A 274499-nucleotide genomic window follows, 5' to 3' on the forward strand; every position below is an offset into this window, starting at 1 on the left:
CAAAATATTACCCTTTTGGGTCATTCAGAACCCACAAAAATGAAAACTGGTATACATTTGGCCCCCAAGCACAGGACGTGAGACCAGATACATAATAAATTAATTAATTAATTAAAAATAAAATAAAATAAATAAATAAATAAATAAGATATATTTTTACCTGATATAAGATCTTATTAAAAGATACGGTCTTTGGCTATTGTATCTTCTCGTAATAAGCATTTTTTTAATATATATATTTTATTATTGTATGTTTAGTTGTTGGTTGATCAGGCATAAAAGCAAAGCTTTCACAAAATGGTAGTTTTCAGAATTTTTTATTTAAAATACAAAACCATTGTCACCCATGAGTCCTTTAAAGTTATCCATTTTGGTCAAACATTTGGACACCATTATAAGATGTCCAAATGACACCTTTGTCTCAAGTCAAAAGAGAAACTTTCTGCTAATCAGACTGCTCTTGTCATACCTACAGTTTCTAAAGAAACATTTACATGTCTAAGAAATACACAAAAAAAAATGAAAGAGAATCAATTAAAACCTCTTCCATCTTAATTTAAGAAACTCTAAAACCCCTCTCTTAGGTTAGCATTTGTCAATTTAAATTTGATACTAAAAACCCTTTGTCTCCCCCTTCTGGTACAAAAAGTCAACATTTCCAGATGGAAATGTTCTAACTAGATAACAATCACACTTTAAAACCTGAACCTTCTTGCTTTGCTGTGGTTGACCATCCTGCCTCCTTTCATCTGCTAAGAAGCGGTCATTACAGTCATTACAATTCATTGCTACTGCTGGGCGAGCAAGGTAATGTCACAACGAACACCAGATTTAAAGCTCTGACATGCTACAAATCCTGAAGCTGCTGGACTGTTTAGGCTCTGTGTGCTAAAGCAAAAGCTTGACTGTGACTGATGTTGATTAAATTTCTGAATTATACCTTTATATGTGGATTTATCAAGTAGCTGCTCCTGTCCTCTCAATTAAATTAGTTTTTAGTGTAGTATCTTTAGTGTGGGAATACGTTCCCTATTCATCACCTGTTCAATGAAACTGGTTTCAGTGCTTTAGGACAGATCAAAGAATTTACGAGTATATATTTTCTGAAACCTCTACTGATATTCTTTCATTTTGTGTTACATATCACCCCTAAATTAAATTATCTCTTTTTGGCCATCTATATTGACAGTGATTTGCAAAAATATTCATCTACCATGAACCTTTTCACATTTTGCCATGTCAATAACCAACATTATTGTAATCTACTAAGACTTTATGTGATTGAATAGTCTACTTGTCGACTATGTAGATATTAATTAGGGGTGTCAGAGTAAATGGGAGTCAATAAAAAGTCATTTTCCTAATTACAATTACAGTATGTACTATTTTGTGTTGATCTATCACACAAAATCTCAAAAAAAAAAATTTTTTTCATTATTTTTTTTTCATAAAGTGACTAAATGGAAAAAGGTTCAAGGCACATTAAAACTTTATCAAGGTACTTTATGGACTTCTCAACAGCTAAAATGTTGTTAAAGGCTTTTCTGCTGGAATACAACCTCCCTAGAAAACTATTCACAAAATATTATTCTGTTTCACTAAAGGCGAGCCAAAGCTATTTTTCATTTACTAATTTTCTCCGTTTAGTTATTCCTGGAGGCTGCAGCCTCTTGTAGCGAAGATGCAGGGTGCATACTGGAAACAGTCACCCACTAAGAGTCAACACAGGTACATGTAATTAATTAATTAATCAAAATTAACACATTAAAATTACAACCCTAATTTATTTGTATGTTGGATTAACTGTACTAGGTTGTTGCCAACATCTGATGTAAAATCTACGTCCTGGACCCCATTAGGAATATTTAAACTCAGAATAACATTGATGTATACAGTATTATTTTCCCCCAATGCGCTGTCCCTCCCCCCCCTTCCATCTTGTACTAGCATAATGATATCTTAGCCAGGGAGTGAATGCACCTGTCCTAACAGCAGGGGAGCGTTCAATTTCTAGCATGTTCACAGTGGTGTCCTAACTGCTCATAATGTAGGACACATGACACAAAACACTGCTGAGGTTAGGGTTTTACCATATGGGGTAAGGAGGGGGAACCAAGGGCCAGATGGGTCATATGGGCAGGGTTTGAATGCAACTGGGCCAGAAAAGCAAAATAGAAAAAGAAAAGCAAAATAAGAATCCTCAGATTTGGAGTCAGTTTTTTGTGCTTCAGGATTTAATGAAATAGCATTTGTTTAGGAATGACTTTTATTAATAACGACTGAAACATACATTGTTTTCTGTTTTTAAACCTGTCATCACTTTCCTTTACCGCAGCAGTCTAATGGTTTTGTATTGTAATCATCTAAAATACTTTGAATACCCCTTTGCTAATAAATAAAATGATCTTGTATAAAATGCATGAGTCTCACTTGAGAAGTTAAATTGCATGAAGTTTATTTGTTGCACATTTCATCCACAAAACCCAAACTTCTGAATGGTTAACCATAGGGTGACCAAACGTCCGTATTTCCCAGGACATGTCCATATTTCACATCCTGTCCCAGGCGTCGCGGATTATTTTTGGAAAGTGAGGAAATGTCCTGTTTTTTGCAGGACCCAGTCCAACATGTCGTGGTGTCGTCGTCCCCAAACCCCCCCACGCCCCCGCTGAAAAGTGTCCTGGTTTTCCCAAATGAAAATATGGTCACCCTAGTTAACCAGCATAGAAACTCAGCTGATGAGTTGGTTCAAGCATGGTTTTGCCCTGCTGGATGTCTGAGTCTACATTATGATATTCTGCAGCACATGACCATGAGGCAAAAATATTTTTATAAAATAAATACTACAGATTTGAGTAATAAAAAAAGACATTTATTTATTTAAGACACAGATTTATTAGTTTGATGCATAGATCTCCAGTTTACTCAGAAAAATGACATCCATTAATGTCAGTTTGGGAACTTTTTAGAGCTTTGAACTGTGGCACTTGTGGCTTTCCATAAATGTTGTTATTTCTTTGTGTTTTAGGTTCTTATTTGATTAGATTTATGCTCCAAATGATATAGCATAAGTGGGCTGAACCTTCCTTCAGCAGCTGAGGGTCCACAGCTGCATCTTCATTTAATTTATAGCCGTTCACCTCTTCAATTCATTTATAACCAGTGAGCACATGCCATGTACTAACATCAATCCTGAGCGAGTTACAAAACACCACAGCCATTAACATTTAACAGCCTCCAAACGTTACCTATTGGACGTTTTCTATTTATTATTTCCACTAGCAAAGATACACAACAAGTCCCTGGCAGAAACTGCCGTGTTAGCACCATTAGAGGAGAGAACATAGAGATGAGAGAGGATCAACTGCAGAAGGTGCACCTGCAGCTCCATCACAGTGATGGAGACTGCCTGATCCAGATCCAAACCAAGGCTGCTTATTGTCCTCTCTCACCATTTTAAACTCTATTAATGAAGACAGAAGTTTTGTTGATGACTAAACCATTTTGAGTTTGGGATGGGGGTGTCATTCCTTGATGCAAAGACAAATAAGATGTCATGTTTTATGTAGATTAAATTTAACATGTATATATTTCTTTAAACAACAGGCCTGTTTTAAAAACAAAATTTTGACCATTATTTGATTGTTAGAAGATCTGGGGAACACTCACCCAGTAGTCCACCTATCTGGATATAACAAAAAATAATGTTTGGAAAAATAAAAGTGAGACATTCAAAGTGGCAGCATCATACTTAGGGTTTGTTTCACTGTCTTTTGAATTCCCATAAAGCACTTTGAATCTAGTTTTCCATGGATGGTGCTATTCAAATAAACTTTCTAGGAGGCATTTAACTAAATATTATGGGCCTGGAAGTGTGTGTTTAAGCACATATGAATAATTTCCACTGTGTGAGATCGGAAGAAGAATCTATAGTAAATTTTAACTGGAGCACCTGATTTTAATACACTGGAACTATTTGTATGACCAAAAAAGGATGGTTTAATCAAATATTTTCCTTCAGTATTGCATAATAAAAATATTCATGATTTTTGGCAGTTCATATATCGTTCGCTCAGTGTTTCAGTTGCATTAGTAATACAATGATAAGCAAGCTAATTAAATTATTCCCATTGACAAATATTGCAAACACATCCTATGCTGCGTATTGATAAAAAGCTAATGTTCCTGTAATAGATTCTTGAATAGGTCTGAGAAGACTGATTCTGCCTAAAATGTACATTTTTCAGTGAAAAGAAATATGGCCTGTAGAAGGTAGTACTCAAATTTAGATGAAAAATATAAAAAATATCTGGAATTAAAAAAAGATATATTTATACTTAGTTGTCTCGATTTTGAAGCTGAAGCAGAGACTAAACCTAGCTCAAATGAATTTATCACATTGCAGGCAGTTCAGTTGAATAAAGTTTACTTTCAATACAAATCCTCATGACTTGTTTGTCTTGATTTTAATCAGCGGGTCAATTTGACCCAGAACAGTAAAAGCTCAGGATGTTTTATAAAGATCACAGCTTTGCATTTAAACAGTAACACAAAAAATGTCTGGTTAACTTTCAAAGATAAATAGTTAAATAGAAGTGTTTAGTAGTTTTCAGTGGGCATAATGTAAATTCACATTTTTTAGGTCTGAATGAGTGATTCTGTCAAAATGTACATTTGTGAGTGAAAAAAAATAATTGCACTGTAAATATTGACTCAAATTTAGATGAAAAATATAATAATCAGAATTAAAAAAAGATTTGATATTTTTTAGTTGTCTGACACTATAGCATGACTAAGCACTCAAGGTATATTGCCAATTTATCATTATTGCAATATCAGCACATGTAATGCACTCATTAAACAAAAGATTCAAATGAGTAAATATAAGGTTTTGTGGACTTTGCAACAGCCAGTAACTTGTGAGGGAGGAAAGAGATCCTACTGAATAAAACAAATCTCTTGTAAATAAGATTTTGGATCTTAATGAAGCAACCTGTATAACCAAAGGTTAAAAAAAAAAAAACAAACAAAAAAAACAACTAACAAAAGCAAATAAATATATGTTATAGATTCAGTGTAACTAGTAACAGTGTCAGCTGTATTTGCTAAGGAATTTGACTGCAGATTATTTAAAACATAGTTTCTAAGATGTATCACCTTAATTAGTGTTCCCACCAATGGCTAGACAAGTGAAAGCCTGATTATGCACTCCCTATCTAAAAGTTAGATGGAAATTTACTGAGATGGCTGATAACCCATCTCAGTAACCCCAAAACTACATTAAGATTTGTAGCTGTAACAAGATAAAGTGTGGGAAAGTACTATACTTTTTGTAATCTAGATTCTCGTTGAATTACTAAAAAACAGCAACTCAGTCGTATTGAACAATAAATCTAGATTTTAATGTATAAAAGGAAGATAAAGGACATCATCTAAACAAATGAGTGCTTCAGTGCATATAGATTGTTTTCAGAAATAGTTTTTTATTAACATTGTATGAAACTGCAAAAAAGTCTGTATAAAGGCATATGACATAGTTCGTTTTTTATACTTCAACTGCATGTATGCAGCTTTCTTCAAAACTGCATACATGCTGTACTAATTTGTGAAAGTATTAGAACGGCAGTAGAAACATAGTTTGCTAAACAGTTTATGTAACATAAATAAGTTACTAAAACACATTGTAAACATATTGGTGTTTCGCTGCTTTATGTGCTTTATTATTGGGGCGCTATCCCTTTAAGAAAGTGACAGCAACAGGCGGCGGAGTAACTGGTCAGGAACTGGTCAGGAACGTACGGGGCTGTGGAGGAATCCCAAAACTTTTCCAACTCTGTAAAGTTGTCTTTCTTCGCTGGTTCAGCTCACTCGCAGCCTGTCACTGGACTGGTTAATAACTTCCGCGCTTTCTTGTATCATCTGTGGACGATCAAGTAAATGCAAAAGGCTGATTCGAAACGAGAGGAAAACTTCTGGAATGATGCCCGAGCGATTGCATCCCTTCCTTCTCCAAAGTTCAGCTAAGGTGGCTAACGTTAGCTAGCACAGGAACTGCTTGCTAAGCGCGATGCGAAAATTTTTTTATTCACCAAAATTATTCGGAGTAAGCTCAGTTGTAGAAAAAGACGCGTGAGTATAAAAAATGTCTAAATGTGAAAGCTTTCATCGTCAGTTTGCTATGATAGCCGGGGCCAGGGTTTAGTATCAGGCTAATCCGCTAGCTTCTTTTTTCTTTATCAGAACTTGGTAAAGTCCCAAAGAGGAATAATAACGCGACACACCTCTTGTTTATGAGCTCCGATCATGAAAGGATCGCAGCACTTTTACGTTTCATTAAACTTAGTTTATGCTTTGACCTAACCGAGAAGCAGCATCTGCAAAACTTGAGAGATGAGGGAGGAGGTGTCCACCGAGATGACCGCTGCATGGTGATTAAAATTGCAGTTATGTGCTGACCGCTGCCTGTTAAATCACAATGACATTTCACTTTGGAAACTTTTTAAAGACGTTGCTCTGAGTTCTGTGGGTTTATCTGTGCATCTACACAAAAGCAGCCTAGTGCCACTCCTGTTTTTCTGCCAACTATTTTTTAGTTTTTCTGTGCCTAATCACAACCGTAAACCTGTCTGTGGTGCACTTTGCAATTTGGATCCTACCTCCCTTTCATCTGTTACACTATCTCGGATAAAGCTGAGTGTTTGAGGATGAAGGTGACAGTAACTTTTGGACAGACAGGAGTAGTCGTGCCCTGTAAGGATGGATGGACTGTGAGGGATCTTATCCAGCAAGCCACCCAGAGATACAGGAAACTACTGGAGCAGGTATTTAATGGTACTTTTATTATTGTATGATCTCCATTTCTGACTATTGTGATGCTTTGACTTCAGCCGGTATAATTGTATGACAATATTGAGTAAAAGTACCATGGTTTCTCATGACCGTATTACCGCACAACATTTTAAAGCTGTTGTATAAGTTGTATAAGGTGAGGTGTTGTTTTAAAAACATATTTATAGTGGCTGACACTCTTCATTTCCCAAACTTGACTGTCCAACCAGAAATATTTCCAAATAGTGAACTTCTGAATACACATCTTATTCAGTTGAATAGAGTAGTTTGTATCTTGAAAATTTGTAGGTGGAAGGTGGTGCAATTATTTTTAATGGAAAAAAAATGGCCGAAATGTACAAACATATTGTTCTAAAACAATATGTTTTCAAATCGTTGGTATGTGTCTTCAGTGTTTAAAAGGCAGCTGTGTTAACAACTTTGCCAAGGGTAACCAGATGGATCTGTGTATTTGTGAAAATGAACAAAACCATGAACAATTTTTGCTTTTTCTTTCAAACGGTCAGACTTTTCAGCCATCAACTAGACAGATTATTCATTATTTTATTATTTTGTAATAATATGCAAAGACTTTTATGAAGAATGTCAGAAGAGAGCTAAGATCCGTTTTTATGAAAAAGTACTTTCATAACATTTGATGTCCCTAAAGACATAAGAAAATCATCCAAAAGCTCTTTCATTTTTATATCATTAAAGAACCATAAGATTTTCAGAGCCCTAAGTCTTGGGAAATTAGACAAAGCCACGGAGGTCCGGTTCTCAATAACTGCTGTATAAAAAATTAAAAGCGTATCTGATATGAATCGGGATGGCCGAGACAGGAGCAGACACGAGTCATTTCCAATTTAGTTGTGAGTGTAAAATGCAAATGACTCCGTCTTGTGATTCCTTTATGACTGCTGTTGATTCCCTGCACTGCTCTCAGGGCAGGAACCCCATGACCTCCATCAGACAACCAAATCATCTCAGTGACTTGCTTCATATTGGGTCCATTATTCAAAAAGCACAGCAGCCTTATGGATAGATAGGTTCAGTTTTGATTGAAGGAGAGATGTGTCGAAGCAGTGTGTGTATGTGGGAAACTTTGGCTGGAGAGATGCCCTCATTTTCCTCTTTTTTGTGCTCTCTGCACCTTTTTTGCCTTTTAATCTGCTATCCATATACCACCCTCTCAGCCCACATAGCTCTCATTTATCATTCTTATCTTTCACACCAGTACATCTCTTCTCCACCTTCCACAGTGCTGTGCACACAGAGCTAAAAGCTTTATTTCCCCTTCAGGTAAACTGTGCTTCCTCTTTGTGCAGTTTCCCCTTTAATGAAATGATCCATATAGAACTAGGAAGGCTTTCTGTTTTTTTACATCTGTAAACCAACTGGTTTTGCAAACTGATAACAAATGGAATTAGATTTGTGTAGCTCATATTCGCTTTCTATAAGCTCACAAAGTGTTAACGATTAGTCATTATTGATTACTGGACACTGAACCTGTCACGGCATTAAACATGCTGTGACAAGAGCTTTTTTGTAGTGTACAGTGTGTGTGCTCTTCAAACTTTGCGAGGGAGGGTGATAGCATTCAGTAAGGTAATGAAAACGTGGTGTACTTGATTGTACTTGTATACCGTATAATTAGTAGTCCAGTCAAGTTTATTTGTATAGCACATTTTACCAAAACAGTGTTTTCAAAATCAAAATAATCAAGCAAATAGACTTCAAATATGTTGATCAGTGTTCCAGTTACTAAGTAGAGGCAACTCTAAATAGATGGATTTTTCGCCTTGACTTAAAGGAACTCAGAGTTTCGGCTGTTTTGCAGTTTTCCAGAAATTCATTCCAGATTTGTGGTGCATGGAAAGTGATCCTGCTTCTCCATGTTCGGTTCTGGTTCTTTGGACGCAGAGTAGACTAAAACCAGATGACCAGAGTGGTTTGAAAGATCGACACAATAGCAGCAGGTCTTTAATGTATTGTGGTGCTAACCCATTAAGTAACTTAATAAACTCACAACAGTATCTTAAAGTCTATTCTCCACTCTAGCTAGTGTACATACTGGTGTGAATGAGGATCCATATGGTAATAAAACGTCCTAAATTTGATATCTAAATGTTGCTTTTTAAAAAGTCTTTACTTTATATTTTCCTTATGATGTTATAATTTACATTTAGTAACAATTAAGTTACAATTTTCTTTTTATTAATTTGTGCATGTTATTGGTTGATGGCTTTCAAGTGTTCACAGGAATACTTTGAATACTGGAGGTCCACTGTCAGTGAAGCAACTTACTAATGTTTCATTATGAAGGTTTAAAAAGTTCTTCCTACTAAAACCTGCAGTGTAGCAGATTAGTTACAAATTTATCTGTTAACTTTGTAAATTCCCAATGAAACACAGATGACACTGTTTTGTTATCTCTAAATTAGTTTAAATGAAACTGAAAAACAAACGAGCACACACTGTGTTGTGCCGGACTTTGTCAGATTTGACTTAATTAAGCACATTTTAGATCTTAATGTTCACTGAGAGACAAGGTGAAAGCTGCATGTGTTTTCTGTACCCCTCTGTTCCATTAATCAAATCTTTAAACACATGGTTTTCCACGTGTGTCAAAGAAATTATTTGGCCCGGATTTGCACCGTGAGTGAATTTGAGCTTGCTGTTCTTTGTTCTTTTCTCCATCTTCCCTCCTTCCATTGTAAGTCTCTCAATTAATCCTCTTCCTACAAGTCCTAACATTATTATGCTTTTCTTCCTCATAATTTTGATTAATTTTAAGAGAAATATACATATTTTTTGGCATAAAGTTTTTCTCTGCTTCTCGTTTCACAACCTTATAACTATTGACTTCTACACTTCTTTCTCCTCCCTTTCTTGTTGGACTCCTTGGGAATTTTGTTTTTCTCAATTGCTTCATCACATCCGTCTTTACTATGTCTTTCTTTGTATTTCTTCTCCATGTATTTTTCCCCATGTGCTCCCCACCCCCTTCCTGTTCATGTCACTCAGTCATTTTTCTGCAACACTAATCGGTTGTAGCTGTATAATTATTGCCGTTAATGTGTTTCAGGATTAGAAAGCTGGGGTGTCTGTGTTGTAAAGCCGTCCAGTCTCCCTAATCTTCCTTCACAGTGCTCGGCAAATCACATTTTAAAATTCTTACTGAGGCAGCTTGCTTTCTGTCTGTCTTCCTCAGCCTTCCCTCCCCCATATTCCTAATGCTACTTAGTGAGTTCAGTGTTGTATTAAAACGATTTTTATTATCTTGTGCTTTCTTGCATGTGCATCACTTTTAAATTGACACTCTTAGGCTCATTTATGAGCTCTTTTGTTAAGAGTTCTCAGAATTGTTAAAGAGAAGCCATTGCTTAACAGAGGAAAGCAAAATCTAGTTAAGTGGCCTGAAAAGTGTGTTCCTTGAAAATGAGCTGTGAAATGAGCATAGAACATTTATGTAGTTGTTGTTGCTATTTTGTTTTATTTAGCTTAGAAATGTCTTGGTCTTCAAACTGCAGGCTACTACACATCATGTATAATGATGTGAATAAATATATCAAGGACGGCTTGTGTTATTCTAACCTACTTTAGCATATGAATATTTCAAGGTTATTTTAAGAGTACAGAGACGTTAAAGTATTATAAATAAAAAAAGAAGAAAATATTCAATGTTCATAGGCCTGTCGCGATAAACGATAAATCAATTAATCATACGATAAATTAAAACTATCAACGTCATTTTAATTATTGGCTCTATCGTCTCTTCCGGCCCTTTTCTCTTTCTGTTGATGACCCTGAATGGAAAAAAAGCTCAACTCTGATGCTCTCCACTGACCCTCCCTTCCTCACTTTCTTGGTGTAATGCCCAGTGCACACTACACAATCTTAGAGCTGTCGGCCGATTGTCGGCTCATTTTCAAAACCTGAGAGACCACGCATTAGCCGACAGAAATCCCAGGTATAACGGTTCGATTGGGTTTGATGTGGTGTCCAACAATGGGCACAAAATAATGGCTACAAGTCCAGTTAAATAATTTTAATACCAGACATTAATCAATGTTTACTACAATCTACCTGCAATACATGTGGCTAGTGTCAGTCCTGACTGAATGAAAATCGTTACAACCTATTTATGTCACCTTAACGAAGAACATCTGAAAAGTTAGCGGGTTCATCAACTGCGTAGCAATTTTGCTCCAACTCCTCCCCTTGTCATTTCTATATTCTTTGCACGAAATGTTGAATAAACATTAATGTTGTTTCCACATATCATCTCCAATGTCTGCTGAACTTCAGGTTGCACCCTCTGTAATTTCTCCTCAGAAAGTACGGAGGAGAATAGCTGTATTTTGAAGTGCTCATGATTCAATTAATTTTGATTTGAAAACTTCTCATCAGAAGTACAACAGCCCTGAGCATGATGCAGGCACCACTATATTTCACTGTGGGCCTGGTGTTCTGTTGTTCTAGTGATTTTCTTGTGCCAAAAATACTTTTAGGCACTGGGGCTTAAAACTTCAAATGTACCTTTTTTTACAGAGGCTATATTCACCATAAAACAACCAGAAAATTGTGTGAGGGATTAATACTGCAGTATTATGTTCAAAGTAGTCTGTACACTCTTATAAGGCAACAATAGCATGTTACATTTATCAATCAACTCAGTTCAGCTTGACCTGTAATTATATGATTTATTTCCAAGAAACAGCTCTGGAACTAGAGCTATCAGTCTTGATTTATGAATGCGAATTTGTTGTGGAAGAGTGTGTGGCTGTATTGAGAAAAATACTAATATATTTCAAACAGGTCACTGTGGGGAAATCAATAAGTCTTTCAAATAGGTATCTAGCTTGCAAAACACGAGAAGAAGAGGCGCCAGAAAGGGAGGAAGGAAAGAAAAGTAACAAGTGGAGGCTGTTTTCATGGGGAGTCACCAGGAAGTTATTACAATGTTGACGGACTTTCTTAATTGACTAACGAAACTGCAGAGTGTGTTCATGGGGGTTTTCGAATGTGAACAAATACTGATTGTTTTTTTGAATGTTACAGTTTTCCTAGGTTTTAATTAAGAGGAAGTTCTGAAAATTTGTGAAAACAGTACCTACTGTGTCTACAGTAGTTCAGTTGTGATTAGGTAGGAAATGAAACCAGTCAAACGTTACTTTGTTCTGCTTATAACTTGCAGTATTAATGAATGTGGTTCAGAGTGATTTTTGTTGTAAAAGGCTACACTTCAGTTAAACAGTATGCAGCAACACTGGCTTTTGTATTGGCAGAGAAGACAAAGTTTTGGAAATTTATCAATACTCAATCTACTCAAAATCAATATTTTTAATAGATATAACATAAGTGTACTTTTCCTACATTAGTACATTGTAAACACACCCCTGACGTGTTACACCTTCACATGTTTAAATTTAGAATTAGGGAACTCTTACTTCATATATCTATAGGTATAGTATGCATTCATACTGAAGTTTTATGTTTCAGACATCACAGATGAATTTGAATAAAGTCACCTGCGGTAAATATTCTAATTTTTTACAAGCCATGACAGAAAATTAGCACTTTAAGCTGCTATCTAGGGTACTCCACAACAAACTAATGCAAGAATATCATGCAGAAGATTAAGGACCACCAGTCTGCTTTTTTAGGAAGCAGGCCACAGAGTTTAGGTTTTCGGTAAAATGGTGGCAATGGAGTGAGAAATATCAGAAGCTCACTTGATGTTTTTGTTAACATTTATTGTTTTATACTTAAAATAAGACATAATTTTTTGTTGAATAAATACCATTCAATATGCTACCAGGGCTCCGCCAGAATTACTAATCAAATGCTACTTGTTTGTTAACAAACACCAGCTAGTGTTCAACAGTGTCATGCCGGGTGAAGATGTTAACTCCATACAGCCTAATTATTTTGTAATTTTTCAAAGAGGAAGTTGTTCTGTTTTGCCTTGAGTTTGCATGAAGTCACCCTCTAACTTTTCAACTTTTACTTTTGTGCCTTTCCTGCTTTAAGAAGAGATCCAGAGGGGCGGTTGATGACCTAAAAACAGTTGCAGGTCACCAAAGGAATGAGGGTGTTGGTGTAAGGCAAATAACTTCTGCCACAACATTTTTCACTGCTTCATGGAGATAAAACACTATTGGTTCTCTACAAGCGGGTTAGTGCCTGCAAAACTCGGCTTTAGTACACAGAAAAGTGAACTTTCCTTGTAATTTTATGTTGCTAGAAGTTAGAGCTAATTAAAAGTTTTGTGGTTGATCAATATACAAAGAATAAAAAATGCAGACAGTATTTGCTGTAGTGTTTAGCCTACTTGCAAAATAGATCAATTTGTTTGTATGATTGAAATAACAAAGAAAAGTTATGCTCCTCTAAATTTTTTTTTCTCATTGTATAAACATATTCAATATGTAATCATTGTAAAAATCCATACAGGTTGCAGAAAAGTGCACAACCTTCTCTTCTCACTTCTATTTAAAGAATAAAGATAATTTTATGTTTGCCATGTCTTTTTGTCAAAAGAGAGTCGAGATGAATATGTAGATTTTGTAAGCACTGTTTGGATTGAGATTGTGAAGTTATGTAATATTGCCAATGCAGTTGTGTCAATGTCAAAGTGGGACTTCAAAATTCTTCTAAAATAAAAAAAACCCCTGAACATATGCCAAGTACTAACAGTTGACAGTGCTGATGTGTAAACTGGCTTGGTGTCAAATAAACTACAGCACACTGCAGTTTATTTGGAAAGGAAAACAGGAATCATGAGAAGCTAAAGTAAACCCACGTTCAACCAGCTGTTGAACAACAACAAAAACTGGTGAAATGCTTTGATTTTCAGTGGTAAAAATGCAGTTGAAGTGGACAGAGATTATATTTAACTTGTGAGAATACTTTATTGAAAGTTACTAAACATGCAATGTGATATACAAATACAGTATAGATTTATATACGTTTTTACATTTGGTCACTTTACAACCACTAACTTCAATGAATTTAGTTCTATTTAGTTCCCCTTTTTTATTGAGCTTTTGCAAGTAAATTCTTTTTCTCTGGATGAGCTGTATACACAGTATGTGTGGTAAATGTATCGTGTGTCTTCTAAACCAACACATAAGTACTCCATCATTATGAAGAGAAAAGAAAATGACAATTAATTTTCTAATTATCTTACAAATGAAAAAAAGTGTGCATTCACCCCCTTTTTGTCAGTAGAACTACCTTTTAATATAATTACATCTGAAAGCGTTTTGTAAGATAGCTGAACCTTAGTCAGAAGTTAGGTATTTAAATCTGTGCTTTGATTAGACCATTCTATTATAAGCCAGTGCATTGAAGCTGTATTTTTAGGGATATTGTCCTCTTGGAATAAAACCTTCTGCTCCATGTTTTCTCTATTTTAATTTTCTTCCAGGACTGCTCTGTATTTTGCTCAATTCATATTCCCATCAGCTCTAATCAGAAACCCTCACAGCATGATGCTACTACCACTATGTCCTACTAAGGGAATGATGTGTTTGTAGATCATGTGCAGTTTTACTTTTCCAACACAGTGTTTTGCTTAGCAAGGTTGCTTACATCAGAACACTTTCAAAAATGTAATAAGAACCAGAATTTTCCCTTTTATGGCAAATACAACGTAATATAGACAATGGGTCATCTTTAGATTAGATATAACGAAGCTGATATTTCCAACTTTGACATGTACGACATGATATGTACCTGCCAGAACCAATATGTCATAACTGTAACAGTCTCAGTTTTGTGTCTGTGTGCTCAAATTAAATTAGTTCTGTGAAATAAGATACAGTTAAGTTTGCGTTCTGTGTGGATTGGACTTTAGAGGCTTGTACAGGAACACAGAGTGGCTCCTCTGTTCTTCACACCTGACCCTGAAAGAAAGATGTAATGAAGCAGCTCCCTGTAATATTTTGATGGATACCTTTCTGTAGGCTGTGTGCGGCTTTTAGGATGTGGGTGTGTGTTTTCGCTCGTGTTGTTGTTGTCTCAATATGTTGTTCGACAACTAGCTCTGTGTAGTCAGCTGTCCAGTTCTGTGTCGGTGTCATTAATCACAGACCCAACACAGCAGAGAAAAGGGGGTTAGGAGGGAAAGAGAATGGGCCAGCCGAGAGTCGTAATCTGTACAAGGCACCTAGAGAAAGATGTGGAAGATGTGTGGAGGTTGGAAACAAAGGGAACAGAGGGGAGGCCGGTCAAGAAGAGAAGGTTGTTTAAGCTCGCAGGCTGTAGATAAGGTTGTTTGTGGATGGTTTGAGTTTGGCTGTATTCTTTTTTGGAAGGAGACAAATGATGTTTTCAAGAGCTGACAGTTTCTTTTTACCTCAGTGAAGTATTTGTGACACCCTTCCAGAGATATAGGGCAGCAGCTCTCTTTTTCACCGTACGCTGACATGTTTAGTCTGGCCACTTGACAGCGTGGAGATATTATGCATTAATGTCTCCACCAAAAGAAAAAAAACCTGTGTTTTTGCTAACCTGTATTATTTCATTTAAAAATAGTTATGTTCATACCCACCTATTAAAAGTTTCACAGATTCACCTGTTTACAAATTTTTCAGGGCAATGTAACTCCATTTGATCATGCAAAACTGACCTAATCACAGATTATTTTTTTCTTAGAAATAAATTGGAAATTGCACATCAGCAACAGTTCTTAATAGCAGTTTAAACGTGTCTTGATGCCGATTGTTAAGGAGCAATTTATGTGCAGAATTAACTATAGTTAAAAACAATTAACTATGGTGTAAAGACTAAAAGGGCAAACAGACAGATGGATGAGTTGTTTAAGCACATTTGACCTTTCTTCACAAACAACTTTTCTCAATAACAGTGGAAAGGTCCAAAAGTTGTGAACTATGACTATAAACTGAGACCAATGACGGTGCACTGGGATAAAGATAGCTGGTGGCTATATCCACTTTCTTCATTTGACCTCTGTAGTTGAAACTGACATATATATGGGACTTTATGGGAGAACTAATGAGATTTTAAAAATAGCTGAATTTCAAAGGCTAAATAAATGACAAAATAATATTTCAGTTATTATCTGATAGCAGATATCAATTGTTTGCAGCTTGTTGATTTTCAATTGTGTTCTTTGTCTTAGGAGGGAGATTTTATCGTTCGAACCCATCATGTAGAGTACTGTGATGGGGGTATACTGGACCCTGATGACATCCTCAGTGATTTGGTCGAGGACAAAGACAAGGTAAGAAAGCTATAGAGCAGAATGTGTGCATTGTGTGAATTATTCTTCTTAGGAAGGAATTTTAACATCCAAATTATGTAAATGGTCCCTAATAATTATTAATGTAAATTTACAATTTCCATCCATCCATCCATCCATCCATCCATCCATCCATCCATCCATTTTCTGTACACCCTTCTTCCCTAATGGGGTCAGGAGGGTTGCTGGTGCCTATCTCCAGCTGCGTTCCGGGCGAGAGGCGGGGTTCACCCTGGACAGGTCGCCAGTCTGTCGCAGGGCTACAATTTCCATACTTTCTTAAAATCTTGAAAAGTAAGGAATTTGATTTAATTATCATATGGGTCTGAAAATATTTGGAAAAGAAAATGAGTATGGCAAGGAAGTGTCTTGCCCAGAATATTTTTTTTTTACTTTTAGTTTTCATTTATGTTTGTGATTGTTTGTTCCCCTCACCCTGCCATTCTGCTCTTCTTCCAGCTGCATCTACTCACCTGTGATTAGCTCTTCTTGTCCTTTTGTCATTTCCACATCTTCCTCTCCTATTATTTCTCCTTTTTTTGTTTTACTCTAGTTTTTTCTCTAACAATTTTCTGATTTACTAAATAAAGACTGGACATTATATTGCATTCTGGTTTGACGCTTGCACTTAGACTTTACCATTGCCCCATGAACATGACTCCACAAGATATATGTCTGAATATTCCAAAATAAGTTGCCTTTTGGTTTTTGCTTTCTAGCCATCCAAACATCTGTTTTAACTAACCTTTTCCATCCATTTTCATTCCCATTTCCAGTTTTCATATGTTGCACATTTCAACTCAGACCACTCTTAAAATAGCTGTCATAAATATATTGTAAAGCTTAACATTTGCATTAAAAATTCACCAAAAGATTACTGAGAAATCTGAGCCTATATAAAAAAATATATGGGCTTTTGAAACAAAATTGTGGAGGAAATCTTTAAATGGTCTATTTGCCAAAAAACAGATGGTTATCTCAAAACAGGCTTACATAGCTAAGCTGTTCATACCGTGTACACAGTTCCAGAAAAAACCTGCATTAATCTTCAAATATTTTATACGTCTGTTTTGTCTGTATAATACATTTAATGCCTACCTACTAAGTAGTCACTGAGACAGCTTAATACACTGTAAAGAAGAAAAAGTGTATATGCAGCTATCAGTATATTTTGTGTGTTGGACTTTAAATGTATGCATGTTCACACTGCAATTTATTGAGCTGCTATAGCCCACAAGCTTTCCCCTCGGATAGAATATTGCTTCTCTAGCAAAATTCAAAGGTAAAGGTTTTAACTTGCCTTCAGCAGAAGGGAATACCATTACCATTTACTTGAGGCAAACCAAATCCATATATCTTTAGTTTTGTTCTTAATTCCCCCTCTAGGAACGTGTCTGTTTTTTTTTCTTAACTCTTCGGAAAAGTGTGCTTTTGAGAGCTAATAATCATAGAGTATGATTATTAATAATCAATTAATAATCATAGAGTATGGTATAATGTGATAAACAACTTGCATGAAAGACGTTCTGGCTTAGGACATCAAATGAATCTCACTGTATGCCTCTTCAAATTAAACAGAGTCAACACGTTTTAATGAGCTTGGTTCCTATGGTGAACTGAATTTTTCATTTAGGTCACTTCTTAAAAAAGCCAAGGAACCTGCTGGCTAGAAAGTGTAGTGCACAACGTATCTTTGTGTCCTTGCCTCACACTGTATGCCTTTAGGGAGGTCTAAATTCAGTTGAATATATGGGAATTTTCCTACACTAATTAATATCAAAGTTGCTAAAGTTAGGATTTTTTCTGTCCTCAAGCAAGCCTTCTCTTTCTTGTTAACCATGAGTCAGGATTCTTTTTTTTTTCTTAATTCAACAACAATCTTTTTCTATGAAGTTTTTAAGAGCAAAATATTTCACCAGCATGTGAGCTGGGAGTGTATGTATTACAAAAACTTGTTGCCATGGTTTAAGGGTAAAATGGAGCAGTTTGAACTCATGCTGATGGCAAGAATAACCTGAGAGAAGAATATAATGCATTCTAATATTATTGCACCGCCTATGGTGGTGCATTAACCTGAGGGGAATATAAAGGCTTTTATTTTGAAAAATAAACATAAGCTTCATTTTAAATGCCCACACTAATCCAATGTCTAACAGTGTTCGGGTTAAATCCGTTATTTACTGGCCTTAACAGCCAGTAGTTCTAAATGGAAGCTTAGTGCTCTGTTTTAACTGAGTGTTAGAACCTACATTCTGTCACAGTCCAAATCTATTTCTAGGGGCAACTTGCTTTTCTCTCTGTTAATATGCGCAGAGCTTCCTCACAAAGACTCAGATTCATTGTAGTAAGCATAAAAATTGCTTGTACAGAAAATGAAAGACATTGCTTTTAAAATAAGATTTCAAAATAAAAGCAGTTCCAATTGGTATATATTAAATAAAACTGATGTTTTTTTCCCCTCTGAATTAAAAGTATATCTGTGTAATTTATTATGTTTGTGTTACTTGCTTTTACTGTTCTGCTGGTTGGTGTTGTATATGAGAAGTAGTTTGCTGTTGTCTCGCATGGTTAGATAAGGGCAAACGGTATAATAAAATCTTGTACACAGATTTGATTTATATTCGTGTAATGTGTTACATGTAAATGGACTGGTGTATTGTGGTAACATACTGTATCTTCAACATTTACTTTCACCGCTAAGTTAAAAGATGTTAAGATGAAAAAGTGTTTTTCCCCCATTTTTTAACACTAGCTTATTTTTGTATGGGACATTGAAGAAAAACATTTATTATTTCAGTACATTAACCTATTGAAAATAAAGTCCAACTGTAAGAAAAAGTTTTTTTTAACTCACTAGTGACTCAAAAATTAGTTTTCACGGTGTTAATACTTTGCCCAACCTTCTTTTTAAAGCATAAAACTTTGTCAATTGCGATAACCGTTTTTTGTTTCAAAGATTTAGTTTTTATTTAAAATGCCATTTCATTTCAACGTTCATCACAAGGTTCCCAAATCCATTAGAAAAGGCTCAGACCCACAGCATCACAGATCCTCCACTGTACTTAACAATGGGGACTTATATATGTATACACACTAACCATATCATTCTGGGGAGAAATACTTAATGCAGCACCAGAATCAAACAATAGCACGTCAAACCTCATAAACAGCTGCATTATAATGCTTGGATCAATTGATGAGTAGCAAACTACTTCCTGAAAAACACACACATCATAAGCAAGGCTGATGCACTGACACAAACCAGAAAAATGCACAAAATAACACCCAGCAGTGCACATTCCTGAACACCAGAGATTGAATATAAAATGAAAGTGAAATATTCATTGAATTCTGAAGCCAGGCTCTCGTAGTATTACTGAGCTGAAATGAATAAATGGTTCCTGATCCCAGATGAGTGTTTTACTGTTGGCAGTCTGCCTGGCTTTGGATTTATGATCATAAGAAAAACAGAGGAGAGCTGAAGTCTGCTAAAGTCATGGGTCAAAATGCAGTTTAAAAAAAATCAGTGGTATCAGATATGTATTGTATTGGTAACTATATCAAGGTAAAAAGAAAGTAACCCCTCTTTCTATTAAAATAATTTAATACTCTTAAAAATTATGTAGCCTTCACCTGATTTTTAAATATGAACCTTGAGTATGTGACATAAATAATTGATTAACCATGTCGTTATTTATCAAGTAAAACCAAAACCATAGGGAAACATTGAGTAAAAATCTATTTGTACCGTTCCTGCTTTGATATGTTTTAGGAGGACAAATAGCACCCAGGTGCCACTAATCAGGTGCATTTAAGTTGCTTGATCAGTTATTTGATGTTTAATTTATCATCAGCATCTCTGAGTTTTGGAAGTCTGCTGATCTGGAGCACAATGCCAATTGCAGACCACAGTGATAGTTAATTTTGGTGTTTATCAATCTGGGTAGAGCTAGAAGGCCATTTCAAAACAAATTAAAGTTTTAGCTACATCCCTTGTCCAATACACCTGGACAAAATAACTTAACTAGTCAGCATATAGTCAACATATCAGTATCAGTGTAAGTATCACTTTATTATTGTCCCCTTAGGGAAATTTTCTTTGCAACAAGGTGGGAGAAAAAGAATAGGGTTATGGTAGTTGGTGAACATGGCTTGTTTAACGGACGCAGAACCTTGGCACCTTCCAGTCATTGCATCAACCATAAACTCCCTGGTACCCCAAAGTACTCCAGAGGAAAATGTGCAACCATTTGTTATTTCAAGTTTGGGTCAAGACAAGACAATTTTATTTTTGTGCCTCTTTGTTGGAAGGGAGAGTTGGAGTGAAACAGCTAACCTCCAAGCAAGCGCTCTCCCTTTTGCACTTCAGCTTATCCGAACAGTTGGGCTTGCAAGCAAATAGCCTCTTGGCCGATGTAAAAATCTGCACCTCTTTCATATAGTATTAATTTCTCTTTAGTTCATTACATGACCAACTCAATAACAATGATTGCACATGTGATGTTAGTGCCTCACTATTTGTTGCAGACCATGACTCAGGCATCATTTTGTTTTTCTTATTTTTTTAAAGATTTTTTTAGGCTCTACTGACCTTTGTTTTACAGTAAATAAGACAGAAAATGGGTAGAAGGGATGGGAAAAACATGCAGTAAATAGCAGATACTGGGAATCGAACCCAGGACAACCACGTCAGGAACTGTAGCCTCTGTACACCATGTGCATACTCTACCAACTTTAGCCACCCAGTGACCTGATGTGTGAGATCCTAAAAGTCCCATGTACAGGCTCAAACACAAATATAGCATTTTCTCAAATCTCCACTTTGGTCAAAGTTTTCAAAAGTAATCATTTTTAGTGATATAAGGCAGAGTTTTTGTGTGAATGAAGGTCGAAACACCAACCAATTGTTTTGTTTTCCCAGATATTTGGCTGTGTGTGCCAGTTCTTATACACAGACCTTTTCCAGTTTTTGTTTCTACTTTAATGGATTTTTAATGATCGCTTCTGTGCACATAAGTTCAGATTTAAACAAGTTGAGATCTTGGTAAAGTACAGATGTCCAAATATGTAAAACCCTAAAACAGAAAGAGTATTGACTTTCTTTTTACCAAGGTTATACCTGTTTTTTTAGATTTTTCTTTGCATGTTTTACATGTTTGTTTTTAGATCACCATACATGGACACTCCCCTCTAATACACCCACTCCCACTAACCCCTTTTTTTTCCAATACCTTAATGATCTGCACTTTATTTTTGAAGCACAGTCAGAGCTTTATGCCACAGAAACTGAGAAGTAAGCAGAAAATTTGGATTTCCATCAGCATTTTTTATTTACCTTGCTGGAAGTGTATTTCCTAATGCATTTATTTAATCTCATCTGCATCTAGAATTCGACTTGCTGCAAACAGTACTTGTTTGAAAGGTTAACGGTATTTTAGAGGTTGTTGAGAAACATTGTTAGCTTTATAAATTATGGTCAGGGGTATTGCCACATAGTCTTGATCAGAAACAGTCAATATTAGGTTTAGTGAACAAATACAATTAAAGATCAACGTACATTGTTATATATTTACAATGAGAACCACACCTTCACCCTGCTTAGCTGCCATTGTTACTGTTAAAGCATCAATTTTTAGTCCACAATCATTTTCAACCACAAACTAAACGGAAATGTCCTATGACATAAAACTTATCAAAAATATCAGAAAGACATACAGTTGAAACCAGATAGTTATGTATTCCTTTAAAGAAAAAAAACAGAAAAACTTTTTTTGTAGTACAATCCAGATGCCTGAAACTGCCACTTTGTGAAAACAGTATATACCTCTATAAGCACTACATGAGTGTCCAACCATTATCTTTTTCAGGAGAGAGATGGATTTTATGACTGCGAGATGAACATGTTTTGGTGAAAAATGCACAAATGTGCTTAAAAAACCCAGAACTACAGCAAAAGACTTTGTAAAGATGCTGACAGAAGCTGGTAAGATTAGATAATTACGTGATTCACAGCTAAACTAGTCCTGTTGCATCATGGGCTATAAGACCACTTAATGAGGAAGAATCCATTACAACAAAAGCACTGTAAAAGCCCATATTACACTTTGTAAGTATACTCAGGAACAAAATTTTGTGATTTGTGAATACCTATCCAATGGTCTAATGATAGTACAATGGCAGCTGTTATATTTGGAGGAAAAAGGAGAAGGCTTTCAAAGTTTGAGAACATTACCCTGTTTGGTAAGTGTGGGGTGGCGGCATCATGTTCTGTAGACGTTTTGCTGTGGAAAAGACTAGTGGCCTGCAGAATTTCAATGAACTATTGAGAAACTTGTTGAGTTATATGATACTTAATCATTAGGTTTGAAAGACAATTCTAATCAAATACAAACAAAATGTATGTAAACCTCTAAATTAGTTAATTAAAAAAATCTACAGATCGTTTTACTCATTCCTGCATTTAGCAAATATAAATAATTAATGTAATCCTTACTGATCTAAAGCTGGTCTGATTTCAAGTCAGAGAGTGAGGAAAAAAGGTTCTGTTCTTTGTTTTATGTTTTTAGAATGCAAGTAAAAATCTGGTTTTTAATTTGAGGGTTCTGATTTACACAAGGTGCACTAGTTTTAAAATACTTTCTGTGTTGCATGTTAGCTTTTAGTATAGATGAATAGTCTTTGTCCATGTGATTTACCTTTGAGGCAAGAACCTTGCGAATTATAATTCACAATTTGGCTAATGGCTGATATTTCAAGTGCTAAAGAAAGACAAGGTTTATTGTTCCTTTACCCTTCTCAAGGTCTACTGGTTACGTCCAGCCACATTCACATGAGGAATTCAATGACATCTTACACATTTAACAACCACAGCATGAAAAATGTCAGAATGCATAAAAGACTCCAGTGAAATGATATAAATCACATGTATAGTAGACAGATGGTTTTAATAGCTTTACAACCTTTTGAAGGACTAAGAAGAGTTAATATTGACCAAGCATTATCTAAATGTTTGTGCATGGTAAACAGAAATACTTTCATAGTCACGTTATAATACTAATATAAACTAACCACTGACCTAATGCTTATTTTGTGGTTTTACATCACCTATGTGTCCACACTAAAGATAAAAACAAAATAGTTTGATTGTTAATAAATTATGTAATGTATGAGAATAAGTGATCTTCTTTTTACAAGACTAAGCACTAATAACTTGTGTTTTCTGAGTCTAAATAAAAGAATTAGAATTATAATTTATTTATATAAATTGGTGGTGGTAGTCAAAGGGCTTGGAGCTGCTTTGCTTAAGGCCAATTAGACTTTGTTTATGCAACAAGACAACAGACCAAAGGACAACAGCAAGGCATTCTGAATGACTCAAAAAAATTGGATGTTTTGGAGAGGCCAAGTTTAAAATTTTGACTTAAAACCAATTTAGATACTGTAGCATTACCTTAAAAACACTGTTCATGCACAAAATCCCTTCAGTGTGGCTGAAGTCATTAGTTAGTGACAAATTAAGACATTTGTCACTACTGATGTTAAAGATGCATTGCCATTTATATCAAAATCTCCAATTAAGCAGGCTGAAGGATGCACAAGCTATAAACATCCTTTGTTAAACTCAGTTAAAAGCGTCATGAACACCTACAGGAAAACTTTAAATATTTCCCCCCATAAGAAAGAAATAAATTGAAAAAGATATAAAAGTGTTTAGGCTTGATAGCTCAGATAACTATGCGAGATGCTTGATGTGCCCTAACAAAATTTAGCTGCTATTTGAAAGAGGGAAACCATTAATGTTGAGCCCTGCTTGGTATCCAATAGCTGGACTTATGGTCCGTAGTAGGGCTCTGGTGGCAAATGAAAATTTAATGAGCCGGGAGGATGTTTATTTCAGTTGTGGGGAAAAGAAAAAACAAAACCAAAACCTTGTTTTTAATAATATTGCTTGACATTTTGCTACATTGTCATTTCATACTTAGCCTTAAGAAATCCTCATAGTTTCTTTTTTTGCATCATAATGCTATGGGGCTCTTTTAGACACTAAACATTGTATTGCTGTTGCTTCTGCAGTTTCTGGTATCCTATGCCTTGTTTGATGGCCAGTAAGAAAATGTTATTCCTCAATAACTTACTGAGGTCTAAAAGATTTTTTAATGTCTCAAAACTTCATTGTGAATGAAATTGGCATAACAAGTTGATCAGTAATTTCTGCAGAGCAGTCTAGGCCATTTATTTCAGTCACTCCACTCAAGACTTTAAATTAAAGCATTCATTATTCTCGTATATCCCCATGCATACACAGTGTGATATCTACCAAATGAAACCAGTGCGATCTGTGAAAGCAATAAGCAGCAATGCTTTCTTTAGTAGAAGGTCAATATTATTCTTGCCAGTTGGCCACTTCACTGGAAAGGCTGAGGGGTCAAAGGTGACTATAATACGGTTATGTGTGTGTTTCCGAGTGAGAAAGTAGAAAGTAAAGCAAGAGATGTTATCCTTCCTGCTCATTCACTTAACCTTTGTGACCTGATTTCTCACTTGAAAAGGAAAATATATCTGAACCAAGTTGCCCTCAAAGATCTATTGATAAGTAGGCTCAGGAAATAACACAAAAACAGCAAGAAGAATAGAGGAGTAGAGGTCCAGTTAAATTTCAAAAGTTTTAGAACTGAACGTTTTTGTGGGTAAAGAAATGTAACTTTAAAACATGTATTTTTCTCTTTAAATAAAATATACATGTGCTTTTGTTTTATCAGTTATCTAATTTAGTACATATAAATAGAGACTTGTTTGAAATGACTATTCAGCATCTTAAATGATTAGTAAAATCTTACACATCCTGAAATCAACATAAGATGTAAATGTTGATCCAGTAATATTTCTAGAAAACATTATTTTGAACCTTTTTGCTTGACTGATTGAGCCTTGGGTCAAGCCTGCACAGCACATAGTCCAATTCAAGGAAGAGCAGTTTTTTTAAATAGTGCCAATTCACAACAAATGTCTCTAAAAGCTCTTTATAGGACACAAATAACCAATTCGCATTGAATTATATGGATCACTCCAAATTATGTTGGAGCAGTCCAAACCATTCCAATGCAATTTACTGATATAGTCAGATGATATTATATCAAGTCATTGACTTTGAAATATTTTGTCATCCTGAGCATGCTTGTGATTAAAGATTAGAAGTAACACTTTTAACATGAGGAAACCCCCATCAAAACCAGGCTTAATAACAGTAGCTATTCACTGTTATAAAAAATACTTAGAAGTACTGATCTAGGACAATGTTTTATGATAATAAACACATATATTGTATTCAGCAAAAGCATTTATCTATGAGAGAAACACAGATTTAACTATGGGTAACTCATTCATAGTTAAATAAAAAAAAATAAAATAAAAAAAACCCTTTTGTTTCTAAATAAAAGCAGCCCATAACAATAGCAAAAAATAAAAACTGGTGATAAATAACAAGTACAACCTTACAATATTTGACAGAGAGGTGTGAAACAACTGAAAAAAATAATTTGATAACATTTATTAGAATACTAATATGATTGTTAAGTCTAACTTGGAATTCCTACATAAATAATATGATTTGCTGGAACTAAGTCTGGGCTCATAATGTTTTCATGAAATGCCGAGCGACTCAGAATCCACCTACACAAATCATAGCTTCTCAGTATTTCACATGGCGCGTCTTTCTAATCCCTTTCTAGTCTCATTGTTTTGATCTTGGTCATGGTTCAATTAATGTTGACACATCAACCAGTGGTACACACACAAATGCACACACACACATCAAATGTGGTAAGAGCCTAATCATTAACTGCCTCAGAACCCAGTAAAATACTGACTGACTGTCTGATGTCTATTGTCTTCATTATCTTGTCACGCCAGAGCAAGCAGCTATGAATAATAACATTACAAGCACATCATCCTTACTTATCAATGCTTTAACTTAAATTTTTTGTGTGTGGTTTAACTTGCTGTTGCTCAAACTCTTGCTCCTTGTGAAATTGTGAAGTTTATATCAGTGTCAGTGTGAAGAGAGCAGAAAGGGAGGATTATGGACATTATAACCCTTCCAGGGTCGTAATTGTCTCATTTGTGATGGCTTGTACTTGTTTTGCAAACTGAGATAAATTAATTTGAAGAAGGAAAGAATTCTAAAGGTATGAAGGAGAAACAGACAAGGGGTATCAAAAAATATGAAATAAAACCCACCAAAATTTCTAGGTTTCTTGTTGTTGGGGAATGTTTCTGGATTGCAGTGGAAAACATAGATTTATATTCATAAGTGAACACCCGATGTGATAAATGGTTCACTAAACATTTAAATGTTTGAAGACAGAAAACAAGTTAAGTCAAAATTATCTGAAAAGAGAATTGTCTAAGATATTTCAACCTAGCTTCACATTAACAGAGATGACAGGAATCAATCTGTATTTAATGATTAGTTTGGCCAAATTGCTTCTTCGAATGTAGTTATTTGTGCATGTGTGAGGCCAAATAACTTCCACATGATCATTTCTCAGTCATGATTACTAAATGGGTTTTTTAAAGGTCCTAATTGGTTCATTTGTGTGAAGAATTACTCCATCTACCCATTGTAGTATTAATGTGTGCACATGCTATTAGTTACAAAGGCATTCTGTGGACTGAAAGACGGATATAAATTATAAACTTTTTCAGAGCATCTGTTGCTAACAACAGCTGGTGTGTTTTCCTTTTCCACTAATGGCTATAGTTTTCATTTTCATGGTGGTGGTAAACTTTACAAAAGAGGTAATGAGCACAGACGTGAGTGAGGAAAATGGCTGGCTATTAATAGGGAACATGACCTGAATAATTTCCTCATTATCGCAGATTTTTATATTTGCTTAAAAAATCACAGGGACCTCAAATTATTTTTATCCTTAAAATAAGCTGGATAAAAATATCCAAATTATCATTTATTTACTGATTAAATTATTTTAATTCCTAATGTCTGAGAAAAAGAATAATGAATTGTCAGAAACACCTTTAAATAAAGAAGCATAGTAAGGTTTAAGCTGTGAATGCAAATTGAAATTTTTTTTGAGCACTTTCTTAGACTCAGACACTTACTACACATTTACTGGTGTAATCTTTTGGTCTAACTGTGTTACTGCAAGCTTTGTTTTTCTCCTATGGTGGTTTAACTTGCTGTTAAAATTTGTTTTAAATGAATATTAATTTTGGCCTATTTTTGTGATAATAAAGAGTTTAATTCCATTTTGCTAGTGTAAGCATAGACCGGTGTTAAATGTTGACAGTATAATTACTTTGACTAAATATAGGATATGTTTCAATATGTCATTGTACTTGCCCAGTTTAGAAAAAATGCATATCATAACGTCATTTGCTTTTATTTAAAATTGAAAGCTACAGTAATAGACACTGCTGCTAAAATAGTATAATATTGATTGTTACTGTTATTTTATTCATGACCTTTATTGCATAGATTAGGACTATTTTAAATCACAATTCTATATTGTAATGGATAAGTCAGTCTAATGAATGACGCCTTGTGTTGGACCTACCATTTATTTAGGTCTTATTTTATTGCTGAAGTTATAGAAGCCAGTCATCTTTTTGTGGGGATACAAACAGCATTAAAACTATTGTGCTTCTTTCTTCTTCATTGTTTGTCCAACACTTCTACTTAGTGGATGTAGACTAAAGCTTTCAGCAAGTTAGCATTTGACCTACACTGAGCATTATGTCTGAAGGCAACAAGATTTTAGCCTTCAGTAAAACAATTTGCTCTGTGTAGGGTGACACTAAATCTAAATGAGATAAAATTTGAAAATCACACCAACCTTTATTTCTCTATATATGTAGTTCAAGTAATTGTTCAAACATATTAAGTCTGTGACAAGGTTATTCAAATACAGAAAAGAAAATGTAATGAGCAGCCTAAAAAAAAAAACAGAAGAAAAAATAGGACTGAAAATACATTACTGCTGTGATAAGATTTACGGACTTTCAAACTTTTTGTGATCATGTTAGTGTAAACTACAACTAATTTTTCTAAAAAACAATTGCAGTTTTAGACTGGGATTTTGCTAATCTCTGTTTTTGCTTGTGTTTTTCATCCCCTACCAAACACTCAGACTCTTAGCTTCAGGTTATGGAATAAAAATATTAACAAGTTAGGTTACATGACACAATTAGGATGACTGCAATTAGATACTTTTCTATCGATGTGAAAGGTCTTTTTATGTGTGAATGCAGGGCATATAATTAAAGTGCAGCTGACACTTGCCACCTCCTTCACATCTCTTCCATACATGCACACCCAACAAAAAAAGCCAACACGCATCATAAACCATCTAGATTACAATCTTTTTAAACATAACCTTTAATGTCACACAGCCTCATATGTTACAGACACGCCATGTTTCACATGATTACGTACACAGATGGGTAATACAACATTACTTGTGAGGCATATTTTGAGTGGGCCTGTTATGCACCATTAGTTTGATTGCCTGGAACTCGTCACACTTGACGAATTTAGACAATAAAAGTAGTATGGAGCAAAAATTAAATAGCTGTTTTTAATGCTTTACTTTGGTAATTTAGCTTTAATATTGTTCATTTATGATGCTTGTGATGTGATTAGATTGTTTCATTTAGACACAGATTCGTGGTGCATGCTGAAAGCTCCACACACAGATTTATTTCTTTGCATGCGTGCACACGCAAACACACACATGCACACGCACACTTACACTCTTTAAAAGCAGTGGAGTGGAATAATGGACAAAGCAGAGGAATAGTGGGCTGGTTTTATCATTCACACTCTTTTAACCACCAGCCATCTGTTAAATGCATGTATCTTTTTGTGTTTGGTTGTGTGTGTAGGCGAGTATGGATACATATGTACAGATGCACTGATATATATAGGGACTGATTGTTCATGCAATCATTTACTTATAGTCTTAATATAATCTTTCTTTATATTAACCAGTTCATACACATTAGGGTTGGATATTTGACTTTGTGGCTGATACGGTATGTATCTTGGTACATTGTCAGTTACTCAACGCAATAAAGATACAGGAGTCACTGTTCAGCCACATTACTCTCCGATTTAACATTTTTACAGAACATAATAAAATTTCATGTAATACAATAAACATGGGTAAAGCAAAGGAGTGAGCAAATGTTTGTAAAAACATTATTGCAAATTAATTGTGAAAAATTATACAAGTGAATAATAAGCAGAAAATATACCATTATTTTCTAAACTTAATTTAACAAAATGCATCTCCCATTAGAAGAAATCCATGTTTAGATTAAAATAACTTTAACTGTTTGGGAAAATGCATTGTAGCCTTGATTTTATTTATTTATTTTTTTCAATTAATGGATTTTTTTCCTTAAAGGTCATCCAGACTTGGTTTATGTATCATTATCTCTCTGTTACATTGAGAGCTCGCTCATTATGACAGTATAAAAGGACGACAACAGTGGGAACTTGCCACAGTGAAGCTAAGTGCTCCCTATTTCTGTCTTTTCTTTGCGGTCTCTTTGTGCTGTCTTTCAGCTGTCTCCAATTTGTCCTCATGTTTTCTCCTTTTCCGCTCGCTCTGTCTTATTTAAAAGTACCTGGCTGTCTGTTAATGCATCTAAGTAATACCCTTCTTTGTATCTTGCCTGTCTTACTTTTTTGGGGGCCTCCGTGTTTTAAGTCTTCCACCAGCGTTTAGTAATGATTTGGCTTCTCCCTGTTCTGTCACCCCCTTCCTTCCCGTTTGCCATGTACCGCTTTCCTTCACCCTTTCCCCTAATGAATCCAATCATTTCTGAGTCACACCTTGGAGTGCCAGCATATATGTGTGTGTGAACCATTCATTTGTCAAAAGCACAGACAGATGTGATTCAGCCCTGATACATATGTTGGCCCCTAACCATGAACCCGGGGGGTTAATTGAGTAATGGCATTTGTGGGACAAAGAGAAGCTGCTTGGAGCAAGGATGAGACTGAAAGTCAGTGAGAGGGAGATGACAAGAACAAGAACAGTTAAAGGGTGAGACGGAGATAGATAGGTGCAATCTGGGAGAGCATATGAAAGGAGAAGAGGACATTGCAACAGAGAAAGGGGTTAATTGCTAGAGTGAATAAAATGCAAGATAGGGGGAGGGTGGTAATTACAGAACTTCAGAACAGAGTAAAATAAAGACAAATGTGGGGTTAATGGTAACAGACTGTGAAATGGGCATGAGGTGGCTGCTTAACAGCAGGATATGGAGCATTGATTTGAAAAGATGGAGAAAGGGTTAAAAGAGAGGCTGAAATGAAACAAGCAGGGGGAGTGAAGGGGTTAATGAAGAGAATAATAAAGGATAAAGCCTGTAGTCTTTATGGTCCTTAGCTCTTAATTAAGAAAAACACATCTGCACCTGGGACCCTCCAAGAATATGTGGATGGATGGCACAGTGTGAAATTGTGTGTATGTGACTAATTTGTGCAATAAAGTCCACCTCATTATAGATTCATTGTGATGATGACTTATTAAATAAATGCCTGAGTGGGTATATTCTTTAAAATTGATTACCTTAATGAGAAAATCTCTAAGAGCCTTCTGTGGCATCCTTCGGTGTTCAGACTGTTGGAGCATAAACTTTTCTTAGGTTACCTGAAGATTTTGTTTCTTATTATAGCTGCACAATATATTGAATCATAATTGTCATTGCAGTGTGTTATATATCACAATAGGTACAGTATTATTGTTGAATGGATTCTAATACCCAGCCTTGATGTAAACTAATACTTAATGAGAATCTAATCTTAAAATAAAGTGGTGGAGACATTCTTTAGTCTCCACCACAAGAAAGGAAAAATGCAGGAAATGTTGTTTAATCAAAATAGTTATTGAAATTTTTTTTTAGAAAATTATATTTAAACAAAATTGCGTAACCCCATTTACTGTACCAAAGGGATACCCTGATCAAATTTTATTTGTCTTTCACTTTCTGGTTTTGTTTAAAAATGCTGTTTTTGCCGATGGAGTCTTGGTCCAACTTTAGTGTTTTTCTCAGCAAAATATATGCACCTCATACGACACAATTGTTAATACCAACCAATCACAGTTGCAATTGTATTACAGTTTTGCAAATTATTATAGACACAAGTCCATCTATCCATCCATTTTCTCGGTCACCCTTGTCCCTAATGGGGTCAGGAGGGTTGCTGGTGCCTATCTCCAGCTACATTCCGGGGTGAGAGGCGGGGAACACCCTGGACAGGTCGACAGTCTGTCACAGGGCATGTAGACACAAGTACTACAAAATATACATTTTTTTGGCAAACCAACATTTCTGAATTTACTTTGATCTGTTTACCCAATTTTACCAACTTTTGCAAAGTACAATCGTATTTATTAAGTACATGTAATGTCACCGGGGTTCCATTTAGATTCAACTTCATACAACTTCCATTGCTATTATTGGCGCAGGGATTTATTTTCTTAAAATGAATTCAATTCAAATTCATCTAAAGAAACTTTTCATCAGACATGATTGCTAGTCTTTCTCTAACCTTTGATTTATAAATTCAATTCATATCAAGTAGATTTTTTTAAAGCCATCTGTAAAATTTGAATACATCTTAGTTCAAAAAGTAGTTTATAAAGTACATCATAGTATCGAAAGTTGCTCTCAAAATATTTTTTTTCCAGCAAGAAAACTCACATCATCTGGGATTGTAGAAGTACAAAGGAGTCTATTTTCTGGGATCTCATCTTTACATTTCTTACATTGAGCCCCTGATGACTTGACAGTCTCATTCTGGCTACACATTCAAAGAAGAAATGGGGTAATTATGGTCTTCATTTAACGATTAAATACCCCAAGCTATATTCACCTTAGCCTTTAAGGGTATTATGTGTTGTGCTGCTGGAAGCTCTGCACTCATTCCACCATTACTAAAATCTACCTTATAGATTGAAAGCTAATCTGAACCTCATCTGGAGATTTTTTTTGTTCTGGTGTTTTGGTGGCCTGTAATCTGTATTGAAAAAGATTGCACCTTATGCACACATCACTTAATATCGAGATTGATTTGATTCGTAGCACTTTGAAAGGATGATAACATCTGTTTTCAGGGCTAATGTAATCACAGTGTTGGATGGGAGCCTCTCTCTTCACCTCAATCTTAGAGATGTTAGAAGGACTACCTCTTATGTCAACCTCTTGAGAAAGTAAACCAGTTTAATGTGGTGCATGTGAGCTCCGTGTGTGTACAGTGTGTGTATTTTAAAAGATTTATTCTGTGTGAATATGTGTTGTCACCACACATGCACACGCACACACACATACGGGTTTTGGTGGTTTAGAGGGACAATTTTTTCAAACCAGTTTTTTGCAACACTAAACAGTCACCCCTTTCCACTTGTGCTAGAAAGACCTAGTAAGTTGTCAAAAATCTTGTTTGAGCTACACAACATAGATCTCACTTGAAAACTTCAATACACACATCAGAACTCAAAATACAAGAACCTGATGCAATGCTGTATTAGAAGGACAGACGATAATGAGGTGCTTGGCTCCGCCCATGATACCAACAGTAATTGTCAGGGCCAATTTTATTTATCAGGACCACAGCATACACAAACATGAAATATATATGTATTAAGTCCAAACATGGAAATATGGAATATGGCTACACAGAAAGTGGACTTTATTTACAGCACCTTCACTAAGAACTAGAGCAACAATTCTGTTTGTGAACATAAAGGAAAATCTGTGAATGGCAAAGTTAAATGAATTACGGGTCTATTGTTAAATCAAAAAGATAATGCTGGCATTCTATTATAGTGGCCAGTTGTCCTTTCTTGATGTGTTCGCCAAAGTGCCTCATGACCGCAGCAATCTCCAGGGAGATCATGGATGCTTTTTTGCTCTCCTAGCACTTTCCATAGATGCTAGAAAAAAGAAATAATTCATTAGTGAAAACCAACTCCAATTGTTAATTTTTCTTGGTTATAAATTATGTAATGCCTGTTTTCAAATAAGCATTCATAAAGAACATACATTAGTGGGAGAAGCTACAGAAATGAGCATGTAGGTTGCATCGATGAAAATTAATTTCTGCAAATGCCAAACAGGTTAACACTTGGTATGGTTGCTTGGTATGTATGATTAATTATTTGAGGGAATTCTAGAAAAATTTTTTTTTTTTCATAATTTAAAATTGCATTTGTTTGACAAACAGGCCTCAGCAGCTGGTGAAGAACCATCCAAAGCCAAAAGACTTGTTCCTCCTTCTAATGCTGGTGCCTATTATATTTTCCAGAGAATGAGATCCCACTCTGAACCATCTCAATGACTCCACCAAAATACAGGTTAAGTACAGGTGCTGCATCAGCAAGGGCCGTTTATTGAGATCTCTGGTTTTCTAAAACCAGAGATTAATCAAATTTAAGATGTTAAATTTGGTTAATATCTTAAAATTAACCAAATTTAAAGATATACTCTGATTACTTTGCTTATTAGTTTTGTGGTGCTTTGATATTTTGAAAAAAATATAAATATGTGAATGTATTTCAGATTAAGATTGGGATAGAGAAAGTAGTATAAACAGTCCCATTACTGATCACCAAATTAGATTTTCTAGCATCTGAACATTGGCTGTGTGAAAGTTTATCATTTTAATACAAGGCACAGTTAAATGGTATGTGTGTGGTAATTTAAGCCAGATGACATATTGGATAATGTCTGCTCAAAATATCATGCATAAAGAAGAACATGGTCACCCTATTGCCTTTCAGTGGTGTAGATCATTACTTTTGACCATGCTTCAGTTGTGCTTTTGAGCTTAACTAGCTTGGTGTTTCAAGACTTGTGTAGGTGTGGTGATTTACCAGAATTTTTATTTGTGTTCCTTTTCGGGGCTCTATGTCCTTCTGTTTTAGTTTTCTGTTGAGCTCTTTCCCCTTACCATCTGTGTTTACTTTGTGCTGAAAAGAACATATAAAAAATATGGGGTTAATCAACTGAAAAGTAAAGAACACTTGCTTAAGGTGAGTCTCTTCCCAATGTAGAAAACAGTTCTCCATATTCCTGCACATTACATGTTGAATATTACACAAGACCTGTGTGTCTGTGCACTTCTACATGTAACTTTAAATTTTTTGTAACTTCAAAACTCAGTCCTCTATATACCTGCATCTTACATGATGAATATTACACAAGACCTGTTTGTTTGAACAGTAGTTAATACCATTTTAATGACTTCATTTAGAAAATAAGTTGGTCTTTGGAGACCAATAGTACCTCAGGAGGGTTGGTTAAAAAGGATCCCCATACATCCACGTCACCAGCCTGATACGGTTCCTTTTTGGAAATCTGAAATGTAAAGAACACTCATTGAATGCGAGTTTGTTCCCAATGTAGAAAACAGTTCTCCTTATTCAGGGACCTTACATTTTGAGTATTACACAGGACCTGCGTGTATTGGCGTTTCTACATGTCACTTTCATTCTTTCAAAACTATGTCCTTATTCTGGCACCTTATATGATGAGTATTACACAGGACCTTTGTGTATGGGCGTTTTTACATGTAACTTTCATTCTTTTGTACTTGTAATTTCAAACCTCTATCCTCCCTTTTAATGCAGCTTTACATATCAAGTTCTAGACAATACCTGTGTGTTTGAACAGTACTTAATATCATTTCAATTACTTAGTTTTAGAAAATATGTTGGTTGTTGGACACCAAAATTACCTCTGGAGGGTTGGTTGAACAGGATCCGCATGTTTCCACATCACCAGCCTGACACAATTCATCTTTGGAAATCTGAAATGTAAAGAACACTCATTGAATCCAAGTTTGTTCCCAATGTAGAAAACAGTCCTCCTTATTCAGGGACCTTACATTTTGAGTATTACACAGGACCTGCGTGTATTGGCGTTTCTACATGTCACTTTCATTCTTTCAAAACTATGTCCTCCTTATTCTGGCACCTTACATGATGAGTATTACACAGGACCTTTGTGTATGGGCGTTTTACATGTAACTTTCATTCTTTTGTACTTGTAATTTCAAACCTCTGTCCTCCCTTTTAATGCAGCTTTACATATCAAGTTCTAGACAATACCTGTGTGTTTGAACAGTACTTAATAACATTTCAATGACTTAGTTTTAGAAAATATGTTGGTTGTTGGACACCAAAATTACCTCTGGAGGGTTGGTTGAACAGGATAGTCATGATTACACATCACCAGCCTGACACAATTCATCTTTGGAAATCTGAAATGTAAAGAACACTCATTGAATGTGAGTTTGTTCCCAATGTAGAAAACAGTCCTCCTTATTCAGGGACCTTACATTTTGAGTATTACACAGGACCTGTGTGTATAGGCGTTTCTACATGTCACTTTCATTCTTTCAAAACTATGTCCTCCTTATTCTGGCACCTTACATGATGAGTATTACACAGGACCTTTGTGTATGGGCGTTTTACATGTAACTTTCATTCTTTTGTACTTGTAATTTCAAACCTCTGTCCTCCCTTTTAATGCAGCTTTACATATCAAGTTCTAGACAATACCTGTGTGTTTGAACAGTACTTAATAACATTTCAATGACTTAGTTTTAGAAAATATGTTGGTCGTTGGACACCAAAATTACCTCTGGAGGGTTGGTTGAACAGGATCTGCATGTTTCCACATCACCAGCCTGACACAATTCATCTTTGGAAATCTGAAATGTAAAGAACACTCATTGAATCCAAGTTTGTTCCCAATGTAGAAAACAGTCCTCCTTATTCAGGGACCTTACATTTTGAGTATTACACAGGACCTGCGTGTATTGGCGTTTCTACATGTCACTTTCATTCTTTCAAAACTATGTCCTCCTTATTCTGGCACCTTACATGATGAGTATTACACAGGACCTTTGTGTATGGGCGTTTCTACATGTAACTTTCATTCTTTTGTACTTGTAATTTCAAACCTCTGTCCTCCCTTTTAATGCAGCTTTACATATCAAGTTCTAGACAATACCTGTGTGTTTGAACAGTACTTAATAACATTTCAATGACTTAGTTTTAGAAAATATGTTGGTTGTTGGACACCAAAATTACCTCTGGAGGGTTGGTTGAACAGGATCTGCATGTTTCCACATCACCAGCCTGACACAATTCATCTTTGGAAATCTGAAATGTAAAGAACACTCATTGAATGTGAGTTTGTTCCCAATGTAGAAAACAGTCCTCCTTATTCAGGGACCTTACATTTTGAGTATTACACAGGACCTGCGTGTATTGGCGTTTCTACATGTCACTTTCATTCTTTCAAAACTATGTCCTCCTTATTCTGGCACCTTACATGATGAGTATTACACAGGACCTTTGTGTATGGGCGTTTTTACATGTAACTTTCATTCTTTTGTACTTGTAATTTCAAACCTCTGTCCTCCCTTTTAATGCAGCTTTACATATCAAGTTCTAGACAATACCTGTGTGTTTGAACAGTACTTAATAACATTTCAATGACTTAGTTTTAGAAAATATGTTGGTCGGACACCAAAATTACCTCTGGAGGGTTGGTTGAACAGGATCTGCATGTTTCCACATCACCAGCCTGACACAATTCATCTTTGGAAATCTGAAATGTAAAGAACACTCATTGAATGAGTTTGTTCCCAATGTAGAAAACAGTCCTCCTTATTCAGGGACCTTACATTTTGAGTATTACACAGGACCTGCGTATAGGCATTTCTACATGTCACTTTCATTCTTTCAAAACTATGTCCTCCTTATTCTGGCACCTTACATGATGAGTATTACACAGGACCTTGTGTATGGGCGTTTTACATGTAACTTTCATTCTTTTGTACTTGTAATTTCAAACCTCTGTCCTCCCTTTTAATGCAGCTTTACATATCAAGTACTAGACAATACCTGTGTGTTTGAACAGTACTTAATATCAGTTTTAGATAATATGTTGGTCGTTGGACACCAAAATTACCTCTGGAGGGTTGGTTGAACAGGATCCGCATGTTTCCACATCACCAGCCTGACACAATTCATCTTTGGAAATCTGAAATGAAGAGATGTATACTGAATGAGTCCATAGAAAATAAAATCCACCTATTTAATGAACCTGTCCAGCTGATTGTTAAACAGACATTTTATGTATTGACACTGCAAAATATGTCTCCTGCTATAAAATGTTCATTCATATAAGGTCAAAATATATTAATTTACATATGACAGTTTCTAGCATTTTGGATAGCGCTGAACAAGTTGAAATAGTGGTCTGGTTAAGTCTTTCTCCAAAATCTGGTTTTTAGGCACTCTGCTAATCACTTCTTGTTTTCAACTATAATGAAACTCTGTACTACAACTTGACATTTCCTTCAAAAATATTTTCAATGCTAGTAGAATGACTTGTGATAGTATTTTCACACTTACTAGTACCCTTCTTCTCCATAGCCAGTCAGAATCACTACAATTATAAGTCATTTCTTCCCCTGGACCAATATCTTTGAGTGCAAACAAACAGAGATGACGTCTTCCATCCACCCTTGTAACTTTCATTTTGTTGTTTGTGTTCATCTCTTCATCATTTACCAGCCTCCCCAATGATCCATATTCTCTGGCAGCATCAACACTAAAATATTAAGTATGCTATAAGAATAATTATACCATGCAACGGAAATGATTTTGCATATTTGATGTTTGCATGTCAGAAGAATATTCCTCCTCCAACTAAAACTACTTTTACTGATGAAGCTGAAAATGTTTACATCACTTTGATTAAATATAAAATAAAAAACAACATTAAAACAGTCACATACCAAAGCTGTTGTCCATTGAACTTGAAATCAAACATAAAAGCCTGGAGTGCATCATGGTAAATTTTCAATCGGTTTTCTTGTTCCTTCCTACTTATGACTTCCCCTCTGCACTCAATAAGGAAATCTCCTTTTGAAAGCACTGGCAGCTGAACACACCCGACCTGCAGGTAAACATAATGAGTAAGGTTGAATAAACTTTAAACAATGCATATCTTTCAAATAGTAGCAAATGAGATTATTAAAATTTTTCAAAATCAGTTAATTGATCTAATTTGAGGTCTTTCTGTGTTACTTGAACATTTGTTTGTCAGCTGAGTGGTGCTTCTAAATGTCACTCATTCTTTTATACTTGGAATTTCAAAACACAGTCCTCCTTTATATATATATATATATGATCTATGCTAGTGTGCAGTATAAAAATAGTTTAAAAGTCATAAAGCAAGACAAAAGTAAACAAAAACAATCCTTTAATAAACTCTGGAATCCTGTACGTAAAAAAGTCACAACTCACCTTTAAATGAATTGATGTATTTTACATCAAATCCTCTTTATCTTCACCCAAGGAGAATAATAGCTGGCATCATGTTTGGGATTTCTTTTTGCTCTCTGAGACCTTGTTGCTGACATCTCCTGCAAAGATCAGAGTAATTTGTTGTTGAGTAACAACATGATGCTGTACATCAGGAGTGTCAAACTCCAGGCATCGAGGGGCAGTGTACTGCAACTTTTAGATGTTCCTCTGGTCCAAAACACCTGAATTATATGACTGAATTAGCTTCTAAGGGCAGTCAAGTTGATGACCTGCTGATGACCACCTCATTTGATCCAGCCATGTGGCATCACAGACACATCTAAAAGTTATTGTATACAAGCCCTCAAGACCTTGAGTTTGACACCTCTGCTGTACACAATATGATTTGATTTTATTGTATGCGAAAAACCTGTACTGAAGTACACAGTATTACATAATTGACTTTCTATTGACAGGTTCTCAAAACCTTCAAATATTAAAACATTATCTTAATAGTAATGATTATTACAAAGGATAATTTGTGCCTGTGAAAGAATATCACTCACTGATGCACAGAAAATGTCCAAATACAGTTTTGTCTAATTCTGGAGTGAGCCACCTTCCCTTTAAACTCTGGTACACTGACTAAGATGGTTGGTGATAACTAGCTAAACTGAAGCAAATCAGATGCTTTGGTGCATCCAAACATCAAGTAACCTACAACATTCTTCAGAATTACAAATCAATATGTACTTAAATGTCTTAAGAGATTCTGTATGAGTCTTACCTCTTCTTCCACGCAAAAGAAGTTCAATTAATACTAATGGCTTGCACCTGGCCTTGATGGACTGTACCATGTTGATAGAGTAGGAGGGGTACAACAAAAGGAGAAATCCATTTTGTTTCTGAAGCACACAAGGTCAGATTTTTTTTCAGAAACAAGAAAACAAATTTATTTGAGTTATATTTTGTAACTTTCATTCAATATTTCAAAGTTAAATAGTTTATCATACATCTTTCTTTAATTAGGAAACAACAGTAAGATGGTATCTCTCACCAGCAATGTTTAATCTTTTATCAGGAAGGTCACTTCTTTTAATCATTTCTGTTCAATCAATTATTTAAGTTTACTTCTATAGCACATTTCAACACATATATATATATATATATATATATATATATATATATATATATATATATATATATATATATATATATATATATATATATACACACTAGATCACTTTTATGATATAAAGTGTTCAAAACACTTTAAATCATAAAACAAAACTGTTGTCTAATGGCAGACAACACCAGCAGAAAAGGTTGTCTTATGTACCTGCCTACAGACAAATTAGACTACCTACACAATCTGCATGTATGCAGAGTAGTGACATTGAGATAATGACAAAATATCAATCTAAAGTTTTGTGCTAACAGTAACATAAGTAATCATAATATTTTTGGCACTTTAAATATTTTTAAATAAATGCTTTTTATATTTATATTTGTAATTCTGTATTACTCCATGAGTGGTTATCCCTTCTTTCAAATTCAAAAATACTTTATTGATCCTAAAAAGGAAATTAAATTTTAAAAAAGCTTGGGTCCTCTACCACAGGCCTTGGAGTGTGAGTGGTCTTCACAGTATATTAACAGTTCCCAAAGGTGTGCTTCTCTGTATCAAGAGGTCTGATGATGTATTGTTTGAGCCACTCTTCCAGTTTAGGGTCATTACCCCAAGGGTTTCAGTGACCACAGGCACTACTGTTGCCCACACCTTCCACACTCTTTTAACCTTTTGCATGGCATGCATTATTAATTCATCTTTAATATTGGGGCTGATTGGGCCCTAATGATTCCAAAAACAAAGAGTTATCTTTTACATGATATGTGGACATAATTCTTCTCAGAAAAATATTTATTCCTTTTAAATCACCATGTTTAGCACCATGGTAAATCTCTACAGTTGCCAACTTTTGTAAACTTACACCACAACAATAAACACTGAACATCTTGGGTCTAGCCTGTAATATGTAATAATCTTCCACTACCACTAAGTCATAAAATAATGACCTAACATATGGACACCCAATCCCATGTAGAGCTAAATTTATTATTGTGGGCTAGACAGCCCAAAATAAGTCATCCACTTATGTGGATTGGCCTCTATTGCTACGGTACTAGGCACCTGCTTGTGTGCCACCATAAATACCACCTCTGTGCTGTGTTTCAGTCTAAGCCTTTTTGTCCATTGGTAGTATTGTTTGCTCGCTATTGTAAAACACCCTGTTGTTATGATTATGCATCATAACAAAATAGCAAAGTATAAAAAATATTTACAAAAATCAGTCCAAATACACAGTATCAAAACAAGAAGGAACTTTTGTCCAAACAAAAGCTATATTTCCCCCAGAAAGGCAGGAATGAAAGTTTAAAAAGTTAAATTCTCAATGAAAGAACAGGGCTACTCCAATGTGCTACAACCTTGAGAGGCACAATTTTCCATTCATCATCAGTAGCATTTGAATTCTTATATCAGTGGACTGAGTTTCCTCCCTTTTCCATCTTATCATTCCAGCATGGTATTTGATAACTGTCAATGCATAGCTGTTGATTGCTGGACCTTGTTTCTCTCATTGGACTTGCCTTACTTATTGTAGGTACAGTAGTTTGCAAAAGTATCCATAGCCCTTGAACTTTTCCATATTTTCTGACATTACAACCGCAAACATATTTTTACAGAATTTTATGGGAAAGACAAACACAAAGTGGCATATAGTTGTGGAGTAGAAACAAAACTATACATGATTCAAAACATTTTCTGCAAATAAAAGCTGAAAAGTGCAGTGTACAAAATCTTCAGCCCCTTTCCTAAGTGCACCAATTGCCTTCAGAAGTTGCCTGATGACTGCTAATGACTAAATAGTCCACCTGTGTGTAATCTAATCTCAGTATAAGTTCAACTCCTCTAAGACTGCCTCAAAGGTTAGTTAAGAGAATATTGGGAAGCAAACAGCATCACAAAGTCCAAGGGACACACCAGACAACTCAGGGACAAAGTTGTGGAGAAGCTTAAAGCAGGCTTAGGTTATAAACAGGTTCCACGAATCATCTGGAAATGGAAAGAGAATGGCACAGCTGTGAACCTACCAAGACAAGGCCATCCACCTAAACATAAAAAATCCCATTTGCAATTTGCCAGAAGCCAGGTTGGGATACAGCAAAACAATAAGACGAGACCAAAATTGAACTTTTGGCAAAATGCAAAGCATTACTTGTGGTGGAGAATGGACACTGCACATCACTCTGAACACACCTTCCCCACTGACAAACATTTCTTTTCTTCATTCTTGATTGTAAGATGGATTGAGCCAAATACAGGTCAATCTTGGAAGAAAACCTGCCGGAGTCTGCAAACGACTTGAGGCTGGGGCGGAGGTTCACTTTCCAGCAAGACAATGACCCTAAACATTAAGCCAGATCTACAATGGAATGGTTTAAAAAACATTCATGTTAGAGTGGCAAGGTCAAAGTCTAGACATAAATTCAACAGAGAATCTTTGGCAAGATCTGAAAACTGCTGTCAAGTCAAGTTTATTTGTATAGCACATTTCAGCTGGAAGGCAGTTGAAAGTGCTTTACATCAAAGAAACACAGAACTAAGAAGTCATACAAGTAACATACACTGTGTTCCAAATTATTATGTAATTGATATCTTCTCAGATTTTATTAAATGGTCAATGGAAATGATGGTCAGTATGATTGTCAAGTCAAGAACTACTACAGTATAAATAAAATTTTACTGAACAAAGCTCCCAAGGAGAACAGTATATTTTCAAAAAGAAACTCAAAATGCACTGTTCCAAATTAATATGCACAGCAGATTTTCTAAACATTTTATGGATTATAAAGAACTGCAAACAGTTCTCTGAACTAATCAATATTTGAATGTGCAGCATCACAAGTACTAAAATCAAAACCTAATTCAATCAAAAACCTCTTAATAGACTGAGTTACGTGTTCACATAGGACCCCTTCTTTGATATCACCATCACAATTCTTGCATTCATTGAACTTGTGAGCTTGTGGATAGTTTCTGCTTGAATTTCATTGCAGGATGTCAGAATACCTTCCCAGAGTTGCTGTTTTGATATCAACTGCATCCCACCCTTAGATCTTCTGTTTGAGGAAACTCCAAAGGTTCTCAGTAGGGTTGAGGTCAGAGATCAGAGGAGGATGGTGACCTCACCATGAGTTTTTCCCCTTTCATGCCTATACACAGTGGCCTTGCAGCATAAGATGATGCATTGTCATGCATGGAGATGATTTTGGTATGGAAGGTATGGCTCTTCTTTCTGAACCATGAAAGAAAGTGATCAGTCAGAAAGTCCATATACTTTGCTGAGGTCATTTTCAAGCCTTCAGGGACTCTGAAGGGGCTGACCAGCTCTTCCACATGATTTCAGCCTCCACTACCTCCTTGTTGATGTCACAGCTGTTTTGGAATTTGGTGGCCATCCATCATCAATCCACTACTGCGAACATCTGGACTATCCAGGGTTGCACATCAGTCATCAGTGAACTAATCTGTTTGAAAATCAATCTTCATGTACAGTTGGGCCCACTGCGACCGGTTCTGCTTGTGAGCTCTGGTTAGGAGCTGCCAAATAGTAGGTTCATGCACTGCAAGCCTCTGGAGGACCCTTCACCTTGTGGTTCCAGCTTCAAGTAACTGCTTGCTGCTATGTAAGGGCATTTTAACAGCTGCTCTCTTAATTTGATGAATTTGTCTAATAGAAACCTTCCTCATTCTGCCTTTATCTATACAAACCCATCTTTGTTCTAAATCAGCCACAAATCTCTTCACAGTACAATAATGCTTCAGTTTCAGTTAAAATATTTGATGTTTTCATATCTTGTCATATAGCACTACACTATCTGATGATTTTGGTCAGCAAAGAGATCCTTTCTCTTCCCATATTGCTTGAAAGCTGTGGCCTGCTTAATAATGTGGAACATCCTTCTTAAGTAGATTTCCTTTAATTAAGCTCACCAGACAAACTAATCCGAAATTAATTATAGTGATTAAAAGAGCCCTGACACACAATACCATCTATAAATTTAATAGCACAACAAAAATGTAATCTTTATAACAGTTAAATCCAATTTGCATAATAATTTAGAACATGGTGTGCATTCACCTTAAGAAAGAAAAACAAAGAAATTAAATTCAAAGTAAAATCAAAATTAAAATCATATACATCAAATATAATGATACATGTACCTTTGATTAAGATTCAGAAACAATTGTAAATAGTTGTGTTTTTGCCTTGATTTAAAGGAATTCATTGTTTCAGCTGTTTTCAAGCTTTATTCAAGATTTGTGGTGCATTGAAGCTAAATTCTGCTTCAAAATGCTTGGTTCTGGTTCTATGGATGCAGAGCAAGCCAGAATCAACAAAATGTTAGCAGTGGAGTGTATAAATAGTTTGGTGAAAAATGGCTCTCTTATGGTTTATATTTCTTTTAATCCATGCACTTATGTCACACATTTATTAGTCATAATATTTTAAATAAACAATATTTGACCAAAATATATATTCATTTCTGTATCTTATAGCACAGAATAATCATATTGCCAACTCATCCCCAGTGTAAATTGCAAGACGTGAATTAGAAGGACACTGTAATAATTAGCAGGACCTTCCGGTAAACAACCAATCAGATTAAGACCTTGTGTGAATATTCATGAGGTCCTGCTATTACACAAACCTGCCATAGGGGGCACTGTGGTGATACACAGATTATACACAAAATCAGGTTTATGTGTATTAAGCGGACATCTCGTTTTTTTTGCATTTTTGGGGTTAATAGACCAATAGAAACCTTTCTACGTTTTTAGATTTTTCTCTGTTTTAGCAGGACACCGCTCCTGTCCTGCTAATTCAAAATGTCCTTCTAGTGTGGTGTGTATTCTGACGAAATGTCCTGCTAAATCACATATACCAACGCGCACACACACACACACACACCCACACACACACACACATACCCACTAGCAGTTAGTGGAAAGATTTAAATCCATTGACAGAGTAATGTGCTGGGCTGTGAGAGCTTAATAAAGAGTGAACTTGTCCCTGAATGTTTGAGTGATGATAACAGGCTCATTTAATTGCCTAACCTCTATGCACACACACACACACACACGCACACACACACATGCACACACAGATCATCAGCTCTATGAGTAGGCATCACATAATTTCCGTCATTCACCTTGAGTAGGTGGTGGTAAGACATTCTGATGGAGGGGTGGGAGAAATGTAATCTAGGATTAAGTGTCAGAGTGAGGTATGCATCTGAAGCTAATTAGAGGTCAGAGGTATTTGCATTGACTTTCTGAGCTTTCAGAACTTTCAGAAGATTTTTTTTAATGTTGGCTCTCTATATCCAGTCAAAATCTAAAATATAACATCTGCATTTTTTTAAGGGGGACATGAAGGGGACAAATCTGTATTTAATCTTTGAACAAAGTCATTTGCTTACATAGCTCACTGCTACACAGATGAAAGATGACCTACACGTATGACCCCCCAGAGCAAATCTCAGCTTGTTTCTCTGACATATTCACATAGTTGATGGAATCCTGTCCTTTTTCAAATCTGTCCATCCAACACAGCAACACAATTTATATTTTTCCCTTCGCTATGTCCTAATATTGGTGCAAGGAAGCTGTTTTTTCATTACAGGTGATCAGATGTCTATCCCACTGTGTTGCAGCCTATATTTTGAGAATGCTTCTTCACTTGTACTATTATCTCTTGACTTATCTTTTAAAGTTTCAGCAGATCTTCCAATGTGCAGGAAAATCTTTGGCTGGTCTTTGCAAAGCAGCCAATTTATGAGTGGCATTCATTTTCCTTGGCGCTGTTTGGCTGGATAAAGAACACTAGAGACATTAACTTCTGCAGTAGTGCCAAGACAGTTTCCACCAAGCGTATTAATGCTTATTATGCTATATTTGTTGCTTGAACTAATAAAATAGGCAGTCATGAGGATTCTTTGAGTGAGTTTCAAGAATTTGCCAATTTCAGCTATTAGACAGCAGTTGTGTTCCCCAACCCAGGTAAATGCGGGCTGTTCACTGTATTAATTGCAGACAGGTAGAGACTTTACTCAGTGGTTGAATTGTGATGCCAGTTGTGGGCACTGGATCTTATTTTGGGTCATCTATGAAAAGAGGGCAGAATGTAAATGCCTAATTTTGACATTTTGAAAATTCTAACTATATTCCATCCAGCTAAAAGAAACATTACTGACCTAATTTAATTGTCTGCAGTAAATGCTTTAAAAGATTTGGGGCTACATTACCACAGTATTTGTGCACTACATGGGTATTACCCACATATAATTAGATGATTAAAAATGTCTGCTAATGCAAACAATCTTGATGATGACTTAGCACTGTAGTGCACACAAGAAGAATAAAAAACATTTGTGGCTTGATTTTACCCTTGTGTGAAAATACAGAAAGTGCATATGTTTAAGCATTGATGTACTGTGTTTCTGTTTTCATTTGCAATAACACATATGTCAGTTGGGATCTGATTCAGATTTTGTAATATCAGCTGACAGCTGTCGCTACTTAAGCCTTTCACCGGGTAATCCTCAGATAGCATCCATCTAAGGACTTTGTGGTTATATGAGTTCGAAGCCATGATTGCATAAATGTGAGATCGTGATGTGTGGGTGACCTGTAATCAGTCAAATCTGACAGGCAGCAAATCCGACTTAAAAAGGCACTCAGACATTCATTGTTAAGCGGAGAGCCAATTGAAATTGATAAGTTGTTGAAGAGAAAGGAGAGGTTAAAGGAATCAAGGGAAAGAAAGCAGAGTGAATAAGGTACAGGGGAATTAAGTTTTGTGGATTCTTCTGATGTAACAGAAGTGAACACTGAAGACTCAGAAAGCTCTGAAACATGTGTCATGATGTCAATAAATCAATAACATTTCAGGTAATAAGTCAGAATGTGCAAAAAAAAAAAAAGGTTACATTGTGACAAACAAAAAGTAATTCTTATCTGGATATCAATGTGGTTGAGTTTTTATTTAAAAAAGTTGGAATGCAGGGCATATAATTAAAGTGCAGCTGACACTTTTCTGATTTCAGTCAACAAAAATCTTAAACAATGGCCAATTCTCTCATTCATCCCACATTGGAGAGTGGCCAGGGTAAATTAAACATTACTAAATAATTAATAGTAATTTAATGATGCAGTCTGGTTAGTGGAAGAGATGATACAAGACAAGAGATTTTAGCAATGTGTTTGGGAAAGAATCTGTAATCATTGTAGATTAAACCAGTCCAGGGTTTGGTGTTTTTTTTTTTGCATATGTAATGCTATAGGAGTCTTGATGCCAGGAGAACTTCAAAACAGTTCTTCTTTTTGTTCACTCAGACATCTTGTAATTGTTATGGTCTCTTTTAATCATCTCTGTTTGGTTTGGTCAAGTCTTGGTATTTCAGATTTTGAACAAGAGAAAATAAATTCCAGTCCAAACTCCTTGTAAGACTATTAAATAATCCTTTAGTGTAGAAAAAGAAAAAATCCCAAATGGGTCTGCACAATATCTGTAAGACATGCGATTGTCATACGGATTATAGTGTCACAAAAATGTGATGTAATAATGTAACAGAAGTGTCAGAAGTGTCCTGATGGAGAAGCTTAGTAGATCTTTTGTCCGCTTTGCCATTAGGATGCACAACACCTTGGCTAAGGAAAGAAGCTCATGAATTGGACACCCATCTGTTTCCTATTGTACTGCAATAATGTTTCATAACCTTTTTAGTGCAATACCCCTTGTTTATTTAGACTGTTGCTCTTCTTATTGTATTTTTTATTGCAGTTTTTGGACTTCTGGGCACCTGAATTTCCCTGAGGGGATGAATAAAGTGTCCGTCTGTCTATCCATCCCTCTGTCTAATCATTTTCATGTCATCTGATGCAGTCACATTCTGAGTGCAACACAATATCACTTGGTAAAATAAATTGACTTTGAGGAATATTGAGGCAATTTATTATCTCACGATTCTGTTAAACCTTAATAATTAAAAGTAGATTTTTAAGTCAATTTGATCAACTTAATAAAAACGTAATGTATTTCATACGTTATTTCATAGAATTTTGTTTACCTATGCCAAAGAAATAATTGTGGCTTTCGTGGCATAAAAACAGCTATTTCTGAATATTTGACTTTTATTCCCATTTAATTAATTTACTCAAAAAAAAAAAAAAAGAAAAAAAATCAGTAGGATTTTGCTGCTGGAGGTAAAGATGTATTTAGTTTAACATGTTTTGCACATCTTTACGAAGGTGCAAATATATGTACAGTCTACTGCATATGTACACTGGTACAAAACCTTGTCTCTCATTGCAGATATCATTCAGCCTTAATATGAAGCCAACCATTATCCGTGATTTAAACTGTATGTAACGGTGCCAGTTTTGCTCCATCTATTCTGTTTTTGCCTCTGCGGTTTTCTCTTGTTGGAGGCTCTGCTGGTAATGGGTGCTGTCATCTAGCCTGTTAGCTGTACATCTTTGAGAATATGGACAGACTGTGTCCATCTGTGCTACTGTGTCTCCATAATGCTCTTCCATATGGTCAAGTGTGGTCTACTCAGAGGCTCGGGGAGATAGTAGTGGACAGTCAAATATACAACAACATAAATGCATGTTATATGTGAGGACACAGTATGTGCATGTTCCTGCAGTCAGGAATATATGAAAAAAAAAAAAAAGCGTTGGCAAGACTGAGCAATTGGAAAGTGACATACTTTGGTTGTGTGTGGGATGCTGGTTTTCTGAATAGAAGCAAATCCATTGTATGCAAGTGTAAGTCTCTGTATGAATGTATTTTAATGGTGGTCTATGTAAGCTGACTGTCATTGCTTTATGTCTGTGTTTCTCATTCTTCACATCCTTTCTGTTGCCCATTCATCTTTTTCTTCCTGTCTGTTTTGTCTGGATTTCTCATGCTCTAGAGAGAGTTAAGGTGACTGGAGATCAATAAAAGGGTGAGTGAACACAGTCAGACAAAGCTATGCAGACATGCTCCAATGCAGACTTGAAACTGCTGAGCAGGTGAATTTCATTCATTCATATTCTCCGTACAGACAACACCATCCCAATTATTGATTTCAGAAATGACCAATCGATGATGGTTGCGTAGTGATTCTCAGATGGTTTCTATGTCTGTGTGTACATATTTTCGTCCCTGTCTTCCATTGTAGCAATTTTGTAAAGGTCTTTATGACGTGCAGTATGCAGGGGCTCTAAATGTTATTTTCCATTTAGTAATCAAATATAAATCAGAAGTTTAACATGCTGTATTTCATTTTCTTAATTGAAATAATTTAAAGAATACCAGAGAACAGACTAAGCAGGACTGGAAGTTAAACAGTATGAAATAACTGTGTCAGATTAAATAGAATATCGAGTTTGAGAGAGTGAGAGTGAGTGTATCAGATTCATGTCCTAATCAATAAGCTCTTTGTTGCTTTGTGGTTTAACTAATGGAGCAAAGTGCTTTAACATGAGGATTTACATTAGCTGATTTGTCAGGCAGGACTGAAACTTTGTCAGGAGAACAGGAATAAAAAAAAAAAAGTACAATTATCAATTGTCCAGGTCGGCATAAATATGGAGAAATATCTATTTCCAAAAGTCATCTAAAGGTTGTATATATTCATCCCATCACCTGTCATCGATTTGATTGTCATCCGTCCATCCATCATTCAACCATCGTCTTTTTGCAGGTTATATATTTAAAAATGGAGAACTCTTGTATTTATCCTTTAAAGCAGTGGTCCCCAACCTTTTTAGTACAGTGGACCGGTCAACCCTTCGTAAATTTTCTGCGGACCGGGGGGGGCGGGGGGGGGGTCTGCAGAAATAAAAGCTACTCCAGACTCAATATATACAACGGACATATTTAATTATTTTTTGCGGCCCGGTACCAATTGGTCCACGGACTGGTACCGGCCCGGTGGTTGGGGACCACTGCTTTACAGAATGGGCAAAAAAGAACAGAGACAGCAAGACAGTAGGAGCATGAAAATAGGGATGCACCGATTTGACAACTTGGGCTGATATGCAATATTAGTATTGCTATTATGACTGATATTTACCCATGTTATATATATTTTCCTCATTTTTAAAAAAACTGTTAGTAAACAACACCACATGACCACATGACCAAACCATTTGTTGTCTCTTCCACACCACATAGAAAAACAACAATAAAACTGAATAAATATTGAGTTTTAATATTGGCACATTTTTACTTATCGGATAGATGCCTATGTGTCAAAAAATGACTAACATTGGCCAATATGGATGTTAAAGCCAATATATTGGCATCCCTATTTGAAAAGTCTATATTTTTGTTATTAAAGATGTTTAGGACATTTGAGAGATGGGCACAGTTGACCAGAGAAGCTGCTGTGAAGTTTAGAAATGGTAAAGGGAGAAACAGTATCAGGGGCTGAAAAAGAAGCCAAAGGAAGGAAGATAATGGTTTGGAGAACCGGAGATGAAAAGAGGCAAGAAGGGAAATGATGGGAAGCAAAAAAGAAAAGGCAAAGTAAAGCCAGAGGGGAAAAAATGGGGCTAAGCAGGAATATCTGCTGATGAAACACAAAGAGGGCATCTTATAGCCTCATGTAGAATAACTCACCTGCCTCAGGGCTCATTCATATTCTCTTTGTGATCTGCAGTTATTTTTATGGTCATCACACAGAAGTGTGGTGAACATTAATAGTAGTATTCCTCATGTTAATAAGAGTTTCATGCTGAAATAACCTCAGATTTACTCACCACTTGTAACTTTTGTGGTGGATGTTAGACAGTTCAACCATGTAACAAATCAAGCATTTTTAAACTTATAATAAGATGCATGATAGAAAGAGCTGAATGGGTCTGTAAAAACGGTTTATTACTTTTAAAAATATTCTTTTTAACATGCTACCTACATAACAAAGCTTGGAGGCATTCCAGATACAGTAGTTATTTATTCTTTAAACCAAGGTTGATAGGAACGTCGGATAGAATATTTCAGCTTGCTATTTTTCTTGCTTCAGAACAGTTCATGTTGCCTAATGGGAAACAGTTAGATGACTTATATTAACCATAAAATGCAGAAATATACTTTTGTGATGGGGGTAGGGTTACAATGTCTTTGTGTCACACTTTAGATGCAGTTTCTGTTGTACCGGGCTAGGTGGTGCTGTCTGCCCATCCTGTATCCCTTGTGTGTGTGAATGTGTGTGTGTTCCTGAGTGATCAGACTTGATTTCTTTCTTATGAGGAACAGTTGCATCAGGGTAGAAGCCTCTGCGGTGTTAGACCCAAAACAAGCATTTGCAGTCTTCAGTTCGTTGTATTCAGATTATCAGAATTTATTTATAGCGCTATTTCATTATATATTTTTTTTATTTTGTGTAGTTTTTGTCAGAAGTACAATGAACAGCTGAGATAGCACAAATGGCAGAAAATTAACATATTTGCAATAATGACTTAAAATTTGTGTTTTTCTGATTCTTTTTTTCCTTATTTTTCCACTCAAAGGAAGCAGTAAAAGTTCTAGCCTGCTTAAAAAATAGCTGATTCTCACACTGCATGCATATTCCTGCTTCTTTGGAGAAGTGTTGTCATGTGGAGCTCTGATGTTAAATCTATGGTGATGAAGTGGTCACTGCCAAGGATATTGCTGAGTCTATAAGATGCCAAAGTACTCAAGCACACACATACAGGCACACCCTCTTGAATGCCATAGATTTTTTTACGGTAAGTGGTCCTGAGTGGAAATCAAAGGTCAGCGGTGTACAGATAGCTTAAGCATATTTAATTAAAGATTGTTTAGTCTGGGTGGGTTTGTGTGTGTGTGAGAGAGAGCAATTATGGGCTGCCTTTAAGCTCAGTGAATGGATCTGTTTGTAGTATTTTATTGATCCTGATTCAAGTAATCAATCAAGCCATAATCGACCTGAATAAAAAGCACTTTATGTGAAAAAAAGATGGTAATGTAAGTGGTTGTACTCAAATCTTAAACTTTACATGCTGCTTTGGTTTTATGGAAAGAACAGGAGCCAACTTGATGAATCTCTAATTGACACTTGTTTAAAAGTGTATGCAGCCTAAAGTAGTATTTCTTTTGATGAAAAAGATTGATGTTACCGTTTTAATCAGGGTTCAAAAACACCAAAACAAAATTAATAAAATAATAATACAGCAGGAATGGAGCAACAAACTGTGACTTTAAAGCAGGAATGTTATTTTTCTGGCCCTGTAATGGGCTATCTGGACATGGGGAAGACTGCTGACCTGACAGGTGTCCAGAGTCTTTGACTCAGTCCACAAGAAGGTAAGCCACAGACATCATTGCTTAGTGATGTTTTTATACATTTTTGGAAAGTTGAGTGTTTATTTTTTTACCGTGCATACTATAAGTTAAGTAAATTGTTCTGTAGAGAAACAAAGCTTCAAAATATACATTTAAAAACCCAACCCATTGATCACTACAACTTACTGTAGTGATCAAAAAATTCTAACATTTCTGAGTAGCATCCCATGTTGAACTCAAAGCAGACAGATGACTTGTCTTAATTCCCAGTGCCTAAATCTGCAAGTGTTGAGGCTAACAAGTTGATAAAGGCATTTCTGCATCAGCTTGTCAGCAGCACGATCAAAGTAAAATTTTGATTCAACGGAAGGTTTAAATTGGAAAAAAAGGAGAAAATAACAGATTTTCACAGAGCCCTTCATCTTTGAGTCAGCATTGCATGTGCTTGTTGACAGATTTGCTGAGGGGAAGGTTAAATTTTGTTTATAACAACTTAGTGGAACCATAACGTTATTGCAGAAGCCAGTGAAAATGGCCCTTCCAACCGAAATATCAGTGAATCTGTCAGCATATGTCTACTCTTAGCAAGTATTTTTTTGTCTTAAATACCTGTGACTGTTCTGCTTACAACTTAACTATTTGTTTCTCAAATTTTGAATTATTTCTGTGAAGGGTGATCTCACTTCAGACATCTTCTCCTTTTCTCAAGGTTAAGTTTAGAGCATAGCCCAAGATACTCCTTTTGTGAGTTAACATGATCCACTGCACTGTGACATTATCTGTTAACCCTATCAGATGATGTCACACTGCTTTATCACCTCATAATGAAAGTGTGAGCTTTCAGGCAGGCATAGGTCCATTAGTTTTTGGTCAGATCAGCACATGTGTTACCCATCTGATCTGGCTTTTATATGTTCAAGTGACCTCAACCAATTTATGGCTGCATTACATATAAACCTAATGTTAGTGTATAAGATATAAAGGTTGAATATGTTTTGTCTTTCTTAAAATACTGTAATATGAGCTACAGAAGCAAATATCTGAAAAGCTTTGTATGCCACGTTGCAGAGAGGAACAGAGACACAAGGGACAGCATGTCACGTTTGATTTTGTAGAAAATGGGCACATCACCGCTCTAGCTCTTGACACAGTGACACTCAGACAATCTTTTTTTACTTTTAGGCTGGCTTTTTTGCTCTTACCGTCTGACATTGCAAAGGGGTTTACAGTACAGCCTATCTGTCACTCTCTCTCATTATTGTCATTATCATTTTCCCTCAGTCCCTGTCTCTTACATGTTCTTTTATCATTTATTTTCTCCTTTTTTGCTTTGACTTTTTGCAGTGTTCCCTTTTTTGTCTCAGCCTAATCTTCCCCATGTGCTGAAGTTGCATTGTCGCTTTGCGTGGCAGGTCTTTGAGTCCTGTTGAACAGAGCAAAGGCAAAACTCTGTCCCATCTCATCTGATTTTCTACCCTTTCTTATCATCACTGCTTTATTACAGACTTTTAGGTTTGCCTGGACATTTTCACACATTTGTTCCTTTATGTTCTTTATCTCTAAAATCCCCTTGTATTTTTTTTTTTTGTCTTTTTGTGTTCTTTTAACTGGCATTATTTGTTTAACAATGTTATATTTAATAATTAAAATTATTTTATGTATCCCTTGTTTGTTTGACATGCACACAAGTGTAATATAAGATTATTTTTATTAGTTTATTTAATCTAATATCAGGAAATATAACACATTGTAGCTATAGACCAAAAGTATGATAGAACTCTTTAATGTGACTTATTATACATCAATATACACAGTGGATACCATTGTGGCACTACTGCAGAAGCAAATATCTACAGTCTTCTTTATTTCTGTCCTTTGGGACGCAGCCAATTAGCCCCAAGGAAAATTACTGATGCTTCTGGGTTGACTGCTTTGCAAACGTTAGCCAATAGCGAGTCAAGAGTTTTTTATTTCTTAGATATGTTACAATAATTTGAAGTTATAAGGTTAAAACTGTAAAAACAGGACTTGGGTTCCACCTTTACACATTTAGAATTTTTTTCCCCTTCTAATTATTATTTGCAAATTAGTTCAGGCTCAGTCACCTTGTCTCAATTGAATTTAGGTCTGGTTCATTAGATCTCATGAATTTTCTTTGCTCTGGGCAATTTCATTGTAATTCTTGCTATATATTTAGGGTTCTTATCCAGGCTGAAAATGAAACCTCATCCCACTTTCAAGTATTAAGTATCAGGTTGTTTTCAGTATTGCTTTTTTTTTTTTTTTTTGCTCCATTGATCTTACCATCAACTCTGACCAGTTTCCACATTCCACTTGAACAAAAGCATGCCAACAAAATGACTCTGCCAACACTGTACTTCACCGTGGAGAAGGTGTGTTCAGGGAGAGTTCGTTTTCTGCCACACAGAACCTAAATAATCCTAAAAGTTCATTCTTGGTCTTATCAGCCCAGAGCGACATCTTCTGGGCGTTTAGATGACTAAATGCAAATGTACATCACACTTAAAGATGATTTAAGTCAATCTCTTTTAACTTGTTATGGCAAACAGTATGTTTTTCTGTCTCCATGTATCCCCTGTTTGTTTCTGTGGCAAGTAGCTGCTGTTTATGTGCCTTTCAGCTGGATAACTGTAAAACTGTTTACAGCTTTCACTGAGAAAGCCTGTCATATAAGGCAGGATAAGGTTAACTAATCCTTATCAAGTGGAGATCACTTGAGTTACATAACCAAAACAAGATTTCATATTCCAAGAGTGAATGTGACAGACGTGTGATAATAACGCATGAAAAGAGCAGGGAGGGAATAAATGGAGTATTAACAAAAGAGGACCTGGTTTCAAGATGGAAAGGTGATTTGAAAGAAATGCAAACTTTAAAGAAAGAAAGAAAGCTCAGAAAAATGTCAGAGGCGGTTTGTTATAAAAGGAGACATGGAAGAGCACAATGAGATGAATCTGTGTTAGACAGATGGAAGTGGGGAGGGTGACAGAACATGGATGTGTGAGAGTCTTAGAGAATAACTGGTGAGATATGGATGAGAACATGGCGAGAAAGGTGCGATATTGTGTAACTCGATACTATTCTGCTCTCTGCCTTGTGAGGCTGTGCTGAACAGGAAGGGCAGATCTGTTGTACGCATAGTGGCCTAATCAATACAAGTTGTAGATTGTGCTACATGAGGACAAAGTTAGAAGCATAAATAGCCAGGGGGACAGCATGAATGCAGAAAAGTATTTTTCACACATCTCGGTGCAGCAGGAAACCTCTGGCTCTGCTGGCAAACTCGCCTCTCTTTATACTTGGTCACTATAGACACAACACACAAATGTAGCTATACGCACACATGCATGCCTAGACACAGTTCTATTCAGCACTAGCATGGAGGCCCCTGGAACACTGTGGTGACAACCTCTGCTATGTTAGGCTAAACGCAGACTCAGTGCAATCCTCAATAGACAGGGATTCCACTATATAACATGGTAAAGAGCAAGCAGGCTGCAGCACACGTGAAAAAGGCGCATCAATGGATATAGCTGCTAGTTAGGACCAGGTGCACATGTTATCACAATAATGCTGGGCTCCTTAGATGTCCTCTATAGCGTCCTCATCCAGAAGGTAACACTGAAGTTGTTTGTATGTTCGTGTTAAGGTTGTTTATTATCCTAACATTTATAAATTTTTTGCAGATTTAGACCGGTAAAGACAATTTTAGTGTTTGCTTGTGCCTTAAGATAAAAATATCCATCATTGTAAGCTAGTTTTTCTTGAATTTTTTGTTTAGAGACCAGATATGGAAATGGAATTTTCAGCTAAAGTGCTTAACATTCTGAGTGAGACAATTTAATAATAATCTGCTGTTTTTATATATGTTTTTATAGCTGATGGCAGTGTATGAGGAGCAGGAAGCCCAGCAGAGAGGTGTGGCTGACACGAGCCTGACCTCGAACCCTGACCTCCACCAAGCTGAACTTTCTGTTTTCCAGCCAATCACAGGAGGAGAGATTGAAGTCAATTCTTCAGCACTCAAATCTAGTAAGTTTGTTTATACTTTAATGACCCATATTGAACTCTACAATTTCCTAAAGCGGCATAAAAAAACAAGTTATACATTTTCAGACTCATAATTTACCAAGAGTTAAAACTCTATAGCTATGCAGGATTTTGTTTTTACAGACGTAGATCTGTTCTTTTACCATTGTCCACCCTTTGTCATAGAATCTCAACAACAGCTTTAGCAACTTTTAATCACTGGTCAAACATGTGAAATCAACATTTGCAACACATTCAAATATTTTCCACACCACAGATGATATAAGGTTAGATATTTACAATCAGATTAGATAGGACGAAAGCAAGATAAAATATGGTCAGTCACAAGGTGATTTGACCAATTTCAAAAAAATTAAGAATTACACGCAAGTTAAAAAGGTATGAAAAGAAAAAATGCAACAAACTAAAGCAATGTTGGAAAAAAGTTTAAGTAAAATAAAAATATACCAACTGATTTAGGAGTTGAAAGAACCTTAAAATCTAAAATCTTTTAGTTATCCCTCCTGCGGTCTTAAGAAATGCCGTCATTTGGATCCCGCAAGGTTTTATTTGTTTCTGCACAGCCAGGTGGGGTTGCACTGACTGTGTGTGTGCTTTTGCGAGTTACGCTCCTCCTCAGTATTGTGATAAAATCGTGGAAGAGTTAAAAAGCAGATTTTAACTTGATACCATAACTTTAATCCTTCCGTAACTTCTTTCACTTAAAACAGTAATTTGAGATCTTTGTCATATGTTCCTCTGATTATGAACGCTTCTTTCACTTCTTGAGAAATAAATTTAGAAAGAACATCAGAGAAATGCAACTGATATGAGTGTCTTCTTTTTGATGGTGGCCTGTTATTTGCTTTGTAAGATTTTACACAATCTTACTAAGATCTACCTGAAAATTTTATTTCTTTAATGTAAAATGTTTAACATTGTTTGCTTGACTGAGCTTTTTGTGGTACTGTAAAAACAAAGAAAAAACCCCACAAACATTTCAGTTACAGTTTGCAGTATAACTTCTTTTGCAAGGCTACAAGCATAGTATTAGAGCCTTTTGTTTTTGATACACTGGAGAAATACTGTTAACTTTGAATTCCAGCACAGTCAAAGGTCAGGATGTGATGGGTGGGACATTAATGAAGGCAAGATGGCAGAGGCCAGAATGTTGGAAGTGGTGCCATTGAAATACGGGCCAAAGAGAGTTAGATGAGGAGAGGAAGACAGGAAGTGCGTGTTTTCTGTCAGGCTGCAGACCAAAAACCGGTGTTTGTGTCTGCTCAGTGTTACCTGAACCAGACTTTTCTGCATGACCTTTATTCTCTCACTGCCTCTGTCTCCATTTGGTTTTCTCCGTCTCTTCTTCACAGCCCTCTGTCTTTTTTCAAGTCGAGTGCTTGTTCACTAGAGTTGTTGGATATGTGGTTGTGAAGGGGGCTTAAAGTTGTGATTCAGATTTGAATAAACTTTACTTTAACAAAAGAAGCCATGTTAATCAGAGGTTTTGTATTCTTACAACCAGCCAAAACAAATTATTTCACTTTAACCTTTATTCTGAAGGTGCTTTCCATCAGTAGGGTAATTATTTTTTATCTTTCATCATATTGACTGGATGAATCTGTTTTCCTTTTAGAGTTGATCAATTATCATCTGTTTATATGTTAAAGTTAAATATATTGTATTTTTATGTTGTTTGTTTTAAACAGACCTAACAGAATAAAAGGTAAAGTTTATAATGCTAAAGTACAAATGTATTAAATCAAAACAGGGACCCTTGCTGGATTGTCCAGACTGTTGGAATGGGAAGTTTAGTCTGTTACAGTACAGTCACCTGTCAGCAAAAATTAGTGGTAAGATTGGAAGTAGCAGAACTCTGGAGACTGTCACGATGATCGTGTAAAGGAGATTGGGATTAGGCCTCTGTAATTGTCTGTTGTTTTGAGTTTCAGTCCAAGTTGGCTCTTCTTTTCCGTCTTCAGCAGCTTGTCGTTTGCTGCTCATAATTTCTCCTTCTGACAGTCTCACATAGTTTTTTTCCAATCTTTGTCATTTCTCATCTTCATCTCCACCCCACTCATGCTTTTCTCTGCAGGAAAGTTCTGGTGTTAACATGGCCAGAGATACCTTTTATACTATTGCCTCAGATGTACAACGCTCACTGAAGTTTAGCCTTCAAAAAGTGGATATTGCTACAGAGAAAATCTGCCACTATTCAGCAATTGGTTGCAGAAGATTTAAAGCTCCTTTGAGATCATATTTTTGCTGTTAACATGCAACCATGAATCCACCATTATAGATCACGTTGTCCTTTCACATCAAACAAGTTAATTCACCAGCATCATTTGGCATGTGTTTTCATGATATGAAAACACATGCTAAAACTCCAACAACTCCAACAGCATGTCATGTTTTCATGACATGCTGTTGGATTTGTGGAACCAAAAGGGAATCCAAAAACTAACAATTGAACAAAAATCGGAATTAGCACAACAATTTAAACTGCAGAAGATGGCTCTTCATGCCATCATAACGTATCACAACATAAATTAGTCATAAATTAAAGGGAGTGACATAAACAACCAGGATTGCAGATAGACCAAACCTCTGAAAGCTTGAAAAACAGTTATGTCATGTTTTAATTGCTGGTATTTAATTTATGTCATTTTAACATGTTGTTTCTTATTAAAACATTAATCATCCTTAAACGTTTTAAAAGAATGGACTATTACACCCATAAATATCAATAGAAAGAGGGGTTGTACTGCTTATATAAGATTGCTGGTTTGATTGTAGAACCAAAAAAGACATTTTAAACAAAATGCACCTTGGGACGAGGTGCAATGGTACTTGACAAGCTATTAGCTGGTTTTTGCAAAGCTGCCAATCCAGTAGTCCCTTTCATTTTCCTTTGCACTGATTGATCGTAGTTCCATGAGCTGAAATAACAAATACTTTGGATGTTTGCTTCTGCAGTAGTGCAAAGATGTTATCCGTTATTAGTGGTTTTGGTCTCTAACTCTTAGGAATATGGGGGGTCCACTGTAACTGCAACAAAGGTGGTCTCAGCAAAGTATCGATTCAGGGAAGTCCAATAAAAATAAGAACATGTTTAAAATGTTTGCCTTTAAAAATAATCTAAAAAACAAGTGTTTTGGCCTATCAAATTAAGATACGTTGACGTCTGTAGCCTGAAACTCACAAAAGGAGTTCAAGTTCTAAGAGTATGAACACTTTACTGAGGTATTGTGTATGTCATACAGCAAAAATTACTAGTCTTCTGAAATAACTATCTTTCATTTTTACCTTTTATCTCGTCCATCAAACCATCTCACTGTAACTGTCTTCCTTTGAGGAGATGAATTGATTAGAGGTTTGATGTAATCCATATCCCCCAGTAGTTCTTAAGAGCACCATGGGTCCATTTGTGACAATCAATATATGACCCTACAAATATCATTTGGTATGTCTTTAGAGTACTTTAACAGTGTAGAGTTCCCCACACCCACGCTACCACCTTTGCCATTATATTCCCAATTGAGCTTTAGGCGAGTACATGACAGTGTTCTTAATGTATATGTATAGATTGATGGTCCCTATGAGTGGGAATGGTGGATCTTTAGAGTGTACCACACGCATCATAATAAAAACCACACCATATTAAATCTTATTTATTTGCTTAGCTTTCTGCAGTGTTGACTTTCCTCTCATTTTCACTCTTCCCCTCAAAGCCCCATCAGCAGCACAAGCGGCAGCGCGGTGTGTTTCATTTATCAGTTTTTGGTAAATGATGATTTTATGCAGAGGGCCGATGAGATGTGAAGAAAAGAGCCATTATCATCTGTTACCTACTTGCACACACAAATCTACAAATCAGCCACTTATTGGCCATTTGGATGCATGAACAAAAGTGTTCACCGATGGGATGTGAGCAGATAATACATTAACTTCTCACACTTCCCGCACATTGTCACCTCTGCAGCATTTGCTGTCAGAACATTCAGTGTGAGGTTGTGGGATTTGTATGTTACTTATACATGTGGACATACATACATAAATTTGGCTGGCTGTTAAGTTAAGATGCTGTAGTTGGAAACAGGCTTTGGTTCAAATAGTACAATATCTTGCAAACTTTGCATGTTTTTGTTTTAAGCAAAGAGCTAGGCTGGACACATCACTGAATAAATGTCAATTTAATAAAACATCTTGTTGGCTTATTTTTGAGCCAGATTGTATTTTTTCTGTGGTTGTTAGAAAGAAATGAGTTGGGTCTAATTTCAGTTTAAAGTTCAAACCAGAAGTTTACATGCATCAAATAACAAATATTTTCTTTTTCTCATTGTCTGAAGTTAAATAAGATGAAACTTTTAACTTAGTTTAGTTAGAATTATCAAAATTATTTATATTTGCTAAATGCCACAATGACGACAGAAAGACTATGTCAGAAATGTATTTGTTACTATCAAAATCAGAAGTTTACATACATTTGGTTGGTATCAGTGATGATTGACTTTCCTTCATTCCTTCCAGAAGCTTCTCACATTAGTTTGCTGGAGTTCTGGCCCATTCCTCCTAACCGAACTGGTGTAATTCGGTCGCATGCACACGCCTTTTCCAGTCTGCTCACAAATTCTCTATAGAACTGAGCCTGAGGGCTTTGTGATGGCCCGATAACAAAAAGCCTTTATTGCTTTTCCTTGTATTTTTTTCTATATATAACGTATTTATAAGTTTGTCTCTCTTTGTGTGTTTCATTTTCAGACACACCCTTGCTGGTGAGGAGCAGCAGTGACTCCGCTCTCAACCCCCAAACAACAGAGACTGAACCCTCCTACAATGAAGATAGCACTGTGATGGTAAGACTCAGAAGTTGTGGTAATAACAGTGATGTGCAGTGAGGTTCATAGTTGGTGATGCACTACTTAATCATGTCATGCACAGCCGCGCTGCCGCCATAGAATAATCCCATTAACTCAATCAAAATTGGACATGTAGGTATTATTAATTTCATGCTGTGCTCTACAGCAAAGGGAAAAACCGTTAAAGTACAACTCAAAACTCCTTCTTTCTCGCTCACTGTACCAGCGGAACTACACGCAGTCCCGTTGCCATAGCAACTGACAACAATAAGCAAAAAAACAAAAACAAAAAAAACACAAAAAGCATAACATTCAGTCTGTTGCAGTAGTATGGTTTTAGGCTTAATGTTTACGTTGCGTTTATTTAATAAGTGATTGCTGTGGTAAGAGGAGAAAACTATAAATATATCGCTCCACTTGATTTTACTGTATGGCTAGCTCCATGGCTAGCTCGCTGTTACTGCCTCTTACTCTGCAGTTGTGGAGTCACAATATCTGGGATCTTGAGCGCCCCCTGCCACGAGGTTAGATAACTGCCTGCCTCACCTCGAATCTGTTCTTTGCCGTTTATGATCACTCCTTAGCACACAAAACACGTTACACACACAGTTGGTGACAAAAAACACTGTACATTATATACATAAGCTAAATTACGGAAAATCAGTTTATATACCAAGTATTTTTTAACCATTTTATTGCAGTCGTACAGACAGGAGGAGCATGCTCCCATAGAATAACAGCCTATGCCTCACCTGTCTCCCCTGACCGCACGTCACTGGGTAATAATAAAGAAAATATTAACAAGCTTAAAAGTATATACATGCATGATGAATAAATTTAAATTGTCTGTGTTAATAAGAAACCTGGAAGACATGTTGGAGAGTCTAATTAACACAGGCCAATGTTCAATTATCTGCACATGAATATATGAAAATGAGTGATAAGTGTTTTGTCTGAATCCTCAGGACTTCCAATAATCACTGATCTACACATTCAGCCCTGTTCCCCAAAGCTTCAGAGATAATCTATGATTGTCTGCTTTTTTTGTATTCATGTGGACTGCTGGTTATTCCTTTGTTAATAGTTTGGATCATTTTTATAGGGATATTTATTTTTTTTTTTTCTAAATTAGGTTTTGTGAAGCTACCATCAGGAATAGTTCACTTAACTGTTGGAAACAGTTGTCATATCAAAGTACCTTTGATGAAATCTTCAAAGTGGTTGACTACTCTCCTCTGATTTGTGTTTATAATTCTAAAAATTTTACTATTAGAGCTATGCTACTATGGCTTCCACAAACAATATGGAGTCTCTTTCAATTAGTTTTTAAACCAATCTTTTCAGGATTAAATTTCTCATATTTTTTCTGTTTGTAGAGGTCTCTTAGTTTTTTGGAGATATTGATTTACTTTGATATATTATCACTATGAACTCTCTCCAGTGCTTTTGTAATCTAATAGGCAGATTGTCATTAAATATCCTAAGCACATTAAGATTCTCAAGGGGATAAACACTTTGATTTTAGTGACCTCTTGCCCTTTTACTTGACAAGCATTCTTGTTCTCAGTTTCAAAGTTTGCAAGCCTCCTTTTTTCTTAAGTTGAGTGAAGTTGTTTTTGGAGTCTTTTACATTTAAAATCTTGCGAGTGGTGATTAATTCCTGTCCAGTGGAGTTAAGAATAAATTATAAACATGGATATATTAAACCTAACTTGGCAGGTTGTGTACTGCGGAATCAATGGTCCAGGCAGGCAACAGGATTTTAATCCTCAAGTGGTACAATGACACAGGTCAGCAGTTTCCCTTTCAGTTCAAACATTTGAGGATACATGTGGTTAAAGAGAGGGGGTAAATTATGACTCTTGTTTCCCCTCCTTTCTTCTCAGACACATTTTGCCACATCAGTCTCCATTAATGAAGATGGATGACTCTCAAGAGTTTGCCCCCCTTCTATCTTTTGAGGCCATCTCTGACTTTCTCAAAGGTCATAGGTCACAGTTTTTGTTAGTTTCATCTGCTCCTCCCTTACTACTGCTGAGCTCAGTTTCACTTCTCTACTTTCAATGCTTGTGAAGTGCAAGATGTCTTTTAATCTGGATATGTTGTCTAACCCTTAAGTACAAAACTGAACAGAAACAACATTCAGCTAAGTTCACTTTATTTTTATTAAGTTCTGATTAGAAATTGTGTTCTTGAGTAAATGACCGTTGGCACATCCAAAACAGCATCTTTTTGAATCATGACATAACTCTTAAGATCCTCAAAAAATTTAAACCTAAACGTTTCATATTATATACATTAATTAGTATTATATAGTAATTAGTTATATTGTACTCAGATTGTCTTAATTTTCTTGACATTTATACCTACCTCCCTTGTCGAATAAAATAGCTAATTACACAAAGGTATGTAGTTTTGGTGGCTGTTGATGGTGTCACTGTTTCTTATTCCTCTTTTGTTGTTGAACACAGAAGATCCCTCAAGTTCACCGCTTAAATTAACTCGATGCATGATTGAACTGTTGAGTGAGGAGCCTTCTCCCCTCGAGACTCCTTACTGGACAAACATCCTTTCTTAATAAGTCTGTATTCCCCTTAGAATGATATGTTTGCAAGGTTCATTTTGTTTAGGGAATATGTTTGATTCTCAGAGGTGGTCAGTGTTTCTACTTAATGTTGCTCAGGGCAACCAAGTATTTGAGAAGTGCAGCATGTACACAGCATGCTAAAGTGTTATGTTAGGTGTGAGCATTACACCCTTATTCTTTTATATCAACATTTCCCACCTCTAATCCATGTTAACTGAAAAATAAATTACATTTAATAGAGTGTCTTACATAAAGGTGTGCATTTTTACAACTACCTGTTTGCTTAAAATAGTAAATTATGTTAATTGACACAGGAAAACTAATGGTAACCTAGATCTTAATAACCTATTGCTCCCCAGTTCTACGACATTTCAGATCTGCAACCTATAAGTGGAGTTATGTTGAAAACTAGCATCAGTAAAACCTTAAAGTGTGTTTGTCCTCAACATACAGTCTATGTCACAATACTCTTAGCAACCTTTAGATGCTTTTTTGCATGGGGCCTAGTCCTCGCAGAGACGGGATTAGGTGTAACTTTAAAGGTTTTTTGTTATTTCAGTTGTGCGTCCATACAGATCTGGAGGTTTGGGAGACCAGAAACAGTTTTTGAAAACGGGTCCCAGAGTGGAAACATTTCTAAATGGCGATCTCATGTTTCAATAAGAATTTGCGAGCCATTCCTTTTTTTTTTAAAACTTTATCTCTATCTCTAACCTGCATGGGGCTCTATCTTACAATTAACTAATTTGGTGCCTTTTAGTGTTCTATGATTTTTGCTTCATTCTGTGGCAGCCTTATATTGACACCTTTTGGCTTGGCATACCTACGACAGCATTTCAAATTTTTGTCTTGATCCTTTATAAAAATTTTGCATGTTTACCTCCATGAGAATATGGTCTGAGGCAGCATGAGATGTTTAAGTAGAATTGAAAATGACTTGCGTAGAAGAAAGAACTGGGAAAAGATTTACCGTACTGTTCCATTTTACTGTATAGCCTTTATCTGCAGTCATGAAATATTGATAATCACCAAAAGAATGACATCTTGAACACAAGAAGCTGAAATGAGTTTTGTACTTACAGCACCTAGGCTTAGCCTTAGAAATAATCTTCATCATCTTTCCTTGGGACCTCAGATTACAGCTTGAACTCCTTTACGTTAAAGGGAGTCAGTCAAACAAGAATCCAAAATGATAAAATCCTTTATAATTGAATGAAATGTTTAATATTATTTATAATAACATCTAGAAATCACTTTTCATTCATAAACTGAAGCTGCAGAAAGGAGGATCTCAAAGCCAGTGAGACCTGTAGGCATACCAATTGTTAGTTACAACTTTCCATCAATACCTTTGCAGCAATCCTTCTTTTAAGTCTCGGTTCTTAATAAGTTAGCACTAATCTTTACAACGCCTTTCACTAGTCAAACATGTTGCATGTGAAAACATAATGTCGATCGTGAAAGGAAAAAAAACACATTAATATTTGAAAAATATGTTTTCCAATAGGAGTAGCTATTAATCTTCTAGAACCAACATTTTGTGGCTCTCTTGAATTTTAAATTCAACAGCTTCATCTTTGTGGATCTAAAACCTACTATCGCTAGCAAAACTTTGCGATACCTGGCACCTGAGTCAGAGTTTTATTATCAAACTGTTGTTAAATTTTTAAAATTGTTCTAATTATTAAAACTTAAAAGCCAAAAAAAAAAAAAGAAAATAGTCTCTTTTCTTTTCCCAGCAGCTTTCTGCCTGCTTGATGGCCTTCAGTGTCTCAAATCTTCCTGCTGTCTTTGCTTTTCACTCTCACACCTGCTGTGCTGTAACAACCACCACATAAGTGTCGATGCAGTAAATGACTCTGGAGAAGCATCTGCTGTAAATAAATAAAAAAAACCAAAACTTTTTTTCTCTCTTTATACAAGTTTTTTTTTTTATCTTGCTGTTACTTTTTCTCCCTTACCTCATGCATCTACGTCGTGGTGTGTGCACACTCCCACACACGCACTCACTCACTCACTCCTCTGGCTCTTCCCAACCAGTCAGGTTCCAGCAGAGGTAATGGCTCCAGGGTAATTGTTCAAATTGTCACTTGGCCTTTTGGTGAGAGCAGAGAAGGGAAGAAAGTACTCTTTTTGCAGTAATTTTCTGTCTATCTTCTTTCTGTCTGTCTATTCTCCTACTCACTTGCAACTTCCTTTACGTAGTTTTAATCTCTAAAAGATTAAGTACTTTTAGAGATTCTTGTTTAAACTTGCAAATAAATGTAGTAGGGAATCTTTTTTTTCTTCTTTGCTTGTATTGTATAATATATTTAAAAACACACAAGTAAGGTCAAACAAATATAGATACACAAGGTGGCTGGTAATGTGATAGTTAGACAAGGAGTTGTTACTTATGCACAGACTACCTTTGGGGCTAACAAGGCAGCAGAGCACTTATTTGTCATGCTACACCTGCATTTGTTTCTGTGTGTGGTTCATGTGCATGTACTTGAATTGTGTTACCTTGCAAGGTTGCTGTTGACATTATCTCATCCAATCTACATTTGCATTTTTGAATAAAACAATTTAAAGCTTAGCATAGTATTGATTTTATTAGAATCTGTAAAAAGTAATTATTAAGTATTGATTGTGTGATAAAGCTTTGTTTTTAATACTACATTACAATGACAGGATGTAACTTTTCTGCATGGCTATTATACCATCTGCCCTCTGTGACTTTGATAAAAAAAAATAAAACAGCTCAAATATTTTCTTTATTACCTCCTATTATAAAACTGTGACTAAGGTACAAAGTACTACAAATTTTATTCATTAATCATATTTTCACCATTTGTCTTCAGTTTACAACTTTCATATAGTTAAACATGAAAATGTAAACTCGGCATCCAGTATAAATGGAAAAAATGCAAAGCCAGCATTCCAACATTTATCATCCTCACCCTTGGAGCATTTTCAGAGAACACTTTGGCTGATTGGTCATTTACTAATTAGTAATGTCACTAATAGTTTGGTCTTTTTATCCACTTTGAGCAATTATTAAATTGGACCAAGAATAATAAATGCTTGCAGCCCATTTATTATACACGAGCAGTAGTTACTTAACGCATGATTATTAATCATAGAGTTAAAATGGAAATCCTGCTTTTCTGTCCTTCAGTTTTTGGAGGGCTACTAATGTTCAAAAGTATTGATTAAGGTATAAAATCTTGACAGAATGATGTATTATTTTTTCATAGCTTTCCCCCTCAGTATGTTACATAAATCTTTGTTATTTAATGTGGTTTTATTTCGCTTTCTAAAAGTATAAGGTCTTTTAATCTCTGTTTATTATACCTATTTTCTACATTTTGGTGAAACTGATGGTTTGTATACCCTGGCGCTCTATCCTTATGTTATAGTTGATGGGAAAAAGAAAGGTGCTTTTATAGGAAACGTTTGGTACGGTCCATAATAAAATATCTTGTATAACCTCCCATGGCATGTAAAATTGAACTACTGGTTTTTTTGTATGTCTTAGTCTTCATAATTGTGGAATACTTTTTGCCCACTCTTCTTTACAACTTTGCTTCAATTCATTGAGGCTTTCTTGGGCAAAAAGTTGTCTCTTTTCTCTTTTTTGCTTTTTTGTTACATTTTCCTTCTTCACACCATTAAAATTAACTTAGACATTCACCATCCTTGAACGCTACACTTTTTGGTGCAAAGTGTACAAATTTCTACAATAAGTGACAATATTTATATTGTTTCTTAATTTGAAAACCAGTGCATTATCTTTAATATCAAAATTTGAACAAGGTGCAACTTTTGTTGCTGCCCTTTCTACAAGAAGTTCAATAACTGTAATTGGTCTGTGTTTTATGGAATCACTCAAATGTTTATGTGAATAATGAGGCACATTTGTTCGTTCAGATTCATTTACTTGCTTTAAATTGCCCTTTCATAAGTTACAGGCATTGCTGGCCTTAGTAATTAATATGTTGTTCTTTCATAGAGAGAATGATGCAGCGAAACTATTTCTGCATTCATTCATTAAATGAGACACACAATTAAGCACCAGTAGCTCTGCAATTAATATATGAGTGACTGTCATGACAGTGAGGTTGGGATAATTAATGTCACCTGTCATCTTTTTACTAATTAAGCTCAAATGACAGCATTAACAGCCAGACCAGACCAATTAATTTCCAATCCACTAAATCTTTAACATATGTTTACCGCACTGGCCGTCGATCTTTATTAGGTTTCATCTTGCCCTCCTACATCTCTTTACATCCGCTGTGTATTTGATTCTCGACTCAGTTTGCTGTTTCATTCTTTCTCTTTTCTATAATTTTTCCTTCTGAAGTTGTCAGAGTGGGTCATATGGGTGGATAGGATGGTGGGGGTAAAAGGTTGAAGGTCATGTTTTGAATCCATTAGAGGCATCTACTAACACAGAACCTTATTGACCTGTGTGTTCGCCTCCATATGTTTACGCAAATGTGTGGCCGGGGTGTACGCCTACTCTGAGATGACCCTGTGATAGTTGGATGTTTGTTTTTGTGTAAATCTGGAACTTCTAATGTGAATTAAATATCCTTATAATTTGAAGCATGTTTATCTTTGTACTGCAGTGAAATTTATTTGGTCTTTTTGATTCAAAAATCTTTGTGCCATATTGCACTTTCAGCAGTTTTTTTACATTTAAAATTATCAGATCAAAGGAGCTGGTACAGATGTGACAAAGACTCAGTTTTGTCCTAATAAAAGGAAGTTGTTAAAGTTTGCTTCAGGCCACATTTCTACCATTCTTTTTGTTACTTTTAAACTTAAGTAATAATAAAAAGTATATTTTATAAGAGTAATGATATAATTAAAAGTAGTATTTTAATGATGTTCTAATTTATTGACAGGGAGCTATATAACAAATCAAGTGAATAAAAGAAATCAATGTTTGAGATATGTTGGATTGACTTCAGAACTGCTATAATTAGTTTGCAGTAAGTCATACTATATTGTGGAAAAATAATACCTTTCTTCCTTTTACATTTGGTTGCCATGCCCACTAAAACTCTTATTTATTACTGCTTAACAAGACCGTCTGCTTCCTTTCAAAAATTAATTAGTGCTTCATCTGTTGATCAAATTAGCATCTTCTTCTCTCATCACTTCACATATTTATTATTTTTTCTCCCTTTGTGTTCCAGTCAGTTTTTAGTTCTAAAAATTTATTTGTGGGGTTCAGAATTTCAAACAAAGTTCATTAAGGTTAAAATCAAAACATTAGAGTTTCTTTGATTTTCTCGCAGCTGCTTACATCTTTTTTTAAATTTTAATTCAGTCACATTTCTTAAAATTTGCGTAATCTTTTCTTTTGACTGATTCCCTGCTATTGTTAAGGGGTAAAAAATTTCCAGCCACTGACTGACTAATAAGACAGATGTTGTGTGTGTGTGTGTATGCGTGTGTGTGTTTGGGTGTGTGCTCTGCAGGCAGCCGGTGCTGAAGTGGAGGGGCCTAGAGGGATGGAACGAGTTCCAGTCAAAAACACCTTCAGTGGCAGGTCAGTGCCTTTTTTCTGTATAGATCAATGATGAATGAGAAATTAAAATTTTGATTTGGAGAAAAAAAGAAAAGCACTCTGATTGAAAGCACAGAAAACAAAAGATCAAACTGATTACTATCAAAAGAGTTTCAGCTGATTTCTTTCTGTAAATCCTCTTGTGGTCCTCATCTGTACTGATTTTGTCTTCATCTGCTTTGCTCGTAATTTATCCTGATAATGTGCCAAACCATTACGTTTGTTTGTCTGAAATGAGTGTTTTTGTCCAATGAGAAGGTTTTGTTTGTGCAACATCCATGTTCATTGGTTTTCATGAGTGTGCCTGTCCCACTTTCTCTTCATTAAAACTGTTTTCTAATTCAGATCAAGGCTGCTGCAGATATATTTACTGTTAAAAACTCCATCATTAGCTAACTACAAAAGACTGCCAAAACAGGGTCAGGGTCTCACACACACACATAAAAGGCACAAAGATATGCTTAGACTGCCATAAACACATGGTCTCAAAGATAAACACAGTTGCATCTGCTATTTTTAAATGCACAAACTAATGAATGCTGCTTAATTAAGTTCTGGGTTGCAGGATGCCCTGTGTCTCTGAGGGACACAAGGCTCTTTGGAGCTGGATCCTACATGTAGACACAAGGGGAAGTCATGCAGTTACTATGTGCTACAAAAGAGAAACTAACTATTGAAAATCTATTTAACAATAACCAGAGTGCGGCTGTAATGTTTGCCTGTACCTTGTGTCACATGTCAAATACTCTCATGTTAGCTTTGTTAGAGCAAAAACTGAAGTACTCCTTCTACCACTTGGCAAAGCTTTGATTTTACATTTTCATGTGGCCTTTAAGTTGGTCTAGTTCCATTCTTAAAAAAAATATGCCAATACAAAAACGCCTACAGCTTTATAACTTCTCTTTAGATCACTTGACCTAGACTTTTGTCTCGCTCTTTAGCAAGACAAAAGTGACATTATGAGCAACAATGAAAGAGACTGAGGAAGCGTGTGTGTGAGGCCGGCAGGGTTTTATCGAAAGGCACGGTCAAAACCTGTTCCTGATATACGTGCACGATACACATGGCAGAAAGAAACGTTGAACCACGCACACAAATTTGCTGCGAGTGTGATTCTCATGGCATTTTCCATGTCAATAATTATTGATTGTTTTTAAATATCTGAAATACTGCCAAACTGGTGATGTGACCTTTCCTTTTTTATCCACAATTCTCACTCCTTGTTGTTGTTTAGTTTTAAACACTTATATGGCATGTTGGTGAAACCTTAAACTACTGCTGTGCAAGTTACTCAACAAGTTGTTGCTAGGTAACCAAAGAGTGAGTTAGCCAATGCCACCAACCTTGCTCATCTGGTTGTGAGCGGTTGAGGAGCTAAAGTCGTTCCTTTGCCTACAACCCCCAAAATGCTGTGTGGTTCTGGATTGCAGTTCAGTAAAATTGAACAAGTGTGTCCCATTTGCCATAGTTTACAGACTATTGCGCATGCCTGAATATAAGCTGCATTTGTAAGCTTCATGTCTCCACATTGTGCAGACCTAAGGGTTTTCCTTGAGTTTTTTTATGTTTTATTATTATTATTATTAACATTTTGCTAGTTTTATATCATCACTTTATTAAGATTAGAACAAATTCAATTTTATTTGGTTTTTTTTGTAGAGTTGTAAATTTTTCTGATTTAAGCTGCTGAATTCATAAACTGCTGCTGCTAACAAATTAGTTCATGCTAGTGCTTGCTATCCCTTTTTCCTCTAACACCACTGAGCTCAATCAATAAAATTTTTTTGTCTTGATGTTTTACGTGCATTCTGTTATAAAATAGTTTTGAATAAATAATTGAACACAATATTATGATTATTTGATTAATGAAATGAGCTTACCTCACAGAGACCCTCTTTAGTTTTGCTGTGTATCTTCTCATGCTCAAAGAAAGAAACAGACATATCAGCACTATCAATAAAAGTCGTTTGCAACATTTTGTCCCGTTTTTCTGCTTCGCCATTATCAACTTATTTGTTGCCTTAATAGACAACTCTGACTGACAAATCAATAGCTAAGCTAACTAAATAGAAACCTTTTCAGTTCCATTTCCATATCTGGTACTGAGCAGTACAGTGCAGAAAATACAAAGGTTATTACAAAAGTAGTTGCCAACTCCCATTTGTGTCATTTTCCCTCTAACTTTTCATTTTACACATATCCTTTCACGCACACATAGTCTAATCTAATAAGAACTATCCCAGCTGTGAGTAATGTAAAAGTGATGTAATGGTTTTTGTGGTCACCAGTGAAACGATCCTTGAAATTGCACAAAAAAAAGTCCAAAATGAAGGCCGGAATGTGGTCATAAATACTAGAACAGTAAAGCAGGAGTTAAATAAATGTGTGTTTTTTGTGTTATGTGCGCTGTGTTTCCATGCACACTGTGGTCCCCTTTGTGTTTGCGAGCGAGTATTTTTGCACATTCGAACGTACAGTAATGGCTAATCATTATTTTAACCACACCACATGCGCCGCAAAGAACTCATTACGCATAAATCAAAACGGCCTTTTTCATACAGGGAAACAGATTTATTTCAAATTGGTTTATTGAAATGGTATTTTCACTATATTTCTTTGTGAGTAAGGCACTGTATTGAAGGTGATTTAGAAGGCGAGAGGTGAACAGGTAAATAGGTTCCACTTGCTTGCACAAAACAAGCAAGATTTAAAAAGCATTTTGTTCTTTAAGAGCAGCTATACTTCTTTGGTGATCTGTGCTTTAATAGATTTAGTCATCAACTGTGATAAAAGGTCTTATTGTGGTTATACTTAAACCCGGATCTAGTAATTTTCTTCTCTTTTTGTGTGCTCCCGTCTGTTAATTTTCAATTCTGTTGCTTGCATTTCTCCATGACTTTTTCAGTTAACGGTTCTTCAGAAATTTGAATGGAAGAATACTCAAAATAAAAGATTTCTAATGTAGTAATGTGCTCTCAATTATTAAGCCAATTCCTGCAATGAGTATTTGTTTTTGTATTGTATATTTTCTCAATAACATTTAGTCTTGTGCAAACTTTTATCTGTACATCTGTGCACTTAGAGAGTCATAAAAAAGAGAAATACATTGATAAGAATAGTAATGAAAGAGTGAAATGCATTGGTGCAAAGAGAGTGGTTTGGTGATGCATATCCTCCTTTTTCATTTCTCCTCAGTGTTTCTGTCTTTCATAGACAGGATCGGTAAAGTGGCAGCTGGATAAAGAGAACACCTGCTCTCTTCATCTCTCTTTGCCTCGCTCTGTCCTGCTCTCTGTGCATACATCTCCTTTTTCTCCCTCCTATTCATTCATTGCGCTTCGTGTCTCTTTTCTCAAGTCTCACCCGTTTTGTTGCTCCCTCTCTCAACCCCTCTTCAGTATTTGCATTGATGCAGCCTGTCAAACATCTTTCACAAAAAAATATAAAGGAAGAAAAAGGAAATGCAGATGGATCTCAATTGCTTTTGTGTATGTGTGTGTTTGTGTGTAGTAGGTGGAGATCAGAGGCGCAGCAGCAGGAAGAGATAAAGGGAGGGGTGCATGTTATTTTCCTGCTCATAATAATTCTTTTTATTAGCCTTGTCTAATTAATTCAGCGCCTCCTATCTCCCTCACTCACTGTTTCATTTCTAAAGCTTCTCTGATTCCTACCTCCTTTTTGTTCAGTTATTATTTTAAATTGACACTGTGATTTAAGGATGTGTTGCCTGTATTTAGGTCTCTGCCTAATACAGGAACATCTCATGTCACTATAGTGATGAAAATAGACCACAACAACAAGGTGCCAATGAGTAGTAACCAACCATCCATCCATCTTATGCCCAAACCACAGCAATGGACATAGTTCAGTAACAAAGAGCAGCTCCCACCAGACTGAGTCAGGCTACCTTATGGAGAGAGCTCATCATAGCTGCTAGTATCTTGGTTCTTGCGCTTCCTTTTTTAAATAAAAAATAAATAAAATTACTGTTCTGTATGAAAATAATAACTGTTACCCAAGTGTGATACTTGGAATGTTTTATTCCAAGCAAACATTGAGTTGTAACATGAATTTAATTAATCAGAAAAGAGGAATTGGGTAAAATGAAAATATGTCAATATTTTGACGTATTTATGATGTGGACAGCACCAAAATAAACTTGAAATGTGGTTTTGGTTTCCACTTTTTTAATAATCACTCAAATCCTCAAGCTCGGGCTGACACAGAGTCAATGTGCGTAAGAGTTGTGACAGTTGTGACAGTAATGACAGTTACTTGGGCATTTTCAAGACATCTTAATATAGCAATAAATAGCTTGGAATGTTAGCAACAGCATGTTAACATTAGCGTTAGTTTGACTGCCTGCAGTGCATTATGGTTTGTTTTGACTGAAGAAGCAGATATTACTTGAGAAATGTTTTTAGCTACAGTGTACTGGACAGATAATTGCATTTGGAATATTTAACACCACTAAAAGGTGTCTGAATAAGTTTATAGTGGAATAAGTTTTTTTTTTTTTTTTTTAGGGTTTCGTTGCTTCCATTTTTAACAGCTTTATCATGTCATCAAAATCAATAAGTAAGATTTGGCACTGACATGCTTCAAAAGCAACGACAATATTCGTAAGTCATAAAATGTGTGTGTGCTCCCTTGACTACTACTACTTCATTTCCTCTTAGCATTGTTTGGTGTTTATTTTTGGGTTGGGGTAATTGAAGAATTACTAATAGGTGCTTGTACTGCCTGGATAGTGCAAGTGTTACTGTAGTCACAGACTAGTTACCGGTTTTGTGTCAGCCTAAAAAAAGTCCTACTTGCAGAATCAGAGTGTAAAGTAACGTGTGTCCTGCTTTACGGTCATGTCTGCAGCTGTTTGGATTCATGTAAATTTACTGAGTTGTGATGAGAAAATTTCAGCTTTGTGTGCCTATTTATGAGTCTGTGTGTGAGAAAGAGAAAGATGAAACATGCTAGCTTACTTTGCATGTCTCCACTGTTACCACCCACAATCATCAGTAACCCTCTCTGGAGTTTATCAGCATCTGTAGTGCTATCAGTTGATGAGGATTTAGGGATGGATGGGTGGGCTGGAGTGGGAGAGGCAGACATGAAATGAACAGTTAGCATGACAGAGAATGATTGAAAGATTGCAAAACAAAGTTTAGACAAACTTGCTAAAAAGGCACACGCCGACACACACCCATTCATACACACTGGGAGCAGAGAGAAGGTCACGAGAGGATTAATGGCTGTGCTCTGATAGATAAAGCAATCAAACAAACAAAGACTTTAGCACGCACACACAATAAGAGACGCACTTGAATAATCCAAACCACACATAGAGACATTAAGAGATTCAAAGTAAGGAAGAAACCCACAGAGAAGAAAGGCACAAAACATATTCTTCAAACATACGGTACATCCACTGTGGTCTATGCCTCTATTAGGCTTGAATTGAGTAGAGCGCTCCCTTCTCTGAGGCCTGCATCCACAGACACGGATTAAGTACTTCATAAAAGCATATTTTCAGTAGGGTATTAGAATTCATTGGAAATCTAAAGTCAATCGAGTGCAACAATTTGCAAACTTTTCCTCAAGAGACGCAAGCTTTGAGATTAGATCGGAGCCAGCACACATGTGATCTCTGTCTAGCTTTCATTCGATTTAATTCAGTTTATTTAGATAGCACCCTTTCACAAGACATCATCTCAAGTCACGTCACAAAAAAGTAAACTTAATCCAATCATACATGCATTCTAATTGACCCTAGTTATCAAACAGTTAAGTTCAGTTTATTACTCAAATTGTCTGTAAAAGATTACTATTTCAAATAATGGATGAAGAAAGTGGTTCATAGGAACCGGATGTGGAAAGTGTTGTTGAGGATAATGAGAGAAGGCAGTGGCCTCACACACCATCACTCACCATCACCAAGAATGTGGTCAGAACAACTTACCAGATTCTACCTGTGGACAGCAGAAGGTTCTTGTTCTGCTGTCCACTGTCATGCCCACTGTTTTGAGTGGGTTAAGCTACCGGTGATTCTAACAGTATTGTACTAATTTATTATAGTGGCACTAATGTTTCTTCAAAAAAAGTAGTTTTTTCTATTCAAAACGTTTTTCTGTTTTTCTACCATAATAGCTTTATATATGTACTGTTTGAAACCTGCACACACAGCACATATAAAGCTATATAAAGGAAACGGTTGACCTGTGTAATTGCAGAGGATACTGTACCAAATATTAACATTGATTTTCACAGGTGTTCAAATACTTATTTGCATCAGTAACACACTAACAAACATACATTGCGATTTCTGGATTTTTATATATTTTTTTTAGTTTGGCTCTCACAATGAACACGAACCTTAGATGAAAATTTCAGACCTCCCTTCCCCATGATTTCTAAGTGGGAGAACTTGCAAAGTCACAGGGTGTTCAAATACTTAATGCCAAATACTTATTTACCAAATTAAAATATATATTTAACATGGACAGCATTTTACCTTCATTAATAGTCAAGACAATTCTCTGTGGTTTATAACTTGTGCATTCATAATGTGCCTTATTGCTAAAATGAATGTTATGAAAAATATAGCATTTAAGTGTTTATGTCTTAATGAATGCCTGAAGACAAACTAGTAGGTGATTTGAATTAATAAACTGCGTAAACGTAGTATTGTACTGAGAGTGGACTCATAGGTCCAATGAGGGAAGATTAATTTTAGTTGTTAAAAACATAAAACTCAGCGAGGATTTAGAAAAAAAAGGTGAATATATCTGCTCATGCACACATTAGTTTAAGGATATGGTCATATTTTCACATTTGCAAATTACCTTTTGTCCTCTTTTGCTTGGAGTCCTAAATATTGAAAAAATATTCTTAGAAGACCATTACTTTAATATGTACACATTCATATTAATTTTTACATTTGAAACTCGTGTGTTGTTCGAAAGGCAAAAGGCATTAGTCTAATAAAATTATTGTTGTAGTTACTATAATAGTTTTTTATCTGTTTTGTCTTTGTATTTACCATCTACTTGTGTTTCTCTAGTCTGACCAGAGTGGTGGAAATCCAGGGAGAGGACAATCCTCTGGGTATTCACGTTGTTCCCTACTGCTCTTCACTCAGCGGACGGTGAGTTTTGTGTACATTCATCCACACTGTTTCGAACTGAAAAGCACACATCCCCATAAGATCTAATTCTGGCTATACCATGAAACACAAAATAGCTTTTGGAAGTACATAAACAGTGCAGACACAGTGGAAACTACTAAGTAAAGGAAAACAAAACAAAAAAATTACTGTGTGCAGTTTATTTTTTATTTTTTTGAAACTTCATAAAGGAAAACATGATGGTTTTAAATGATTGTTCTCATGACTCATGTACCCTGTCGCTGTCCGTCTTATAATCTTCATTCTTAACACATTCTTGTTTGTTCCTTCCGTTCCTCATCACCTCATTCCAGTTCCTTTTGTCATTTTTCAATCACTTTTCTTGTACCCTAATTTTTTTATTCTTGTGTAGTTGAACTATATTTATAGATTAGCATCACTTCCTCTTTGAAGATATCTTTGTTTATTATTATTTTCTTTTTACCACTTTACTTTTGCTCAGATAATGTTTGCAATATCCCTTGCTTCACACATGCGTTTTGGAAGGTGTTCTTGATTGCCTGCTCACCTGCTACTGTCTTTGTTCCTGGTTAAGCTTAGTGTTTGTGTTTTTTCAGTACTGAAAACGCAATTTTCAGTGTTGCTGCTATGCAGTTTGGAACAGTCTATTCAGTTTATTCTATTTTTTCTTTCATTTTCTGTTTTGTCCTTCTATCTATCCTTTCTTGCTTCTCTCATTCTTTGTGACTTTTATTATGTTTCTTTTTGTCAAAATCTAACTGTGTGTAAATATTACCCATACATTTCTGGTAAACTTTAGAGTTTTACATTTTAAATGACCATAAAGAGCTCAGAACTCTTCTGGGATTTTTTGTTGAAAAATGTGTAGGAGCCCTGACCATAACATTTCCTATTGATTGTCTTAGTGAAACACTTTTGGAGTTCTTATCTTTTCGTTTTCTATCAAATCTTTATTAGTGCTATGCTTTAAAGACAATTTTGAGCTTTTTCATATTTATGTATTTCTTGCTGGCACAGGTCTCTTGGTCTGTACATCCGTGGCGTGGAGGAAGAGAGCCGCTCAAGAAAGGAGGGCTTGTTTCAGGAGGATGAGTGCATTGTGAAAATCAACAACACTGACCTCATGGACAAGACATTTAGCCAGTGGGTGCAGCTGTTTATCTCTGTTTTTCCTCAGAGGTTAACATTTTGTTTGGTTTAAAAACTTTGCATATTTTTATTTTTCTAAGAAAGCAGCACAGATGCCTAACATAAATGCCGGAAACTGAAACTTTCTTCGTTTATATAAGGAGAATTGTCAGGAGTGCAAATTTTGTTCACATTACGTCACAGTTAGTCAGTTCCTTTTGTTATTAATAAATTGAGCAATACAAATTTAGGATTCACAGATATTAAGGAGCTCTAGTTCAATAAATAAATGTGCATCTTAATAAATTACTCATATGGTAACTTATTTCAGTCATTCAATAACTAAAAGTAACACTCCATAAGTAGAGACTCATTCCACATGGTCTTATATGTCAGGCAAGATTTATGTTAGACTAATAAAATAGGATTTTGAATGTAGTTTGTCTGCCTGAGAAACATAAAAATATATCAAACAGATGAAAAACAAGCATTTTGTGTTGTTTAAGATTTACCTGCACTGTATCTAAACTGTATTTGCACTTAAAAACATAGAGCACTGCTACTTTTGTTCAGACTTGCCAGGTGATATTTCAGCTGTAGCAATGTGCAGCAAAGTTTTGTGTAAATGCACACAGGGCCGTTGTCCATGCCAGATTATTATTGAGGCTGCCTGATTAGAATATCGGTTTCACACAAATGTGGCTGCACGCCTTGTTCAATCAGACATAATAGTGATATCATCTGAGCACAATGGTCTCCATACTCATAACAAAACACACAGCTTTCATATCTAATTTCATTCTACTGTCAATACAATCTAAATCACTGCAAAAGTAATTGTTAATAATAAATGCTTGTGCAGAGTGAGTATTGTGTTCTTCTCATGGACTGAGAAGAGAGTACCACAAATTAGTCACATGGCTACAGTTCAACTTCTAGTGTTTCGTTGATGATGTTGTTCACAACCTTACAAATATGGCTTCTGCGTTTGCAAGAAAAACAGGATAATGTTCCATGATTTGAGACAAACATGTTTGACCTTAGAACTAAGATATTTCCTGAAATTAGCATGAACAAAAAATATTAGAAATTTACTAAGATTATAAAGCGTTACAAAATATTCTCATTCTCACCTCCTAATTTTAACACTTAAATCTTAGAGACCTTATGGAGTTTATATTTGTTGACTTATTTATTTATTTACAAATTTTTAACTTTATAATGTCAGAGAATATCCTGACAGTAATGTAGTTTATGCATTTAATTATAGGAAATTAACTTTGTTTCTTGCACATTTATACAGTTTTGAAATCAGAAAATATAATTTTTTTTTCTTGTAAATAGAAAATTATTACTAGTTTTTGGGAAGGTGTTAGCTCCTTTGTGGCAAATTATTCTTTGCTTTAGAATAATACTCCGTCACAGGGTAACGTTGAAATTGATACACTGGATTGATTGTCTTTAATGATGTCTCAACACAGATTATATTTACAAGGCAAAGTATTGCCTTAAGACACATTTGACTTCCATGATGCTAAAATGACTGTACTCTCAATGTAAATATACATAATGACATAGTAGTTTACATTAGATTAATTGTCAATTGTTCATAGTTTCACTTTTTCACTTTTTTCCATCAAATTCATGGAGGAATTTTTCATTTCTAACTTTTAAACAAAGTCAACTCTAATCATCATAAACTACTCGGAAAACAACAGGAGTGTAATCAAATGAAATTTTAATTAACTGGATTTACTCCATTGCTTATCTGAGGTGAATGATGCTGATTACCAATTGCTCCTGACACCGTAGTGCCTGTAACTTGCTTAGCATGATCTGATCTAAATTAATTCCCTGCAAAATGCTCTTTTTCATTCTTTATGAGTTTCTAATGGCTGTGTGTCCAGGTGTTGTGGCTCTATGCTCCCTGAACTGTCTGGTTTTGAGCTCAGAGAAGGTGATAAAAAAGAAAAACGCTGCAAATAGCCATTACTAATTCAACTGGAGGAAAAAGAAAACTTTTACACACATAATAATGATGTTTCAGTGGAATTGCAAGGGATCAGTGTCTAAAACTATCATTCCCTTTGATATTCTATTTTGTAGTTGTTGGAAATCGAACTTCTTAAAGTTTTAAGTACCAAGGATCTGGAATATACTTTAAATTAATCATGTGTAATCAGATTTATTAACTGTATCTCTATTTTTCTCCTAATTCAGTAATACCCTCCCACAGTATAATTAATTTTCTTGTCTGAAACTGATCAGTTGGATGTTATTATGAATGATGAAATTATCACTGCATCTGCTAACTGCCTTTGCTTTCTTTAAAAAGGAAAACAAACAAAAAAAATTCATTCACCAAGCTAAACAATTTTTTTGCTTTCTCTTTTTCCTCTTTTTCTTTGTAGATCTCAGGACATTTTTCGTCAGGCGATGCGGTCCCCACTTGTTCGTTTGGAAGTTTTGTCCTCATCAAACAGAGAGCGATATGAGAAAAGTCTGATCAGTCAGCTGTGTGTCAACAGTAAGGCTCCAAACAGCAGCCCTCGTGTCACCAAGGCCAAAGATCCACCGCCACCAGTCAAAGCCAAACCTGTGTTTAAGCCTCCTGAAAATTCAACTCCACGTCTTGTAGAAGAAACTCCTATTCCTGAAGCGGTTAGTGTAAGTTGTGCTTCAGTTGTACTAAAAACACTCAAATATGCTGTAAACATGCCTCAACAACATTAAATGGATATGACAATTTAGTTGAAAAATCCAGTAATTTACAATAGTTCACCTACCAACAACCAGACAGCACAGATATCAATCAACATGCATTCATGCCAAGATAAAGCACTATTTCCACCCACCATCATTTAATGTTCATGATCTAAGTTTTAGTTCTCTGTATGCTCTGTATTTATTACTATACTTTATTTGTTTTTCATTCTTTTCCTGTGGCTTTAAAAAGCAATAAATTCCACTTTATTTTTACCTTATGTCCATCTTCTTCCTAGAGCTCAAAAGCTCATAAAACCAGAACACATGTAACCATGTCATCAACGTCACTATGGTTACTTGGCTGACATTTGAAAAACAACTGGCTTAGAGGGAACAGTTTCTTAGCAACAGCTTATTATCTTAGTTTATTAAAAATAAGTTTTGTTGGTCATGCAGGAACTCTGTACAGTTCTATGAACAGTTTGAGGAGCTACATATTTTCATTTTCTTTATTTTAACAATCGTATTTGATATATTTATTCAATTATTTTGTTGTAAACTGTCTGGAAGTTTATTCTGTTTCCAGTAAGGGAGGAGAACAGGCAGAATCATTTCATTCCATTCATTTATTTAGTTTTTGCAGGTTCTATATTTAAAGTCTGTCCACAGCAGAAATATCTCCTATTAAATCATACTGATTTTTAAAATTTATGCTCTTAAAATGAAAAGAGAAATTTAAGTTAAATGTTGGATGTTTTACCCTTAGAAGATGTTTATAATGCAGAACATCCAGGGTGTTGTGTGCTGATAAACCAAAATGGCTTCATTGGCACTTCTGGTTCCAGGCAGACCTACATCTCATAATTAAAGGAGAGTTTGTGAAGAATAGTTTCTAACTCTGGGTGTTCGCACATCCTTCAAAAGGCTTAAAAAGTCTTAAATTTGTGTATCTGTAGAATCATGGTCTTAAAATGTTTTAAATTTATTAGGAAATATGTAAGTTGACCTTATATATCACAAGCCCAAATTTAGTTGTGGCAGAACTATTTATTCTTGTATGTTCTATGTAGTTTCGTTTTCTCATGGGACTTTTGTGTCAGGCAAAAGTTTGAGCTGCATACAGATAACATCATCATCACGTTTTGTGGTTGAGGCTATCGCTAAGTAGCTACTAACAAGCCCTTGCTATCTAGCTAGCTAGCTTTTTTGCATTTATCATTGGTAAGTGTAAGTTATTGCCAGTTGGCTGGACAACATTGGCCTTTTACAACTCGACTACTGTATAAAAAAATGCAATATTGTTTTGTACATTTTGGTCATGATACAGATTTAAAATTTTATTCATAATGGTCTTAAAAAGGGCTTAAAGAAACCTTGTAACTTAGCTATTTTTTAATACATTTCTTAAATTACAGGGTTACTGTTATATGTATTTTGTTTGAAGCTGTCCTAAAAGCTGCATGTTCTTAATGTAGAGTGCAAAGGAGAGAGGTGATAGCCCTCTCCACAGGAAAAGTCCTGCACTTTCCAGCTTGGTGTCCAGTAAAAGAGGAGGGCGAAGGCTGCGGATCGACTTAAAGAAAGGTTGGAAACATCTTTGTTTGTTTTTTGAATATGTACAAAACATTACAGCATGAATCATATTGTTAAAACATTTATTTTACATATTCAAGGGAGTGGGTGAAAGTACACTTATCTAAATTCACTGCGTTAAGATCCTGCAGTGAGATTAAATTATTGTAGGCCGTTTTCAGTTAAGCATTCAGCATTTAATGTTGCTCCTTGGTTTGTGGGATTTGCCCTTTTCATTTTAGTTAAATTTATTTAAACTGTAAATCTTTAATTTGTTACTTGGCGTGGTGTTTGCCTTACCAGTTCATATGGATTTGTTCCTGTTTCTGTAAACCTATCAGGCAAAGTCGCTTTCCTCTCTCCATCTTCCACATTCCTTCTCTTCAGGGTCTATTAAGTCTTTATTGATCTGTTCATTTCTGCTGATATGAATTCATAGCGGCCCAAACTGCTGACTTGGCTCTGCTAAAGAGACCAGACTTAATGAGGTCTATAAACTACACAGACAGTCCCTGTGTCTGTGTGCAATGTTTTTTCTGTTCTCACAGCCATGTGTGTGAGACCTGTCATACACATTTACATGTGCACATATTTTCTCTGATTAAGCTTTTTGTCTTTATCTTCTTCTTTTCCAGAACATTGGCTCTATGTTTCCAATGTGTTTCATTGATTTCACTTGGACTCTTGTCTTCGTCTCATCCTTTTTGACCTTTACCTGAACCCACTTTTTTCTTTCATCCAGCTCCTTCCTTTTCTCCGTCTATCTGTTCATCTATTTATACTTCCTTCCTGGCTTCCTCCTTCTTTCCTTCTAGTTTTTTCTTCCTGTTGTCCTTTCTGACCTTCTCCTGAACCCCCTTTATGCTTGTAGATATGTTGCTGCACCTGTATCTAAAGGATTTAAAGCAACATACTCGATCTTCCAATACTTAAAGTTAACACACACATAGTACATTATATGGAGTCAGGAGCTGAGTCAACAACACTGCACCTAAGCTCTCTGAATAAAGTGCCTGGGTGTGGGACATTGAATTCAGATTTTCACCTTAAAATCCTCTTGAAATATATTCAGACCTTTGGAGAAAAGCTCAGATTTCTGCATCTCTCTGTGGATGTGACTGTAGGTTCAGAAGGCCTTGGCTTTACTGTGGTAACCAGGGATTCCTCAATACACGGCCCGGGTCCTATTCTAGTCAAAAACATTTTGCCACGAGGAGCTGCTGTCAAAGATGGACGGCTTCAGTCTGGAGACCGCATACTGGAGGTATAGCGAAGCTTACCCAAATAGCTTTTGGTATACCTCAGCAAATCCGCTGGAGACAAGTTTCTTATATGTGTGTGCATAGGTAAACGGTGTGGATATCACCGGGGTGGGCCAAGAGGAGCTGGTGTGTATGCTCCGCAGCACTCGTCAGGGAGAGACTGTGTCCCTGGTGGTTTTACGGCAGGATGAGATGTTCTTGCCCAGAGAAACGGTAAGAACCAGTCCCAGTTTTAAAATGGCAGCAAGTAGAACAAGATTTTCTGTTGGCTTGAAGAATCACCAGTCAATTAAAAGGTTCTAGTGTCTTATTCATTCCAGTAATTTTGTTTCATTTTAATTTTCAAAGAAATTTGTCTTGATCCTGTAGTAATGTACCACTGCTTTATCCCGCTATAGACAAATCTCTTTGTAGGGGTTAGAAAATTTCTTCAGATCTGATTTCTTTCTGCATATGTTTTCACACATTATGCTAAATTTTACCTCTGTTCTAATATTCTCAATAAACATCTTTTTTTCTCTCTGGTTTTATTTTCCTCACTTTTCTCCGACTTTTCTTGTCAGAAACAGTTCTTGCACTAACAAACAGCTTTTTTTACATATTGAATTTCACACACTTTGGTAAAAAAGATGTAGCCTTGTGTTCCTTTTATTTTAATTCACCAATTACAAAATTACATATCTATGCTAATGATAGTTTTCTCTCTATCTGTCTCTCCTTCATGATGGTATCATTATATTATGTGGGAAGCCAAATAATAAATCAAAAGTCCAAACGAAATACATAAAGGTTAAAATCTGATTAGTGTCATTGAGTTAAATAAATATTTGATTCCCTCCAGATGAGTCAGAATTCAGGCTCCAACAGATTGGCCATGTGGCATACTGATCAATCAGTCAATCAATTATTTCATCTTGTTATGAAAATAAAACACATATGTCCATAAAATCAATTTCTTCCCATTAAAAACCCCCTGCTATCACATGAACAACCAGAGACTTCAGATGATCCCAAGTTCAAGATTGGGTTTTTGAACAAGGCTGGAACGGACTCTGAAACCATGAGAAAGTAGTTCGGAGAGGTGACTGATATTTGTATAATTATTTGGAGAAATAAAATAAATATAAATTTACCATCAAGCACTCCCAGCTTCAGATCCACTCATCTGCAAGATTTTTCCTCATGGGAGTCTGCTAAAAATGAAGCATGTAAAGGCCTAGAGTCAGTGAACATCTGAATCAATCACTAAAGGTTTTGGAGAAAGTTCTGCAGTTAGATGACACTATAATTGAGGTCTTTTAACTCATCCTACCATGTTTACAAAGAAAGAATGTAGAGAAGTGAGATCTTCCACTGGTCACACATGGAAATGGAAACATTATGTTTTGAGGCTGTCTTCTGCTAAAGGTACTGGTTAAGAACAGTATACTAATGGGATGAATGGAACACCAGCATTGAGGGCTTACCGAGGAAGGCCAAATATGGTCACAGCTTGAAAGAAAAACTTCTTCTTTCAATCTGACCAGTGGGATTAATCTTCTAGCATATCAGGAACTCAAGATAACCTAGCAAGGCAACAATGGAGTGGCTAAAGAGGAAGCACATAAAGATTACTAGTCTCTAGATGTCAACCCCTCCAAAAAAACTTCTTCAATGGAGCTGAAGGTCTGAGTAGGGAAGTGTTTAGCAAGAAACCCCAAAATTTTAAAGAACTTTGGTATAAAGTCAAAATCCCAAATCACGTGTGCAGAACTTGAGTCTTTATAAAGAAACAGGGATTTGTGAAGTTGCTCATTAACCAATCTAAGAGCTACTACTAATAATACATATGGATATTTTTGTCTGACAGATTTACAAAACTACAACTAATCAAAAATGTAGAAGAAATATTTTTTCTATGATTGGCTGGCATATTTTAATGTCAGATTAAAAATCAATGAAAAGAAGTTTCCTCTTATTTCAGATTTGCAATTTGTTAGATGTTTTTCCAACTTGAAACTGGAAAATTCTGTTTCTGTCTTAAATGTGAACATCTTATTAAATCTTCAAAGAAATATAGAAAGCCAGTAAAACCTAACAATTTCAGTTTGCCTTTGTGGCATCACATGGTGACCTCAAAAAGCCTTAGTCTTATTATGGGATTGGGTGGAAATGTCTATCAAAGAAGGCTACACTTGGAAACTTGACTGTTTAAGGATGTGACCGTGTCATGACGTGTTTCCTGTGGGATCAGATTTTTATTTCACTCAATGACACTTGCTTATCTGGAGGTCTTTTTTGCTGTTGACAGTCTTTCTTCACTTTAAAGTAAAAGTGAAAACCATTTATTTCTTTATATTTCTAAATATGAAAAATAAACAAAAGATCAATTAATACTTCCTTCCCTGGATGTCTTTTTTTATGAAACTGTGTGATTTTACCATCACAAAAAAATGCTGATTATTGCCACAGATTTTCACAACTTTCATTTTTTTCTTCTACTTGCCCACACTTGCAGAATATGCTATTCAATAAAAAGTTATTTTATTTTTCTAAACTTCTTGGGGCAAATTTTGATTTGAAGAATTAAACTCGCCTCCTCTCTTTACCCATAACTCACGTCTTTGGTTTATGTTTCCTCTTCCTCAGTGTGTCTTATTCTGTTTTTATGTTGCTCTCTAAGCCTCTTCCCTTTGTGCCTCTTTCCGCTCCTGTTGAATGATGTTTCCTCAACGGCTGCCAGGCGACCAAACACAAACATGTACATGTGACTCTGAGCCCCATAGGAAACTCTGTGTCTGCAGACAGGATAAGCAGTGAAGTGTTAGTGTGCGAGCATGTGTTAACATTTAGAATAATTTGTTAATGTATCCAGGATTTGTGTGCATGTCTGAACTCTCGGATAGTTTGCTGCCTGTGAAAGCCAAGGATGCATTTTTTGGTTGTATACAAAAAATGTCAGATTTTTTTGTCAACTCTGATTCTTCATTTCAGTTCACCAAATACTATAAAACTAATTGGAAGGCAATGCTGGAGTGCTGCAAGCCTTAGCTGTTGTTTTTATATAACCCACCATGTCTTGTATTTACTCTTTGTTTATAGTAGACATATTTTCCAGAAATGTCAGTGTTGCCTTTCTCAGAAAACTTTACAGCTCACTCTGCCCATGGGTAAAACATTGTTCTAAGTTCCTGTTTTCTGTTTCTGAAGTTGTGTAAACCTATTTTCAAATTAAAAGTTCACAGATATGCTCATGTGCTGAAATATTAATTATTCGAGAAATTGTGAATTGCATAAGTTTGCTGTGGTTCCTGACATGAAAATTCAGTAGACACCACCTTTAAAAAGTCATAATAATGTTGACATAAGTAACAAGACAATAATAGCTTTTACACTTTTTAACCCGATAGTATAAAATGTATCTTAAAAACAAATCTGTTGGAAAAAATTAAAATAATGTAATGACCTGGTTGGATTTGGTTAATTTGTACAATCTTAAACAAATGCTTTTTGAAATGCGTTCACATCGACCGTCAGTCACAGAAAACCTGAGATAAAATCCACCTGCCCCAAGACAAACACATTTTTACACATGCACATTTTCTATTTTTCAGAAATACAAAATGGAAGATGTGGCAGAAATTAGTCAGAGATGCTGCCATAAGTCTGGTAATGATACCAGATTTACGTTCTGCATTTGATAACAAATTTATGTATTCTTTATTTGTCTGATCCAAAAAATATAATTGCAAGACAAAACCTTGTACAATGAAGCCAAACTGGAACATTTTAAAAACATAGATGTATTTGGCATTCAAAACAATACTTTATCAAAAGATGCCAGTCAATTTTGACCCAGAACTTTAAAGTACCGTACTATCTGTTAGAGAGCTGGAAATGAAGAGCAATTTCAGTCTCACCTGGCGAAAATTTGGCAGAAAATCCATAGGCTCACACGAAGAACTTTTCTCAAATTTGGATAATTTGGAAAACAGTGGGTGAAAGCTTGTAGGTCAGTATGTGGCAAGTTGAAAGGATGCTTCCGCAATATAAATACTGAAAGGTCTGCACAATTACACAAACAAAATTGTTTCTCAAAAAACTCAGAGGTTTTGCTTTTGGCTTGTACAGCCTGTATTTAAAAATTAAAATATCTTCTTGGGTACCTATAAATATAATTATTGAGCTATGTGTACATTTTAGTGCTGATAATTTAGGGGTTTTATCGAAGCTGCTTTAAAAAGCATAAGAGTCTTCATTAACATTTGTAACATTGCTGATTGATATAAACAGAATGCAAATACAAGCATTTTTAAAGCCTTTTCCTACAGACTTTAAACACGAATACACTCTTCTGCTTTCTTCGCATTTGTACCTGTTTGTTTGTGTTTATGCGGGAGGGAAGCAGAAGAAGAATGTCGCGGAAATGATGGAATGATCTTGTCTTTCTTCTCCACCCCCTCTTCCGTTGTCTCATTTTAGCCGACCATCTGGTGTTGTCTGCTAATGTCTATACTCGCTGTAGAACAAAGACATTACACCACCTCTACATGCACACAGGCTCTCACTCAGTTTGCCGATCTGTGACTTACAGCATATTCATACACAGTCCATGGTATAGCTTGTATACATCATGCTGTGCTGGCTCTCTGTGTGCAGGCTAAACACATCACAAACTCACACACTTACTCATTTATACAGTGTGAAACCTTTTTTTCTGCAGTGATTTTCTTTGCATATGAGCAGGGATATGCCTGCTGAGTTGGCTAGTGGTTTGGAACTAATGTTCGACACAAATATCCTCTTTTCTGCCTGCAGATAACTCAAACATGTTTTTTTTTCTCCCCCCTTATGTTTTGTTGTTCTTTCATATAAGTTTTATATTCCTACAGGTTCAATTCACATTAATGAACTTTCTGTGTGGTGTGGCAGGCAAAATTTCATCTGTCATCAATCAAACAAATAGAATGGCACCTAAAAATACATAAGATTCATAAAAAAAAAAAAAATAAAATAAAAAAAAAACCACCCCAAAAATGATAACAAATATTTGTTAATTTATTCTTTTTTATTCACCTTATGTTGTACACAGTGGCAGCACCTGATGAGTGTGTATGAGTTGTGTCCCCAAGCCATTTTACATGAATTCACATCATTGTACATGTGACCAATGAAACTTATATTGCATTCTTAGACATTTTGGAACGCTGGGCAGCACTGAACCAAAGATTAAGCCTTAATTTGTATAGAGGGTAAGGCCAGTGACGTTGTTGTCCATCATGTCCCATTTGTGACCTTAATCGCTCCATTACAGGGATTGCTTGGACTAAAATGTATTATCCTGTCATTTCCAACCTAAAGACTTAAAATCAAGCCACCAAACTTTCTATTATCCTAAAAATGGATCAAAGATCAGTGTAAAACGGGGCACATTTAAAGAAAACATATCTAGTTCATACTGTCTAGTGTCGATCCATCCAAAACTTAATTGTATAAACCAATCCACTGATATTTTGTTCTTTTACCAAGCAAAATTGATGTTTTCTGTATTTTGAATTTGGACATTACTAGTTTGATCCATTCTAGTAGATCTGTTTCAATTTTGAAATCTCCTGACATGATCCCAAAGACATAAGTATTATAAATTTATAATAGATAATATATATATATATATATATATATATATATATATATATATATATATATATATATAAATATATATATATATATATATATATATATATATATATATATATATATATATTTTTTTTTTTTTTTACAGGTCTGCTTCATTTTTTTAATTAGTTTGCAAAAATGTGTAAATTTGTTTTCTATGGGCTTTTTGTTAGTCATTTTTTGACCTCCTATTCTGCCAGTCTATTCTTCTCCTTGTCCCTCTTTTAACAAAAGGAGAAAAAAATATCCTTTTAGTGCCAGATGTTCCTCACACTCACATCGGCATGAAATCAGTAAACAGTTAGTAACTGGTGACAGAGCATGTTCTTAACAAAGCAACTGTATTGAACAGTTTCTTTACTCTGATTAAGCCTCATCCATCACTACCAGCAAGCCTGTGCATTGGTGTGCTTCTTCCCCTCAGTCTGTTGTTTCTTTGTGCGTGTGAGAGAGTGCATCGCACTGAGACTGTCACCAGTGTGACCTCACAGTCACTACAGTAGATCCCCCATCTGTTACACCACTCTGAGACCTGTTTATACACAGACACACATACACACACTTGGCAGCTTGGTGTCTCTGCTGGAGCTGCCATCATCCCAGTGGAGAGCAGTCAAGAAGGGTATCACATCTCTCTTCTGTGGTTTTCTGTCTCATCTCACGTCTTTCTGCTGTTTATCAAGGGCCTTTCAGCTCCTTCGTCCTCTTATCGTCCAACATCACTGTTGTGTCTTAAAGCGCTGACCACAGGAGAGACGCTAACGGTCACTAACGTCAGGTTCGACTGCACACCTCAGGGGATCAGCTTGGATATTTCACAATGCTGCTGTTATTCTTAGAGATAAAGACTTAGCTTTGCTGTAAGTTGTTCCTTGTAGACAACAAAACCAGAAAAATATACTTCAAACTTTCCTTCTTGCTTATATGAAACTGTGGCAGTAGTCAGACATTACGGAGCACCTTTCTGTCACAGCAAGGTGGGTTTCAGGTGTTGATTCACAAGACCCCTTCTTTCGTTGTTTCGTATGTACGGTCTGTACTTGTTCCTTATAGGGTTGCTATGCAGTCTTCCATTTCATGAAGTACAAAAACCTAATGATGCAAAGTAAATAAGGTTGAACAAAAATGTTCTTAAAACTCAGCATATGGGCTTCTTGCTCAAAATAATAAAATAAATCACTGGTCAGAGCTATGGTATTATGTATTTTCAAAACTTTTTTGCATTATGATTACTGTTCATAGGGTTAAGCTTGAAATGCAAAGAACTTAGAGAAGTCAAAACTAGATTGACTTGGCGCCATTGGTTCTCAAACATTTTAGGTACTGAACTACAGTTTTGATACTCAAATACTATGTGCAAAATCATTAGGCAAGTGAGCCCTTTGGCCATGTCATTTTTATATATATTTTCAAATTCTAAGTTACACATACTTCAATACCTATTCATCTTGAGCATATTAGGCACAGTATTTGTTTATGTAGGGAGGTTGTATCCTAAAGAAATCGGCATCCTATTCTTTGGACGAAATGGGCTAAAAAGAAAATCAATTTGACTTTGAAAAGTCTTTCAAAGGAAGACTGCACTTTTTAAATTTGAAAAATATGAAATAATGATAGCATTAAATGTTGTTGCATACAATCAACTGGGATGCAAGACATGTTGGGTGAAAGAAAGATCCAGAAGAATCAGGTATGAAACTACCAAGAAACCACTCCCCTGCAGAGCCATGCATGTTCCAGAACTGCAACTAGAAGACACTTCCTTCACACTGTGGTACCAGAAAACGTCAGTATTTCTCAAGAGGGCATGCTTTTTATTCGCGAAAATGTTCGATTACATGCGTCAAAGTAAGCCAGTAAAAACCTTGAAATACAATGAGATGAACCCTCTTCCTCACCTTGCCTGACCTCACCTTGTTAAAGGGAAATTTTAAAGTGAAGGAAAATAGTCAACCTCTTTGAATAGTGGCTAGCAGGCTGTGTTTGAAGACTGCATATCAGCCTTTTGGGTAACAATAAATGCTTAAATATTACAATTATAATTAGCCCTTTATATGACAGTTTTCATTCAAATTGCACACAAGCCTGTGGTTTTGAGATTGTTACAACTGCATTTGCTTGTGCTTTTTACAGCAGAATCCTTTGGCCTTTCTTGTTTTTCTCACAACTCTGCCCTACTGTGCTTGCACCATTTTGGAGTCCAACCTGACATTCTGCACAACCTTTAATGTTTTGTAGAATGCAGAAACTGGTCTTGCAACATCATGACACCATCTCCACTAACATCAGAAGCCTTTTATTTTTAACATGTAATTTTATTTTGTATTCCAGCCTCTGTAGGACTGCAGATACTTTGATACATTAAAACTATGTAACATTACTACTCTGGCCATTTTGAAAAACTATTGATGGGATTTCACTTTGTGAACTCGTCTCAAGTGGTCAGTGATTGGACAGTAATTTTCAGAAATGGGAAGCTGTTATGTTCTGCTTAGTCCAAGATTGGGTCAAAGAGCTAGCAAGTCCATGAAGGAAATTCAGACATCCCTCTTCCCAGAGACACTTCTTCTGGGAGATGGTGTTAAAAGGTCAGAAATAATATACACTCACCACACCTTTGAACACCTTTCTAGTACTGCTTCTGACCACCTTTTGCCCTCAGACTTTTCTCAGTTCAGTGTGGAATCAGAAACATTCCTCTCAGATTTTGGTCCATATTGATATGGTCCAAGTTGATTTTTTTTGCTTTATTATGGTGCCTGGACCTTTGGACATGAACTATAACAATGCAGCTTTTAACATTGACATTTTATTAAATACCAAGTTAAAACTATGTTTAAGTAGACCCCTTATGTTATCCTGACAACTCAAATTATAATCATTATTCTTCTTATTTCTCATGTCATCCAGTCTTTCTCTATGTCTCTCTCCATCTCACACTTCATTTCTCCTGTAGAGGTGATGTAGGTGAAGTAGTTGAGTGTTCTCACTCATTTTCACATAATGTGTCCTTCCATCATTCTCTACTGCACGTTTTCTGGCTCTGTTTAATAAAACTCACTCACCGACTGAGCTGTCTCTTTGATAGCGTGGCCTCCTGTAGATCTATCATTGTGGCAAACCCATTTAAATGTTAAACGACCTGCACGAGAAGGTTCATCTGTGCAAACGGCTTTTTCTGTCATTGGGTGGATTTGATAGAGTTAATGTAGCAAAGAATCAAACACCTTTTATAGCCACGAATGAAAACAGAAATACAGAGGCTCACTGCAGTTTGTGCTTTCATCATTACACAGAAAATGTGTTCCTATCACAGCTGTATAGCTGGAATAATAGAAATGTTTTATGAAAGTGTTGTGTGAGTTAAAGGTTTGTATGTTGTGCTTGTGTAATGTTCCATGAAAAACAAAGACTTGTTTAAGGTCAATGCTAAGTCAAGCCAAGTTGTTTTACTGCAGAGACTTCTGAGAAACAGACAGGTCTGAAGTATTTCCCACAAAATTACAGTAAAAAAATCAAGTTATTAAAGCTCAGTTACTGTATGCAAATAAATTTTTTATCATCCAAACATGTATTTGCAAGTGAAGGGAAACCATGTAAGCTTGTCTGAGTACCCCTGCTTAAGTTGAATTTGCTCTAACATTTATTATCTTTGAAGCCTAAGAGAACTTAAAATCATGAATAACAAAGGGTGGGAGTAAAACCAAATATAAGTGGCAGAAAACAAAGGGATGTTGTAAAAAAAGTTTCAAGCAGTGAGAGTGTTTTCACTGCAATTATAAGCAGAGCATGGTTAACATTTTCCACCGTTTTTTTTTTTTTTTTTTTTTCTCCAAGGTTGGGGAGCTTCCTATCAGGTCTGGACAGTCAGTTATTCTTCCAGCAGGGAAAACAGTTTTCTGCAGAGCTGAGGACTTTATGTCGGCTTAACGCTGTTAAACCTACAATCCCCACAGGCAAACAGCAGTGTTTAAACCTAACACTCCTGACCCACAAAAACGCACACTCTCATATACATACTGCATTCATCCATTTTTATTGACAGCTACATAAACAGATATTGACAGTTTGTGAGACTGACAAATCTACAGCTGCAGGAATTTAGATTAAATTAAAGAAAACATAAATACATTGCTATGTTCAGTATAACAAATATGTTGCAACTTTTGTATTCATGTTTGTTATTATCAAATTGTTTGATTTAAAAAAAAAAAACAATCTTAAATTAATTAATACTCCCTCTGTTGGTCAAACCAATTAGACCTCCCTCCGAATTGAATGTTGTGTTAAATATCGCACCTTGATATTAGTAAATATGTAAGAGCAAAGCAAAGGATAAAAGACAAGAGTTCATCAAGTTGTGCAAAGCTATAATACTTTAATGTAAAACTTATCATTTTAAAATCAAGAAGATCCACACCACAGGCTCAATCATTTAATATTTGTAAAGCAAAAATTAAGCCAAAATTTGTACAAAATATACTTAAGTACACTTTTCAAATTAATTGTTATGGGAAGATTTTCTTGTCCTACAACAGCCTATATGCTTTATTTTTAAACTCATGTGGACAAATGGATATTTATTATAGATATTTAATATTCTGAGAAACACATGTATTTCCAGCTATTAGTTTGTGACCTTAGCTCCAGCATTCTTAGTTATCCAGCGGGACTGCGAACTAGAACGCAATACCAGTTAGGAGGTCTAGGGGCCAAATAACATTTGGAAAATGACCATGTTAGCATGGATATAATTTCTTCCTCATTTGGTTATTAGTTTGCAAGGAGGGAAAAGATTCCACTGTCAAATGTCAACTGATTTACTTAAACACTCCGAAACACAAACAAGATGCAGACCCATTCATTAAATTACAATATTACTGAAAAGTAACACCATCCACAAATGAAGCACATTATATAGATTATTCAGACAGACTGATGTTTTAGGACCTTTGTTTCTTTTAATCATGGTAATTATCTACCAATGAAAACAACAGAATATTATATCAGATCAAAAAAAAAAATATATATATATATATATATACAAATGTGGGTTTAATGAAAAATATGTTTAATCCTTGCAAATTATTTTCTAATTTGTTGAATGAATCTCAACATGTCTGTGTTGCAATGTCTTAAAAGTAAAATATTGTTTTATGCAGAACTATACAGTGTATGATATCTCTTAAAGTGACATACACTTTGATTTGTTTTGAATTTTAAATTTAGTTTCCTTGGATCAGTTTTGTTGGACTGAGAGGTATATTAGAAAATATAGCAAACCACTTATTTCTAACATTTCACAAATATGTTTCAAATGAAATTATTAACTTTATCCAAGAACAAAGTATTATTGAAAACATATTCTATTCCATATGAGCTGAAACTATGACAGCTCTCCTGCTGAGCCATCACAGGCTTCAAACACACACTTTCATTTGGACACTCTCTTTGTTTACAGTATTTTTTCCTTTAACTGTGTCCCACACTCAGTGATTACTGCCATACAGATGCCCTAATGATATGGTGTTTTTCACCACCTTTTTGTTTTGTATGTTTTTATTTTTATTTTTTACCTCAACAATCCATCTATGGTTCTTTTCTTCTTTTTTTTTGTCAGGTTTACAATTGTTCTCTTTTATATTCTCCTCTGCTTTTGTCCTTCAGGCTCTCTGTGTTGGCTGTATTCTTCAATTACCTCTTGTAAAATGCAGAACTTTTATTGATATTGCTGAGCTGAAAGAGGGAGAAATTGGTGCATAAAAGCAGACAGTCCAAATGGCTTTTCTCTTCTTCTTTAGACTTGTTTTTCTTCAGACCATTTTTTAGTCACAGAGAAATTTAGCTGAAAAGCACCCTGTGCTTCTTTCTCGAAAATGGAAAAGCTTTTAGTTTAGCTTTTGGAGACTATTCACGTCCAATAAGATGAACTCTGTCACCCAGTTTTCAGCCATCTCCTCACATCATTAATGCATCTCACCTGATCTGCAGGATCTTTTTCTTCTTTTTTCCCCCTAGAAAGACGAGTTGTCTCGTTTGCGTGGCGTGGTTTTGGAGAACGGGAAGGAGCAGCTCATGTTTGAGGTGCCCCTCAATGACACTGGCTCGGCGGGACTTGGCGTCAGCCTGAAGGGAAACAAGTCCAGGGAGACGGGAGAGGATCTGGGAATTTTCATCAAATCCATCATTCATGGAGGAGCTGCATACAAGGTTACAATTAATCAAAAACACAATTTAAAGTCATTTATTATCTTTCAGTTTACGATTTCTTGCAACAGTGTAATTTGTTTAATTGTACACCGTTGAGATTTTCACATCCTGTCATATAACAATAACAAACCTCAACATATTTTTGGTATTTTGTGATCAACCAGCAAAAAGTAGTGCTAAGTGGGGAAGTGAAATTAAAGAGTACTTGCTTTTTAAAAATCTAGGTAAAATTGGGTGCAGAGTTACTATCCATTTTAATAAATGTTAACCAGAGTTCACTTGTAGCCGTGCAAAAAACCTTAGAGGAACAGCAAAATGAAAGACAAGGAGAACAGCGGATGGGTTAGGGGAACAGCTGTGGAGAAATTTAAAAGCAGGGTTAGGTTATAAAACAACGTCCCAAGCTTTGAACACAAATACTCCAGATTTGTCAATCCATCATTTGAAAATAAAAACAGTATAACACAGCAGCAAACCTTCAAAGACATGGCCGTCCAACTAAACTACAAGTAGCTACCACTTAGAGTAGAGAGTCTGTTAACAGGATGATGATTGGTCTTTGTGTGTGAATGACAAATTCCTGAAAGAAAGCCATACTCTCCTATTTGAGGTTCAGTATTTGTAATTTTTTCTGAGAAACATGGCTTCAGATTATTCACAGACAACCCACCTATTCACAAATTGTTTTGCAGAGCATATCTGAAATACTGTAAGAAAAAAAAAAATCAACTTGGAAGCTGAAATACGTAAACTCAATGGTACTTGAGACACTATTGGTTGGCGATTAGTAAGCTATTCAGGTGCACCATATTTCTTGGCACTGATTGGCTGAACCCCCTAACAGTAGAGATAAGAAAGATATGACCATTTGTCCCAAAGCGATTTCCACTGTACATATTAAAGTATACTTAATATGCAGTCATCTGCATATTAAAGCAGGTGGCTGTGGTACCTAACCCTATTACTGGTGGTCCACTGTAGTCTTAGGGAGAAAAATGTGCTCGGGTTAGATAACAATATATCAGAACCTTTTTGCCTGTTTGGAAAAGTCTGTGGTGCAAAACTAACAGCCTCATCACATAATCCCTACAGAAAACCGTGGTGTTCAGATCAAGTTGTGTTCAGCAGGAGTAAAGAAATTGGTCAACCCCAAAGAGAAGATGGACGAAACTAAATTTAAATTCTGGTGGATCCTTGACGCTGGGACACAGGGTATCTTCCTGCTGGACAATAACTCTAAACATAAAGGCAGAGCTATAATAGGACGGTTATGTCAAAGCAAATTTTCTGAATATATCACAGTCAAAGTCAAGAGCCAAATTAAATTGTAAACCCATGATAACACTTCAAAGTTGCTCTTTTCCTAGAGTGACTAAACTTCAGCCCTTTTGCAAGCCGGTAGAGACGAGGTTGAAAGACCTGTCGCTATAATTATAAGTGCTTATAGAAAGTAGTGACTTGGTGAGATTGGTTACAAAGGAATTTGTATAAAAAAGTGAAAATTTGTATCATTTTCCTTCCTCTGCATGTTTATCAATAGCTTTATGTTGCTTTCTGAAATAAAATTCTGATTCAATTCACTTAAGTTTGTGGTTGCAGTGTAAAAAGATGTGAAAACTTTCGAGGTTAGATGCTTTACCTAAATACTTAACTAACTCAAACCGCATTACAGTGGTAAATGTGGTTTGTCTCTTACTGCCTCACTTGCATTCAGGCGCACTTTATGGCTTAAAGGATCAAAGCGTAACATCATGGAGATAAAAAGCAGAAAATAAACGTTTGACTACCAGATGGTCTTACTGGGTCACTTCAAATGTTTCTTCTTCCCTGTGACTTTCTGCTGCACCTCTGACCTTTTCCTCATCAGGAAGCAGGTGATGCTTCTTTACAGCTGAGACAAAAAGGCAAGCAAATTTATACACGTTAAGCTGCTCTGACTGCAGCTGTTTGTGCCACAGACTTTATAACTTAAATAGAAAGCATTGGGAATAATCTTTAAGAGACTTCCAGCAGTGGGAGTCACTGTGGTGGAGGCTGAGTTGTGTCATTTAGTCATGGGAGCGTGGGTGGGTGTGTGCATGAGAATACTGTGCCATGTGATCTGTTGGTGTTGATTTTTGGTTTTTTGGTCTTAGAGGTGTGGATTTTCTTGTTTTTTGATTATCGATATGTCTGAAATAAAATGTTGTACGTTTACAGGACGGGCGGCTGCATATCAATGACCAGCTCATCGCCGTAAATGGAGAGTCACTGCTGGGACGCTCCAACCATGCAGCCATGGAGACACTCCGACGATCGATGTCACAGGAAGGAAACGTTAGAGGGATGATTCAGTTGGTGGTGCTGAGGAATTTAAAGGTACTTTGGTACTTAGCTAACTTCAAGGCAAAAAACATTGGTTAAGATGGTTTATAATGTACTTTAAAAACAATTAGCCAAAAGTGATTGAAAAACAGGCCCCAAAAAAGACCTGTTTTTCCTTTTTTTCCCCATAACATGGGAAGACCATGGAAACTCCACAATAAAACTAGCCCAAGACAACAGTGATAGCAACTGCACCACCATGCAGGCATTGATTAGAAAGACAAGGCAATGTGGCAAAAGGGAAGTTTTCAAGCAGGATTTAAAAGACTGTACTGTCTCTGCAGAACAGATTTCAAGGGGCAGGTTGTTCCTGAACAGACTACTGATGCTCTGTAGCTGACGGGTGTTATCCACACGAGCATGCTACTTTTTAACCAATCAAAAAGTGAGACGAGGGCTTTGTAGTTTCTATTACAATCTTTTTATATCTGAAAATCTTTTTTTTTTTTTTTTTTTTATTGTAAAAAAGCTCAGTGATTACCGCAAGTCTGTCTGTAAATTAATGCTTACGTTCATTCAGATTGGACTGTGTGGTGTGTTCCTTGGTTTTCCAGGATGCTCCTTTGTGCCTTTACAGAACAGCTGTTTTTTATACAGAGACCTAATTACAGTCAGGTGAACTGTTCCAGGCACTTCTGGAGGCGAGACTTTAGATTTTAGTTGTAAAACATTTTTAACCATGCATAATTTAGTTTGCACATCACAATTATGTACTTAATTGTGTTGTTTTATCACATAAAGTTCCTGTAAATGTTACATGTTAGATGTTGCTGAAGTTTGTAGTTGCAATGTCAAAATATGTGAAAAGGTTCAGAAGGTTCAACATGTGGTCTTTTCTTTTCCTTGGCGGGCTCTAAGAAAATAAAATTGTTTTTTCTGAAGTCAGTTTAATATGCCGTTTCTGCACAAGCCTTTCAGCCTTGCTATCCATTCTTCTGATTCTTGACTCCAGTCTCTCTGCTCAGCTTTCTGCTGCCACCAGAATCAGCAGCAAAAAGAGCATTTACACGTCAGCCTTTCAAATTTCATGTCTCTGAGTTCTTCGTTATACAAGTGTTCTTGACTCGGATGTGTCTCTTTGTGAGTCGAAAGAAAAAAAAAAGCTTTTAATCTCATCCTCTTTTCAGTTGATGCCTTTTTACAAGGCCACACAGTCTGTTTGCACAAGCCTCCTGCTCATATTCAGCCAGGTGAATAGGCCCTCGCAGGATTGGCTGAAAAAAAAATACTAAATGCAGAGTTTGCATTGTGTCCTCTCACCAAATATGTAATGAGAATTAAAGAGAGGGACTGTAGAGTTAACTCTGTCTACTATTGATACATTTTAAATGTACAGAGTTTTGCTACCTAACCAGTACCATAGCAAAGTAGCAAAGGGAAAAATGATCCCTTTCCAGCTTTTTATAGTGCTGTGAAAAAAATTACTCTTTACAGATTTCTTTGTCACCTTCAAGTGTGTTTCAGTTTAATGTCATAAACTGAGGGTCTAATATTCTAAATTTAGATATGTTCCTACACCCCCACTAGTAATAATTGGTGAAATTTTCTTAGCAAGTTGCAACTTCAAGAGGTCTGTCATGATAATACATTTTGCTGGATGATAAATTGTCCCAGGAGTTATTGTGATAAACAGTAATATTGTTTTGAGACCATTTTCAAGTATTATAATGAAAATGGCATAATTATGCAAATACACCCTCTCAAAGATCAATGAACTTTAATTTCTAACAAACTTTAATTTCCTGAAATTGGAAAATATTTCAAATATTCAAAATAGATTAACAAAATACCTGAAGCAACAAATAAAATGTACTTCACAAAGTTGGATAGTTGAGATCACTTCACCAGACTTCTGTCATCCGGTCTTTAGTTGAAAGAGAGAGAGACACGAGGTAAACAAACAGTCATGCAAATGAAAATGATTGAGCTTGTTTTAATTTGTCATACGATTAATTGATTTATTTCTTATTGTGACAGACTTAAACTTGATCACACTTTTCTGTTGTCGACAAGCTTTCCTCTTATCTCTGGCTGGATATTTGACTCTGCTTCTTGTCAGGAATGGTAGTTCTCATTTTTTCAGTTTGTTTCTTGGAATGAATCTAACTTTGCACAGTTAGGACTTTTTCATCTGCGTTCTGTTGGGGATTTTGGAATGGACTTTCCAGAATATTAAAAGTTATCTGGCATTATCCCTTCAAAATCAAGTTTTAATGTGTCGTTTGGGATGACTGTCTTGTACAAGCACTTTGTTGGGTTCATGTTCCAGTTATCTATCAGCTTATTTGAGATTAAGAAGACAAAAAACTTGGATGTGCTTTGTCCACTTAGTGCAATGCACCAGTACTGCAGCAAAACAGCACAATGCTGCTGGCACCAAATGCGTCTTTCTGGCCATATTGCTTAGTCTTTATCTCATCTGACTTTAAGATGAGTCAGATGAGATGAGGTAAACTGTGACGTGTCCATATGTCACAGTTTGGACATGTCCAAACTGATGCTACTTTGTTGGGTAGCACTCTCTCCAAAGATGGGAATATAAAACTGGATTTATTGTGAACAGTGATGCTGGTGTTTCCATAGTTTCCAGTTCATGGCAGCCATGAGCCTCAATCAATTTCTTTTCAGTGGCAATTTGGTGTTTTCTGCCAGATTTCAGTAAGAAAAAATGGCGATACAACTGCATTAACCTGTCTATATATTTATGTAGGTATATTTGAGCCTGTTTGGCTGAATTGAAGAAATGTATAAATAGATTGCAGAAAATCTCTAGATGCTGTTTGTTGCATTAGAATTTCTCTCTTAAGAGCAAATTAAATAAATCACTAGATGTTTAATTTTCTTACTAGAACTGTTGATACCTTTGAAACATATTGTATTAACTAACCTTTTATGATTAGATCCGTTATTTATTCATATTCTAGCCTGTTTTGAAGTGTGATTCTCTTAATTAATTTCAGTTCATTTGTTATTTCTTGTATGAGGTTGTTTGGACGCTAAAGGCCAAGTCAGCATCATTATTTATTCTGTGAAGTTAGCTAATTTGCTGCCAATTACTCAGTCCCATTCATGGGTTCTTCAACACAATAATAATAATAAAAATCTGATGTAATCCAGGAATGTTTCCTAAAACTTTGCTTTTTTTTTTTTTTTTACCCAGTGTTATAATAATTTATAGACTTCTTGTGGTTGCTGTGAGACCATTTATCTGTTGAGAGAAATCTGATTGCACCGTATCACAGGTTAATGGGAGAACTGGGGAGGGGGCCAATGGGATGTCTACCAAACTGAAGAATGATGCGTCTTGGAGGGGCTGCTCAAGCGCTGGCCACTGATGTTCAGTGCGAGGTCAAGAGTGGGATGACAAGGAGGATTTATTACGCACACACACTGATACCGCTGCTATGTCTTCTTTGTTGTTTGAGATGAGAGCTCATCCAACACGGAAGAACACAAACACATTGTTTTACAAATTCAAAATGACACACAGATGGATGCATATTAATGAGAATGAACACCAGTTGTTTTCTACACACACAAATAAATGCAAATTAAATCCCCAAAGAAATTGTCAGGAAAAAAAAAAAAAACACCAAGAATGTAATCCATTCTTTGTGTGAGCACTAGAGGGGCCCTCAGAGGGCTCTCCAAGCAGGAGAAAGGTGTCGGTGTGATGGTTAGTGCCACACAAACATTGAAAAGTGAAGCACTGCTGAAGATGCTTCCGACTCAGCGGGGCGTGGGAAAAGAGTCCTCCACTGTCCTCTGGCTACTTTTAAAGTTTCCCAATCCTGCTGAGACAGACAACTAAAAGAAGCTCTTCTCTATTCATCTAGTTAAAGATACAACAATCAGAATTTTGTGGCCTATTTTCAAACTCCAGCATTGGTAAAACTTTACCCTGCGGATAAGGGCTTTAGATTATTCTGATTTCCCTTTAAGAACTAAAGACACACGAACAGCCTTTAATTTTTTTAGTATTCCTGCCTTGAGCTGTCTTTAATTGTGACGGAGATGACAGTACGTGACTGTGTGAGAGAAACAATAATGGATTTACTATTATTTTAAGACAGACAAAATGATTACTGACTTCTACACTTACTTTAGTATCTCATTTTAGAAATTAGCACTGTTTGCATAGCTAACATTACTTAAACTTAAACATGGAGCTTAGCCATAAGTTTGAAATTTCCTAAATTCAGCCACCAGCTTTGCAGTGACATGTTCAGCCTGCATGGGATTTGATGAAAGTCTTGCTGTCTCTCGCTCTCTTGCAGCCTGAATTAAGTGCAGACATGCCACAGAAAATGGTTTCTTTTCATTAGCTTTTTTATGTCTCTGGCTTTATCTTGCATATCACTGATTCTGAAAATTGTTACCTTGAGTTTTTTTACACGCAACATAAATTTAACAGACAATTTAAACATTACTCATACTGTATACTATACACTTATTTCTTTGAACAATATTAAATAAGCTTAATTTTTTAACATTTATTTTATCGGGGGAAGAAATACCCTGATTTCTATTTGCAATCCCCTGTAGTTATCTTTGTACATTATCTGTGTCTGTGCATGTAAATGCTGTTGTGGAAATGCTGAGTAATATCTGTTATGTTTCCTTTTAGGATCAATATGAGGTGTCACCCAATCGCTCCTTTGACAGTTCGTCTGGCGTACCAGGACTTATCAGCCCATTCAAAGGCTTCGTCAGTCAAGCCCCAGACTCTGTCCACCCCACGCAGGTGTCCAGCCCCATCTATTCCTCTAGTGGTGAGTGTAGATTTTTTTTATATTTGTTCTTTCTCTTCCACTCAGCCCACTTATAAACTAGCTTGAGGTTAATTCATTTTTATCTACATTTAGTACAGATAAAGGACGGAATTCATGCAATGTAACAAAAATCTTTTCAATATGTGAGACAAACTGTGAATAAACCATAAAAGAACTTTAGGAAAGGGGAGTTATTTCAGACACTTGAGAGAAATCACACAACAACCAAATGTAGGCATAACCTTATGTTGATCTTTATTATGTTGTCCATTCTTACAAATACCAAAAGAAAATATACATTTGCATCGGTAGAGCAAGAAAGCCCTATTTAGAGTAACTCTGAACAGGATTTGGATGAGGCACTTTTTTCTGTAACAAAGTTCTTATGTTACGTGCACCATAACAAACAAACAAACAAATAGTTTCCCTTAGTGGTATTTTGGTAAACTGATCCAAATGCCACAAACATCTGCTTTTACTTTGAATTTCATTGCACAATCTTAGACTTATTTACATAAAATTAATCAGTAATCATTTCAATGATTTTTCAAACTTCCAGCTACAAAAGCTCATAATCAACTGTAAATAAATTATGAAAATGTGCACACAATGTTTGCACAAACCGTTTGGAAGTTTTAGCTCGACTTGTCCAAAATGGTTCTTGATTGTCAAAACTGAATGCTGCTGGTCAAAACGATTAAATTTATATTTTGGCATCAGAAGCGTTCTTGATTGTCAAAACTGAATGCTGCTGGTCAAAACGATTAAATTTATATTTTGGCATCAGAAGCAGTTCTCTATGTAATTTGATGGGTTCTTATTCTTCTCTCCTTCTAAAACCTTTTGGGCTAAAGTCAGTTTCTTAAACTGCATTTGAATGCAGTATTAATTCCAAAATGAAAACACATCAGCCGGTTTTTGTTTAGTAATTATAGCTTCACCACAGGTTTAATTACAGTAATCTACACTGAGCATTGTTCTCCCTTAATAAAGTCATCAGCGTCTGTGGGAGAAATATGACTGTACACATACCTAAATGATTCTACTTCTACTTTTCTATATTTAAAGCCACTAGAGAAGCCTTGTGTAGATTTTAACTAATTTTGTGTTTCAGATGCATACCCATAGTGTAGATAAACTCATATATAACCTGGAAGTTGTCTTCCCATTTCCTCAGAGGAAGTTATATTTGCTACTTGTGACAATATATCACTAAAATTAAAACCCAACTTTAAAGAATAACGTGTAAGCTCGCCTGCTGAAACATATAGGTAGTCTAGAGGCAGCACAAAGTCTTGTAAAAAATTTTACCCTACAACAAAAATTGGAGTTGGACAAAAATAGGTATATATAAGTTATTATCATGGTTTGACTCTTTTTGGTAATGTAACTACTGGGCAGGAAGTCACTACTCAGAGATGAGCAGTGGAGTGGAGTGGTTAGCCTATTCAGCTGATGAGGCTTAAAGGTAATAAATCTAAATACTATCTGCATAAAAGTGATAAGAAATGGTTTTCATAGATTAAATGATGCCAGCTAAAGGGAGCATATAAAAAGCTACTTGTAATGAACACACAACAGATCCCTGTGGAATCCCACTTGGTGAACTTGTTTGCCATAATAGAAAAAGAAAAGTTATCTCAGATATAATTAAGAAAACAAATGTAGTGCAGAACCAGAAATAACAACTTAAACATATGAAGCAGAAAGTTATGGTAATTGCTTTACTGAGATTAAGTGAAATTATTATGTAACCATTCCATTTCAGAAGCCAATTAAAAGTTGTTATAAATATTCAAAAGAGATGTCTCAGTGGAGTGGGATTTTTGACAGTCAGACTTAAAAAGAACAATAAAAAAACGAGTACCTTAAATAGTAGAGATCTGAATTTCCTGAATTACAACTTTTTCAAACTGATTGTTTTGAAATTGACCAGTAATTAACAATAAAGCTGCCTTCAAGATTTCTTTAAAAGCGTTGTACCTTAGCATGTTTAAAATAGAATAGACTAAACTGTGCCTTCGTGAGCTGTTAAAGATTGATAACAGTGAAGGACTCATGTTGGTGAGACTCCCAGACAAGATGGAGGGAGGTAATATCTGTAAGGAGCATGATGAGGGTTTCATTTTGCCAATAGATGTAGCCAAGTCATTAAGTGTAATTGTACAAAAAAAAGGAAACGACTCCAAGCACTGAGAACCATCAGCATAAGGAAGGGAACTCTGACAGATTTTAGATTTTAGGTCCATTACCTTAGTCACAAAATAATTTAGAAATGTGTTGTTGGTGGTGTCAAATAATACCCGAGGGTCTTTCCCACTGCAATTTATGAGATTACCAAAATAAGGGGACCTAGCCTCTTTCACTGCTGCAATATAAGAGTAAAGTAGCTCTTTGAAGAACTCACGATGGACATCCGAACCCTCAGACCTCCACCGTCTTTCTGCTTTTTAACAGGAACGTAAAAAGCCTCAAATTTGATTGTTTAACGAGAGTGAGGAAGAAATAACAGAGCCGTCACTAGTTTTGTAAGGCGCAAGCTGACAGAGAATGCCAAGGCAGTGTTCTTTAAAAGAATTAATGAGAAGCTCAATATTATCAGCAAAAATATGTAAAATTGAAAAAAGAAGGGCAAACTTAAAAAAAGACGTGGTAACTTTCAACATTAAAAGAGACTACGGAGGACAACTTAACTTATGTGCAAATTATGAATACCTGAGTTTATCTTGCCACCACATGGTGGTGTGATGTAGTGAGGGAGGAAAAGTTTTCTTTAAGGTCAGAAAAAGTAAGCAAAGACTGAAATGATGAGGTTACCAAGTTTCCAAAGCAACTATTAGATAGCATCTGCAAGCCAAGTGTTTGATTTTAGAGAGGTGGCAGGAAAAGAAAGCTTTTCTGTATGGCCGAGATTAATGTAATGTCTGGAATTTCCGAAAAACAACTGAAATTTTGGCTGAAACCATGTGCTTGTTAAAAATGCCAAAACAACATGGAGTTTTGTTTAACAACAGGAATTCCAAGTGGGTCTGGTCTCATGATGTTGATTTTCAAGCAGTTTTACTTTTCTGCATTTTTTTTTTTGAAAAACATCAGAATAAAAAATTAGGAGAACAAGTCTCATAACTCAGAGTTCAGAGTTTAATCTCAGACTTCAGATTTTTTTCAGTATTTTTTTCTCAGAATTTTGAGGTTCATTTTTCTCATAATTCAGAAAAAAAAAGTCTGAAAAAATGTCTCAATTCTTTATTTTTCCAGTGGCCGCAGACAAATTTGATGAACAGTTACATTGTAAAGTACATTTTTTAACTGCTCAATGTTCTTCCTGTCATATTCTCACACTATAGCTGCTTCTTCGCCAGTGTTATTTGTGTGTAATAATCTTGTGTAATTGTATTTTTGTGTGTTCCTGTATTTCTCATGTTTTGGTGGATATAAATTTGTTTGCCACAGCAAGTTAACAACAGATTCCCATGATGTTAGACGTGTTGGTTTTTTTTCTTTTTCTTTACAACAGTTGGTTAGGGTTCAGTAAGCGCTGGTTGTGGTAAGTCTTTAGGATATAAACGTAAATTATTATTCCATTGCTTGTGCGCTCGTCATTGTTCTCTCTGCTTGTTTGTTTGAAAGTGTGCCTTTTTGGTCCTGCATAATATCTCTGCTTGTTTTGAGTCGTGTTAGTCTCCGTTGTGTGTGGGCGTGTGCATGTGGGTGTGTTGGTTCAGGGATTTTTTTGGCCAGTATCAGACAGTGTTGGTTTTATTTGTCTGTGTGTTTACACTGAATCTGGCAAACAGCTCTGACCTTGAATACACTTCACTGTTCAAACTCACCTCAGCTATAGTGTCATTTGGATGAACATGGTGGTGTGTGTTTGCATTTCTGAGCCTGTGTTTGTGTACAGTAGGCACATATCTTAGGCTCTCTGAGTTATTTTGCTTGCTTGGTTGTTTATCTTTGTGCATTAGTGTGTGTGTGTGCCTGCCAGTGTTTTACCCTGCTAATGAACTGTCTCATACTCTGAATTCATTTCATTTGGCACTAAGGCCCAAATTTGAATTATATTTTGTTATTTTTTTCCCTTAATGTCGGACTACAAGAATAAATTGAGAATAAAGAATCACTACATATGAATTTATGCAGATGTGTTATTTGTGTACTTATGCTGTAGATTTCAATGACTACTTATCTCCTACACTTCATTTTATTTTATCTGTTACTAGGATCTTTTGCCTTAATTTTTTTCCCCTTGTTTTTCTGTTTTTGTTGTTTTCCCTTGGAGAGGTATAAGCTTGAATATGTTCAACTGTTGTTCTCATTTTTTGTAATTTCGCTGTTAAATCATGTAACTTACATTAGAATAGAAATACATAGTAATAAAATGAAATATTGTCTCAGTGGGAAATTCAGCAACAAAACAACATGTAGATTTATACACACAAAATAACAACATTATTTTTAATTTGTTTTGACTATGGAGCAGAATTTCAAAACACTGGTTTTTACTTTCAAAATAAAAAGCAAAAAATATCATCTATGCCTTGTTAAAATGTGCTAATGACTGTGAGAGGATGTGTTATAACATAATATAATGCTAATAGAATCAAACTTAGAATATAGGGTTATTTTTCTACAGACGTGTCTGAATCTTTCATCAATGTGAGCAAAGTCGTGAACCGTCCCAAGTACAAGTTAATTTTGGACTGAAGATGAAGACTTTTTTTCTTTAGCAAACATCCAAATTCCCCTGAATTTGGAAAAATGAAGATGAGATGACTGTTTCCAACATGTAAAGTTGTTTTTCAGTGGAATTGGGTGTGATTTATTTCATTGTTTGTGGAGAAGGTCTTTGAAATGACTGTTCATCGTAAAAACCTGGCATTTTAACACAAGTGTGTACACTTAACCCCCTGTTAAGTTCAAACCGGATTATGGATAAAAGCAGACATTTGTACATGCTTGTTCAAGCTAAACTAAATCTGCTGGAGACCAGCACAACCTCACATTAAAATCCAAATAAACCACATTGTTTTTTCATGGTTTGTAAAACAGACTAGCTGCAGACAAACACAGCTGACAGAAAGGAATAGTTGAGTGTAGAAGAAGACAATTTGTCTATCTGCTGTTGGGGAAAACTGCTATTGATCTATCATCCACAACAAATGCCTTTTCTCTTCAAATAGCGGGAGTCAGTGAAAACAGATTTCTGCGCGTGTGAGGTGAAATAAAAAATGTGTTTTTGACAGTTTGGCTGATTAAGGTGCTAGCAGTGAAGAGGAGAAGGAAAGGAGTTCAGGGGGGGAATAAAAAGCTGAAAACTGAGAGGGAGATAAAATGATTTATGGGAGATCTGAGCGAAGAGATAAATGGCAGTCAAAATATCAGATTGCAAGAAAAGGAGCTGGAGAAAAATAAAGCAGGTGATTAGTGTGGAAAGAGGGAGGAAGGGATGGAGATGAAGGTGGCGTGATATCTTCAGAAATGCCTGTCTTCCCCTGCAGTTCCAAACGTCTCTGCTTTCAGACGCACGTGTGCAGATGCAAGCAGATAAAGGGCATTCAGCGAAGTGATGTGCAGTAATTCTAGCTTGTGTTGTGCAGCAGCAATGCACTCTGAGAAGTGATGACTATATGTAAATGGCACTGGAGAGGATTTTGTGTCTGTGTATCAAGTTGTCATAAGCCCAGACAAAGCCATATCAGTGTGAAACATCTGCTCCATCTTCAGCTGCCTTTTCATCATCTCTCCTTTTTTCTTTTACTTAGCTTTGCTCATCTGTATATCGTTTTTTTGGGGGTTTTTTACTTTCGTTTCTTAACTTTTCTGAGAAATAAGTACTGGCAGATACTGCAAACATTGCTCAAAACAGAACAAAGCATAAGCTTCAAATGTGGCTCAAAAAAACCCTGTTTCCCCAAATGATGGAAGCAGCTGGAGGTTTACCCATAAATTACGATGAGGATAACCGATAACCTTCCGGCTCAGCTGTGTTTATGTCTTCCATTAGATCCATAATGGAAGTCTTTTTCAGCCTTCCTTAAACTCCATCTCATGTAAGTCTTTTTGGAACAATGGACTCAAACCAGCACCTTACCGCTGTGCTGCTAGTCTATTTTCACCCACCTTTCACTCATGTTCTATTGAGCAGCAGTAGCCCCACTTAGGAGGCTTTCAGGCGCAGTATTGAGCTCCAGGTTGCCGACGTTTTGGAAGCACTCCAAGCCTAGAATGCGGGAAAATAGATTTTAAGCCCAACAGTAGTGCTCTTGTTGTGTTTATGGGGTATGGCGCGTAAGTACAGCACAGGCTATTATGTTGCCAGGTGGATTGATGAAAGTAGGTGTTTAGATCAGATATTTGAGAGACAAAAAACTGAAAACAGAAGCTGTAACGGGTGGACCATCTCCCTAGTGTTCAAAAAAATATTACCTGTAAAAGACGTGTAAAACATTCAAATTCATTTTTTGTTGTATCAGAGTAATTGCACATGTGAAATATTTCTTAATATCTAACATTTAATAAAAAAATGTTAAATTTAATCAGGTAAAATTATTCACAGGTACCACAATTACTGGTAGACTCTTCTTACAATATTTCACAAAATTGGAGCATACAAAAGGTCCTTCCAAATTGGAGGCTAGCATTTCATTTTCTCATAGGGCAACATGAGGGATAAACATTTATGATGTCGTAAAAATTTACGCTTGCACATTGAGTCCAATTCAAATCTGCATGGACCAAAGTGGAGGGAAGTGCACCTCAGTATGTTGGAGCCTTTACAGTCATGCTTTTAGACTGTGGGAGGAGGAAACCCCAAAATATATCTTTTTCAAGCTCAGTGATTAAAAAAAAAATGTAAATGTACAGGTTTTTTACTTCTTAAGTCTGATATCGAGCTGTGAACATTTGGTTGTCCTCCACAAACAGAACCACTTTACATCAATTACTTCAATTAATAAATGCTAAAGGAAAACTAAACAAGTACTTTTTTCCTTTCTTTTCTATTCAGGATTTTTTTGACACTAGTTGTCTTTATTCTCAGTGGTTTAGACAGGAAATGACAAACAGAAAAGGGAGGAAGACATGCAGAATACTTCCTGAGGTCAGGAGATGATTCCTGGATAGCAGATGGCCTCCTTATATGGTGGTCCAGCTTTTTGTCTCGCCATGCACCACTCCAAAATGCAATATTTTTACTTAAAAACACTCACTTTAACCTTTGACATCTTGGACGCCCTCATCCGTGCTATGTTTGCGTTTCTACTGCAGTGAGACTCCAACCAACAGATTCATTATCTGGCATGTAAATTGTGTGTTCATGACAGTTTGAACAGACAACCAATAAATATTACAAACTTATAAATATTACTAATTTACACAATTATATTGTAATAATGATAAACTGTCAACATATTTTTAAAATATAAAACTGTGCATCACTTTTTTTTTAAATTTAGATGACATCAGTGTAAATACATACTACGCAAAAAAAGAAACTCTGCAGCCGCCTTTGAAATAAAAACCCATTTGCATAAAGTTTAAAACAACCAGTCAGATTAGGAAGCCTGTATATGATGTTAAAAGAAAATTATACTGTCTGGTTGGAACACCAGGCTAGTTGTTGTTTGACCAGATAGTTGTTGATGCTGTCATATTATTAATAATGACAGTTTGGCTTTTCTATGAAATGCACAGTAAAAACAGCAAATTTTGTTGCTCATGATTGATTTGTAAAAGCAATACAAATGGTAAAACATTCGGGTGCATACTTTTCATAGACTCTCACCAGGTAGGGATATTTAGTCCGTTGCTAAACAACATAATTTTAGTGACTCTGACCAAATTACATATTAAATGCTACAGTTAAAGTCCCTGTAGCATTTAATAAAATCCAAACATTTTATTTCTATTGTATGGACAAAAGATGTTTTTTTTTCTGACATGCCTCCAAAACAACCAGCTGGCATGTAGCACCATCTAATTTCCGTTGTGGAGACTTGGTAACCCCTGGACGCCACATTCGGGTGCAGGTTTTTTGGGGGATATTTTACCGCCCTCATTATCTGCCTTAATGTGCACAATGGCAAGATAAACATGGGTGGTTCATCCTGCTCAGTGACCAGTGGATAAGAGAAATGGGTGTTTGTGTCACATCATATTGATACCCAGGGAACAAAATGTTATGGAATGGGTTTGTTTTCTTTCTCGCTGAATAGTCCACATTTTATAATTTATGTTAGAGTTTTATTTTTTTTATGTCCTTGACTTGTCTAGTCACTTCCCTTGGGGGCATTTCTTTCTAAGCAAATCCCCAAAAATACACTTTCAGCTAATGTGAAGATATAAATATTTATCCCGGCTGTGACACAGCAGAGCATCAGCTTCATTCATTCTCTCTGTGGAAATACAATTTATTATCATAAACATCAGCGTAATCTGATTCCAAAGGTAGGAAAAATCTGTTGTGGTTGGCTTTATTGTATTAATCCAGGTTATCTTATTTTGTTTTCTGCTTTTCAGTGACCAATGGGAATTATTTTCACATGGACGAGGAGGAAGAGGAGGGAGTGCTGTATGGGCAAGATGTGGAGATGAGCAGCTCTAATCAGCCCTCCTTCTTACAGGAAAGGTGTGTTTGAGCTTTCTAGCAGAGTTCTAATACAAAAAGCTTAACTCTCTCTGATAATTAAACCCAAACGAGGACAATTCTCTTTACTAATCACTTTTTATCAGCTTCCTGTTCTCTGCAAGTAAGAAAATTACATTTAATGTCTTGATTGAATCTGAAGATGAACATATTTTTTGATTGGTTGAATTTAAGGTCACCAGGAATATGTTAAATTTCAGAATCAGAGTACAGAGTTTATTCTATTTCTTGTCTTTTTATTTATTCAAAAAAATATTGCAAAGCACCTTCATCATGGAAAATAACTCAGAAAAATATTACAATCATGAAAAAAGTATTGGATATAAACATTGGGTGACACATAGTTAATTGCTATTGAATCGTAACAGCTATACATATATAGATGTTACCTAGCTGTCTAACCACCTTCTCATTCATCTTTTGCAGTGAAAGCTCTAAGACATCCCCCAAGGCCCAGCCTCAGTCTCCCACCCAGAACCAGTTCCAGCACATCAAAGCCTCTAAAAGCATGGACCTGGGTACGACTCAAAACCAGCATCACACTGGTGGGGTGATTTTCTTGTTTATCTGTTCTGCATGATGGCCGCATGCAACTCATCCTCGTTTGGAAATTTTTCCTGCTGATGCATGGCTGCTGCATTGGCAGCACAAACTGCATGCAGACTGACATCAATGCAGGCTTGGATACATACACTTTGAATCTGTTGACCACTAATTTTTTGCGCATTTTTGCTTTGGTGTATTACTAACACACTCACATGTTTGTCAAACTCTCTGCCTGAAAGATGATAACACTGTCAGTGGTTTGATAATTGATAGGATTTGTATGTTTTCACTTCTTTCTCCATTCCTAGTTAATTTTCAGTCAAAGCTCATATTTGGTATAAAATTAAAAGAGAATGTCAGGGTGGGTCTTTTATTTGTGAACCAAATGTCAGAACAGCGACTTTAAACCACCATAATGACGCTTTTGCTGACATCTCTGTCACCTGTTGCTCCCTGATTGCTGATGTTCTCGTGCAAGTGCTGAGTGACATTTCAGTTATTGTTGGGAAGTCAGCTCAGAAATGAGCATGTGCACACTTAACGTCTATTCCTTTGCATACATCAGCGCAACATGACAGCGGTCGCAGCAGTGCAACAAAAGTGTTTTGTTTCAAATGTCACTTTGCTCAGTCCTCCTCCTCGACTTCGCTCAGCTGCCAGATGTGAGCACGTGTCTGCGTGTGGATTCGAACAAAAGAGAGGAAGAAATTTATGTCAACTGCTCAAACATTCATTTCTACACAAATACCGTGCTGATCGTTTTCAGTGCTTCGTTTAACCTCTTTTGTTGTTTTACACGTTTAGATACAGATTTACTACGAGTCAGTTTTGGTGTAAATTGGTGTTGCTGTTAAATGTCTAGTCATAGCTCTAAATTTAGTCAGATTAAGTAAAGAAGGAGGTATTTTAGCACTTTTTCACAAAGCTGTTTGTAAAGTGAAGACTAACATGTTGCATATTCTTTATCACCAAAGTAAAGATGCTGCAATTAAAGCATCCTTACTTTCAAGGTTTTATTTAAATTATTGAAATGATAATTCTGGACATTGTAGAAAAATAAGAGGCTAGAACTGTGTATGTAAAGGAACACAGGCATCTTCTTAAAATGACTCCAAAATGAACTATAAAAATCTCCTCTCGACTCTTAAACACAGTTAACTTTAGCTTCAGACGGAAAATATCTCATTGTATGCACAAGTGCCTTTTCATCAGCATATGCAAATCAGATAAGAATTGCATCATTAGCACTTCAGTCTTTTCAAATTAAAAGTTGACTATCGGAACTGTAAAATATCGGTTACACAGACGCACACAGATGCCACCATAATTAAATAATATTTCTTTCTTGATGTACGAGTTGAATGCCTTACAGTCTAAAAGTTAATTTTGTGCTGAACATTTTAAACTTAATTCATTAGCAGCGAGCTTAACTCGCTGTGCTTTAATTAAAGTAATCATTCAAACTCAGCTGCTTTGGCTACGTCTATATCCAAGATAAAAATAAAACAAAAAACTGTAAGTTGGTTGAGTTGGACTTAAGTATTCATTTATTGAAGATGATTACTTGCTACATTCACCAGGGTGTAGTAATTAGAGGAGATATGGACATATGATCAGTAGGCACATTTGTCTATTTCACCAAAACAACTTTGATGACCACAAGATCTTTCCTTCTTTTTCTAGGATTTTAAATGACACCATAAATGTTTTAGCAATATAATCAGTAATTTAGGTTCTGTTTTATGGGTCAGCTCATTTTGTCGGTCTTAATTTTATTTTACAGCCAAACGCAATGAAACTTTTAAAGATAGTTTAAAGTTTTATTTCCTTTTTTTTTCCACTGCACCTGCTTGTCCTTCGTCTTGTCAGCAATATTTATTTTCTTTAATTTTATTATCTCTTAGTACAAAATAAGCTCTAAATGACGACAAGAAAAGATTTATATTGGTTTTAAAGGCCCGGTTTTTGCTTCTGTGGTTATCGTTGTGTGTATTGGTTTAGTTCTACCAGTCAGTGCCTGAAAGGTGGGAGGAGCAAAATGTGATGGAGTTAGAGGGTAATTACCTTTAGGAATGATGATCAAAGCAACGACTATGTCAGGAGCGCAGAGCCGGATGGAGAGTGACTGAAGAAAAATGAAAACATTGAAAAAGATACCAAGAGGTTAAAGGTTAAAAAGGTCAGAGGGGGATACATGGTTGGCCGCAGCTTAAAAGTGAGTGAGAGGAGGCAGGATGAATGAAAAATGAAGCAGATGCTGAAGGGAGGACGGAAAAGTGTTTCAGTAGCAGTGAAGCCATCTTAAATCACAGGAAAGAAGGGGAGGATGTCGGCCATCTTGTAAAATGAGACATGAAGAATAATTGTTAGGTAGAGAATGATGAATTAAGCAGGAGTAAGAGATGCTAAACAAGAGAGAAAATTAAAATGTAGGAACTGCAATGAACACAGCCTTAACTTAACATTAATGTCAGTTTTCTGTGTGTGTTTTTTCTTTCAGTGGCAGATGAGAGCAACATTGGATCCCTGGATGGAAGCACTTCTGGTGAGACATTTTATTTTAGTTCAACCGCAACTAAAAGAAAAACTGAATTAAATTGTAATATAATGTATTATACGCACATACCTTGCAGCAGTTTAGTAAATCATTTCTGTATACCAACGTATTCTTGAGTCTGCCAAACTGTCCAACAGGTGAAGCTTGTCCACATTTGTCTCATGCATGCTATGAATTAACGAAGTAATGTTCCAATTAGTAAATTGGACAAAAAATCCTCTGCAGTGGTCATTTGCAGTATGATAGTGTAAATCAATTTCCCTTCCCGTCTTATGTCAGATCCACAGATTCATATTTGCTTTTTCATCTGGTCTCTTCTGTCCCCGTTAATTACTTGCTGCTGTAGACAAAGCAAATTACATGAGGGGCGCAAACTGGCTTTCGTATGGAAATGAAATCAAAGAATTATTGTACAAAGAGAGAATCCATTTCTCTGTGACAGAGACAGACACTTTTATGTATTGAAATGGATGAATTATGGAAGGACACACTCATCTCAAAGGAAAGCTCAGGTGCACACATGGCTGATGCTTCTTCAAGAGCTCTTGCTTTGGGAGCCTACAGACGTATATATTTTTAAAAGTTTGATCTCAAACTTTGCTCTTTGCCTTGAAGTCTCTTCTGTTTCATTTGCTACTTGAATGTAAGAGCACTCTTCGCTGCACTCAATATGGGTCCCTCTTCCTGCATGCCACCTTTTTTTCTTGTCAATCAGCCTGTTTCCCGCATTCAGCTACGCCTCAGTTTTAGACATGGTGGTATACACTTTTATTATAGCCATACTCTTTCTGTAAGGCGGCCTGGTAATGTAAGAAGCATGAAAGAAGAAAATGTAGAAAAAAAAATGCCAAGCTGAGTTTTATTTTATTACAGCAAAAATCCATAAAACATAAAGAAAAGACTTCTTGTACTTCTTTGCAAAAATGTTTCTTCCTTCTTATATTTTAGTGACTTGCCTGGCTTCAGAGCTTGCTGGGCTCATTTGCAGCTGCTAGATATATAGATAAAGGAGCATCATGCTAAACTGAGCAGCACAGAAAATGCTTAGATGTGCATTCTTTCTGCATTAGCCTTGATAACATGCAGAAATTGTGTTTAACTTAGGTTTTATCATCCGTGTTCTAGGCTGTTAAATGGTGTAAAATGAAACTCTTTCTATTAATGATGTGTTTTATATTCTGATACCTGGAGAATATGATTTTTTTTTCTCTCTGACAGCTTGTAATTAGGGTAAACCGTGTGACTAAATAATGGAGCATGACCAAATTTATGTATTTATATATTTTTGTCCTGAGGCAACCAGTGATTTCTTAATTTTGTTCTGCTTTATTTTACTTTGCTGTGGACTACAGCTCACTTTTCCAACATTTGTATATTTTTGATAGATGGGAGAAAATATGTCCCTTTCAAACAATTCTTCCACTGAATATAAACAGATCAGTTTTGGTTGCTGTTGCAAATTAAATCACATTTATCAAACCACAGTTACTAGATTAACTGTTCTTCCTGAAAAGTCGCAAAATATATGAAATTTGATTTTAGCATTTCCAAGTCCCAAGAATAAGAAAGAAACAAAAACATATCTTTTCTCTGATCCTTCTCACTTCCCATTCTTTTTTTCAGGAAAATATCTGAAATTCTTAGATTTTACAGGATTTTGTGACACTAGTGGCCTTTATTCATTAGTAGCTGGACAGGAAATAGGGCAGACATGCAGTAAAAGATCAGTGACCAGGGTTCAAACCCTGGATTGTTGCTGCTTCTGTAGCCTTTGAATATTTTGCTCCTGCTCTAACACTGAGCTACATGACGCTCCGACGTTTACTTCTATAATTTTTTTCTTCTCGCAGTTAGGAGTTGGCATTATTGCTTTCTTAAGACACCAGAATGTGCTTTTAATGTTAACAACAAACTAACCAAACTAAATCCTCTTAAATGTTTCATTTGCTTGGTTAAATGTTCTGCAGCAAAAATTTAATAATCTTTAATTTGCTTTTTCTTCCTGAGTGGAGTTGTGTGCAGTGGGTGGATCATAAAAGTCTATAATTCCTGTTCATTATTAATCTTTCTGCTAGTGACCATATGGCTCTTGGACAATCTTTTTCATTATTAACTTGACTCATTTGGCAAAAATCTTGCAGGTAGCGCATGTTCTTGTCAAGGCTAGTTGTTCTTAGCAGTTTCATATTATAGCCAGACAATTTTTAAATATGATTAGAACCAATTCCTTCAGTTTCTTTCAACAGTGGGGTTGAAAAGATCTTCCTTTGACCCATCACAGCACGCTCAATGGAAATGAGAAATTGTCCTATACCAGTGACGTGCGGTGAGGTTCATAGCTGGTGAGGCACTGACGTCATCAGAATCAGATTTGCAAATAGATGCATAGATTGACAGCAGTTTACAGGTTATGTTTCACTTCTGCATCCTTACACATACAAACTGTAGCTCACAAAACACACATTTCCTTAAAAAACAAAACAAAATGTCGAAAGTCGGGATAAGCGAGAGGAAAAAAATCACTATCTCTATTATAATCTATCGCTGCACTTGACTTGCTTCCCGAATCGTTTAGCCTAGCTCGCTGTCACTTACTCGGCAGTTGAGGAGTGAACAAGACGAACGTCTGGGATCTTGAGCGCCCCCTGCCATGAGGCAAGAGAACTGCCTGCCTCACCTCGAACCTGTTCTCTGCCGTTTATAATCGCTCATTACACGAAACACGTTACACAGACACAGTTGGTGACAAAAAGCACCGTACATTATATACATAAGCTAAATTATTGGAAATAAGTTCACATATTAAATTAGTTTAAACCATTTTATTGACGCCGTACAGCAACATGCTCTCTCCGCTTAGCAGCCAGCGCAGAGCCAGGGGTTGCGCAATCCAAGGTGAGGCAGAGCTCGCTGCTGCCTCACCGGCATCGCTTCCAAGCATTTGAATGGGAAAATAAGAAAATTCAGCGATTTTGAACAAATAAAAATCGAAATTGGTGAAGCTACATGAAAAATAAATATTTTTTAGTACAAACCACCGGATGAATATAACAATTTAAATTACTTTATGATTATATATTTTCTTTCTTTCCATGATGGCTGGTGAGGCACTGCCTCACCTGCCTCCCCTGACCGCACGTCACTGTCCTATACACCATCAATTAGGACTGAATCCGGTCATATTAGTTATGGGGATTTTATTGCTTAAATCACTCTAATACTAAAACCCAAACACTAAAAAAACATTGAAACAAAAACATCAAAAGCTTGCTATTACTCAGCGAAAAAGGTAAAATGACCTACCGGTACGTTGACATTTTAATAGCAATAAGTCTGAAGTAGTTCTTTCACCAACAAGATTTCTACTGAATTAGACCCGTTTGTAGACGCCTCCACAAACGGGTCAAATTATATTATTTTTGCTAAAGCCAACTCTCTGTATGCAGGACTTGTTGCTTATGGACGCAGTATGCCAGCAAACATGACACAGCTGTTTTCCCCTCCCAAACATTTTTTTTTTTTTTTTTTTTTTTTTTTTTTTTTTTGCACAATTGTATTGTTTTTAAGGCAACCACATCCAGAAGCTCTGTACTTGTCAGGCTGCTCCGGGGATAAGATGAAAGACGACAATATGGGGTGGAATCCTGGAAAATATGCGATTGTGATACAATGACTTCTGGGAATGCTGTTCTCACTTCCAGCAAAGGTTTTCTCTTTCCACACCTCAACAAACCACTGGGCATTCACACTTTTGCACACATACACATAGCAATCATTGTGTTTAACGATGGTAATGGAAAGTCTTCATCATCTGGTGGAAAATATGAACTTTGGCAGATTTCACAATATAATTTACCAAAGGCTAAGATTCAGATTGGTGGAAACTGGGAATTGTTTAAAATGTGTCTGCATTTGTGGAAAAGAGAACTCATTTTTAGAAACCAAAAGAATTCAGCAAATGTCTGGAAACATTCATTTGTAGATTTTTATAAAATATAATTAGATACTCTGAAATGCAGTGTAAATAAACAGATTTTGTGGTCAGTCATTCCTCATGTCTTTGCAGCGGCAGAGAGAAATCAAATCAGCTTTGGAAACAGTAACATGTCACATAATTTTATGGCTAAAAAGAGAAGAAATTCTTTCAGGACATTGAAATTCATTTGTTGTTGTCTTGGAGTCTTAGAGGTTGTTTTCACTCTAAGACTTTCCTAGAGAAAACAGACAAACTATATGCTGGGTCAGTGGGTGACTAGCTCAGTGGGAAATGCCGTTGTCTCGCAATCTGAAAGTTGTGGGTTTGATTCCATTTTTTTCCCATCATACACAGATGAAGTCAGTTTAACACAAATAAAAGGTTGGAATATTTAATTCTCCATACAATGAATAATAAAAAGATAAAAATGTCCCATTTTTTTTGTTTGATTGTGATAAAGGTAAAACCTTTTTGTTCATATTCTAATTTACCCATTGTGCACCTGAATTCAAAACAAAGAGGTAAAGATTGCATCATGATGGGGTAATTTTACATCAAAATATTTACCATGATTGAGCTCTTTTCACTTGAGATTTTATTTTGAGATAATGTTAGAAATATACTATTATGGGGTGTGCTGTGGTGGCGTAGGGGATAGTGCGACCCACATGTGGAGGCCTTGAGTCCTCTATGTGGCCGTCGCGGGTTTGGTTCCCGGACCTGGAAATATTTGCCGCATGTCTTCCCCCCTCTTCTTCCCACTTTCCTGTCAGCCTACTTTCATATAATGTACACTAGAGACCACAAAAAGACCCCCTGGAGGGGGTACATTGACATTTTCCACAAAAAGACCCCCTCCATTATTGCAACTTAACCAAGGTTGAACTCTCTATCTCAAGATAAATGGACAGTAATTTGTATTTGATGCAACAAATTAATAAAAAAAGCTTAAGAATGTTATTTCAAAATAATGACAATTTTAGACTATCAAGTTCTTTTTATCGCAAGATAATCAGATTAGTAACTTGTTCTTGTGCGATTTGAGTAAAACTCACAAAATGTGGGTTCTTACTGAAAATCCACAGACACATTCCTATAGCTTTTACTGCTGAGAGCACAGCAACAAAAATCCCTATTGATCATCAGCTATTATAGTCAAATCAAGTCTCAAAATAACCTAAAAAATCTGAAACTTGCAGCCTAGAAAAGTGTGTAATTTTGAAATGGAAATTGTGCAGGAACTCTGTATTTAATCCTTTCAAGTAGAACATCACAAATCCTGCTAAGATGACATAAGTGAAGCAAATGCAGCTGTGTTTCTTTTTCTGAGCGAGTAAGACATTCTGCAGCCCTCGGTGTTTGTACGCCTTCAAACCAGTGTGTGAAAGATGTGTTCTTGTTATACCAAATGGTTAGGAATTAATGTCTGGCAGAATCACAAATACAAGGTTCATACATGGCCCTAAATTTGCTGGAAAAATTGGTAATTTGTTTTTTATACTTTCCAAGTGTGGGCAAGTGTGGAAAAATAAACTGGAGTAGAAAAGACCTGCATGTTTCCAGTTATTTTTTTTCTTTCCATTGCTAAAACGATTAAAGTTTGAATTTCTAAATATCTTCCTCTTATTTAGATATTACATATTTTTTCATAAAATATAGACACTGCAAACAAGTCTCAGTGCCAATACAATGAATGCCACATATGTCAAAAAAGTGTTGCAAACTTTAAAACTTTACTTTCTCTCTGCTTGTTCATAAATAAATTTCTAAACCAGCATCATGTTTCATTGAAGACAACTTGAACCCTGTGAACAAGACAAAAAGTATCCTGGGAAATAGTTCAGAAAACATTTTGTCTATGATTTTCATACATGCTTTCAGACCAAGAAAGCATTAATTTCAGATGGTTTTATAGAGATTGATGATTCTCTTACAGTATATTACAGGGCATAATTTGTTCAGAGCCTCCTCAAATCTTAAAGGGATTTGGATTCTTCATGCAAAATCCACTTTTTTTTAATGCTTAAATACATTTTGTTGTGACTGTCGAAAGCTTATTCTCTCCTGTTTCTGTATGGACGTACTTTCTATTCTTTTTGCGTCATAACTTTTAAGTCTGTTTATTTTTTTCTATTTCCTATATGTTTTCTTGCCTATTACACCTGCGGAACTGATTAATAAGGTCATGGACTTCCTGCTAATCAGTTTTGTGAAAATTTCATTCAGTTCATTTAATCAGTATTTCTAGTAAGGTTCATATTAATATATTTGAACGCAATCCCTTTATAACACCAATATTTATCAAGAGTGACTGGGTTTTAGATTTTGTATTTATAAATAAATATTCTTTAATTCTAATTAAAGGTTTACAAAAAATGATATTTAAGCAGTAAAAATGTTAACACACTCCCAATACAAAACTACATTTTGTACTGGGAGATAGTCCCCCAATACAAAACTACATTTTGTACTGGGAGATAGTCCCCCAATACAAAACTACATTTTGTAGTTTTGTATTGTATTTTGTATTGCATTCATCAAAAAGGTTCTTTTTTGGTATTTTAACAAAAAAGTTCTCCTAGTGCAAGTAATGAACAGCCCAAGAATTTGACTGAAAACTGAAAATATTGGACAATGTTTACTTTTGAAATTGTCTAGCAATCTGCCAAATTGCTGACCAGGATGGCCAGTTTTTTTTTTTTACATGTTTAAATAGCCTCACTTGTTACTTTAATGCACTTAAGTGTGTTTTCCCGTCCAACACACAGTCCCACTTGCTCAAATGTGTGTGTGTACTTGTGAGTAGACGCTGGCCAAGTTTTTATAATGCTTTAAAGCAGCATTAAATGGATGCAGTGCTCGTCTGCTGCTGTCGTTGTGCTCTATATTCTCAGTTTTTCCTTCCTCCGACAGCTCTATCTGTCTCTGCCTCGCTCTCATTCCCTCTTTTCTTTGCCAACGCCATTCAGGCTTAGCATCTGGCAAACAGGCAGAGAAGCTTATAGGACGGACAACATCTCTCTGTGTGTATGTGTCAGGGGGTCCATGTGATGCTGAGGGACGCTGGTGCAGCCTATTGTCTGAATCCGTCCCCGGTGGATGTTTGACTTTGAAAAGCATCACACACTGATGAGGCACTGCCAGATTTGTGTCTTTGGAGAGCTGCATTCGCTCCTGGTCCCGCTTCTGCTTCCTCCTTTTCTGCGATTGTGTCTTCATTTCTTTCCGCATCTCTGTCTTTCTCTGTTTTTTTTTTGTTGTTTTTTTTGGTGTCGTCTTGGTTTCCATTGTTTCCTGGTCTCACCGGCTCTCGCAGACTTTGCTTTGGATTTAACCTGAAAGCCACCTTGTTAGGACTGATGTGGATTGATGGATTAATTTGTCTCAGGGAGTGCAGCTCAATTTGTTCGCCTGTGTCGTCAGACACTACACGATTCCGGCACACATTAGCTCCTCACAGCCGACATTAGATAAAGAATTCAAACAGCTGAACTAAGCAGTCGTGTTTTTCATTTCACCCCCTGTACATTATGGGCCTGTGCGCATGGAGGTGTTCAATCCTGAAAGCATTCTCAGACTGTGTGCTCTTTTCATGGCATTTGTTGTGTGTTCATCACATGCGGATGTATCACTGTTTCTCTGCGTAGGGTTGGCCGCTCCTCTGTATATTGAATGGCCTTTGACCCTTATCCATCTCCCCCAGTAAGCTAATAAAGGTGAGAAGTAATCAGAAGATGGTCAGTGCTGTCGTTTCTTGCTGGCACAGTCATTCATCTCTCTTGGGTTTTATGTAGTGATCACTGACATGTGCTGAACCCTATTTTATATCAAGTTTGAGAGGAAGAAAGGCCATTTGTTTCCCTCAATTAACTGTCAGATAATATTTTGAGGGAAGTCGATATCTTCAGAGTAAATGTACAGTTCTTCTGGTCTTTGAGATTGTGATTAATTGCCTGGCAGGCATAGTTGTGTTCAAAATAATAGCTGTCCGACATCACTAACCAGATCAAAAAAATTAAAATAAAAAATAAAATAAAATCAACAAAAGCAACTCCTTGTTTTTTTTTTTTTTAAATTAATTTTTTATTTGGGAAGGCAAATTACAATTATTTTGTACAATTCAGCTTCCACCACATTGGAAGTATGAGAATGAATAACATAAGCCCAACCAGTTTTTTGTTTTTTTTGTATAATAACAGAACATCCATAACAGAAGAGTGAGTGGGGGGGATGGAGGGTCTGGTCTGAGTTTTCTTATGTTAGGGGAAAAACACAATCAAGAGCGTAAGTTTGCCATAATCCTGAGCCAAAGTACAATACACAGAGAAACAGTACTTGCATGTAATAGAGATATTTAGTCCACAGGAATAACAGATTTTATATAGTTTGTCCATTTAGACCAGATCTTGAAGAATAATTCCCTTCGGCCTTGGACAGAAAAAGATATCTTCTCCAGAATGTAAATGTCCTGTACAATCTTGAGCCAGTCCTCAACAGTAGGAGCTTCAGGCTTCAACCATTTTCTAGTGATTGTCTTTTTGCTTGCTGCCAGGAGAACCAACAGCAGTTTTTTATCTTCCAGAGTCCAGTTATCAAGTGAAATGTTTCCTAGGTACAGGGATTCAAATTTACATGGGATCCTTTCAGTAAAGATGTTATTCAGGTGGGAGCACATTTGTTCCCAAAAACCTTTAATAACCGGACAATCCCAGAAGATGTGATGATGATTTGCCCCGTTTGTTCCACAGAGTCTCCAACATGTGTCTCCGCTGCCCTGATGTTTTTTCTGAACTGGAGACACAAAAAAACGAACAGTGTTTTTCCAACAGAACAGCCTCCATGTGTTGGAGCTCGAGGTCATCCAGTGTAATTTGTTAATCTGTTCCCAGACTTCAGTTGAGATTGATAAATTTCCTTCTTTTACCCATTTGTTTCTTATGTAGTTTGTATCACCTTGTTTAGACGATAGGATACCATTGTACAGTATGGAAACAAGTTTCTTGCATGAACCTGACTTCAACAAGGATAGAAGCACATTAAAAAGTCCTGGTTTGGCTGTTTCCCAATTGTCACCTATATTTTGATTGAAATAGGTCCTAACCTGTAGATATCTAAAGAAGTCGTCCTTCTCCAACCTTTTAGATCTCTGAAGTTCCTCAAAACTCTGAAACACGCCCTTCTGGGTAAAGCTATAGTAGGTGGTTAATCCTTTTTGGATCCATCCTCTAAATCTCCCATCAATCTTGTTTGGTTTAAACGCTGAATCAAATGCACACCATCTGAGTATTTTTATCTGGTTACCCAATTTACAAATTTTAATGACCTTACTCCAAGAATCCAGCATAGTGTGTAATATTGACCCATGTGGTATATTCAGCCCTTCTTGTAAGTTTTTGTCCATTAATACTGATATTAAAGGTTTTCCTTCCACTGTTGTTCCTTCCAAATCTTTCCACCTTGCGTCGTAAGATGGAGAGCATAAACAAAGCACAGGTCTTAATTGAGCTGCAAGGTAATAAACCTGTAGATTAGGAAGACCCAAACCACCTTTCTCTTTCTTTAACTGCAGTGTATTATACCTCACCCTTGCCTTTTTCCCTGCCAAATATACTGAGATATTAATCTTTCCCACTCTATGAAATGTCTTTCTGATATCAGGATAGGTAGACACTGAAATAGATATAGGAAGCGGGAGAATGTTCATTCTGACCGTCTCCACTCTGGAGTATAAATTTGAGAAAGGGATCAGATTCCATCTCTGTATGTCTGATTTCAGATTTGAAATTAGGGGCTCATAGTTGACTTCAAAAATCTTAGTGAAATCTTTGGGCAATGTGATCCCTAAATATTTTATGGATTCTGCTTCCCAGTTCCAATTGTACAGACTCCTAACATTGTTCTGTGGGATATAATTTATTGTTAAAACCTGAGTCTTGGTAATGTTTATTTTGTAACCCGAGAGTGAACCATATTCCTCGATCGCCCCCATAAGTACAGGTAGAGTTTGAGCAGGGTTTGTTATGGTTAACAATAAATCGTCTGCGAACAATGACAACTTTTGTTCCCCGGATGTCATGTGAACTCCAGCTATGTCCGTCCTCTGTCTTATCCACTGGCTTAACGGCTCTATGAAAAGGGCGAAGAGGAGGTGAAACACAGCAGCCCTGCCTCGCACTTTCTAAAGTAAAAGGATCAGATAGGTCTCCGTTAATTTTTATCCTAGCAGATGGTTTATTGTATAAAGCAGCAATTACATCTATTATAGTCTGGTGGAACCCAAACCTGGACATAACTTTGTAGAGAAAGGACCATCTGACCGAGTCAAAGGCCTTCTCCGCATCCAGACTCAGTATGAGAGTCTCTATTTTTTGTTGGGCTACATGATTTAAAATATGCAAAGTTTTTCTGATGTTATCCTGCGTCTGTCTCTGTCGGATGAAACCTGTTTGGTCCTTATGGATTATCACTGGCATGATGTTTTCCAATCTCTGTGCGATTATGGCAGTAAATAATTTATAATCAATATTTAGCACACTTATTGGGCGGTAGTTTCCGCATTCCAACTTATCCTTTCCGTCCTTAGGGATTAGCGAAATAGTTGCGTCTCTCCATGAGGGAGGGATTATTTTCCAGTACATTGTTAAAAACTCTTACTAAAACAGGGACTAACTGATCTTGCATTTCTCTGTACCACTCGGCAGCAAACCCATCCGTTCCTGGAGATTTCCCTCCTTTCAACTTTCTAATCACCGATCTTAATTCTGCTTCAGTTATCTCTGATATTAGTTGTTCATTTTGCTCGCCTGTAATGTTGGGCAGATAGAGTTGGGAAAGGAAAGTATCTATTCGCTGTTCATTATTCAATTTGGGCTGGGAGTATAGATTTCGGAAAAAATCTCCAAAGCATTTCTGAATCTTTTCTAGGTTTGTTTCAACCCTATTTGTATATATATTCTTTATTTTGTGAATAGTTCTATCAGCTTGTTGTTTTCGTAATTTAAATGCTAGGAGCTTCAGAGATTTTCCCCCTGCTTCATAATATTTCTGTTTAGTAAAGAGAAGTTTCTTTTGTATTTCTTGTATGTTTAAATCATTCAGTTCTTTTTTCACTATCTCAATTTTAGCTCTTGTTGCCCTCTTGAACGTTTTGGAGTGCTCTTCCTGCAGTTTTTTCAGCTCAACTTCCAATTGAGTTTGTTTTTGTTGTCTAATTTTCTTTTCGTATGAGGAAAAGGCTATTATTCTTCCCCTGACTACCGCCTTTAGAGCATCCCAAAGTATTGCCGGACCCACCTCTTTATTATCATTCTCCTCCAAATATTGTTTGATTTCAGTTTTCATATTCTCCTTAAAAATTTTACTATTTAATAGGTTTGTATTCAGCCTCCAGAGCGTGGATCTGCTTTTTTCAGCCAGTTGAAGGGAGATATAGATTGGGCTGTGGTCTGAAATTGGACTAGATTCGATCTCCCAACTTTTTAATCTATGCACATCTTTTTTAAACATGAAGAAATAATCTATTCTTGAGTACACATTGTGAAGCAACTCCTTGTTTAAGAATGAAGGTAGTAATTGCTGGTTATAGTGCTCTCAAAATCTTAGCAAAATGACTCCATTGTAAGGTCAGGAATTTGTTCTTTTATTTGCAATGTATGACTTTTCAAGAAGAGAAAGCTTGAAGATTTTTTTTTTCTTTTTTTTGAAAATATGTGAAATGAATCTCAAAAGTTCTTTTTGGCAAAAATTTACTCCGCTGGCCATTTTTTATCTTTTATCTACAATGATTAAAAGCTAAAAGTGAGTGATGCTAGAAATCTAATTGATTTATTGTAATCAGCAGAATTTGTAATTTAAGGAAAGTTTTTGGTAGCCTTTTTGCCTTTTAAAAGTGTTGCTTCAACAATTATAATGGAGGGATGTGAAACATCAAACCTGATTTCTGCTGGAAGTTGAAAGCACCTCAGGAACTCTTCTCGACATCCAACATCATTACACAGCAGATACACACATGCAAACTGTCAAATATTTACACCTAAATCATTCAAAGTAAACAGCCGTGTCATTACACTGAATACATAGTTACATTGTTTATTATGTGATGAATTCTGTGTATATGTCTTTCAGAACATTCCATGACTGGGTTGGGTTGTATAAGGGATGTGATGTATTTCATAAATATTAGCCTGTAACGCTGAAGGATTTCTACTCTAGGGAAAGCAACGGCAGCTGAATTTTATCCCAACTAAAACACCAATCTTCTCCCTTTATTACTGCACATGTATAGTGAAGGAGATAAAAATAGTTACGTCTTTATTTGGGGCCCCAGTGTGTTTAGTGCTCCAGAAGTTGGGGTTGTTGGTAAGTCTGCTGGCTTTGTAAGCTGAAGCATGCTGATAAGCTGCTCCTTGGTGTAATTTTGACTTTGAAAATAGCCCACTGCTTTTTCTGCCAACAAAGTAGCTTTGGGATCACTTGGCATTCTCTCTCTCTCTCTCTTTGCGGCTTTCTTTTTTATTTTTTATTTATGTTTTGTTTGTAGTTGTTCTTTTCCTTTTTTTTCTATTTGTCACTGCCCTATTATCACTCCCATCTGTTCATTCCCAGGATCGGTGTCTCTGTTTTTCTGTCTTCATCTTTCAGAGTTTTGTTGATCTTTACCCCACTTTCTGACTCTGCCGATCTCCCCCAAAACCATTTTGTTACTCTTGTCTTTCTTGTCATCCCTCCCTCTCTCTAAAAGCTGCTTAATACTATCTTCTTGCAGTTGCGCCACAGTAATTACATTTCTGACATAAATCCTGCTTCTCACAGCAGAAATGTTTGAGTGAGACTGTGAGTGAATGGTCAACGATCTCCCTGTGTGTGTCAGGATGTAAGAAATGTTTTGTGTTTATTCCTGGATTTACCTACCAAACATCACGTGACCTGTGAGGAAAAACCCAATCCTTCTCTGGATTTAGATGCAAAAGTAAGTTCACATGCTGGGAATTCTTGAATTTACTCACAGTTGATCTCCAAAGTTGAGGACTGAGCCCTTTTTAAAATAAAAAAAGTCATTCATATATAACAAATTGCAAAGAACACTTCTTGTTTTTCAATGTGTTTTATTGTGTTTATGTAATGCATAAATGTGAAATGGAAAGAAAAACAAATACAAAACATTTACAAAGATTTATAGCGTGGATTTGTATTCAGGCTCTTTTACTCCGTTACCCTTAAATAAAATCTAGTGATAGCAGTTGCCTTTAGCAGTCACTTTGGTATTTAATAAAGCAGCCTGCCTCTGAGTGACATGTGGAGTGTGTTTATGGATGAGAGCCTCACACTCTGTGGCCTTTTTCCGTGTCTTTGAGAAATAGGCCTGAATTATGCATGTGCATACTTTTACTGTTTGTTATTACTCTTTGTGTGATTCTATGGTTAATGGTTGTTTAAATAGATGTGGAAGTCACATCAGCCATCTCATCTCCTTCGCTCTCAGAGCTTTCTCTCTCACACACGCACACACACGCCACCATCAGTGTGTATAGGGAATCATTAGCTAAAGTGATGCAAGTTTAGCTATCATGAATCAAAGTGGCATCATATCGACAAGCTAGAGCCAGCAAGGAATCCAAAGTGTGTGGTGTGTGTGTGTGCGTGTGTTTGTGAGAGAGGATTACTAGTATTTTGAGCTGGCAGCCGGCCCAGCTTTCCGCTTTTCGTCTTTCATTTTTCTCCTCTCCTTCTTGCCACCAGGGTTTTCCCTGGTGATATTCCCTGCAGGAAATTTAATTTGCTCTCCCCCCGTGTCGCCCTCTCTGCTGCCCATTTTTTCCCTATCTCGGCTATCATCAGTGTCTTAGTTGTTGTACATGGTGCCAGTCCAGTCACCCTTATCCTTCTTTGTTAGCTTCAATCCACAAAATTTTATTTTTTTTAATTAAAAAGATTTTTTTTCATTCGTTATAAACAGTTCTTTTTTTTAATATATTTGAAAGTGTATCTCCACTACACGTCTGGTTTCTATCATGTGAGTAATTCCAACATGCTTCTGTCAACCTCTGGGCTTAATCCCTCCCTCCTTTAGTAATATGTCTGTCCCTACACCAGACTTGAGATGATGGATAGGGAGCCAACAACTGTGAAGCCAACCTGGAATCCATCAAAACCCCAACAACTGTAAATTTCAGTACATCAGACTTTTTTTCTGTTCTCCAGAGTTCAGCCATGTCATGTTCTTTTTAGTTTCCAGTCAGAATCAACTTGGGCATTTACCCTAATCAGAGCAATATACTGCAAGAATACTGCATGAGACTGAAACAAAGCATTTGTATTTTTGTTCCCAATGTATTTTAGTTATTTGTCTTCTGTAACAACTTGTTTCTGGTTTCCACCAGCTCCATGTACGCCTGTTGAACTCGGACCAACTCTTGGTTTGAAGAAGTCCAGTTCGTTGGAGAGCCTCCAGACGGCCATGTCAGAGGTCAACAAGAAAAACGAAATGCTCCCTTTCCACCGCCCTCGCCCAAATATGGTCAGAGGAAGAGGATGCAATGAGAGCTTCAGGGCAGCTATTGATAAATCCTATGATGGCCCAGCTGAAGATGATGATGGTAAGAGTTACGTGGCAATATGTGTTTTATGCCACATAATGTTTCGGACTTCCACAGTCAATATTTACTGGAAGCACTTTCTATCACAGCATGGTAATAATACGGTTATAGTTTATAGTTTATATCACTGCATAATACATAAGAGCAAAATTACCGTAAAACTTTCTTGTAATAACAGCTTATATTAGGATGTCAACTGTGAAATGGCACTCACAATGTCTAATAAAATGAGCATTTATTGATAATAATATGTCACAAAAAACAAAGAAAACTTGTAATAAACTGACTAACAATGCAATTTTTTGGTACTTAAAATTAGTATTTTGCAAATGTTTCTATCATTATTGATCTATTACTCACATAATTAGAGCTTTGTGAATACATCAGCAAAAAATACGGTTGACATGAGATTGAAACTAAGAAAAGTCATACCAACATTGACTTGTGCATCGTTAGAAAATAAGGAAGCTTTTCTTTCACACTTTGCAAATTACCTCATCAAATCACAGTTTAATCGAGATTTCATTTTCAGCTGTTTAGGCATGACAGTGTTTGCAGAAGATTTTCTTTTGTGTTTATTTTATTTAATTCCACCTTTCTGAGATCAGTTTCATCTCTCTCCCCTTCTCTATGCTTTTCACTGTTGGAAGCTGTTTATATATATATATTTTTTCATTAAAATGTTAAAATTTTACTCCAGACATCTTCAGCCCTCAACTTATCTTCAATAAGTTTACCTATGCCAAAAAAGGCAGGTAAAAATAACTCTTTACTAAGTAAATGTAGAACATGTAAATTATACAGAAAATAATATAATGCATTTTACTCAAATTATTATTATTTTGCTTCTGATTCATTTAATCACTGTTGCTTCCCTGCTGCTGCTTTTTAACTCTACTGTCAATGGGAAAAGTTGTTTGACTTCACTCTGTGTGATGTGTTTTCAAAGCAATTCATAGGTCCCCATTTCCAAAGTAACAGAGATTTCTATCTTTCTATCTTTTGCATCTAATCGCTCGCATTCATCTTCGGTGCCTTTAGGTGAAATTTTTCCCCCGTGATTGATGCATTCTCAGCTTACCTCCACGCGCGAGGCTTTCCTGGATCACATTTTCTCCAACAAAGTGTGACAAGAGTCTTGCAACAGACGCCTCATGCCTCAAAACATCAACACATATTCAATTCCCAGCTGCATTATTAACAGCTAACTCTTATCAGTCACCACCACAGTAATGAGTCGGCCTGTTTCAGATCACTACGCTCACACAGGATAAGAGTAATAGGGCATGTCAACACCACACATGCAGTGGCCACATCTGTCACCGTCTTTCTAACTGTTCAGCACTTTCAGAGTTGCTGATATTTGACACAGTGCACCTTTGTGAAGCACTGAGTATCTTTCATTCTTTGTATTTATTTCTTCTTTCCAATTGTGCATGTCAGATAGACTGTTACTTTGTTGTCAGATAAGCTTAGTAGGTTTTAAAATTACTTTAATTGTGCATCCTTTACTGAATTTCACATTTTATTTTCTCCTGGACAGAAGTGTTTGTTGTTTAACTTGAAACTGCCAAATGTATTGTCAGGGACAGCGCTGTCATAGCTGCCAGAATGCATAACTTCTTCACAAATTATTACTTTCACTGCAGAAAGGTACCCATGGTTTGTGGAAATACTGATCTGATTCTGATATGAATTTGTTTTAGTAAGATATATTTTATACTTTAGTTTAGATGAGCATTTAATACAAGTGTCACCAGAGCTGTTTATATCAGCAAGCCAAGCAGGCAATGGCAGAGCCCCTGCGAGTCTCCCTGTCGATCAGTATTTTGTAGTTTTGTCACTCCAGCTTGTTTAAATGAACCATAGTAACTGAGTTTTCAACCCAACAAAAATATTTTTTTCTGAGATGCCATCTGTCACCCCATAAATGCTGTAAGTCCTTCTACAGTTACTCAAAAAGTCACTTGAAGCCAACAGACACACTGCACTGTGTTGAAAGTAAACTCTGCGGTTGGGAGCAGTAAAAATACCAATATACAAGCTGCAGCTCAAATCCTTTTGCATTCATTTGGCTCAGAAATTAAAACAAAAAAAATAGAATGGCTCTGCATTGCAGCTACACTAAGCCTGTACAGAGCTATCACAGATTTGTTTCATCATTGGATTCATGGGATTTCTCAGAACAGCTGATCAGAAGCCAGTTTTACCCTTGCTTTGTGCTGCCTTGGTAACGTGTCTGCACCGATTCAGACACATTTTTTTTTTTTTTAAATGTGATGAAATTGCATGCTTTGACGCACATTGAAGACAATGTGGGACAGATTTGTGAGTAATGTTCATATGAAATAAGAGATGTAAATAGATGGATAAATGGATGGAAAGACCTGGATTGATTTTGTAATGTTCCTTCCACATAATTAAGTAGTAAAAGTAACTACCGACTCCAAAACCAAAGTTTCACTTTATATTGAGATTTCTATAGATTAGGCTTACAACCAAAATTGGAAAAAAGCAGAGAATAACTCATGCTTTGTGGAAAAATACAAACCCCTTTGGCCAATAATCAAACCTCTAACATCTGACCATATTATTAACCTTCAAACACAAAACAGAGCTAAATGAGAACAGTTGACTGAGAGCAAGCAAATGAGCTGAGCACCAATAAATTGACCCATCGCTTCCACACTGCAGTGGTGACAACATTTGTTGCAAGATACTGTTTTGTTACTGTTGAATGATTATACTTGATTGAGTAGTATAATCAAGGCTACAAGGCTGTAATAAATTACAGATTCTTTTATTGCTATTAAAACATATAGATCATCCAGTTCATTAATTTCTTTGAAAACAAAATTTGCTCAAAGTTTGTCAGCAATGCCATGGTTGCATGCTCTGCATGGAGCCTTAATGTCTCCAGTAGACCATCAGCATCACAGTTTCCTCCTGAGTTTTCAATGTGTTTTCCTCCTTTTGTAAGATCATCAGCCAAACTCTCAAAATCTGATCAACTTTTATGGCGACAAACTAACATCTCTTTATCCAGGATGACTCCTCACAATGGCTGTTTGTTTAATATGTCTTTGTTTACAAAGCATCCAGTTCATTAATTTCTTTGAAATTAATAAATTTATTTGAAATGAATGAACATCTTAAAATCTGAGATGTTTTTCTTTGAACATCACTGACTCCCAAAAAATATCAAAATCTGCATGGGTAGCAGGAAGTGAGTCGGGGCGTGATGCAGTTTGGAGCTTTGGTGTCAGAAAGGGTAGAAGATTTTGACAGAATCCAATTTTATGATGTGAAGTAGACTTTCTGTATTGTTATTTTTTATACAGTATGCTCATTTCCCTGTAGAGGTCGTGTTGTGTTCACATGTGTTAAATGTGCTAAATAATGATTATGATCAGTGCTTTAGGGTTAGCATAACTAACTTGCCAGTTAGCAGCACCCACCATTGATTTTAGATTTAAATGGATCACACATTTAGTCATTAAAATCTTTCAGAGTTTCACACTGCAAGAAAAAACACATGAACTAACACGAATGACACACACAGTTACAGTTTACAAACAGACAGTCTTCGTAATTAAACCTGAAGTTAATATCCACACAAAATTAGATCCAATTCAAAGTATCTAATTTGAGTTTGGTCATCGTTTTCTATCCGATGAATAGTCGGTGTGTTTTAGTGAGTGTTTGTGTGAAGGATCATTGTTATGCATAGCCAGACCTTCAGCCTGCTGATGAATTAATGAGGCGTTGTAGTTTATTCTTTGAACCTCTTTGGGTTCTTATTTCTTTGAGTTAATTAGTTCACTGAGAGGTTGATAAATGTCCCGTCAAGATGTGGAATGGAGAAACTTGAGTGCAAATCAGTTTTTCTTTGAATTTTTTATTGTTATGTTTGCTGTGGTAACCATTACATGGCCTTGATTGTTTTCTGTCACTCTGTGGGATTATGTGGGGCATAGTACGAGTAAAACTGTTGAAGGGTAAACAACTTTTTCTGCTGTTTCCAGTGTTCTTCAATCCACTCACGTCTGTCTCCGTCTTTTCCTCCACCTGTTAAATCCTGCAGATGAAGGTTCAGAGTTGAGTTCAGGCCGTGACACTCCTGCTAGTAGTTCATCCCGGCAGGGACTCGCTGATCAAACAGAAGAGAAAACCAAAAAAGAGAAGAAAAAGAAAGAGAAAACCAAGAAGAAGGAAAAGAATAAAGGGAAAGGAAAAGAAAAGGAGAAAAAGAAAGCAGAAGAGACAGAGGAAACAGAAAAGAAGGGCAAGAAAATAGGCTTTGCTCTTCTGAGGTGAGTAGCTGGAATTTTTTTCATTTGACAGAGTTTCTTTGCTTTTTTCCAGCATCAGCTGGATGGAGCAGCACTAAGCTGAACCATCCTTTCTTCATTTAAAGAATGTTTTAAAGACGTCTCTGGCTCAGGTGGTAGACCGGTCAATCACCTGTCACAGGGATGAAGATTGATCATTTGCGTTCTCTCTCAACATTTAAATGTCCTTTTGAGCAAGGTACAGATCTCCAGAAGGCATGGATCATGTTTTTCTTTTTGTTACTTTAGATTACTTTGATTGCACAATTGTGTTTTTTTTTTTTTTTTGGTTGTTTTTTTGGAGTTGCAAAGGATCTCTGAGTTCCAATTTCTTGTTAGTTCTGTTTTGTTCAGAGATGGTTGACTAGATAGTTTCTTAATGTTTGACCTAGTTGGTTTGTTGTGTTTGTTTATGCAGTTCAAATGCTTTCTTAAGACAAATGGAAAAAAAAAAAGTTAAGTGACTTCTTTTGTTGGATAGATCTAAAAATCCACTCAAATTGAACAAACCATATTTAAAAAGTCTGTAACCTTATGCTCCAGCTTACGGCTGGGGGATGCATCGAGTATACTCAATGTATCACGATATTTTCAACTTACGATAGTTAAAATTGCTATATTGCAACCATTGAGTTAACTAATTTTAAAACCAGGCATTAACCAATGCTTTACTACAAACTACCTTTAACGCATGTGGCTCTAGTGTCAGCGTAACGTCCTGACTGAAAGAAAATCATTATAACTTATTTATGTCACGTTAACGAAGAACAGCTGAAAAGTTACCGGGTTCATTAACTGCGTAGCAGTTTTGCTCCAACTCCTCCTCTGGTCATTTCTATATTCTTTGCACAAAATGTTTTCTAAACATTAATGTTGTTTTCACATATCATCTCCAATGTCCGCTGGACTTCGGGTTGCGCCGTGTCAGCTGTTTGGGATTCCCCTCTGTAATTTCCCCTCAAAAAGCATGGAGGGGAATCCACACTTCCTGATTGGCTACCTGTCACATTCAACAGGCTGCTAACGGAAAACCCCTCATTTTGATCGGAGTGGCCACAACAATCTACCTTAACACACCACACACTACAGGATGATTGGTTACCAAATCACAAGCGACAATCTTAGAACTATCAACGTTCTAAGATTGATGTAAGGGGAAAATGTTGGTGTGAACTAACGTGTAGTGTGAACTATTGCATCAGGTAGTCGGATGTGCCCATCTTCTCTATTTAAATCTAATGATTACTGAAGGGCAATATGGTAAACAGACTTTATCATCTATTTTTGTTTTTTGGTTGATTTGTTTATTTTATCAGTTCCAGTGTTAAGCGTTCTTTTGAAAATAAAGTGGATCTATCTTTGTCAGGAAATCGCATGCATTATTACGTCATTTCTATTAAAACAGTGTAAAAAGGTCTTTAAACAATATTATAGTTTATCGCAATAATTATTCGCTCAACAAAATTTGCTATCGTGACAGGCCTAATTGTGATATATGTTGTGTATTGTGATATAGCAAAAATATATCAGGATATATTTTGTAAAGTTAAATACTTTAAGCAGGCCTTATTGTGTATAAACTGATAATTTATTGTTTAAGTATAACAGATGCCGCCGTCTACAGATTGATTTTGAAGTTGTTGAGCAATGTGTTCCTACAATAGTTGATTTAGTAAATAGTTGTTCCAACCTTGCAGGGACCATGCCCTGACGTTCCCCTTTAAATGTCCTTTGTGTTGCTGTTCAACACAAAGGACACTTCAGGAGAATGTTTTTATTTACTGGACTGTATGTCAGAGTTGTGCTCAATGCAGCAGGCTGACTCCAGCTGACAGCAAATCTATTCTTAATGTGAAAATCGTATCCATAAAGTCTGTCACTGAAAACTATGTGAACAGTTTGCTCTGCCTCACTCTAAAGGAACGACATAAATGTAGAGGTCTTTTTTTTTCCCTTGTCAAGCTTTATCTTTTGCTCCCAGGTACAGCCGAACTACTCTTAGTGGTGCCCCAGTTTCCTTAAGAGGTGGTGAAAATTATCTGCGGGAGCTATTTTGTGTTATTAACTTTAACACTATCTCGCAGTGTGAATGCAGCCTTCATAGAAACACAGCATGAATGGAGCAGAGTGTTTCAATGAACAGTTTGCGCTTTCAACTTAAAAAAAACGAAAAAAAAGACAAACTTACCTCATAACAGTTTTTCTGTTTCTTTTCTTCACTGTGCAAGTTTTTGAAGTGGGTTTTCACATGACCATTACATAGATACAGATCTTAAGAAAAACAGTTGCATGCAATTTGATACTCAAAATATAGCTGCAGTCTTTCAAAACAGGCTTTCAAAAGCAATCCGTTTGAACCAGAACACAGAAAAACACTTCCAGATTTCAAAGTCCCTTTTTATCACATTGATTTCATCTCAAAATTACATGTTATTTAAAGTGAAATATTGGACAATTAAACTAATGCGAGCAAATTTAGTACAATTGAATACGTTTTCATGCGCTTTTCTTTAACAGTGTTTTCTTCTTTCTCTTATAGTTTCTCTCATTCATATTCTGAGTTTTAAAAATTCTGAAGCTGCATACTGACTGAAACATGGCCTTCCTCATAAACTGACAGGTCACGCAAGGGGAGCATTGATCAGAGAGATAGCAGAGATGTGCCTGGAAACTCTGAATAAGCTGCAGAGACCCATAACTTAGATGGCTGAACCGATTGATAGGACATGTATTAGCTGTACCCACCGTTCATCTGGTCTTTTTGGAAAATGGAAAGCCATTGTTAACAGAAAGTCCTGTTTACAGTTTTATCACAAGTTTTCTCACTTTGTTCATCACAAAATTCAATAACACGTGTTTCAGCTGAGTGCAGCTTGCAGTTCAGGTCACATCACGCTGATAGGACGCCACAGCAGCTTTTTTATTTATTTATTTTTTGCTGTGAATGTCATTGCAAAGAGTGAAAAATGCAGTTCAATTTTGACAGACATGCTCTCGCAAATAAACTGTGACTTATAAAAATTGGTCACAAAAAATGGCTAGTCAAAGACATGAGTGGCTCATTTAAGGACTCTTAAGAAAACATTTTAAACACCCCTTTATTGTGACACCAGTTTTATACTAATATAGACTTTAAAAAAAAAAGATTTTCTAATGTTTAATGTTGTAAAAGGTTAGATCAGGGGTCTGAAACCTGCTGCACCAGAGCCTTAAGTTGTTTTTCGGATCTTCTACACAGGCTACCAACTAATATTTTTAAATACTAATAACAAGAACAAGTCATTCATTTACTAAAAGAAGCTACTTTTCATCCCATTAGGTGAGAGACTACATGCCTTTTTAGTTGCATTATTGTCCCAAACCATCCCATAAAAGAAAATATCATCGTCTTTATTTTTTCTAACAACATATGTTTTTATTTATTGTAAGAGCCTATAAACAAATATAAAACATTAGCTCTTTGAAAATAGCATGGGATTTGATACAGTAGTCATCAAAAATTTTAAGTTTTCTTCTTTCAAAATCCCATGTGACATTTGGTGAAAACATACCTTTGGACTGTAAAGGTTGCAGACCCCTGATTTGGATTATAATCCTAAAATGACAAAGAAAAAAAAAACAAGATCAGCAGTAAACTGAAGAAATAGAAATATTAATTTCAAATATTACAACTTAATTGTTTATTATCTCCATTTTATAAGTAAGAAAGTCAACTTTATAACACATGAAGACTTTTTGTTGAGGCCTCAGATGTTTCTTTTGTCATTTGTGCACAACTAATGTATACGTTGGTCCTCCCTGCATTAATTTCTTTCACTTTAATCTAGCTGAATTACTTGACATACCAGGAGGTGTATTTCTTTACTCCCCTCACTTAAAGCTTATCATCTTAGGTGGTTTTAAGTGCTCCAACGTTCAAAATAGGTTATGGCAGCCCCACCAACCACTTTTGTTGATGACCGTTTTCTCATGCTACATGCATAAATGACATTTCTGTCTTCGAACATACACCTCCTTCTTTTCTCCTGACTACCTGTTTTCCCATCACACTCAGCCACAAGCACTGTAAGAAACCATATACGACATCCAGTGATATTTTTAGACCTTTCCTCTACACCTCATCACTCATCACCATAAGAGTGTCTCGATAAGAGCCTACTGATAGTCTCAACCTTTCAATCCTCCTCTCTTCTCTAGTCATATACCTCGCCTCCCCTCTCTCCCTCTGTCTGTCAGAACCCACCTCTCCTAATCTTTGCATCATTCCAATTTTTCTTCTCCATCTGCTCCCCTCAGCTCCTGCTCCCGTATCTGCATTTGATTGCATGTAATGGTGGTAGACTGAGAAAGCAAATTGGACCTATTCAGTATAGTTCAACCCAGGCAGAGCTGCTGATTTGTCATATTCATCTGAGGGCACCTTTGATTGGCCTAATGGTTCTAGAGGGGTGGCAGTATGGATTACTCAACCTTACTCAATTGTACTTAGTCTTATTGGAATATATGCTATAAAACACAACTGTTATGTTTGGAGTGATGACATCTATTTCTGTTTGTTTACAGTAACACCCAGGAAACAGTGTTTTTTTATTTTTTTTTTATTTTTTTTTTATCTTATTTACATTTCCCAAGTTAAAGGTAAAAGAACTCAAAATCATACAAGTGTTCACCACTTTACATATTTCTTATATATTCTTGATATTTTTTATGCATAGATAGGCAAGTTTTAATATCACACCAAGATAATGTGAATAAGCACAAAAAATTATTTTAAGATTTGCTGCTATTCAGTTTCAAGTGAAAAAAGCTATCCTAAGTATCCTGGGAAAAAAAAAAAAAAAAGCAATTACTCCCACCCTGAGATTTTATTAGCTCTGATTCAGTGGATGTGTCAGTCATGAAAAGTCTGGGTTTTCTTCAGGACACAGACAAACCGATGAAACCATGAATTTTGCTCTGTAGCACAAAATCCTGAAAAATATTCAGCAATCTGTTGGTGACTTAAAGTTCTAGTTATTTAGCATAACAATGATCTAAAGCACACCAGAGTCAAAGTACAAACTTCATTTCAATTAAGATCTTATGGCATGACCTTAAATAGGCTGGAAAAAAATAAAAAATAAATAAAAAATCACAATTCAGGAAGGTTGAATAACTTAATAAAACCTTTTAGAGCTTGACATAAAAGCAACGCTTAGAAATAAATTTTCACATTATTGTATAAAAGGTTCCCAACTCTAATTTTCAACTGAGCCATGAAAGTCAGACTCCAAATGTTTGTTTGAAATGCCCTTTAATGTGGACAGCTGGTTCTGTCATCTGAACTGTCGCCACCTGCCAATCAGATATGCCCATCATCTGCGTGTGTATTTGTAGGCGTGTGTGTGTGTGTGTGCTCGCTCCATGGTAACCATCCCACCATGATGAATATTCATATGATGATTAAACATGATTGGTCACACAGTCAGATGGTTGTTATATAGTTTGCTCATGGGATGGGAGGTTTGTTTTTGCACTCTCCAAACTGTGCTACAATTATGTGACCCTTTTACAATTCTGTTCCTGTTTAGTTCAGATTAAAAGTTTAAGTTTTAATACATTTCTTAGTTGTATTTTAGTTAATCAGATATTACTTTAATAATTGACTCATGCATTTTGGTGGATGTGAAAGGCACAATGAAGTAGAGTTCTCTGTACAAATTATAATATGGCCTAGACTTGGAAAGGACAAGGTCTGGCAGCAATGATAAACGGATGGCCGCCACTCTTGCCAGGGCATTGTGTTGTTGCAATGTATTGCAAATATCTGTGCCCACCGCTCATTTTCGGCTTTAAAATAGTGCAAATTTATGATGAATCTATGATAATGAATGCTTGGTCTCCTGCTGGCATATACTCAAGCACTGCTGCTCTTACAGCTCACTCTGTCACTCTTTTTTTATTATTATTTTTGCATTTTCATATCTGTATGTTTTTGTGCCACTGGCTCAGCTAAGCTTAAAACCCAGAAAGCGGCATAATTACAAATGGAGCCACCAAGCAAAGGAGCCTTTGAGCCTTGACTCTGCTCTCTTTCTTTTCCTCTCATTGGTGACTCTAATTATACTTTCTCTAACATTCTACCATTTATTTTCCCTTCTAGCTCCTCACCCACTATTTTTACTCTCTCCTACCAGTCCTAATGCAGCACCTCTGTTAGACTTAAAGTGCTCCATCGTTGGGACTATTAGCCCATCACCACGGTGGGGCCCATTAGGACTGACTAGCTCCATTGTGGGCCGCGTAATGGTTGAGCTTCATGCGAGGCATATTAGTCCAAATCTGTAGATACTGTATGAGTCTGTGTTTTTGAATGTGTGTGTGGTAGATAGATGAAAATGGTGATGGCAGAAAATGGCCTTCCGTTGATGGTGCAGCACTCATCATTTGATGAATATTTTGTGATTGGTTATCCTCTATCTGTGTGTGAACTAAGAAGATGTCTCTTGGTGTTTTGACATCTCAAGGTGCCACATTAGTGTAACTGTTAAAGGTGCAGATATGGCCACCAAATGTAAATATGAAACCTCTGCACTGAGAAAAATATGAAACCTCTGCTAAGAGAAAATGATTGCTTTTCTGGCTAATTCTTTGTACCCTCAATATAAAATTATATATATATATATATATATATATATATATATATATATATATATATATATATATATATATATATATATATATATAATCTTATTGTACATTGTCACCTCAGTTCTATATTCTTTTGGCATCTGTTTACAAACAAATGAATTAACTTTGTTTGGTATTTTTATATACATAAAAGTTGCTATACTTTGCACAGAAAAAGTCTTATTTGGGTAAAATTATTGTCCAGGAAAAAATACACTTTGTCTTGTTACTTGAAGTGAGGTGAGGTTAATTACAGAAAACAAAAATGTAAATGTCCTTTCTATCAGAATCAGGATAGATTTAGAATATACATGGGTATGGAGAAGTGACTTAGACTTGATTTAAATTGTGTTTTTCAGTCTGGTTAGAATCATGGAAAAGTCTGGCAAATAGTTTCCAGTTTTGGATAAGCCTTCAAGATATGGACTAGGATCCTAGGTTTGAGTAAAAGTTTAGAAAAGTCTGGAATATGAAGTACAGTGAAGTCTCGCTTATTCGTGATTTAGTATTTGCAGGTTCACCTATTCATGTTTTTTTTGTTTGTTTTTTTTCCTGTGGAACATAATTTTGCTGAAATATCAGAGATGAACTCACACTCAGAAACTTGCCACTTGTTGATAAATGATAATAGAGGATGAACTATGTGATCAGAGGTGGTTAGAGTCACCATAAAATTTCTCAGGTGAATGTAACTGGTCACTACCCACTTCTGCCTGTGATTTGTGAACACCAAAATATTCAGAAATCAGAACATTTCCTGCTGTTGATTCATCCTTATGCAGAAGCATCCATCTATTTATCTACACTTCCATGCTTCCTTCCATTTGTTCATCACTTCCATACCTTCTGTAGTTCATATAGGTTCCATATTAAAGCCTAACCACTAAAGATATATAAGCTTTGAATTTGTTTGACATTTCTGTTTATATTTTTGAAGATGGATAAAACATGAACCAAGATCTCTCAAAATTATCTCCCTTCACAATATGTAGACACTTTAAGGAAGCATCTGCATCATCTGCGTTCCTCCAGCCAACCTTCGTCTGTTGTTGCCTAATAATGACAGAGCACATGTTTGAAACAGAGGAAGGACTCTGCCAATCAAGCATGGTGACAGGAAGTCATTGGGATGTCACAGTCTGATGTCACGCCTGCCAATCATCTGCGTTTGTGTGTATGAGTGTGCGCACATGTGCTCTGCATTGCAACGCATCTGTCAATCACCCGTTCTCTTGGGATCCATTTGCCAATGATAGCAATGCAGGGCGTGTCTAAGCAGTAGAAGAATGAGGGAGGGAGAGAAGGGGACAAGAATAAACATAATGGTTGAAGTGAGAGTCACAGATGTTCCTGCTAATTTTCCTTGTTAGTGAGTTTTCTCCTCATCAATGAATCACAGAAGCACATTGGTCAGTTCTTTGTGTGCTAAGTATTCATATCTATTTGCATGTTTCTTGCAAGGTTTAAAGAAGACCTGTTTGCTTGACTGTTAAATTTCTTACTGTTTGTATAAGTTTAGAGCTGCACCTAAGGATTTCTTTGTAATTGATTTTTCTGACGATTAATCGATTAATCAGATGAAGAATTGGGCAAATTCTGAAGATTTTTTCTTTTAACTGATTAAGCCATTTCATACAATATTAAAAATACACCAAAAGCTGCAAATAAACCATTTATTTTACATTTGAAATAAGAAAATAATGACTTTATTTCCTAAAATGCAATAAAGTAACATTCCTTTAGTGAATGCTTGATCCTTTTGTAGCAAAGGGTGCATCTGCAGCTAAAAGAAAATCTCAACATGACCATTTCAAAAGCTCAGCCTTTTCTCCATAACTTACAGGTTACAGGTTAGTAATTAAATATTTCTTTGTCATGTCATTTTCTTCTGCTGGGAGAGGTGCCAAGAAGCTTGGTTAAATGTTTTTCCCCTAATAAAAAAGCCTTCTACGCAGATTGTGGTTTTAGCTTATTAGTATTCATTAGTCACCGCTCTGTTCCCTCTAATGACAGGACAAGAGGTAATAAATTCTTCCTAACTGGCTGCTAATCATCTGTTAATCTTACTCTCATATTCCTTGTGAAATGGTGTTCGAGCCATGATGTTCTCACGTGTAAATTTGTTCTGGATGGTCTTGTGCTAGAAGTGGTTGTTTATTAATCATTTTTAATTTTGGTTCACTTCTGTATGACCACTTCTCCTCTCTGCCCTCACATTTAAACTGAGAGGAATAAAAGAACTTGAAAATGAAAACCACAGGTGAATTAGTCTATCCTGAGTCACTTTCGCATAGTCTTGTGCAGTGGTTATGTCTAGCTAATGGTATGTGATTTAAATAATAGTTCTTGTTGGACAAAAGATGTTTGAAATGAAAGAATATTAAACTGGACCTGCTGTCAGGCAGCTCTAACAACTTCATGAAATTATTTTTAAAAAAGCACACATGACAAGAAATATATATTTTTCCTGCCAAGACATATATTCATTTCAGGTCAAAGCCAGTGTTCCCAACAGTTAACAAGTACGAATAGGAAAAGTTTCCCAGAACCGGACATGAGCAACATTATCAGAAGAGATCCAAGCATTGTCCTCAATTACAAAAGCCAGAACTGTTAGTAACATAACATAATGAAATTGGAATAAAATTAGCTTTCAGCCAGGAACATTTCTCAACTAAATTTAAAGAAGAGTGGCAGGTATTTTTTTTTAAATGGAAAAGAAAAATAGAAAAATATATTGCTGATATTTTGTTTTCATATTGCCATGTTCCTATCAGAACCAAATTTCTTGACTGATGCTGATTGTCTGTAGTCCCACTAGTGGAGATGAGGATAAGTGTGGATGCTAGTTTTCCGAATATACTGGGTATATTCATGTATATTAAGGTCCTTTTGGTATTTCTACTATTACATTGGTTCGAAATAAGCATTTTGATGGGAGTCCCACATATTAGAGGATTTTTAGCTATTTGATACCAACTCCTTGAATACAAGGGGTCCACTGTAGTACAAAATACACTTAACTACAATGGACCCAAACATAGGTTTTGGATAATTTTACAACAATAATGTTTTGTTTTTGTTTGTCTAAACATACACATTCCAGGTAATAAAGTTTCACAAGCTTCAAAGTAAAAAATCACATGAATTTATTGTCCAAAGCCTCCTGTCACAAACACTCTTTCAAAAAAAAAAGAAAAAAAGTTGATGGAAGAAGCAGCAATGGTTAAAAAAGCCAATGGTTAATATTTTAATATCTAGTATCTTAGGTGAAATCTGTGTACTGTGTGATGTTGTGTTCAAACACAGTAAATGCTGCAGAATACAAAAAGTTCAGAAATAAGGACAGACTTCAAGAAGGGGATATTGTTTTTTTTTTGTTTTTTTTCTTAGAACAATAAATAATTACATTCACTGAACTAACTGTCACAGAAACACCAATCTAACCACCAGAGCCCTGAGGTTTATTTTCATACTAAACACATCCAATAATAAAGTAAATGGTCACCACAAGAGGATAGCCATGGTCAGCAACAATAATCAGGTAGGTGGTGGCATTCCAATGATCATTGATCAGCATTATGGGGCTTCAACCTTGCCAAGAAAACACTCTGTACATTGATTTACTACTGCCACCACTATCCCAAATTGTTCACATAAGACAGTAAAGGTTTGGGGATTCATGCTTTTAATCCCAAATTCTGGCAGTAGCATCTGAAACCTCAGCAGAAACTGATCGTTCATTACACTGCAGTAAAGAGTCATTATCTGGCTTTCAGTTACCTATTTGAGAACTTAAACTGGTTTTAAGTGTTGTCTCTCATCAGCAGTGTGATTGCATTATCATATTGTATTGTATTTAGTTTGATCCACTTATTTTTTTTTGTACTTTTTCACCACAAACATCATCTCAAACCAATTCAGATGACAGTTTTAACAAATCTACGCTAGTCCACATTAAATTCATATCATTCCAATTCAATCATATGCAGTCCAGAAATATAGTCAGATTTTAATCCAGCCACATATAGTCTAACTCAGTTCAAATTATAATACAATACAAATTCAGTATTAGTTAATTGAAAATAATTCAAGGAAACCCTGGATATTGAATTGAGTTGTGGATTTTGCAGGAATGACTTATCCGTTGCAAACGTGAATTCTGGAGGTTTTTAGCTACTGACCTTACTGAAGGTTCCTCTACACAACAAGTACCCCAGCATATGTGAGCCCCATTCTGTGATTTTCACGTCCTCTATATTTTCCTCTGTGCTTTCTACACTAGTGATTTCAGCTACTGGTGAAATTTTCTCCACTTCTTAGAGCTCACTTTGGCAAAAACAAAAAAACTGTTTGTGGACTTGAGAAGAGCCAGGTTCACAGTAGACAGGGTGAACAATTCTTAGTGATTTATTTGGATTATAAACTGGACAACTCGGGTAACTTAGAATTTGTTAGAAGATGTTGCAAATTTTCTTTGAGTTCTTGGTTTCCAGTACCACCATGTCTTCTGTTGTCAGCTAAGGCAGCAGCCTGAGGGCCAAAGACATCAGTAGGATCAACAAGATTAGAAGAGAGGGAACATATTGCAAGATGCCATTGATACTTTTGCATATTTTGCAGGAAAAGATTTTTAGTCATGGTAGGTATCTCAACCCTAGAGAGGGTCAGGGTAAAGTTCAAGAGAGGAAAACTTGATAAAGAGCCGGAAGATTTGTTAAAAGTGAGTTAATGTACACATGGGAAAAAGATAAAGTGAAGAAAGTGAGCGAAAAGAAACGGCTCTGCTATAAAGAAGTGAAAATTTTGAGAAGGAACCGTGGCAAAAGGAGTGGTAAATGCAGGGAGGAGAGATTTGAAAGAAAGGGTAAGCCTCTGTAGGTAGCTGTAATTAAAGTAAGGCTTGTCCCCTGTGTGGCAAATACACACACATGCTGCTAATACACACAGATGATTGGAGCCCTTCATTGCCCATCGAGTCACTCCTCCATGGGTGGTAAATAGGCTTTACCTCCCAGTCCACATTAGGCATTTCAAAGAAACCTATTACCCCAGTGTTCAAAGTGCACTTTTGTTTTTATTAAAGCCAAAACAACAAGCCAGTCCCAGTGTAATGTAGCACTGGATTTGCTTTTAAATAATACATAAGCAGGGGGAGCGATACTTCAAAAATGTCCACGGTATTACATAGCAGAAATGTAGACAGAAGGATAATTCATCAATATATTCACTTGATAAATAAAACATTAGCTGTGTTATAAGGTCACAGTTGGCGTGTTGGACATATTAACTATTTAGCAGGTTTGACTGGCTCAATTCAGTATGTCGCACCCGCTGCGTAGCTGTGCTCTAAAGTTTAATAAGCTTCAGCTTTTTTAAGATACATTTAGGCAGAGCATTAAAGCATCTTGTACATTTGAACTTTTGAATTACAGAATGGAGAACTTTCAATGAGATTAGAATGACACATTTCCTCCCAAGACCTGAGCTTATCAAGATAATGAGATTTGTATAAACTTTTGTTTCAAAAATGAGAAAACTTCAGCAGGAAATACGGCCTATGCAACCAAGGTAATAAAATGTGCACTTACTTTGTTTTAATACTAAAATTTAAATACTTGTTTAGCAAAACTAATATTCCACTGAAAACACGATAGACTGTACAGCCAAAGGGAAGAAATTTATTTTAGTTTAATGAGACCCAAAAATAGCGTTTTAGCCATCAGACAAGACGTTTTGTTTGGCAGAAGTCCTGAAAGACCATCTTTTTCCATCTTCAAAAGAACTGCTGTTTCGGAGAACATTTGATATCCAGCAAGACAATGACTCAAAACGTCCAGCTAAACCTATGCACAAGGAGCTTAGGGACAACAAGGTGGATGTTCTGGACTGGACCAGTCAAAGCCCAGACCTCAACCTGACAGAGGAAATTGTGGCAGGACCAGAAAAGGGCTGTTAACAGCTGATTCCCACACAACTTGACAGATCTCCAACAGTTTAACAATAGAAATTCAGCTGATTACTTGGGTTTTGGCAAAAAAAAAAAATTATAATAGACCTGATTTTTTGTGTAAACATGATTTTCTTGGCAACATGTTGTTTATGTATTTCACTTTCTATTTGTGTCCAGGTTTGGAAAGAAAAAAGAGGAAAAGAAGGAGGCAAAGGCCGCTGTGCAACGACAAAAATCAGACGTTCTGAGTGACCTGGAGCTTGAAAGGATGAGAGAAGAGAGAGAAAGGTAAGGAACCTTCTCTAAAATATGATTAGCAAACTTACCACACATTGTTCTTTGATCACAGGATTTTCTACTATTTCCCTGCTAACAACTTTGTTCTGCTGCATGCTTTTGGTAAAACTCTTTCTCTGTGACAGGTCTTGATTGTGAATTATTAGTAGCCTACTAAATTAATTACTGTTGCTCTGTAACAGGGAGTAATTGTTCCTTTGTTTCTCTTTAAGGATTGAAGCTGTGCATCCTGAGCTGCAGGAAAAATTGCCCAGAGACCAGCAGGGTGGCAGTGGTGGGGCAGCATATCCACACTTCGAGGATGATGATGCCGACCCAAACTATGCCAGGATACAGTCCTTCAGGGACCGAGCGATGGGTTCAGGGCCACCGCCGCTGCCACAGTCACCTCTCTACAGTTCAGTTCAGCACGCTCATGCCCGCTCGCCTTCGCCACAGGGCCCTCCCAGCTTCCCAGGACATGGGAAGCATGTTAACGATGCTGGAGTTCTTCCCGATGATGACCCCATTGATAGGCTGTATGCCAAAGTTAACAAGCCTAGAGGTTCTGGAGCTACATCACCGCTCACTCCTTCCCCAGTGCCTCCAAGTGACAGGTGGGGTTCAGTGACTTTATCTGTGAAGCACTTTTGTTCAAGGTCACCATTTTTTATTTTTTTTTTATAGATGGTATTTTAGTATTTGAAGCTCATAGAAGCACATAACCTCCTAAATTTATCACACACAGAAATTACAAAATCTAACGGATGATTGAAAAACAGACAATATGTGAAACCAAAAATGAAATAATAATATTAATGATGACGAAAGACCATTGTTGCATTTCATTAACAAATTTAAGTAGATGTGGTGGCCTGGGTTATTTAAAAACAATGAACGGGAATACATATTTTTGGTTCGGTTTATATTAAAGTGGTAAAATTTAGAATCCTCACATCAATTAGCATAATTTTTGTAGCAAAATTATTCAGTATGTGTAATACTGAGTGTTATAAGAGAAGTTGTTTGCCATATTCCATAGGTTGCGTTCAAGATCTCCATGCGCTATTTTTTTTTTATGTTAAAATATAATTTGTGATTTACTGACGCAGATCCTAAAGCTGATGGAAACTGGTGGGGGTAGCATGATAAAAAAGAAGATGTTAGCGAAAATGTCAAATGGAACCTATGATGTCAGCACAGTACACAATAAATCTGCAATCTTGCAGATTTACTTAAAAAAAAAAAATCTCAATTTAAGCTTCCAGTCTCCACAGATTTCTGTTGATGTTCTGTTTTAATGCCAAACTTATTCTAGGGTGGATCAATACGCTAAGTCTTGCACTAGATACTGCATTTCTGATGAAAGAAGTACATCAATGAAAGCCTTGTGGTAAATGTGGAATTTAAACTTTCTAAAAAAATAACAACTTGGACTATTGTAAAATGTTGTATGTGTCAACAAAAAGCTTTTGGTTTGAGTTTAACATGTCATTTGACATGAAATAATTCATGTAATTTTTTTTTATATTCTGGATAGGTTTAGGCCACAATATTTTAATTAAGCACAAATGACATGAGTAGATTTTAGAAAATGACTTTTAAACATTATATCAAAACACAAGTACAACATTTCTCAGGTGATGACTCTATGATTCTTTATTGTTGGTGAATAGGTTGGTCATGAATTAATCAAACTACAGAAAAAGGAAGTGACCAGAACCCAGACTTACTCTGTTGTTTTCTCTCAATTGTTGCATCACTCCTTCAGTGTAATTCATGCTAACATTTTTCTCTCTGCTGTCTTGCAGAAGCTTACTTTTAGTATGATCAGAGAGTGAGATTTTAGTGAGTGAATTTTCTGCTTGAAGCTTCAGTATGATACTCCTACTTCTTTACATTTTATCAAATCAGTAACAGTTCTCTAATTCTGGAACATATCAACCAGTACATATACTCTAACACACACTCGTCTTTTCATCTTGTGTACCTATCAGAAAAGTGAGGATGCCAGCTGTCTTGATGGACAGCTCCATCCTCCATGGAGCCGTTTCCTGGCCGCCTTTCTTGTATTGTTTTCTTCATGCAAAATTGTATATATTTCAGTGCCTTGTCCTTGACTTCTACAATAGATTATGGGATTCATATTGAGTAGGAGAGTTGTGCTCACCAGTGCATGTTTTATTTTAAGGTGGTAGAAAATGTGGTTTGGCAGGTAATGACTGTTTAAATAAAGTAATTTTCATTTAAGTTACATGTGGATAAAGAATATGTGACATATTTTATGAAAATTTGCATCTTTGACCTTAACTCCGGGTTTTACACTCGTGTCCCATAATCCCTGGTCTCCCTACATGTATTTTGGATTATGTAAATGTACTCAGCTTGCTTTGGCTTCCATGCTGATATTTATTGTTAAGTATGTTAATCCCAGCCATTTTGAAAGGCTTTCTTATGAAAGCACTTTCTTTTATTTGCACCTTATAACAAGTCTGATATGTTTATTATTAGAGGGTATTTTTCTTGATTTTATTTATAGACATTGTGGTGCTTTGTTGCTTAGTTCCTTCCTTATTTTATAATATTCAGTATTTATTTTCCAAGATGTCCATATTTCCTCAAAAGAAGTAGCAAAAGTCAGAGAAGGTCTCGATTTTGGAGTCGTCTAACCATGACCGGCAGTCTTGGCAGATAGTGCTGTTCATTTATCATCACTTCCTGAAACCTGATGATGCAGACTAAAGGAAGTCCAGGTATTGGCTGACGGTAATCGATGTGGCTGGAAAAAGAAGGTGGTGTGTCAGCAGCGGTGTCTGTATGTGTGCATTAACAGAGGTCAGAGCCACCGGAGGCATGTGGGATACAGAGATAAACAGGATCGCCAAGGACTGCCTTCCATCAGTACATTAGCAAAGCAGTGAAGCATGGCTGCTTAGACATGTGCACTAAAATGCACACCCACATGCTCAGAAAAGGTGTTTTGTGAGCGATGACAGGCTACAAATAAATAAATTGAATGTGAAAAAATATATTTTTTTTTCCATTTTAAGAAACCAGTTTACCCCAGTAAATGCTTGTAATGTAACCAAACAATTAGAAACTGAATGACAATTATAAAGAACTTATTATGACAAGATCTAACTGAACACAAACACCTGTCCATCATGACAGAATACATAGTAAAATGCTCAATTAACGTTGATCACAGGTGCTTAGTATATTTAGCACTTTTATTCTCATGAGCATATATTTAAATATGTGTCGGATACCTTGTTTTATACCAGGTCACCTAAACTTTCTGTAATTATTGGTTTGGAAAAATAAAACAGGATATAAAAAATGTATTTCCAAACTATACCCAAGACCAAATGTCAAAATTTATTGCTAATTTATCTGTCTAATCCTGAATCGGTTGCATAGTATCTGGAAATTTTAAAATTCATGATTGTCGCAAAAAGCATATCATATACAAAAAAACAAAGAAATTCTTCTGTCTATGTTTTTTTATGATTTGGATTAATTGGAAACAGACTCTAGAAATTAACTGGAAAATATATAATTCTAGCCTAGCAGCATTAAAAAAAACTACAATTTTGCTGCTAATGATGTTTAGTCAATAACAGTCAAAGTTTCTTAATACCTTTTCACCCGAACATTTTAACACAAACAAATATTGAAGAAAAAGGATTGGGACTGAATAGCCATATAGCCATAAGAAAATCATTAATTATTAGTGAGGATATTCAGAGAAATGCTTCAGTTTGCCATAAAGATTGAAATGTGGAGGGATTGATAGAACATTATGTTGTCTGATGAATCCAGATTTACTGTCTTCAAAAGTGAGGGGTGCATCAGGGTAACAAGTGAGGCAAATGAAGTAATGGACCCATCATGCCTAGTACCTATTGTACAAGCAGTGCAGAGGTTGCAGTGCCATAAACTTGGGTTCAGCAACATTATGTGCCCAAAGAAGGAGGTCATTTGAATATACCGAATGACCATGCTATACCATCAATAGATGACAAGAGGATATGATTCATCAGGGTCAAATAGTGAACACGTGTTTAAAGGAGCAGGAGACATCCTTTCAGGATTGATTGGCCACCTCATCCTTCATTCCTGTAACATTGCAGAAGTTTATCCACACAACGCCACAGCAAACGTTTGCCAACAAAATTTTAGTGTGTTTTGGTGACCTGTTTTTTTGACAAGTATTATATGCCAATAACTAATATTTATCACAGTCCAAGTAGTTCACTGAACACATTGTGTTTTATGATGTTATGTTGACAATATGTTTTCAAAAGCTTGACATCTTCAGGAATATCTGGTATGAGTCCACAGTGAATGTTTCTATGTTTGCTTATAGGAACTATGTTTTCCACCTCATGCTGATCAATTTAGCATTTATTTTTATTCTCAATGGACACACTGTTTAGACTGCAGAGTTGCAAAGTCTGTGCATCTCTTTGCGTGTAAAAAATGCAATTTTTACACGCACAGAAAATGCAATTTCCTTATAGTTCATACAGAGTTTACATATCCATGCATCCATTATTCATTCCCTTCCAATCATACTTTCTCTGTTTGTCTGCCAGTAACTTGCATATTATTTCCCATGTTTTTTACGTTTTTCTTTTCTTTTTTTCTTAGAAGTGCTTTTAAAATAACCCATCATCTAAACTCATAATGTAACTCATAATGTCTTTTTGGTCATTGACTTTATAAAGTCCATAACCTTTCCTCCAACTTGACAACAAAAGGAATAAGTAAACCTAGCCTCAGTCTAGTTGTAGCATTCGCCTCAAATATTTCTTAAGAGAATTGTAGACTTATTAAGACGTCTTTATAATATGGAAATCAGTTTCCACCAGGAGAAAATGCACCAACACTTATCCAGTCTATTTTCTGAAGTGACCCGCTAAGCCTTGGATGAGAGCAGCCCTCGGTTTTCATGAACAGCTGCCCCCCCTCCCGCCGTCACCCATCCACCACCAGCCAACCCGTCCAAGTACCCCTCACAGGTTACCATAACAACCACGACCTCTGGCACTCCACCAATTAGAAAACAATCAGCCTTGAGAGACCAAAGTGAAGTGAGCTTGGCAGCGCAGGAAGGAGGGGCATTGTAGTACATGTGTAAAGGATAAGCAGCGAACAAGAAACAAAGAAAAAGCATGAAATAAAAGCAGGTCCTCATAGGGGCGGTTTGTTTTGCATTTAATTAGAACAAAAATGTGTTTTGTTAATTGAAAAAAATAGTACATTAGACTATTAATTCCTTTTAGTATTTAATGCAACTGGATGTTTCGGATGTGTTGGCCTTGCTAATAACTTATGTTTTCTTTTCAGAATGTATCACATTATGTCAGTCTAAAGACATTCAATGATGCTTCAAGATCTGAGTAATCTGATGATGCCTTTAAGTGGATACATAGCAAATTCACCTCTTTCCCAACTTATACACCTTTTTTATACCCAAGCATTTCCATTTAATTTCAACCTTCTAACATTTTGTTCTTGGGAACAAAACCATTTTTGACCATCTTGGTGAAAATATTGGGTTTTTTTTTAGAAGTTTCATATTTTTTTGGTTTTTTGATCCATAATTTGATTGTATTTCATTTTACAAAGATTTTATAATACACCCAAATCCTTTGATTCTGTTCCCCTTTTTAGCGTTAGGGGACCGATAGAAATGATGTCCTCAAAGCAGATCAGACAATATAATAATAATAAAAAAATTTAATTTACCTTAAAGTTGTTTTTGTAAAACATTTACTAAAATAGAAACTTATCTACATACATGTAGGGAGACAGGAGCTTCCAGTGTTGCTTTGCGACTTGCATGAGATGAACTCTCTTCTTCCATGTTAATTAACAATAAAACCTGTTGGCTCATAAGGTATAGCAAAACCTATGCATAGTTTATCTGGGAAATGCACATTTTCCCTTTTTCTGTCTTTTATAGGTCTGAGCTTTTCCTCATCAATCTAGTCCTGAAGGTAATTATCAAGTAGAAAGCTTTTGCCATATATTTGAACTCTTTCTTTTCTTTTTTTGCAACCCAAATCATTTTGTTAACTTTAGTTTGTTGCATTGAAAATTGATGTAGCCTGATTTAAGAACTTTTGTAGCATTTTTTGGTTACAAATAGCTTACTTTTTGTTATGGTAATTAAAGTTTCTCAAGTTGCAAGTTAAGTCTGTTATCCGATGCAAAATTATCTGATAAATCAATTAGAAAATTATCATTTTTTTTCTCAGCAGCAATGTTGGCTCTCCTAGCTTAAAAATGAGAAAATTGGTGTAGAAGAGTTTGAAAAAAATATGAAATTTACTTTTGCAGGGGATCAATTTCTCCACACACTTGTATTTCGATCCTTAGATATGTCCGTAAAGATAAGTCTACACATTTAAAAATGGATGCAAACAACTCAGAGCTGCATTTTACATTGATCATACTGAGTGTCATCCAAATTACCTACCAAGAATCACCTACCAAACCCATGCTTGGTAGGTGCTGGGTCATTTTCTTTGACTCTAGAAGCACTGGTGATTTAACTAATTCATTTTTTGATACCTTGGTAATGGACCGATATACTGTTTCATGTCTGTCTAGCATTTCAGTGGCGTAGACAGATTGGCTGCCGTTGCTATATAACCCTCTAGCAATGCTTTGCCACCCACTGATAATTTGTTGACAAGCTAAACAGAGATCCCACAAATGTTTTTTAGACATGATGGGAAGATATCCATCACATATACCTCAAAGGAGTGACGGGACCAGATGTTTCACAGAATGCATTTCATTTCTCCACATTTATACCTGTCTGAGATGTCTTTGTCAATACTTAAACGACTTGATGGGAAGAAAAACAGGTGAAAAAAGTGGCAAGAAGAGGAAGGATTTAATTCTAAAGAGCATTAAATTGAGTATTTTGTAAAATGAATAATGAACAGAACACAAACTGAGAGAAGATTTTTGGAGAAAGAAATTTATGACATATTTTGAGATACAGAGAAATGAATGAAAAGGAAATTGAAAATATAAGACTGGTGGTCACAATTTAGCTTGTGTAGTGGATAATTGAGATTTTGGGATGAATCAACAGATGAGAGGGGATAAAGAGGCCAATGAAGTGAGGATGTGCACAAAGAATGAAGATAGGAGGCAGTTAATGAACATCCTAGATGGAGAAAGAAAATTAAAATGAAAAAATAGAAGCGAAGGCAGAAAAAAGTAAAGAATAAACTAAACTGAGATGCTAGGAGTGAAAAGTAGTGAATATGGGAAGAACTAAAACGGAAGAATCTGAAGAGGTTGCTTTGTAGAGGCAGGGAGGAGGTAATGGGGAGAAAGACAAGAAAATGGCTAAAGTGTGTGTTTTCCGGATTCAAAGCATGTGATTCAGCCTGGCTAATAAGAGAAAGCTCTCAAGAGGCACTCGTGTGCACCATCCCTTCCTCCCCCCTTAGCACTCCTTCCTTCAATAGATCCTTTCTAGGTCTCTCTTCCCCCTTGTTGCACTCTCTTCCTCTCATTTATGATTTCCGCCTCTCGCATTTGGACAAGTAGTTCTCAATGAAAAATAAATTCCATGCAAAGGACATCCGCTCTCTGTAGAGCACGCACATGGTAAAAGTACACATGGGCGCATACACTTGGACTCATAAAATAACACTTTTATATGTCAAAACTGTACACTCAGAGACAGCTTTGTTCGTCTTTCATTCTGTTTTGCATCACAATTCTACTTGCTCATGTAGTGACTATAAACCTCAAGTCTGGTGTATTACTTGAATTATAGAGCAGACAAATTTTAAGTTGGTAATTCTTTGTAACTAAAATCATGACTGAAGGCAAAAGTAAGTGTTTTTCTGCCCTTTTATGGTGTTTTGGAACATTGAATACTACTACCAAAATTTGCAGTATTCAATTACTTTGCATTCCTATGGTGTAGGGAAGTCTGCAGCTTTAGGTATAAAACATTTCACCATCAGCTTTCTGTCTGGTATCTGTGTTCTACTTAACTTCCAGCTTCACCTGAGAACCATGGATTTTACTTTTTGGATATGTCAAAAATGTTAATGGCATTATGATCTCAACTGTAAGACACCATATTCACTCACTGATCACCATGGTAGTACTATACGGTGCATGGTGGCGCTGTTAGTAGCAGTGTTGCCTTGCAACAGGAAGGTCTTGCATTTGAATTCTGACCTGAAATCTTTCTACATAAAGTTTTCATGTTCTACCCTGTGAGTGTGTGGAGATGGGTACCAGTTTCCCTGGATATTAGTACTGTGTCCAGCCCTCTTTTTCCTTCAGAACAGCCTTATTATTGGCTAGCTAAGCTATTGGCATTATTTCCCTGAGATGAGATCTGTAAACCTTACAGATGATTGTGCATTGAATTACAAGTTGTCACAATCAACAGTACAATATTGAAAGTCACTGAAACTCTTTTCCTCCCTATTCTGATGTTCGGTTGGACTTCAGCAACTTATCACCAGGTTTAAATGCATTGAGTTGATGACATGTGATTAGTTAAATTTGTATTTATGTTAACAAACAAGCAACTTAGAATTTGCTCTTTTCAATTGTCCAGCAAGTGTAAATTGCACATACTGTTAGCTCTACTTAAAACATACAACTATAACCCATTAGCATCATAGTCACATGCTGTGCTATGCAGTTGCTCCGCCTGCACTGGTAACAATTTAGTTTCTTCATGCTTGAACTGGCTCCAACTGATAAGTTTTAAACGACTGAGCTCATCAAGCGATGAGTGTGTAAAATGAAATGATATCATGGCCTAAGTAACATATTCCCTGTAATGTAGTGGAAGTGTCATTTTTATTCCTTTTATTTAAGTATACATACACTATAGAAATCAGATGAACATCAAAAGGAAAACACACTTAGTAGATGTGATGTTTGAAAATAATGCACCTAATTTCTTATCATTTAGGCCAGTAAAATGCATGTTTTAGATACTCTATCATACATGGAAAGATAAAGAATGGGACTGCAGCTTAATGACAGCAACAAGTTACAAAAATAAAGTATATTAATCTTATTGTAAGGCATCTTACAACTACCTCAATGAGAAGCAGTGCGAAACCTTGTTGAAAAGAACTATTATTAGTCATTCTCTTTGATGAGGTACATTTTTCTCATGGGGTGGATGTAAAATATGGTAAAGTAATAAGAAATCTCAACAGTTATACAATTTTATCTTTCTTAACTTTCATTAAGGGCTACAACCTATTAACTCTATAGGAGCAACACTGATAAGTGCACAACTGTGCCTGTACTGTGGATGCATGTTAGCAGGGCCACATGTAGTTCCTCATAAGCTGTTAGCCAACTTTACGGATACAGTGATGAATTGTGTATTTCTTTTACCTATCATTGCTGTTGTAATCCATCTTTAAACCATCACAACTTCTGTGTGGTTGCCTTTTCTTGATATTACTATTTGGATTATTTTTCACTGCCAGTGTAGAAGTTCCCACTGTTTTGTCATCTGTTCTATTTTTATATTCTGCATATGGCTCGCTGTGTGTGTTTGCATCATGTTGACAGCTCACCACAGTGACCTGAGCTGTCACTGATGTATGTATTTTCTCAGATCAACCTTTTTCTCACAGTATCGGTTTCTTCAAGCTGTTGGACTTTCATGGCCATGTCTGAGATGGCCATGAAAGTATGTTGACTTTGTGTTTGTAGAAAAATTCTAGTGCTGATTTGACAGTACGTTTTAGATCATTAATCTCTGGATCTCCTGATGACAACCCATTTTCAGTTTTCAGACGTAGGCCACTAATTTTGAAATTTGATGTTGTTGGGTATTATTGAAGACTCTGATGACATGCTTCCTGATAAAACTTACTGGGCCTTGGAGAGAGAAACAGACCCTTTGCATCACAAATTATGCTTAACAGTATGTATTTTTTCACATATTTATCCTTTGTTGTATGACCTATCTCTGGATTTTGGTTACTAGTTCACCTTTTTCTATCACATTTGTTTTCTCCACTCAACTTTTTATGAGTGGAGTGGCAGCTTTTTAGCAATTGCCTTTTTTGACTTACACCCATATGAAATATTTCGGGTTCATTAATTGTGACTCCATTGTTTTATCAAAATTTCTCCACACCATAAAATAAAATGCTTAAAAAAACACCAGAGAAAAATGTTACATGGTGCTAAACAAGAGGCACCTTAACAGTCAGAATTCAAATCTCCATCAGTTTCTCAAGTTAAAATGAACTGCAACTTAAGTGCTTCAGCAGAAGGTGACTGGGTATCCTTTCATGGTTCTTGACATTTCACCTCATTCAAAAGCATTCTTGAGTTCACTTTTCATCCACAGCTCATTTTGACCTGAAGAAAACGTTCAGATGTGAGGTGAAGTGTTTTCCAGAACCTTAAATGGGTTTCTAGCTGCCTTCTTATTAGGCGCTCAGGGGCATCATGACCAGGTTTTACAGAGAAACTAGCCAGACAAATGGATTGGGGTAGAACCAACATTTTATTTTTTCAGGTTTTCACATCTATAATAAAGACAAATATAAAAACTGCTTTGATTAGAAGAGTGATGCATCCTCCAGATGGAACCTCTTGTGCATAAGTCAAAAGTCATTTGGATCAAGGAAATAGATTTAAAAAAAATCATAACGAGCGGGGATGATCAGCAGGTATAGTCAAGTAGGCTGTGTGTCTAATTCAGGAGTCTGCAACCTTCACCATCCGCAGAGGTATTTCTGCCTTCACTCTCTCAGTGCTATAGCCTCTAGCAACCCATGGTTATTGGCCATGTTTTGTGACTTAAAAATGTGACTATAATTATTCATTTTTAAACCTTTTCACAGTGAAAAGGTTTGATACATATAAATCAGTTCAAAATCACAATAATTTAAATTAACTTCAATAAAGTGGTTGTATAAATGTGTACACTCATAAACAAATACCTTGTTGAAGCTTTGTTTAATTTAACTTCAGTCTTCCACTCTACTTTGGAAAACTCAATCTTCAGTCCAGACATATGCAGAACTTAGGAGAATATTTTCACATCTAGAGCAAAAACAGTTCTTGTTGGGAATCCCTGCTGCTCTGGTGGGGGATGCTGTCCCCCTTACCAGTTTCTATCTCGTCTTTTCAATCAATTTGGAGGAATGTCCAGTTTTTGAAATGTCACCATTTCCCAAAGTTTTTCCAAATATTGAAACCTTTCTGTTTTGTTCCATATGCCATGTTTTAGCGTGCTCTTCATTAATGATAGCCTCCTGGTCCAAAAAAGTTACTTGAACAAATTCAAAAAAATGCAAATGTGGAAAAGTCAAAAAGTAAATGAATAAATAATACAGCTAGCACTGCTTAGCTTTAGTTTATGTTAATCAGATTTTCTATAGTTGATTGTTTGTGGGAACTCAAAAAGACAGAATGACAAAAATGAATCAAGAGATCTTTCAACAAAGCATTTTTTTAACAGATTTGTTTCTATTTCAGTTAACCATGCAGAATAAATGTCACATTACACACACCAAAAGTATTGCAATTATTTATCTTGCTCCCATTTCCTTTGGCATTTTAACAGGTGTGCACACCTTTTTAAGAGCTACTGTATTGGTCCGCTGGTATTGAAGGCTATTATTTGCTGAGACCTGCAGGAAGCAGGCCTTTAGCCACACACACAACTGTTAAGTCAAAGGGGAAAGTCTAGCCAGACAGGCTGCCCACATGATTTAGTGGCAGCGGGTTGACCACCTGTAGAGCTCCCTCTGAATCTGCCTGTCACACACACATATGTATGTATAAGCCTGCACATACAGATGGCTTGTCCAAATAATGTCATGCCAGTTAGTATTCAGTCCCTGCCGCATTCACACAGACACTGATTTTCATCACGACAGGATGCCACCCTCCTCTGCCACCGCGGGTGCCTCTCTTGAGTACGACATTTGGACAGCTAGTCTGATTGATGTCATGGCAGTCGATAGAGCGCTAATTACTCCCCATGCGTAGACCACGCTGTATTAGAGACCGTGTCATATCCTGTCAGCTGCATTTTAAAAACACGTGTCACTTCCTGTTAGCCTGCGGAAGAAAAGAAAGGAACCCAGAGGCCTGGCAGCCCTTGTAGCGGGTTCACACCGAAAGACTGCCGCACTATTACAGAGTCTTTCTTTCGCAAAGCTTCCCTCTCCGCCTCTGTTCTCGCCCCTCTGTTTCCTCCCCTCTGACCCACCTGCCAGCATTGGTGGTCTTTTGTTGTCAAACTTCATTAGCAGAGATGTCGGCTAATTAGAGCCCAAGCACAAGCTCGGGAGATTAGGAAGAAAAAGATGAGATGAAAGGCGAGACGAGGGAGGGAGACGGAGGCAGGACGACGGAGATGAGCAGATGATGAAGAGATTAAGATGAAGTAGGAGGGATAGAGAGATGAATGTTATCAAGGTAGAGATAGATGATTAGGTTAGTAGAAGCAGAGAGAGGAAAACAGAAAAATCAAAGTTGCTGAAAAACTCAAAATAGATTGCAGAGAATCTCCAAATTGTGAAGATTTACTTCACTGAGACAGTCATTATAAAGGAAATTGATAAAGTTAATAAAATCCCACATCCTTGCAGGCAAATGAGGGGATATTTCTCACTCTAATTAGTTTAGTTCTTTTGTTTTGTTTCTAGCAACCGATGTCGTTTGTGAGTATGAGACCGAGCAGATAAGTGGAAGATGCAGAAAGAAGATACAGCGGGCTGCAGAGCTGATGCATTGACCTGTGTCTGTTATTGTGGTCGACTTGATCTTTGTTAGACAGAGCTGATAATGATCCTCTGCTCTGCAACTACACACCAGGGATAACACACAGATGACCGGATGTTTGTTATCGTGTTAAAAGAAAAAGCGTGTCATCATCAGTTACTATGAAACTGCTTTTATTGATTGCACTGGCATAGATTCAAAAACACATAATTTTTAGCATTTATTTTTAAAATTCAACAAATTTAAGCTCTTTATTTCCAGTTCTGAATATTGTCCAAAATGGAAAACGTGGATTTATGATTCATACCTTATTTAAATAAGTATTAGTTGTAGTTTGCCCTTGCTTTTAAAGGTTGAGAAAGTCCTCTGTAGGCTGGTCTTTTGTCTTCTCAATTGATTGATGTAAATTGTTACCCTTTATGAATCATTTCCAAGCAGAACGTAACATCTCCAAAGCTTTCAAATCAATTTCAGTTTATGTTCTCAAACTGCATTTTTTTTTTCTTTTCAAATAGCTATCATTAGTTTGTGCTAATAAAAGAACATTTTGTTTTTCTGAAGGTCAGCCACTCTGCACAAAAACCCCTGTTTATTCTATTCAAAGGTGACCTTACCTTGAATGACCAATCTCGTAAGAATAATCCAAAACCTTTAGCAGTTTTTCAGGGTTGTGGTAAAGTGTTGTGAGAGAACTTAACGGAAGACCTTACCAACAACGCTGTGGGCAACACTGATAAACTGTCTGATGGAGTTTGAAAGATCCCTTCTGAATGTCTAGTGGTCATCTACTAGTCTGTTTTCAAGAGGTGAGAATGTTGTGAATTTGCTGATACCAAATCCATGACGTAGACTTGAAGGATGCTCTTATTTCCAGGCTATAACACCATCACGGAGGAGCCATCGAACTATTGTGGAGTGATGTTGGTGATTATATATTGTTTAGCAATTATGCTTCAGAGAGTTACATTAACAAGAGTAACATACATTAGTACTCTTAATCACTTGTTTTGTGATGCAGTTGACCAAATCTATTGTTGAATGGTACTGATGAGGTATAGACTGTTCAAAAGAGGCACAAGAAGTGTTTTTGGGATTCTGAAAGTTTTTGAAAATCACCTTGTCTGGTCACCTCATTTGTGTAGTTGTGCTGTTTGTAGCTGACAGCTGTGACCTGACTCAAGATGAGTTGTAAATGATTTGCATTGGCTAGACTTGAGAAATATTTCTATATTTATTGAATCCTGGGTTGTAAATCAGGGGCAGAAAACCAAGCATCTTCCAAAATGTGCAAAAAACATAAATTCCCCTCTGAAAACATAATCAGAATTGTTTTCCAAAAGTTTAAGAACTTTTAGAAAATAACAGGATTTTCATCTGGTTTGAACAGAGGCATAACATTGTGCAGCTTTACGTTAGTAAAAAAACTCCTAAAAGCCTTTTTGTATTGTCTGGTTTTAGATTCTCATTTTGATGCACGCTGTAATCTCACTTTCAATCTGGTATATAAATCAGACAGAGCCAACAATCTGAGTGACATATTTCCCATGTGTCACCTCTTGGAAGAGGTGATAAATCACCTGTGTGTTAGTCCACCCCTGTTTGTTGTGCACCCATCCCCTGCATGAACCATTACTGTAGCTGCATGTGTGTCAGATACACCAGACCACACCAGCCTTTGGCCAATACCTGTCAGATTTATTAAACCTTCAAGCTCACATCCATCTGTTATGGGAAGCTAATAATATATACCTTGCTTGTCTTTTCTCTCAGTATGTCTACATTATCCTCATCTCCATTTTTTATGGATCCATGAAATATGTTTCTTTACATACCACTCAGACGATGCTAATATTGTTACTACATCTAAATTATGGTTGAGGTTATTAAGTCGTCTTTGGGTAAACTTAGCTGATGATACATTGTAAATGTATTAATAGTGAATGGACAACACTGATAAATAAAGCATCTCTTGGGGAATTTAAACCAACATATTTTATATTTTTCCTGAATGGATTGGCTTACTGGAAAGCTTGACAGGTCTTACATTACAACATTAAAAATGGATGTTAAATATACATGTCCTGTGATCACGAGTCAGCTCCAAATGCTGATTTAAAATATGCCAGAAGACAGTTTTTAGGGCTGTAACTCCAGATAAAAAATTATCCAACCAGTGTGGTAAATATTTATAGATTACAATGACAAGGACATATTTCTTTACTTTACAGTGGATACTGATATTTCTTTGGGCGTCTGTCACCATGTTATTAATGGAACAGAGGTCTTAATTATTAATGGCAGAGTTATTACCAGCTATGGCGAGTTTCCCATTCGGAGTTTTAAACATTTATAGAATTATTATTGGTTTGACAGAGCGGGAACCAGAGATTGATCTGGCTGTGCTTCCTTTGGTGTGTGCGGGGGGCTTTAAGAAAGAGACCAAGAAAGAAGAAGTTTTACTTTTGTGAAATATTTGCTTAACTTTGATTAATGTAAAAAATAATCTAAAGTTAATTATTAGAGATTCCTTTTTCAACCAAAGCCAGTTGATAACTTTTCTATGTTTGTAGTTTGTGATCCTGGACGTGTTTAGATATGTGCGGTTCTTTTTTAAAGTCTGTTTATCATTTTGATGTATTCCTAAAACTGCTCTCCTTCAATTATGCTGTCGTAAATCTTAAAAAAATACCCCTCATTTGTGTGTATGCATATTTTTTAAATATGTGTGTTTTCACTTATTTAGAGAAAATAATAATAATTAAAAAACAATACAAATTTTATTCAATCCAGAAAAGTCTAGAATTCAGTATGTATATGATATTTAATGGAACTACTATATCCATACTCAATATGGATATGCTGCGACAGACTGGCGACCTGTCCAGGGTGAACCCCGCCTCTCGCCCGGAACGTTAGCTGGGGATTGGCACCAGCAACCCTCCCGACCCCATTAGGGACAAAGGGTGAATAGAAAATGGATGCATGGATGAATATGGATATGCATACTTCTATTTTCATTCCCTATTCTACCTAACTCCTTTACAGTTTGTTTAGATTTTCTTTTATTGTTATTTGAAATGAAAGCATACAGCCCTGATTTTACCTCCCTGTTCTCCCAAGCATGCCACTAACAAAGCAGAAATGCATGTAATTCCTGCTACAATGTGTGTCATCTCTCTGCTATTAAATCTAGTTGTTCAGCTTCATTCAGTATCCAATGTCCTCTGGACATCAGGATATTTAAAGCTATTTACCTTCTTTCAGGTATGGTATTAAATGATAAGTGTGGCTGCTCTGTCTTGTTTTCTAACAGTACCAGATTTTCAATTTGCAATCCCCTGCATACCAAATGAATCATGCATTGCACCTTCTTCCCAGGAACATTGTATATTTACATATGCATTAAGTTATTTCACATGCTTTTAGCCAAAGCTACTTACAAGTGGTGAACACCATTAAAGCTTACTAAAAGGGACCCTGGCATACAGACCAAGTGCTAAATCTGTTTATATTTCTGTCCAGATGGGACAGGTGCAAGTGCAAATGAGGCCTGTTGTAGCTTTAGAGGTGTTAAGAAAGAGGAGGTGTTCGCTAAACACATTTCTTCAAGATATTGCTGAAAGTAGACAATGTTTTATGTGCTGTAAAAGCCAATAAATTATCTTAATCTACAGTAAAACAATAAAACAATGTCTTAAGATACTTTGTATTTTGGAAAAGGGTGCAGCAGTCATGAATACCTAAGCTGTGCCAGAAACATAGGTTTGAATGTGTAAAGGGCCTTTAAATAGGATTAAGCGGTGAATGTACCTTGCAGACACAGGTGTTTATACTAAAATCACTTCAGACACTCACTGCTCTCAGATGATCTCCATTCCACTCTTTTTGCACCAATTGGCTGTTTGCTATGGATTAGGTCAATCACTTTAAGGTTCAAGTTGATTTTTAAAAATGGACCAATGAATATTAGTGAACATTTAGGTGTAAATACATGAGATTATAGCCCAGAAGCTAATTTCTATACTTGTCCCATTGGCAGGTCGATTTTAAAGCTCATCCAAGTAGTTTAAGGTTTTTTTTTTACAGCCACTGCGGTTCTTTTTGGGAAAACTTGATATCTTGATTTTGACTCTGATAGCCATTATTACCTAGAAATAGTTGATTAATATTTCAGGGAAATATTTGTGGTTATTCAACACAAATGGTGTTTGACTATTTTGTGGGTTCTTATGGTTCTACTAAAAAAGCCATACATAAATCAACACTAGTCATACTCCTTCTGAGTAAGACATGATGCAAACGTTCAGTCAAGACCATTAAGAATAATTTTTCTATAGTTTTTTATTAATATGTTTGTTTTCTCAATTTCCAGACAGACAGAAGACAGATAAACCAAGAAATAACTGGTAGTTCATCTGACGAGAATAAAATGTACAGTATCACATCACCAGCCTAGAACTAAAGACAATCTCTTGCTTAAAAATAAACTTGATAAATAACTACAATTACGCCTGCTGCACTTGCTGCTGCATTGGCAATATTAGTAACAACATTTCTACAGGAAGCTTGGGAAACCATATTTACAGATGTTTGTTTATTCTGCAAATAGAAAAAATAGTCCAGCATTAGTAAAGCGAGCAAAAAGGTCTCTATCAATTTTACTGTTTTCAGATCCATACAGTGAACCTCCATATTTTCACGGTTGAGTTTTTAAAGATGCAGATTTTTTCATTGCACATATCTAAAATATTTGAAAGACACCGCAGCTTTTGAAGCTGAAATACCTAGATACAATCTTTTTTGACTTGCTATTGGTTAGTATTTGCAAAATAGCCAATTCAGTAGTGCCATTAATTTTACTTGGCACTGATTGGCTGTATCCCTAAGTGTGGAAATAAGAACGACTGTAGATGTTAGCTTCTGTTGTACACTGTTTCCTCTGTCCATATTAATGAATATTAGGGTGTGTTTAGTGTCTGAACTATTAAAATAGTCACTTATAAGCATTTTTAGAAGAGGAATAAAAAAAAATTCCCAGATTTTAACTATTTGTGGGCGACTGTGATTCCTAATCTTGCCAATGCCAGGGCTCAATTATACATGTTTTCTAACAGTGGCATAATCACTTCATTTTGTATCTCAATCTTTCTGAATTTTTCTTTTGGTTGATTATTTTTCCCAATAAATTTATTTAATTGTGTTCAAAGTTTATTAATTAAAATAACAATGGGACAAAGTGGAGTCTTCTACATAGAAGCATTTACCACTGCTACATGTCTGTTTTTACTGGATGGCTTAATTAAAATGTTAGCTTTCCCATTACTTTTTCCTGATTTGTAAATCTTATGGAATTTATTCATTCCAATACTCATTTGTTTTTTTTTCTTCTCAATTATTGTTTTTAATGTAACCAACCAACTGGAACCTTTTGTTGAATGAATGAATAAAAAAAACACAGGAACAATTGGGACCCAATAAGATGTTTTGCACTGTCATCAGGTGCAGTTTCCATCTGATTTCTCTCTAAATGCATTCTTTCAGAGTGATGTTTTGTGTTACTGCTGACACAGCGCTTCTTGGCTTTTAGGCTGAAAGAGCAAGCACACTCACATGCACACACACATAAAAACTAGATTATGTGTCACTGTAATGCAGCATCCTTTTTTTTACACTGAGGACTATGTGTGCACGCAACGTCTTTGAGACTATAGATTTAGTCTCTTGTGAATGTTTAAATACCCTGTAGATTAAACTACAACATAGTGTCTAATTTAATGTCAATCAGTTGTTTTAAAAATTTTAAATCTGACCTGGATGGTGAAAAAAATGTCATACACTTATCAGATCATGATTTCTCAGCCTGAATATTTAATTTCTATTATTTGAGTTTGTTATAGAAGATTTTTGACTGGGAATTTAGCAAAACCAAATGTCCACAAACAAAGCACGTAGCAATATTCATTCATGATCCCTCAGAAGGCGTTGTGCTCACCGAATGTCCTGGAGCCATTCTGAGTGTTGTTTTTTTTTTTTTTTTTTTTTTTTGCATTTGTGTATATTGCTATTTTTCAGACTTTTCATAAATCACCTGATGTTCCAGCGCATTTTCCCCTCTTGCTCTGCCTCGGTTCATGAAATTGCAAACTGCATCTCTAATGTTGCATATGACCTCATACTGTATGTGTATGATATGACTTTCTGCATTTTTATTATGTGTGGGTGAGTGGATATGTGTGCATGTGCATGACTCACAAGGGTGCCCAGAGTTCAGTGTTGTTATGCTGTATATTTCCTTCGTTGACAGAGAGAATAATCATGAATTGATTGATGGTTTTGTTTTCTTTCCGGTTGCAAAAGAAGCAGGAAGAAAAAAGGAAACCGAAATAGATGCAGGCAGTGAGAGTGATCAAGGGATTGGAGTCTTCATCCCTGCAGTCCAAGTTTTGAAGTTGATGTTGGAAGTACTACTGTGTGAATGAACACATGGCTTGTTTGGCATCATCAACATAGGATTGTTCAACAATAATTTTCACAATATGTCAACTTTGGTCAAAAAACAACACCTGGAAACAGTGTCATTTTGCCATCATGCATTCAAATGGATTGTTTTTGTGTTTTAATATAACAAACAAATTCAGATTTTAACAGGTACACTCTCCCAATTCATAAACCACGCAGAAAAGTCGAACAAAAAAAACATAAGAATAATTCATACTTACACTGAAGAGTTACTGTCTCCACCTGGTAATCAGCTATCCCAAAAGTAACATATTTAGTGAGTCCTCAATAACTGCTGTACTAGCTTTGTGCTTTTTAGTAAAAGCAGAACTTAAACTTGAGTTTTACATCACTCTACACCCGGCAGATACTGCAGATAGCCGCAGTGTGAATGATGATATCCAAACTTTCTGAGGACTTGTAGATACAAGAAATTCTATATCCAAAAGTAGCTTATACTGGAACAGCTTTCCTCCAATGTACTTGTTTTCATGAATATACAGTATAGACCAAAAGTTTAGACACACCTTCTAATTGAGCTCAATTAGAAGGTGTGTCCTTCTGATCTGTACTGTACTTTAGCAGCAACTTTCTGTTTTTGTTTTGTTTGTTTTACTTTTAGTCAGTGAATGCTGCTTTCTGATTTCCCCTGCAAATCAAATCTGCCTACAATTTGTAAAGTTCTAACACTACCCCTTCCTCTATGTCAGAAAAAAAATCTATTGAGACACCCTGTCAGAGTGAATATTCAAAATGTAGAGGTTGGAGTGTTCGGACAAACTGGAACAAAGAGATTTGTAAATATGTATTTTTCCAATTTTCTCAAAATTTCTTTTTCTGGGTGTGTTTGACTCCATCTGTTTCTTGTGGACACCTGCATCTACCTGCCCCGGCTAAGGTGTGCTCATGCGCATTTGATTATGTGTCTTTGTGCAGCAATATGGACCGCATCCAGCTGCTAAGAAGAGAGTATCAGCAAGCAAGACGAGAAGGAATGGTGCCATCGTATGAAGAACTGGACCTACGACGCAGAGGTCATGACAGCGACCCACACAGGGTACGTAGCAGAATCACAACCTGACACTGATGGGTCGAAAAAAATACACAAAAAGTATTTAGAGATTATCTAAAACCCAGTTTTGAAATTACATTTCTGTAAATCTTCTTATGGGATGTCTCCATCCCAGTGTCTGTGAGTGGCATGCAGTGTACTATCTTACTCCACTTCAGCCATCAGAGTGATCACCGGCTTTACAGCGTCTGCCAAGTGATCAAGGCCCTTTAGCTGTCAGAGTCAGGTGCTCTTTGATGCGTATGGCTCCTGTGGGTATTGGGCAGATCACACTGATATGATCCGCTTTTCTCTTAGAATGACACACAGAGAAGATAAGTAGAGGTTTGAGTCACTTGTCATCCCGGAGGAACTGTTTTTCAAATCACAGACTGATAATCACATCCACACAAATCTACAGTCTACCTGAGTCACTCCTGAAAAAAAAAAAAAAAAACCGTCTGCCTTTGATAAAGTAATATCACTGCATTAATAGTTACCTCCCGCACTCACACCAGGTGTCATTAGGAAGCTAATGAAGAGACAAATCTTGGTAACTTTTTCATAAAATGAAAATAAACAATTAATGTTTGAAGGAAATGCATATTGTAGAGCGGCAGAGATTCATTTAATGTCTATTGTGTGAAGAAGCGAAGAATGAAAGTAATTACCTTCTGAACAATCAAATTTAATTCCTCTCTATGGAGCTACTGTTAACTCTCTGTAGCCAGCTGATATGGTATCACAGTGGATCCAGTAAAAGGAGTTTTTCAAGTCAGATCCTTCCTTTTTATTTCCACATGCTGTCAAACATTGTTAATGGTTGGTTTAAGGATGAAAAACCTCATGCATTAGCACTCAGAGATTTCATACCAATCGTGTTAGACAGAGGGTGTTTGCATAGTTGACAAAATACAAACCTCCTCATGAGAAGAGGCTTGAGGTTGCACACATCTTAAGGCAGCTCAAGAGCTTTGCAATAAGACAAAATTAATTTATCCAACATGTTGTGTTACATGAACACAACTGGGCCCATTGCAAAGCCCTAGTGTTGATTAATCATTTAGTTTGATTGATTGCCCAGCCCTAAAAGGCACCATTTGTAATTAATGAGATTTTCATTATTTAAATGGGAAGCTTAGTTTTATCAGTTCTGCTTCTAAGCTCCCAGTTTGTATTGAGTTTTACTCAGGTGAGGCCTGTCTAGAATAACGAGGAGGTTGTGCATGTTTATGACTCTTGCTGTGTGTTATCTTACATTATGTAAATTACTTATGAGTCTTGCTCTGAATATGGATAGTTTGAGCTTGTAAATCAGGAAGTGCAGTTTATCCAGACAGTGTTGTTTTGAGAATATTATGAGGTTAAATATTGTGATTAGGACTGTTGCCTTGGCAAAAATAAAAAAGATATTAAAATGTTTGTCTAAATTTGTTTCAGAAACTACCAGGTTACAAATGATTTTATTGTCCTGTCCAGTTCCCAAAAAGTTTCCCAGGAAGTCTGTGAGGGTTACCGGTAGAGACTTGTAAGTTTCAGATATTATACTTTCAGATTAAGGAAAGAAACTTATAAATTACTTAGAGAAATAAATTATCTGGCTTTACAGTTTGAAGTTTTACACTTGGTAAAAAGAAAGGAAAAAAAAACTAGAAAGGGAGATCATAGGAGTAGCAGTTACCACTGCAACTAGCAAGCCCATCTCATTAAGAATGATTGATTTAGTAATTAAACCAAAAGTGATTATTTACCTGACTGGCTTTCTGTGTAAAAGGAAGTGGAAAAAAACAATGGTTATAATAGTGAGCTGGTGGCAACCTAATTCAATTTCACTTTTATTGGTTTGTTTGCTTCTCCTTAGGACCTTTTTATTTTTTGGAAAGGGTTTAGAGAATATTTATGAGGAGTTAAAGTGATGGAAAGTCATCCGCAGAGAGGGTGCACGGAAACGGCAGAGATAACGACCATCATAGAGAGAGTGTGAACTCCTCCTATAACGTTGCCACTGTATATTGAATGTGTTTGCCTTTTTTCCCCTGTGGCTCCATTACCATTTCATTGATTCATGGTTATGGGTTAGCTGTCTCTGCTAGCAAAATTATGTTTGCCTAAAAACAATTATCAAGCAACAAAAGCCACACCACAACTTTGTTTCCAAGTGAGTGCATTCTGTGCTTGTGGGAGGATGTGTGTATTTTGGAAGACAACAACAGACTTTCTCCCTAAGGAGAGGGGAACTAAATCAACAGGGCGCTGTGCTGTTGTCACATACACGCACTCTTACACACAGTCCTACATAGAGGAGACTTTGTGGGAGCCAATTGTTGTTGTGGGCGGTGTGACACAGCTTTTAGTGAAGGATTTAATTATCTAGAACAGCTTTCGTAGAGTTTTTAGACTAGAAACGTGCTTAGTTCATTTACAATCATTTAAATGCTAATCCCATTTTATTGTGTGATTTTGAAAACATAAACAACTTGAAAAAGAAGAAGATGTAGTGCTTTGTGATGAGGATGTTATAGTTTTACAATACTTAGAGTTTTTGTTTGTCAAAGGACTGAAATAATATGATTTGAAACACCTTCCAAATGGTCTGAGAAGCAATAGACTTTGTGTAGGTTAATGTATTTTATTATAGTGACAGTGTTGGGGACACTTCCATTAATCCACTAGCTTGTTAATAGTTTAGATTTTTTTTTTTTCTTTTAGCTGTTTTCCAAACTTTTAAAGTATTTAGTGCACTTAGCTTCTTTCTAAAGTGCTAATTTATGTGTATGTTTTGTAAACTATCAGTTGAATAAAATACAACATCAACATCATCCTGTGGGTATTGGGCAACATCATCAACTGTTAAGTCTTCTTCAAATAGTTGTTTTATATTTCTGCTCTTATTTTGAAGTGGTAAAGATTGTTTACGCAGTGTGTTCCATTTCCTCTCTCTTTTTCCCCCCAATATTTTTGTCTTCAAACAAGAGACATACAGGAACAAAATACAAGATGTGGAGTGGATAACAAGATATAAATGTAAATTATACATTATTCAACATGGTTGAATTTAGAGGTTTAGCATTAGCTTCTGCTGAATGCTGTGTATGGCTGTAGGGTTAGCAAAACTAGGTTATTTCTAGACCTGATACAAAGCATCTCTTTCCTGGGAATTATATAAGAACTTTACAATGTCACTCAGAGGGCCTTGAGAGTATGTTATCAGTAGATAACTCATGGTTCAAACACATGTTTCACAAGTCATGGAGGAGGTCAGTCCTCAGTCTGATGCATTTTCCTTCCCACAGAGCTGAAATGTAGCCTGGGTGGAACCTGACCTTGAATGAATGACTTGAGAGGTTGAGAAATTCCTCCTGAGAAACCCCCAAATGCCTATGTCATGGCTTGCAATTTAGCCTCACTTTGCAGTTACTTTCAACAGCTCATGCTAAGTGATAAAAATATGCCTCCCTAAGCTCGACAGATGCTGGGGATTGTGCTGAATTTGACAAAATCCTATATTTTCTCTCCCTGCCTGTCAAACTCCACAGCAACTGAGCTCATTCAGTTTCTCTCTGATGACTCTATCCTCTTCGTCACAGTTGCTAGGCCAAGCAGTTCACATGCATTTGCCTTTCTAATGCTGTGTTTGTTGTGGCATCTCAACAAGCTCTCCCGTGGTAAACTGTTCCCAAAGAAGCAGCATTGTGCTGTAGCTAAAATTTAGCTTGGAAGTAGCTTTTATAACTTCACTCTAAAACATTTTTAGGTATGTACAGTGGGAGATTTTGAAAAGGTTTTATTTTCTTGAATTCAAGTTTTTTAAGTCAAACTTGTAAAGCTGGAATTTACAAACAAATAGGGAAAACAGGGCATCGCTTTATAATTACTTTTTATAACAGTGGACGATAGTGCTTTGTAATTCCACGTTTTAATACTTTTAGGCCAAAAAAAAAAATGTCTTCTTCTCTCCTCAAGTTGTGAAGTCAACAGGTTTTAATTCACTTGCATTTTACCACCAACTCAAAAAACCAGCATGTTTGCAAACAAGATTTTTTTTTCCAACAGAAAATGCTAAAAAAAAAAAAAAAAAAAACCTCATAACATCAAAAACTATTGGCCTCTTTTTAATGTTTGAATCAAAGCCAGAAAACAAAATCTGTTGACATATTACATATAGGTATCTTCATGCGACTTAATAAAACATCTGAATGGTTATTAATGAGTCAGCCATTCTCAAAGGATTTGTGTGCACCCACATTGTTCTGATGGAGTGTATCTCTTGCAGCAGCCCCTCCAGTTGTGTAAAATATTCATATGAATGGATCTTTATTACTCTTCAGTTTCTCTAAAATGCAATTTGCAAATTTCTCTTTACCCCACTGGTCTTCTCTATGCCCATACAGAGGATCTTGTATCACATCCTGTTTACCTCGACTGAATTCCCACTACGTTCAGAACCTTGTCCGGTCCTCTCCTGTGTGTACACAACCTTGTGTAGATGTTGTTTTGCGTCTGCTTCCTTGTTTTTATGACTTTGCAGTTTTGGAGACTTTCCATATGAAGGCTCATGGAATAGTCTCTTTTTGTTCAAGGTTTCAGTGCCTTGAAATGAGTCCAACTTTTTCTATAACCTTGCACCAGCAAGAAAGAGGTGTGATTCACAATAGAATTAAGGAAAACTCCTGTACTCTGTTTTCATATGTCTGCAAGTTTACATCATGCTTAAATATTCAATTCATATAATTTTTTTTGTTTAGAGAATTTCATCAACTCCTCTGAGAACAAAATGATTTTTACTGGACTGTGTTCCTGAAATTTTCACCAGTAAAAGGTTTCCATAAAGGTCATATGAGTAAAATCCCGATTTAACAGAAAACATGGCTTATCTTGATTAGAATATTTAAAACAAAGCTCAAGAGAAGCTTTAAATCAGACAGCACAGCTGTGGTATTGACAGAGAGTATTTGTATAGTGAAGACAAAGAGCCTTCTTGGGATGATAACACAATTTAGTGCCGTGAGCTGTGTCTATGTGGATACATTAGTCACGAGTATCAAACAACCAAGAGCCATGACTAACAATGAACACAGTTTTTCCAACATGCAGAAGCAGAATAACACATTGTGAGTGTGATAATATATTACTGCTTAGTTTAAAGAGCAGGTCGGTGGTAACAGAGTTTACTTTATAAGATATTTCTAACAGGACTTCTACGCATTCTGGAAATGTCTTATATTAAAGACACTTTGAGGTTTGTAAGTAAGGAAAAAATCCACTCATCACTCCATCTGCCCAATTATTTGTTGATCTTGCTATCAAGCCGTCCATACATTTTTTTCATCCAGCCACTCTTTCTTATTCATTGTCAAAGTACTTGGTATTTTCACAATAGATATTTGAAGCTAATACAATGCTAAAAGTATTTCATTAATTTTTTATTTTTATTTTTTTAACATGTTCACTATTCTACAATTACGCTAATGCTTTTTTGCAACTGCCTTTCTCTGTTGTGACATTTTATACCACAATTAAGGAACCATGATATCTCCAGTAGTTATGAAAATCCTATTTGTATGAAAAACAAATTAAAAGAAATTTGACTTTTTAGTCAATTATCAGTCTGACACCTGATAATTGGCCTCTGTCTCTTTAAAAAGTCTTTCCGACACTCCCCCCTTCAGCATGACATCACAACAACGCTTCTCCATGGCCTCCATTGATGCCCTTTTTCAACCGTTAAGAGGATCATTGTAGTTTGTTTGATAAGCTCAGCAGTTCCACCAGGTGAATCCTAATTACTGCTGCCACTAGTCTAATGGAGCTGCGCGGGGGAGGTTTGCGGTTGGAGCTCGGCTGGGGACTGGAGCGCCAAGGCAGACATTTGGGTAAATACATGGCTCATTGTGTGAGCTGGTGATAAGGCCCCTGTAAATGCCTGCCATGGGAGTTTCAAAGATTCCTCAAATATGCATGAATGAGTCAAAGCAACAATTCAGACATGTGTTTGGTGCATTAACACTATATGATATGAAGCTCAAAAAGGTGATTTTGCATTATGCAGACCTCTTTAATAGTAACAGTAGAAACTCTAGTGCTACCTCATAAGCTAACATACATGGTCTTCCTTATTGTTGCTCTTGGGGGATACAGCCAATCACCTGCAAGGGAAATAAATGGTGCTCCTTTATAAGCTCTTGGCAAACAAACTAAAACTGAAGCAATGCAGGGAACTTTTTTTTTCCACTCCTCATCTTAAATTTAAATTTGTTGTCTTCAAGTAAATGATATCTGAAGAAAATCAGGAAGATTTAAATACCTCCTCACGTCTGCACCAAAAGTATGGATTAGTTTTCATCTGAGGAAGGATTGTAGAGACAGTAGACCGTTCTCCTTCAGAAACCAGCCTATTGTAGTAAATTTGTCTGCTGATGAATTGTACTTTGAAATAAAACACAAGAAAATCTCTGCATCTCTTCACATGTCTATTGACTCTTGTTTTACGATTTATGATTAAGCCTTTAAAATTACAGTTTGTGTGCTGGTGTACAAAGCCATTATAACAATGTGCAGAATCTGAGCTTGCTGGCAGTGGTGTACAGAACATGTGAGACTGAATTTACAGCTGGTAGTTTTAGTTAGAGGTTCTGCTTGAATAAAAACCCTTTTGTTAGAAAAATGCAATAAATTTGTTCCTTATGAATATGTCACAGGCCTCTAAAACCATACATTTTCACCTTGCAATGAAATGTGCATGCAGTTAGATTTAGTTCTCATGCTGGGAGCAAAAAAATAACCATTTGGCATCCCTTTTTTCACATACACAGGTGCATGCACAAAACCCTTTTTCATGACCTCGAAGCAGTTCATGTGATTTCAGCCATTATAAAGCTGAAAAAGCCAGGCTACCTTGGGTGTTTTATTGGTGGACAGGCATGGGGATTAAACCCCCAACTCTCTATTAACAGAAAAAGACCGTAGTAAACCTTGCAGCTGAGTGCGACTGGGTTAAGTGAGACATTTATGTTTCACATAAAAACAGTTTTTTAGCTCCCCAAATATCCATGGTTTTCTCCATTACCTCCATTCTATTAGTTTTCCATCATATTCTGTTTAGTTCATGGTCTTCCAGCATTATTTCTTGTTGTTTCCTATTTCTCTCTCTTAAGCAAGAGGTTCATCCTTTTTGTTTGTCATATTTTTCCATTAAATATGGCATTGGTATTGAAAGGCTTTTGTTGGTTGCTTTACAAGACTTATTTCATGTGCGTCCATCATTTTATGCATACTTTATACTCTAAAGTCTTCGAGCATTGTGGATGAGGGAGAACTGAACAGTGTATGCCGTCAGGACCAGAACAAAGAAAAAACTACTAAAGAGAAAACAGCAGTTATATTCTCCAGCTTTCCTCCACTGTTCCAAGCTAGGCTATATTTCTACTGTGTTATTAATGCCAGATCTGTGTGATCATAAATCTGCTGGAAAATACTGTACCATTTACCCAATCACCAGACTGCATTGTTGGCAGCCGGCACACGCAAAGCTTGGAAAACATTTTTACTATTGATGGTTTGCAGGAGAATTGTTTCAAAATGACCTAATATGTAATTATTTTACTGGTTTTGCATTAATAGCCTTACATACCCATATGCACATATTAAGCAATGGACATACAGTCATTAACACAATCATTTATTCAAGCAACTACAAATGGTTGATTATGCTATTATATGGACTATATTAACTTTTTAAACCTACTCCCTCAAATGCTTATATTTAGAAAACACGAAAGCAATGTGGAAAACAGTTTTCTTTCACTCTAACTGAATGCAGCCTCTTTAAAAATCGTTGCCTTTTTTATACTAAGAAAGCCTTTTGTATAACAATTACATTAAGAATTACATTTTACACAATTGTACAAATTGAATTCCTGGAAGAGAATCAATTTAATTTTGTCATGTGACAAGTCAGCATATTTCCAGAAACAGCAGAAAAAGGATTGTAGTCCTGTGTTGGCTTCAGTGCATGCAAAAACTGACTAAGTGCATAAAGGAAAAAAATCCCTAAGATGCATCAGTCAGACTTGTTTTCTTTTGAGTAGAGATAGAAATGGGAAAAAGACAAACACTAAGAAAAAAAAGACAACCTCAATCACATATGAGCATATATTCTTTAACTGTTAAAACCCTGTTTCATTTTCTGACGTCACAACCACAAACTTCTCTGTATGTATTTGGTCATTTTTGCGATAAAAGTAGAGCAAAGTAGAGGGAAAATGTTGAATGGTTTTCAAGATGTCTTGCAAAAGCTAACATCTACAGTCTTCCTTATTTCAGCCAATCAGTGCCAAGAAAAACAAATGGTGTTCCTTCATTGACTCCTTTGTAAACATCAACTAATAGCATGTCAAGTAGCATTGCACTTAGATATATTTTCCTTTTAATGTTTTAGATATGCTCTATGGAAAAATACATAAATTAGCAGCTTGTGAATAATTTGGAGTAATGTTACACAAAAAAAAATTGTGAATACTGGACCACTAATAGGCAGGGGTTCACTATGCCAAACAACTTTGTTCAAACCCGTTACTTTGATACACCAAAATGAAATCCGCCTATACATAGTTTAATCTTGGTATTAATCAAGCTGTTTAATGAATACTTTAGTGGTTTATTAAATAACATTTAAAAAATATATCTGCATCATAAAATGTAGAGCTTCACATTATGTCAAATTGTAGTCGACATCTTAAAATCAGTATGTGCAATATCTCAACCACAAACGACTGCTTCAATACAGTATTTGGTTTGACATTATATTTAAAATGTCACACATTGTCGCTTTACATATGTATGACGTATAATTGGCCAGTGGCCAATATGATGAAGCTTATAAAGAATGATAGGAATATCATGCAAGGGTAAAAGTAGGACAGAATCAAGAAACTCTGGGTTAATTGTAATTCTAGTTATCACAGTTTTACACAGAAGTTTTTTCCATATATTTTGCAGCCTTTCAAAGAAGACTTCTTAAAATCAATAATACACCAGAAAGGTTAGAGAGAAAGTTGGGGTGAAGTTCAAAGCAAGATTAATTTATAAAACAAGGTATAATATGAGCATACAGACAGAACGGCAAAGGAATGGTTTAATTCACAGAACATTCATATCGAAGATTGTCCCAAAGTCCAGACTTAAATAGAGCTGGAAATTTATTGCAAGGCTTACAAGCTGATGTATGTTGACATTCTCCATATCATCTGACTGAGCCTGAGCTTTTTTCCAAAGAAAATTGGGTAAAAAAAATATAGTATCCAATGTTGAAAGCTGGTAGAGACATGTCTTTAATGTCTTCCAGCTGTAAATGTAGGCACAGGTGGTTCTTCAAAGCATTAAATTAAGGAGCACCCAAATATAAATGCCATACATTTTTTATTCTTATTTCATTTTTATTCCACCTTGTGTTGATCTATTGCATAGAATCCCATTAAAATATACTGATGTTTATAGTTATGATGTGACAAAATGTGAAAGAGTTCAAGGGGTGCAGCTTTAAAAAAAACAATGAATTAAGTTTCAGTGCAGCATACATGAATTTGCTCTTTGCAGTCAGAGAGCCCTCTGTGAGATCACACAGTTTATCCAAATACTGTTTCTTATGTTGTCCTTATAAGGACATGAAGATCATAGGAACAGTACAAATGTGCTGATTCAAATGGAACAGAAAGGAAACTGGGCAGATGTTCCAGACAGGGCAGCTGCAAAACACAAAAAAATCGAAATAAAGAGAGAAACAAAAAGGGGAATAAGAAACAAAGTATCTAAACGTAAAAAATGGTCCCATGTACTACATTCATTCCTTGAGAAAACCTTTGTGTTTACTCTACAAACAATCTAATGTCACTGCTCTATGTTTATGTCAATGTACATGAGAGGTAGACATGATAGGATCAGTGTTAAACTACTGGACCAGTGTGAATTTTCCCAAACTGGCTTTTACAGAGATATTTATGTTATACATCCACTCAGGATCTCAACCAGGGAAGAAGTACAGCACAGCCCTATAATGTGTTTCTGTCTGATCTTTCTATAAAAACATGGCCGTTCAACAAAACTGACATGCTAGATCTTAGCAGAGGTTTGTGTTCCAGTAAGACACAAAACACAGAAACGTGGAGTCAAAGTTCAGACTCAAATCCAGTTGAGAATCTGTAGTTAAAATTGAGAATTGCTCCTGACATGATATTCATCCAGTCTGTCTATGCTTGAGATGTTTTGGCAAAATATATGGGTAAAAGTTGTAGTTTGTAGATATTCAAAGTAGACATACTGCAAAAGATTATCATTTTTACTGACAAAAAATGGCTCTGCAAAATACACTGTTGGTGTGTGACTGCATATTCATATAAATGTTATTTTGCAAAGTAGAATTGGCCAAATTACAGGCCTCTAGATGTGAAAATACAGCTTGATTCAGGATTGGCCACGTTGGCTAAGACTACCTCGTCGTTATTTCTCATTAGAATGGCAGTGCTCCAACTTGGTTGTAACACATTTGGTTCCACTGCTGCAACCCGCTGGAAAATTGTGGGTAAGTTGATTGCTGGAAAACTAAGGGAGGTTGTGAGCTTTCCAAACTGGAGCTTAGATTTAAAGTGTATATTTTCCTTTGCCAAGGAGAAGCTCTGACATTGTAAACTCCAGACTTTAAATTCTAAACTCCAGACTACCTGTGATCAGCGAAAAACACTTTGTAATTGTGGACATAAAATCATGTTCTTGGAGGTCATGCTGACTTCTGACTCAACTCTGAGATTTGATTGCTGCACCAAATGTGCCAAATTGAACAAAGTGCAGAGAAACACCCTTTACCTACATCATTTTGTACTGAACAAAGGCAAATAATTTCCTCCTTCAAAGAAAGACTAAAGGGCCCAACATGGTTGGACCTACATCTTATTGTCAGTATGCGGTCATGTGGTTTTAAGATGTTTGTTTTGCAGAGACCTTTCATGGTCCTCAAGACACACCCAAGCTTCCCCTCCCGCTGCAGTGTACGTCATAGTGTTTTATCATGTGTGTGGTTTACAACAGGATAGTAAACAAAGCAATCATGGAAGAAAGGAATGACTATTACAAGTTCACAGCTTCAGAGGAGGAAATAATTGACGAGCGAGTTTTATACTTGAGTACATACTTCTTCATGCTCTCGAACAGTTGCTCCTCAAAATCTGCTCTCTGACTGAAAAAGCACAGTCCTGACTATCTGTGCTACCCGACAATCCATCCTGCCTTGCACAGATAGCCTGAAGAGCGGCTCAGTGCTGTTTTCCGCATAAATGCACACACCCATTAAATTCAGACCAATCAAACAATAAGGGAATGAGGGTAAGGTTGCCAGTGGGTTGACAGGAAGGAACAGACACCATGAGCCTGAGAACAAAATTACGCAGTTTTCATCTTGCAGTTTGGTTCATGGAAGTGCAGAAGGTTCCTCAGCTGCAGTAACATTATTAAAGCCTTCACACAAAAAATTTTTGGCACAATTCAGCACTTTCAAACAATGTTAGTGATCTAAGAGGCTGAGTGGAGGTCAAAATATGGTGAGAAGTGGTTTCTTATGCTGATTCTACAAGAAAATTCTATGAGTCTCTCAAGTGATGGAAATACGTCTGCAGGTATGGGTGGTTATTCTTAGTAAGGAGATACGTGTTGGCATTTCATAAAAACTTCTGCAAATTCTCATGGCAAGGGAATAAGCACTCTGAGTCAGGGTCTACCCCGCCAAGCCACACAACCTGCTTTTGGTTTTCTTTGGAAAAGTGTAGACAGAAACCTGGTGCCGGTGTAGATATTCTAACAAAACACTTATCATTTGACTCATGTGGTGATAAAATACACCTAATGATGTTTGACATTCTTTCTAAAAGTGTTGGTTAACTGTTTTTAAAAACATCTGCTATTAACATGTGCACATTTTTCTTAAAACAGTTTATCAAGTGCTTAAAGTCAATTTGAACAGTATCAGTATAGTCTAAATCACTTTAAAGTTGTGATTTGTTTTGTTATCTGCAGTCCCATTGCCAAACATGGTGTGGAACCTTTTCTGCAATCTTTCATAGTAAATTGACTCAATATAGATATCTGAATTAAGTTCTTTAGAGGGTGTCGGAGTATGCACTGCCAGCTGGATGGAACAAGGTGTAATGGTGTGTAATATGAGGAAATGAAAGAACAATTTAAGGAGAAAGTGAAGTCAAACTTGGAAAAATAAAACAGGAAGGAATGAAAAGAAGTAGAAGAAGTCTAAGAAGATCAAATAATCAAAACGTTGAACTGTGGGAGGGGAGAACTGGTGAGATGATGACATAGATAAAATCAAGAAAAAGCAGATGGAGTGGAAAAAGTGAAATGGAAAGTGTAAATGAGCCAGATGGATTAGGGAAAGAAAAAAAAGACTAAAATAGGGGGAGTTCTGCATTGGGTCATTATGGAGGAATGTTAATATGATTAGTGAATGACTGACCTCGCTGTCTGGAACTGGTGCCTGGTTGGTCTGATGACTGCTGAACGTCTGTTTCACACACACGCACCCACACCCCACTCCCACACATACACTCTAAAATACAAGGATGAATGCTTACATCAGACACACACACCAGTGCAGATGCAACACGCACAAGAATGAATTCATGCTCCCACATTCACTGGAAAGCAGACAGAAAGACAGAATGAGTCAACATGCCATAACTTATCCTCTGTTTTAAAAAATTCTAAAAGTCTGACTCCAGGGTTTGGGTCAAGATCTAAAGATTAATAATTAATCTTTACTAAATAGTTTCTCAAATCACTGCTTCTGTAATTTGTTTCTAGAGTAAAAATACTACTAACGCCTTTCTACATAAGAGATACTATTAGATAAAATTTTGACACGAGTTTTATTTGTATTTATTAAACTTAAAAACCTCAGTAAGTCTGCTGCACCAAAGAACTTGGAGTAGAAAAAACACCTTGCCTAAAGAGAATAGTGTGTTATTCACTGACAAATGAACAAAGAAACAATAAATTTGGGAGAAAAAAAAAACATATTTGCCTAACTGAAGCTAAGAGATAATCCTCAAACTTTGTTTTTAATTTATCTGTCAGAGGTATGGGCAGACATTTAAGAACTCCTCAGATGTCATGTGTACTGTGCTATATATGTATATTATTAGACTTCATCTTGTACTAATAACTGCAAAGATTCCTGGATTCACTTTTTAATTATATTCTGCCAAACACCTACACTCTGCTTCTGCTTTTCAGGCTTAAACTGAACTATATTAAGATGACTTGTGGAAATATCAAAATGTCCTTCAGTTTTATAACAAATGAATCAAGTTTAAAACTCTGTAAATACTTTGTACAGTAGTCTCCATCTATTTTCGGTTCTTAGTACTTATGGATTCATGTATTGGCAAGTTTTTCTGTGAAATGTGACTTCTAAATTATTTGCAGACAACCCGTCTATTTGCATATTTCTTCATGGGTACAATTCTACTTTGCATGTTGGCTGCTGTTTTCAAGTAAAGAACTGCCATTCATTTTATTTTCTGCTGATTAGCTGTAACGCCAAGAGCGGAAGTAAGGAAGACTGTAGATATTGTCTTCTCTAGTAATGCCAAGAACATTTCCATTGTGCATATCAACGCATACTAATGTATATTTAGTACTAATATGGGCCTTGTTCGATATTCGCAGATTTTAGTTGTAATCCCAAATCTTTACAAATATTTAGAGTCCACTGTAATTTACACAGAAAAAATCCTGGGATTGATAAGGTGCACTGTGTTTATCATTGGTGGCCACTGCACTGTAGGCCAAATAGACAACAACTTGTGTTTATACATATAGCACCATTTTTTCAACCTTTTGCTGAGTTTTGTTGATGTGGGCACCCTAGCTGTTGTTTCTCAAGTACGTGTTCATAAGAAGACACTGTATACTGCTGTTTATGTATGAGTAAGCAAAGATAAAGTGTGTTTGTGTGTACTTAGAGATTGTGTGCGTGCATCTCGTGTGGTACTGGGAAAAAAACTTCTTATGCTGAAATAAGGTGAGTCATCTGATAGATAAGAACTGCTGAGGGAGAGAGGGAAGGGAAACAGTTGGTGAAGGGAGTGTAGGGAAACCTTTTTAAAAGTCACTGAGTTGCACAATATGAGGAGATTTAAGAAACTCAAGAGATGTAAGGCGAGGCACAGAAAAAGATTGTTGGCTTAAAGTCTTTGCTGAAGAAAGTGCTGCAAGGTTCAGAGGAGTAAAATCTTTAGGAACAGCTGGAACACCAACATATTCATTTAGGTTTTTGATGAAGTAGTCAAAGGTGTAGTTAATCAAAAAAGTATGATTCAATTTGATAAGGACATTTTTAAAAATCCCCATTGCTAATAAAGCGTAATTATAAAGCTAATAAAAGAAAAACAGAATCCATTTTTTTTAAACAGACATTACATAAAATCAATATTTTTAATACAGACATGTGGTCCAACTAAAACGATTTTCATGTACTTTTTTTTTGCACTGTGGCATGGCACCTGCCTCCACTTTGTTTGCACTGTTGATCTCTCTCATTTTCCTCTTAATGATACTTTTTAAATTAATATTAAAAAGCAAATAGCCATAATTTTTGCTGTTTTTACGAGAAAATCTTTGTGTATTTTTTTGTATTCTGTTTTACAAACAAACACCTCAGAGCCAATAATTAATGCTTGGCACAAGCTGGTACCTAACCATCTGAACCTGCGTTACCTGGGCAACAAGCACATTTGTGGGATGCAGAGCTCTGTAATCTTGGAGACTGGTCCACTGACTTTTTATGCAAAGCAGCAAAACTTTCACTCATAAACAGCAATGCAGTCCCATCCATTCACCTACCTGTTGCTACTCCCTGCTGGACACCTGGATAAGAATAGTCTCTTACACTTTCCCATGCTTACAAGCAAGAAAGTTTAATTGTTGCTGTTATAGTTTTGCTACACATAGCATAACAAGATGAATCAACGTCATTCATCTTAGATTCACATCAAGATTAAATTGTTTGAGTCTGCTGACATCATTAACCAGTAATCATGCTGGATTTGCTGGTGTTGTTTTTGTGAAAAATAAAGAAACAAGTGTACAGTTGAAATGCTGGAAAGTTTTTGCTCCAGATCATCAGTAAAACTAATTATCTGTCCATCTCCTTCATTTTCCTAAAACTGTCTTTCTTTATATCAGTAAAATTATAACTTTTCACAAACACAAATTCTTATTCTCATTTTATAAAGTCTTATTTTAATAGTAAAATTATCCCTTTGTCATTTTTAAGCTCAGATAAGATGGTATGGGAGGTTCTGCATTATCTGGTATTTCATAATAAAGCCTAAACTGAAAATGAAACCCTAGTGGCTTGGTCTTGCTTCTTCTTAAATATTGTCAGAAGGACACAATTTAACATCTCTCAATGTTCACTGAGAACTCTTTAGCTTAAAGTTATATGCACATATGACTCTTCTGTTAAATATGATATGTTGTGGTTTAGCCATTTGGATTTTATCTTTTTTTTACCATTGTTTCTGCTAACTAAAAAGCATCCACCCTCTTCATTGAAGATGTCTCAATAATGTTTGGGAGTTACAGCCAAGTCCCTCACGCTGCCTTTCTCACTCACACACACACACACATGCACACGCCAACAGACTTCTACCCTCAGCCCCCTCCTTTCCTCTCTGTCCTCCCATCTGTGAGTTCAGATGAACAGAAGTCTCCTGGGGCTTTTCATTGGCTGAGCTCCACGCTGAGAGGCGAGCTAATTGGCCAGCTGGGGCCCGGACGTTTGTTGGAGACAGGGCATTGGCCAGAATTAGGGTCAAGTGACAAGTCATTGGTCACATCGGGTTAGTAACCTGGCAACATTTTAGGCTCTCTCCCTTGAGAAAATCCTTGTAAGCGATTAAAAAAAAATTTCAAGGACTCTCGACCATAATTTGGTAACAGCTTTCTATTAAAAATTATTCATTTGCAGAATTTTGGTAATATAAAAATGTGTGTGCATGTTGCAAGTCCTTGCAGCTTTTGTGTGAATTTGCAAATAACCCTCAATGATGAGGTTTCTAAATGTTGGAAGGACTCAATCACCTTCATCTTCACCAGATTATTAATCCAAACAGCCCAGTTATCACAGCCAACTGGTTACCATGGCAAGCACAAGTGAATGGATGTAGAATGTTTTTTCTCCTCTTTCTTTTTGTTCGTCTTTGAGTAAGCTGGGGAAAAAGATTGATACTGATGTTTTATTAGCTCTCATTAACCATTTAAATTTGTTTTTAATCTTTTCTTCTGCATTGACAGTTCTTCACCTCAAGCTTCCCCTTTTATGTCCTAGATACTTTGATAAACAAGAATAAATTCAAAAGACCTGTAAAAATATCATCTGTAGCCTCTGTCCAATGTCATTCTGCAGTTTAGAAGAATGGCATTTTGTCACAGCAGCACCATTACAGTCATACTACTTTTCAACTATTTCACAGTTGATTGTCTTTGTGAGATTCATGTTTTTATGCTCAAGAAATCAATAAAGTTATGGTCATTCAGAATGATTTATAAGGCTTTGTGATGAATTAGAATTCAAAAGCACAAAACCTTGTTTACTTTGTCATAGGGTATTTATTTGATCTAGGTTTTATTAGAAAGCTTTATGTGGTAAAGTTCAGTAAATTTTAGTACTTAGGATTTTTCCAACTTGTTCAAGGGCTTTGACATTGTAAAGCCTTGCTGAGTTGACATGAGTCAAAAATGTTCTTTTTTCCTGGTTTTATTTTGGTTTTGCATTTGTTTGTGAAACCACTTTGGATTCACTGAATGACTGCTCACTGAATGACTTTTTTTTCCCCCTAGAAGTACCTCATTGCTGCAAAATGATGTGCTACAAGTAACTTAATGTTGTTTTTTGCTGCCTAAACAAAGCATACAAAAAAACAACTCTCACCTTTTGCACACCTTAAACCTCTTCATTAATTTCATGACTACAAAACAATAGTACTTTTTTTTTATTTTTACCCTCTTCCTGTCCTTCCTAGTGGGTTAATGTTGATCCATTTCCAACTTTTCTGTTATTAAGTAGTGGAGAGGGAGCTAATCCAAAGGAAATGAGAGGTGAAGGTTAGTCACCAAGGATTAGTCTGGTCCCAGGACATCAAACGTTCCATTCCCACCCAGGAGATAATCATAGCCACGTTGGCCAGGAAATTAAGTAGCTGTCTTCTGGAGGGTTTCCTAATCCCTGTCCTGTTCTCTTCTTACATTTTTCTTTCTTTCCCAACCTTGGTGCTTATTTTCTAGACCCGTTCAGCTTTTCTGGCCAACCTCACCTTTGACCCCACCTGGACCAGAGCTAAACCCTTGCCACGGTCAATCTACAGCATATTGCTTATGTCTGCAAAAAAATGTCTATCTTCATTTCTTGGGTGATTTTTGATGGATGACCCTATCTTTTTCCTTTGAAAGTAATAGCTGACACTTCGGCCAAACAGAGTTTATGATCGATTGAAAACTGTGCAGGGATGTGTTTTTATTCAGGAACAACTTTTACTATTTAACCTTCAGTGAGTAGGAGCATTGATGCCAAAATGCACGTTTTCTACATAAATATATGCATGTAGTTCAACACAACTAATATAACCCATAAGGTACTACAAATCCAATTCAGAAATTCTTCTACCCTTTTATGACAAGAATCTTTTGGATTTTGTGGTCAAAGTTACAGAAAATTACTAAAATGTCCTCATACCATTTTGATGGTGTAATGTTCACTAAACACGATGCCAGAAAAAGCCATTAGGTCACTTTTCCAGTGTCAGAAATTCTTCTACCCTTTTATGACAAGAATCTTTTGGATTTTGTGGTCAAAGTTACAGAAAATTGCTAAAATGTCCTCATACCATTTTGATGGTGTAATGTTCACTAAACACGATGCCAGAAAAAGCCATTAGGTCACAAGAATTTTTTCCAGTGTAAATAACTCTCCTTTACCTATTGCTGTATACCGTTGGTCTACTAACTGAAAGAGAGCTACTAGACTTTTTTTCCTTCATTTAACAAAAAATAATTTGACTGTCTGGTAATATTTCAAGTGCCCTAAAACAGACTCAGAGTGTGGAAACTAAATGAGTTAGTCATCAGTCCTGAGGTGACATTGTTTTAAAGTATAGTGGGTGAGCCATTGGCTGACTGACTTGTTTTTTTTTTACTTTTTTTTTTCTATTTAATACCATTTCACTTAGTGTTATCATACTATGAGAATCTCAAGCAACTCATTGCATGCTCTTAGTATATAGCATCTTTTGGTGTTTTGACCTTCTGGAAATATGAGAAATAGTCAGATTCTTCTGGTAGTGTTCCTATGGAACCTCATGTTCCTAGGTTTACATGGTCCAACCAGCACATTAGTGACATCCATGCTTCATGATGGATGACATGTCATTTCCCCCAGGATTCCCTGATACTTGATTAAATTGAGGTTTCCAGTGCCAGAGGAAGCTAGCAGTCCCAGAGCATCACTGAGGTTCTTTCTAGGTATGCTGTTCTTTACAGTTGATTCTTTATTCTTTCTATTTCAGACATACCACTGATCAATAGCTCCAAAAAGTTTCAATAAGGAATCCTAAAACCTCTTTAGCTTATTTATGTACTTGAGAAAAAAATTTTTTTGTTTTATTTCGTCAGGTCAGCGTAGCCACTTTTCCTTTAACTTTAGACTTCTGAACATTGATTCCTCCTGTATTTTTAGAAATATTTACTCCCTTTTCTGTGATTTTTTAAAAAATGTTTTCTTTGTGCAAAGAGGTCATTTCTTATTTCTGAGGGTTTTGGAGATTGTCCTTGAATTAGTGACACGTAAAGTTATTGCCAAGAGTCGTGGTATCTGACATGTTCTAACTTAAGCACTCTTGAATCAATAAATGAAACCAATTATTAGTTGCTTCCAGTGCCTGATGCCTGATTTGGGTAAAATACTTGTATATTAGTTCTGTTTAAATATCTAAACTGCTTTTGTGTTGGTTCTTCTGTTCAAACAACTGAAACATTTTGAATTTCACCAAAAAATAAATGAATATATTATATTTTTATGGAAAATAGGCATTTATCACATTTTATAACGATAACTCTTGAAATATGGAAAGCATGCATTTCATTATGGTTAGATACCAGTAATCAGCTTTTCAATTTTTGAGAAATTTAAAAGTTGGCTCTTACCAGAGGAGGTTTCTTAGGGGTCATTAAAAGTAGGCCAGGAAGGGCTTAAGGTTTAAAGATTCCTTATTTGTTTGCATTTCCTCTCTGGTAGGAACCACAGTAAGAACAAATTACTGCTGGTGCTTCGTGTATGTGCCGCTTTATGTGTTTATATCTGGCAATGTATTCAGGTCCACATGGCAAATGAAAGCACAGCATAGCAAAGGGATTTTTTCTCACTCTTTTCCTGCCATGTCATCGAGTACAAAAGAAAATGCAGCCTCCATTTTCCACACTTCTTAGTTCCCTTTTTCTCTTTATTTCTGCTGCCCTTGCTGTCATCTTTTCTCAGATGAAAGAAGCACATAGGCAGATGTTAATCATTTGGTGGCTTTGTGTTATTGCATCACTTCATCTCTGCAAAATGTAAAACGTTAGCAATTTTATGTAAAGATTAAAAGATCTGAGTTTGAGATAAAAAAATTGTTTTTTCCCCATCATACTAAATTTTATCTTTTATTTCATTGCAAATATAGCACATTTCTCACTGCTAATTAGTTATTTTGATATTAATTTTCTTTAATAAAATGATCTCTTGATTAGGATAAAGAAAAAAACAACCTAGAAAGAAGTTGATTTGAAAAGACTGGCATCTTTAACTGCCCAGGAGAATATGATTATATATCAATCACAATCGTTCCCAATTTACACACTTTTTTATGTGGAAATAATAACTTACCCGTTAATATTGCTGCCTAAACTGATCTATACTCATTGAAATTTCTGTTAAAGATTTATGAAAAATGTTAAAGTATATTCTTCCTTGTTTGTAGGAACATAGTCTCACTGAAATATTTAATATTTATTTTGAGTAGATTTATTTATAGAAAACCTTGACATTTTATATTTAATAAATATTACTGCAGCTTTTTAATCAATGTATATTTTACATTTTCATGTTGACCAGAGTTTAACCACTAATTATTATTCCAAAATTTTCTGTTTCCTGGTAGAATAAATGTGAAAGTCCATTTTAAGTTAGGAAATCCCAAAAAGGGCTATTTGCTTAAACTTGTCCATTTAAGAGCAATGATTAAGAGGTTTGCTTTTCTATCTTTACATATGTACTACCATACTTGGCTGTTGATCCTTTTTATTTTGTCATTTTAACTGAAAAATACGTTTCTCAGTTAAAAATATACTTATATTTAACTTGAGAAATAACACTCAAATGTCAAAGTAGTATTCTCGATGAATTCTACTCATCGAGAATATTTTGACAAGGTTTTAATTTGTTAAAGTTATTATTATGAATAAAAACAGTGAAAATGTTTACATTTGGAGTTTAACTAGAGTTTAAACATATATTTTAGCTCGGTTGGAAATGTGGAAAATTTAATCAGAGTTGAATACCTCAACTTGCTACTGTGACACCTGAGTCTCCCCACTGTAGAACAATAAAATGATATTTCTGTTCTATCCCATAGACAGAACAAACACAAGACAGGCAGAGCTGGGTGGGGGGAAAAAGCACAGACAAAGTTAAAAAGACATAAAAACTGAATCTGGGAAATGCGAACTGAGGAGACAGCGGGACTGGAGAGGTCAAGACTTTCATAAAATTAAATGGAATAAAAAATAGACGAGGAAGGCACAAAAGTCTCCCCAGCCACCATCAACCCCTGACTGGAGCCAATCGTCAGAGAGACGAACTGAGTTTGTGTGAGAGGCGGAAGGAAAGAGTGCCACTTTCATCCTATTACAGCTCCATCTAACCTTCCACTGAAGCCACCTGCTCCCACTGTCACACAGTCATAATCTCAAACTCACACACACTCATGCATCTCACATTTGGAGTCTCATATCCAGAATGTACGTTGAAACACATTCCCCGGTGCCAAACAGTATAGATGTTGCTGAGCAATGTAATTTCGGTCTTAATACCACACTGAGATATCACAGAGTATTAGATAAATAAATATAAAAATCCTGAAATTCAAAAGCAGCTGTGCTTTTCCCTCTTAAGCCACTGAGACAATGGAAACTGAAAAGCATGTTGAAATTCAGCCTTCCCTCATCTTTTCTGTCTCTCAGCCCTCTCTCCCATTATGTCTCGTCTCCGTCAGGTAATTGTCTCCCCTTTAACCTGTACCTCCTTTGATTCTCCTATGCTTCTGTCTCTGTGACTTCCTTGGAATTTACCTGCCTTTGTTCCGGTTAATCCTCAAAGGAGGAACTTTTTTTAAGTCTGGAAGTTTGGGGTAGAAAGGAGGCACAGATTGGAAGTGTGGGAAGGGGAGAGGTATGGGGACATACTATCAGGGTGGCAGGGAGGAAGTGTGGGGGACTTGGCTTATAGGAATCCAAATTATCTTCCTGCACTTTTCTAGCTCACTTTCTCTTCATTTTTCTCCCTTTTCCTTTTGTACGTGGCATCACCCGCGAGTTTCTCCTCCACTCCGTTTCGCTCGTCTTATCAGCTCCCCACCTTGCACTTTCAAGGACGAGCTTAACTGTTAAGAACACTAAGGACTGGATAAACCTGTGTGCGTGTGCATATGGGTGAGTGTGTGTTGGTTTTTAACTTGCGCTGTTTTTGTGCTATTAATTTCCCGTTGTGTCTGTGTCATTGAATAGTAGGCATTAAATATGGTGTGCCTTCACATGTGTGTTCTCTTCTTGTCTGGGTGTGCTTTGTGTGTGTGTGCTTTCCAGGGCTTTGCAGCAGAAACTAATCCTATCCCCTCTTCTATCGCCTTACTGTACCTTCCCTCTTAATATCATTTATTTATCCCCATCTTGTTTCTTTTTCCTAGCACACTCAATTTTTTCTTTAGGTTACCTTGCAAAACTATTCACACTCTTGAACTTTGAACTTGAACCTATATCAGCATGTCACAATGACAAACCATAATTGACTTATTCTGATTTTATTACAGACCAATAAAACAGTGTATCTTTTTTTTTTTTTTTTTTTTTAATCATTTGACAAATAAAAAATTGAAAATTAACTTTATCCCTGGTCCCTTGAATAAAATCGTCGACATTATATTACGCTTGTTAGTTCATTGAGTCCAGTTTTGTGTAAGATCGATGTTGCCATGGTGTTATTAACTGCCGAACAATGGATGGAGACAATACAAAAACACACCACACTTTTGACTTTTTTTGTGTAAACTCTTTGGGAAACTACTGATCCTTAAAGTACCACTTCACACTTAAGCTCTACTTTGTGTTGGTCTACCACATAAAATCCCAATAAAATAAATAATTTGTTTGTAATGTGGCAAAATGTGAAAAAGTTCAAGAGAGGGGAAAACTCTCACAACGTCTATATGCTTTTGTTCCCAAACCTTTTCTTTTCCATAAATGATTTTACACAAATAATTACGGTACTACAATCTTTAAATGGATTACATTAGAAATTGCATTTATTATTCACTGTGCTTGTTATAAAAAGGTTAAAATAATTTCACCCAATTTTCTACTCAAGTTAAAAAGTGTGCCTTCCACCATGAAAACTATTTGGACCAATTAAGTCTTAATCTCTTTCAATTTGAACTCATAAAACTTCCACTAATATTTAATTCAGTTTAGGACTAAAAAAGACTAAAAAATGTTTGCTATTGCTGTCAGTTGAACTCTTATGGGGAATAAATAACCAGAGGCAATTACAGGCTTCTGTGTTGTTCATTTGTGGTAGACCGTGAAAGCAGATCTGGTTTCAGGATATGCTCCCTTGGAATTAAAAAACACACCTCTCAGGTTTCCCAAAGAAGTATCACTTTACAGTTTTTCATACAACTGTTTTACACACTCACAGACAGAAGCCTCACATAAGGAGTTGCTACAAAAAACATTTTTTAGTTTTCATAGTTTTATTACAGAGTTTGTTTTTTTTTTATTATTGTTTGATCAAAATAGTGACCAAAGAGCATGATCAGGACAGGAGATGACAGTAAATTAGATCTAATTGTTTTTTTATACAAAGTACTAGAAAGCCATGTTCTTTTGGAAGATAATCAATAAAAAAAATGGAGAGGTTTTATATTAAAGAAATGTGGGTTTTGTAAATTATATAAAATATTTTATTAGGTCTTTTCACAATTTGAGACCTGTAGAACCTTTTTAGGAACCTTTTTACATGCAGTATCAGTATTATCAAGATCTATTGATCTTGGAAGTGTCTCAAGTTGGACATTTTTGAAACATGTCAGATAATATATTCAGGTGCCACAAATTAGTATTTCTTTAATAGTGGTTGTAGTAATAACCTCTGACATTTGCATATTTTACATTAGCAAACAAATTTTTATTTATTATTATTAATTATTATTGAGCATTATTTAAATGCAACAACCATACGGAATTTTCAGGGCTTTTGGGTTCCCATTCAATTTCAGAAACCTAAGCAGCACCTGATAGATAATATTAAAATCTATAGCTAATATAAATATTAGGAAAACTTTAAGGTCCTTAAAAGTGCTTTGGATGAATTAGTTTTATCCTTTGTAGTTCAGCGAAAGTGATTGCTGAAAGCTTGGGATGCCATCAAACAAATAGCTTTCAAATCCCACTTAACAAAAGCTGATTTAATTTGATTACTGGTTGTATTTTCTGATCTGTATGTGAACGCACACAGAAATTTATTAGCCATGCTTCCATTTACTTACACACGTCCAGTAAATGAACGGGATATGCTTTGCATTAAATAGTATTAAGGGCGCTATTCACCGGGGACACTCTAAGCTGCATGCTTTGGGGAAAATTGACCTTCTGTGGTCTTAATTGTACTACAGGCTCAACACCGCCGTGACATTTAACTGTGCTCCAGTGTTAATTCTTAGCGTTTTATTCTAGTGCTTTGCTGACATTTCAGTAGGAGGCGGCTTTGCAGGAAAGATGATTGGTGATTCTTTGGCACTTTGAATAAATATGCACATTTGTTCCCATTGTTTGAGTCTTTCAGTGTCTTTCTCTGCCTTGCATACAGTATTGAGAGAGTTTGGTTCATAGTAAGATGGGAAAAAGCCATAACATGATGGACTGGCTTTCACTGCAGTATAGATCTTGCAAAGAAGCATTTAAATAACTTTATCAATCGGAAGCTAGAAGTTTCTGATTGTTTGTTCACTGTGCACATTAGGTAACATTGATTTCCAAATAATACATTCCTAATTAATTAACCTTTGAACAGTTTCTTGAAACCAGCTAGGACCAACTGGGACCAATCTACTGATCTTTCTATTAGGTACAAAATAAACAAGCATATTTTCAAAAATATTCTTTATATGACTGCTTTAGGTTTAAAATTGCATAAACCGATGGTCATTTAAAAAAAAAATAAGCCTCTTCCTTATCAACATAAGCAAGGGTCTACTTGTTACGACTGCAGATGGTGGAGTGACTCTCACCCGTTTGGTCAAAACAGATTCATTAGAAGACTGATGAACTATGGAAAGAGCTAATTTGAATAGCTGTTAGCGTGTGCATAGGTGAACTTGTGTGTGAATGTGAATAAGCATGTTCTTGTAAGGGCACTTGTCGAGTCTCTTTGCTTTAGTGCTACTTTGTTAAGAGGCTGAAGTAATTAGCTGAGAAAATGGAGGGCTTTTCACCAGCAGCAGCAATTACTGCTTTCTGTAGCAGGATTGAATGGATAAATGGATGGAGGAAAGAGTGGTGTACTGTATTAGATGAACAGGGCAGGATAAATAAGGACTGGGTTCGCTGTGGATGGAGGACTTTGGTGAATAAATGAAAACAATTGTCTGTGGACGCTTAGCATTGTGAAGGGGTGTAAAAAGAACATGCAAACTCGTCAAAAAAAGGACAAAATTCTAAAGGCTTGGATTTTACATTTCTTCCTATATGATCAATAATAATAAAGTCATGCTTTATTTTTTATTCCAGCTGTCCTGATCAGTAAGTAGTTAAACTATCACTGACCTCTTACACAGGACATTTGTAGTGCCTTTTACTTGGCAACTTTTCCAACCTTTGTGATGGCACTGCTGTGCACTTTAAGCTTTAAAATAGTAACCACATTTGCAGAAGTATCCAATCCTTCAATATTTGGCAACTGCCTCTAATGTTTTTTTGTTTTGTTTTTTCACTTATGAGTGATCTTTCATACTCCAAACTGTTTTTCAGTGGCCTAATCAGACAGCCTGATTGATGAACGCTGAGAGTTGCCTCTCTGAAATACTTGCTGATGCCTTTTCCCCTTTGGGATTGTGTTAACCAGCAGCTGAATCCTTCGCAGAGTTTGCATAATGGTCTGTTGATTGTGTTCCATAAATGACAACCTGGTGCCCTTATACATAGAAATGTCTGTCAAGATTTTTAACCCTTGATTCCAGTCTGACACATTAAAGATCAAACACTTGCTTGATCTACTAAAATCATATGTATAGCATAATTAGTAAAGTGTATATTTCATAGCTCCATAGATATTCGGTTCTTAAAAGGTTACCCATGCTGTTTCTTAATTTATTATTATCTGCTAATAAAATAGAATGCATTTGGTAAACTTGTTGTTTAAAAAGTGTGACAGAAAGTTTTTGTGGTTTTGAAATTATGACCTTGCAAAACTTTGATATACAGTGAAGCTAAGATTATTCATACCCCCTGAAATATTTAGGTTTTAATTTAACCATGTTTCTTCTGATTGGAAATAATACCAGCGTTTTGGAGAAACTCAGCCAGAATCCAGACTTCTCTGGAAAGATTAGAGTGATAGTTAGGAGACCCTCTTAGGAAGACACAGTAGGTTGCTGTAGGTAAATTGACAAAATACTATTGGAGATATGCAAAAAGCTGATCAGCAACTATAAGAAGAGTTAGACTGCTGTCATGCACATTTTTGATTATGTGTCTGTAATTACCAAGGGAATAACCATTTTGTGTCATTTGAGTTAATTAGTAGTTCAGCGGTTTACCCTTTTCTGTCTTAAAACTACATATTGTAGTTTATTAGACTGAGGTGACCTTTTCCTTTCTACACCAATATGCATGCCAATAGTTATTGACATGCATATTGTGCAAAAGCAAAAGGCATTAAATACGTGACAGAGGACATGACACATGCACAAAGAAACAGTAAGGTAGTAGTGTTTAATTAAGTCAGCCCAAAGTACTGGCAGAGCAGAAAGATGTGACTGATAAATAAAGATTAGACCAAGCCAGCCCTTATTCATTGATCCCTCTGAGGGTGAGAGGCAGAGCAGGGGGAAAGGACGAAGACGGGTAAAATCTTTTTTGATTTACAGGAGAAAAGGACAATGGATTTAAAAGATCGGTATCTAAAAGTGAGATGCAGATGTGGTTGAAATGATTTAAGTTAAATTTGATAGATGGATACACGTTAGCAGGATAGTAACTGCTCAGATAAGATTGGTTGAGAGATGAAACTGTCATTGTTGTGTCAAGGTTATTCTGGTGTGTTCCCAACACTGGTCCTGATTTACAGTTCATCACATATGGCTGGTATTTAGTTTCATTCCTTGGTTTACACATTTTGAGTAAAGGTTTTTATACAGCCATCATGGGCATGAATGTGAGATTAATTTGGGTCTTGTAATACTTTATCCTACCCTGTATTTTTTTTTTCCAATTTGTATTTACTAGGTGACAAATTCATTGAGTTTGGAACAAAATAATTTGCAGTATGTTTGAGTTTATTTTTGGCCAATCTTTTCACCAGATTTAAATCTATAGGCTCAAATACCACAGTTCTTTTGGTTTTTGGTGTTTTACAAATGAGTAGTTTCAAAAACCTCTCAATTGTTGAGTTACAATTGCACCATTACCTAGCAACCTCAGCTGAGTCCAGAACATCACCTAACAACCCAAGCTAAGCTCCAGTGTTTGGTCAGCTGGTTTTACAGCTGTATGCGCTGTACAGTGGCTGCTGTAAAAGACAAATGTTTTGTGGATGACTTACCATCCAGAAACCACTTGCTGTATTCGCGTTGGTTGTGCATTGGGCTTTATTTCTGCTTTTCGAAGATGTACAGTTGTACAATTGTGCCTGCGTGTTCATGTACAAGTGTAAACATTGATTTTGGGGAGGCATGGCCAGCAGCAGTTTATTTGGATTAAAAGTGACAGGAGGTCCTAAAACAGCTCTTTCTGATTTTCGACAATTTGGTCTAATTTATACAACCTTATGTGAAAGAAATTTGTTTTGACTTCCTGCTTTTGCAGCTCTTTTTGGTTGTCTTCATAGTTCAGTAAAGTAGTTTTCCTAAGCCAGGGGACTACTGAGTAAAGTCTGCTGGGCTCCTCTCTTCATTTTGAGACAGAAGAGGAGTTTGAGTAAGAAGCAGGAGGAAGGGTAGAGATTTTAAATAAGCTGTGTTGAAGGGAGCGATTTCACAGGACTCCTAAGAACCCTTTATTTAGCTGGAGCGAGGTTGGTTAATGAAGAGAAATTATTAAGTCTGCTCTGGGAGAGATGTAAGCACAGACGGTTGGGGAGAAGAAGAAGAAAACAATGAAGGAGTGCCAGAAACAGAATCACAAAGAAAAGAAAGACTCAGTTCAGAGTTTGGACAAAGTACTCTAATTTAAGCTGTATACATCTGCAAAATGCTCTGTGCCCATCTAAGGTGCTTTGATACATCCTTGAAACAGCTCAAGTGGAAGGGACTGGACTCTGGATCTTTCATGTCTGTGTTTCATTGTATCTGTGGAAAAAAAAAAGAAAGACAGAGAGAGAAACAGTAGGAGTGTGTGTCAGTGCTGAAAGTGATGGGTGGTGTATTTTATGGGTAAATTGAAGGGTCTGTTAAAAGGAGAGAGATGAGCCCCTCTTACAGTGTGTGTGCCTGTGTGTAAAAGTGTGTGTGCGTGCTCTCCCTCAGCATCAGTCTCTTCTGCTTGATTTCTGTGCTCTCCTCCCTGCCTCTCCTCTGCTCACTATGCCGTGAAATGGTTTTTCACTAGACCATTACCCCTACCAGGGCACTACTGTGCTGCCACAGGACTCTGTGAGTGAAAGGGAGTGTGTTAAGGTGTGTGTGTGTCTGTTTGCCTGGAGAGAGGGAATGATGTGTTGTTTGTGTAGCTGCACTTGAAACAGAAAGATTATGATTTTGTTTTCTTTTTTTTTCCAATCTGTGGTAAAGATGAGTTGTGTACAGCTACCAGTACGTAGCCTTGTGTGTGTCTGGCTGCATGTGATGGGAAAGGTGTGTTCCTTTGTACAGTGCCTTGAATATTTTCAGATTTTTAGTCAAACACAGAGTAGGACCAATAATACACGATTCTCTTTTTGTAAATACATGTCTTAAAAGTGTAGCATGCTTTTGTATTCATCCTCTTTTACATTCATATCCTTTAATAGAGTCCTGTTGCAGATGTCATATAGTTAGAAAATGGAAGTGACCTTTGTGTGTAGTTTAATCTCTTTTGAGTTACAAAACAACATCCTTACCTTTAAAAGTTTTATGTTTTTCTGTTTAATCTGTCATAGAAATATGCTAATCAAAGAAGCAGCCAACACATCACCTGTTATGTTGGTCTAGACCTGAAATTGATTTAGTGATAGAGAAAAGACTTGAAAAAATAATGTAAACCTTTGTATTGACTCTTGGGGGCTGAATACAAATTCACTCAACTCTTTTAACATTTGTGAAAAAGTTAGAAAGTTGTATCATTTTCTCCTGCTATGCTGTACTTTGTGTTGGTTCATTACTTAAGATTCAAATAAACTACACTGATTTACTAATCACTAATGTGACAAAATGTGAAAAGGTTTAAGCTGTGTTTATACTTTTAGAAAGCGCTGTATCTCTGTTGTTATTGTTTGACTTGTGCTTTATTTTCTACAAAAAGAACTATGATCCTGAACATCTTCAAAATGTAATGATTCCTCTTCATTGTCAGTGAGTAAAACGTGTTGTTGAATGAGGGATTTTCTTTATGCTGTGTAATGTCATTTTTCTTATTACAACATGAACTTTCCTTTCCAGAAATTTTCAATCTGTCTTTTTAATCAATTTTTTTTTCTTATAATTTTGAACTGAATAATTAATTTAGCTTCACTTTCTCTAATTCACCTGTGTTCAACCTACAAATGAATTCATAAACCCACATCTGCTGCTCATTTCTAATATGTAATTTATTTGCTGGGTATTACATTTTTGAGAACTTTTTGTATTGACGTGTTTAATTTATATGTGCTTTCCACATATATCTTTCTCACATCACTTTTTGTTGTATTCATTTATTTTCAGCTTTTGCTTCACCAACTCATCGTTTCTTGCAGCCTCCACTGCATGATGCAACTCATTCATCCGCTCATCTCTCCCCATCTCTAGTTCCCCCTTTAACATCTTGTTTAAATTGTGCCGTTAATATCTTTTCCACCTCCCCACTCCGCCGCCCTTGTCTTCACCTCATTCGCTCTCTTGTTTTATAAGTCACCTCTCATCTCCTTTCTCTCCCTTTGCCCCTCCTCAACAACTTCATAATTTCCCTGCTCCTCTGTAAGTCATTTTACTCTGGTCTCATTCGCTCCAGCTCCCTTTCCTCCGTTCTTCTCCATTTAATGTCTTTTCATTCCTTAGCTCCCAATTTCTATTCGCTCTTAATATCCCGCAGTTTCTTTACCTGAGATATTGAAGCTATAAAGACAGGTGTTCAAAAGAAAGCAGGACCAGCAAATCTGATTTCTATGCCTCCTGGCGTCGTTCCCCTGAATACAGATGGAAGAGGTAAGGCAAAGAGGGAGAGCAAATAGCTGTGCTCTTTGATATCAAACTCTCAGCATGTTGTGAAGGAAAGAGCACTGAGCTTTCTCCGATATCTCCTGTCTTTTGTCTCCAACACACACACATATCGTGTAGTTTTGAATTGATTTCCCTCTGTCCTTTCTGGAGCTGGGATTACAGTTCCAACTTCAAACTTGAATGGATTTTGTGTGATCAACACAAAGTAAATAATAATTTAAATGTAAATACAGCAGAACATTGTTTTCAATGGTTTTCAATTTGAAATGTGTGGCATGCTTATGTATATTTACCCCTTGACTCTGATACACCTAAATGTAACCAATACAACTATATTTTTTAAGGTATCTATGTTGATATGACTTTGTTTCATCATAAATACATTGGTCAAATTAGGGCATCATGAAGATCAAAGAACATGACAGGTCAGGAATAAAACTGTGAAAAAGCTCTGAATATTTCTCAGAGAACTTTTCACTCTGGAAACCAGAGGCGGGTGACATGGATTTCAAATTTTATTACGATACTTTGTGATACTATTGTGATAACAATACGAACAATAGGAACCGTTTTGGGGGGCTTGAAACAACATTAATTGGAATTTATTGTGACGGCAATAATTTAAAATCTATTGTGATCTAAAATTTAGATACAATCATTGCCCACTTCTACTGGAAACCAACCAACACCTAAATATAGGTCACATGCCAGAACAGCAATAATCAGAGAAGCAGCCCAGAGGCCGACGGTAACTCTAGAAGAGCTGCAGAGATCCACAGCTCAGATGGGAAGATTAGTTAATCAGTGATAAGAATAGCAGCATTAAAATAAATTACTTTTTTCATTAATGAGTAATGTTACTAATTACTTTTTCTATTGTTACATTACTGTTACCATTTCTGATGCAGGATGGAAATGAAGTCCAATTTGGAAATTTTACATAATCTTATTCATATGAATTTTGGGTAAAAGCACTCTTTTACTGTGACAAATGTGAAATTAAAATGCATTTAATGAGCACCAAAACCATTTTTTGTGTACGGCTGTGTGTGTTTGCCCAGATAAAGTATATTGATGTTTTGGTCTTTAGTCGACTTCATTTGAAAGCAAAGCGAATCTCCCCGCTGAATAGACCGGAATATTCTCAGAGGAAATATTGTGCTTCAATGAAAGAGAGAGGGAGGGAGAGAGGGTAAAAAAAAACAGGAATATGTGAAGAAGGAGAAAACAAGATGATGAGGGTTAAAGTGAGAACCAGTGAGAAGAGGAGGTAGGACAGATTGAACTGTCAGCAGCTTGGATTAATCTCTGCTCTTTTTCTTTCAATATGGAGATGAGGTGCAGTTCTCTTCATGTGAAACTGTGCATGTGTGTGTGTGTGCATGTTTGTGAAAGAAAGAGAGAGAGACATAATATTATGAAGTTACCTAATCTTGGATGGAGACCCTTCCTACCCCCACCCCAACAAACCTTAGAAGACCTAAATCCCTAAAAACGAGCTTTTTTTGGTCCTAAATTACCAGAGTATCACAAACACCCAAACATCGAGAAAATGAGGGGCTTATGGCTGTGGATCCCACATGCTTCCACTCCCAGCTTTAAAGTTTGTTCTTCCTTTAATATAGAGTTTAATACAAGATGCTGTACTAGTAAGATGCCGCAACTTTAGGTATCTACTGCTCCTGTTCCTACGGCTCCAAACTAATGTTCATTTTATCCACCAGATACCAGGCAGAGGCACTGATCCCCGTCTGACTCCACGATACGAAGAGGTGGAACGTCAGTATGCCTCCTTACCAAGGTACAATTGTCTCCTTCCATCTGTGAGAAACTCCAAATCCTTTCTGTTTATTTTTCTTCCTCTAATTTAATCTTTGTTTACAACTTTTCTTCCTAAATTTCCCACACACCCGAACCCACCATACCTCCACCACTCGAGCCTTCTCTACTCTTTTCAAACCTGTTGAATGCCTTTTTTAATTATTTTGTCTTGGCAAATGAGCTTAATTCTAGCTTACTGAATTGTAGAAAACAATGAGCCATTTGTAGCTTTTAGTCATTTATCTAATAGTTGTGGTCAGCACTAATAACAGGTGAAAGATATGATGATGTTAAGTCATGAAGGTGTGAACATGATGATCTGCAAAAGCAAAGACACTATGATATGGTCCATAAAGTTAATTTTGCTACTTTATGTTTTTGCACAGACAACTAACTTTTATTTTCTTGTTTTCTTGAGCTTCATTTTATAGATTGTATATTTGTCTTTTAAATCAGAATTATGTTTTTGTTATTTATACTTCTTTTTTCAGTTTGAGATAAAAATTAATAAAATTTAGAAGTTTGATTACAAACGTCCTTTTAGATTTTAGATATCAGTTGTACAGAAGGATACAAATCGATAGAAGTCCATTCAAAGATCTTGTTTGGTCCAAATTCTGTTATCCTTTTACGGTCTATTTTTATAAATGGAAACTAGTTTTAAACTTTTTTTTATGTAGCTTTTCTTTCTATTTTCTTCTTCTGTATTCAAAACTGCATACAAACAGTTTAATGATGAAGACAGTCTCACATGACCATGCAAAAAGCCTTCAGTCACTCTTGAGCATTTTTTCTCCCAATTTGCTACTTTTTTCCTTCTTTCTCAAAGGTACAATTTTAATTATTTTTATTTTCTTCGACTCGTTTCTTCTTCTGTGTTTGCTCCTCACCCAACGTGATACCTTACTTTGCTGCATATTTCCTTTTTTTGCCATACTTAAGGCAGATGCAGTAATGCATTTAAACAACTGTGAACTTAAAGTTACTGTATGTAAAGCATGTTGCAAGCAGGGGAGAAAGGAACTTCAACAGAAAGAATAATGCTGCTTCTAGCTTGTTTTCATTTTGTTGTACTTGCTGGTAACTACCAACACCTCTGCAGACTAACAGATGTTAGTTGTTGTTTGTGTCTGTCAGTAAGAATTTGTTGGCAAGTTCAGCTGAAGAACAGAACTTTAGAACACTAAAGTTCTAAAGTTCTGTTGCCAAGTTCCCAACCCTGTTAAAATAGTGAGGGATGGGTATTTCACACCTCTTTTGTCAGTGTTTGTGTCTCTGTTTGTGCGTGTCTGTGTGTGTCCAAGATAAAGAGGGAGGGTGTCTCTGCATGGGTGATGGCTTTGGCAGATGGGGGTGGGAGCAGTGATGATAGTTTTGAGGTCTGGCTTTGGTATCTGAAAAGCCTCGGGAAATTGGACACATTTGCACACGCTGGCATACTTTAGAGGTCCTGCATTTCTGTTTCCACTTAGAAACTTGGGCTGCTGTTTCTACACACTCAGCCAAATCCACACGGATGTCTGATCATACATTATGATGCAGATCTGACTAAAGAGAGACCTTGCCCATGAATATATGCAAAATAATTAATTTAAAGAAAAATGTCTTGAAATTGGTTCGACACTTAAAACAGAAAACGGTCTTATGGTGTCTTTGCTGCCAAGTTACAGATGCCAGACGCTTTTTGCAAGCGTTGCACTTTTATATCTTTCTCCACAATGACCACACTGGCATAAAAGCAATAACTAATTATTTAATTCAGTATGTATGCAGAATGTTGAAAGCACATAAAACCAGTGGTGGATGATATAGACTTAGCATTTTACTATGACATTTTTAGTACTGTTGTGATAACGCTAAAAAACTATTTATTACTTATTCTTTAGATAACTCTATGGACATAACTTTATTTCCTTTTTAGGACACTATTCACATAAACACATCTGATTTATATTACATAGCTGCACATAATCACGTTTTTGAATTTACTGCCATTTATTGAGGATCTCGGAAAAATAAAATTTCAGTCAGTTTTTCTGAATGATAAATCAAAATTCTTATGACAAGCATTTTCTTTTACCATAAATTATAAATGATATGAGAAATGTTCACCTCTAATAAAATCATCATGAAGACTAAGGAACACACCAGACAGTCCTGGACTAATAGCAGCATTAAAATGTTTGTTGTGAACAAGGAATAATGAATAGAGTGACGCTCTTCGTTCGGGAAGTTCTTGGAACACTGTGAGGAAGAAGATTAGCAGGGTGGATCATAAATGTGAATATTGTTAGGAGATGACTGCAGAGACTGTAGGATGATGAATAGCAGAATTTACTGAGCAAAGTCCAAGGAGAGTGTTGGAGAGCGGCCAGGTTTGGTTTGGAGGATGGTGGTGGAGAGGAGCATTGGAATATCTGGTCATGGTTGTGTTTATCCAGGAAGTTCTTGTCCTGAGGAGATTGACTGAGGAATCACATAACCTACACAGAGGAATGTTTACAGATTGGAGGTAACTTTCTGGGATATCCTAATGACAAAAAACATTAGCGCAAGCATGGAGCACATCCAAAATAAGAGAGTTAGCAGTAGCACTGAGGTTAATACTTAGGTGATCAGTGACCATCAGCCAGCTCCTCTTAGATTACCGCTGATGAGCGGATGAGTCAGAGGTGTGCAGTAGCACCTTGCTCAACTTCACCCTCCAGTGGCAACCTGCAGCAACAACAAAAAACAGCTAATCTCTTCACTGTGCCTAACTTCCAGCATTAATGCACGAAACAATCAAGAGCTCCACACACTTAAATTCACTTAAATTTAATTATATACTTTAAGAAATATGTTAAAAATTGACAATTAATAAAATTGAATTGGTTTTAAGAATTTCAACTTTAAGAAAACACTATCGATTTAATTATGTTTGTGTGCCTCAATTCATGGCATACGCACATGCCATGGAAGTACATGGCAGTTAAAAACAAGGCATTTCCATTGGAGATAATTTATTGGTTGCTCAATATTGTTGAACTTGCTGTTAAAATATTGTACTTTGTATTTTTGAGTTGATAGTACTTATAAAGTGAAATGTAATTGATAAATCATTAAAATTTTCTAAAATCAATGTTATCCTAGAATGGCCTAGACAAAGTCAGACCTAAATTTAATTAAGAATTTGTGGCCAAACATAAAGTTTATGCTTAAAGTTGCTCTGCATCCTGTGTGATTAAAATAAGTAGATAAATCTGATGGAGACATATTCTTATAAAAGTTTCTGTTTTCCTCTGTTAATTAACACATTAATTATTCCATCGTCCAAGATAGGCACAAAGTAAGTCATGTTTTGTAACTACATCCAGGGTGCTGACCTCATAAAAATACATTATTTTTCCACCTGACTACAGTAGAAATAGCTGGAAGGTTATGTGTATCTAGCGTCTGCATGTCTACCTGTATACTTCATGAGTGACTCCTAAGCCTTGTTCCACAGTTTCTGTTTTGAGCATTTCTATTATTTCCAAGATGGTACATAAATAATTTTTGGGTTACTTAATCAGATACTGTGCTTTTGACTCAACATAAGTTAAGTTCAGTATGGAATACATAAACTGAGTTGGTGTGAATTTATCTGTGTGTATGCATGTGTGTGTGTATCGGAGACAAGGTTTTGATGGCTCTAAAATTAAAACATGACCCTACAGTGGATGAAGTTTCCCTGCCCAAAGCGCCAGCGCTTCACCACATAAACTGTCAGCAAATGTCACTGCTTGAAATAGATAGGTGGTCTGTTTCAGGGTAAACTGAATATTTTGCTGCCTCATAAGACTGTTCGCTATTTTATTACTGAATTCACATTCAGAAAATGAAGACACAAAAGTCAACTCTGTCTCATAGTGTTTTTAAGATTAATGCATTAATATGTTCAAAAGCATGTTTGAGTAAAGCAACCAAACTGCTTAGTGCTAAAATTAAAAAGATTAATCAATAAAGGGTTATTACAGAATATATGTTATTATAAAAACTAGTTTATGAATACCTCACTGTTGATGATTTAACAAATTTAAATAATAAGAGTGGTGTTCTCTATCAATTCTTGCAAATTAAGTACTTTTTTCATAATTTTTAATACTTTTTTTCTTGTGAAAAATGTACTTCATTCTTTTATTCCTTGTTTGTTTACTATCCAGAAGTTGAATTTTCATTACTTCAAGTTGAATATATACTTCCCATGCTTCCCATAAATATCAAAATTGAATATGGATTTAAATAGGTGAAAGTATTATGGGATTGTTTGTTGTGTTGTCTTGTTTTTTCCCTTCTCATTGGTGTTTGTGTCTTATTAAATCATGCACAGAGTGCTCCAGAATTTCTGATTCTTCTTCTGTTTGTAATTAGAAAGATATGATTGGACATTGAGCAAAACAATTAATTCAAAACATTGGTTTACAAAGCTGAAACACAGTTAGTGATGAGTGTAATGACATTCCCAAATCTACTTAGTTTCTTTATTGAAGGTAGTTAAAATACATCATTGGGGTTAATTCAACACAGGTTATTTACACAACACGTCATCTCAAAGGACTTTACAAGACAAACAGAGCCAATTCATATACAGAAATGTAAACAGTAGACGACCGTCTGTTTGTAATTTGTGGATTCACCTATTCGCAGATTTTCTATGAAACGTAACTCCAAATTGTTTATGGAAAATTTGTCTATTCACAGGATTTTTCATAGAGCAGACGTAAACTAGTTAAAACAAAATGCAGCTGGGGAAGCTCCATTTTACGCAAAATGGATTTACATCAGTCCATTTCACGTAAAAGTTAAAAGATGTAGATTTTCATGTGATATGTGAAAACAATGGGCATAATGACTGTTCACCTGACAACCACCACAATCTTCTCTCTCTGCCTTTTAATGTAATTACCTCTACATCTTCTTCACCAATACATCCCTGTTTTCCACCATTTTCCCTTTTTTTTCCCCATTGTACCTGCTCTCAGAGTTCCTTATCTAGAAACAAAGGAACAAATGGAGAGACTGACCAGAAGCAAATTATTTTGGTAATTAAGCTAAAACAAGAAAATTTTGATCTGATTTAACTTCACACAGTATTTCTATATATATATATATATATATATATATATATATATATAATATATATTATATATATAAATATCTGGTTTCAACTGCGGATTCTATCTTTCTGAAATGAAGTCAGGTTGTCCAGATTTCAGTGGATGCTTGGCTGAAAGGGGCAATGCACAGAAGACAGCACACAAAAATAAATCTGAACTATTAATTACAGCTATATCAATCACTATCAGTTCTCCGCCCACTGCTGCACTGTTCTAGTCTCAGAAGCTTCTCCTGCACTGCTGAAATGTCCAATACTGTGACTTTTAAGGGAAAAAATCTAAACCACAATTAAAATATTTTTGCTTCATGTTGCTTGAACAGCAAAGCACTTCATCTCTGTTTCAACCAGGTAGCTACTCCTCCATAAAAGTCCTCCTCCTTAACATAATACAGATCTCACTAATCTCCATCAAAACCATAAAGAAACTTGCACGAAATACATTACTTATTCAATAAAAACCTTATTTTTCTGAATATATGTTACATCATTCCCAATAAATTGCTTAAATAGCTGTACATTCCATTTCATATGACCCAGTTCATTGGTATTTTTTTCTAAAAGCAATAGTACTGTTTCATTCATTACAGTTGTATTTTTTTGTTTAAAGTTCTAAAGAAAAAAGTCATATTTTGCAATTTGATTTTTTAGTTTTGCTTTATTTATAATTAAAACGGTAGGTTCCAGTGCTAATATTACATCCTCAAACAGTAAGGCAAGGCAATTTTATCTATTATTGGCTGTACAGATTTATAAAACTTTTAAAAACCTTTTGCGTGTATAAAAATATGAAGGTGGCAAAAAAATGCAACAGCCTATTCGAACCTGCTGGGAAATCAAACATAATCTTGCATATTGTGGTGCAACCAGTTTGCAAAGCTTGAACTAATGAGAAAGAAAACCATTATTTAAACTTCAGGAACTTTGAATGTGTTTCAATAAATGTACATTTGTTTGAAATAACCTCATTGACCAGGAATGGACATGTCCGTGTTGATAATGAGCATCAGAATCTGTGTGTGTATGGGTGTGTATGTGTATGCCTGCTCTGTTTCGTTTCAATTATTCTGGGGTCAGTAGATGGCTATCACAGTTTGTGTATGGCTAACATTAGCAGGTTATGCCCCATGTGTGCCTCATGCATGACCCATTTGCACATTCTTTCTCTGTGTGTGTTGAACACACACACTCATTATTGTTTTCATTACATAGCAATGCAGAGAGAAAGGGGGGAACAAAGCGACATAAACAGACAAAGGTCAGGAGTTGGCAGATTTCACAACAGGCAGATCTTAACTATTTAAAGGCGTACTTATAAAAATATTGACTGAAGATTTTGTCAAGAAAGAAACAATGAAGGAAAGAAGGGGAATCAGCTCACATGTTTTCTGTCTGCAAAGTGAAATCTGTCCTCAAGGGCTTTTTCTGTTGGTTGCATTTTTTCTTGTAATAACATGTCAATTTCCATTAAAAAGTTTGATGACCTGATCACTAGAGACGTTCAAATGAAACATGTAGAAAAGTGTGAAAGAAGAAATTACACTCAAGTAGGTAGAGAGAGCAGTCTCCTGCTTTTCTCTTATTTCACGTTTTTAAAATGTATTTTTTTATTTAGTTGTTTTTTTATCCCCTTATAATTGTTCAGCTCTTTGTTTCACTTTATAAGAGAAGTTATTAGTAAATTAGTTTTATACTGAAGATTTATCCAGTCAAGATGGAGGCATCAGTAGAAATGTTCTATGAAAGTAGTAGAGATTTAGCAAACTAGCACTCTACAGGAAGATATAAAAGTGCTCTATCATATGCCCAATCATTCTCCACAGTGACAAATCACCACTTGTGACAAACCCTGGAATTTGCAACACATTAAAAATGAATGAAATGTTTGCTCCACTTCTGACTAGTATTGTTGCTCTGAGGTGGACAGGAATGCCACCAAAATAGTCCACGTTATATTCATGAACCATGCAGGTGTTGTTCAAATCGAACTTTTTCTTGACATAATCACTAAATCTTTTACTCATGAAGATTGAACTGTATTATAGTAATGTAGCTGTCATAACCATCATCCTCCATGTAAGCGAACATGGAGAATGATCCTTTGGAAAGAGCTCTTACAGATTTAATATGATCTGGACTGGCAGGGGAATCACAAAAAGCAAAAAAATAAATAAAAATGTTATTGCTCAAGATATCTCTTCAGACCCTATTGTTCCAGATAATACACCTGGCATATATGATGTATGTGTTTTCTTAAAAATAAATAATTATTTGTTTTCATCTAGGGCTTTAAAAAGTACTTATTTAGTAAGTTTTCAATATTTTTAGATTTTCTCCCTCTAAAATATTAGGTTTTTCCCGTAAACTAAACTGACTGAACTTCAGCTGAAGTCATTGTCATTCCATGTAGATTTATATCAATAACAGTATTTAGCAGCTCGAGATACATTCCTGATCCAATTTGTTTAGGAAGACATCCTTTTTCAATTTGCTCTGGTTATAGCTTTTATTAGATTAAAAGACCCAGTCAGGATTGTCTTCTAGGGGTCTGGAGAAACTGTTACTTCCTTATTATAATTTTAATTCAGGCTTTTTTAATTGCTGCAGCTGTTTTAGCTGAGTCTTCTGTTTAACATGGCACTAGTTTCTGTCCATCTCCTTCACATCACTCCTTTTCTTTCCTTTTATGCCTCTTGATGTCTCATTTTCATTCTTGCTGAACTTGGGGTGAAAAGGACATTTTCAAATCATTTCGGCCTGCCAATGGAGAGAAATGAAATGAGAAAGTCTCTTGCTCTCTTGAGAAGACCTCCCATCCAGGCCTGAGAGTTTCCCAGACCACTTTACCACTGCTGCACAATCCAGCCCATTGTTAGGTTGTTTTTCCGTGTTTCTCTGGAATCATTGAGACCCTGATTGTTTGTTAGTTATCCAAGGGATCCATAGAATTATTCCTCCCAGTCTTTTTCTTATTTGCATGTTGAAGTATGACAATAAAAAAAGGAAGTTGATTGGTATGCATTTCTCTAAACAAATGCTGAACTTCTCGAGGGAAAATTTTTGCTTCGGAGAAAGTTATATTTTGTTCGAGGAATGGGAATAGCTTTTCTCAGTTGGCTCACACTTTAATGTGTTTCTTTTTTGAGAGCATAAATCAGCTCTTTCCATTTAAACCATAAGCATGTGCAAGACAGAGTAATTGTGAAGCATAAAAAAGAAAAAAGTTAAGTATTTTTCAGGCTACATGCAGGAGGAGAAGAAAAGATATTTAGGAAAATGTTTAGTTTTTAGACTCAGTTCTACAAGAAAATTATCTAAAATCTTGAGAAAATAAGTGCATTGTAATTTTTTGTGATGAAGGTGCATAATCATAATGATCGAACTTTTTCTTGACATAATCACTAAATCTTTTTTAAAAACCTTGAGTTCAGCGTGTCAGTCAACAGTATCTTCATTTATGCGCGTTACTTATATGTTAACCTGTATAACAGCAATATACAAATGAGAAATTAAAAAATACATGTAAACCTAATAAAGTTTTAAAAATGTACTCTATGAGTGCAAATCATGTTCAGAGTTTATAATTTTCTTAACAAGTTGGACATTAGATCATTTCTCAGGTCTTTGTTGTTTTTGTACTTAGAATTGTTCATGTTTTCCTTTTACAGTAGAAGTTAAGTGTTGCTTTAGTAGTTAAAAAGCCATTTAAACTTATGCTTTATTTCCTTTGTCTACAACACTAAAATAATTGCAGGGCTATTCTTGTTTTGCTCCCTCTCAGGAGCTACTGCTTAAAAAAAGAGAGGGTAAAATAAAACTATATTAAATGATATTCAATTAGATCTATACAAACTTGTGAAATAATACTTGCACACTCTTTTTTTCCCCATGTGTTCTTTGGTTACTGTCAACCTTGATCAAAGTGTACTATGAGTACATGGCCACAAGTTCTTCAGAGTCATTTCATTTGGGACTGAAAGCAGATTAAACACTTGCATGGCTCTAAACCCAGATGTTTTCCCTGTTCTTTTAGTCTTTTCTTTCCACTCTGTTCAGTTGCAGAGGTTAAAGTCAATATCAGTTGACAACTATATAGCACAGCTCTGGACAGCTTCCCCACCACCATCCTCCATTTTTTCAGGTATTGACCCCATCATGTTCTTGATGGTCTGCTCGCTTTCTCGTGTTCACTCAGTATTGTTTTAAAGCATTTTGGTCAGAGCTTTGATCTGATCATAGTCTCTAAAATGTTGGGTTACAACCCATAATGTGTTGCAGGACCAGCAGGTGTGCATGAGTAGTGGGTATGATATGCGAGGACCCTGGGGTGAGGGAGGAAACACGTTTTTAAGGGTCCCAGGTGGAAAGTGTTTAACGGCATTTTAGTGGATTTGGAGCTGGATTGATGTTACGTGATACTTTGCTCATGGATAATGAAGGTTGACATAGTTGGAAAATTGGCACAGCAAATATCCATTGTGGTGAAGTAAGTCTACAGATAACAGTATCTGGGAATAAAATCATAAAATATTAAATCACCCTTATTGTAAAAGTCAGAGATTGTGATTTCTTTATCATTTTCTATAGAAGGTAGTTTGACTCTTTTACAGAAGTTTATAAACGTGTGAATATGAGCACACTCTAGTAACACTCTCCTGTTAATTTTGTGTCGCTAGAAATAGGCTGCACCTCAGACATTTCAACAGTTGCAGCTGCAAAATGCTAACATCTGGCAACAGTTTAATGACCATCTGTTGTTCCTGAGCTGCAGAAGAAATGTCCTCGTTCCAAAGTTATATTGTATAGTTAGATAATTAAATGTGTTTGAGCATGCAGATACCATTTTATGCATTACAATCCATACCTTCAGGACTTACCTATATCACAGGCAAAAAAAAGTCTTCAACTCCTCCAAATTTTTGTAGTTAATAAAATGCATGAAGTACTTTTACAACTCTGCAGCAGTCGGCCTTTATCACAAAATAAAGCAGTTGGAGTAGAAATGAAGCTTGTTAAGTTTCTCTTATAGATTAATTTTTAAAACTTTTGTTACATTGTGAAAATTGCTTGCTGCAATGGCTAAATATGTATGACTATTACATTTCAGTAAATTATACTACGTGTCCCGATGAGGTTTGTTTGTTAGTTTAAAATTAGTTTTTGACAATAATCAGTAAGCAGGTGTTAGCCGTCTTTTTTGGCCCACGTTTCTGATGAACTAGTTCCATCTCCTGTGCACAGGGTGCACATTGTTCATGTATGCACCTGAACAATGCATGCATTGGTTCCTGTCTTTTAACCTCGAGTTCTTTCCAATGGTTTAGAGCTGTAAACAGTCAAGTGAATGACTTAGTCATTCTAGCCATTTTACTTTTTTTCTTAAACCACCTAAGAGTTTCTTTGACTGTGGGTTTGGAACTGTTGTCTTCCTTGGAAATTGACACTCATTTCATTGTCACATTCTTTCCAAGAGTGTCTGACATTTTCTGATCATATTTCCTTTTATTATATGTAGTCTGCCAGTACCATATACTGTAGTACATTGCACAACATGGTGTTCCGATCTGCAAATTTCATTTTTGGTGTGGTGATTTTAGGGTAATGTGCAGAACCTTTCTGCTATCAAAGATGTTGTACACCATGCACAGAGTTCAGGTTTGACCTTATCGCTCCAGTATATACTCAGCTTTTGCTGGTTTATTTAATTTTCTGCAGAAGACTTGAAACAATATTTGAGATGATTTTTCTTCAGCAGTGGAGACTTGTGCAGTGATTATGCATAAGAGGCCACTGTTCGAGTAATCATTGACTTTTGACTCTCCTGTCATGAATTTTCTTTTTACATCAGCAGTCGATTTATCCACTTCAAGATTTTCATTCAGTAGATCTTTTAGACATTTTAAATTGCATTGATAAGTAAGGTGTTTTGCAACAGTAAGACTCTCTTTTGTCCACTTTTATCAACTGTATCACTCTTTAGCCAGGAGAGAACTGTTTTATCATTTCTGCCAGCTGATAACCATTCACTAGAAATGCTTTTTGAATACCCGTACTCATCTTACGTCTTTCTTGACTTTGTGTCTCTTTTCGCACTTTCTTTTGTTCATTGGTACAATACCTAATTTCAGTGTTATTAAATATTTAGATAAATGTTCATGTGTTCAATATTTTACCTGCAGTATATTTTTTCTGGCACCTAATGCTATCCATGTGAATGCCATAATCCATAACAGCACTTATCTTTTTATAATTTCTTTGGGTTGTAAAATTCTAATTTCAAGTATGCACCCTGTGCTCTTCATGTTCCAGGTTAAGAGTGTTTTACAGATCAGAATTTAGGCTGCAATTTGTATCCTTTAGTCCCAGACAGACCAAAATGTCCCCAGCCTGCAGCTATTAAGCATAAGGGTCTCAAGATGTGAAATAATGATTGCTGTTTCAATAGGATATGGTGTAATTAGTGTTGTATTTTACTATATCTCAGGAACCCACCAGCTATTCCACTCGTAATTGGGAATGTATGGCGTTCGCATAACTGAATGTCAACCCTAATTTGATTCATTGTTGCTTCTATGGATGGTTATATTTCATTCTTACATGCAATTCACAGCCTTGGCTGCTCTATACGTGCATTTCAGATAAGTTCATTTTGTTGTATGTTTTTTGGAAACATAAATATTTTTATTGGTACTCATTCAAAATGAATGCATGAATTTATTTACAAATTTTAACATGTACTAAAAATCACTACTAAAAGGAAACTGTTGCATGTTGGTGTTTTATCTTCCTATAGGAGTTGATCATAATAATGTGCCCACAGTAAATGTGCAGGCTGCAGCTTCTCTGCTCAGTTTCCAAATGGCATGGCCGTATTATGATGGGATACAAAACGCCACTCCAAATCCCCATTGTTCTGCCCTCTCTGTGTTTCCGAGGCAACAGTCTCTTACCATCTGGAAGGCCCTCATCCTTCAGTTCCTCTTATTTTCCTCTAATGGGTTCCTCTCCTGCCTTGATTTTACGTTTCTTTCTTTTTTCTTTTTTTGTGTTACTGACACCTCATATTTTACCTTTTTGGTGCTCTAATTTGAGAACCTTTCTGCTATCAAAGATGTTGTACACCATGCACAGAGTTCAGGTTTGACCTTATCGCTCCAGTATATACTCAGCTTTTGCTGGTTTATTTAATTTTCTGCAGAAGACTTGAAACAATATTTGAGATGATTTTTCTTCAGCAGTGGAGACTTGTGCAGTGATTGTGCATAAGAGGCCACTGTTCGAGTAATCATTGACTTTTGACTCTCCTGTCATGAATTTTCTTTTACTGCTGAATTAATCCTACCTGACAGATCCACTTCAAAGATAGTTTCATTTCAGTAGATCTTGTGAACAAGTAAGACATTTAAGTTTATTTGCATTGATGTAATGTCTCTTTACAATCAGTAAGACTCTTCTTTTGTCCACTTTTTATCAACTGTATCACTTTTTAGCCACATTTCTATCAGTTTCAGTAGGTGCTCATATGAGGCTAAATTTCTCTTTGCTTGCAGCCACCATCCTCTTCTTTTCAGATTTTAGACCTAAACTCCTCTATTCTTTTTGCTCTGTCTTATTCTTTGATTTTTATTTTATTTTATTTTACTCTGTACTTCTTATCAGCTGTTGCTATATTTTTGATATCTTTCATAGTATTGTTTGTGTAATATCCACTTAGATCTTTCATGTTTTCTTGGTCAATAAGTCAAAGTGGTTGCAGTTCAAATATATTGTTGTTCCTTTATGGAAATAAGACATACTGGGCTTTGCTTTATTTTACTTTAAATGGTAACTATATTACCTATATTTTTAGAACTTTTGATTTTCAGTTGTGTTTAGTCCCATGGCCGAAATTGGGAAATATTTTAAAAAGCGAGCATGATCCAGCAAAAGTTGTCAAAGTTTGATATTGTTCCAGACAGACCAAAATGTCCCCAGCCTGCAGCTATTAATAAGGGTCTCAAGATGTGAAATAATGATTGCTGTTTCAATAGGATATGTGAGCTCAGTCTACCTGTACTATATCAGTGACAAATAGCCAGTTGTGAAAAATATTACAATTCAAAAAAGGTAAATTATATCATCATATTGTGATTTTTGCTTGGATTCAGATTCTGAATCTCACCAGAAAAGCCTGCTTTATTTGGACATCAGCAACAGTGAATGAAAGCAGCTGGAAGTCTCACATTTCTGCACATAATCTATTTTATTTGTGAGGACTTTTTGTATGGGTTTTATACATGTATTAGGTCTAACATATTTAATTTAAAAAAATTCTTAGCAGGCTCCTACAGACCTTAATGATATGCAGAAGAGATGTTTCTTCTGTTATGTGTTAAAGATGTGTTAAAGCAGGAGCACATCTGACTCCACCACAGTAATGTAGTTGTCAAAGCATTGAATCAACATCTTTTGAGTCAAGTTATCATACAAATTTAAAATCAACTCATAAAACCAATTGTTGATCACATGGGTGTAGGGCTAAGTAGTTGGGGCCAAGACATTTAAATAAATTTAGTCTCTCTAGCTCTCTTCTCTTCTGTTTCATTCTCTTTCTCTGCCCCCACTCAGAATCCTGCAGCCTCATTCCTTTGTCTTTGACCTGTTATTGATCAACTTTTTGTCTGCAAACTGCTTACTGGATTCACACACTGAACCAAACCTCAATGCACAATAAAAGAAGAAGAGGTTGAATTTAAATTTTTGAGAAATTCATCGCAGCTAGATTTAACAGGTCAACTTTTACAGGTCAATGTTGAACATTTGAATGTTTTATCTTTGTTTTCTAATCCAGGTTGATAAGACCCTAGCTTAGCCTTTAACCTCTTCTTCTAAATGTGAGGTGGGAACCAATGGAGTTTCATGTGACTTTCATGAGGTCAAAAGTTAAGAGAGATTTTAAAACCAGGGGACAAGAAAACACACACACACGCTCACTGCTGGAAACCGCATTAGCAGCTGAACCAACAGAATGTCATCTATGATAAACAAATACACCCAGACACAGTGTATAACAGCTTACCGATAAAAAAACAACTTAGAGCCTCATTGGGTTTCTGGGGTGTCACTGCTAATGATTTGGATCTGATCTGTCACAGTAGTCTACATTTCTCTTGCTGCTCACAGTTATAAATTTTCTAGATGCCATTAAGAAAAACCCCGATGTTCTCACTCTGCAGTTAGAGCTCCACATGCTTCACATGTGTTTTCTCTAGTTTGTACACATTGGCTTGAAAGAGCTTGAAAAAGAAACAAGACTCCTGACTTTGGGTTTAATCTCAGAATTTTGACTTAAAAAAAGTATAATAATCTAACTTTAATTGGTCAGGTAAATCTGATATGCTCCTCCAGAAAGCTTGCTTGTTTCTGTTAGGTGCCCATCTGCATTAAGGTGCCCATCTTGTCTGTACATCTCCAACATGTACAGACAAGAATTTTGACTTTTGCCAAGAATATCAGGACATTTAATCCATCCATCACATGTAGGAACTTCATGTCTGCGTGCCAATCAGAAGTGCCGTCGTTCATTAAGTTTTCCAGATGTCAAGTGTTTTGTTTCTTTTTTATTTTGGTGAGAAGTAGAAAAGCAGGTGCTCTGTTACTTTTTACTGCTCAAAAGATTTTTATGCAACTGGTTCTTTCTGGATATTTTGGACTCTGCTTCTTATTTCTAAAATTTTAATATGTTTTTTACCCAACCTAGCAATTATAAGGTGTAAATGTTATGTTTAAAACATAAAATTTCTACAACGTTCGCTCCAAGAACATTGTATAAAGCTTCTGTGCTCTGAAAGTTGGCTTCTATTCCAACTGAAGCACATAAGTAGGACAAATTTGATCTGTCCTCTGGGAGGACAGGCCAAGGGAAGTTACAACATTTCAGAAAAGAAAAGAAAATCAGAGATGATTTTGAAGACCACACATTGAGTAATAGAGCCACTTTTGTTTAGTTTTTTTTAAATTATGAAAATGTATGTTATTGAATGAGAATCTGTGCACACCATATTTACTTAGCCCCTAAGTAAATTAGAAAAAGTAAAGAGACTGAAAATGTATAGTTATTTATAAAAGTATATCCTGATTCTTTTACCTGTGGACAACATAAAGTTTGCAATGAATATTCAATAATAATAATAATAATAATAATAATAATAATAATAATAATAATAATAATAATAATAATAATAATAATAATAATAATAATGGATTTTGTTAGTATTTGGTTGCAGTACTACACATTTGTTTGAAAATTAAAGTTTACTTGCTGAATTTGATTTATTTTGTTTTGATTTTTCTTTTCAGAATGTCAACCACACTTAGAAAAATAACCAAATTAGCCACAAACTTTAGGCAGTAAAAACTCAGTCAAAATAAAAGTACATCATATATATGGATCTGTCTGCTATGGGAAACTGCAGTCTGGTGTTACAGCGAGGCAAATACCCTTTTACCTTACAAAAACTAATTAACCAAAAGATTTCTATACTTTGTCTACGGAATAAAATGCAGTTAGAAATAGTGTTGGTCTTGCTCAACATTTAAACATATAGGAACAATAAATTTTACTCTGAAAATCTTACATTTTACCAACAAATGAGACTGTAATTGTAATGTTGCTTCAAACCCCTCATTGTTTTCCTATCAGGTTTTATGGCTTTGCATTTTGGACTTTTCATTATACATAACAAATTGTCATGACATAATTGTTGTGATTAATCTGTTTTATTACCATATCCCTCAAATTGTCATGACTTTTTCTGGCAGAAAATCGGACAACATAATACAACACTGGTTTTATTTTGTGTTCGGTAGAGACTAAGAAAGAAATAACCTAATTACACCCACAACAGTTATTTACTTTTCTTTCTCTCGTCTCCACTCTCTGAATAAATCATTACTTCATCTTTTTGTTCTCTCATTATACAACCTCCTCTCTCTTATCTGTAAAATGTTTACTTTATGTTGACTTGATGGTTTGTGTACTTACTCTTGTTGATGCGCTCTTGGAGTAATTTTGCTTGACCCGTTTACTCCTGGTAGAGTTGCTTGTTTTCTCCATTTGTGGATAATGGCTCTCATTATTGCTGACTGGAATCCCAAATACTTACAAATGGCTTTGTAACTTTTTAAATGCTACTTTTTCTTTGTCGTTGTTGAATTTTTTAAAATCTGGATATACTGCAGCACTTTCTTTGTTTTAAGCTACTTCATCTTGTTCTGCTTATGTAATTTAGTGATTCTACAATTCTGACAGTTATAAGGGCTGGGTGTAGTCAGGGAATTTGAACCAAAAAAATCTTTTAAATAACAGTTATTTTCCTATTAAACCGCATTTTTTTCTGATTTCGAAAAGAGTTTGATCTGAAAAATTTAATTGTGACCCAAAAAAGCATTAGGAAATAAATACTTTTTTAATAGCCCTGTAACGGTGTCACATTGTGTGTGAGAGCTTGTGTGTTTTTCAGTTGTGTAGCAGCTGTGTGCAGGGCTCCAACAGTGTGTCTATGTGTTTGTGAGGGAGAGGGGCAGGTGCACTGAACATAGCGAGTCGTTGTTTCCTCTGAAATCCATCAGAAATCTTCCTAATACCATGGAATTAGAGCAGCTCACATTACTCTCAATTACTGTCAGACCTAAAGAGAAATTCCCCCCAATTATCCTCTCGAATATCTGACCTGATTTATGAGAGCACTATCTGTGTAATAACGGCAGTGAGGAAGTCATCCTTAAACAGGTATTACATAGTTAAGTTTCTCTTCAAACTGAGTCGTCAATGTCTTTTTTGTTCTGTTTGGACTGCTTTCAATTTGGCACTTTTTTTTTCTTTTTTTGGTTTGATGACTCTCTCAATTACGTTAAACTACTTGTTGCATATGCCAGAAAGCTGTTCTCACTCATTACATCTGTTTCCCTCGTTCAATCTTCCTCTCTATATCTTTCACAAACGCATACACATATGCATGCATGAACACCAACAGGCTAACAGCCTCCTCGTTGGGTCTAAACTCCCCTCCAGCTGTGCTCCAATTTGCCTCCTCCAGACTGTAGGAGGTTTGAGAGGGGGACGATTAGCAACTCGTCCTGAACGGAAACTCTGTGAGAATGCGTTTGTTTTTGTGAAAAGGTTTTTCTAAGTCTCTGCGTCTGCGTAAGTGTTTTTTCCTTCTTCGATGCTCGTCTTTATCTGTGTATGTGCGTGCGTGCATGCGAGTGCTGGGTTCCGTCCACATTACTCCGTAATCCCCAGCTGCTGGGCCGTGCTGACTGGGTTCCTGGAGGAGGAATTCCAAACTTGCCACCGGATTTACAGTGGATTCTCTGAAGATTACCACTGGATTTCTTTAACATTTCATACCACATTGGGGTTTCAATGGTTGTTTTCATTTTCATGCTGACAAATGTTTTATGAAATTAATCATTTATTCTTTCAGTCTGGAAAAAAACCTGCTGGTTCCATAAGAAGGAGATACTCAGAGACTGGGTCAAATAGAACAGTTTTAACCAATCAGTGTTTTTATTTCTGTTTTTCTGGATAACATCAGCAACAGAAAATTTATGATTGAATATGTCAACTATAAATCCATTTCAAATTAAGTTATTGGCAAAAAAGTTACATGTGACATTTGTTACAAGCTAGGAAATCCAGAAATTAACCCAAAATAATCCAAAAATCATGAATAAAAAAGTGGAAGGGCCAGTGAATATTCTTATAGAAAGTTTTTTCATTCTTAATAAAATGAAATTCTTTTGAACTGATAACTTTATTGCTTCTTGTGTAAAAAAAAAAGTTTTATGCATTGCTCAGATTTTATTTTGTGATCTTGACATTACTTTTGATAATTTATTAATCTGTCAATTCATGTGAATATGGCCAAGGCTATATGCTGAAAAACATAATGGTACCACTTCATATTTCTCATTCATATTGTGTTTTTGAAAGTCTTGTTCAGTTTCTCCTTAAAACTTGGTGAGTGCAAAGGCGTTCAACGAATCAAACTTTGGTCTCATCTCACTAGCTTGTATTCTTCAAGTTTTTATTGGTTTGCCCAAATGTTCTATAAAATTCTTGAACATGCTTTTATTTCTTCTCTAGTGGAGTCGTGTGTTGTTATATACCAGTTCGTAGAGAAACAAAATATTTACTGACGAAGCTATTTAAATGTTAACTCTGCATGAGCATTTACAAATCAGGAAACGTAGCTATTTAAAGAAGAAAAACATAATTATTTTAAGGTATGCTTTATATTTAGTTTATACCTTACATATCTTACAAGGCATAGTCAATAAAATCAAGATACTCTGTAACAAACTGGACTGAATAAAGATGCAGTTGTCCCAATTTTCTTAACCGTATTTCAGTCGTCATCACACACTGGGAAACAACTTATTGGTAGTTTCTTAAAAAGCTGTCAACTTACAAAAAATCAAACTAATTGTGATTCGAGTCCAGAAATATTTACATCTCATATGATTGGGATTATAGAATGATGAAATTTATATATCTATTTGAATTGATTTTTCTCCTTACTTCCCCTAATCTACTCCCTCTTTATCACTCTCTTCCCTGCCCTCTTCACCACCTCATCACATCTGTACTGCTCTTATCTCTGCTTAAATGACATTATAATGTCTAGAAGAAAAAATGCTAAATGACATTGTGCCTGACCTACATAACAGATATATATGTCTCTAATAGACTTGCCATCATAAAACATCTACAAGAAGGACGACAGAGAACTAAACAGACACATTTGCAGACGGGGAAACTGACAGTCACAAGTTGGGGGGCTTTCCAGCTAAAGAGTAGACAAAATGGCTGCAGATTGTGAGAGGAGTGAAATGTGAGAAGTCCAGCTGATACGCTGACCCTGAGTGAGTTCCAATAAGTAGAGCAGAATAAGCCAGAAACCAGATGACAGGTGACGAATAGGCGGACAGATGAGTTGACTTAGCAGCAAAAATGTAAGGTGTGTGTGTGTATGTGTGTGTGCGTGGACACATAAGTATGCTAACAGTGGATGTGGAGCCAGGAGGGGCAGAAGAAGACATCCGAAACATGAAGAGCATGCAGTTAGACACTTTCTCCAGCTGACCACCCAGATTGGCTCATGCAGGCATCAGCATGGAGACCACCAGCAACTATTTATGTATAAATCTGTTTTGTTTAGTCTCTTTCATGATCAGATTAACAATATATCTCCAGGCAACCACCAGTAGATAATTTCTGTGTTTGGTTAGAAGTTCCCACTTAATAGTGGTTCATAAAAAAGCCATTTTTATAAAGAATTGCAATTCCTAGTCCTGGGAGTTCTGAATCAATTCAAAATGCTCAAAAATTGAATTTAAAAATGTGTTCATGTTGTTCATCTTACAAGGCAATGTAGTCACCCATAGCTCAAGTTAATTCCGGAAATTTATGATTGTATCTAACTCAAAATTACAATTTTGCCAAAACAAATTTAGTTCTTCTCTAATTTATTCAGAAATACAAGCACACTCAAGGCAGTGACCGAATTTAAAGTGAGAGGTAAACGAGACAGATGAGTAGATCCAGAAAGAATGAGGTAAATGGCGTTAAGTGAGAGAGACAGAAAGATGGGGGATAAAACCTAATACCTCATAATGTTTGCTATGTGCTGAGCACATGTTTGTGTACTTGCTTTCCACAGGGCACAAGACATTAATATCTATTAACAAGTCCAGACTGGTTTACCACAGCTACGTGTGTGAATGTGTGTCTTTGCATGCGTTAACTGAGCCCCATCCCACTTAAAACTGTCACATGTCACTTATATTCTGTTGCTATGTGATCTTTGGCTGCAACAGGCTCTTGGCTCGTCAGAGTGCCTGCCGCTTGCCTCCCCAGTCCGCAGCAGACCACTTCCAGCAGCTTTTCATGAATATTTCAGCCTTGCAGTCAGCAGATTGGCAACAGGAGAACTATTACCATTTGCTGGTTGTTTCTTGATAAAAATCCGTGGAAAGGTACATCATGAAAGAAACAAAACAGCAAATGCGGCGTTCATGGTGCCAGCAGTAGGTTGATTATTTGTGTTATTGCCGGTGATTTTTCAGGCTGAGCAGGGGGTTCAAGTTGGTGGAGTCATGTAGGTCAATCCTGTTTGTTTCTCTGATTGCCTTTCATAACCTTGTCATTTTTGCAGATTTCACTCAGGTAGGAGTATTTGAAAATCTAAGTTAATGAACACCGCTCGCTTACTTTGAACCATGTTTATGTAACTTTTCATCTTCTGTAAAACTGTTTGAACTTTGTTTAACTAAGTTATGCACTGGACAAGAGCCTATAGATTAGGAAAAACAGAAGAATTAAGGTAGAAAATACTGTGGGTGGCCATATTTGTTTTAACCTAAACAAGGCTGTGCTAAAAATAAAAAAGACTGAACTGTTGCTTAACAGAGAGGCATGCTTGGAAATATTGCTTTGTGTGCAATGAATGCATAAGTTTGAATTGGGATAAAGGACCTAATCAAGCAAAACCTAGGCAGGAACACTGTAATTGAGGATTTAATCAACCATAAACAAGAAAACCTAGAGAACAAGTGGATAAAACAGTGCACAAGATCACAGTTGAATGTATCTGGAAAAGTTTTGGCAAAACTCAGAGGTATTTGGGAATATCAGGTGAGACACACAAATATTAAGCTCTTGAGTAAAGCAGGGAGATAGCAAGATCTGAAAGGAAATTACTGAATAAAAAGACTGGGAAACACAAACATGAGAGTGGCTAGGATTACAAAACCATATGTGACGAAATTCACAGGAACAGATGACCAAAATAAACAGGAATGAAGATCCAAAAAGAGAAATAATATCTAATACTAAAACTTGAAACAGTAGAAAGACTAAAATCTCTAATCAAAGTCCCTAAATAATCACAAAACCATCAACTGTCTTTTTATAGACGAGGGCCGATGGATCCTGCTGACTACCCAATGCAGTCATGGTCGGGTCATTACCCCGGACCTCCACAAGCCCAGTCGGGGTACCCCCAGTCACCAACCTACTCTAACATCAACTCCCAGTCTGGTCCGTCATTCTCCAACTTCCTGCCTGGCCAGCCTCATCAACAGCCAAGAGACCCTAGAGGGATTGAACCTGGTTACTACCCTCACCCCAGGTTAGATCTTACAGATATAGAGTTGCAACATAAACTAAGACCTTCAAGTTGCTTTGTTGGTCATAGTTTCAACTCTTTTAGCTTTTTAATTTCTGCTCTCACTGTAAAAATGACCAAATTTGGACAAGTTGTCTTGTAACCATTTCCTGAATTGGTATGATCAACACAGATATTCTTTATTTTAAGAACTTGTTGTCTTGTCTTTCCCATTTTCAGAGGTGGAATACAATGAACCTGTTTGCAAATTTGCCTACTTGTGGATTTGTTTTGTAGAACGCAACTCCAAATAGTTTGAACCTTTTGGATTTTTAGAGTTTTTGCATTGTAAAAAATTCAAAAGAAAATGCAACTTGAAAAGCTGCAATACCCTGGGACAATGCTACTTGACTTGCTAGGGGCTTTAGTGGGCAAAGCAGCCAATCCAGTAGGACTTTTTATGGATTTTGATGTTGATTGGCTGAACCCCCAAGAGTGGAGGTGAGAAAGACTTTAGAAATCAGTTTTGTCAAGATTGTTTCATTGTGTGTATTAATGCATATTAAGGTGAATTTAGTATTTGAACACTTAAAATAGGGAGTTATTAGAATTTCAGAGGAGGTCTCAATTAATACTGAGGGTTCATTCTACCATTATAATTCATTACTTTTTATTTTCTTGTTAAACCCAAGAGAAAAAAATAATGAGAACTAGAAGTTCTTCAACACTGATCAACCTGACATATAAAGCTTACATTGAAAAATGGTAAGCTTTATATATTTCTTTGTCTAATTTCCATAATTTCCTGCTCTCAGTTCCCAGCAGAGAGGACCTTTGCGACAGGACGTGCCGCCATCTCCCACTCCTCCACTACGGGCACCACGGTACGACACCATGGCACGTGGAACTGTGGGTGGGGGGTACAGGTAGGAGATCATACACGGACGATGACAAGTCCAGGTAATTTATGCAGTTATTTTTTGTTTTTATAAATCACTTCAGTACTAATTAATATAACACTGACTCTGATATTGTTTAATTTGAGAGTTTTTAATTGGTTTCAGGCACCAAATGGAACCTAGCACTGACCAGTATGGTTATACTGGGAATGTAGGAGGAGAGCAACACCAAACCAACTCCGAAAAGAGGATTTCTTTCACCACAAGGTCCACAGACTGAAACGTGCAAAACCTGCCAAACATTTTGCACCTTTTTCTGCTATTAATACTTTGATGAAAACCAGCAAATGTCTGTGGTGTGGCTGCTTGGTATTTTAAATTGCTTCAAAAAGATTCCGTGCTAAATACTTTACACATATTAAGATGTAAAGGTCTAAGTCAATCAAAGATATACAGGCAACAAGATCAATTTAAATCCAGCATCTGAAGTCTCTACTGGTCCTGATGGTTCCTCAAATGACCTATTAGTGAAAACAAAAACAGTACAACAAATGTTATCTACAGTATATGATGATTAACACAGAATAGACTCTTCAGTGTTATAAGATCTGTGCATAAAACCACTTCTGTTCTTTTGAATGTGACTGGAAGTATTTGATTCACTGTGAGGAGGATGTAAATTATGAAAAATGGAGGAAAATGGTTAACAGAATTTGTTGATACGTCAATGAAAATCACTTTAAAGCTTTATTCCATTAATAATTGCTACTTAATTTTGAAAATCTAAATAAATTCACGCATTACATACAGCCATGGCAAAAACTAAGTGCATTCCTCCATACAATAATTTATAGGAACACCTCAGTAGTTATTTTCTGTGTGACCACTTCAGTCTCTTTTTTTGTGGCGGAGGCATCTGGTCTTCTGTGCAAGATTATTTTAATACATGTATTAATGCACAGCTCCTTAAAGTCCCATCCATCTATTATCCAATATGTTTATCCCTACTGGGGTCGCCAGGGCTGCCTATCGCCAGCAATCAACAGGCGAGAGGTAGGGTACACCCTGGACAGGTCATCAGTCCATCACAGCGCTCTTTAAGGGTCCCTTCACAGCATTTAGATTTGACTGAGGTCTGGACTTTGACTGGGCCAGAGTGACATTTTGAATTCCTTACTTTTTGAGCTATTCTTCTATAGTTATACTCCAGTGCTCGGGACCCAATTTTGCAATGTAACTCATTAATATTGCCAATTTGGACTCCCATTTTACTGTATGCAAAGACCAATATTCGAGAAGTTGCAACTTTGCAAACCTAAGTCAAGCTGCCATTTACTGTCATGGAACAGAAACTATCCCTTTGGAAACCATTACAGACATCCATACTTTTTCAATCTTATGTAATGTTACATTAAATATTCCAATCTGTGGATTTTTGCAATTTGTTTGCAGCATTGTTGGGCCTTACATGGGTTTAATTTGTTGGAATGTCCACTACGGGGAAGACTGGCAGCTGCCTTAAATATTTTTACACTTGCAAATAACCTTTCTAAAGGTAGAATGATGAACTTTTTAAAATTTAGCCTTGGAGCCCTTTCCAGATGGATTCAGTTGCTTCAATAAATGTCTTTTCACCTTGGCATTGCCTAACTGTCAAAGCATTCATTTTTCTGACGATCAAGTAATCCAGTGTATTTGATCCTCAGCAACTCAGTGATCATTTCTACTAAATCCTGTTGAAGTGTTCTTAGTTTTTCACATGGCTATATTGACAGTCAAGAAAAGCCAAAAGTATCTTCAAAAAAATTGTTTTTGTGTTAAATGTTTTTTTTTTGTTTTGTTTTTTTTGCTAGTGAGCCATTTCCTTAACTCGACTTTTAATTTTTTATTTTCTTTTTATTTTCTTTATGACTCCTGATGTTACATCACAGTAAAGCGCTGTATGAAATCTGTCGCTGTGTAATGATATGCTTTTAATAACATTGCACTTTTTCATTTTTAATAATGATATTTCTGTCAGTCAACTTGAGTTTAATTACTTTTCTAGCACAGATTTAGATAAGATCCAAATGGGAAACTTTATGACTCCAGCTCAGTGTTAAACTTAGCAATATTTCACATCAGATACAAATATTAATAATCAGCTAAATCTCAAATTTGACATTTGCATCAACCTCTGATGATATTAGCTGATCTGGACCTTCACTAACTTTATTTAAACCAACTCCTACTTGAATGTATGATGAAATCTGATATTTTTGCTGTCAGTATATCTTGTCTTCCATGTGCAGTCTGGTGGTAAAACTGCAGCACAAACTGCTTTTAGTTTCATTTCACACTTGCTTCCAAATATCTGCATTCTGCAACTGCATTTAGATCAAGTCATCCCTGTTTGTAGGGTGTTTTTACAGAGCTGATACAGAGCTATTAGCTCTTAGTTACACTGAACTGTTCATTTACCGAGACTTAGTTAAGAGAAACATTTTTGTTTCACACTATTTGACTCAGCAGTATTAGCTTCTATTGATACTAAATGGTTTTATATATGTTGGATTATGTTAAAGACAGGATTAAATCTCAATATAGTGAATGTTCAGAGAAGGTTACTATAAATCTTGAAAAATAATGAATTTTTCATCCAAATATAGATTTAATTACATTTTTTGGATAAATGTTTGTCAGACGTATAAGGTTTAGAATAAGAAAGACAGATAGAAAGAAAGAAAGTGTGAAAGAAGGAAAGGAAGAGGTAAGGAGATTTTTGGAAGCTAATGAGTAAAAACTGAAAAGTGAGAAATAGAAGTGATGGTAGAAAGACAGAAGGAAGTCAAAGGTCATCTCACACACTCGTCATTTTGTACTTTTGCTGGGTTTTTTCTTTCCATTTTTGTTCTCAAATAAGCTTCTCCGTGTTATTGTGACTTAGTAAGCTGTATTTCATTGGAGTTCACAGAAACCACAATCAGTAAACGTAGAGTGTGATCAAAAAATATAAAGTAAATAATATTCAGTTAAATCATGTGCGACTTGATTATTTTTGTGGTTCTTTATCCTCATGATCCATCAAAATACTTAACTAGAATAAACAAACTGACATGCTGTGGTAAAATACACGACTACGAAATGTTTTGTTTACTGGTTAGGAATACAACATGTTGGTACTAAATGGGTTTGTGAGTTGTTGAAGAGGCGTTTTGACCCAGAGCCTCTACAAAGAAAGAAAGTTGTGAAATAATTAATTCAAACTAAATTTTTTCTGAAGATGTGTGGCAGAAGTGAGGTTCTGCAGTTCAAAGGTAGAAATTTTGTGAAAAGAAATCGCTTGTTTTTTTCTTTCCATTTTGACAAAAGTTTTTTTATAAAAGTAAAATTGTTAGTATTTTGTTGAAAGAACAGCAGTAAAATGTTTTGTTTTAGCTTTTAGGGTAAAATTACAGGTTTATTCTTAGAAAGACAACACAATACTGACATTTTTTTGTGTGATTATTGTTTTTTTCCTTCAGTTTTAACATTTAAGCAGGACCTACTGTTACTTCAAACTCAAAACAATGCTCCTAATGTAGATTAGTTTGTTATTGTCTAACCTGACAGGCCATCGAAGCAAACATGTTCATAGTGTAGTTTTGAAATTTGGGAATTATTTTCCATACCAGGATAAAATTGGACACAAAGTCAACTAATAATAAAAAAAATATTCCTATTCTACACTTTATTGCTCAGTACATTGTCTGCAAGAAGTTAAAAAAGTAACTTTATGTTGTTTTTCATTGATTTATATGTAACTCTATTAATTTCTAACTTGCCACATCACAACTTCAGTTCATTTATTTTTGCCATATTGTAGTTTCAGTTTTCCAGTTTACGGCTGGGATCCCATAAATGAATGCATTCTCAGGAAGCCATCTTGATTTATAAATTGTAGTCATTAAAGATTTTGAAGTGGATCTGATCTAAGTAAGTTCAGATGAGAAAAATCATTGTAAAACAGCCTGTTACAAACACAATCAATGCAGAAATCAACTTCAGCCGAATGTTACTCCGTCATTTCTGGAATATACTTATGATAAAACCTCTTAACACACAATAAGGTGAATCTTTTGTTTTAAAATGTCCACAAACCTACAAAAACTCTCCAATAGATTGAGCATAGGACAGAAAAATAAAGGTTTCCTCAGCTCTAACTGCCTAATTAACTTTGTGGACTTTAGTGAATCCAGATGTGATATTAAAATGTATTCCTGTTGTTCATTTTATACTAGCACACGCTTCACATATATGTAACTCTTCACAAGCATTTTATTTCTATTATTTCTGTTATGATAATGAATGTTCATGGATTTAAGCAGAGCCACAGGCTGTTTGGGTAATGTTGCTGTCAAATCAAGATGTGCTGCAAACTCAGTTCATGCTGTGTTGAGTTTAACACCAAAAATCAAAAGTTCAATTATTGCATCGAGTGTTTCTCAATTTTGGTAATTCACAAAACCAAACAAGGAGTTTGCAAGAACAGATTAAACATCCTGTCTGGCTCTTGAAAACATGAGTTGCACAAGTTGAAGGTACTAGCTTCTGTTTTACGTTGTGAAGGGTTCTGGTACTGCTGGTTCTGCCTTTACAGGGACTGGTGCATGAAGGAGCCGTTTTAATAACCTCTTTGTCTTAGAAGTATAACAATTTTCATTACACTGCTTTGTATCTAAAAATTCTCAAATCTCATTTTATAATGTTGCAACAACTTAATTTCTGTTTTATCAGCATTTTTATATTTATGTGCATATCATCTTTTTGCAATAAAATATACTTTATTAAAGACTTGTCTCATCCTTTGGAAAAAAAAAAAAAGCAACTAATGGTTAACATTTCCTCTTTAAGCTGCAATGCATGCCCAGCACATCTGCTGCAGTTAATTTAATATGAGTCAGGAGAAATTATTTCCCTTATGTCCCCCATACGCTGCAAGGTGACTCATTAACATTGCCAACCTAATTTAGTCCATCATTTAAGCTGCTGATAAACTTTACCTTTGTGATAAAAGATGGATGTCAGCCCAAAATTAATGGAAGACTAATTATCAATTAGAAACAGAAGATGGAAAAGGCTGATTGCAGCTGAAAGTTGTTTTTTTTTTCCTTTCTTTTTTTTAAGCACAAAGTTGTGTTACTATTAGGTCATTCTCTTCAGCTAAATAGACCTGTAGGCCCTGTCCTATTTGTCAGACACTAAAGGTGCTTTGGCTGCAGTCTCAGGAGTTTGCAGTAATAAGACACAGAGGCAGAGGAAGCATTTTATCTGCCAACACTTAATTAGCATATCCCACACTTCCTGGCCAATGGGGATACAGTGAAGAAGTAATTGAATTCTCCTGTGTCCCTCCTAAAGTCTAATGTTGATCTACAAACTGTGTGCCATTTAGTGTTCTGATTGTGATTTTTGTTTTGTCTGGACCTCAGTGATTGTTACTACAAAAGTCTTGAAAACTAGTCCTGATCAACAGCTCTCCCAGCTTTTCAAAGTTTTACTCTGAGCTCTGGCTGCTTTTTTCTATTGTTTTGTTTTTTCTCTCATTTTCAGTTTTTTGTCACTCAGTCTTTTTTTCTAAATTACAGTTAAACCTTGTTTTACAGTGACTGCTCTTACACACAGTGTGACATTGCCCCTGCTTCGAGTGTACGTGGCAAACAAAAGCTGGTGCAAGGATAGAGAGAAAAAAAACATTTATGCTGTGCTTTTAATATAATATAATCTAAATACAGTGTCAGCAGGTCAGGAAACTGGAGACCACACATTTTCAGTCTGAAAGCAGGATTACATGTCTTTTGTTCTCAAATCTTTTATTACTTTTGCTTACATTTTCATTTAGAAAGTGACAATAATCTGGTGTTTCTCCTTTAGCTACACTTAGTGACCAGGAAAACATCCCTAAAGACTCAAAAACAGCCGAGCACCATGTCAGAGTCCGCTCCCCTCGAATAAGATTAGAATTAGCTTGAATCTGCTCGGTTGGAGACTGGAGATCTTCGTCTGTTCAATCTTGCTTTCTGCTGAGGCTGCAGATGGTGCAAGCAAACTATGCGTCGACCTTGTGCTTGTAAATTCTCTTTACTATATTTGACAGACTGTCAAAGAGCCTGGCTGACTGACTGTAAGAAGGAGTCACTGACTGACTGGGTGTGTAATTGTTACAAAGGCAAGTCTGGCATGCTGTAATTATTATCAGTTATTATTAGTAATTTTAATAAGCATTGTAAACCTCTGTAATTAGGATTTCCTATTATGAGTAGCTGCCAGTTTGTGTCTCTTTGGGAAGGTATTGTTCAGTCACGGTTATTACTGGCAGCCTGGCAGCTGCCTTTTGTTCCTTTGACTTCTGATTGTTTTGCATGTACACATTGTGTTTGAAGGCTGTCCTTAGAAGAGCCAGACCTTCAGCCCTCCTTAATTAGTGTCAACACACAGCCCTGTCGTCTTCATAATGTGGACTCAGGAACAAGAAGAGACGAGCATGGTTCACATCTGGTTGAACTCTCATCTCTTAGAACAACAGTTTTAATGTAAATTCATTCTCCCGACGAATGATGGGATTGGAGCTTTTAGGGGTTCAGGTGAACACTTTGACTGATTGTGACCTTGTTCTGCATAAATCAGTAGATATGCAGAAGTGAAACACAAAGCAAAGTGTTAGATTTCCATAAAGTCATCAGAATTCATATCTCTACTCAGCAATTTTATTTTTATTGGAGGAAATTGAAGGAATTGCTTAACTTGGTACTTGTTACATGCTGGGTTGTTTGAACAAATTATGAAATATCAACAGTGAGAACAGCGAAATATCAACTCTGTTGAGAGTAAAAGTAAATTGAAAACAGAGTTCAGTTACATTTGCACTTTGGTTTTCTGCAGAAAAAATATTATATGGTAAAGGAGGCTTGCTAGGAGATTCATATGCATAAAACATGTTGCCCCATAACTTAAACTTTTTTTTAATTTCTATAATATCATGGTAAAACTATTGGCACACCACACAAAATCCCTAAAATTAGATTTTCCAATCAGTTCAATGGCCATAGATATATAAAATCAAGCATCAAGGTATGAAGAATTGGTTGTTCTCACCCTTCTCACTACCCAACAAAACTTCAGTTTTAAGATACACTTTTCAAACCAATATTTGCTCACAGTATTTCTTTTAGCTTCTTTATTTCAGTGTAATATTTATGTATAGCAAATAGCTATAAAATGACACAGAGGAAAATAAGTTTCATCTGTGTCCTAACTCAACTTTTGATGAAGTTTAACCATTGTGGTCACAGCACTTCCACTTCACACTCTGGGAAAATGTGTGAATAAGTTCATGAATGTGTCAGAAACATCCTGGAGAACAGAGGTGAAGCACTGCTGACAGTAAATTCTGTTTTTGTGTCCACGTCAGTCCTCAGATTCACTTCCTGACAGGGTCACGGACAGTGCATTACGAACACTGAGTCCGTCCTATTAAGTGCCTGTGTGTAAAAATTACATTTCCTCTGTCCCCTGTGCACAGTAATAACTGGTGGTAAACTCCTCTGGCAGCTGTTTCCCTTCTGCCCCCCACTACTACCAGACACACAGAGACGCATCTCCTCCAGTGTTAACCTTGAGGCATCTCACTCGCTCTCATCCTCTCCATGTCTTCGTCGCTTGCACCCGTCATGCTGAGGGGAGGGTGAAGGCGACAGACTTGTCTTTGTTTTTGATCCATTGATCCATGCTGAGGGAGTTTCTTCATGCACAGTGGCGTTGTTAAACTTTGTCACATTTTGCCACCACAGGTGCACTAACATTAGCTTATTTTATTTAAACACAATGTGTTTATAAACAATTTCTAATATTAAAAATCCGAACGGTGAGTTGTGCTTTTGTATTCAGAACCATTTTCACTGCTGTTATAGATTTAGATTGTATTTGCTCCAGTATTAACCTCAGTGCTTTGAACTGTTCACTGTTGCTAGATGTTTACTCAGGAGGAGTGACTGCTGCAAATTCAATGACTTGATGCAACTGCATCAGTTTCCTGAGACCAAAACTTTTTAGCAATTGGCAAAATAGTTGACGGTAGTGATTTATAAGTAGGAGTAATTTAAAATACACTTAAATGGATTTAAATCTCCCCATACATTTAGATTGTTTATACATTTATTTGTATAAATTGTATGAACTTCAACCATTTTTTACAAAGTGTGCAGTTAACATTTGCTGTGATTTGATGTTATATGAATAAACTTAAATTAATTAAATTGAAATTTTTATCAACTTTATGCAGGAAGGAAACTGAATTTTCTCCTGTTTTTTGCATCTTAGTTAAAGATCAGACAGATTGGACTGAGAGCATTTGTGAACATCAGTGTTCACAGATTCTAGACTGTATTTTGGTCTGGACTTTGACTTGACCATTCTGACACATGAACATAGTTTGACCTAAGTTACCCCATTATAACTCTGGCTGTATGTTTAGGGTGAGTTTTCTGTTGCCAGTCTAAAGTCTGTTATATACTCCATTCCTCCTCCAGTCAACTTTGACCAGCTTGAAGAAATGTTCCCTCGCAGAATTCTGGTGGGAAACAGAAGTTTTTAATTAAAAACAGCAGTTTGCTGTCAGTCATGTGCTGTTTTTTTTTTTTTTTATGTTGGTTTCAGCCATCCCTTCTCACTGATTCCCATTAGTTCCCTCACAACTGCAGTGAGACACTAGCCTCACACCTGGTCCATATTCAGTGATCAACACTGACAGAATAAATGCCTCTTGGTTGATTTAAAAACTAAATTACCTCCTGAATATTTCAGATTTCATTCATTTGATTGAAGTATGGTGAGTCAGGGACACATTTAAAACTTGTTGGACACCAGTGCCTGAGGACTGCTATCGAACATAAATGTATTAATATATGAGTCAGGAGATCACTCTATTACTTTTGATGGATGAAGAGCCATAAATTCCCAGATTTCCTAGGAGTAGTATCGCCCAGATAGAAATCATTAGTGATGGAGTGTGACATAAAACCATCAACAAAGAATATAAAATTAAATTAAATGTTGGATTTAAGATTCTTTTGTTTTTCAATCTCCATGATGCATCAACATACTTAACTACCAAAATTAATATGGTAGATGTTGACTACATTAGTAGAAAACAGAAGTTGGGATGGACAAAAAGGCAAGACACGGTGAAAGCCAAGAACCCAGAGCTACATAGGCCTACAAAAATAAACATCTATATGACATGAACATTTTCTCAAAATTAATTATTCATCTTAATTCATTCATTAATTTTTTTCTTCTTAATTATTTAAGATGGAGAAATCCAACAAAGACTTGTTACAGGTCCTAAGAGAAGCTTCATTCTCCAATTAATCATCTGCTGTTTTCAGCTAATAGTTCTTTGAGAATCACCATGTTGGGGCTAAAATCCTATTTCATCGCTCCTGTGCTTTCTTCGGTATTGATTAAAATATAGTGGGAACACTTGGGCACCTTTGCAAGATGTTGGGTACAGAAAACTGAGATTTATATGCCAGAGTTAGATAGCTTAGTAACCAATGAACACAGACAATATATGTATGTGTGTGTGTGAGTGTGTGTGTATATATATATATATATATATGGACTTTCCAGGAAGCCTGAGGATGTATTGAGCACAACCACTTTCAAATATAAAAGTATAAAAAATGTAAAGTTTATCTGTCAGCTTGGAAGCAAAATCTAAACAAATGAGGGATGACTTGAAATATAGACTCTGCAAAATATTTTCATCTGACATTCTGGATATACATTTAGCTTGTCAAATAACATCACTGTTGTTTTAACAAACACTTCTGGGCTCCTGTAGACCTCCTCCTATAAGTATAACTCCTTAAAGTGTGATTTATCCCTCTTAATGTGTGTTCAAAGGGAGACGTTAATGAAAGTAATTTGATGTCACTTTGTGCTGCACTAAACAAGGTTTGTGGACTTGATTACCCTGAGATTGGTTTCTAAATTACACACAAACAAACATCCCATCCATCAATCACGTAATCATGGTCTGAAATTTGTGGGTTTACCAAAGCTGCAGAATTAGTTGAGGGCCTTAATGTGCCGCATGAACCAGTCTGTGAATAAACTTTCTGGATTAGTTAAAAGGTTCTTTGGGAAGAACTAAATTTAAAGCTTTTCTCTGAGGATCGCTGCTGCTTTTGTCTTTCACACAGACACGGCCATGAGCCTATAGGCTCATCCAATTCTTAAACAGCCTGCCAGAGCGAAGGGACCAGCATGACATGAGCAATTAAAATCAGCCCAAAATACATCTGGCTCTTTATTCAGTCCATATCCGAGTTTATACAGTCTGGCTGAAGAGTTGTGCTCTAAAGGCTGGAGGCAAAAAAAAATACTATAAAAAGAGTCAAAGAGGGTATAAACATATATGCACAAAAAGATTCTTCTAAAGTTTTATTACTGAGTAAATAGAAAAAGAAAGAAAACTCAACATCTGTCATCTGTGACTGGTTGTTAAACAGTTGTGTTAAATTCTCTCCAAGAGCAATGTCAAGTTTTACTGCAAGACCAGATCCTGAACAGAACTGAAATGAGTGGAGATACAAGGGAAAAGGTGTGAAGAGTGAGCAGTGAGGATAGATGGACAGGAATGGCAGGAAAAGGATATTGCACACAGATGGGCCACAGATCCATTATCTCCTAAACCTTCATTAGTTTTATGAAGAATTCATGAAGCAAGAGATGATAAATCCTAGAATGAATTTAATTTGATGCCTAGTGTGACATTAAGAGAATCTAGTTTGTTACATTACACCTGAAACCAGCTGTGTAACTCCCTTCTATGTTTTAGCAACTTATTCTGTTTGTATTTCTTTACTTTTTCCAAAACTAAGAATTGTGAAGTTACACCCCTTGAATTAGTTCAACATTTTTATATTACAACCACAAACTTTAGATTTTATGTGATAAACCTACAGCTCTAGTGCTTCTAAGTTTCTCTTAATAATTTTGGCCAAGTAGATACAACTGGTGTTTTAAAATATAGACATAATAACATTAAATGCTGAAATAAGCAGTCTGAAAAGCTGAAATTCATCCCCAAGGAAAATGAAAGAAATTACATTTTGTCTAAAAGTGCAAAGTTGATTCTAATGTCTACAAAGGAACAATTTCTCTAATTGGAGGAACTAAAATCTCTAAGTTTTCCATCTTGACTGTAATCACCCTAAGTTCCGATAGAGGTTGAAAGTTTAGAAGATCCAATTTCATGCCTTTAACTCTCCCAGCTCTCCAGATGGCCGATCCATCTTCGGGTACAGGATTGAGCCGATACCAGTGTGTTACTGGAGCCAAAAGTTGATCTTCTCACAACTCTGACGACTGCCATGTGCTGGCACCAGGAAGCGGTGGACAGATTCTCACCCAGATCCTGTGTTATCCTCTGGAAGGCTGTAAAGGACAGAGTGGAGGAGATGGATGGACTAAGTGAGGGGTTCTTATCAGGTCAGGACCCTCCAACTGTCCTCCTCTTTTTTCCCTCCATCTGTCCATTTGTCATTCTCTCTACAATTGTCCAATTTTCTTTTTTTCTTCTTAGAGGACAGCAATTCTTTGCAAAATACTTGGATTTTCTGTATATCCAGAGTGTATTAGGGTCTTGTGATAAATGCCTCTGTTGCCTAAGATGTGCTTTGGATGCAGGATGAGGGATGAAGGAAAGACTTGACTACTGATAGAGTTAAAAGGATGCAGAGTGTTACAGGATTATGATCAGTTTGATGTTTTCCTCTTGCTCTGCTTTGTTCCCTCTCTCTGAAGTGAGAGTTCAGGTTCTGGTTTGAGGTGCGGTTCTGTAAATTTTAGCACTTGTCAGCATCTTTCCACTGGAAAAGCTTTTCTAATCAATCTCAGTTTGGAGAGCGAGAGTGATTTGTATAAAACTTGGAGTCAAACTAAAGCCTGGTCAGAGTGACTGTAGGACCAGAGCAGAATTTTTCCTTTTAAAAAGCAGTTCATTCATGTACAGCTTTATAAACTCTTCTTCATTGGATGATTATTTACAATTGAAACCACAAACCTTTTCTACCACTGCCAACAAACTTTTTCTGTTTTAGGTCAGTTAGATTGACCAAATTTATTTTTATGTGCTAAATTTCACCATAATGAGAAAAAAAATCTGGAAGAGATTTATTTATTAAGGTCTTCAAAGTCAGAAGTTTACATACATTTCCTCACCCATTGCACTCGTTCCTCCTGACAGAAAAAGTGCAACTCTGAGCAAACTCTGACTAAATTACAGTCAGGACAGTAAGCATTGTAACCTCCGTAACCATCTCTGGTGGACGACCACATCCAGCATTCAGAGAATGTAAAAGTAAAATCACTGATCTGTTTTCATTTATTAGGTGACAGAGGTAGACTACATGCAGAAAATTTGCTGCCACTTTTTCCAATAACAGCTGCAAGTTTGTTTTGTGCAGAATTTGAAAACTGTATTATTTCTATGATTAAAAGTCCCTTCTTCCTTTCAGAGAAATGTTATCATCATACAGTAATACTCAGAAAATACTAACCATTTCCACTTACATGGACTGGGAGCTGACAAGCTCTGCCTGTTCTTACTGTTTTATCCAAAACAATGCAGTATAAAGCTCAGATCTTTAATTTGAAGCAAACAGGCTGAGAAACGGTCACCTCATTTAGCAAGTGGAACAAACAAGGTCCTTTTGTCCATTTGTAAATTGTAAAGAGCATATTTTGTAAACAGAGCTGTTTAAATTATTGAATAAGGACCCCGTTGTTTCCCACCGATCTCTCATTAATTTCAACAGAAAATAGAGTGGTGAAGCGTTTCACCAGGAAAAGTTTGCATTTGCATACTAAGCAAAGAAACAGTAGCTATAAAACATGATTGCTGAAGACATTTGTATTCTAACATATTTAAATGCTGTACTGTTTTGGTATTTGTTGAACTCAGGGCAATCTTTTTTTCTAGCTTTAGAAACAGCTATAGTCAGGTTTTAGCATCATCTCCCAAAGTGTTGTTTGGGAGATGATGCTCCCAAACCTAACTACTTGCTAGGTTTTGCAAACAACTAAGAAGCATAACTTCTGTCTTAAAATGGCTCTCATACACACAGACATTAATATTATTCTGTACAGAAGTTTACGTACAGTTATGGACATTTGGAAAACTGTAATGTGACATAAATATGGTATGAAAGAAAATAATAACCCCTCCAAAAGAAAACATTTGGATTTATTTTTTATTTGATTAAAAAATAAATGTAATAAAATGCAGTGTAAATCTGTTTAAAATAATAGCTATTCTAATTTCACAATGAAATGATTTCCTTGGTATCTTTCACATAGAAAATCTCTGAGAAGAGCTTCTCAGCTTTTGGCAGATCCACACTGGAACAATGCCAAGAAGGATTCTTAAATCACAAGAGGCAAAATCCTCACATCCGATAGCAAACTGTATAATTCAGCTGCAATGTTCAAAGCTACAAGCCTTGAAAACCTCATACTAACTAAACACAATATCATTATTGGAGTTCTTTCAGTCAAATATGGTAGTGGTTATATTGTTCTGTAAGATGGAAGGAAAAATGAATTCAGAAAGTTCCTGAATGATGTTAAAATTGTCTGTCCAATAATAAGCAAAAATTCTCTCTTTGTACTTTTCTGTCTCATTTTCTCATGTATTTACTAGCTAGAGCTACCAGGGATACATTCACTGCTGCTGGGATCATGTTCTGATGTGTAGTTTGTTTTCTTCATGGTATCACTGGTTCCCTTTTTAAATCTGATTGGGTGGCAAATATTTAGCTACTTATATCTTCCTTGGAACATACATATTTCATACAGAAACTCCCTGAATGATTAGTAGGAAATAATTCAGCTATTATAAGGATTGCCTTCTAAGCTAAATAACTTCCTCAGATGTTTTGGATAACTTTCCAAAAGTTTTTTTTTCTTTTTATAATACTGAACTGAAACTTTTTCCATTCCTCTTTATAAAGTACATTGTTTCCTTGAAGCGCACCAGTCCCTCCCACAGCAAAACACCCTGACAGCATGACTCCATCCCTGTTCTTCACAGGTGGGATTTGTTCTCAGGTTTGCAAGGTTCCTCCTCCAAATACACACAATGATAATTATGGTTACACATGTTTCTGTGCAAGAGACTTATTATTTCATTAAATACTTGCCATACCAAGCTGGAGAGGAGAACCCCACTGAGCTTTTTCAGATTATTCTGGAGAATCTAGACTTGTTTCATCGCTGATGACAAAATGTCTGTGAAATCTCCAAGAAATCAAGACGTATGTGTCATCTGTCTCTCTGAAGGACACGTTTAATGTGTGTCCTGGAGTTTGTTGACGTACATTTGAGACTTCTCACGCACTCTCAGCACAAACCCTTGACGTACATTTACTCTCATGTATTAAAAAGACAGAGTCCAGAAAGCAAAGGGTGACAGGGGAAACGTAAACAGGCCTGACAGGTATGCTAACACCAACCTTTCTCCTGTAAACTCAAGATCTATTTTCTTCCTCAGACTTGTCTCTGCTTTGACTTTTAGAAGACGTGATGTCCTCTGAATTGCTTTTTTGCCTTTGGTTCACACATGGGACCGTGGTCAGAATGTGGATCTAGGAAATGGAAACTTTCAGGACTGCTATAATAAACACAGCAGAGACTGAGTGCAGGACCTGAAACACTTACTGGCACCCAGACAAAGTTTGGGAAAATCCTGAAAATAAATGGGCGTTTTTTTTTTTTTTGGTTTTTTTTTTTTTTGCTGTATCATAATTTTGTACTGATTCATTCAGAAATCTTTCAGTTCAGTTACAGATAGCTTTAAAAATTCATCTGAAGTAAAAAAATAAAAAAAAAGTTTTTTTATGAGTACGTTTTAAAACTGGGAAAGTCAAGAGAACATTCCATTCATATAGGGAAGATGTGTATTGAATTTCGTAATTGTAGCCATTTCCTAAAACAACCGCTTACCTAACTGATAAAGATAGACAGACAGACAGACAGACAGACAGACAGACAGACAGACAGACAGACAGACAGACAGACAGACAGAGAAGACGGATTATCTGCACCAGTCTGCAACAGGTAATATCTGGTTTTCATCAGACTTCGCTACCCACTCCCACCCAAAGGTAAAATTTTAGTCGATCTCTTATTGGCTGATATGTTATTAAATGTGACCTATTTTGCTTCCTTGAAATGATTAGCACAGGTTTACAGGCTATACAAAACATGTTCATTACATTTTTGCACAAAATCAGTCTTAGATAATGAGATTTTAGTCTGGTCAGTTCTGACTATTTTGAGCTCCTATCAAAATCAGGTGTTTTAGAACCTCTTAGAAAGCAGAAGTGGAACCTCCTGCACAACCAACAAGTTTGAGCAGCAACTCAACAATTGGTAGGGTTTTGAAATGGCTCATTTTCTGTTTCTAAAATGGAAAATGGAAAATGAGCTGTTATTTATTATTTAACTTAATAAATAAGTTTAAAAAAAAAAACATTAACTTATCACCAGAAAATGGGTGGGTGGCTCTTTAAAGAACCTGGGCTGTTTTTAGAAGAATTTGAGACCCAAATGGAATTACAAAAATGTGCAAATTAGTAAAGTGTGTCCTCTTTAAACAACACATAATCAAGATATAGACCTTTGTTTTCATCATTTATAATGCATTTTGCTTATTTTATTTTATATTTAATATCTTCTGTTATGGGTATTTTGTGATGAAAATAGTAAAGATGTAAAATTTCCAGAGTAAAGTGGAGTAAAGCCATTTACGCCCTTGTTGCATTGAAATACATTATCATCCTTTGCATACATCCTGCCTCCATCTGCAGGCCGGCTGTGCACCGACGAAGAAACAGATTCCATGTGTTCAATTAAGTGTGCATTTCAAATGCTCTTACATCTTACTGAATGTGTGCTGATGTACATTTAATGGTTCTTTTCAACACTTGTTCTGCTCCTTGTTCAAACATGAAACATGCAGCCTCTCAGGAATCCCTCTGAGGAACCTCCTTTTATCCAGACATCTTCATAAAGACATTCTCCACACAAAGACACATAAACAGACCATGTCTCCAGATATTAAATGAGCACACTGACACACAATAAGGGAGTTGAACCTATGGTTTTACTCTTTTCCTAAAAAGAAAAGATTTTCACCTGGTGAGGATGGCTTAATCACTTCAGCTGCAGTTAATTTTTTGCTTTAAATGTTACCACAGAGGTGGATTTTCCAGCTTCTTCCTCCACCAGCCATCTTCCCTGCACTCTCTTTTTTACTGCCTTTTTCACTTCTCCACTCAGTGTGCTCTGCTCACACACCCACGCGCCCCTGTAGGTGTAATGTTACGATGCAGCCTGTTAACATTCCCGGGCCGGACCCGCTGAGGCTTTCCAGATTGTTCTATTTAGACTAACGTTGCCACGCAGGAGCTGCGGAGGTGAGGGATGGAGCGCCGATGCCGCACAGCAAAATGCGACCACAACAACTGACATTCAGAGAGCGGCCTTAAACAATGAAAGTGTAAATCACCCAGTGTGTTTTCATTTTCCCATTTATATGACTATGCATCTAAACACACAGACACACACGCAGAGTTACCATCCTTCAGAGGGACCCTCGGCCTCTGTGTGTCATTATGCTGTTGGAAATGTCAGCATCGTTAAAGTGGCCTGTTTGCTTTAATTGAGAAACAGAGTGAAAATAAATGCTTCAGTGTCGTTTGTTTCTGCAGCTCCCTCAGGCTCTCTACTCTCGGCCTCGACCAATTTGTCAAAGAACCTTAAACTCTCTTTCTTTGTTTCTCTTTTAGAAAAAGGTCTGTAGACCTTTTTCTAATTTTCACTTTTTCTACATACCATTCTTATTTCCAAATGAAGCTCCCATAGCTATAGATTACACTGATGACAAATAGTAGATCATTACAATTGTGATTGATTAGATATGTTGGTTTTGTTGAAAACTCCATTTAAACCAGTGCTTCTCAATTCCAGTCCTCAGGCCCACTGCTCTGCATGTTTTAGATGTGCCTCTACGCCAGAACAGCTGATTCAAATGATTGCATGACGTCTTCTGCAGCCACCAAGTACTGCAGGAGCCTGTTAATCACCCAAAGATTCAATCCAGGTGTGTGGCAGAAGGGAAACACTTAAAACATGCAGGGCAGGGGGAAGTGAGGACCAGAATTGAGAAATACTGATTTAAACAGTGGAACTCTCTTGTTTAGGAAGACATTTTCACTCATGATGAAAGTTTAAAATAAATATGGTTTAAAAGAATAACTTTCTCAAAACCTAAAATCAACAGGGGATGGGAGACATTTTTTTACTTCTGACATGCAATGTTTTGGATCATTTCAGCAACAGTCATGGGAAAAATGAAGCACAGTGGACCCCTGCCTACTCACAGTTTAGTATTTGCAGAATTTTCTGTGGAACGTTAACTCTGAATTATTCACAAAAAATTTACCTATGCATGTATTTTCTTGTGGAGCATATCCAAAATATTCAAAAGAAAATACAGATTAGGAAACTGAACTACATAGTTGTAATACTAGTAGATATGCTGTTGATTGGCCAATCCAGTTTAGCTTCTACAGAAGTGCAAAGATGGTTTCCACTTTGCACATTAATGCATATTAAGTTATGTTCAGTGTTTGAGTTGTTAAACTAGACAGGTATAAACATTTTTAAATGAGGTCTAAAGTATTAACAAATCTCAGCTATTTGTAGACAACTGTGGTTGTTTAATCCAGCAAACACAGAGTCTCTACTATACCAGGGGTGCCCAAAGTGGGTCCTGGAGGGCCGGCATCCTGCATGTTTTAGTTCTCTCCCTGGTGGCAACAACAACCTTTTCAGAATGTCAATGTTCTTCTTAGGCCTTCTAACGAGCCATCATTGGAACCAGGTGCGTTAAACTAGGGAGAGAACTAAAACATGCAGGATGCCGGGCCTCCAGGACCCACTTTGGGACCCACTGTACTATACAACTTACCTTCTTTAAATCCAGAGTTATGTCACTTAAAAATAATCAGATCTAAAATTGTTTCAATCTAACTTCATGTGAACAAAACCACATTTCACGCTTTCATTTGTTGACAAAACGGAAACGCTATGTAAGTAAGTACACACCATGATTCAACAGCTTGTAAAAGCACCCTAACAGCAATAACTCAAAGTTGTCACTGTCCTCTTGACATCAACATTTCACATGATGATGCCGTTATGTGATGCCATCATCACATGATGATAGAATTGCTTCAGCTTGACTCAATCATTGCAGTAGACCGACAACACCAACCCAGATCACCCCTCCACCACTGATATTTGTTTTTCTAAACAAGGTGAATATGGAGGGTTTATATCGTTGGTATTTGGTCTCATGCCTGAAGGACTTGGCTCCTAAAATCTTGAAGTTTATTCAGAGAACATCTTCTAGTTGTTCCATTGTTAATTTTAACATTTACCACACTGACTAACTCCTCTAGAGTCTTACATGGAGCTTGTAATTCTTTTGTAGTTTATCAGGAAATGCCACAGTTTTAATGTGATGTAAAAACTAGAAACTACTTTCAATGTTTTTCATTTGTAATTTTCTTTTGCTTGCTGCCACCATTACCCCTACCAATTTAGTGAGCAACAATGATTGCTTTTCTAAAGTAATTGCTGATTTATTTTTTCCCTGGCATTGGGTTGACACATCTATTTGTTCCAGACCAACATACTACCGAAACTCCTGCTCTTACCATTACTGATGATATGTTAGAAGCACCTAGATTTCTTTTTCTTTCAATAATACCAAATGAAAGCAGGAAGGGTGCACCAAGTTTTTCATTGTTTTTTCATCTTCACTTTGGTGGAGTTTTTTTGTTTATTAAAAAACAGCGTGGAATCTAATGTGGGTTTTTCACACATCATAGTTCAGTGGACTATGAGGTTGTATTTACCCAGAATGCCCTGCATCATAGTCGGCTAACTGCTTTTGGAGCGGTCGCTGGTCTGCTTGCATTATGCATTCGAACCAAACCAGAGTTTGTTTTTTTGGCCTGCATCAGAGTTTGATTGCACATCCACACTTCGCCAAACAAACTGGACTTTCTAGGCAAACAAACTGGAGTTTGAATAAAACAGACTAAACAAAATTAGTGTGAATCCAACCTGACGTCTTAACAAATACACTAAATGTAACAACCTAAAACAGAAAAAAATACTTTCCTAATCTTGTGTACTGTATATTAGCAGTTAACAAGCTTCTTTTACAACACTTGTTGTTTTACTAAAGACATTTTGAGGCAAGCAAAGCTTGTCCGAAGTGATTTGCAGGACTATTCTGTCTCTTCACTTTCCTCCATCCTGTCTGCCTCTGCTCCTTTTATTTATTTATTTTTTTGTAGCGTCTTGCTGCTCACACACAACTCTAAACCTTCCCTGTCAGACACGACACTTCCAGTGGAGCAAGGAGACAAGACTGAATGCTTGATTGCTCGCTCAGACTACCGGTACATGCGGCCCCACTCCTTGACCCATGCTACCCTGCAGCCTGACAGGGAAATACGGCCTGCACTCATTCACAAACACACATTCAAGTCTCTCTTAATGCAGGCAACATGTCACACTCTAAATCCTCTCATTTCCCCTTTCCTGTAGCTGCTCACTCAGGCGTGTTCGACGCTGAGAGTATCAACGGCCGAGGCAGTTTTGGCCGGCCCAACAGACAAGAAGACACACACAGCCTCACGCGTTCTTCACAGCAAACGTCACACACTCGACTCTATTGCAAATACATGCGGTCAAATCCACACACCCTGATCCCTTTGGGCACCAGAGATGAGGTTCAGATCCTGCCCAGTTATGCTGAACCGACACCAGCGCCTGCACCAGGTGTGTGTGTTGATCCTGGACAGTCAGTGGTGCGTTTCGGAGCCAGGTGATAATGAGGTCCTCGCTGACTGCATGGCTGTGTCACTGCAAGGTTTTGGGTTTGCGTGCACATTTGTCCAGACAGGTCATGGACTGTTGCTCTTTACCAAACCCCATGATGTTCCCCAGACAGTCATCAACACCTGTGGAGGGTCCGTCTCCCACCATTGTTCTGCTCTCACTCGCCTCAGTGTGCCTGAAACTGAACTTATGCCTTATAGTCGTCTATTCAATATTGTTCTTTGTAGCAAAGTAGGAATTATTAATGTTGCTGGCAATGCAGGGGTCATAATCACATGTAGCTGACATATTCTCTGTAGGACTGCAAAATTGGGAGAAAGTTGCAGCATCTATTCTCCTTCCAACTCCTTCTGCATCTTTCACTTGAATCAAAATGTCTGACGTCAGATCTTTTTATTTATGTTTTTCCTTCAGAAGAACCTTTTGCAAATATCTGGCAGTCATTTTGATCATTCTTTTATTTGTTTTTCTATGTTTTTCTACTGCTGTGTTTGGTTGATGAGGCCTAGATTTGTCTTTTTTCTCTTTTCAACACATTGTCAGAAGGTATAACCGATCTTCTGCTAAATAATACTTTAATTAGTTGATATTTATCATGATGACTGGTATGGTTTTTTTTTATTATTTATTTGAATTTTTAATTGCCAAATGCTAAACCTTGGTGGAACTTGGCAAAGAACTAGCTGCAAATTGAGTCTTTATGCATTTTAATACTGGCGATATGATACAATTTAGATCTTTTTATCTCATTTTTGCTCCACTGACAAAAATAATAAATCTGATTTTCTCGTTGAACATATTCAACAAAAATATAAAGTTTTGAACATAATTTGGTCATTTCTAAAATAAATAAAAGTATATAAGTTCTAATAAAAGTTTCAGATACCGGCAAAGTAAAAAAATCAAAAACTTTCACTTATTTCCTCCAATATTACAGTTATTGCAGCATGATATGAAATTGCAAACTGCAAAGAAATTAAAGATGATGAAGTGGATTATTCTGCTTTGAAACAGAAAAGTAATATAACCTCCTGCTATAAACCTGAGCAACAATCAAATTGGATATTTTCTTTCTTAAAGCCAGGACTAGGTTGTTTCTGACTCTTAAATAGACCACAACCTCCAAACAGTGCATTAGAAGACATTTACTTACACAGTTATTTTCTCCAGGTACAGTGATAACATACCATCAACTTTTGATGCTATTTGACAATAACAGCTAGGGCAAAGATTACTTGAGAAGCCTTTTGCTGCTTTTGCCAGGTGTTAGTTGTTAATGGGTGTAGTCCTGTTGACGGCGGATTGACGGCTGGTGGATTACTTACTCTAATGGACTGCCTTGTTAAAAAAACCATGCTCTTCTCTAGCTTTGTCCATTATACCCTTTAAAATAAAAACAGTTGGGCTCAGAAATAGTACTTACTTTTACTTTTTAGTAAAAGTATTAATGCTTTTACTTTTCAGTTTTCCTGAAAAGTAAAAGTAAACTTGAATTAGAATATTTATCAATACATAACTCTATTTTGTGCCATACTATGGCTCTTACATTTTCAACAAAAGCAACTGTTTTTTCACCCAAATATAAAATATTAAAGAAAAAATTGTTGAAATTTCATTGTTGAAATTGAACGAAACAAAACACATTTCATCTGAACAATCCATTGAATATCAGAGGGAAGTGAAAAAAATATCTGAGCCATATTTATCTAAGCACTTTTTTGTTTGCGTCTATTCGTTTCTGTGTTCCAGTGTTTGGAGAGGAAATCCAGCTACTATAGTCTTAGAGTGCGAACACAATGGAGGTTACAGGGGGTTGTGTGTTTGTTGTTGCTTGTGCGGATTACTGAATCGTGTGTGTGTATGTTCAGGGTCTTGATTGCGTGCATTTCTCTTTGTGTTAATAAATGAGGAAGGGCAACAGAGGTTGAGCTCGCTGCTTGCTTCCCAGCTGGCTTGGTTGTATCATAGCAACTCTACATGAATAATAATCATAAACACACACACACACACACAACACACACCGAAATGAGCTATTCTTCCCCAGCTACTCCAGCTAATCTCTCTCAGCTGTTTCTACTCTGTGCTGAGATCGAGTTTGGAGTAAGCATTCATTAACTTTGCTTAAATCCAAACAGTGATTCAGAATTTAAATGAATTTGACATTTTCCCCTCAACACAAAAACATTTGAAACAACATACAACAGCAATTGGTGCCTTTTGTTTTCTTTCTTCACACTCTTATGAAGGCTGCACAATATTATATACAATACACAGTTGATCAAACTCTGAGATGTTTGGAAACTAGCTGCATTGGAGTTTTGTGGTACTGGAGGAACTTCATGAACTTAGAAGACATTAACATCTTTGCTTCCTTTATGGTGTGCACCCACAAGTAACTCACATGACATCAACTTAGTGCATTTAGACATGCAGACATGGAGAAAACAACTTTTTGGAGTTCAAAATGGGGAAGAAAGGAAATTTAAATAGTGACGTGGTTGTTGATGCAAGACTTGCTGAACTGATTGTTTCAGATCCACCTGGATTTTTATTATGATAGAAAGACATCAGCAGCTCAAATAATCACTTGTTGCAACAAACGCATCCAAAACACCAAAATTGAAAGACTGTACCTTTGAAGCAGAAATCGACACTGGGTGCCACTTTTCTTAGCCAAATTTAGGAAACTAAGGTTACAACTCATGCAGACGTACGAAAATTGGATAATGACAGACTGGAAAACCTTTGAAAGGTTTGACAATTCTCAGTTTCAGCAAAGACATTCAGATAGCAGGGCAGAGGCTGCCGGGTCTCAAAGTGGGCTTTTACAAGTGGGCTAAAAGGTTTAATTTTGGTCTCATCTGACCTGAGAACCTTGCTCTATCTGCCTACTTCACTTTATATGGCAAACTGCAAACTGGATGTCTTAAGCCTTTCTTTCAACATTGTAACACAAATAACAGTTGCTAATAAATGTTATCTTTATCTGCTAGCTCAGGCGGATTTTCGTGTCTTGTTAGGCCTACCAATGTGCTACAGTCACATGTTTTGTAATGATGGATAGAGCAGAACTCTTCTATGATCTAACCCAAATGTAAACTTCTATACAACTATATCCCTGACCTGTTTAGTGTATGTCTTGGCCTTCATGATCCTGTTTATCCATTAAAGGTTCTTACTCACCAGAGCTTGTTTCCTCTTATGGTTCACTGATTTTAGTGAGGTGTGAAAGGTCATCTGAACTTGTAAAGGGAGCTTATTTAGATAGTTTTGGGGGAAAAAAAACATTTTGTTAGATCGAGAAACAAAATATGCATAACCTACAAAGTTTTGCAAACTCTGTACACAAAAAAGGGGTCTTAATTTTTAAGAAGTACGGTTCTTAAAAGTGAAACAGCCCAAAAGGAAAGGGTATCAGAAGTCGAGCTTAGTCAAGACGTGTTATTGTTGATTCGTAGATCCCTAGTTTTATTGTATCTCTAATTCTTTCATGATGTGTATGCTATGAACAATATTATTCAGCTTCAATCAGATTCTTGGGGTAACTCTAGAAAAATGTTAGAAAAAAACCAAACTCCTGTCAGTTTTAAATGTTTTCAACATGACAGGAGATAGAAAACAAACAGTTTTTTTCTCCTAGAGAAGCAGCATAAAAAAAGAGGGATCAAGGATTGCTGGTACTCCATGCTTCCTCTCTCTCTCAAACACTCGACCTTTGCTCATCTCTGTTTTCATTTCCTGCTCTCGGTCTCCCTGCTTCCTCATCGTCTTCCTCCTGTTTCTGTCGCGCTGACATGTTGAAGTGACTCCTACAGTTCTCCTCTCCATCACTGTCTTCTCTGCACTCTGTTTCATTGACACAGAAACAAATCTGACACCGCGAGCACAAAAACAGCGACCGTGTTTGATAAACAAGCAACACAGTGTATGAGAGTAAGGAAGCTTTTAGCGGCGCCTCTTATCTCACTTCCTCTCAGCAACAAAAAAAGTAAAGAACCCCAAAACCAGCTCAAGTCTGAATGTTGTCTTTGAGAGTCACTCACCCTCCTGACACACACAGCCTCATTCTTTCTTTTTTCATACACTCACTCCTTCCTCCAACGTGGACCGGCTGTGGTGTGAAGTGGCTTAATGAAAGCACCCTCACAGTACTGTTAGCCTGTCAGACACATATGTGCACGCCAACTGCCCAGATGAACTGAAGGAGGAAAGATAGTTTACATTAATGAATTAAGCCGTAAAGTTTCAACTCAGAATGAGCCATATGGATGTTGACAGGAGTGGCTTAATGTTCATGGACAAAATATTCAAAACTGAGTTCTGATGGATTCTGTGCATGAATTAAAAACAGCAGATTGTGTATTTGAGTAAAAAGTGTCTGGGCAGTCGTGGGCAAAGCAAATGTTACGTCTTTAAATGAAAGACCTAAACTTACACCACATGCATATGTTTTTCTTAGTGACATTTGAAACATTTTGTCATGTTTAGAACCTCAATGTATTTTCAAATTATTTAACTTGTGCAAGGGAAATGAACAAAATGTATTATTCTGATGATGCTAAATAAAATCGAGTGAAACCCAATGCCTTCAGAAGCCACCTAGTATGTAAATAGACCTAACCTGTTTAATTTTATCTCACTTTATCTCAGAGTGCAGAGAAGTTTAACAGGATTAGGCTATAAAACAGTGTAAACCAGGTTTGAACTGTCCTTTGGACAGGGGAAAAGTGTAGCACAAGTTCAAGAACTTTGATGAAAGAAATCCACAAATCTGGCCTTTGAGGATAAGTAACAAAATGAAAGCCACTGTTCAAACAATTCCCTAAAATGTCCTATTTGCAGTTTTCCACAAGTAGTGTAGGGAAGACAGTAAACATGTTAAAGATGCTCTGGTAAAATGACACTAAAATTGAACTCAAAGTATATAAATGTAACATAAAATCCCTGTCAAAGTCCAGGCATAAATCTAATTAAGAATTTGTGATAAACTTGTTTGTAAAGAAATAGCTCTAAAGACTTGGTTCTACAAAGGACTAAGTGGGGCTGAATGCAAAACACATTTTCCAGATTTTTGCTTACAAAAAAGAAATTAAGCCATGTGTACTTTTCTTTCCACTCAATTCACAGTTATGAACTCCTTTGTGTTGGTAAACAACCATATTTAATGTACCAAAACATCTTTAAAAAATGAGACCTCTAATGCAAACATATTTAATTTACTATTGGAGAACTTGTTTTCAGGTGTCAAACAGAGTCAGTTGGATATTGACATGTTTTGATACATTCAGTCTTACTGTTAACTTTGATTTGTTGTCTTGTAAATTTTTCACCACTGTCCTGTGATTATGAACCAGACTGTTGATTAATGAATTGCTTTTGATGCACATGATTTGCCTGAAATTTGATTATAAAAGAAGACCTATTACAAATAGTTATCAAAAAAGGTTAAAAAGGATGGATTGGGAAAGATAAAAAAAAAAAAGAAAAGCTTAACCCCTGCATCTGGTCCGTGGCACACTAATGTGAATAAAATCAAAGCAGACATTGATCACTGCATATTTGAGCTTTCAGATCATTAAAAAGTATTTTCTAAATACATAGTAACACAAACACCTGTTTTATGTGGTCCTTCAAAGGACTGTTGCTCTCGGGTAAACAGTGCTGTTGAAAGATCAGGCGTTGGCTTCTAAAGGGGCTGATGTGTTCTGTGATGGTGCCTGCTGCTGATGAAGCATATTATTCTTCCCTGGACGGTAGTGGAAGAAAACCGACCCATAATTTTAGATGGTAACTATTTGATTTCTCACACTGCAGATGCCTCATTAGCTACTAGCAGGATGTGCTGTTTTTCTTTGAATGAAAGTTGTGAGAGACTTTGTTCTCTTACAGGAGGAAGATTAGATAGAGCTTAGTCCGTGAGCAAAGCCCGGCGCAGCTCATTTGTTTGTTTAAATTTGCTCATCGAGATATAAACTACCAGCACAGTCCCATCATCCCTTTACTGTCGCCTCCATCTGTGGATCTAGCTGCTTCCATGTGGTTGAAAGTAAACAGTTGGAAAGAAACTGAAAAATAGATGAAAAATGAGCTGGAACTTTATTTTGGTCTTGAACTATTTCTGGTTACATTTGTTTTGTTTATCTTATGCTTTGGCTCCTTCTGTATTTATATCCACATACTGGAAAACCCGCGTATACATCTGTGTGACTTTATGTTATTTAAAATAGAAAAGGGATTGTAATTAGCACCTACTCCTGTCCTCCTCGGATAAGCAAAAGGTTACACCTTCTTTGATATAATGACACAGGTTTAGATAATCATAAATCCCAAAAGATTTAATTGAAACTTTGATGCAATCCTTCCTCCTTTTGTGCTAGTACACGTTAGGAGGTAGATGAATAATCCCTATTTAACTGGAAGATGAGCAACTGTCTGGGACTCCACTTTAGAAACAGCCAAACAGTCTGAGAGCTAATTACTCTCATATAAAAGTAAAGGACATTATATTCTTTAAAAGATATAAAGCTTGATATTTTCAGGGTTTCATATCAATGATATGGAATTCTAAAATTATCACCAATTCAAGTAGGACACTAAAATTGGAGAAATATGATTTTTCCTTTAAATTACAAATTTTGCTCCTTGTTTATCGATAATTGAAAGGCTTTTATTGAGCATTTTGTTCAGTACTCCAACCTACACATTTGTGTTTTCTGCATCACTGTTTCTTGTATTGCCATGTACGGTAACTTTGTATAGGTCTAAACATGTGAAAATAAAACAGAAAGAGTGTTCAGTGTTCTGCTGGTGAGTTACTTCTGTGCCTTCATCATCTTGTTTTGTGTGTATTTTTCTTACATTTAAGGATCAGCAGACCATCTAGGAATTAAATGTTAATGGTCTGACTACCCCTTAATCTGATAGGAAGTTGTGACTTAACTTTCAGTTTCAGTCAGGCATTCAGCATCCTGAGGTGAGTAAACAGGCTGCATCACACAGTGTCACATAAGGAGATTCAAGTCTCGGTTGTATCCATTTGTGCGATTTGCAGGGTGTGTAAGGGCACTGGCACTCATGTGGAGACATTTTTCAAAATGATGAACAACATCTGTGGCTGACTAATTGCATGGTGTTAAATGCAAAGGAGGCATTGTTAACAGATTTGTGAAGTGATGCTGTTCTGGTGCGTGAATCTTCATTTAATTAAAAAAACTGACCAAAAAGCTTCCACAGGTATGAATACCTGCACATTTATAATCGCTTGTATAAATTTTTATTTATATTATTTTAACATAATTTAGCTCAAGGTATATTAAAACAGCGAAAAAAAAAACCAACAACAAAGAATGTGAGTGCTGTGTACTGCTGCATTTGTTTTAACCTCCATTATAACTGAAATACTGCTCCAAACTGCAAGTTTCCGGGTGAGTATTTTTATCTATAATGTGATCGACTGTATCAAATGCAGCTCTGACATCTAAACGAGTAATTATAGACACAACTCTATTATCTAAGGTCATATGAATATCATTTGTAACATTCACCATGCTGTTTCTGTGTTATCACAAGCATGGTTTCTTTTGTTTAATTTCCATCGTACAGCTCTTTTTATAGTAACCTCTGGTTGCTTGGCAATGCTGCTTGGTGTGTTTCTAGAAGAAACACACAGTGCAAAAGAAACATTTTTTAACAAATTCTTTATATATCCTGGAAGAAGAATCCATGCATTTATAAAATGAAAAGACATTTTCATTTTATATTTTTAATAAATCTTATTTATGAGGACAGATATTCTCTCTGCTTCTTTTTCACTATGTTGTAAATTTATAATTGGCAATAAAAGTGAATGCATAGTTAAATTTCTAATTAAACGTAAGTTGTAATTTTACAATACTGAGTTTATGGTCTATTACAGGTGTAAATGTCACCTTTTTTAGGATGGAACATTATGTGTAACATTACCTTTTAGATATAGCAGAAAAATAAAATTTATTTAAGTGATGCTTATGTTTTCTTATTCTTATTTTGTTTTTGCAACAGTCATCATTTCTTCCCATTCGAAAGCCCTGACCTGACCAGCAGGTCAGTTTGATCTGCAATAAAAGTGCAAAGATGAATACAAAATCATGGATCATGAAACTTAAAAACCGACATCTCTTTATTCTTCCATCAAGCACACTCAAGTGATTTTCTTTTCTTTCTTTTTTTTTTTGGCACATGTCGCAGGTATCTCAAGCAATGGCTTGGAGGCCTTGTTACTGCTGATACTGGTGACACAGAAACACAAAGGATTGTTCTGTTGTGCTGAAAATGATGCCTCCATTACATAACCAGGCCTTTTTTGCTGTGCATATCATGCATTTAGGAAGCAGAAGATGTTCCTCAAATCCCTTTCACTTTTCTTCTGATAACTCGAGCACCTGTAAGGAAAGAGAAAACTACAGCAGTCTAACTTTACACCAGCTTTATTTTTATTACATTTCTGCATTGCTTTACTAAGTATTAGCATAAAACTTGCTTATTTCTCGATAATACACATCTGAACCTAGATTATCGCTTAAAAAGATAACAATTCAAGCATGCAGATGTTTTTGGTTTGACATTTTCCAACTTGAAAAGGATCCTAAGTCCCCAAATTTGTTACAAAGTAGCCAAACGACTTCAAAGTCAATGTTTTGGAGTAGATGTCAAAGCCATGATTTTAGTCCCATTTCAAAAAATTTGTGGGTGAAACTGAAACAGCATGTTCAAGCAAGGTGGCCCAAATATCTAACTGAACTACATCAGTGCTGCAAACATGAATTTGGTCTCCTTATATACATGTTTTAAAGCTCTTTGTAAATCATTAAAGAAAATTAAATGAATGGACCAAAATTACAACAAATTTGTGAGCTCTCAAAGTTTGACCAAACTTAACAGCTATTCCTACCAAAGATAATGTTTGTATAAATCTAAATGAAATGGCAAAGTTCCTGGCATTTTTCTGTTATTTGCCTAAATCAAAGTGAGTTTGGTTATCCTAACAATCCTAAAAAGGGAAAAATTTTGTCTGGTTTAATATGTTACAATGATATAGAAAGAAAAAAATATTTACCTCTTTAGACTCTACAGTATATCTGGTTTCAACTGTACATTTTTTGTGACACCACTGAGATGGAAAAAAGGGGAAAAAAATGGTTTTATTTGCATGATGGAGTGTCTTTTATGCATGAATAAAACTTTGTGGTGTGTGTATGCGTGTGTGTGTACTGTTTGGAAGCGGGTGTTAATTGATGCATTTTCTTCTTTTGTCTAAATGGAAAGCCCTTCTTATTAAACTGTCAATCACAAACCTGCGTCCCTGTGAACGAGGACCGGGAAGCTGAAAGAAAGATGCTCACATGTCATTATAATGCAGCGTGAAAGGAGAGCATAGAGGCTGTAAAAGGAGAGGAGCATGAGAGAGAGGGTACAGGAGGCACGGAGGGGCAGACCATTACGACAATTAGACTACCATTTAAACAGCTTTCCATCAGAGCCGTTTGATATTTGAATGAAACAACGAGTCTCTGCTGGAGACTCTCAATACAGAGGACTTGTTGGTTCTCCCGGTCCCAGTTCAGTCGTTTCATTTTAAATTAATTCATTCCGTTCAAATAAGTCCAATTATGTTAAACATGTTTTAGTTTACCTCGGTGAAGTCTGCTGATGGAAAATTTTGACACAGTTAGTAAATACTGTTGCCAAGCATCAAGACAAAAAAAATAAAAAATAAAACTCAATTAATTTGCTTTCATTGCGTTTCTCCACAGGAACTGTGGAATGATTATCACTTTAGCTGATTTGTAATCCTACAATAAAAAATGTTTTGTTTAATGATAAATTTCTACTGTAGCAGCTTCACTTCTGTCACAAAATTCTGTTCTCCTGTTGGCGCATGTTTTACATATGTTATTATTTAAAAAATGGCCTCAAAACATTCACAATCCTAATTTAAAATGAAATAGTTTATCTGATTTCAATACAGAGTGTGAACAATTATTTCCTGGAATGGGAACGTTTGTGTTTAAAGTCTTAATATTAATCCTTTATTACAGTTGCATAGTCTCACATTGGAAAGTTTTAGAAATATCTAAACTTTAATTTGAGTGAATTTAGTCAGGGAATTGAATATATACTATATATTTTGTAGAAAAGAAAAAGGCTAGAATTTTGGGGTGGAAATCCTTATTTTTTCCTGGTGAAAAGCAAAGATGACCAATTTCTTATTGTCCTGTTGCCAGACCAGGCTCCGACATGTTATCATTTTCTATAGCTCAACTCAAATTTTATTTACAGGAGCAATTTTCATACAGCCAAGAGTAACACAAAGTATTCAAGGTTTTATACTTTATTCTTACTGTACTAACCTGGGGTGCCAAAAAAGTGACCAAAAGTACAAAGTTCCCGATAAAATGCATTCTTTATGGCTGCACAGAAAAAGCCTTTTCCTGAGTCAGGCAGTGACATAAGCTTTGGTCCTCATCCAGCCTTGTTTGTCACAGTTCCAGCTGTTTAAAGATTTTAGGCATTGCTGTAACTGCAGAAAAATGGCAAGTTTATTTATTTATTTTTTTGACTCGGCTTGTCATGATCAGGTTAAGTTTTTTTGGCCCACATGGAGAAAACCACTCAGAGACTCTAATCCGGAGTTTTGTATTTATTAAAATGATGATCTGTTTTCTGGCAGGATTGGTTTGTGGAGACAGCGGCGCAGGAGCAGGTGAACTTTCAGTCCAGAGGAAAGGGTGCAGTTGATCCAAAGAGGGAAGCGCTGTTGTGTCTAGTGATAGATAATAAAGATGGAAAGCAGGCAGATTAATGAAAAAGAGCTACGGGGAATGACCTGCAGCTCAGAATTGACCAGAAATATGGACTTTTAATTGAGAAAAACTCTGAGCTTAAGACCTTTGAGTATTTTCTAACTTAAGGACCCTTAGGTAGGAAGTTCTTCTGATTTAATCTAGGAAAACGCAGAAAGATTTCTCAGATGGTATGAGGAGACTGAGAGTTTTATCTTGAATTCTACCAATAAGATCAAACCTTAAACATTCTGGCTTGGGAATCATGAAAAATCCTTTTGGATATTAATTATACTTTCCAACATCACTTGATGTCTAAGAAATAACATAAGTCAAGTAGGTTTATTTGCATAGCACATTTCAGCAACAAAGCAGTTCAAAATTTGCTACACCATAAACACAGTAACCAATGAGTAAATATCAATAAGCATTACATTTAGTCAAATGCTGTCATCAAAATCATCATGCAGATATACATTAAATATATCCATCAATATTCCAATCAGAATTAATCAAATGCTAAGCAGGTGGATTTAAGCCTTGATTTAAAGGTACTCTATGTTTTAGCTTTGTTCCAGTTTTCTGGAAGTTTGTCCCAGATCACTGGAGAATATAAACTGAATGCTGCTTCTCCATAAGTACCACCACATGCTTATTTAGCACCTTTGAACATTTAATAAAGGCAACAAGTTGATATACAACAAGATGTTTGGAGCTGAAAAACTGATTCCAGGATGTCTTTGTCTTAGTTTTGTTAAATTTGCTTTCTCTTTGGTTATTTTCAAGTATCAGCAATTACTTGGCTTGTGTGGCTCAAAGGTACCGTAAGTGTTTTGTACAATCAAGCCTTTAAAATGAAAACATCCATCAATGGCTTGTTTTATTGAAGAAATGTCAAAATTATACACGTTTTTCTGCTGAGAGTACTGTGATTCTACACATCCATAGTTCCTGGCCACAGAAAAGGAACATTTTCACTGAGCGTCACCTTAAATTGCTGACAGATTTATGGAAACAGGTGTATGACTGAGAAGGGACCATTAACTCCACTCTTCTTGATGACAACCAGTAAGACTGGCTGTGGAGTATACCTTCTTATAAAACCACATATGTCAAACTCACTTATGATGAATATGCTGGAAGGCAAACTCTCAACCTTTAAAGTTTTATTTAAGCATATGCTCAGACACTTAAGCGCAAGTTTCTTTGCATACATTTGGCATGACTCTGCGCTGTTTTCTAAAGCCTTCCTAATAAAAGAACTGAACATGCAAACTGTTGAAAAGTGAAACAAGACAAATCCTGGAAGATTAAACCTCTTGTTTTAATGGGAAAATATTTTTAGAGCAATATAAAAAAATTTAAAAACCATGGATAGTCTTGAGAAAGTTGTCATCTCTAATACTTTGAAAGTCGTACACTATATGTGCTGATATGTAGACTTGTAGATATCAAACCAGAGCCAATAACTGACTCATTCTTAAAGCTATGTGCCTTTTCTTGCTATTGTATGACACATAAGTCAGGATAAAGTTCAGTATCAACAATTGAATGGCCAAATACAATGCCCTGACAAAAAATGAATGGAAAAATTAGAAAAAAATAACCTGAGTACCCAGGAAGAAGGCATGTGTGCACAAGGAGAACATACAAACTCCATGCAGAAACCCAGGCAGGGTTTTGAATCGAGGACCAAAATGCAGCCCCCAAAATAAATCCCTACAGAAAAAAAAATCCTGCTTTAATAATTCTTGGACCTACCAACATTTTTAGAGACATTTCATAAAAACAGGAATGCTGAGATTTTTGCTGCAACTTTGTACTTATTGCCTTAAAAATAAACTACTCCATCCTACCGACACAGATGCAAACAAGTTGAGTTTAATGCAACTGTGCTCTGGACACTTTCATGTGACATTAATGACCATTCTCCAAAGGCATCTACTAAGTGAGGCTCATCTTGGTTATAAAGGTTTTCCAGTCTTCTGATGTTGCACTGTTAGCCTTTGCTGTATTTTCTACAGCTAAATACCGCAAAATGCCCAGTAAAACTAACATAAAACATCTTTACAATTAGTTACTGTAATTTGCATTGCATTATGGGTAAAGGACATAGTATTACAGTAACTTACTGTATGTTTTGAAGTTGCAGTAATTTACTGTTTACACATTGCAGTAGTGGTACTGTATTTATAATATCTTGCACTGTTAGCCTTTACTGTATTTTTTACAGCTAAATACCGCAAAATGCCCAGTAAACTAACATAAAACATCTTTACAATTAGTTACTGTAATTTGCATTGCATTATGGGTAAAGGACATAGTATTACATTAACTTACTGTATGTTTTGAAGTTGTAATTTACTGTTTACACATTGCAGTAGTGGTACTGCACTTATAATGTCTTTGCGCTGGCCATGTAAGAATTCTATTTGATTTCCAACGGTCATCATAGATGTTTCATCGTGGTTCTCTGTTTCTGTATTTTTACTCCTTTAGTGGTTAACATATTTTAAGGCAGAAAGAGAACATGTGCTTTTGTTTTTTTCACATCCTAGCTAACATTAATATGCAGTTTATCTAGCTACGTCATCAAGAGTGGCTTCGCTTCCAACGTTTTTCTGATGACGTTTGTTTTAAACTCCGAAGCTTTTTCCGTCCAAGTGCAGCTCTGTCGCTGTGGGCTCACACTGCTTCAGCTCTTCGCAAGACAGGTAAAAAAAAAACACTTAGAAAACTGTTTGAAGCCAATGTATATTTTAGATGGAGCTAACGTAACTTATAGCATCATGCTATAATGCTATAACTTAGCATGAGGTGAAAGATAGAAAAATATGATGGTGTTATTTTTTGAGCTGGTTCGGAATTAACGTTAGCTAAGGTGCTAATTTTACCGAAGGTTTTAGCTTGGCTTTTGCCGCTAAATCTTCCTCGAGCGACTAGCTTTGGGTTGAGATAAGCTCAGTGATGAGCGTCTGTTAGCATTGTTGTTACATCCTTTGTCGAACAATATAACGTTAACTGATAATTGATCCCCCCCTTTTTTAAAAATACATCTAATAACTGTTCATTTGTTTAAACCATGACCTTGCAAATGTTAAGAGTGCAGATTAGCTAGGTCAACAAGGATGAATTCTAACTTGTTCTTTTTTTTCTTTTTGTCAGATGACTTTTTTTAACTCCCAAGCTTTTTCCCTCCAAGTGGCTGTGCAGTTCTGTCCTGCTGAGTGCTAACATAGTTTCAACTCTTGAAAAGACAAGACAACAGGTAAAAAGACAGCTCTTCAAACATATTTGAAGCCACAAAATAATCTGGAAATGTAGAGGAGCAGCTAACCTAATCTATAACTTTGAGCTTGCTACAGCTAGTTAGCCTGCTAAAGTACCATTACATCTCCAACATAGTGTATAAGAGTCTGTAAATGAGGACAAAGGTGGAAAACATTCAAGTGGTTTCTGTTATTTTTTGAGTTGGTTCAGCCACAGTGGCAGGTGGACAAAAAAGTTAATTTCCAACCCTGGTTACATATAAGGACTGTTCACCTGTTTAAACCATGCTCTTGCAAATTTAAAGTTAAGTCAGTACTAACAGGTGCAACTATGTACAGGTGTAAATTCTGCAGCATTTGTACTTCAGAATTTAGAGAATTTTGTACTCATGTGAAGAAACATCAACACACAGCTAATTATCGGTTTCGTTGTGGAATAGAGCAATGTCCTACTTCCGTCAGAGAAAAATAAAACATTTAGAAGAAAAAGAGGACTCAATCTTCATCTTGGTTGATGTAATTTTATATCGACTCTTAACTTAAAACACACATCTTAAATCAGAATTGTTCAATTAATTTGTTAAAGGGATCAATTCACCCAAATTACAAACATTTTGTTAACCCATATTGTACTTAGCCATTCAGATACTGTATTTGTGGAATGTAATGCTTTAAAAAATCCGTTTAGCCTCACAAACTGTCATTCACATCCGCTGTTTCAGAGTGGTAGCAGGATGTAGGGGTAAAGTCTAGTCTAGTCTCCGGGGTGAGGTTCTCAAAAACCTGTTGTAATCTGGGTGAACTGGACCTTTAAATATAAATTACTACCAGTAATTCATATTTAAGAGTTTTCCTTTTATGTTTCAAAGGTATCTTCCACCAAGATGTCTGTTGAGATGGAAATGACCTTACCTACAACACCAAGGGTAATCATGCTTGGTAAGAGGAATATTTTCTATCACTATAATTTTTTGTAGCAATGTATGTAATAGTTATGGTAGTCTGTACTTTTACTCACTAGCGTTAGCCTGACAAGGGTTTGTCTATTTTAGGAAATAGCTTGATGTCTGCAACCTGGTGGATGGTCAGTATGGAGGAGAAGGTATTTTTCGAACCTGAGCAACTACATGACTTTGCCAGCGTCCTTGCTGTCTTCTTTGGGTCATATTATGACTTCAATCTGGAGTATCAGGAGTCAGCATCCACCACGCTGGAGATGATACAACTGTAAGTACTCTACACCAAACCATTTATGAATTAAATTTAATGACAGTTTGACTGATGATGAAGAACCATAGCTGATTGCTGTATTGTATGTCTTCATTTTAAAAAATACAATTAATATATTTTATTTCTGTTAAAAGATTCTTTGTGAGGATCAATCCAGATGTTGATACCAAATGCACAGCCAAAGTCCAATAAGCCGCAAGACGGGAAGTCAAGAGGAAAGTAGTCAGTGTCAACTCCCGGATCAACACCTTCCTCAAACGACTCGCTGAATTTGAATGGAGGACTTCCAACTAGGTAAGCATTTTACCAAATGTTTATTATTTTATTGTCTTTTCCTCCTATCTTGCATGTTCTGACTTTACTTTAGGCTTTTTAATATGATTTTAATGATTATTTATAAATAGCATGTGATTCGTACACAATAGCCCTTTAGAGTAGCCTGCATCTTTTCTGTGTCCGTGGTAAAAAGTGGATGTCGCTGCATCTCTTACTAAATCACAGAAATGTATAAGTGTGTAGTCGTTTAAGTGAGGTGTTTTTTTTATACTTTGCAGTTTTCAGTTTATTAAGCACGCCTTTGCAGTGATCCGTCAACACCAACAAAATGACTGAAAAGATTGTTATGACATGTTGTATTTCATCGTCTCCTTGGGGACATTTGCAGGGTCTCAATACAGTACGCAATCGTTTGAATTAGTGAAGACTGACTGACTGCTTTTGCCATAAACAATCCAAAAACCTGAAGTGAAGCCAGTCCTGCTCATTCTTTATGCAGCTTCTATTATCACTTCAGTGTAATTGATTTTTTTTTTTTTTAAGAAATTATCAACTTAATGCTGCTTTATGCCAATGGTTTTATGCATTTGGACATTGTCAGTCAGCTTAATTTGTCAGCCTTCCTGTCGATTTGAAAATGTAGATAACTTCCTGACCATCTCATGACCTCCCACATTGTCTGTCTTATTCTTTACAGTTCAGCTTCCACAAGATGGATCCCACTGATTTTGTTTGACAAATGGAATAAAAGTTCTTCTGATGTAGGAAATGCATCTGATATAACAATATTTATTGATATGAATGCCTATCATATAGTACATTATCGCACTTGCACTGTTATTGTGATGTATTGTGTAACAGTGCACATTTAAGCTACTGTTAACTGCTTTCTGACAAGGCAGCCTCTGCTGGTTTTTTAAATGAAGTATATTCTATATATTTTTTAAAAGTCAGTCTTTTAATAGTTTATGGCTGGTACTTGATGCACACATGTTCATGTTGCTACATACATGTGCCATAAAAATATTGACATGACCTGTAGTGTGTTCTATGGTTTTGTTGTTTTATAGCACATTATATTGTATTGTGACATTGTTCTTTATGACATTGTGAATATATAAATGGATTTTATTTCAACAAATCTGCTGAAAATAAATACCTGTTTTTATTCACAGTACTTGGACTAAAATTTCTTTTGTGAAACTTTTCGGTTTATGGTAAAATATTCTTGTATTAAAAAATGTAAACTTTAATTTACAGTAAAACTGACATTATGTTGTGAAACAAGTTTACAGTAGACCAGCTTTACTATAAAATACATTTACAGTTTTATGCTATAAACTACATTTACAGTAAAGCAGTTATAACTGTAAATCACACTCACAGTAAAAATTAACTGTGAAATATCATAACAGTAAAGGTACTGTAGAATGGTAATTACAGTAACTTACTGGCAACACTGTTGCCAGTAAGTTACTGTAGAATGGTGATTACAGTAACTTACTGGCAACACTGTTGCCAGTAAGTTGCCAGTAAGTTACTGTAGAATGGTGATTACAGTAAGTTGCCAGTAAGTTACTGTAGAATGGTGATTACAGTAACTTACTGGCAACACTGTTGCCAGTAAGGTACTGTAGAATGGTAATTACAGTACCTTGCTGGCAACTTACTGGCAACACTGTTGCCAGTAAGTTACTGTAATCACCATTCTACAGTAACTTACTGGCAACAGTGTTGCCAGTAAGGTACTGTAAAATTACAATAAAAAGTCTAACAGTGTGCATTTTCAGCAATTTCAACAGACTTTTGGTTATTGATTAGCGAAGGAGTCGAGTCACTGGTTGTGTCATGATGAGCGGCTCCGTTATCAGAATGAGACCTGCCACATGTAAAAATCCACAACAGTGACTGAGCATATTTAGAGTTTGCCTTGTGTTTGTGTGATGTACAGATCTTGTTGCATAAATTTTCAAACTCAGCAACTTTATCCAAGTGGATTAGGTTGGAAATAAAGGAAAATGATGGTAATGATGGATTAGGTTTTGCAATGCTTTGAGCGTTTTTCTTTTCCAAAAGTTTTAGGAACCTGGTTTGACTGCATGGCATCATGAACCTCTATAAGAAAAGGATTTTCACTGAGTCTAAGATAATGGCTCAGAACATACAATACATACATACAATAGATGTTCCCAAAGATTTTCTGGGCCCCCCTATGGATTACAATTAAAAAAATTAAAGAAAAAAAATCAACTGGGCACACACATCGTTCAACCAGACATAAACCTAAACACATATTTTGTTTTCAAATTCCACTGCAGTTTATTTCACACATCAGGTTGCAACAAAACACACTAGACCCGTCTTTACAGTGAAACACTTTTGTGTAACTGTTTTTGTTTTTCTGTTTTTTTCATGCCCCCTTCAGTGGCTAGACGCCCCCATAGGAGGCGCTCCCCACACTTTGGGAACCACTGCTTTACACTGTATGAACTACTATGCTGTGTAAATAAACATGTCACTATTGGTCATTTGAGCAAGATTTATTTCCTAACATTTATTTTCTGCCATTTAAATAATGAACTCAAGTTGAAGGTGGAATGTTTTAGATTGATATTATGCTACTTTATTTGAATGCGTTTGTACATACCAAACACATTCAAATCTGTGGATTGCTGCAGTTAAGTGCAGTTTGGCCAAAGGATTCTTGCTGTATGTTCCACTTACTTTTCTCTGATTAATAAAAACATATCCTCAGTCTGACTCTTATGGGTTTGACTTAGCAAGAGCATATGATTTGCAGAGCAAATGTAAGAGTTCCCGGGGATAGTTGATAGTGCCTGATGGTTTCCCTGATTCTCTGTGTCTGTGTTTTAATAGTCACAACTCATTAGGCTTGATGGAGTAGACAAGCGGGACTGGGGGTTCACAGTGAGAGGTAAACTGTAACTTAAAATGTCTGTATTTAACTGTTGTTTAAGCCTAAGAAAACACACTTTGTCTGCTTGTGCGTGAAGTATGTTTTGTATCTGGTTAACGATCCTTTAATCCTCTCATAATGGTTTTCCTCTTTTACTGTTGAAACACAAAAACTGACTCGCTGTTCAAAGGAAACTTTCTCTTAACTGACGAGACTGCACTGGCCACCTGGTTTTCACTGTTTGACTATATGGCCGTCTCATTGACTAGTTAACGAAGCAGCTGAAGGACTGTTGGCAAATAAACCGGCCTTGCAGAAGCAATTCAGTGCTGACCATTTGTTTGTTGTCTGTTTTATAACAGCCTCATAAACCCCTCTGGAGTGAGAGAAGAACCCTAAAACAAAGGGTTGTAAATATGCTGTAGAAGCTGCATGTGGGAAAGGAAGCGATGAACCGATATGACTCACTTAATCTGCTCTATCTCATCTTATGTCTAGTTCTACATTCAGAAATATCAGAAAAAGTCAAACGGAAAGATAGGACAACAGAAAATACTTCACTTCCACATCTCCATGCTGGTTTCTTGTTAGTGGTCCTGTTAAAACTGAGGGTTTTTTTTTGTTTGTTTGTTTTTTAAAATGTTGTCCAGAGGAGAATTTCAAGGTGTTCTCTGAACAGAAGGTGTATGTAGTTCTCATAGAAGACAGAACTTTTTTAGAGCCCAATAGAGAACATAAATGAAATATAATATTTCAGGAAAAAAGCCTTCTATTAATGGAGAAGCTTGGAGCGTGAAGTGTTTGGGGATACTTTGCTGCAGCCAGCTTAATCATTACATAATCCACCATGAATGCTTCCATGTATCAGCGGTGCTTGAGGAAACTGTGAATTTCTGTAAAAGAAATTAAAGCTAAAGCAGAACTGGACCCTGCATCACAAGAACAACCTAAAATGTGCCAGTAAATCCGCTAAAGGCTTCAGAAATGGAAACTCAAAGCCCAAATATTAGTCTTATTGAGATGTTGAATCCTGTTGAATCCTGTTGTACTTGGAAATAAAAACAACCCTTTAAATTACAGCTGAAAGAAGAGACTTTTTTCTTTTTTATAATACCAAATTTTGTTAGCTCTTATTTAATGAGATAACATATAATATTATTTAATGAGTAATACAATTTGGTGTTATTTGATATATAATTATGCATTAAATTTTGTCTAAAAGCTGTTCTTCCCCAGAGATAAATAAAATATGTGATCATTTCCTTTAAAAGAATGTTATACTTCGTTGGTTGTCCTAATTTGTTTCACACAATTGTGTCTTAGCTTAGCTGGAGAAAATTCCATAACTACAAGTAAATATAAGCTAAGTAGAGGATTCTCTGGCAATATTTAATCAACTCAGCAGTGTTTTTCCTTTTTATTTCAATCAGAAACCAACACTAGAGTGATTTTCTGGGATCCATTTCTATTTTACAACAGTTCTTTCTTTTAGCAAACAAACTACCTGGAATATAATTTTGAGCATTTTTTTTTTCGTTGTCCTCACCTGAATGTAACTATACACATTATAGATCAAGGTGTAGCGTTCCTGGTTACATATCTCAGAAACAAGGAGAGGGTGTGTAAAAGAAATTTTTAAAAAGTGGGTGTGGGGGAGCTAGTCATATACCTAAAATGTATCTACAAAGTTGAGCATCTATGTGCAATAACATATAAATCTTTAAGATATATGTATTTTTTACTTTGAACAAGTTTCTGCTATATAAAGCATGTATAAATAAAAGTTGTTCTCACTGTTTTTCTGCTGTAAATATGAACATTGAATAAATATCTGGAAATATTTGCTATGCTTGCTTCATTTCCATCAGACTGATATCTGTAAACCTTGGACCGTACATCTAAGTTTAAAGTACCAATACATTCAAGTATTAAAGAAGCTATAAATGTTTTGTTTTTTTCTTAATTTTGAGCTTTTGTTCTGTCAAAAGATTTGTATGCTTAAATAAAACCAGTGGTCATTGAGTTTGCGACCCAGAAGTCATTCATGCTTCCTGTAAACAATGTAAAGGTGACCTGACAAGGCCACATGTTACACTCCCATGGTTTTACATGTGCGTGTGTGTTTGTCATTTTTTTGTGTGTTCAATCAAGCCTGTGTAACAGCATTATAAATCCAAATGTCAGTCTGCGTGTCAATTTGGTTTTGATATCCGTTAACAGATTTTAGTGGGTCTGGGAAATGAAACAGCTGGTGACCCCCCCTGATGTTTCTTAGACCCATCGCAGACGCTGACAATCAGCCAACACTCCTCCATCAATTAGAGTCCACTAACATCTGAGTGTGTGTGTGTGCGTGTGCATGTGTGTGTGTGTTTATAGTGGGAGGAAGGGGGTGGTGAACGATGCAGTGAACCAGCTCAATGAAGCAGGAGTGCTAAATTACAAATTACATTTGTGGGTCAGGATAGCAAACCCATTATGTGCACCTTCTCTTCTTTTTTTGTTGAGGAAACACAGGGACAGTTTTTCAGGGGGGCAACTGTACGCTTCTGAATATAATTAGTTGGACTGGATTTTATTTACAAGCATTAGTGTAAAGACTCTTTAATATAAATACAAATCATATTTTTCCTGGTTCGTTTTGTAAAAACATTGAAAACCATGTATTGTTGGGGTTTTGTACCACACTTTTCAGATTTTCACTCAATGCGCTTCTGAGTTTGACTACAACACAAAACAGTCATTAAATCTATAAAAGCTTCTGGTTTTAAAGTCACCTTCATGTTTCCTTTTAGCAAATTGGACACAAACTTGACTATTTTACCAGCCTCTAAGAGCTGTTGGTTGTATTTAATTTTATTTAGGGATATCAGTATTAAAGAGGCAACCCAAAACTATAAAAAACATTTTTCTGTTTTATTGTTGTTGTTGATACATTTTATAACTGTATAACTGTTCTTCCTGTTCACAAATTTGAACTGGCATGATGGGAACCTTTGCCACTTATTGTAAATTTAACCCTAATAGACAATCTTTGTTTTAATAAATCTTAAACCAGATCATCACCACGACCTTTTGAAGGCTTGAGAGGAAAGAAATGACAAACAAACAGGTCATAATTTTCAGAAAACGTCCTTCATTTTGTAGTTGAGATGTCAGATTTACACACATTTTCACAAAAGCAAGGGTTAATTCTTAAATCTGGTTATGTCCTCATGGTGGATTATTATGGGAATCTGCTGGCTAAATGTGCCAACTTTGGGAATTTAGGATTTTACTGGAAGCATTTCAGTTCTTCCACCCTTCCACCCATCCTTCCATCCATCCATCCATCCATCCTACACCAAACTGTGAAAGAAAGGGATTTTCTTCAGCAAATGTTTGTGTTTTCCTCCATTTCCCCCCAATCTTCCTTCCACTCACATATTCCTCTATCTCTGCCAGACTGCGAAAATAGGATTTTCCTTGGAAGTAACTCCAATTATTATATCATTTCTTTCCTTCTGGTCCCTTCTCCTTCTCCCTCCCCCCTTTCCACCTCTATAAATAGAAATCCAGCCCAATCTATACATTTGTTTACTGGTAACTCCCTCCGTAATTCACACCATCAAAGCAGGAATCCCCCAAGTTAGTTATTTTCACATTTTGGTTAAAGTAGATGGAGATGCTGTTCAGAATCTGTAGCTGCAGCTCAGCATCTGCTGGAGTTAATATTAAAGTAAAACATCACATCCTGTCTGCAGCAGGGTCACAGATTTTTCTACTTGTTCCTTGCAGAAAACAATGTTTTCATTCATTGTTGCACTTTGGTTTATATTGGAAGACTTGAAATGACCATGTGTAATTTTTTTTTTTTTGTAATATTACTTTTGTAGCTTTTTGAAACATTTTTCTCAGGCCAGAAATATTGCCAATTTAAAAGAATAACTTATGTAAGTATTTTTATATCTTGTCCAGTGATGCAGTGTAATGGACAGACAAAATGTCATGCTCCCAATGAAAAACTATTTCAGTTATTGAGTTATTAGACTTGACTTGGACTTGTGAACATTAAGTTCTCACAATTGAAAATATTCTTGATTGAATATTGAGCACAAAAATTAACATTGTTACAGCAAATCAAAGATTTAGTCATAGTTTTAAAGAAAGACTGGAAACAACATGCTCACCAACATAAAGGACAGCAAATTAAAAAGTTTCACACTCATTTTCATGGATGAGCTCGGTAATTACTCAATTAACCTGGATTTGGTGCAAGGAAGCTGGGAAAGAGCAGCAATGTGTACAGCTTCAGTGATTTTAATATTTTTCTCTCTCCTGAGGCATTATTATTTTATTGTTAGTCTATATGATGTTTGTTTTGACAGCCGATAAATCTTCAAATTAAATGCAATCCAAAAGTGGACTTTTAAGTTTGTATTTCATCATGCTTAGTCAAATACAGACACCACAAAAATCATATTGATTAGGAAAAAGTTATTTTTTCTTTTCGCCAGGATGAGAAATACTTTTTTTGATATCCATCTTATTTATCCAGCACTGTCAAGCCCTTGTCTTGTACAGTTTTAGTGCCTCTCTACATTTCCTGATTTTGCCACCCTGCCCCTTTCTTATTCTCCCTGCTCCTTTGTCTATAACTCTCTTCCCCGAATCCTACATTTGTGGCTGCATAAAGGTCAAAGTATTTTTCATTCCAGTCATCTGTAGGAGATGGAAATGTCATCTGTGTTGTATACGAGCTTCAGTAAACCCTGGATCTGAACTCCAAGAGCCATGCAAGCACAAGTTTGATAAGTCCTGAAGGTTGCGGTCTGGCCTGCTCAAAAATATGTCCTTTGGAGTTCATTGTACCCTTTGATGGATCTTTTTGTGTTTCATTGGGATTTTACATGCTAAGACAGCAACCTTACACAAATTAAAATCTGAAACGTATAGCAGTAAATCTTCTATAATTGCAGCAGTTCTGTGAAAGCCTCCGAAATTTAGTCAGCCAACAACATTATGAAGACAGAGGAACCCATCGAGGGTCAGGAATAAAGTAACGGAGAAGCTTAAAAGAGACATGCTGTGGAAACCAGACATTTATATATACACTTTATTCACAAATAATAAGAAACATACACATTATTTTCTTTGTTTGAAGTTAAATCAGACCAAGCTTCTCTTTTTTAGATCAGTTAGAATTCTTGTAAAACTTAGTTAAACTAAATTAAAGTCAAATCCCACAATAGCGAGAGACACAATCAGTTAGAGATGTCCATTAAAACAAATACTTATTGCACTTCTGACATTTTGACTTGTACAAACATTTTGAAAAACATTTCAACTTCACAATTTTGCTCTGCATTTTGTTGGCCTGTTTCCAAAAAATATGTGGTTTGTGTTTGAAACATAAAATTTGAAAAAGTCCAAGGAGGTAATAAGTGCTAGGTGAAAACACGAATCATGAAACAAAACCATGAAGATTTGTACTTTTTAAATGTCTTGAACCAAACTCCTGATTTCTTTCACATTGGCTTGTATGTTTTCACCTGATTACAAGATTACACAACCGTCAGCTCCATTCAGTGTGATTACAGTCGGGATTAGCATACAAAGGGCATTGATAAAGAGGGTGGCACACTAACTACTCCTCTTCCTTTGGCTGTGAAAGAATAGAGCAAAAAGAAGCAAATGAAATGTGTAGAAGTTGAAGAAACTGAATGGGAGAATCTGAAAAATCATGTTTGTATCAATGACAATTTACACAAAAGCCCATATAGAAAATGAAAAGCAGGAAATAAAAGGTTTTAAAAAAGTGACAGATGCTGTAACATGACACACAAGCCCACTTGCCATGGTACAGTCTGTGTAATGAGTTCTCTGTGAGGTTAGAGGCCATTTAATCAGTGTTGGGTTTCCCAAGCCCTCATTTTATCATGATCAGATGCTGCCTTGTCTCTGCAGGTTTTTGTGTTAAGTCGTTAAGTGATAACACTATCAGCTTGTGTCGCCTAAGGCAAACGTTGCCCCCACCCACAAATAAAACACCAGGGCACTTTCCAAAGGGATCCGCTCCTTAAACACAATGTGACACTGTCAAATATCTTCCATCAGATTGTTGGTGGAGATAAGTTCATTAGGCAGTGAAGGATAAGACGTTTTGCATCCTGTTTTTCAAAGTGCATCTTTCTGGGTGCTGTTCTGTGACTCCAGTGTTACAGTTGGGTGACTTCCACATAAATAGGTCTGTCTTTGTTTCTTGTTAACAATGGCTGTATAGATGTGGGGGTACTGTCTCCAATTTGAGGGTGGTGGATTGTAAAGTTTTTGTGTGTGTGTTGGCGTATATGTGCGTGTGTGGGTGTGTGTGTGTGTGTGTGTGGGCGTGTGTGTGTGTGTGTGTTTCTAGAACGCTTAAGTACAGTTTGCTCCAAATACTAAAATTCAGCATGTTAGCTCACTAATAGAAAAATGGTTGAACCATTGAACCAATCTAAGCCTTAAAAATCTCAAATGGTGAAGAAAACAATAGAGACAATGGGATGAGGGAGCCGTCTAAATTGCCTCAAAGGGAAAAGTGGACTGTAAAAGGTTTCCCCCCCACTCTTAACCCGTCAGCCTTCACAATCCATCTTGTCAGACAGTGACTGACGGTGGTAAACATGATACTTCAGCTGCCAAAAAGCGTGTACTGTAGCTGTAAAAAGTTGAACCTAAGAGAAATGTGAAAGTCTCCACTCATCACTTGTTTTTCTCACTTTACTTCCAAGCAGTCAGACTTTCAAGTAATCTCTTAAAATGATTTCTATCAATAGTTCTAAGAGATTTTGGTGCTTTTTCAGTCATTTTAGCCTGTTTTTTTTGCTCAAGCAATTTAAGTAACAGCACTTTATTTATATTGCACCTTTAAGGTGATAAAGAGCACAAAGTGCTTCACTAGTAACTCTAAAGAAACAAAAGTGGATTTAATAGTGGATTTAAAAAGGTTTTTAGCTGGCCTTAAAAGGAAGTCATAAAGTCCACTGCTCTGGTTCCAGATTCCTGTAGCCACCAAAAAATAGACTACATCTCCTTTTGTTTTTAAGGTCAGTAGACCCTGATCACAGGACCTCAGAGGACCTGATGGGGAAAAAAAATTTAGTCTTCTGACATAAACTGCTGCCTGTCCATGAAGAGCACTAACAGTCAGAACAAGAATATTGAAATGCTCTTTAAATTACACCAGGAGCCAGTTTAGTTTCATTACCTGTAGAGTTACATGTGAGAATTTAGATGATTTTGGCAGCAGCATTCTGAATGAAGTGCAGCTAGTCTAGAGAGGTTTGAGTTAAACATGTGGAAAGTTACATTTAGCCATCATCTGTGACCTAAAATTCCTGTGAATTACTCTCTTATAAAACTCCTAAATGAAAAGGATGAATCAATACTCTGTTTGCATAAACGTTAAAAGAGTCATTAATGAATAGGAATGATAATTATGTCATTATTTGGCCTTATATGAAATGTAATTCTCAGAATCATAACTATGAGCAATATACAGATTTAAATAATTATTCACAGACAGCCGAGGTTGTTTTTTGGGTTTCACTGAATGTTCTTGGACAGTTCAGCTAACAGATAAACAGCTTTTCAGCAAAAGGAAAACAACTTTCTTGTTTCCATTTATAGGTATTGTAAAGCTGTTGACACATAAGGAAACTTTATCGCAAGCAATCTAAGAAAAATGCAACAAAATATTATTGCTAGACTAAATGCTAGCATCCATGAAAAAATCACATTCATGCTAATTATAATCAATACAGCCCTTTAGCACGAATAAGCCTGTATTCGTACCATTCCAAAGCACTAAGATGGTTTCCACTGAATGTTTTAATTCATATGAATGTACAGTTGGTGTTGAACTATTATAATAGGCAGCTCTAAGCCGTTGTTTTAGAGGGGGTTTCTAGAATAGCCCTACTCAGAGGGCTTGGAGAAACTCTGTACTTTCATTGAGATTTTTTTCTTTTTCCAAACTTTCATTCCTGCCTTCCTGGTGAGAAAATAGCTTTTTGTCATAGAAAAACATACTGTATTTAGTCAGAGACTTCTTCCAATTTGCTGCAACACAGACTGCTAATCGAGATCTTTCCTGCCCGAATTTGAATTAATATGAGTTACAAAACATTTATTTTCCCTCAAGGATCAATAAAATATTTTTGAACTAGAATTTTTTGAGGTATTTTCAGATTTTAGTTAGGCAGATTGAGCTGACATATTTTCTTGTATAGTAAATCATTTTTATTATACAAATTACTTTTTATTTTGCAGAAACCCTTCAATTAATTTAAAATCATTAAGATGGTTTGTTGTAACGAAAAAGCCCAAAATGAATATGGCATTTTTGCTAAACAATCAATCAATCAATTTTATTTATGCAACACCTAAATGCATTAAAAGCAACTCAAAGTTCAACAATAAGTGTATGTAAACTTCTGACTGGAACTGTCTAACAATTTTGACTATTTAATCTCAATCTACAGTAATATAAATTAAGTTTTGAGTCTAAAGTTTGAAATGTTTATGCAGCTCTTTGGAGGGTTTTAATATTTTATTAACCATTTCCCACCCACCGTAAAATTTCAATTACAAAACTCATGAGTATTTACAAAGTCAGCCTGACATCGCTGCAGAACCCGTCATTTCCCCACTGTGAAACACTGAGCTGCTAACTGCTGCTGCTGTGCTACCAGCTGAGTAAAACATCAAGAGGGGACATCCTTATCTATCAGCACACACAGAGAAAAACAGGGAAGACATGGATGAAGGGACAAGATGAAAAAAGAAATTACAATAACAGAGTGTAAATGACACGTTCTGAAAGGAGGGAGGCAGGGAAGTGGTATGGGATGAAAGAGGCTTGCAGTTCGAGTTAGTTGTGGACAGGAAAGCTCAAAGTGGGAGACAGCAGCAAAACCTCAAAGTAAATAATGAAGTTGGCACAGGTGATATCTGTTGATACAAGGTTTAGGATGTCACTTTTTCATCCTTTATATACCTGAAATATGGAAACAGCTGGCAAATTTTACAATGAAAAACAAATCAAAGATCAAATCAAATCAAATTTTATTTGTATAGCACATTTCAGCAGCAAGGCATTTCAAAGTGCTTTACATCAAATCAAACACAAAAACACAATGCAACTAAAAAAAAAATAAAAAACTCAATCACTGAACCAAAGTGAACATGCATTAGATTTTAATCAGGATTTTATTGTATTATTGTGCGCTACCTGACCCACAGCACTGGGAAAAATAAAGAAAAAAATAAAAGTCCAGCTTAATCTGGAGTACTATACAAGACTTCTGGAATAAATGCATTATATACCAGCTCAGTCCATATAAGGGGTTATTGATTCTAATAGCTAAATTACTTCCTCACATTTTCCAGAGGCCTGGTAATTAACCAGTAATTTTACTGAGGTGTGTTAACCCAGGGTGACATCTAAAACATGAAAGACATTGGCCCTTGAGAGCCCAACTATGGACACTACCAGTATTGTATACCCTGGACAGGCGTACAGTCTATCACTGGGCCAACAGTGAGAAACACAAGTCAAACAACCATCCACATGACTGTCAGGAGGTAATTAAATTCTCCAGTCTAACTTTTGAACATGCAAGCTCCTCTCAAAAAGTTGCCTATCCAGCTGGGATTTGAACTCAGAATCTTCTTGCTGTCAGGTAAAGTTAATAAAAAAAGTGGAAATATTACTATACACAATAGGATTTTGTAATAAGAATTAAAAAGTTAGCCCTGTTTAAAGACTTCTAGCTCCCATAAGTTATAAAGGTTTAAACGTTATCTGTCTGAATTGGTATTTCATTATTCTTTATGGGTCTTCTACAATTTTTTTCTCATCACGGAAAGGTGTGCATAGTATACCGTAATAATATTCCACTTTCTCTTGTGAACCCGAAAAGCATATTTTTCTTAATTTTATTAACTTTATTATCATAGTTTCATCTTCACATGTACAGCATGTACATGAAAACAAAAGCAACTCTGCCTACGTTCAATCAGTGCATTATGAAAGAGAGCTTTGGATCATGTATTTTTCAATTAAATCCCCTTAGAGGAAATGCAGAGCACAAAACTTTAAATGTATTATTATTTTAGATATTTATTTCATTCAAAACTGAAATTGCATAATGCAATGTGAAGCTACCAGAAGGTTCTCTCACTTAATGATCAAGGAGGATTTTGATGTGACGTAGTTTTCAGGAATCACAACAGCACCATAATTTAGTAATTTGAGTCTCTTCTTCTTTTTCTTCTTGTAGATTTCTCTCTTTATATAAACTGACAATCAAATAAAGTATCTTTGAATTTTGTAATATGTGAAAATTTCACCCTTATCATAAATCTGAACAACTTAAAAACGACATAAGTTAGATTTGTAAGTAATTTAAGGCATAAGTTCTCAAAAGTTTCAAAAAGGGATTTTTAACATTTTCCCTTACGAATAACTTACCTTTCATAGTATTTGAATATTTGAATATCAACTAAAATGCAAAAGACTTTGAGCAATGATTCTCATATGAAACACACCATGCAGTGTTAAAAACTACTGAATTTTTGCTTCAACAAGGTTTTCTCTGCTTCAACACACCTGATTTAAATAAATGTGCTATTAGCTGACTTCTACAGGGCTTGATCAGCCTCTACGGGGACAATTAAATCATTAGAATCAAGTGTGTTGGGGCAGGGAAACATTTAAAAACATTCAGGGCAGCTCATGACAAGCAGCACTGTGTTAATCCATAATTAATATCTGTTCAGAAAAGTGTTACAGTGGTTTCAAACACCAAGGTCTGGCATTTCAAAGACGTTGGTCTTTCAAATCTATTTTAACCATTGCTGGTATATGAATGCAAATAATTTTGAAGCGTAAGTGAAGTATATGCATCCACTGTCCAAATAAGCCTTGGTTTTGGTGTGAATGATTTGATTTGCGTGATAATGAGAAGAGCAAAGAAGTTTTACCTGGTACATGAGGCTTACAGACTTCACGGCTGTGATGTTGGTAAATAACGGTACCCACACATCTCATAAACATTTCCAGTGACCCAAGACAAATGACACCAATGTATAATTATCATATTGTGTACCAGGCTTTATAGGACACCATGACATCTGTGCCATTTACCCTGACACAGGTTTTGGACCCCATCCAACACCCAGTGTCATCCCACACCACATGTGGACGACTGGCATCAGCTGCACTGTGGGTTAATTGTCCTCTGTGCGCTGCCATTAAAAACCGAGCAAAGAGAACTCTAGTTACAACAGAGGTAGAGACCGACTACAAAAAGAGTGGAAATGTTAAAGTTTTGTACTGTCTAAATACTTTTGTTTGGGTCCAATAAGATGCAACACTCTAATTGTTCAGTGTCCCTGGACTGCAGGCTTCTTTATCCATTTGAATGGATGTTGTAACGCTAAGGGTTTTATCCAGTTCACAAGATAAGATAATACCTGACATTGAATTCATTGGAATGAGGTAAAAATGTATCAAAATCCAACTGTCTTTTTACTTAAACCCGCTTATCCTTGCAGGGTCAGAGGGTGAGATAATTACTAACTCTAGCAGTCACTGGACAAGAGACAGAATTCATCTTGAGCAGGTAATTTTATCAAAAACATTTATTCATTTATTTTTGATTGTTTTAATAACTAAAGGTTTCACAAATTGTAATAAAGATTCTGAACTCAGTGTGCATGTTTATCTCAATAAATAAATAAAAAGAAACATTACAGGAAATTTTATTTATTTAAATTACTGGGATCTGCAAATAGCAGTATCAAAAACCTCTAAATTGTTGAGTCACAGTTTGTTACCTAGCAACCCCAAGCCAAGTCCAGACCCTCACCTGTCAATCCAAGCAGAGCTCCACCCACTCCAATGGCTGCTGGAGAAGCAAGCAAAACAGAAGGCTTTTAATGATTTGCTGATTTTCTTCCGCTTATAGCTTATGAAAATAGAACATTGCATTAGGTTATTACATACAAAATATAACATTATTAATACTGAAATTTTGGTTTAATAAAAGTGTATTTAATTAATCCCAGCCTCAATTCAGCTGCTGTGTGTGAGTGTAAGCTGTAATGGCTAAAATGTGAGATATGGCAATTACAGATGGTTTGTTTTGTCTTTTATGAAAAGGCGAACAACAAATTCCAGTTAAGGATGGGCATATCTTAGGTCTTAAAATCAAACTTTTCTCCTAAAATTTCCTCACACACTGATAGCCTATTGGGATCCCATAACACTGTGTCCAAACTGCATGCATTTGTGTGGGTGTGCTGTTGTGTATTTATTTGTCCTTTCCTGGCACTTCTGTGTCCTTGCTAATAGCTGAATTGACATCCTGCAGTCTCCACAGGCTGGACTGCTATTATCACTACTGAGCTCTATACCCACGCAGGCACAGAGACGATTATCTCTGAGTATGTCAGTGTAGCCAGTGTTAACCATTGACACTCATTTCCTGCGGTTTCCCTTGGAATGTGCTTTAGTAATAATGCTTATCGACGAGGCCTCACAAAGTGTGATTGTGTCTTGTGCATATTTGCATTTAGAATAGTTTACTTCCACTACTGAAGACAAGCTTATGTGGAAGAGATTCAGAAAGTGTTCACTTTGAATGGCACCAAGACCCCAAAAACACCATCTGCACAATCCCTGGAGCCTCACAAAGTCAACAGGTTACTGTGCACGCTGGCCCCCAAATAAAAAAGCATATCCAACACGCTGACGGCTTCCAACTATGCCCTGAAATTTTGTTTGACTTTGTGACACTCTACCACCTGCACAAACATTTATTCAAAGGCAGAAGCACAAATGAGGAGAGGATGATGGATGCAGAGCTGCTGGTTTCCCCTGAGATTGCAAACTTCTCCATGTTCTTTCCTTTTTCTTTCCTTTTCTGATTCCTAAAACTTAATGTTGTGTTGCAGTGTGATAGACTTAGAGAAGTCATCTTGTTTTACCTAAGATTCATGTCAATGTTTATTTAACTTCTGAATGTTTTTACATTTTGATTTCATAAGAATGTGTATAAGATTTGATGGAATAAGAAGCTTCAGTGGAGCTTTTATTTTTCTACTTTATGCAATTAGTGTTGAGTTTCACTCAAAGGGATTAATGTTACTGGAGTTTATTTTGGTCCCTCTGAAAAAACAGAGAACGGGACTTCTAAAAAAGTGGAACTGTTCACACATTGACGTCCTAGTAAAACTACTTCCCACAGTTAAACTCCCAAGTGAAATGTTCATTCAGGTCTTCATCTCTAAAGGAAAATAAATAAAATGTATATAAAATGTAAAAATCTGACAACCAAAACAGGCAACAATAGTCAGATGGAAGAGTTGAAAACAGAAATTATGAAAATGGAGATTTTAAATTAAGGGATCATTCATCGTGTGAGTCAAACCAGAGAGAACCAAATAGCTTCAGAGTGTCCTTAAGGTGTGGACAGAATCGGTCTTAGTTGATGAAAAGCCAACCAAGAAGTTCCTCCCTTGACGCAAAGCAGGGATCACTTTTCTCTCGCCTGGTTTCACAGCTCTGCTAAAAACACACCCTCACATGTTTTCATTAAGATGCCATAGGACTTCATATCTCTCTCCACCCTTTGCGGAAAGTTGAAGTTCAGCTAAATTAGTTTAACTTTAACAGAGTAAAGATGAATCAGAATCTTGATCACTATCTGAACTGATGTAAACCTTTTGTAATGATAACCAAGCAATATAAAGTTTAAATACAGGTGTTCTGAAGGCCATGTTGTAGTTCCGAGCTTCGCCACTAGGTGGCGCGGCCGTTTGTGAGTAGTATTTCTTTTTCATACCAAAACATTGTTTGAGAAGCCGTGCAGGCCAGTAGACGTGGTGTTTGAAGGTGGTTTTGGGATTTTGTTCGAGTGTGCGTCCATATGAATGGTAGGTTGCAGTGTATTTATGTTTTAGTGGCATTATATGTGTATTTTAGTACTTCGAACATTTTCTGTTGTAAGATTTTCTTTAGAATAAGCGAAGGCTAGTTTAAGCTAATTTATATTCTAAAATGGTAAACCATATTCTGTTTAGTTGCTTTCCTTTGCTTTACTTAACTTTAATATTAATGAAACAGACATATAATATGATTATAATATGTTTGTAAATGAGCATCTGTATTCATGGTGGATTGTAATTTGTATTTATTCTTTTCTTTGTAGAACCACACACACACACACTTATGCATACGCCTTCCTTCAATCCACATCCGGCCTGTAAACCAGTTTTAACCGGCTGATTAAAGAGTCAAACCATCACCTGGCTTCATTATTGGCTCGGGGTCATCTGGGCATCTAATCGGTGCACATTCTGCGATCACCATTTTCATTCTGAACCCGAGTAGTGTAAACAACACTACAGCACATGGTCCTTCGAGCCGGATTGGAGTGATTACAGTGTGAACATGGATTATGACCCCGAGCGAGCAGGTGCACGTCCACGGAGGGCTGTGCGACCACCAGGATGGATGGCTGAATATGATGGATATACACTGCCGTCAAACACTATGTCGGAACAGCGTCAGACTAGAGAGGGATATGCCGAGACGACACCCTTCACCCAGACTTCTGGTTTTGCTGGAGCTGTCAGACAGACGCCAGTGTTACCCAACATCCCGCATGAGTTCATGACCATTGTGCAGCAACTGCAAGAAGATAATAATCGACTTCAGTTGATGGTTAAAGACATGAGGAGGCAGATGGATCGTAATGTTGCCACGGTGAGATCAACTAGCTTACAATTTGCACAGCAACCAGATGGCTACATTTCAACTGATGACACCTGGCTCTCCACACGTCAAACTACGCAACCCTCTTCCCTGCAGCAGGAGCAGCTCAACGTATCATCTACACAAAATGCAGCAGAGGAGTGGCCTGTACCGCCACCTCCAATCTCCTTTCTGGGTGACTATCCAGATATTCAGGAAGTACAGTGGGCTCCACTCCTCCACCTCCACCAGCCATTGTACAAGAGCTTAGCCAGCGTTTACAAGAGCTACATGTACAACAACAAACGCAGCTGCTGTTAGCAGAGATCCTGACTTTCAAGTGCCACAGTCCACCCCTTATCTCAACCACGAGCTGGACTTAGCTTGGACACCAACATGCCCTCCCTGCCCAAACATTGGATCCCACCATGGCCATAGCTACAAGGGAGAAGATCTACAGGGGACCATTGCCTTCTATACCAGAGTTCACAAAGGATGATCCCAGGCAATTTGCTAGATTAAGACTCGCCCTTGATAATATTCTCCCAGCCGACGCAACAGAGAGGTTCAAATATCAGGTACTATGTGACCACCTTAAATTTGAAGAAGCTCTTTTAATTGCTGACTCATACAGTAATTCACTCTGCCTACTACTCTGATGGCTTCACTCACTAAACATTATGGCCAGCCTCACCAACTGTCACTTCAGAGAATAGCAGAGCTTATGGATGAGCCCAATATTCGTACAAGTGACACAACAGGATTCAGGAGATTTGCATTAAGAGTGCGTGCTTTGGTTGGCATGTTAGAGCAACTTGGGGAAGATGGACATAGAGCTACAATCACGGATCTCATGTAGCAAGACTCACACGAAAGCTACCCCAAGACTTGCGTGCTGCTTTCCGCCGCTACCTCTACCCACAGAAAAGTGGAATACCATCATTGAGAGACTTTGCAGAGTGGTTGGAGTATGAGTTGATCATTCAAGAGGGTGGAGATCGTTCTATTAAGGGGGAAGAGAGGCAGAGAGACCGAAATGGTATCAAAAGAGATAAGAGAGCCACTAAAGGGACTACTGTGCTACATGGCTCAACACACGATGCTACCCCTCAGAGGTCCTCAGCCACAACCCCCTCCACTTCTGAAGCCCAAGGCAAGCCCACAACCTTTTGCCCTTATTGTAATAACACTCTCCACTTCCTAGATCAATGTTCAAATTTCAAGCTGCTGACAAAGGAGCAGAAGTCCACCTGGATTAAATCCAACAATCGCTGCTGGCGTTGCGGGCGACACCACCAAGCGGCTCAGTGTCGACTTAAAGTACAGTGTAACACATGTAAGGGAAAACATCTAGAAGCCCTGCATGAAGTGAATATCAGAGCAGCTGTACCTACACCACCAATAGAACATGTCAGTGAACTGGGCAGTAAACCATCTACTGATGTGCTCTATCTGGACCGTCGTTCAGGGTGCAACCAAGTGCTTCTGAAGATAAGCAAAGTTTTGCTGCAAAATGGGAAACACACTCTGGAGACGTTTGCCATACTAGATGATGGTTCGGAGAGGACAATTCTTCTTCCAGAGGCCATTCAGAAGCTCCAGCTACAGGGCACTGC

The 274499-nt window shown here is 36.2% G+C and overlaps 1 protein-coding gene and 2 long non-coding RNA genes across 8 annotated transcripts; 1 reads left to right on the top strand and 2 right to left on the bottom strand.

Moving 5' to 3' along the window:
• Positions 1 to 5747: 5747 nt before the first annotated feature.
• On the top strand, positions 5748 to 224376 carry LOC122840311 (partitioning defective 3 homolog B-like). Of its 6 annotated transcripts, none has more exons than XM_044132600.1 (27): positions 5748 to 6025; positions 6732 to 6821; positions 15980 to 16081; positions 55763 to 55916; positions 60675 to 60769; positions 68834 to 68904; positions 75980 to 76063; positions 77081 to 77206; positions 79603 to 79852; positions 81373 to 81481; positions 82594 to 82733; positions 82816 to 82944; positions 94405 to 94596; positions 96796 to 96954; positions 101588 to 101732; positions 110253 to 110361; positions 110806 to 110897; positions 113426 to 113470; positions 127838 to 128053; positions 132138 to 132366; positions 145184 to 145294; positions 145516 to 145899; positions 165488 to 165608; positions 197302 to 197378; positions 218495 to 218710; positions 219502 to 219646; positions 219751 to 224376. In XM_044132600.1, the coding sequence occupies exons 1-26, from the start codon at positions 5978 to 5980 to the stop codon at positions 219614 to 219616; spliced, it is 3609 nt and encodes a 1202-aa protein (XP_043988535.1). In that variant the 5' UTR covers positions 5748 to 5977; the 3' UTR covers positions 219617 to 219646; positions 219751 to 224376. The 6 variants fall into 6 exon arrangements, with proteins under 6 accessions (XP_043988535.1, XP_043988533.1, XP_043988531.1 ...); XM_044132596.1 differs by having other exon boundaries at positions 5771 to 6025; positions 79603 to 79858; positions 110806 to 110924; XM_044132599.1 differs by having other exon boundaries at positions 5771 to 6025; positions 79603 to 79858.
• On the bottom strand, positions 34059 to 38075 carry LOC122840313. The gene is made up of 4 exons (XR_006372211.1): positions 37944 to 38075; positions 37112 to 37183; positions 34415 to 34486; positions 34059 to 34098 (listed from the first exon to the last, which is right to left on the bottom strand). It is a non-coding gene; the product is annotated as an uncharacterized LOC122840313 (long non-coding RNA).
• LOC122840314 lies at positions 65128 to 70855 on the bottom strand. Its single transcript, XR_006372212.1, has 3 exons — positions 70803 to 70855; positions 65321 to 65454; positions 65128 to 65233 (listed from the first exon to the last, which is right to left on the bottom strand). It is a non-coding gene; the product is annotated as an uncharacterized LOC122840314 (long non-coding RNA).
• Positions 224377 to 274499: the final 50123 nt, after the last annotated feature.

The sequence above is a fragment of the Gambusia affinis genome, linkage group LG11 (assembly GCF_019740435.1).
Source record: "Gambusia affinis linkage group LG11, SWU_Gaff_1.0, whole genome shotgun sequence".
In the NCBI taxonomy this organism is placed as follows: domain Eukaryota; kingdom Metazoa; phylum Chordata; class Actinopteri; order Cyprinodontiformes; family Poeciliidae; genus Gambusia; species Gambusia affinis.

Bases quoted from the DNA above. Each gene is read 5' to 3' on its own strand.
- LOC122840311 (XM_044132596.1), top strand. From the start codon at position 5,978: ATGATGCCCGAGCGATTGCATCCCTTCCTTCTCCAAAGTTCAGCTAAG. The intron at 68,905-75,979 runs GTCAGTGCCTTT...GTGTTTCTCTAG, and splicing joins AAAAACACCTTCAGTGGCAG to TCTGACCAGAGTGGTGGAAA. The intron at 76,064-77,080 runs GTGAGTTTTGTG...TTGCTGGCACAG, and splicing joins TGCTCTTCACTCAGCGGACG to GTCTCTTGGTCTGTACATCC.